At 42.2% G+C, this 283924-nt stretch overlaps 12 protein-coding genes across 17 annotated transcripts; 7 read left to right on the top strand and 5 right to left on the bottom strand.

The window, feature by feature from the left end:
- The first annotated feature begins 9677 nt into the window (after positions 1–9677).
- Positions 9678–11662, top strand: LOC118557043 (tripartite motif-containing protein 16-like protein). The gene is made up of 2 exons (XM_036125933.1): positions 9678–9970; positions 10205–11662. Exons 1-2 carry the CDS (start codon positions 9678–9680, stop codon positions 11343–11345), a joined length of 1434 nt encoding a protein of 477 aa, XP_035981826.1. The 3' UTR covers positions 11346–11662.
- A 10410-nt stretch (positions 11663–22072) lies between these two features.
- Positions 22073–83506, top strand: LOC118557197 (tripartite motif-containing protein 16-like). 2 transcript variants are annotated; one of them, XR_004927693.1, is made up of 3 exons: positions 22073–23762; positions 77672–77894; positions 83458–83506. XR_004927693.1 is itself a non-coding variant. In XM_036126746.1 (2 exons), exon 1 carries the CDS (start codon positions 22088–22090, stop codon positions 23744–23746), a length of 1659 nt encoding a protein of 552 aa, XP_035982639.1. In that variant the 5' UTR covers positions 22073–22087; the 3' UTR covers positions 23747–23762; positions 77672–77946. The 2 variants fall into 2 exon arrangements, 1 of the variants encoding a protein (XP_035982639.1); XM_036126746.1 differs by lacking the exon at positions 83458–83506 and having other exon boundaries at positions 77672–77946.
- LOC118557194 (tripartite motif-containing protein 16-like) lies at positions 60067–62193 on the top strand. The gene has a single exon (XM_036126740.1). It carries the CDS (start codon positions 60072–60074, stop codon positions 61731–61733), a length of 1662 nt encoding a protein of 553 aa, XP_035982633.1. The 5' UTR covers positions 60067–60071; the 3' UTR covers positions 61734–62193.
- Positions 83507–88728: 5222 nt separating the features above from the next.
- Positions 88729–90769, top strand: LOC110366694 (E3 ubiquitin/ISG15 ligase TRIM25-like). Its single transcript, XM_021309346.2, has one exon. The coding sequence runs from the start codon at positions 88737–88739 to the stop codon at positions 90390–90392; it is 1656 nt and encodes a 551-aa protein (XP_021165021.2). The 5' UTR covers positions 88729–88736; the 3' UTR covers positions 90393–90769.
- Positions 90770–100794: 10025 nt separating this feature from the next.
- On the bottom strand, positions 100795–122639 carry LOC105915927 (minichromosome maintenance complex binding protein). 2 transcript variants are annotated; one of them, XM_036126737.1, is made up of 16 exons: positions 122438–122639; positions 120128–120219; positions 119893–120033; positions 119730–119771; positions 119563–119652; positions 116045–116180; positions 104895–105040; positions 104715–104812; positions 104474–104637; positions 103705–103828; positions 103509–103626; positions 102104–102269; positions 101859–101992; positions 101240–101407; positions 101066–101154; positions 100795–100986 (listed from the first exon to the last, which is right to left on the bottom strand). In XM_036126737.1, the coding sequence occupies exons 1-16, from the start codon at positions 122493–122495 to the stop codon at positions 100860–100862; spliced, it is 1893 nt and encodes a 630-aa protein (XP_035982630.1). In that variant the 5' UTR covers positions 122496–122639; the 3' UTR covers positions 100795–100859. The 2 variants fall into 2 exon arrangements, with proteins under 2 accessions (XP_035982630.1, XP_035982631.1); XM_036126738.1 differs by lacking the exon at positions 122438–122639 and adding an exon at positions 120300–120437.
- Positions 111133–115766, top strand: LOC118557196 (E3 ubiquitin/ISG15 ligase TRIM25-like). 2 transcript variants are annotated; one of them, XM_036126745.1, is made up of 3 exons: positions 111133–111670; positions 111744–112091; positions 113152–115766. In XM_036126745.1, the coding sequence occupies exon 3, from the start codon at positions 113191–113193 to the stop codon at positions 114847–114849; it is 1659 nt and encodes a 552-aa protein (XP_035982638.1). In that variant the 5' UTR covers positions 111133–111670; positions 111744–112091; positions 113152–113190; the 3' UTR covers positions 114850–115766. The 2 variants fall into 2 exon arrangements, with proteins under 2 accessions (XP_035982638.1, XP_035982637.1); XM_036126744.1 differs by having other exon boundaries at positions 111133–112091.
- A 1238-nt stretch (positions 122640–123877) lies between the features above and the next one.
- LOC105915925 (SEC23 interacting protein) lies at positions 123878–137840 on the top strand. Of its 2 annotated transcripts, XM_036125898.1 has the most exons (19): positions 123878–124112; positions 126310–126830; positions 127456–127663; positions 127753–127946; positions 129226–129315; positions 129398–129518; positions 129686–129775; positions 129873–130014; positions 131543–131751; positions 131838–131935; positions 132033–132206; positions 132304–132399; positions 132481–132648; positions 132739–132894; positions 133013–133115; positions 135373–135552; positions 135647–135809; positions 137150–137247; positions 137559–137840. In XM_036125898.1, the coding sequence occupies exons 1-18, from the start codon at positions 123977–123979 to the stop codon at positions 137229–137231; spliced, it is 2931 nt and encodes a 976-aa protein (XP_035981791.1). In that variant the 5' UTR covers positions 123878–123976; the 3' UTR covers positions 137232–137247; positions 137559–137840. The 2 variants fall into 2 exon arrangements, with proteins under 2 accessions (XP_035981791.1, XP_035981790.1); XM_036125897.1 differs by lacking the exon at positions 137559–137840 and having other exon boundaries at positions 123879–124112; positions 137150–137539.
- csgalnact2 (chondroitin sulfate N-acetylgalactosaminyltransferase 2) lies at positions 137402–149597 on the bottom strand. Its single transcript, XM_012850203.3, has 8 exons — positions 149458–149597; positions 146132–146887; positions 144878–145094; positions 144694–144795; positions 142816–142994; positions 142634–142728; positions 142463–142544; positions 137402–140388 (listed from the first exon to the last, which is right to left on the bottom strand). Exons 2-8 carry the CDS (start codon positions 146781–146783, stop codon positions 140096–140098), a joined length of 1620 nt encoding a protein of 539 aa, XP_012705657.2. The 5' UTR covers positions 146784–146887; positions 149458–149597; the 3' UTR covers positions 137402–140095.
- Positions 149598–152207: 2610 nt separating this feature from the next.
- ret (ret proto-oncogene receptor tyrosine kinase) lies at positions 152208–193126 on the bottom strand. Of its 2 annotated transcripts, XM_036126296.1 has the most exons (20): positions 192791–193126; positions 173895–174134; positions 173334–173627; positions 171551–171789; positions 171257–171452; positions 170971–171170; positions 169731–170013; positions 168830–168958; positions 167766–167876; positions 167545–167679; positions 165588–165841; positions 165354–165501; positions 165136–165243; positions 164838–165052; positions 163059–163181; positions 162903–162973; positions 157727–157864; positions 157471–157570; positions 155750–155897; positions 152208–153090 (listed from the first exon to the last, which is right to left on the bottom strand). In XM_036126296.1, exons 1-20 carry the CDS (start codon positions 192858–192860, stop codon positions 152933–152935), a joined length of 3360 nt encoding a protein of 1119 aa, XP_035982189.1. In that variant the 5' UTR covers positions 192861–193126; the 3' UTR covers positions 152208–152932. The 2 variants fall into 2 exon arrangements, with proteins under 2 accessions (XP_035982189.1, XP_035982190.1); XM_036126297.1 differs by lacking the exon at positions 152208–153090 and having other exon boundaries at positions 155054–155897.
- Positions 193127–200165: 7039 nt separating this feature from the next.
- On the bottom strand, positions 200166–244975 carry si:dkey-192p21.6 (uncharacterized protein LOC565246 homolog). The gene is made up of 18 exons (XM_012850188.3): positions 244693–244975; positions 243799–243893; positions 241891–242012; positions 239393–239511; positions 235457–235526; positions 235312–235378; positions 231102–231184; positions 225082–225158; positions 222837–222867; positions 222588–222748; positions 219220–219332; positions 218231–218352; positions 217098–217221; positions 216914–217000; positions 214209–214286; positions 204517–204587; positions 203506–203618; positions 200166–200384 (listed from the first exon to the last, which is right to left on the bottom strand). Exons 1-18 carry the CDS (start codon positions 244838–244840, stop codon positions 200203–200205), a joined length of 1863 nt encoding a protein of 620 aa, XP_012705642.2. The 5' UTR covers positions 244841–244975; the 3' UTR covers positions 200166–200202.
- Positions 244976–248298: 3323 nt separating this feature from the next.
- On the top strand, positions 248299–253250 carry pcbd1 (pterin-4 alpha-carbinolamine dehydratase/dimerization cofactor of hepatocyte nuclear factor 1 alpha). Its single transcript, XM_012850200.3, has 4 exons — positions 248299–248417; positions 249028–249159; positions 249250–249330; positions 252862–253250. Exons 1-4 carry the CDS (start codon positions 248415–248417, stop codon positions 252952–252954), a joined length of 309 nt encoding a protein of 102 aa, XP_012705654.2. The 5' UTR covers positions 248299–248414; the 3' UTR covers positions 252955–253250.
- A 2385-nt stretch (positions 253251–255635) lies between these two features.
- Positions 255636–273924, bottom strand: sgpl1 (sphingosine-1-phosphate lyase 1). Its single transcript, XM_012850198.3, has 14 exons — positions 273913–273924; positions 270016–270181; positions 268068–268135; positions 267645–267792; positions 267420–267499; positions 263237–263365; positions 263058–263146; positions 262868–262976; positions 262677–262775; positions 262446–262592; positions 261330–261568; positions 261096–261242; positions 258392–258512; positions 255636–258256 (listed from the first exon to the last, which is right to left on the bottom strand). The coding sequence occupies exons 1-14, from the start codon at positions 273922–273924 to the stop codon at positions 258113–258115; spliced, it is 1698 nt and encodes a 565-aa protein (XP_012705652.2). The 3' UTR covers positions 255636–258112.
- Between the last annotated feature and the right edge of the window lie 10000 nt (positions 273925–283924).

Below are 283924 nucleotides of genomic sequence, written 5' to 3'. Positions count from 1 at the left end.
GCAGCGTCTGGGGAGGTCAGAGAGTAAAATTAGAGGACAACGTCTAAAATGTCAGAAAATGTAGCAGCAGCGGAGGCCTCTATGCAAATATCTGCAGGATAGCAAACAAGGAAGCACACACTTTGGCCTTTGTGGACAGATCGACAGTCTCTTAGACTCCCATGTAGAACTCCGGATCAAACATGTCTTGGATTAAACATTGAAACTTCACCAGGCTGTTGGGCTTCAGGTAGTGAAGAGGGGACGTCGTTCAGGGTGGGGACCTGCGTCCAGAAAAAGAGGTGGCCATGTGTTAAAACAGGTGAGGATATGTGTGCTTTCAGGTGCTTAAAGAATCAGAATTACCCAAGTCTGAGCTTCTTTCTGCTTCAGCTGCTGTCTGAAAATTCCACCGCCTTTGCCTCCCATACTGAGCTTTGATCAGTCTGGGAAGCAGCTGAGATATCAGACAGCAGGTCTGGTTGAGCTATAGGCATTGAGCTGACTTAATTTTTGTAACTATCTTACCATAGTGTCCATTTGGTATTTCTGCAATAAACATGCATCTAAAAGTTAATTTACTTCAGAATTTCCAGCAGGACTTTAAACCTGCTCAAAAGTACCAATACCTGCTTTAATGACCATGATGCCACTGGGTTTGATTGGCCAGCAAACTGGTGTAGAGAAACTATGGAGGATGATGAGAGACACCACAACCAATGACATAGATGACCTGAAGGCTGCTGTCAAAGCAACCCGAGTTTCCAGAACCATAGGTTGTTCTAGATGGGGGCCAAAAGGGACCAGCACCCTCTCAGACTGGTCCTGGACTGTGTACTGAAGACATAATACTAAATTGGTTTCTGATGATGATATTGTCATGATATTTTTCTAGGATGAACCCGGACACAGCACGCACACACAGAGCTAGTTCTTAGGAGTGAGTTTATTGAGAAGTGTGGAAGATGGATGATGACGGAACCCAGAGTCTTTCAACAGATGGAGGTGTAGGGTGCAGAAGCTGGCCGGCAGGAGGCGTGTAGAGAGACTGACCGGGAGGAACACTGGAGCCGAAGACTTGAGACCAGGACGGAGCATCTGAGCCGAAGACTTGAGACCAGGACGGAGCATCTGAGCCGAGGACTTGAGACCAGGACGGAGCATCTGAGCCGAGGACTTGAGACCAGGACGGAGCATCTGAGCCGAGGACTTGAGACCAGGACGGAGCATCAGAAGCCGAGGATTTGAGACCAGAACATCAGAGCCGAGGACTTGAGACCAGAACATCAGAGCCGAGGACTTGAGACCAGAACAGCTCTCCAGGAGTTGAGAACATGAGTGGGAACAGAGCTGAGCTGGATCTAGGCAGTGACTGGAACAAAAAACAAGCTGAAGGAAAGTCTATTGGCTGACTGGAACAAAAAACAAAGTTGAAGGAAGTCTTCTGGCTGACTGGAACAAAAAACTGAGCTGACAAAGGCTTCTGGCAGAGACTGAGCGGAAGTGAACACTATGGACCGGCGACGAGAACTTCTTCTTCTTCTTCTGATTTTTACTGGCGGGTGACATCTAACGTTTAGATGTATTATCGCCATCTACTATGAGTGTGGACCAGAGTGTCTCCCTTTACTAAATCCTTACATACAACCCTGTTTCCTTTAAAAAATTTATAACTGCTTTTATTTTATGTTTAATTAATATTTTATTAAGATCTATTCTCCCTATATCATATTTCATTATTTCTTGTTTTAGCTTCTCTCTACTGATCTTATACTTCTCACAATGAATTATTACATGTTCCACTGTTTCCATCCCCCTTCCACATTCACAACTACCTGTTGGGTGTTTACCAATCATATTTAAAGTTTTATTTAACCCAGTATGTCCTAATCGTAGTCTTGTCATTACTACTTGTTCTTTTCGATTCTCTCCAATTACCTCCATTTTCCCTACTTTCTTTTGTATATGAAATAAATGACGACCTTTAGTTCCATCTTCCCATAATTGTTGCCATTCAGAATTGATTTTATTTTTAATAATTGATTTAATTTCTGATTTACAATACTCTATTTCCATAATTCTAATTTGTTTTAAAGACATCTTAGCTAATTGATCTGCCATTTCATTTCCTTCTATACCCTTATGAGACGGTATCCACATAAATCTAATCTCTATTTGCATTTGTCTCATTCTGAATACAGCTTCATAAATTTCGTATACCAAGTCCATGCGACTTTCAGATGAGATATTTAATATAGACATTAGTACTGATAATGAGTCTGAACATATAAGAACTTTTTTAGTTTTATTTTCCTCTACCCACTGCAAGGCCATTTTTATCGCTATCATTTCCACCGTGTAAACCGCTAAATAATCAGGTGTTCTTTGTTTCATACATATATCTAATTCAGGAATAACATAAGCAAATCCTGTTTTGTTTGTAACTAGATCTTTTGAACCATCTGTATATACAATTGTATAGTTATTATATACTTTATTAATTATATCACTTACGAAATTTACCCAGTTATTATCCTTATTAACCTGCATTTTTTTACTAACCTCTAGGTCAACATTTATATTTGGAAACAGCCAAAAGGGAGTAATTGAGTAAGGCACCGCAGCACAGTACGTCATTCCTTGTATTCCCATTTCCATAGCGGATTTATTTGCTGCCCATGCAAAACAGTCTCTTTTTGCTTTTCCACTTTCCCAACATGTTCTCAGTATTCCTACTGCTGGATTTTCCCCCTCCTCCTGTCCCTGCAAACTCACCCAATAATTAAGCATTATTTGTTTTTGTCTTAAATATAAAGGCCTTTCTCCCATTTCAACCTGTACTGCCAAGGAAGAAGACGTTTTCAAAGCTCCACAGCATAATCTTAGAGCCTGATTTGGAATTACTTCTAATTTATTAATTATAGTTTTTGCAGCTTGCTTATAAACTACACATCCATAATCTAACACTGATCTTATCAAGGCTATATATATCTTTTTTTAATTATTTCTATCTGCTCCCCAATCTATACCTACTAAACATCTCATTATATTTATAACCTTTTTACATTTCCATTCAATATACTTTACATGATCTCCCCATAAAAGTTTGGAATCAAACATAATTCCTAAAAACCAAAATTTACTTACCTTTTCTATTTTTTCTCCATACATTTTTAATTCAATTTCCTCTATTTTCTTCCTACTAAATACAACTGTCTTTGTTTTATCTACTGAGAATTTAACTCCCCAGTTATACGCCCTATTTTCAACAGAATCAATAGCCTTCTGTATTTTCTTATATACTATTTTTACATTTTTCCCTTTCCTCCACAAAGCTCCATCATCAGCAAACAATGATTTCATGACATCCTGATCTACTTCTTTAAAGACATCATTAATCATAATGGAAAATAATAATGGACTAATAATACTTCCTTGTGGAGTTCCATTATCAATTTTATATTTATTAGATAATGCTATTCCCATCTGTACCTGTATATCTCTATTTGACAAAAAATCTTTAATCCAATTATAAGCCCTTCCCGTAATCCCCATTTTATATAATTTTATAAGCAATCCGTCTTTCCATACCATGTCATATGCTTTCTCTATATCAAAAAATACTGCTACCACTACTTCTTTATTAATTTGAGCTTTTCTAATATCTGTTTCCAGGCACACCACTGGATCCATTGTGCTCCTTCCTTTTCTAAATCCACTTTGACATGAATACAATAAACCTTTACTTTCTACATAGTATGTAATTCTTTCCGTTATCATTCTTTCCATTACCATTCCTAAACATGAAGTAAGTGCTATTGGTCTGTAACTTGAGGGGTTTGTTGGATCTTTTCCTGGTTTAATGATTGGTACTATGACTGCTTCCTTCCAATTAGACAGTACTCTTCCTTCTTCCCATACTTTATTATATAAGCCTAAAAGTTTTTCTTCAGCTTGATCCCCTAAATTTTTTAACATAATGTAGTTTATCTGATCCTTTCCTGGAGCTGTTAATCCTGTTCTAGATATTGCCCTCTTCAGTTCTTGTTTAGAAAAATAAACATCCATGATATTTTCTGATGTTATTCCATTTCCTAGAATAAAATCATTTGCCATCCTTGTTTTTTCTCTTCTCATTTTCCCCTGTTCATTTAAATTATCCGAACTATAAATCTTCACAAATGTTCTTGCCATTATTTCTACTTTCTCTTCATTTTTTATTATTATTCTTTCTTCATGTTTTAGTATTGGATACTTCTCTCACTTTGTCTTCTTTGCTTTCTTAATAATTTTCTTTGCTTGTGCTTGATTTTTTTTATATTCAATTAAATTTTTGTAATTATGTGTTTTCTTCAACACTCTAAAAGCTCGATTTCTTTTCCTTATTGCTTCACTACACTCAGGCGTCCACCAAGGTACCCCTTTCTTTATGTTTTTACCTTTGCTCACCGGAATTGCTGTTTTTGCTACTTTTATAATAACTTCCCTTATCTTATTATCTATACTTTCTATATCTAACTAAATTTACTTCTGCCATGGATTTCTCACACATATATTTAAATATGTTCCATTTTGCTTTATCAAAAACCCATCTTTCCTTTCTTCCTCCCTCTCTCTTCTTTTTAGGAATAAGGACTTTACAATAAATTGGGAAATGATCACTCCCTACTGTTGTTTCTTGTTCTATTTCCCATTCACATAATCCAGCTAAATCACTGGACACCAAAGTTAAACCTATTGCTGAACATTTTCCAGTATGCACATCTACTCTTGTCCCTCTTCCATCATTCATACACACTAATTGATTATCTTCCAACAATTGTTCTATAATTTCTCCATTCGCATCAGTTCCTTGTACTCCCCATAAATTTCTATGGGCATTAAAATCCGCACACCAAATAATTCTATTCCTATTTTGTCCCTGAATTTCTTTTAATTTATCTAACTCTAATTTTTCCCCCGGATTGTAACAATTTACTACAATATATGGTTCTGCATTTATCCAAATTTCCACCATAACGTACTCTTCTTCTCTCCCTTTCTTAATCACTCTAAATAGTATTCCCTTTCTAATGAAAATAATACATCCCCCACCATTACCTTTAACCCTATCCAATCTAACCGCTTCATAACTTAATATTCTAAATTCTAATTGCGGTTTTAACCAAGATTCTTGAATACAAATAACTTCTGGAGCTACTTCTAATTTATTAATAAAATGTTTTAATTCCTGTCCATTTGCTATGAGACTTCTTGCATTCCATTGTAAAATCAAGACCATATTATACCTATCCTATCGATACTGCTTCCTGACTGGCCTGAGCACTAAGCTCATCTCTCACGTCCTCCCATGTTATTTCATTAATGCTAAGGTGATTTGCTGCTGCTTTCACAATAATTTGAATTCTTTCAGTTTTTGATTTAATTTCCATAGTTGCATTTATAACCCCTGCAATGAATGTCACTAGCTTCTTTAAGTCCACATATACTTTATTTTCTTTTGTTTGGTTCAATTCTGTATCCACTCTATTTTCCACCTCAACTTCTGTTCTTTCCTTTACTACTTTAACAGCTTCTGCATAGGATAACTTGTTTCTTACTCTAACTTGTTGAACCTGCACTGCTCTCTTCATTACTTCACATCCCCCATATGCCACACTGTGATCACCACCACAATTACAACATTTTGGCTGCCTGCTCTTATTGCATTGTTCATATTCATGATCTTCTCCACATCGTGCACATCTTCTCTTTCCTTTACAAGCCTGTGCTGTATGTCCAAATCTTTGGCATTTAAAACATCTGATCGGTTTTGGAATATATTCTCTTACATTATAGGTCAAATATCCTAATTTGACCTATATCCTAATCCTAAACCATTCATTCGATTAGAATCAGTAATTTTTGTTGGCCATAACGCGGAATCATTGAAATTCAATTCAATTCAATTCAATTTTATTTATATAGCGCCAAATCATGAAACATGTCATCTCAAGGCACTTTACAAAGTCAAGTTCAATCATATTATACAGATTGGGTCAGATTATACAGATTGGTCAAAAATGTCCTATATAAGGAAACCAGTTGATTGCATCAAAGTCCCGACAAGCAGCATTCACTCCTGGGGAACCGTAGAGCCACAGGAAGAGTCATCTGCATTGTACATGGCTTTGCTGCAATCCCTCATACTGAGCAAGCATGAAGCGACAGTGGGAAGAAAAAACACCCATTAACGGGAAAAAAAACCTCCGGCAGAACCGGGCTCAGTATGAGCGGTCATCTGCCTCGACCGACTGGGGTTACAGAAGACAGAACAGAGACACAACAAGAGAAACAAAAAAGCACAGAAGCACACATTGATCTAGTAATCTGTTCTACATTAGATGGTAGTGGCGGGTGAGCCGTCTTCTCTGGATGATGTCACAGTTAACAGAAGGCCAGACCAGGTGTACCTACTATGAAGAAAAAGAGAGAGAACAGAAAGTTAAAGCAGAAATGACAACACATAATGCATAATTGAAGAACAGTAGAACTCAATATAGTGAGAAAATTAGATCCTGATATACTCCAGTAACCTAAGCCTATAGCAGTAAAACTATAAAGGTAGCTGAGAGTAACATGAGTCACTAGTTATAATTTTTGTCAAAAAGAAAAGTTTTAAGCCTAGTCTTAAAAGTAGACAGGGTGTCTACTTTTAAGTAGACACCCTGTCTACTTAAAAGTAGACACCCTGTCTACTTTTAAGTAGACAGGGTGTCTACAGTGGACACTGTAGACACCCTGTCTACTTTTAAGTAGACAGGGTGTCTACAGTGGACACTGTAGACACCCTGTCTACTTTTAAGTAGACAGGGTGTCTACAGTGGTGTCTACTATGCTCAGAGTCTGAGCATAGTAGACACCACTATGCTCAGACTCTCTGATCGGGCAGCAAGCCCCTCCGCCTGCACTGTCTCTGTAATCGGTAGGAATAGCTCTCTCTGTCTCTTCCTCAAACACATGTTGCGTCCCCCTCCCCAGCTCCCCGCCTCAGCAGGTGTTTTCCCCCTTACACTAGCTAGCGAATACTATACTTTAAAATCACACTGATAAACACATTGCTTCTTACCAGGCTCTGGATGGGCATCATTCCTCTGCAATTCCGTTCCTAGACTTGTTCTTGACTCATGTTTTTAAAAAATATTTACTCATAAAATCCCTCAAGCCTTTGGTGTCATCTTCTCTTTTTCTCTTCTGTTCTCTATTCTGTGTGCCAGACTTCTGAAAACCTGCGATTCTTAGGTTGCAGCGGAACGAACTTTCAAAGTTGCAGCCAGCCGTTGTCCTAATGGTCAAACCATTTTATGTTGGGGTGGGGGGAGTTCTAATGGCCCCTTATTTAAAGAAAACATATTACATATACCTAATGCAAAAAGAATTATTATATATATATATATATATATATATATATATATATATATATATATATATATATATATATATATACACATAGTTGCTCTAATATTAAATATTTTTCACACAAATATTTTTGGAAAAATTACTTCTGCCTGTATTATAATAGTCATATTAATAGTCATTTTTGGGCCCCCCTCTGTCCTGGGCCTGGGACAATTGACCCGTTTGTCCCCCCTGTCAGCGGGCGTGCCTGCAGGTATCATTTAGTTAAGAAAATTAGGACTCCCGGCTCTGCTATTAGATGCTTTACCCAAACCACAAGGTTAACTTAATTTGCTTTACTACTGAACCAGCTTCTTATCCTGTTGGTGCTTTAAATACTTTAAATACTTAAGCCCCATTTACACTACCCTTTTTTAACCGTGCCAAGAACGGAACGCAACTGAACAGTACCGTGCCAGACACAACTGAACTGTGCTAAAGTATTTCCGGCGGCGCAAGCGAAGGCGGCGGGGCCGGCGGCGGAAGCGCGGAGGATTAACAGCTAAGCTAAAAGCTAACCCCTACTGAACGGCGCTTCCATCCATCCTGCTCTCCAACGTCCGCTCACTAAATAACAAAATAGACCATCTACAGCTCGAACTCTCTGCAAACAGGGAGTTTAGAGACTGCTGCGCTCTCATCCTGACGAAGACATGGCTTACCTCATCAATCCCGGACAATGGTGTTAGCCTGGAGGGGCTCGCTACTTTCCGCGCCGACAGAAACAAAGAACTCAGCGGTAAGACCCGAGAGGGTGGGCTATGTTTATATCAACAACAACAACAACAACTGGTGTTAAAATACTTGAATAGTCACAAGATTTTGCTCTCCGGACATAGAGCTTCTGACTGTTAGCTGCAGACCCTTTTACCTGCCCAGAGTTTACTGTTAACATCACAGCGGTTTACGTGCCTCCCAGCGCTAATACAAAAGGGGCTATGAGTGTTCTGTATCAGACTATCTCTCTAGTCTAAGTCTAATTCTAGTACTTGGCATGAATTGGTTAAAAAAGTGTGGTGTAAATGGGGTATAGTAGGACATCCCTTTATCTTCTCCTTTCACATTTCTTAGGGCAGGAGCATACAGAGAGACATCAGGTTTTCTGGAGGATTCAGATCCCGGGACCAAGTAAGGAGGATGATTTTGTGTCTGGTGAACCAAATCTGTGTTAACTTTCATCTGGTCTGGGCTCATTTTTAGTTTTTTGACAGAGGACTGTTACATTTTTTTAATTTAAAATGTCCTTGTAGGTTAAAGAGTTCATGATGCCTTGCATTCTAGAGAAGTCTCCAAGGGTTTTTGGCAGACAAACAAGCCCACAGCACCATAGATCCTCCACTGTACTTAGCAGGGCTTTTCACCAATTTCACCTTTTTCATCTGACAAGTGGACTTTAGCTCTTTTTCCATGTTTACTTTTGTGATGGTAAGATTAAAAAAACATTTTCCTGCTTCTCAAACACTTGCTGGTATTTAATCTTTGCTATGGAAATTTGGCGACCTCCCTTATCTTCTCGTTGTGTGTAACAGCAGGATAAATATTGAACTATGGAGGGCCAAATGTGGCATATAGACCCAAATTAATATGTAATATTATAGATGTTCATATACACGATAATTTTACTAAAACTAGAAATACGTTAATGATTCTACAGATGATTGTTTCAGTGACATATATAAAACTTTTTTAAAAATGATCAGATAATCAGGAAATGCATCTTAAAATGACGCTTTGTGATGCTACAAGGGTAATAAAATCTAAGTTTAAAGCTTTTAAACCTGCTGACAGGTCGTTGTTCAATGTCTGAAATTTTGAGGGGTATCTCGTGTGATGCTGAAGCAGATAAGATATTTTCTTTTCTCCTTCGGTTTTCAGGAACATGCTCTCTTTACACAAACTTACATTTTATTATTTTAAAGTCTGAAAATATCTTTTGTAAAACCTCAACAAAACCAAAACATTTCTGAAAAATCTTCAAAATATGGAGCTGTGAACTTTTTTAAATCAGTAAATAGGAGGAGGAGGTCAAAGGTTAGATTTACATCTTTGCTCTTTATTCTGCAGGATGTGAAAACTTGATAACTCTCCCTTTTCTTCCCTTTCTCCAACAAACCTTGAAGCTGGGTGGAGCCAACATCTGCTGATGCTGAAAGCTAATTGGTTGCAGCCTCTCTGCTCTGACATGTCATCAGATCAGAGCCCAAACCTGTTTCTGTTCTCAGGAAGTGAAACGCACACAGTCACTGTGACTGAGAGGAGAAATGGAGCAGAACCAGCTGGACCGGGAAACCTTCTCCTGCTCGATCTGTCTGGATCTACTGAAGGGTCCGGTGACTATTCCCTGTGGACACAGCTACTGTATGAAGTGTATTAAAGGACACTGGGATGGAGAGGATCAGAGAGGAATCCACAGCTGCCCTCAGTGCAGGGAGACCTTCATACCGAGGCCTGTTCTGAAGAAAAACACCATGTTAGCAGCTTTGGTGGAGCAGCTGAAGAAGACTGGACTCCAAGCTGCTCCTGCTGATCACTTCTATGCTGGACCTGAAGATGTGGCCTGTGATGTCTGCACTGGAAGAAAATTGAAAGCCATCAAGTCCTGTTCAGTCTGTCTGGCCTCTTTCTGTGCGAAACACATTCAGCCTCATTATTATTCAGCTCCTTTAAAGAAACACAAGCTGGTGGAGCCCTCCAAGAACCTCCAGGAGAACATCTGCTCTCGTCATGATGAGGTGATGAAGATGTTCTGTCGTACTGATCAGAGGTGTATCTGTAATCTCTGTGTAACGGATGACCATAACGGCCACGACACAGTCCCAGCTGCAGCAGAAAGGACTGAGAGGCAGATAGAGCTGGAGGTGAGACGAGAAAACATCCAGCAGAGAATCCAGGACAGAGAGAAAGATGTGAAGCTGCTTCAACAGGAGCTGGAGGCCATCAACTACTCTGCTGATAAAACAGTAGAGGACAATGAGAAGATCTTCAGGGAGCTGATCCGTCTCATCCAGAAAAGAAGCTCTGATGTGAAGCAGCAGATCAGATCCCAGCAGGAAACTGAAGGGAGTCGAGTCAAAGAGCTTCAGGAGAAGCTGGAGCAGGAGATAATAGAGCTGAAGAGAAAAGACGCTGAGCTGAAGCAGCTCTCACACACAGAGGATCACAACCAGTTTCTCCACAACTACCCCTCACTGTTAGCACTCAGTGAGTCTACACACTCATCCAGCATCAAGATCCGTCCTCTGAGCTACGCCGAGGATGTGACAGCAGCTGTGTCAGAGCGCAGAGATCAACTACAGGACATCCTGAGAGACGCATGGACAAACATCTCACTGAGACTCACTGAGGTGGATATTTCACTGTCAGAACCAGAACCGAAGAGCAGAGCTGGATTCTTGAAATATTCATGTGAAATCACACTGGATCCAAACACAACACACCGTTATCTGGCACTTTCAGAGGGGAACAAGAAGGTGACATGGATGAATCAACCTCAGTCTTATTCAAGTCACCCAGACAGATTCATTGATTGGTTTCAGGTTCTGAGTAGAGAGAGTCTGACTGGATGTTTTTACTGGGAGGTGGAGCGGAGAGGGTTAGTTCATGTAGCAGTCGCATACAAGAATATCAGCAGAGCAGGAAGAGGGGAGGAACATGGATTTGGATTTAATGATAAATCTTGGGTATTAATTTGTGGCAAAAACGATTTTCAATTTGGTCACAACAGCATCCGGACCTCCATCTCTGGTCCAGTTTCCTCCAGAGTAGGAGTGTACCTGGATCACAGAGCAGGTATTCTGTCCTTCTACAGCGTCTCTAAAACCATGACTCTCCTCCACAGAGTCCAGACCACGTTCACTCAGCCGCTACATGCTGGACTTGGGGTTGGTTTTCAAAGTTCTGCTAAGTTCTATAAACCCAAACAGAAATAATCCACTGAAGTTTCAGTGAGTTTGTTTCTAATTTTTAATTTTACAGGAGATTTATTTTCTTAATCATTGTTGTTTTATGTTTAAACTGCACCAAAATTATTTGTCAGAGATTGTCAGAACTTGTTTTTCTTCATATTTCATCTTCTGTTTCTGTTGAATTTGCTCATTTCTCAACATTTTGGTCTTAAACAGCTTATCAGCCCTAGAACATTTGCTTTTTCCCTTCTTGTTACTTCCAGCAGCAAAGACCGTGAACTCAGTAATACATTTTTTTAATGATTTAAAAAAGAGGCACACATTCTTTGATCGTTTTTTTTTTTCAGATGCAGTTATTAATGAAACTATTGATTATATTTTCATTTATTTCTGAATGTGGGATTTTGTCAACACTGATTAAATATTTTGTATTTAAAGTCTGGATCTGTCTGTTTTTCAGTTTAATGTGATTTTTCTGCAATAAAGAGTGAATTTATTTTAAGGCATTTTTATATGTTTTCTGTCAGTTCTTATTGTAACAGCAGGTGTGGAGCTCTGAAGGCACCTACCTGCATGAGTCTCCTTCTGCTTCTGTGGCTGAACTTCCATTTCCTCGTCCTCCTCGTAGCTCCGCTTCTGTCTACTCGGCACAGACAAATGCAGGGGTCCGCCCATCCCTGGTTACCTGTTGTCTGTGCATACCCGTACGGTAGGATGAAGGAAAGGTCCAGGGGCCTCACGTATGAAAACGTGCTTAACTATTATACTAAAGATTGGTGGCAGGGAGAAATCCTGAAAACTGTAGCATACAAAAGCCTTTCATAAACAAGTCGCTCCATGCATTGCCTTGATAAATCCTTGTTTGCGTGGAACTGGACGCTCTCGCAGGCTACCTAGAGTTACCCTGTCCTCGTCCCTAATTATCTATGCTAATCAGTATAAATACCCAGAAGTCAGCAGCCATCTGTTCAAATCACCATGGCAATGGCACTGTCAGACAGTCAGAGAGACCTCGAGGGATATTTGTAGAGAATGACAGCAGACCAGCAGCTTCTTGAGTGAAATCAGCAACTCATTAAAGAAACTGGCTGAAAATATTAGGTTTGTCTGATCGTACCCGTTTTGTTCTACAATATTAGATTCTAGCAGAGATTTAGCTGCTGCATTGAGCTGATTAGAGCATAATGCTGATTGTTGTGATGCAATTAATATTCTCTGTCATACTTTGATGAGGAAGTCAGTCCCCACGAACACATAAATAAATACGAAGTCAGCCATCAAACAGGGAGACTGTTCGTTTTTCGTTCCAGACACCTATAATGAGAATAATCATAATTATTAAGATAGTATAACAGATTTCTGAGTTTAGCAAGATTATAGCAACATGAGTGGAGTCAAACATCTGAATACATTTGGCTCCTCGCTGCAAATGAGAACCACAGTTTAGGTTTATGCATCTGATCAACAGATACGACTCAGCGATGTTAACTACCGGACCTATCAGTCAAGTCCCTCTGAAAAGATCCGGTTGCAAAGACCACAGAGGAGTTACAACTTTAAACCGCACTGTGGAGGCACGGTTCCTCCTGATTTCCCCCTGCAATGCTGGGGCCATTTAAAAATAGTTGCCCTTGGCAAAATTAATGGGTTAATAAATCACTGATCATCATGTGCTAGCAGGTCAGCAGGATCTTTGAACACAAGCTCCTCCTGCATTCTTCCACCAATGATGTCCTGCAGAAAAACCAACGGTGCCGTCGCTCCACAATTATGTGCAACTTTATGCAGCTATTTACAATCTCCAAACCACTCTGCCGGTCTCAGCATTCTCCTCAGTTTTATTAAGTTTGGGGCGTTTCCCTAGTTACAGTACAGAGGCTGTACTGAAGGGTGGGGGAACAGATAGTTACAGCCTCAGTTGCCAACACACAGTCCAGTCAGCACATAATCTTGTAGCTGAGTCTTCTTGTTTCAGGATGGGAAGAAACAGAGTGTCTTCTGTTTCTTCACAGGGACATGATTAAGCTATCATGTGAGTAATATGATTATATCAGAAGCTTACATTACTACATCATAACAAGATAAATCGGTTAATGAAGTATAAACATTAATTCCAACAGACACAAAGACAATTAGTTTGGTTTCATTCTCAAGGAGAGTAGGAAGAGACCGTTGCAGTTACAATCTCCAACCCACTCTCAGCGTTCTCCTCGATTTTATTAAGTTTGGGGCGTTTCCCTAGTTACATGACTGAGGCTGTACTGAAGGGTGGGGGAACAGATAGTTACAGCCTCAGTTGCCAACACACAGTCCAGTCAGCACATAATCTTGTAGCTGAGTCTTCTTGTTTCAGGATGGGAAGAAACAGAGTGTCTTCTGTTTCTTCACAGGGACATGATTAAGCTATCATGTGAGTAATATGATTATATCAGAAGCTTACATTACTACATCATAACAAGATAAATCGGTTAATGAAGTATAAACATTAATTCCAACAGACACAAAGACAATTAGTTTGGTTTCATTCTCAAGGAGAGTAGGAAGAGACCGTTGCAGTTACAATCTCCAACCCACTCTCAGCGTTCTCCTCGATTTTATTAAGTTTGGGGCGTTTCCCTAGTTACATGACTGAGGCTGTACTGAAGGGTGGGGGAACAGATAGTTTACAGCCTCAGTTGTCAATAAAGATACACAGCTGAGCAATCACGTCCAGTCAGCACATAATCTTGTAGCTGAGTCTTCTTGTTTCAGGAAGGGAAGAAACAGAGTGTCTTCTGATTCTTTGCACAGACATGATTAAGCTATCATGTGAGTTATATGATTATATCAAAAGCTTACATTACTACATCATAACAAGATACATCGGTTAATGAAGCATAAACATTAATCCCAACAGTCAGAAAGTTTCCTTTCAAGCAAGAAGCGACAGTGGAAGGGAAAGTCTCCCTTTAGCGGGAAGGGAAAACCTCCAGCAGAACCAGGCTCAGTGTGAACGGTCATCTGCCTCGACCCACTGGGTGTTAGAGAAGACAGAGGAGAGACACAAAAAGCACAGAAGAACACATTGATCCAGGAATCCTTTCTATGTTATATGGTTATAGCGGATGGTCTGCCTCCCCTGGATGATGACACAGTTAACAGAACCCCAGACAAGGTGTTCCTTCTGTAAAGAGAAAAATGACAGAGAACATAAAGTAAAAAGATGAAATAACAACAAGCAATGCGAACTGGAGAACAGTAGGAGAACTCAACAGAGTGAAAAAAAATAGACCCTGATGTCTTCCAGCAGCTTAAGCCTATAGCGCAGGGGGTAAAGTTCTCCGTCGCTGCGACGGATTTCCGTCATTTGGAAAATTAGCGCAAATTGTTCTGTCTAGCATTATTTTTTCAAGGTTTTAAACTGAAGCTGCTCTCAACCAATGAAACCTGGCAGAGCCGGGACATTAGCCAATCAGAAAGAGAGTAGGGCGGGTCTTTGCAAAGCGGACAGCTGCCAGTCTCAGGTTTATCAGTGTTCAATCATTTTAACTTATGGAAGAGCGTCTCAAACTGACCACAGATGGTATGACAGTATATATCATTGTATATATATATATATATATATATATGTGTGTGTGTGTGTGTGTATGTATGTATATATATATATTTATATGTGTGTGTGTGTGTGTGTATATGTATATATACGTATATGTGTGTGTGTGCATATATATATATATATATATATATATATATATATATATATATATATATATATATATATATATATATATATATATATATATATATATATATATATATATATATATGTGTGTGTGTGTGTGTGTGTGTGTGTGTGTGTGTGTGTGTATCCAAAAAACTTAAAACCACGGCTCCCCAAATCACAGCAGAATTAAATGTGCACCTTAACTCTCCTGTTTCCACCAAAACTGTCCGTCAGGAGTTCCACAGGGTCAATATCCACGGCCGCGCTGCTATAGCCAAACCTTTAGTCACTCGTGTCAATGCCAAACGTCGGTTTCAATGGTGCAAGGAGCGCAGATCTTGGGCTGTGGACAATTTGAAACATGTATTGTTCTCTGATGAGTCCACCTTTACTGTTTTCCCCACATCCGGAAGAATTACGATGTGGAGAAGCACAAAAGAAGCGTACCACCCAGACTGTTGTATGCCCAGACTGAAGCATGGGGGTGGATCAGTGATGGTTTGGGCTGCCATATCATGGCATTCCCTTGGCCCCATGTTTGTGCTAGATGGGCGCGTCACTGCCAACGACTACCGAACCATTCTGGAGGACCATGTGCATCCAATGGTTCAAACATTGTATCCTGAAGGAGGTGCCGTGTATCAGGATGACAATGCACCAATACACACAGCAAGACTGGTGAAAGATTGGTTTGATGAACATGAAAGTGAAGTTGAACATCTCCCATGGCCTGCACAGTCAGCAGATCTAAATATTATTAAGCCACTTTTGGGTGTTTTGGAGGAGCGAGTCAGGAAACATTTTCCTTCACCAGCATCACGTTGTGACCTGGCCACTATCCTGCAAGAAGAATGGCTTAAAATCCCTCTGACCACTGTGCAGGACTTGTATATGTCATTCCCAAGATGAATTGATGCTGTATTGGCCGCAAAAGGAGGCCCTACACCATACTAATAAATTATTGTGGTCTAAAACCAGGTGTTTCAGTTTCATTTTTCCAACCCCTGTGTATATATATATATATATATATATATATATATATATATATATATATATATATATATATATATATATATATATATATGTATATATATATATATATATATACAGAGGCGGATACATCCAGCTTCAGAAAGTAAAAACCCTGCCAGGTTTTCCTTCATCCTGGTCCTTCAATCAGGAGATTTTAGTCTCTGGAGATGCTGTGGAGCTGGAAATGCAAATGGTTAGAACTGATCTCTGGACCTGCTTTTTACTTTCTGAACCTGGATTCCCCACCTCTGTATATATATATATATATATATATATATATATATATATATATATATATATATATATATATATATATATATATATATATATATATATATATGTATTATTTATAATACTTCAAAATCTATATATGCACATCCATGTCTAAATACAATAGTCTGTACTGTATGCAAGCTAAAAACCTTGAAAAAGGATGGTCTTGCACAACTTTTTTCTACTGTTGCCACTCTGCAGCTTTAGTGTGTCCAGTTTTGCAACATGGTGCAGCCTTAGTTCATAGAAGGCAGATACAAGTAGTGAAATCAGCCCGAATACATTTCCATGCAGCATAGGAATAAGGCATCTTCTTTGATCTATGTTCACTACAACAGAACTTAACTTTTTCTGCCACATACAATATGACGTTGACGTTCGAACCTGTGCCCAACGACACATCCACATATATCATGTCTATGGTTATTTCCACCTGTAGCCACGACACCTGTCAGCGTTTATTCCCTCGCTTCCAGTAACTTGGCTGATAAACGCGGCGACCAACCAGGGATCTCCTCATTATTCACTGTTATGTTTTATTTAAAACTCAAAGAATAACGCGCTAGCTCGGGCTAATTTAGCATGACGTGCTTTTTTTTCCGGAAGGGTCAGAATGTGCAACAATCTTCCGCATTTGACTGGGTCCGATTTTGGAAAAATAAAATAAATTCCACCTGCGCTTTTCTGGACCAAGGAAGGCAGAGCTGCAGTCAGAGTGGCTGTCAGTCAATAAATAAGCAGCAGAGAGTGATTATTGTAATGTGAGATCTATGTTAAATTAAAATGTATGACGTGATCATAGTGTTGTTTATGTCTCCTGCTTGTCCTGGTTGTGGTCGGCCTTGTATGATCATAGGATTAATTTACACTGAATGTGACAGGGAGCCAGTGGAGTTAATGTTTAGGTGTGAAGTAGATGATGTAATGATGCAAGCTGCTGTCTTTGAACTAGTTGTAGTTTATGGAGGATTTTCTGGAGGACAGGGAGGGAAGAGAGCTGGAACTGTAAAGTGGACTGTGGACCAGTTTGGCAAAAGTGTGAATGAAGAACCTTATGCTGCAAATATGAAAGTTAACCAGGTGATGTTCTGGATGTGGAAAGTTAAAGAGAGGATGGGAGGCTGTCCAGGATGACGCCAAGGCTCTGAAGCTGAAACGTGGGAGAGATACAGGAATGGTCATTGCATATTGTAAAACTACCAGATTTGGTTAAAGTTGACTTTGCACAATAAGCAAGTGATGTAACTAATGTGGCATTATGTCCACAGTCCTGGGAATATATGGACTGACTAGAAAAATGTTTCAGTCAAACTGATTATTTTTGCTTTAACCCATGTTATAGCAGAATAACTATAGACGTAGCTCAGGGTTTCCGAAGCCACTCTATCTATAAGCTTTGTCAAAAAGGAAAGTTTTAAGTCTAGTCTTAAAAGTGTCTGCCTCACGGACCAAAACTGGGAGTTGGTTCCACAGGAGAGGAGCCTGATAGCTAAAGGATCTGCCTCCCATTCTACTTTTAGAGACTCTAGGAACCACCAGCAGACCTGCAGTCTTAGAGCGAAGTGCTCTGTTAGGAACATACGGGGTAATCAGAGCTCTGATATATGATGGAGCTTGATTATTAAGGGCTTTATAAGTGGGGAGGAGAATTTGAAGGGAAGCTAAAATAGGAGAAATATGATCCCTCTTGTTGGTTGTCTTCAGAACTCTTGGTGCAGCATTTTGGATCACCTGAAGGCATCAAACTGTATTTTGTGGACTTCTTGATAGTAAAGAATGAGAATAGCCCAGCCTTGAAGTAACAAATGCATGGACTAGTTGTTCAGCATCACTCCTTGACGGAATATTTCTAATTTTGAGAATATTCCGCAGGTGAAAAAATGAAACCCTGGAAACCTGTTTAATATGGGATGTAAATTACATGTCTTGGTCAAAAATAACACCAAAATTTGTTACATTATGACCAGAGCCCAATTTAATGCCATCCAGATTAAATGATTGATTAAGAAGTTTATTTTTTGAGGACTCTGGTCCAAAGATTAGAATTTATGTCTTTTCAGAATTTAAAAGCAGGAAAAAAGTCATCCAGGTTTTGACGTCATCAAACATGTCTGTAGTAGAAGTAATTGAACAACAGTGGATAGGAAAACTACCTTTTAACAGGAAGGAAACCTCCAGCAGAACCAGGCTCAGTGTGAACGGTCCATCCATGGCTTTGCAGCAATCCCTCATACTGAGCAAGCATGAAGCGACAGTGAAAAGAAAAACCAACCATTAGCGGGAAGAAAAAAATCTCCAGCAGAACGGGTCTCAGTATAAACGGTCATCTGCCTCGACCGACTTGGTGTTAGTGAAGACAGAGCAGAGACACAAAGAACACAGAAACACACATTGACCCGAGGATCCTTTCTATGTTGTATGGTAATACCGGATGATCTGTCTCCCCTGGATGATGTTACAGCTAACATAATGGCAGACCAGGTGGACCTACAATTAAGAGAAAAAATAACAAGAACAAAAAGTTCAAAGTTGAAATAACTACTTTTAACTTTATGTTCTCAGCTAATTTTTCCTTGAGGTGATGTGTCAGTACAGAGACTGCCCTTGTCAAGGTGTTTAATGACATCCATATAAATGCAAACTGTTGAATAACCACAGTGCTGGTATTATTGGACCTTAGTGCAGCATTCAATACAGTTGATCCCTCCATTCTGTTAGAATACCTGGAAAACTGGGCCGGCCTTTCTGGTAAAGCACTCAACTGGTTTAAATCTTATTTAAAGGACAGGGACTTTTTTGGGTCAATAGGTAACTTTACATTAGAGACCACAAAAATCCCATGCGGGGTTCCCTAAGGGTCCACCCTGGGTCTCCTCCTATTTAACATCTACATACTCCCTCTAGTTCAGATTATATTAAAATAACATCAGTTACCATAACTGCGCAGACGAAACACAGCTCAACATCACCATGTCATCGAGTGATGATGAACCAATTTAAGCGCTGACTAAATGCTTAAAAGAAATTAATGGATGTACCAAAGGTTTCTACAATTGAATAAAACTAAAATTAAAGTAATTATTTTTGGACCAATAGAGGAACGATCAAAGGTTGGCACATACCTGCAGTTTCTTTGGCTAGTAATCACTGATCAGGCCTAAAATATGGGTGTAGCGATGGACTCTGACCTGAACCTTTAAAGGCACCTAAAGACAATTACAAGATCGGCTTTCTATCATCCGAAAAACATTTCCAGGATTAAAAGACTGATGTCTCAGCAGGATCCGGAAAAACTATTCCATTCGTTCTTTAGTTGAATTGATTACTGCAACGGTATTCACAGGTCTGCCTAAAAAGTTGATGAGACAACTGCAGCTGATCCAGAACGCTGCTGCTCGTGTCCTCACTAAGACTAAGAAAGTAGAGCACATCACCCCAGTTCTAAAGTCATTACACTGGCTCCCTGTATCTCAGAGAATAGACTTTAAAATACTTCTGTTAGTCTATAAATCACTGAATGGCTTAGTACCTAAATACATCACAGACTTGTTATCAGTGTATCAACCCTCCAGACCACTTAGGTCGTCTAGCTCCAGCCCGCTCTGCAGAATCAGAACCAGAATAAAACATGGAGAAGCAGCATTTAGTTCCTATGCTCCACTTATCTGGAACAAACTCCCAGAAAAAAGTGCTGAAAGCCTGAGTTCCTTTAAATCAATATTAAAAACCTATTTGTTTAGGATTGCCTTTCATTGTTCTAGTTAAACTGTTTTACTGAAACATCATTAGTTCAAGTTTGTAGTCCTACTGTTTTTAATATTTGCTCTTAGTTTCCTTTTCCCAATGTTTAATTTTCTTTCATTTTTTCTACATTTTATTCCAACTTGCTTTTATTCTGTTTTTATTTTCCTATATTTTAGTCATGTAAAGCACTTTGCATTGTCTTTGTACTGAAATGGGTTATACAAATAAATTTGCCTTGCCATTTGCCTCGCCCTACACACCTGTCAGCACCTGCTCTTCTACTGGAAACTCTGCAAGCTCCGGCTGAGGCTAATGAACAGAATCCACCTTGACTAAGCAGGAGGGGCCTTTCTCTTCCAACAGGGGGAAGTTGAGGTCGAGGTGGGAGGCGGATGCTGCCAGGCCGGAGGGAGCTTCTGTATCCTGGCGCTTACAGTCGCCTTTTGCCGTGCTGGTCTGTTGTGGTCTGAGAAGCTGCAGCAGAAATGCTCAGGATCACAAAGGCTGGAAACAGCAACCAGAGTAACTATAGGCCATTTTCCATTAGAAATCTAAAGCCCTTCTAGCGTTTCCACTTGGGTGATTTCACTTTACTTTTATTAGAAAAATGCCCTGCTCTTGATGTAGGACTTTAAAAAGCGTTGGGCTTTGCTCAATGGGCAGGGTTGTGTGCTGCAAGGCTAAACAGTCCGCCACAATGAGGAGTGAGGAACAGTAAGGAGATGACCAGTTTACAAACATATCGATTTTATACCCTTAATTTATAAAAAAAAAAAAAGGAGTTGAAAGACGTTTTTAGGCAAGAAAGTACACCTCCAAAGTTCATCTGTGCACTCAGTTCATAAGGGTTATGAACCAATTTTAATTTTGCTCAGAGTTGTTGGGGATGGCGGAGACCCACTGACAGGCTGGTCTCTCAGGGGAGACTGCAGTGTTAACTCCCGTTGCTGCAGTATTTAGTTGGCCAGACAATTTGTGATTTCCCGCAGACTGGATCTTTTCATTGCGGCAGAAAAGTTAAAATAAAGCGTTTAATGCGTGTGCGGGAAATATCTGCATATGCCAGATATCAAATGTGAAAATCTTGGCTGGATGTTTTCTGTGTTTTAGGGTAATTATAAACTGTGCTGACAGATATTTTAGTACTAATGATCAAACTGAGCCCTTTCAATATCCTTATACACACAAAAAAATAATTTCTTAAAGAGTAACTTTTCATGTAAACCTAAGTTGGTGGACTGTGAACTATTTTACCATTTACAAACCACGATTCACGCCTGAGGAAAAAAAAAAGAAAACATAAAAGACACTTTAGTTTTCTAGATGCAGATGGGCTTGCTGTATTTAATTCAGATCCCCGGATTTAGTGAGACTTTCTCATTTTACTCACACTGAAAGTTTTGTCTCAGTGCACGGACTGACCAAATCGAGCCAGGCCAGCCAGAATAAATTACACAGAGTGTAAATCAGTCTGGTAAGTGACTCCACTTAAATGGAAAGACAACAAAACCTAAAAGACCCAGACTTTTGTTTAGACTTGTTTAGGCTTCAAATCATGTGGCTTGTAATGGAAAAGTGGCTATTAATACAGACAGGGACACATTTGCTGCCATCTCAGCTAGATATGTGTAAAAAGCATTGAAACAAACTTTATTATCACATTTTATTAAGGAGATTTATACTCAATGATTCTACAGATTATTATTTCAGTAATATATAAAACCTTTCAAAAAAATTCAGATAATAAGCAAATACATCATTAAATGACCCTTTGAGATGCTACACTAGGTAGAAAATCTAAGTTTAAAGGTTTTAAACGTGATGACAGTTTCTATAGGAGAAACCTCCCTCTTCTTCCCTTTCTCCAACACACCTTGAAGCTGGGTGGAGCCAACATCTGCTGAAGCTAAAAGCTGATTGGCTGCAGCCTCTCTGCTCTGACATGTCATCAGATCAGAGCTCTTTCTGTTCTCAGGAAGTGAAACGCACACAGTCACTGTGATTGAGAGGAAAAATGGAGCAGAACCAGCTGAACCGAGAAACCTTCTCCTGTTCGATCTGTCTGGATCTACTGAAGGATCCGGTGACTATTCCCTGTGGACACAGCTACTGTATGAAGTGTATTAAAAAACATTGGGATGGAGAGGATCAGAAAGGAATCCACAGCTGCCCTGAGTGCAGGGAGACCTTGATACCGAGGCCTGCTCTGAAGAAAAACACCATGTTAGCAGCTTTAGTGGAGCAGCTGAAGAAAACTGGACTCCAAGCTGCTTCTGCTCATCACTGCTATGCTGGACCTGAAGATGTGGCCTGTGATGTCTGCACTGGAAGAAAACTGAAAGCCATCAAGTCCTGTTCAGTCTGTCTGGCCTCTTACTGTGAGAAACACCTTCAGCCTCATTATGTTTCAGCTCCATTTAAGAAACACAAGCTGGTGGAACCCTCCGAGAACCTCCAGGAGAACATCTGCTCTCTTCATGATGAGGTGATGAAGATGTTCTGTTGTACTGATCAGAAGTGTATCTGTTATCTCTGCTCTGTGGATGAACATAAAGGCCATGACACAGTCTCAGCTGCAGCAGAAAGGACGGAGAGGCAGAGAGAGCTCCAGGTGAGAAGAGAAAACATCCAGCAGAGAATCCAGGACAGAGAGAAAGATGTGAAGCTGCTTCAACAGGAGCTGGAGGCCATCAACCGCTCTGCTGATAAAACAGTGGAGAACAGTGAGAAGATCTTCAATGAGCTGATCCGTCTCATCCAGAAAAGAAGATCCGATGTGAAGCAGCAGATCAGATCCCAGCAGGAAACTGAAGGGAGTCGAGTCAAAGAGCTTCAGGAGAAGCTGGAGCAGGAGATCATTGAGCTGAAGAGGAAAGACGCTGAGCTGAAGCAGCTCTCAGAGACAGAAGATCACAACCAGTTTCTCCACAACTACCCCTCACTGTCAGCACTCAGTGAGTCTACACACTCATCCAGCATCGAGATCCGTCCTCTGAGCTACTTTGAGGATGTGACAGCAGCTGTGTCAGAGCTCAGAGATCAACTACAGGACATCCTGAGAGACGCATGGACAAACACCTCCCTGAGACTCACTGAGGTAAATGTTTCACTGTCAGAACCAGAACCAAAGAGCAGAGCTGGGTTTTTGAAATATTCACCTGAAATCACATTGGATCCAAACACACCACACTGTCAGCTGTTACTATCAGAGGGGAACCGGAAGGTGACATGGATGAATCAACCTGAGTCTTATTCTAGACACCCAGACAGATTCACTGACTGGTTTCAGGTTCTGAGTAGAGAGAGTCTGACTGGACGTTGTTACTGGGAGGTGGAGTGGAGAGAGGATGTTTATGTAGCAGTTGCATACAAGAATATCAGCAGAGCAGGAGGGGATGAATGTGGATTTGGATGGAATGACAAATCTTGGGCAATAATTTGTTACCAAAACGGTCATGAATTTGTTCATAACAATATCTGGACCTCCGTCTCTGGTCCAGTTTCCTCCAGAGTAGGAGTGTACCTGGATCACAGAGCAGGTATTCTGTCCTTCTACAGCGTCTCTGAAACCATGACTCTCCTCCACAGAGTCCAGACCACGTTCACTCAGCCGCTATATGCTGGAGTTCGGGTTGGTCTTAGAGGTTCTGCTGAGTTCTATAAACCCAAATAGACAGAATCCACTGAATGTGAGTTTGATTCTCATTTTTAATTCTCGAGCAGATTTATTTTCTTAATCATTGTTGTTTTATGTACAAACTGCACAGAAAGAAATAGTCAGAGATTGTCAGAACTTGTTTTGTTGATATCTGATGTTCTGGTTCTTTTGAATTTGTTAATTTCTCAAAATTCTTTGTCTAAAACAGCTAATCAGCACCAGAATATTTGCTTTTTTTCCCTCCTAGTTGCTTCCAGCAGCAAATTCCAAAAAAAAGTAAAAAACAAAGCAACTGGACTTGTTTTCCGTAGTTGACTTCTTCAACTACGGAAAACAAACTACGGAAAACAAGTCCAGTTGCTTTGTTTTTTACTTTTTTTGGAATGACCACGACTTGGATGACTGAGAATCTTCACCAGCTTCTAGGAGCAAAGACTATGAACTCAGCAATAAAATGTCAAACAATAATGTGGAACCAGTTCTTTTATCGGGTTCTGGTTCAGATGCAGGTGTCAATAAATCTATCGATTATATTTTCATTTATTTGTTAATGTTGGATTTTGTCATCACTGATTGAATGTTTTCAATTTAAAGTCTGGATCCGTCTGTTTTTCAGTTTAATGTGAATTTACTGCAATAAAGAGTACATTGATTTTAAGGGATTTACATATATGTTCTGTCAGTTCTTATTGTAACAGCAGGTGTGGAGCTCTGAAGGCTCCTGGTTACCTGTCGTCTGTGCATACCCGTGCAGTAGGATTAAGGAAAGTTCCAGGGGCCTCACATATGAAAACGTGCTTAACTATTATACTAAAGGGAGAAATCCTAATAATTGTGGCATAGAAAAGCCGTTCGTAAACAAGTCATCGCATGCATTGCCTTGATAAATCTTTGTTTGTTTTCGAACTGGACAATCCTGCAGGGGCCTGTTTCAGAAAGGAGGTTAAGTGAAAACTCTGAGTATGTTAACCCTGAAATGAGGGAAACTCTGGGTTTTCTGTTTCAGAAAGGGAGGTAAGTTAAACCTGAGAAAGCAGAGTAAGTCAAGCCCGTTTCTGAAAGAGAGGTAACTTATACTCAGAGTCAGTTACCATGGCAATTTACTCTGTGAACCTAACCTGGTCGGGAGCAGGTTTTCTTCAGAAAACCCAGAGTTTATTTTGGTCTCCTCTCCTTTTTTAAAGAGGAAGTGGTGTTTAAACACCTCATTGATTTTTTGGGGACATATTAATTGCGCACATTTCAGTCACGCAGAGCGCATCAAAGGGAATGAAATGACATGACCTTTTATGGATGATCCTGTTGACGAAGAGGTTGTATTACTTCGTAGGGAGTTACATTTACGTCGGGAAAGGATTTTAAGGCCCAGTGTGGATTTTTTGTAATATCTCTATCCTATCACAGCAATTTATATGGTGTTCTTCATTTGCTAAAAAAAAAAAAAAAAAAAAAAAAAAAAAAAAAATTTTAAAATACTTTTAATACTTCCTAGAATTCACCTGTGACCATACACTCACCTCTAGCTTTAGTTTCAGAATGTCGATTTCCAGATCTGCCTTTTGGATCTGGCGGTCCAAGTATACAAGTTCTTTGCTGTTTTTTTCTATCTTTTTAATAAGAAGAAGTCTATATAACTCCTTAACTGGCAACTGAAAATACATTAGATTATAGTTACATCATGAATGCAGTCTAAAATTCAGAATGAAACTGTGGCATTTACTGTAAATCACTGAACTGTGTCCATCTGTGCACCAGAAGGTTATGGACCTTCCTCCTGCTGTTCTTCCACACTCTGGGGGGTAGAGATAAGAATCACCATTTATAGATATAAACTTGGATTCTATAGGCTACTCCACATATAAATGTGAATGTGTAGATTGTTTGATGTGTAGACATATAATATTAAAATTACCTCTGTAGGCCTGTCTGTGGCAGCAGAAACAGTTTCTTTATCCCCATCATCCTGAGCATTTCATAGAGTACACTTTATAATACTATTTGTCATAATTGATGGTGTATGGAGTAGGCTACTGACAACTGTATGGGGTACTGTTGGGACAGGAGGCTCCAAGAGGCAGATATTACCATCCGAATCTGTTGGGACCAACAAAAAACCCAACTCAAAGTAATATAAATGGAAATATCACATTTAGTCTATATAAAGAAAATCACACTGTAGGTAGACCTCTTACATTTTATGAAGGCACCTAAATCTTCTGGACTGACTGGCTCTGATGAAGTCCCTCCAGGAATTCCCTCAGCCATTGGCCTTCCAGCATTTAGGCTCAGGGCCATCTCTTCTGCCTTTGTCAGGAGTGGTGGTGCAGGTCCTCCCCCTGTTTTACGAGCCTCTGCCTTCTTTCTGTTGGCTGAGTAGAAGTCAAATGAGAATGAACATTTAGACATATGTCAAAAATGCTACACTGAATGTTATTTAGTCATTTAATATGTCAAATGTTTGTACAGCCAGGTAGCTACTCTACTCCTATGATGTGCTCAAGGCTTACCTGTTTGAAATATGTTTTTATATTTCATTTTCAGCCGCTGCCATGTTCTTTTGATGCCTGCAGGATTGCACATATCCATGAAAATTAAATAAGGTTTAATAAAATACTGTTCCTCTAGTTTCACCTCTGATATTATAACAGTTGGGTAAGTTACTCTAAAATAGTTCTTAATTACTAACTACAAATTTTATCTTCAACAAGTCTAATTAGATTAATGTAATAATTACTGTCTCTAGAAAGTATTGGTCTACTTACCAATTTGTTTTACTTACTTATTAATTACTTTCTAAATCCCAAATTAACCTCAACCACTTGAACAATACAAGGAAAGACAAGAAACTGCACTTCTAATGCTTTCAAATAAACAATATTCAATTGCATGAATTAATCTTAAATTGACCAAAGTGTGTAACTAGAGGGAGTAAGTTAAATTAAAAATATACCTTTTAAAATTTGATATTAAATCCACTATTGTTTTATAGTCTTTAATTTAATTGCAGTATTTAGATGACTTAGTAATTTAATTCATTACACCCAACACTGTATAAAAGTAATTAACCAGTTCTGCTGGTGAGAAATATGCACACCTTTTTTTTGTCTGACGCTGTTGCCATGGTGACTCGTAATATCTGTGCTCCATTGATAATGGCTTTTTATAGTAGTGGTGCACGCGCTTAACTCAGAGTCAGGCAACTCAGAGTTGATTGAACTAACTAATTTCAGCTGTTCTGAAACCCAAAACTCAGAGTTTCCCATCTCAGGCTAAGTCAACTTAGAGTTCAAGTTTTAACTCAGAGTTGGTTGAACCTCCTTATTGAAACAGGCCCCAGGTGTACCTAGAGTTACCCTGTTCCTCGTCCCTAATTGTCTATGCTAACCAGTATAAATACCCAGAAGTCAGCACCCATGTGTCCAAGTCACCATGGCAATGGCACTGTCAGACAGTCAGAGAGACCTCGAGGGATATTTGTAGTGAATGACAGCAAACCAATAGCTTCTTGAGTGACATCAGTGACTCATTAAAGAAAACTATAAAAGTATAAAGTTTGTCTGATCGTACCTGTTTTGTTCTACACTATTAGATTCAAGCAGAGATTTAGCTGCTTCATGAGTTGATTAGAGCTTAATGCTGATTGTTTTGATGTAATTAATATGACTTTGATGAGGAAGTCCGTCCCCACGAGCACAAAAATAATTACCAAGTCAACCATTGCACATGGAGACTGTTCGTTTTTCATTCCAGACAGCTCTAATGAGAATAATCCTAATTATTAAGATAGTATAACAGATTTATAATTGAACTTTATTGATCTCACAATGGAGAAATTCACTTCTGCATCTTAACCCAACCCCTTGGGGAGCAGTGGGCTGCCACTGTGCGGTGCCTGGGGAGCAATTGGGGGTTAAGGGCCTTGCTCAGGGACCCAGAATGGCAGCTTGTGGGAGTTGAACTCAGAACCTCTGGGACCGAAGCTTTGTGCTCTAACCACTAGGCCACCACTCCCCAATTTCTGAGTTTAGCAAGATTATAGCAACATGAGTGGAGTCAAAGATCTGAATACATTTTGATCCTTGCCACAAATGAGAACCATGGTTTAGCGCAGGTTTATCCATCTGATCAACAGATACGACTCAGCGAAGGTAACTAGCCGACCAGTCAGTCAACTCCCTCTGAAAAGATCCAGTTGGAAAAAACACAGAGGAGTTAGAACTTCAAACTGCACCGGCGAGACACGATTCCTCTCCTGGTTTCCCTCTGCAACCACTGATCTATATTATACACTGGAGTGCTAATAGCCCGCTGTTAGAACGAGTCGCTTTGAAGCTACCAGCCACCATATTAATACTCCCTATTTTCCTTCAGTAACTAGGGAATATGTGCGCTACAGCATCGAATAAAGATGATTTTCTCATGTTCAGTGGGGGCTTAAAACTTTTAAAATGTCAAATGCCATATACTTTTATGCTGTGTTCTAAAAATATCAAGTACTGAGAAAGTCATGTGCTGGAATATTTTGCATGTTATTTATTTACATATATATATATATATATATATATATATATATATATATAAAAATATGTGTATATATATATATATATATATATATATATATACATATATATATATACATACATATATAAATATTTATATTTTAATATATATATATATATATATTTATAGATAGATATAGATATATATAGATATTTTATATGAATAACATGTAAAATATTTCAGCACATAATTTCCTAGTAGATGATAGTGTTAGTACATCTACTGACTGTAGAATTACCTGTGAAACGTTTTCACACAGCCAGAAAACTGCTTGTTGTTGCAACCAAATCCTACGGGATTCTGTGACAGTTTTTCAGCAAAATCAGCAATCCAGTGTATAATAGAGATCAGTGTCTGCAACGCTGGGGCCATTTAAAAATAATTGGCCCGGGCATTCTGAACCGGCTAATAAGCCACTGATGTGCCAGGAGGTCAGCAAGATCTCTGAACCCAAGCTCCCTCTGCATTTTTCCACCAGTGATGTCCTCCAGCAGCGCCAATAGTGCCGTTGTTCTACAATTACGTTCAGATTTACACAGCTATTTATGGACATGTGCAATTGTCTCCATCTTAGGAATCAAAACATCTGACTTGTTAGAAATTAATCTGGTGATCCGACCCCGTTTTCATACTTAAAATATAAAAGGTAAAAAGTCATTGGAAAAAAACGTAGGTTTTCTCCTTGAGTTAAATAAAACTGAATGGAGTTACATTTCAGTACATTTGAGTAAGTTTTAGTAATTTGTGATTTTTTTACTATCATTGAAGAACTTTGCGTTGGTGGCGCTCATTTGCATGGAAGGTCAGAACTTTTCATGGATCACCAACCCTACCCCACATTTTCACACAACATTCATGTTTGTATAGGCCAAGTTGGGTGTTAAACATTGCGCCGCAGGTTTTTATTTGCATAAACACGCTTTGTACATGAGACCCCAGAGCAAGATTTCAGACACACTTCCTGCAAAGTTTAAAAACACCTAATCTAAAAGGAAAAGTCAGATTTCTCTGATCTATGCATGAGGATATGTCCTTGGCCCACTGGTTTTCTCCAGGGATGGGCACACAGTAGAAAGTCTGTCTCTCTGCAGTTACTGTGCTTCCCCAGTTTAAGTCTACCTGGAGATTAAAACAGCTGATCAGGCTGTGTTGTGGCATTCATGAACCCTTCAAAGTCTCAAGAGAGGAAGCCTTAACCCAGACTGTGTCATGTCTTTGTATTTGCCACACTGCAGCATCTGGGGAGAGTCAGGCAGTAAAATTAGAGGACAACGTCTAAAACATCAGAAAATGCAGCAGCAGAGGAGGACTGTATGCAAATATCTACAGGAGAGGAAACAAGGAAGCACACACTTTGGCCTTTGTGGACAGATCGACAGTCTTGTAGACTCCCATGTAGAACTCCAGATCAAATATGTCTTGGATTAAACAATGAAACGTCACCAGGCTTTTGGGCTTCAGGTAGTGCAGAGGGACATCGTTCAGAGACGGGACATGCATCCAGAAAAAAACAGGCGAACATGTGTTAAAACAGGTGAGGACATGTGTGCTTACAGGTGTTTAACGAAGCAGAATTACCCGAGTCTGAGTTTCTTTCACCTTCAGCTGCTCTCTGAAAAACACCACTACTGTTGTGTCTGTTAGCCTTGTATGCATTGTGTTTCTAACTGCATTGATTACTGGAGGCGCTGGGGGGCGCTGTTGACAAGTATGTAAGGAATGCAGGAAAGAAGAAGAAAAAAAAGCGAAGCTGCGGCCCTCCGCTCCTGACTGCGTGTGTGTTAATGTCTTCTTCCGAGTCTGAAGATGAGCTAAAACCACAACAAATTGGCGACGAGAGTAGTAGTGGAGACGTGATGGCTCTTCTCTCCTTGCAACCGCCTGCCGTGTTCCTGGATTGCCCAGGTGAACCTAAACTTCCATTTGCTACGTGGAAGAAGTTGTTCGACAACTACTTGCTTGCCATTGGGGGCGACGTTTTTTCTGCTGCGAGGAAGAGGGCCCTGCTTATTCACTGCCTGGGAACGGAGGGTAATCGAATCTACAGCACCTTACCACTCGAAAGTGATGATTACGATGGATCAGTACAGGCTTTGGAAAAATACTTCAGCACCAAATTGAACGTTGTCGCCGAAAGATACCGTTTTAGGCAACGAGCACAAGCTGTGGGTGAGTCAACTGATTTGTATGTCGCAGCATTACGAGAGCTCATGAAACAATGTAAATTTGGAGGGATGGAGGATGAAATGTTACGGGATCAGATTGTAGAGAAAACAACTAACCCCCGCATACGTGAAAGACTGTTAATGGAGGAAGATTTAATGTTGGACAAAGCATTGCAAATAGCTAGGCGCACTGAAGCTGCCATAGCCGATGCAAAGGCCATAGCGGTCAGTGAAACTAAGCCTGTGGCTGCCGTTCACGTACAAAAGAAGGCGTGCAAGCCAAATGCCAAAACCGCTCAGAAGAATGACGGAGCTATCACGTGCTATCGATGTGGTTCTGCAGACCACAAAGCCAACGATAAATCATGCCCTGCCAAAGACTGTAAATGTAACACCTGTGAAAAAATTGGACATTTTTCAAGAGTGTGCAAATCTGCCCAAAAGCCTGTTAATGATGTGACTGTGCCTGAAATATCTGTTCTAACTGTTGAAGGTTTCACTACTGATGCAAAACTGATGTGCCCTGTTACTATTACTGTACCAAATACTGCACACAAATGTAATGTTAAACTGCTAATAGACACAGGGTCTGGTGTTTCTTGTAACGTTCTGTTGTGGTTTAGGTTATTTTCAGTTAGTCAACTTTTCTGTTTTAGGATTTATTTCTGTGTTGTGTTGTTTTTGATGTATTCATTAGTCTTGGTCTTACTTTCTTTATTAGTCTGTATGTTCCCTCTATTGCTTTCACCTGTTTTGGTTAATTGGTCCCGCCCTTCTCACCTGTTCCATTTTCCTATTTAAGCCGGCCTTAGTTGTTTGTTTGTTGCTGGGACGTCTTGTGTGTATCCCTCATGCCAGTCTGCGGTAAGCCCTCTCCAGCCTCTGATTATTTTTGTATCCATCCTGCCTGTCTGTCAGTCCGTGCCTGTCCTGTTTTTTGAGTCTGCCTTTTGTCACCTGGATTTTGTTATTAAAACCCTTTTTTAAGTTCCAGCTCAGTGTCCGGCTTACTTCTGGGTTCTCTCATCAAATCATTACATTACGTCCCAGCCCAGAATGAACCCAAAGCCGACACGTTATTTCCGCTCAGGAAGAGCTATGCTTATTCAGGCTAGCACTCCACTCACCCTTCAGCGTCCAGATGTCCCCTCACCGGACGTCCGCTGTCAGCCCTCCCCTGCTCCTTTCGTTCCAGAAACAGAGTTTTTTATGGAGGCGGATGAGGGATCGATGCCAGAATCTTCTTTTGAGGGAACCCGGCTAGCGATCTGTCCCCCCGGTGTCGGTCCCAGGCGTCACCTCCTCGTCAGCGGCACTTTCCCGCAGCGATGCCGGCCAGACCCTCCCTTTTTTCTGGAAGTCGAAGCAGAGGTGGTGCGGGATCTCCGCCCGGACCTTTTTCCGGAGCCGACTCTGCCGGAAGCACCAGTTCCGCAGCAAGTTTCTCAGCCGTGTCGTCGGAGGAGGAAACGATGGGCTGCGGCTTCTTCCTGCTCGGCGGGCCGGCGTCCTCCACCTTCCGGTGCTGTTGCTCCCACAGCTCCTCCTAGTGGTACCACTGATGATGATCACAGTTTATTGGAAGACAAAATAAGGTCCTTTGCCCCGGTGATTAAGCGTCTTAGGGAGGCTTTATTTGCCCAATATTCTGAAGAGCTGGAGAGGAAATTAAAGGAGGTGGAGGAACATTACAGGTCAGCCCTCCGGTCATTTTACAGCCGACCAAAGTCTGTCCCCGAGGGTCTGGAAGACGCCTCGGCCCCTGAGTCTGTCCCTGAGGGTCTGGAAGACGCCTCGGCCCCTGAGTCTGTCCCCGAGGGTCTGGAAGACGCCTCGGCCCCTGAGTCTGTCCCCGAGGGCCCGGAAGACGCCTCGGCCCCTGAGTCTGTCCCCGAGGGCCCGGAAGACGCCTCGGCCCCTGAGTCAGTCCCCGAGGGTCCGGAGGACGCCTCGGCCCCTGAGTCAGTCCCCGAGGGTCCGGAGGACGCCTCGGCCCCTGAGTCAGTCCCCGAGGGTCCGGAGGACGCCTCGGCCCCTGAGTCAGTCCCCGAGGGTCCGGAAGACGCCTCGGCCCCTGATCCTGTCCCCGAAGGCCCGGCCGACGCCTCGGCGCCTGAACCAGCTCCTCAGAGTCAAGACGGAGCCCTGGAAGGTCCGTCTCCGTCTAAGCATTACAAGGGGGTCCAGGAGATCCCACCTCTGTCCAGCCCCTCTGAGGGGGTTCTGAAGGGTCTGCCTCCGCCCAGTTCCCTAGTGGGCGTCCGGCAGGACCCGCCTCCGCTCAAGACCCAGGAGGGTCAGTCGCCGTCCTGCGACGCAGCGATCCAGGAGGATCAGTCGCCGTCCGGCGACGTGGAGACCCAGGAGGGTCCGCTGCCGGACCATGTTGTATCGACCCAGGAGGGTCAGTCACTTCCCCACATTGGTTGGGTCCAGGGGGGTCGGGGCAATCACGTTCCCCGCCGAAGCAGAAGAGGACGCGTACGCCGCCCAACTCCTCGAAGGGTTGGCCGACCCCTAGGGTCTCGGAGGAGGGCCAAGAAGTCAAGTTGCCCTCAAGACCTTAGAGTCTCTGGATCTCCACATAAGCATCCACCTTCAGCCTCTCCACTCACCCTATGTGACAGTCAGCTGTCTGAGTTTTTGTACTGGCTGTCACTCCCGGAGCCCCTCCAGAGACTGATTGGGCGATTATTCTTTTTTAAAGGACTGGCTGACGCCTGTAGCCCGGGGCCTCCTGAAGCCTGTAGCCCGGGGCCTCCTGAAGCCTGTAGCCCGGGGCCTCCTGAAGCCTGTAGCCCGGGGCCTCCTGAAGCCTGTAGCCCGGGGCCTCCTGAAGCCTGTAGCCCAAGGCCTCCTGAAGCCTGGAGCCAGGCTCCCACCTTAGCAGCCTGTAGCCAGGCTCCCACCTTAGCAGCCTGTAGCCAGGCTCCCCCTTTAGCAGCCTGTAGCCAGGCTCCCCCTTTAGCAGCCTGTAGCCAGGCTCCCCCTTCAGACGCCTGTAGCCAGGCTCCCCCTTTAGCAGCCTGTAGCCAGGCTCCCCCTTTAGCAGCCTGTAGCCAGGCTCCCCCTTTAGCAGCCTGTAGCCAGGCTCCCCCTTCAGACGCCTGTAGCCAGGCTTCCCCTTTAGCAGCCTGTAGCCAGGCTCCCCCTTCAGACGCCTGTAGCCAGGCTCCCCCTTCAGACGCCTGTAGCCAGGCTCCCTCTTTAGCAGCCTGTAGCCAGGCTTCCCCTTCAGACGCCTGTAGCCAGGCTCCCTCTTTAGCAGCCTGTAGCCAGGCTTCCCCTTTAGCAGCCTGCAGCCAGGCTCCCCCTTCAGTCGCCTGTAGTCAGGCTCCTTCGGTAGTCGCCTTTAGCCAGGCCCCTTCGTCGGTCGCCTGTAACCAGGCTCTTTCCTCCGTCGCCTGTACTCAGGCTCCTTCATTAGTCGCCTGTAGCCAGGCATTCCCCTCAGTCGCCTATAGCCAGGCATCCCCCCCAGTCGCCTGTAGTCAGGCTCCTTCGGTAGTCGCCTGTAGCCAGGCTCCTTCGTCGGTCGCCTGTAACCAGGCTCTTTCCTCCGTCGCCTGTAGTCAGGCTCCTTCATCAGTCGCCTGTAGCCAGGCTCCTTCGTCAGTCGCCTGTAGCCAGGCTCCTTCGTCAGTCGCCTGTAGCCAGGCTCCTTCGTCAGTCGCCTGTAGCCAGGCTCCTTCGTCAGTCGCCTGTAGCCAGGCTCCTTCGTCAGTCGCCTGTAGCCAGGCTCCCTCTTCCGTAGCCGTTAACAAGGCGCCGCCGCCTGTAGCTGTTAACCAGGCGCCGCCGCCTGTAGCTGTTAACCAGGCGCCGCCGCCTGTAGCTGTTAACCAGGCGCCGCCGCCTGTAGCTGTTAACCCGGTGCCGCCGCCTGTAGCTGTTAACCAGGTGCCGCCGCCTGTAGCTGTTAACCAGGCGCCGCCGCCTGTAGCTGTTAACCAGGCGCCGCCACCGGTAGCCTGTAGTCCGGCGCCCTCCTCAGCCTGTAGTCCGGCGCCCTCCTCAGCCTGTAGTCCGGCGCCTGCCTTAGCCCGTAGTCCGGCGCCTGCCTTAGCCCGTAGTCCGGCGCCTGCCTTAGCCCGTAGCCCGGCGCCTGCCTTAGCCCGTAGTCCGGCGCCTGCCGTAGTCTGTAGTCCGACGCCTCCCCTAGCCTGTAGTCCGGAACCCGGTTCTGTCTTCTCTCCCTTCAGGAGTCGGGGTCCGAGGTTCTCGCTCCGCCGACGGTCTATGAGGTTCCTGCTCCGCCGACGGCCTTCTGTTGCCCTGCTCCGCCGGCGGCCTCCTGAGGTCCTGACTCGCCTGGCCGTCCGCCAGAGAACCTGTCCTGCCGGGGCCGCCCGCCGGAGAACCTGTCTCGCCGGGGCCGTCCGCCGGAGAACCTGTCTCGCCGGGGCCGTCTGCCGGAGAACCTGTCTCGCCGGGGCCGTCCGCCGGAGAACCTGTCTCGCCGGGGCCGTCCGCCGGAGAACCTGTCTCGCCGGGGCCGTCCGCCGGAGAACCTGTCTCGCCGGGGCCGTCTGCCGGAGAATCTGTCACGTCTGGGCCGTCCGCCGGGACGACCGCCAGAGAATCTGTCACGTCTGGGCCGTCCGCCGGGACGACCGCCAGAGAGTCTGTCACGTCTGGGCCGTCCGCCGGGACGACCGCCAGAGAGTCTGTCACGTCTGGGCCGTCCGCCGGGACGACCGCCGGAGAGTCTGTCACGTCTGAGCCGTCCGCCGGGACGACCGCCGGAGACTCTGTCACGTCTAGCTGGTCTTCCGGGACGACCACCGGAGATCTTGTCTCGCCGGGACCGTCCTCTGGGACGGTCACATAGACTGTTTTATTTTACTCTTTATTTTTTGAGGCTCGCCCTTTGTGGGTTGTTTTTTTTTTATTGATTATGTGTTCTTTTTCGGACTCTGGCCCTCCGACCTGTAGCCCCCTCCACCCGCCCGGTCTGATTTTATTTTTCTCTAGACTTCGGAGGGCGTCTGGAATCCGCCCTTGAGGGGGGGGCTCTGTAACGTTCTGTTGTGGTTTAGGTTATTTTCAGTTAGTCAACTTTTCTGTTTTAGGATTTATTTCTGTGTTGTGTTGTTTTTGATGTATTCATTAGTCTTGGTCTTACTTTCTTTATTAGTCTGTATGTTCCCTCTATTGCTTTCACCTGTTTTGGTTAATTGGTCCCGCCCTTCTCACCTGTTCCATTTTCCTATTTAAGCCGGCCTTAGTTGTTTGTTTGTTGCTGGGACGTCTTGTGTGTATCCCTCATGCCAGTCTGCGGTAAGCCCTCTCCAGCCTCTGATTATTTTTGTATCCATCCTGCCTGTCTGTCAGTCCGTGCCTGTCCTGTTTTTTGAGTCTGCCTTTTGTCACCTGGATTTTGTTATTAAAACCCTTTTTTAAGTTCCAGCTCAGTGTCCGGCTTACTTCTGGGTTCTCTCATCAAATCATTACAGTTTCTATTCTACCAGAGAGTGTTTACAAAGGCAATTTCAGTCCAGTTAATTTGAAAAATTCTGGGGTGCAGCTTGTGACCTATTCTAGGGAAAGGTTGACTGTATTAGGGTGCCTGAGAGCTGATGTGACTTACCATGGCAAGAGTGCCTCTACAGACTTCTACATAATGAACACAGGGACGCCTATACTGGGCAAGGACCTGGTGACTGCCCTCCAGCTGCACATTAAAGGTGGACAGTTAATACCAGAGGCTCCGAAGGTCTGTGCTACACTCGACCAAGCCAAAGTTTCAACCACTCAATGTGAACAGGAATGTGAATCTCCAGTTGCATTTGGATGTGCTAAGAACTTTGTGCACAAAGTGAAGCTCCGACCTGAAGTGAAGCCTGTACAGCAGAGACTTCAACGCTTACCCCTCTCAGTTTGTGAAGCTGTTTCCAAGGAACTTAAGAACCTGGAAGAGCATGGTATAATTGAGAAAATTGATGCGTCCGAATGGGTCTCTCCGATTGTAGTCACTAAAAAGAAGACTGGTGGCATACGCATGTGTATCGATTTGAGGGAACCTAATAAGGCTGTGATTGTGGATAGCCATCCTTTGCCACTGATTGAGGACATACTGTCAGAATTGCGAGCCGCTGTCATGTTCTCAACTCTAGATCTGAAATCCGCTTACCATCAACTGAAACTGCATGAGGAGAGTAGAGGGCTTACGGCTTGTACCAGTATTGCAGAGTCCCCTACGGGCTGAGTTCAGCACCTTCAGCTTTTCAAAAGATGATGACTGAAATCCTCAAGGGCCTTAAAGGGGTACAATGCTACCTTGATGATGTCATCACTTATGGGTCTTCAGAAGCTGAACATGAGGCTAATCTGCGTGCAGTGTTACATAGGATTAACGATGCAGGACTGAAGCTCAATGTTGATAAATGTCAACTCCGTCAAACCACTCTGAACTTTCTTGGTCAAAAGATTGGACCAGAGGGTCTGCTACCAGATGACTCACATGTTGCTACCATCCTACAAGCTCCACCCCCTGCTGATCCTGTAACCCTGTGCTCATTCCTTGGCCTGAGTGCTTGGTATAGCAAGTTTGTTCCCAACTATGCCACTGTTGTTGAACCAATGAGAGCTCTCCTGCGAAAAGACTGCTCATTTCACTGGAACAAGGCAGCTCAAGCAGCATTTGATCAAGTCAAGCAGTTGATTGAGCAGAGCCCTGCACTCATGCTTTTTGACCCCAGCAAGCATACCATTGTCTCAACGAATGCTTCAGTCTACGCTGTAGGTGCTGTCTTGACTCAGCTGGACAGTAAGGGTGCGGAGCAGACTATTGCTTTCGCTTCTTGCAGTCTGTCTGATGCAGAGAGGAAATACTCAATTGTTGAGAAGGAAGCTTTAGCATGCGTCTGGGCCGCTGAGAAATGGCGGACTTGGCTGTGGGGAAGAAAATTCCTCCTACGTACTGATCACCAAGCTCTGACAACGCTGCTGACTACCAAGGGAAATAATCGCGCTGGTCTCCGCATAGCGAGATGGTCTGCTCGCCTACTGGAGTTTGACTATGATGTTGAATACAGAACTGGATCTCTGAACCATGTTGCTGATTGTTTGTCTAGGCTTCCACTTCCTGAAACAGACAATGCATGTGCAGAAGATGTTGAGTCTGTAGCTGCTATCCTCACTGACCTGAGTGCTGTGTCTGAGGAGGTCTTTCGCTCAGAGTGCAATGCCTGTCCAGTACTCACCAAGCTGCGTGTGCAGATACAGAAAGGCTGGCCCTCATGAAAGACCACATTGGAGCCTGACTTACAACCATACTTCCCAATTCGCCATGAGCTTTCGGTCATGAATGAATGCATCGTTAGGGGTACTCATCGTTTGCTGGTTCCACTGTCACTGCAGAAAAGACTCATTGACATAAGCCATGAAACCCACCAAGGTATTGTACGCACCAAACAACACCTTAGAGAATTGTACTGGTGGCCTAAAATGGACTGTCAGGTACAGATTTGCATTAAAAACTGTACTACATGCAGACAAAATGATAAATCCACTGTCACCCATGATGCTCCACTTCAGCCTGTTCCCCTACCAGCTGCTGCTTGGGAAAAGGTGTCTGTGGACATCATAGGCCCAATGGAAACAGCAACTCCTGACTGTAGGTTTGCTATATCAATGGTTGACTACTTTAGCAAATGGCCTGAAGTAGCGTTTGCTCCACGGGCTGATACAGCCACTATCATCTTGTTTCTGACTTCAATTTTCTCTTGAGAAGGGAATCCAAAGACATTTATCAGTGATAATGGCCCTCAATTTCTCTCTTCTGAATTTGCAGACTTTCTAAAAAAGAGGACAATCCAACACCTGAGATCTTCAGTGTATTTTCCGAGAGCCAATGGAGAAGTTGAGAGGTTTAATAGGAGTGTTAAAGACTGCTTACAAACTGCATCAATTCAAAGTGAACCCTGGAAGTCATTCCTGAGAGCTTACTTAATGGATTACAGAGCAACACCATATTCCACGACTGGAGTATCCCCTTCAGAACTGCTCCATGGTCGGCGAATGAAAACCAAGCTACAGGTAATCGACATGCCTGTCCCATCAACAGATAAAACGTCTGTGCAAGAAAGAGTGGAGAATAAACAACTAAAAATGAAAGAATACACTGATTTGCGCAGACATGCTAAAAGCTCCAACTTCCAACCCGGTGACCAAGTGCGGGTTAAGAAGCCATGGAAAGTAAGGAAAGGAGAACTGAAGTTTTCTGAACCAAAAACTGTTCTGATGAAAAAAGGACTAGACACTTACCTGCTGGATGATGGAAGGACCTGGAATGCTTCACACCTTTCAGCACTTCCAGAATTGAGCACAGATACTGATTCTGATAGAGCAATGGACTGTGTTAATACAGGGACTGAACAAACGTCTGACTCTGACTGTGATATCCAGCCCCGACCTGTCAGGATTAGGAATGCACCTAGCTAGACAAAAGACTTTGTCATGGGAAAGTAAAATGTGTTATTTACTATGGTGAAATGTGTTGAGATGTGTTACGGAAATACATACACTGTTAAGAGTGATAATGCCGGGTTGATCTAGCCTAGTTTGGTTGCTGGAGGCATTCTTTGTTCAAAGGGGAAGATGTTGTGTCTGTTAGCCTTGTATGCATTGTGTTTCTAACTGCATTGATTACTGGAGGCGCTGGGGGGCACTGTTGACAAGTATGTAAGAAATGCAGGAAAGAAGAAGAAAAAAAAGCGAAGCTGCGGCCCTCCGTTCCTGACTGCATGTGTGTTAATGTCTTCTTCCGAGTCTGAAGACGAGCTAAAACCACAACAACTACCTTTGCCCCCCATCCTGAGCTCTGATCAGTCTGGGAAGCAGCTGTGATATCAGACAGACAGCAGGTCTGGTTGAGCTATAGGCATTGAGCTGACTTTTTTTTCTGTAACCATCTTACCATAGTGTCCAAATTGTATTTCTGCAATAAACATGCTGTTGGGGAAAATGTGAATGTAATCATTTTATTTCTATCAAGTTACAGGTATTTGGTTTGTTTTAAGAGTTTGCTTTCAGGAAGGTTCTGTTGTATTTAACCTTTTGACAGGGAGAACAAATAGTTCTCCCAGATCAGGCCGCAACAAAGCTTGCTCCCATGTTTGTTTTCCACCCCCATGTTGTAAATTCCTGAAGCTTCCTGACCCTTTTTCAACCCTCATGTTGTAACCTCCTGACCCAACCCCCCTGACCCTTTTCTCCTGATGTGTGAAAATAAAAGCAAGAGGACAGAGATGACCCAGCGCAGACGTTCCTAAACCTTAAGGGAGTGTAGTTCTCCGTTTGGGTTCCTCTGTCCTTTTCTATAGAAATGTCTAAAACTTGTGTTGTGTGGTTTTCATTCTAGGATAAAAGGGGTTATGTTTAATAACCCTATCAGCCTGGTGCCGTGACCCGGATCCCAACATATCAGCTCGCTGACGAGAGGAGCGGACACGCTGAAACCCACCGGTGGTCTGAGTCAAGGACCTGTCTAAAGTCCCGGGAGGTAACTTCCTCGCTGGGCCAGCGTCGTAGGTTAACTCCTTTCGCCAACGAGGGATTGACGGGATCCGACCGGGAGAAAAACACACCACAGCAAGTAAGTTTTAAAGCGATCGGTTAAAGTCCGTCGTTCAGGGTTTCGGGTGATTAAAAGTTCCCCGAACAGGTGTACAAGCGGTTTTAGTCCCTTGTAACGGGTGATTAAAAAAAATCCCCGAAAAGTTAAATCGAGAGGTTTGAGTCCCTCGAAGCAATATGACCGGTTTTTAATCCGTCGTAGAATTAAAGGTAGCTAAAAAACTCAGGTTAAAGTCCTGAACAGTACCTTAAAAGAAAGAAGAAAAAAAAAGAATTAAGGTCCTGGAAGGTAGATAAACACAACGCAGAAGTAATTAGGATGGGTTCAGCACAAAGTAGAAAGGGAAATCCCAGAGGGGATGAAAAGTTTGTGTATCCAAGTAAATTTAAAATGTTATTGCAATAAATATTATCATATATATTTCTTAATATTAAAAAATACTTGGAGAAGTGGAAAAAAAGTGTAAAATAGATGGTGTGTGTTGAAGGTGAATCAATGGAAAAACGTTGTGTGCCGGCTAAAAATAAGCGCTAAGAAAAAAAAAAATAAGGGGAAATAAAAAATGTGCGTGTGTATGTCTATGTGTGTATGTATGTATATAGATATATTTATAGCTATATAAGAGCTTGACGTTGCGCGTTGTAAGTTAATTCAAGCACAAAATAGGCAGGATGAGAGAAAGCCTCGTGCAGCAGGAGGGGTTGGGTTGGCTGATGGAACGACGGTGACTGCAGCACCGCCGCGTCCGGCTGACAACCTTCCCCCAACACCTGTTGATCTCCTACAAAATTAGGCTCTAAACAAAAAAGAACTCGCCAGAACAATACTAAAGTAACGCAAACTATGGTAGCAACTGAAGAAGACAGACCACCACCGTATAATCTCTTAACCCCCCCAAGGATATTTCAGATCTGTATGCAGACCTGGATGGACTGAGTAAATCAGATCATTCGTTATCTACAGACCGGTCCAAAGGATTGTATCCTATGGTGCAGCTCGCAAATGTCAATGTAGGAACACAGCAGCCTTAAACAATCCTAGTTTTCTGTTCGTGGTCGTTAGAAGAAGCTAGAAAGACTGTAGAAGGTGTAATTTATCCGCAGGAAGATCCAGAATTATGGATCCAAGACATGGAGGGAATTTATAACTCATATGGTTTAAATGGACATGAGTTTGGACAAGCCTTACGGTTGTCAGTGGAAAAAAAAAAAACATTGGGAAAAAATAAGGGCGAATTATACAGGCAGAACCCCACAAGGCGGAATATTTGAACATCAAGCGTAAGTGAACGAACAGAGACAGAAGTGGACAACTGTAGGGAGCAGTTTTCGCAGGAGGGCGGATAATTGGAAATTTGGGATCCATAAAACAATAAAAATACTTATATTTGTTAATGGAAGGTTTCCAGCCGCATATATCTGCGTGGGTTAAAAAACACAAAACACTTGGTTACACTGATAACGTCTAACGTAACCAGTTATGGAATAGGCCTATGTGCATCACGCCGAGAAACACGCTAAAAAGGGAGGTGGTGCGTCTGGAGGGGGGGGACACATTTTCTGGGCAGATCCTTCATGTGACCCAGAAGAAATATTTGCTTTCCAAGCCACCGGATCGCCTTGACAGCGTCGAGGAGGTTTCCGAGGAGGCAGGGGCGGTCCTAGCGACCGAGGGGGCATTCAGCCCAAATCAGTAAAATCAGATGGGGGGTGCTGGAATTGTGGGTCACCCAACCATTTGGTCCAGGGAATGTCCCAATCAGATACAAGCACCTCATCTGCGGGGACAAGGAAGAGACCGCAGGGGCGGTTCTTCATATAAAATGTGACTAGGGGCCTAGAGCAAATGGGGACCCAGAGCATTAAAAACAGTAGATGTGTAAGGAGCATGGGAGCTATTATGCATTAAAAGAAAAACCATACATGCTTACAATTAATGGACAGCCAGTTACTCTTTTATGCAATTCATGAGCCTATAAAACATGTATAAAAGATAATTTAGGACTAAAAACTTCTAAAATGTCCATTTTTGTAAAATCAGCAAATGGTCAAACATCCCAAGAATGGATGTCAAAAGCATTAGAAATAAAAGACCCTCAAACAGGAAGAAAGGTTGTATGCTCTTGTAGTAATGTCACCAACTTGCCCCATTAATCTGTTAGGACAGGATTTAATGGAAAAATTAGGCATTGCAGTTTTTCCTACGCAGGATGGAATGAAAGCTGTCCGTGTAGAACATGTAATGTCGCTGCAACAAAATCCTCCTGTGTTTTATGCACTATGCTTACCGTCTCTGCTCCAAATAAAAGAAAAAAAAGTAAACTTATGCAAAATGCTAGAAGCACATTATCAAAACCAGAGGATGAAACTCGGTTAGCTGATCTACAAACCACTATGAATGTGTGCTTAACCCCAGATGAAAAGTTTGCAAAACAGTTTCTGAAACAGGAAACTACAATTGTGGCTATACAAAATATGTACACAGATGGGAGTTAATTTGCAGAAATTACTGTTATGCTTTCTACACAGATGAAAAAATTGTATGGCTTACCATGGGAACATTTTTTGTCATTGTTTAAGACCAGTAAAGAGCAGTGGAGAGATACAGGCCCGCGTTTAAAAGCTGCAGAAAGAGCATCTGATTTTCAGCAGTGTCCACACAAAACAGGCTGGCTTTATAGCCCTAGTACAGAACTATGGAAGCAGCCTTACAAAGTTCGGTTCGATGCAGAACCTCGTGTTCAAGATTTGGCATGAGACAAAATAGTCCAACATTCTTTGCTATCAGAATCCAATGAAAATGATTTAAAAGGTGTTCCAAGTGCTTTGTGGTCTACACGGCCAACTGATGTAGGATTATTGACAACTGTAGAACCAGTTAAAATAGTTCCTAAATTAAAGTACAGGCTCCAGATAAAACAGTATGGGCTAAAATATGAAGAACAGGGGGGTATAATGGCAATTATAAACATTTCATTGGATGCAGGAATAATTAGACCATGTCCAGATTCTCAGTTTTTACTTTCAAGGAAGAGAAAAAAATATATGTAGAGACGCCTGCCACAGGGATTTGTAGACCGTTCTACAATTTTTATCCAGGCTATTTTAACATGCTTAAAGAGCTTTAATCTAAAACATGGAAATAAAGTATTAATGTACATAGATGACCTTCTAATTACATTTAAAAAAGCTGCTACATCATTTTGGCTAAAATGGGAAACAAAGTTATCAAAGATAAAATGCAGTGGGTGCAGAAACAAGTCCGTTACTTAGGCCATGTTATCTCAGAAGAAGGTAAAAAGATACAGGAAGTGAAGAATTGCTATAGTAAGTGAGCCTAAAAAAACAAATGATGTCTTTTTTAGGATTGTGTAATTATTGAAGAGTTTGGATTTGACATTATGTAGAGAAAACTTAGCTTTCTTAAATTTTATTCATGACATGCTGATGGCCATGTCAGACACAATCCAGTGGACCTCAGAAGTAGAGCAGCAATTCACAGAGCTAAATGAAAACTTATCTCAGCAACTGTCTTAGCTCTAGTTTTACGACTTCTGTGTTGTTTACAGCCCCGTGGTGATAAGCTCAAACCTTAAGCAGCAGCGTTACCCCCATGTCTGCTAGCAGTTTGAGCAACTACAATGGCTGTAGAAAGTTCAGCTGAAGTGCTCTGGTTTCATTCAACCACTAGACCCCCATGTAGTAGATGTATTACAATTTGGTCTTTCTGATATTTGCCTAGAGCAAAATACAGAGCAAATCATTGTTCTAGAAGTGTTGTTAATTAGACAAACAGCACCAACTGTAGAAACACAAATGTGGGTAAAAAATGTAGCAACAATGAATCAGAAGGATTCTATAGTTTGTAACAAAGCAGTTCTCCCTAAAAGCTTATTCCAAGCAGCAGCTATTTTGAGCCATGGGCAATTGCCATGTCTCAAAAAGGGAGGGATAACTATAATACAGCAACATATGGATTTATTTCATAGGATTTAATTCATACAAAAAAAAAAAAAAAATTTTTTTTTTGTAAAGCATGTACGAGTAAGATTTGTGTTAAAAATTACCCTCAGGTTAATTTTATATCAGAACAGTGAAGGTTTCCAGAACTAAAGGAACCTTTTGAAGTGATGCATATGGATTTTAATGAACTGACAAAGTGGCCCTTACAAATACTGTTTGGTAATGATTGATGCATTTTCAAAATGGGTTGAAATAATCCCAGCAAAGCACACAGATGCACTGACAGTAGCTAAAGCTATATGCAAAGTTGTTGTTCCAAATTTTGGCATCCCACAGAAAATCTACAGCGACAATGGTCCTCATTTTGTGAACCAGGTGATTCAGCAAATGGCAAGCAGGTTACAAATAACCTTAAAGAATCACTGTGCTTATCACCCACAAAGTGCTGGGCTTGTAGAAAGGACAAATGGGACAGTTAAATCCAGGCTTAAAAAGTGCATGGAAGAAACAAAGAGGCCATGGCCAGAATGTCTGGACCTAGTAAAACTGTACATGAAAATAACTCCAACGAGCAGTGGTTTGACTCCATTTAAAAAAAATATATAGCAGACCATATAAATTACTGCTGTTCACAATACAGACACCACCTAAGGAGGAAGGAAAAAACTCTAGCAGACTATATGAGAGAAATGTTGCAGTCTAAAAAAGTGTCCAGTGCAAATTCACTGCCAGAAGAACCTTTGTCTCCACAGGATCCACAAACAGTGAGACCAGGAGACTGGGTGTTCATCAAAGTCATCAAGAGGAAAAACTGGGCGAGCCCAAGGTGGGAAGGACCATACCAAGTGCTCCTGACCACGCCAACAGCTGTGAAGATTGCTGAAAGACCATCCTGGATTCACCTCAGCCACTGTAAATTACAGAGAGTGTTAACCCTTATGTGGTGTTCGGGTCTGTGGGACCCGTTTTCATTTTTTATTGAACGAAAAATGATACAATCAATTAATTTTTCAAACTCAGATTCACTGGCCTTGGCTCATTTTGTGTGAAGAACATATATCAGAAAACGATTTTATTGACTACACGCCGTACACCCCCCCTACACATTTGTATTACATATAAGGTGTCCGGGTCCACTGGACCCGGGGCTAATTGAGATGTGGAAACTGACGTTCTGTGTACACAACACTCTTTCCTCCTCCTGTCTGGGCACATTTGACTCTCTGTTTTGTGGTAATCTTGAGTTTACCACACTCTTTCGGCTACAAATGGAGTAGATAGAGTATAAATATAGCTTTGCCAGTGTGGTTTCTTATAACAAGCGATCAAGGTGGCCAAAAGATACTATGCGCAGAGGGCCCTGTAATTGATTTTGGAAGAGAGAGAAGTTTTTCATGATAATGTTGAGGGATAGTATTCAAAAAAAGAGGTTTCAGAATTTGAGGATCCCATTTCTGAAAATTTAGAGTCTGACAGTGACTCTGAAGCAGGACGAGATTGAGCATCAGCCAGTTCCAAAACAAAGACAAGTCTCCAGGCCGTCAGCAGCCAGCCACAGGGCCAAGAACAAGAAAGAACAAAAACAAGACAGTCAGCATGGAGCAAGTGAGGAAATATGGAAGTCAAAAATGTTGAAATTGAATGGTCTCGCCCAAGAAAAGAGTCACCCCGCAGGCTACCAATGTGATAAGGATGCAACCAGGACCAACGCAAGTGGCAATTACTTACACACAGGACATGAAGTCTTCTTTTCAGCTTTTCATCCTAGATTCCATCCACAAAAGTATTCTTGTTTTTGGAGAGAGGTGGAAGGAAATGGGCCAAACCCATTTACATGCCTACTTCAGGGTTCTTTTCCTTGCTGGAGTTTCTGGGTCTAAAGTCAAGCCTTACAAGTTTGCATACATGGGTGACACAACCCTGGTATCCTATGTGCCAAATGAGGAGGATTCCAGAGGAGAATGCTGCCCTATCCACCCAATCTGCAGAACCAGAATCTGCAGAGCCTGAAGTAAGTGTGTGATGCTGTTCCAGTACATGTTTGGCAACAAGAAGAATCAGTGCAAAGTGTGGAAGATGGACAGAAAAAAACAACATAGATGCATCAAGTGCAAAAAGTATATCTGCAACACACAGTAAAATTCTGCCCCTCATGTGTTGTGCAGGCCATTGGCTAAAGGTCATGGGGCTGATGTGTGTTCTTGACTGATAGATTTACTCTGTGTTCATATAGCTTGTGTTGTGCACCTGAATGGGTTAAATTTCTGAGTTCAAAAAACTAAAAGTCACTAGTTTTGGAAAAACCTTGCTTCACGTGTGAATTTGTTTCCATCCATATCATGATTTTATTATAATTAATTTGCTTTATTATGCTTTAAATAACCAAATATTTTGTTTATACAACTTGAAATTGGGTTGAAGTAGCATTTGTTAAGTATTTTTACACAAAAGTGTTTGATTGTGAGGCATTAAAAAGCACAAAATGCAACGGGTCCACCAGACCCACAAACACTGGCTGTGTAACAATAATATGAACACCACACAAGGGTTAAGTGCCTAAAGGTTGGAACAGTGGGGAAGTCCGATTTACAAAGGGGTTTGGTTTTTTAGGGCCACTCGTCTCAACGTCGGTGAAGAAACCAACTGATCCCTGTTCTTTAGAGTCCTGGGTAAAATTAACATCTCTGTTAACCTAGCAAAAAATGGCTGCCATGAAGAATTGGCTGGGAAATCTCCCAGACCATCACCCAGAGAACTTGTGGCAGATGTATGTGACGATGTTGGCTGAAGAAAAGAACATGAGTATATGCTACGTATGCTCAGTGATGCCCAAATTCACCAGACAACCCACCCTGTATGCTAAGAGCATGCCGGCAGGAGACGGAACGTGTTTCCTGAGGACAGCCCTTGTACCTGTGTTTGTTTCTGACCACACTATTATCATCTCTGCTCAAGCTGTGAAGGAAAATCATCCTTCTAATAGGAGGAGAAGAGAACTCAGCTCCAGCTCAGTGTTCCAACCCCATGATCCCATGTGGGGTTCCAACGTTCCCTCTGAACATAAGCACTGGCGTACAGGGAGTAAAATAGGACATTCACTTTCCCGTGGTTTGGAGTTGGTAAATCTATGCTGATGATTGAGACACTGGACTATAGAATGAAGACTCTGGTGAACATGACGATGGACATCAACAAAGAACAAAACAAACAATTAAGTGAAATGCGTTTAATGGTACTGCAAAACAGAATGGTTTTGGACATGTTAACTGCTAGCCAAGGTGGCGTATGTGTAATGATCGGAACATCCTGCTGTACATATATTTCTGATGCAAATGAAACTCATATTACTGAAGCTATGTCTGCCTTAAAGAATCTGCAACGAGCAATGTCCCAGGATGTTGTTCCTTTAAGTATGGACTTTCTCTCCTGGTTCTTTTCAGGACCATGGTGGCACCTTTTGCTGAAAATAATGACACCCATTATTATTGTTCTTATTATTCTTTGTGTTTTTACTGCTTGTGTAATCCCATGCCTAAAGTCTATGATTGCTAAAACTATGGGAAATGTAATGTTTCAATATCAAATGCTTTCACAAATCCCTTTTGAAGAAATACAACCTGTAGTTTAACTTTTCCCTTGTTAAATGCTTAACAAAATGACAGTCTCATTGAAAATGCAGAATGCAAGAAAAGAATACTTGAAGTAGGTTAAGTTAAGCTTTAAAGAAAATGATTAAAAGGGGGAAATGTTGGGGAAAATGTGAATGTAATCATTTTATTTCTATCAAGTTACAGGTATTTGGTTTGTTTTAAGAGTTTGCTTTCAGGAAGGTTCTGTTGTATTTAACCTTTTGACAGGGAGAACAAATAGTTCTCCCAGATCAGGCCGCAACAAAGCTTGCTCCCATGTTTGTTTTCCACCCCCATGTTGTAAATTCCTGAAGCCTCCTGACCCTTTTTCAACCCTCATGTTGTAACCTCCTGACCCAACCCCCCTGAACCTTTTCTCCTGATGTGTGAAAATAAAAGCAAGAGGACAGAGATGACCCAGCGCAGACGTTCCTAAACCTTAAGGGAGTGTAGTTCTCCGTTTGGGTTTCTCTGTCCTTTTCTATAAAATTTTCTAAATCTTTTTTTTTTTTTTTTTTTTTTTTTTTTTTTTTTTTCTTCCCCAGTGTCCTGTCTAGCACTATGGCAATAGGAATTGATATCTCAATGCCAGATGGAGCTCGACAGATTTTGCTTTTACAAGTGGAGCAAACAGCTTTCGCCATAGTGCTCCACTTGATTTATGCTTGTAAATAGCTTTATTATGATTCCTGCAAGGAGAATTTCAAATTATATGGACATGACAATGGGAGAGTAAAGGAAGAACAAAAAGTGAAAGAAAAGAAAAAAAAAGAGTAGAGGTGAAAGAGAGAGGAGATAAAAGGAAGAGAATGATAAAATGTCCTCTGTCTGCTCCATCACCTGGAAAGAGACACAAAAAGAACAGCACAACCAACAGACATAAAGCAACAGATACACTCTAATAACACCTAGATGCCATTGCTAAATCATATATATTATTATGTAAGCTGACATGTGTAATGTGATATTTGAAAAAAGAAAGTGACACAACATAAATAAATAAATAAATAAATTATAAGATTACTGTATATAAGTGAACACTTAATACCTGGGACCCAGCACCAGTGGGAGATGTGAAAGTGCACTAGTTTAGGTGAAGATTATCCAGAAATAGCTTGATAGTGATTGTGGAGAACCAAAGACCCACCTTCCCCGAGCACAGAGGCAGGCGTCAGGGGACCCGTAACCCCGGACTCCCAAAGGGGTCCCTAAAGCAGGTCGCCCAGGAGGGGCCGACACAGGATATCTGCAACCCCCCCCCCCAAGGGAGGAGCAGAGACGACCCCGAGGAAATCCCCCAGCCACCGCAATGCCGACGCCCTCAAGAGCCGCGGAGACGAGCCCGTGGGCTCCGCCGGCAGCCAGCCCCGCTGAAGTGGTCCCGGCCATGGGCCCTGAGGGCCAGAGGCCCCAGGGGCGCCCCGCCCCCGCGACGAGGGCCCCGGCCGCCCCCCGGGGGGCCAGGCCCCGCGAAGAGGCCGCCAGGAGCGGGCCGGCGCACGCCCGGGAACCCGCCCCAAACCCGAAGCCAACTAATGCGCCAGGGGGCCAAGGCGCCCGCCAACGAAGTGGAGGAGGATAGGACGTGGGGGGATGGGCTCCGCACCTAGCGGAGACTTGAGATGTTCTTGGGAGAGGGAGCGGACCACACCCATACCTGGAAAAAAATAAAATAAAAAAATAAATAAATAAATAAATAAAAAAAAAAAAAAAAAAAAAACTCATTCACCCCATCCCTCCCTTGTGCCCCACTCGCCACACACAGAAAAAAAAAAAAAAAAAAAAAAAAAAAAAAAAAAAAAAAAAAAAAAAACGCTGTACACACATTCCCACATAACACTCACATCCAACACTGACCAAAGGGGGGGGGGGACACCCCAAATCGACTATACGACTGCTTGTGCCCGACCCCCGGCCCCGGCCCCCGACCAGACGCCCCCCGGACCAGGCCCCCCCAAGAGGGCGGGCCAACACGACCCGCACGAGCCACCCGGCCAGAGCCCCCCCCTCCCCCTAAGTACCTAATAAACCCACTCCCTCCCCCCACCTTACCCTTGCCATCCCTGCCCCCCGCCCCCTGGGGGGAGCGGAGGCATCAGCCCCAGACCTGGTAGGCCGCTGACTGCACACCGCAGCCCCCCGCCAAGACCCCGGACACAGTGGCCCGCACCTCCTCCAGGCCCCAGAATCCTTGCCTCCATCGGAGAACGGGGGTGTGCAGAAGACCCCGACCCTCCCTACGCCTGCTCAAATGTTGTGTTGTTGCATGTTGTTCTCAAGTGCGTTTAAAAACTGGGAGCGCCGAAGGGGATGCACGGCACAGCCCACCCCCCTTTCGGAAGGTAGCTGTTGCCAGCGCACCCCTTCCGTGTGACTGCCCAGAACCCTCAATGTCTAAGTGGGAGAGGAGGTGAAGGGAGCCGTCCGAGGTGAGGCCCACACAACATAAGCCCCCCTCCCAGACGTCTTCCCCCCACCCCCCCCCCCCCCTACCATGGCCTATATGAGTGTGTGATGTGAAAAATGTTTGAAGTGAAAGTGTCTAAGATGCAAAATAAAATTGGGGAGAGGGGCGTCACCAGAAAGTGGCAACCTCCAGTAACGCCCCCTCCCTCATGACCTGCATGTGTGGCGGCGTGATGGAGCAGGCAGAGGGAGGAGTCCGGGGATGGGGAGCAAATGACTGGGAAGCCAACCCAGGGAGCCAGCTCCCCTACTGACTCCAATAGGTACCCCCGCTCCCCGAAAGCCCCACCTAGAGAAGGGGGCCTCGCCAGCGGCACCACCGTAGCCCGGGGGCCAGGGAGAGGCCGCAGGGCCCGCCAGCCAACCACCCACCAGGACCAACACCTAAGCCCCCCCCCAGCCCACCCACCAAGCCTACTTAAACTAAATAAATAAATTAATAAATAAATAAATAAATAATAATAATAATAATAATAATAATAATAATAATAATAAGAGGGGGGGACCCTGGCCAGCCGGCCTGCACGAGCCACCCCAACCCCACCCCCCAGGTGAAACCCGCACCGGAAGACGACACAGACCAGGACCGGGACAGGGGGCCGGACACAAGCCCACCAGAACGTCAACCCCCCCCAACCCCCCCCCACCCGTGGATTTAATCCCTCCCCAACACTAACGTTCAAACAACTCACCATACATTCGACAGTAGACATCCAGGCTGGGTAGATCCCTACTCCCCCTCCTTTCCCCCTCCCCCCACTGGCAGAGTGCCTTTCCAATAAAGGAGAAGAGCATCTGCCCAGAGGTGTTAATGACCATGCCCCCCTACCAGCTCAACGGGCCCCGAGACCCCCCAGCGCACCAGAGGCCCCGTGCAGGGGCGGACACCCGGGCGCGCGCCGGCCCACACCAAAAGCGGCACACCCCCCGGAACCGGAACCCCCGAGGCCCCGCCGGGGCCCGCGCCCGAGGGCGGCGCGCCCCAGGGACCCCAGACCCCCAGACCCACCCCGGCCCCACCCAGCGGCAGCACAGCTACCAGGTCAGTAACCCACGTCCGTCAACACGCAGCTCCCAAAGAGCGCCGCAAGCGGCTGCTGTAGGCCACCCGTAGGCCTCCCAAACTCCTCCCAGATGGGGGCAACAGACCCCGGAGCCGGATCCACCAGGCGCCCTACTCCAAGTGCCCCCAGGGCCCCAGGAACCCCTCCATCCAGCCACTGCGCCCTGCAGGAAGCAACCCACCGCCCCCTATTCCACTAAGTGATGGTGTTGATCAGAGGAGCCCAAAAAGACCAATCAGATGTGGAAGCAGATGCTGTCTCTAGATTAATATGATCCAACAAAAGATCTCTATACTGATTGATACTGAGATTTTGTTTACTTTTCCAATTCATGAGGATAGTTTTCTTTGCGATGCATAAAGCAGTAAAAACCATGTAAACTATTTCTTTTTTCAGAGGACTTTCCTCAAAATTACCGAGCAGGCAAACTGATGGGGATGGTGTAATCTTACAGCTCAAGCACCTTGATAAGTCCTTACATATCTGTGTCCAGAACCTCTGGACTGGTGTGCATAACCATAACGCATGAAAATAATTATCAGGATGATTGCCTATGCAGTGTGGGCAGATATTAGATTGTGCCAGACCCATCTTGAATAATCTTTGTCCTGTGTAATGTACTCTGTGAAGGATTTTGTATTGTATTAGTTGTAAGTTGGTGTTTCTAGTCAATTTGAAAGTTCTTAGACATGTCTGAGCCCAGAAATTTTGTTCAAAGGTGCCTGATAAATCTTTTTCCCACTTCATTATAGGAAGAGATATCGAATCATCTATTTTAGTCAGTGTCCTGTATGATTTAGACAGTAGTTTGGGGGGGGTTAAATCTAAGAACTCCATTATATTAGTTGGGACTTGTAAACCACCATTAATATGCTTATATTTATTTTTAATTATAGATTTAAGTTGTTCATATTCCAAGAATTTATTTTTACTAATGCCATATTGCATATTTAGTTTAGCAAAATTGATGAACTCGGTTCCGTCAAGTAGATGTTCCAGATATTTAATACCTTTATTCTTCCAGTATGTAAAGTTTATCATTTTATTATTTTGTAGGATATCAGGGTTATTCCAGATAGGTGTACGATTGCATGGGATAAGGGATGACTTTGTCATTTTGAGGAACTCCCACCATGCTGTCAGAGTAGAACTAATGTTGATATATTTGAAGCATGTATGCCGTTTTATATTTGAGCTTATAAACGGCAGATCTGAAATCATGATATTATTGCACATTTCCTGTTCTATATCTAACCAAGGCTCATCTAAAAGACTATTTTTTATCCATTTAGAGATGTATTGTAGCCTATTTGCTAAGTAATAGTTATGGAAGTTAGGCAGATCTAATCCTCCCCTGTCTTTAGTCTTCTGTATTGTCTTTAAGCTAATACGTGGGGGTTTATCTTTCCAAAGAAATCTAGAAATGGCAGAGTCTAGAGATTTAAACCAGTCAGATGATGGTTTATTGGGGACCATTGAAAATAAATAATTAATTCTAGGTAGGACCATCATTTTTATTGAAGCTACCCTACCCATAAGTGTGATTGGAAGCGATTTCCATCTTTCAAGGTCCTCTTCTATCCTGTTTAAAAGTGGGGCATGGTTAAGTTTAAGTAAATCTGTTAATTTATTCGACACAGTAATACCTAAATATTTAATATTTCCTGATTGCATTTGTAAATTTAGGGAGTTTTCGAGAGAGCAATTAATTGACAGTACCGTAGATTTAGACCAGTTTAACGAGTAATCTGATACTTTGGAGAAAGATTCTAGTATTCTAATTACTTGTAAAAGAGAATTATTTGAATGCTGGAGATAAAGTAATACATCATCCGCGTAAAGACTAATCTTGTGCTCTATTTTCATGCATTTTATACCTTTTACAGCTTTTGTTTGTCTGATAGTTGCTGCTAGAGGTTCTATAAAGATGGCAAAAAGTGATGGAGAAAGAGGGCATCCTTGCCTGGTGCCCCTCTGTAGACAAAAACTGGAAGATATTTGATTATTTGTCCTGACACAGGCTGTTGGAGAATTGTATAGAATTTTTAACCAGTTTATGAATAAATCGCCAAAACCGAATTTATGAAGAGTAGCGAATAAAAATTTCCAATTTACTCTATCAAATGCTTTTTCTGCGTCTAAAGACAATATATTGGTTTTAATGTTTTTACTGTAGGAATAATCAATTAAATTAAGTAATCGGCGTGTATTTGTGGATGACTGCCTTCCTCTGATGAAACCAGTTTGATCTGGATGTATTATGAGAGGAGTTACTTTGTCTAATCTTTTTGCTAAAGCTTTACAGATTATCTTAATATCCACATTAATTAAGGATATGGGACGATAACTAGTGGGCAACACAGGATCTTTGTCTGGCTTGAGCAGAAGGCTGATGGTGGCAGAGTTCATATTAGCTGGAAATCTACCTTTTTCCTGTATTTCCTGCAACATTCTGTGGAACGTTGGGGCTAGAATATTCCGGAACTCTTTATAAAACTCAGTGGGGAATCCATCTGGACCTGGAGCCTTTTTATTAGGCATGCTTTTAAGAGCTTCCTGGGTTTCAGCTGTTGTCAGCGGGGAATCCAGTGTCATTCTTTGGTTATCTGATAATTTAGGAAGTGTAATTTTATCCAGAAATTGCTTAATATCCTTCTCTGATGGATTTATCTGTGGTGTGTATAAAGATTTGTAGAAATCGCGGAAGGTATTATTTATACACTCTGGTTCACTTACTGTATTACCAGTTGAATCTGTAACTGCAAATATAGTAGTTTTCTCCTTATTTATTTTAAGCTGATTAGCTAGAAAGCTTCCTGACTTATTGCCATGTTCAAAATTTTCTATTCGGAGCCTTTGTATTAGAAATCTATTTTGCTTTTCAATAGTGGTTTAATTCTAATTTTACTTCACGGATTTTACCTAACTTCCCTTCTTCTTGAGATAAATCTAGTAACTTAAGTTTTTCTTCTAATTCCTGAATCTTTTTGTTTTCTTTTTTCTTTTTATGAGATGAGAAAGAAATTATTTTACCTCTCATCACTGCTTTTCCAGCTTCCCACAATATCGATGCCGATTTGTACCTGGTTGATCATTGTATTCTAAGTATGAAGCCCACTGTTCTTTAATGAATTTTATAAATTCTTCATCTTTAAGCAGTGATGTATTAAATCTCCAGCTTTTGTTTTGTGTGGTTATTTTTTTATTAATTAAGGTGAGAGTAACAGGAGCGTGATCACTGATAGCAATAGGATGAATTACCGTCTCTGAAACGACCGACAGCAGTGAGCTACTTATAAGAAAGTAGTCCAGACGAGAGTACGAATGGTGAACATTTGAGAAAAAAGTGTATTCTTTACTAATAGGATGAAGAGAACGCCATGCATCGCAAAGACCAAAATCACTCATGTATTGTTTGACTACATTTACTGACTGCCAACTACGCTGAGTCCCTGTTTTATTCAACCTGTCTATATCGTTATTTAAACCAAAGTTGAAGTCACCTCCTATAATTAGTGAACAATCCCCGTGTTTTGAAAGTGCAAGGAAGAATTGGTGGAAAAAAGAGGGGTCATCAACATTTGGACCATATATACTGACAATACATAGCTTCTGGTTATGGATAGCTATTTTAATTATTATGTATCTACCTTCAGGATCTATAGTTTTATCTAATATTTTAAAACTAACGCTTTTGTGGATTAAGATTGCTACACCTCTCTGTCTAGAGTTATAGCAGGCCGCAAACACATTAGGGAACTCAGGTGAATTAAGCTCACTTGCATTTGTAGCTGATTTGTGGGTTTCTTGCAATAATACAACATCTGCCTTTAATCTAGTAAGCTGGTTAATGATCTTCATTTTTTTCTCTCTGGTGCCAGCCCCATGCACATTCCATGTCACAAACTTTACATTCGCCATAGATGTGAGTGAGAAGTTAGAAGGTGCATGCCCTTGAGAAAATAGTCATACATAGACCCAGGTAGCATCATATGATGTGCTTGTGATTGACTGATGTTCAGGAAAGAAGCAGACAGATAAGATAGAAATACACAAAAAAATAAAAAAGTGCAAAGAGTAAGAGAGTGTGTAAAGGGATAAACCATAGCCCGTGCCTTCTGTACCCAACCGTGAACACCAACCATACCAACATACTCTTTAGCTGTGCGTGTATTTAATTTATCACCGTGTACCGATCTGTGCGTCTTATTTATTTATTTATTTTATTTATTTATTTTAAATCATTGAAACATGCTTTAAGTCCACCTGTGGTGTAACTAATAAAGCCAAGGGGTGATCTTCTGATCCCTGAACAACTGTCCATTAATATAAAGTCTGTCAACCGATATGGTGGCTTTAACGCCGTCCATCATGTATTTCTTCCTGATTGGGAACAGCACTCGCCTGCGATCTAGGATTTCCTTAGGAAACTGATCATTAACACTAAAGTCTGTCCCTCTCAGTTCCCTGCCGCAACTTCTAACGAATTCTTTTTGTTTATAATGCTCAAATTTAGCTATGATCGGGCGAGGACGGGTTTTGTCGGGTTTCTTACCTCCGAGCCGGTGGACTCGATGAAAAGTGATGTTTTTTACCTGATCCGCCGGGATTTTTAGCTTCTGCTGGAGAAAGTTCCGGACCGTTTCTTCTGCTATCTCTCCCTGCTGCTCCTGAATGCCTGCAAAGACGAGATTATCTCTCATACTTCGCGACTGTATGTCCAGAATGGATTCCTTCATTTTCTTATTTTCGCCGGAAAGCTGGATAATCCCTTCGGTCAGCTCCGTAACCTTCTCCCTCAGCGCGTCGTTCTCGGCGGCCATAGCTGTTAGCTGGGCTTGGCTAAACTCCACCGATTCTCTCAGAGACTGAAACTCCTTGTGTAGAACCTCTACCAAGGCGAGACGCGCATCAAGGCTGGTAAGCTTCTTGTCGATGGATTCCAAGATGTCGCTGAAGTTCCTGTCTGGGGATAAAGTGGAAGAAGAAGCACTGGTGGAATTAGAACGAGTGCGCTTAAGTGACGGTGTGCTAGCAGCTGTAGGCTTCTGGGCCTTCCCCATCACGATGCTATCAAAACACTCGTCCAGGTAGCACTCCAGGCTCGTCACGGTCTCTTCGTCCAGTTTGTTCCCTCGTAGAAAAAAAAAAAAAAAAAAAAAAAAAAAAAAAAAAAAGAAATTTCTAAAACTTGTGTTGTGTGGTTTTCATTCTAGGATAAAAGGGGTTATGTTTAATAACCCTATCACATGCATCTACATCATTTAGAATATTATCAAAAAGTTAATTTACTTCAGAAATTCCAGCAGGACTTCAAATCTGCTCAAAAGTACCAATACCTGCTTTAATGACCATGATACCACTGGGTTTGATTGGCCAGCAAACTGGTGTAGAGAAACTATGGAGGATGATGAGAGACACCAGAACCAATGATTTAGATGACCTGAAGGCTGCTGCCAAAGTGACCTGAGGTTTCTGAGCCATCGGCGGTTCTAGATGCGAGCCAAAAGAGGCCAGCACCTTTTTCAGACTGCTCCTGGACCATGTACTGAAGACATAAAACTAAATTGGTTTCTGATGATGATGTGAACTGGCAGAGAAACCGTCACTGATTGGTCCCTTGGACCAGCTTCATGTTTTCCTTTCACAGTTTTACTTTAACAATGATTTAAAAACTAAAGTGTTGCACTTTTAGCTTTAGACGCATTTAGATAAGATCACGGTTTTCATCTGCAGGATCAACGGTCTGCAAACTTCCTCACGTAAGCCCCTTTGCTCACCTGCTGTTCCAGCCTTCACCTCACATTCCTTGCAGTTTCCCTAGCCTCAAGCCTGCTGCACTCACCTTCCTTTGTACCCGCCTGCTGTCCTCCAGCAACAAAAACTTTCACTGTGCTGCTGGCCTTCCTGGAAACCTCTGCGCTCCCCCTTCAGCCCAGAAGACAACCTGGCTCCCTGCGCTCGCGTGACTCTGCTGTGCAGCACCACCGTCCTCAAGGTCCTTCCGCTCCCGCCACCAACATCCACCTGCTCCAGACCGGTTCAGCTTTCTGGTTCTTCTCATCCACTATTCATCACTTTTCAATAAACTGCTGAAGACGAAACTCTGTGTGTGGCTGAATTCGGGTTCATCAGAACAGTTTTATGACAATATATAGACATGTATTTTTATTAAACAATTATTTAATCAGGTACAAGATCCATTAAGATTGAGACCACTTTTACAAGGGTGACTTGAATCACACAAGCAACCTTTCAGCAAGACACACACTTTACTTAAAGAAAATAGTCACAGCTCTACAGGTTGCTGTATCTTGGTGAGGCCGGTTCTTCCTGAAGTTGACGATGATCTCCTTCGTCTTCTCCACATTCGGCATCAGGCTGTTTTCTTTGCACCAGCCCACCAGTTGCTCCACCTCCTCTCTGTAGTCCCGGTCGTTGTCGTCTCTGATGAGGCCCACCACCATTGTGTCGTCAGCAAACTTCACAATGTGATTGGTGGTGATCCTGGGTATGCAGTTGTGTGTTATCAGCGTGAACAGCAGGGGGCTCAGGACGCAGTCCCGAGGGGAGCCCGTGCTGAGGGTGATGACATCAGAGGTGTTCTGTCTGACCCAGACTGACTGAGGTCTGTTGGTAAGGAAGTTCAGCAGCCAGTTGCGAAGAGGTGTGCTGAAGCCCAGATGTTCTAGTTTTCCTACCAGGTGCTGTGGGATGATGGTGTTAAACGCTGAACTGAAGTCCAGGAAAAGCATCCGCACGTGGGTGTTCTTCTAGGAAGGTCTCACCAACTTCTGCTTCACAGAGTTTGTACTTCCTTTAGTAGTTTGTAATGCCTTTAACATTTTTATTCACATATTTAATTTTTTCATGCTACATTGAAGTATTTAATCATGTTTTAATAACACCAATTTTCCATGCTGCTTGGATGCAGACCTTCTCCTGTCGGGTGGTTTTGACGAAGACAAATCCTTTTCACACTCAGAAGATTTGATTTAAAATCCCCAAGTGATAAAAGCCTACGACCAAGGAACTCGGAAGCTTTGCCTTTGACGGTTATGTGCACCACCAGGCGGGTGCCTTCTTCAACTTCTTCAGAAGTTGAACGATTCTAGTTTAAAATGTCCTTGTAGGTTAAATAGTTCATGATTCCATGCATTCTGGAGAAGGCTCCCAGGGTGTTTGGCAGACAAACAGGCCCACAGCACCAGAGATCATCCACCGTACTTAGCAGCGCAGAACAGGGTCTTTTCATCAATTTCATCTGTTTCATCTGACAGGTAGTCTATAGCTTTTTTCATGTTAACTTTTGTGATGGTAAGTGTGACAGCTGTTCCAACTGTCACACAGAGACAGGAATGGTAAAGGGTTTCTGTTATTCCTTTTAATATTACTTTACATATTGATTAGTGAATAGTTTAGGTTCATATCTTTAAATTTGTTTTCATTAGTCTGACACTTTAGTTAACTATTTGCAGTGCACACATTTAGTTAACTTTGTTTGTCAGTTCTCTTGTATTTTGTTAAATGCAACAAATTAATTTTCTTCTTTTGAGTTACCAGTTTCCTCTGGACCTGTAGCTGGGATCATACAGATGAGCTCCAGCTGATGGCTGTCAAACTTCATCAGCGGGTCGTTCCATTTGTTTGCCAGGGGAAGGGGAAATTTTGCCTTTAGTTTATTTAATTTTACCATTTATTTAATGTATCTTCTTTTTGGTAACTTAGTTCAATAGTAATATTTATCCAATTTAAAGATTTAGTTATGTGCTGACCAGTATTTGTTTAAGTTCTTGTGTGTTTAACTTCCCCCTGTGTGTGAATTAGCAGTGGTCTGATCAGCCACTATTTAAGTTCCCCCTCATGTCTCGTTTGTTAGGTCAGTTTTGTGCTTGAGTTCTTTGTGTTACTACCTGAGTTGTAGTTTGTTATGTTGACCTCAGTTTTTGGGCCCCAAATTTATCATTTTTGAATAATTTTTGGATTTTTGTAATAAATTAAGAATATATTTTTGAAATTTCATCAACGTCTCTTTGGCTGGTCTATGTAAAACCTTCACAGTAAGATTAAATTTATTTTTCACCTGCCTGTTAAACACTCGGTTGATATTTAATGGTTGCTATTAAAACTTGGTGACCTCCCTTATCTCCTCACTGTGTGTGACAGCAGGATAAATATTGCGCTATGGAAGACCAAAGGTGGCATATAGACCCAAATGAATATATAATATAATAGATGTTCATATACACGATAACTGAAGTCTCTCCAGTTAACTAAAACTGGAAATACGTTAATTTAATGATTCTACAGATGATTATTTTAGTAACACATTAAACTTTTTTTTTTTAAATGGTCATATAATCAGGAAATACACATTAAAATTACCCTTTGTGATGCTACAAGGGTAATAAAATCTAAGTTTAAAGGTTTTCAACCTTCTGACAGGTTGTTGTTCAAAGTCTGAAATTATGATGAGTGTGTTGCTGAAGCAGATAAGAGCTTTTCTTTTCTCCTTCGGTTTTCAAGAACATGCTCTCTTTACACCAACTTACATTTTATTATTTTAATGTCTGAAAATATCTTTTGGAAAACCTCAAACAAAGCAAAACATTTCATAAAAATCCTCAATATATGGAGCAGAAAACTTTTTAGAATCAGTAAATAGGTGGAGGAGGTTAAAGGTTAGATTTACAGCTCTGCTCTTTATACTACAGGCTGTAAAAACTTGTTAACTCTCATTGTTCTTCATGCTCTCTAACACACCTTGAAACTGGGTGGAGCCAACATCTGCTCAAGCTGAAATCTGATTGGCTGCAGCCTCTCTGCTCTGACATGTCATCAGTAGATCAGAGCTCAGAGCAGTTTCTGTTCTCAGGAAGTGAAACGCACACAGTCACTGTCACTGAGAGGAGAAATGGAGCAGAACAAGCTGGACCGAGAAACCTTCTCCTGCTCAATCTGTCTGGGTCTACTGAAGGATCCGGTGACTATTCCCTGTGGACACAGCTACTGTATGAAGTGTATTAAAGCACACTGGGATGGAGAGGATCAAAGAAGAATCTACAGCTGCCCTCAGTGCAGGGAGACCTTCATACCGAGGCCTGCTCTGACAAAAAACACCACGTTAGCAGCTTTAGTAGAGCAGCTGAAGAAGACTGGACTCCAAGCTGCTCCTGCTCATCACTGCTATGCTGGACCTGAAGATGTGGCCTGTGATGTCTGCACTGGAAGAAAACTGAAAGCCATCAAGTCCTGTTCAGTCTGTCTGGCCTCTTACTGTGAGAAACACCTTCAGCCTCATTATGATTCAGCTCCTTTAAAGAAACACAAGCTGGTGGAGCCCTCCAGGAACCTCCAGGAGAACATGTGCTCTCGTCATGATGAGGTGATGAAGATCTTCTGCCGTACTGATCAGAAGTGTATTTGTTATCTCTGTTTAATGGATGACCATAAAGGACATGACACAGTCCCAGCTGCAGCAGAAAGGACGGAGAGGCAGAGAGAGCTCCAGGTGAGAAGAGAAAACATCCAGCAGAGAATCCAGGACAGAGAGAAAGATGTGAAGCTGCTTCAACAAGAGCTGGAGGCCATCAACCGCTCTGCTGATAAAACTGGGGAGGATAGTGAGAAGATCTTCAGGAAGCTGATCCGTCTCATCCAGAAAAGAAGCTCTGATGTGAAGCAGCAGATCAGATCCCAGCAGAAAACTGAAGGGAGTCGAGTCAAAGAGCTTCAGGAGAAGCTGGAGCAGGAGATCACTGAGCTGAAGAGGAAAGACGCTGAGCTGAAGCAGCTCTCAGACACAGAGGATCACAACCAGTTTCTCCACAACTACCCCTCACTGTCAGCACTCAGTGAGTCTACACACTCATCCAGCATCAAGATCCGTCCTCTGAGCTACTTTGAGGATGTGACAGCAGCTGTGTCAGAGCTCAGAGATAAACTACAGGACATCCTGAGAGATGCATGGACAAACATCTCACTGAGACTCACTGAGGTAAACGTTTCACTGTCAGAACCAGAACCAAAGAGCAGAGCTGGATTCCTGAAATATTCATGTGAAATCACACTGGATCCAAACACAGCACACAATGAGCTGGTACTATCAGAGGGGAACAAGAAAGTGACAAGGATGAATCAACCTCAGTCTTATTCTAATCACCCAGACAGATTCACTGATTGGTTTCAGGTTCTGAGTAGAGAGAGTCTGACTGGACGTTGTTACTGGGAGGTGGAGCGGAGAGGGTTAGTTCGTGTAGCAGTCGCACACAAGAATATCCGCAGAGCAGCAGGAGGGGAGGAATGTGGATTTGGATGTAATGACAAATCTTGGGCATTAGATTGGGACCAAAATAGTTTTCAATTTGGTCACAACAGCATCTGGACCCCCGTCTCAGGTCCAGTTTCCTCCAGAGTAGGAGTGTACCTGGATCACAGAGCAGGTATTCTGTCCTTCTACAGCGTCTCTGAAACCATGACTCTCCTCCATATAGTCCAGACCACATTCACTCAGCCGCTACATGCTGGAGTTTGGGTTGATCTTAAAAGTTCTGCTGAGTTCTATAAACCCAAATAGACAGAATCAACTGAAGGTTCAGTGAGTTTACTTCTAATTTTTATTCTCCAGCAGATTATTTCTAAATTGTTGTTATTTTATGTTTAAACTGCACAGAATTCAATAGTCAGAGATTGTTAGAACTTGTTTTTCTTCATATTTCATGTTCTGACTCTTTTGAATTTGTTAACTTCGCAACATTTTTGTCTAAAACAGCTAATCAGCACCAGAATATTTGCTTTTTTTCCACTCCTCGTTGCTTCTAGCAGCAAAGACTGTGAACTCAGTAATAAAATGTCAAATGTCAATGGTTAAAAAAGTGGAACAAGTTCTTTGATTGGGTTTTGGTTTGGATAAAGGTATCAATGAATCTATCGATTATATTTTCATTTAATCCTTAATGTGGCATTTTGTCAACATTGATTAAATGTTTTCAGTTTAAAGTCTGGATCTGTTTGTGTTTTTCAGTTTAATGTGATTTTACTGCAATAAAGAGTGAATTTAATTTAAAGGATTTTCACATATTTTCCGTCAGATCTTATTGTAACAGCAGGTGTGGAGCTCTGAAGGCACCTACCTGCATGCTTCTCCTTCTGCTTCTGTGGCTGAACTTCCATTTCCTCGTCTTCTTTGTAGCTCCGCTTCTGTCTGCTCGGCACGTACGACGTGGAGGGGACCGTCCTCCCCTGGTTACCCGTCGTCTCAGCATACTTGTGCGGTAGGATTAAGGAAAGGTCCAGGGGACTCATGTATGAAAAAGTGCTTAACTATCATACTAAAGGTTGACGGCAAGGAGAAATCCTGAAAATTGTGGCATAGAAAAGCCGTTAGTAGACCGAGAGTTACCCTTTCCTCGCCCCAAATTGTCTATGCTAATCAGTATAAATACCCAGAAGTCAGCAGCCATATGTCCAAATCACCATGGCAATGGCACTGTCAGACAGTCATAGAGACCTCGAGGGATATTTGTAGAGAATGACAGTAAACCAGCAGCTTCTTGAGTGACATCAGCAACTGATTAAAGAAACTGGCTGAAAATATAAAGTTTGTCTGATCGAACTGTTTTGTTCTACAATATTAGATTCAAGTGAGGATTTAGCTGCTTCATGAGTTGATTAGAGCTTAATGCTGATCGATGAGGAAATCTGCCCCCACAAACGCATAAATATTTACCAAGTCAGCCATCGCACACGGAGTCAATTTGTATTCCGTTCCAGACACCTATAATGAGAATAATCATAATAATAATTATGACAGCTTAGTAGATTTCTGAGTTTTGCAAGATTATAGCAACATGAGTTTAGTCAAAGCTCTAAGGATATTTGGCTCCTCGCTGCAAATGAGAGTTAGAGGCACGGTTACTTTTGGTTTCCTTCTGCAGTGCTGGAGCCATTTAAAAATAATATTCCTGGGATATCTGAACCAGCTAATAAGCCACTGATCATCATGTGCCAGCAGGTCAGCAAGATGTCTGATCACAAACTCCCTCTGCATTCTTCCACCAGCATTGTCCTCCAGCAAAACCAACAATGCCATCGTTCCACATTTACACACAATGTTACGCAGCGATTTATGGACATTTGTGACTGCCTCCATGTTGGGAGTCTAATCTTCTGACTTGTTTGAAAGGAATCTGTTGATCCGACCCCGTTTTCCTGTATAAAACATAAAAGCTCAAAAGTCGTTGAAAAAACTTGAGTTTTCTCCTTAAGTTAAATAAAACTGAATGGAGTTAAACTTCAGTAGATTTAAGTGAGTTTTAGTACTTTGTGATTTTTTTTTATTATCAGTTGAAGACATTTGCAACGATGCACGTATTTTCATGGCAGGTGTGGATATTAATACGGGCCTGCTCCCGCTTATTTCTGAAGGCCCGTCTTATCCCGGTTTAAGATTTGGCAGTTAAGGACAAACAATGATCAGAGGTGTCAAAATATCTCTAAAATCGGTGGTGTGGTGAGCTCAACCATATTCTCTATCATTCACATATTAAGAGATGATTTGGACATTAAATGTATTATGTAAAAAAGATAACATAAAGAGCTCTTTATTTGTGTGTTTAAATTGATCGTTTTCTCTTAATTGAATTGCAAGTTTTGACTGATTGTTTTTATTTCTTAAAAAGATCAAGCATTCATGTATTAAATGAGTGAAAGGATAATTATTTTAGTGCAGTCCAAGTGTCATACAGGCTAAAGAGAAAATAGGTTTGAGGAAAGAGGAAGTAGCGCTTGGAAGGAGAGCAGCTGCTAGCTACAGGAAATCTGCCGAGAAGAAAAGAGGAAGTGGAACCGGACGGTTTGGTTCAATGACCTGCTACCTGGGGTCGGAGAAAGAGGAGCGAAAACTTTTGACTCGGCAGAGAGCTGCATAGGGTGAAAAGGTTATGAGGTGATAAGGGACTGGGTGCAAGTGTTCGGTGGAGGGCGGGGGGGGGGGGGGTTGGGGTTTGCAACCTCCCAACGGCTCTCTCAGCACATAAAAGAAGAGTGATTTGGGTACTCGTTGCTCAGTTTCTCATCTCAGAAGACACGCAGCGCAGAGCAGAAGAAAAGAAGACCCAAGACGGAAGGACGATCGTTGAGCTGAAGGAAGAACACGGCACCCCTGTCTCTGAGAACCGCAGAGACTGAGTCAGATTATCTATTTTTCATGTTTTTCCACAAATTGGGGCCAACAATCTGCAAATCCTGTCAAGAAGAACTGCTGTGGTTTTGACCTGGTTGATGAGAAGATCCTAGATGTCCAGAAGATGTGAGTTGCAAAGATGTGAGGTTCGCAAAGACATCCTTTTATCACACTAACAAACCCCTCCCGATTAGGCTGAGGGTCTGCGGGGGCAGACACCGTGGCTCCAAACTGTGATCAGCTCTTAAGGTTCCCATGCAGTACGGTTAATTTATTACTCAAAGGGGTCTAGCCAAATGGCCTTAAAAAGCTAAAAACTAGCTCTCAAAACATCCTGCAAGCTGCGTGCCCCTCCTTGTCCCGAAAGAGGAGACCCAGCCCAGAGGTCAGGAGCGCCTTATTACTTTTCCATACAAATGCCTGATTGATATAACAACTAAGATATTTTCCTTAACAATTCCCTCTGTTTGATCTTTTACAAAAGATCAATTCAATAACTGAGCTAGAACTAATTTAATTTATTTAACCTCTCAAACAAAGTGTAAATGATGAGATGGAATTTTCTAATCCACTCTCCCCTCTGTTGATGATTAAGAAAACCATAACAGAACAGAAACCTACGACCCAAATGAATTACTATTAGGGCTGGGCAACGATTAAAATATTTAATCGCGATTAATCGCCCTGATTAATCGCCCTGATTAATCGCGATTAATCGCATTGTATTTACAAACTCCAAGAATGAATTCAAAAGTAGTGTAAAGAGCACTTTTATTTTAATGTTCTGCTGCCATATGAACAAAAGTGTTGTAACATTTGTAGCACTTATTTTATACTGGATATTTTCAACCCATCTATTGAATTTAGTGCACTAGTTGATCTTTTCTTCATAAGAGAACAGCAAGCACTGCAGCCAAAATATGGCCTTTTTTGACCTGCTGTATATTAGCCAGTCCCTAAGCTTGATGTATCATGAAACTGTTGACCTTTTGGGTTTTGTGGTTTTTATTTTATTATTACAATTAAATAATAATAATAATAATAATAATAATAATAATAATAATAATAATAATAATAATAATAATAATGTTATGTTCAGTGTTTTTTTCGCTAATCCACCTCATTTATTTCAATCCTTATGTAATTTTGTCTGTGTTGTGTGCACCTGCCTGTTGCTTTAATCCTATAAATTTCCCCGTTGTGGGATAAAAAAAAGGATTAGCTAATGTTATCTTATCTTAAATAAGACTTTTTAATATATGTACTGGGTTCTTTCAAGGTCTTAATTACATGTTATGTGTGGGCTCCAGTAACATCCATCCATCCATCCATCCATCCATCCACTGATCTACCTGGATGTTCCCTGGAGGACTGAAACGCCTCAGTCAGAGACGTCTGTGGGTCTGTCGGGGCAATGAGAGAAGTTTCGTCTCCTCTCTCCGTTTCTGGGGCTCGACGTTTTCATGTTTTTTCACGTGCTTAGATAAATTTGTTGTGTTTCCACTGAAATGAACCGGCTTTTTACAAAACATACAGCTTGATTTCATTTACGGTATTAAAATAAAGCCAAACGGTGCTACTTCCCCTGTTCATGTTTTTTCGCTGCTGCGGTCTCTCTCAGCTGTTTGTTTGTTAAATTTGTGTGAGAGCTGAGTGGGCGGGCCAGACTGAGCCTGCGTGCTGATTGGCTGGCGCCGCTGAGCCATGTACGAGAGGGGAGGGGGAGCGGGAGAGTGCTGCCGTGACAGCGCGCTGCAGTCAGCACGCCTGCTGACTGACACTGACTGAAAGCATGTGAGCAACATGCGTTAATGCGCGATAAAATAAATATCGCCGTTAATAGTCTAATGAATTAACGTGAAATTAACGCGTTAACTTGCCCAGCCCTAATTACTATATATACTTTTTACACCAAATTAAGTTTGAATTTTTCCCTTAAGTGTAAGACATCCCAACCTATAAACTGAAAAGCTACTTAGCTATTTGAATCCTAAAATATGCTAGATCTAATAAAAGAAAGCACCTTCATCAGTGATGTGTTATCCCATTATATATGTGCAACTACCAAGAAACTGTTAATCTCATATCTGAAGAGGGGTTCTTATTACCCAAACTGAAAGATTTCCTTCTGAATGTATGATCCACCATATACTTATGAATTCAGCTAACATGTCATATGACTACAGGAGTCTTAAACCAGATTAACAGGGATGTCCTTTTAGTGGGTGGTTGGCTCGCAGGCCCTACTGCCTATCCCTGGCCCCCGGGCTACCAGCTGGCGGGGCCCCCTTCTCCAGGTGGGCTCTCGGGGAGTGGGGCTTCCTATTGGAATCAGTAGGGGAGCTGGCTCCCTGGGAGTGCAGTAGGCTCTCTGCCTGCTCCATCACGCTGGAGGTTGCTACTGTCTGATGACGTCCCTCACCCCAATTGTATTATGCATTTTAGACACTTTCAATCAAAACATTTTCACAACGCACATACATGTAGGCAATTGTATGGGGGGGGGTGGGGTAAAGACATCTGGGGGGGGGGGGGCTTATGTTGTGTGAGCCTAGCCTCAGATGTCTCCCTCCACCCCCTCTCGCATTTAGACATTGAAGATTCTGGGCAGTTGCTTGGAGGGGGTGCGCTGGCTCCTGCTACCTTTCGGAGGAGGGGTGGTCTGTTCCGGGCACCCCCTCCGGTACTCCCGATTTTAAACACACTTGAGAACAACATGCAACAACTCAACATCTGAGCGGGCGTAGGAAGGATCGGGGTCTTTCCCACACCCCCGTTCTCCGATTGCCGCTCAGAGTCTGGGGCCTGGAGGAGGAGTGGGCCACCGGGTCCGGTGTCTTGGTGGGGGGTTGTTGTAATGCCCGGGTGGCTTGCTGGGACTGAGACTGGCACCTCTGCTTTCCCCAAAAAGGGGTGGGGGGAGGTGTGGCTAGGGTAAGGAGGGGGAGGGAGTGGGCTTAGGTATTTAGAGGGGGCAGGGGAGTTCTGGTTAGGTGGCCAATACGGGTCATGTCGTATTGGGGGTCGTCTCGTCCGGGTTCGGGGTGGGGGTCCGGACCGAGCAGGTAAGGCGGATTGTGGTGCCCCCCCCCCCACTTGCTATTATTAGATGTGAGTGTTATGTGCAAATGCGTGTACGGCATGTTTTTTTATAGTCTGTGCGTTGTGAGTGGGGCACTAGGGTGGGAAGGTGTGAATGAGATTGTGTTGTTTTTTTTATCTTGCCAGGTTCAGGTCCGAACCGCTCCCTCTCCCAAGAACATCTCAAGTCTCCGCTAGGTGCGGAGCCCATCCCCCCCATCCTGCCCCCCTACGCTGGCTGGCGCCTTGGTCCGCTGGTGCGGACCAAGGTGCAGTCCGGGTGCAGTCCGGGAGTCTGCCCACCCGGGGCAGACTCCCGGGTGGGTTAGGGTGAGGCTCATTCCTGGCGGCTGCTTCGCGGGGCCTGGCCCTCCGGTCGGGGCTCCCGCCGGGGGGCGGGTCGCCTCTGGGGCTTTGGGGCCCTGGGGCCCATGGCCGGTTCCACTTCAGCGCAGCCCATGGGGCGAGCCCATGGGCTCCCCCCGTGGCTCCTGGGGGCTTCAGCATTGTGGCAGCTGGGGGATTTCCCCAGGGTTGTCTCTCCTCTTCCCTTGGTGGGGGGCAGATTTCCTGTGTTGGTCCCTCTTGGCCACCCAGCTTTGGGGGCCCCTTTAATGGTCTGGGGTTATGGGTCCCCTGGCGCCTGCCTCGGTGCTTGGGGGAGGCGGATCTTTGGATCTTCACAACCACTATTGAGCATTTTTCTTTTGGATGAATTTTACATTCACTGGTGCACTCTAACAGACACCTACAGGTGCTGGGTTCCAGGTACTCAGTGTTCACTTCTATACAGAATGCACATAATTAATTTCTTTATTTCTTTATTTCATTTTATTTTTCTCTCAGCTATCACATTATACATGTCAGATTAAATAATACATATAATTCATCAATGGTATCAAGGTGTAACTTTATTGTACCTGTTATACTATATCTGTTGGTTGTGCTGTTGTTTTTGCATCTGTCTTTGCAGGTGATGAAGCAGACTGAAAACATTTTATCATTCTCTGTCTTTTATCTCCTCTTTCTTTCACCTCTTCTCTTTCTTTTTTTCTCTTCTTTTTCTTCCTTCACTCTCCTACTTTCCCATTGTAGTGTCCATATAATTTGAAATAACCCCCGCATGAATCACAATAAAACTATTTACATGCATGAATCAAGCAGAGCACTATGGCAAAAAAATAATGGTTTATAGAGTTATTTGTTGCAACCGCGATCTCCATACAGCTGCATGTTCATCATTTTATTTTAAAATAAAACAAAACGAAAAACTAAATAAAACTGCTGCCTCTCCAGAGTGGCGTCCGCGCTTCACGCTGCCCTGTTACCGGCTTGATACAGGTGGGCGGTAGTTGAAAGTCCCTCTAGGCAGGGATTCTGACCCGAAAGCTGCTCTGGTGATGTTCTCTTTAACCCTCTCTGTGGCTGGCACACACGGCTCTGCATCTGGTCGGGCTTCCTGATCCTTGGCCCCAACCTCATTCTTTTGATGACTTTAGGACACACTCAGTCGATGTCTGGGGCTGGTGCACCTCCCTCACATTCCTTGGGATCTTCCAATATCCTGGTTTGTGGATATCGACCACCAGGTCGATGTCGCGCCTCAAAAAACTCCTTCCAGTCATAGAGACTGTATCCTGTAGTGGAATTAACTGAACACTCCGATTTAACATCCCAGCAATAAACAAAACATTAAAGCATAACCCCATGTTAATTTAATCTGTGCACAGATTTTAGCCAATTATTTTTCCAGGTTCTAATTAATCCTTTCTACATTCCCCTGTGACTGAAAATGAAGCATCATACCAAACCTATATTCAAGTCCTAAACTGTACTCCACAGTTCCTGATTCTTAAAGTGGGTTCCATTGTCCATCCTCATCCTGTCAGGAAACCTATGCCTAGAAATGTAACAGTTAATGAGACATTATATCACAGTTTCTCTGTCATCTCCATTCACATGCCTCTGGTCGTCCTGTAAAAGCATCCACACACACAAACAAATACATAAACATTTCTGAAGGGGATCGCCTTGTCTGTGGAATCAAGAATTATTTAATTCGGGTTTGCAATCAAACTACATTTTTTCTGTAACAATGTCAGAATCTTCTTTGGATTAAAGTAACCATGCATCGCACCACTTTACACAAAACATTTCACCATGTCGGATCTAACTGTATGTCACCACTCCATTAAATTCTGTACCCTCTACTTAACCCTAGATGTCCTACTCGTGTGCTTCAGAAAAAGGTTCCTGTTTTAATCCTGGAGGTAACACAGTCTTCCATCTGGTCATTTCCAGCACCCTTCCTACTCTAACACTCCTCTGAAGCTGCTCTGCTCCACCTTTACTCTTCCTGTAATCAATTCCTCTCTCAGTTCCCCTTCAACAGATACAATCCTCGTGTCAAAAATCCTGCACTCACCCTTTAACATCATTTGACATCCACTGTTTTTTCAACACATACTGAATCCATATACACATTCACTTATCTTTCTATCAAATTGTTACAAATCCTGATCCAGTTAGTTCCAACACGATGTATGCGTCTTTTAATCCTTAACTGTCCTGTCTGAAATAACAACCATCTTTCTAAACTACTACCTCACCTAGGGGCCTTCAATAGAACTAGTTTTCAATTCTGGTCTCACTTTTTCCATCCTAGACACCACCTTCTCACACTAATAGAATCAGACTTATATGCACTTTGTTGCCCACTGTTTTTCTATTTTATCTGAAATTTACTGATATGTACATTAACACCCTCTCTCCCCCTTTTTTCCTGAAACAAAACTTCACTTACTGCTACTTTTGTTACAGAAACATCAACAGAAAACAGTAAAAAGTTGTAAGGGAGAGTCGATTCAACTGCAAATGCTAATCTTTGTTGAAGTAGGAAAAACACTTCTGTATCCTGAATCCAAATCAAAACCTTATTAAATTTTACCATACCTAATATCTTCACGAGGTCCCTCAAAGGTTGCGAGAGATCAATATAATCAGAATGTGGTGATGACTGCAGCTCGTTAGACTCTGTCATACGCAGCAGTCCGGCTTTGCGAGGATGCTCTACTTGTGACCAGAGTAAATACTGGGTGTTCCTGTGGAAATAACACAGCCCAGGAAAGACACGTTTTCTGGTAACCACAATTTATTTATACTGACCTTAAAATCATGTTGATCAAGATGTCTCAAAACTAACTCCGCAGCCTAAAGGCAGATTTCAGCAATAAGAGAAGCCAACAGCAGATCATTAACATACTGAATCAGGGTGGTGCTTCTGGGCAGAGGACATGTCTGTAAAACATCTTTTATAATCTGATTAAAAATTATTGATAATATAGCAAATCCTGGTGGCCATCTGGTATATCATAGCTGGCAACTTTTATATAAAAAATATCTAAACATTCTTCAGCTAAGAGGAGAAGGCATAACAGATTTCTCAAATCAATACATGTGTACCACTGATGTGACGGCTCCAAACTGGAAATGGCTACTTCTGGATTAAACATAGAAATTGTAGATATTTTGTTTAAAATTCTGTCTTTTTTCGAGGTCGGCCATGTTTTTTCTCTCCTCTCCAGCTTTCACCCGCCCCCTATCCCTCTCCTGCTTCTGCTGCTATGTCTTGTCTTTCTGAGCACTTTCTTCATATAACCCGAACTCTTAAAAACATGGATCTGGTAAGCTGGTCTCTCAATACTATTTTTTCAATGGGTAGGCAACGAAAGGGGGACCCATCCGGACATGATTTGACTCATTTTGTGGGATATACCCTATATTCTTGGATGGAAAACGGTGTGTCTTTCGACTTTGTCATTCCTGGACGTTTGAACGTTTGCATGTTTGGATTCAGGATACTTGTTGGATCTGGTGGATTTTTGATGTATCAGCAAATACAGCGGATGTCGGTAGCCATTTGGCCTTGATCAGTCTACCGGCTGCATATGACGCGCTCACTAAGGCAGTGAATGGACAGTTCTGGAAGGTGGGGGAGCAGAGCCGAAAAGCTGGATGTGCTGGTACGCAGACTGGCTTCGGTAGTTGAACTCAAGGGGAGATGGGATAAAATCTGGAAGTGAAACGCGGAAAAGCCTAACTATTTGGAATATTGGATTTCGCCATTTGGAGCCAGCAAAAGACTTAAATCTGACAGGAAAGTCAGTGCAGCTTGTCTCACAACAAATAACATATTTGGACTCTGCCTTCCCTATCTCTATTCCTGGTTTGTTATGGCATAGAGTGCTCAGAACTCTCCCCTGCTCCCTCCTCCCCCGCTGACATCTGCGGATGCTTTCTGAACTGTTGTCCAGCTGATAACATCAAGGACAATGGCCTCTGGAGAGTGTTCACGGAATTATAAACACTTTCACCAAAACAGACACATATAACTGATGCTCATATAAACTGATGAACTTACACGCGACTAGTCTCAAATGTTTATGTGTCTCGTCTTATTTGTGCTTCTTGTGCAAGCGGTTTTCGATATCTCAAAGTGTATCTTGTAATAGGATAAAGTATGAGTTATGTTTTTTCCCTCCCACCTTCCTTTTGTTGTGGCCTCTATTTTTCCACAGAGTAATGGCAACGCCTTGTGGGCACCGTGTAAGGCGGTTCCTTGGCAGCAAGGCCTCAGTAAATCATCTCCCCCTGAAATGTTTGTGATGTTTTGTGATGGCGGTTGTACTGAAACAGCAATTTCCCTCTGGGATTATTAAAGTATTTCTGATTCTGATTAAAAGACATTTTTTTTATCTCTAAGCTCATGTGTGCATTCCAAGCTGGGACACAGAGTCGTAAAACTGCCACTGCAAGGAAACCGCGCTGATATTAACCCCCCTGCTCTAGATTTATGGCTGCACTAGTTAACCCAGAGAGACTATTCAACAGTGACCTTAAATGTAACTGGAGCACATGAAAGTAATCCCACCCCAGTGGATTTTCTGCTCATAGTTGTGATAGCAAAGTACACCTTCTGCTGCTTAATGAGGATCAGTACGTTCCTGGCCATAACACAAATCAAAACTCATGTTTAAAAAGAAACTTATCAGTTACATCACAGACAATTTAATGGATGTTAGTGTCTTTTCAAAACAGCAAAACTGTACTCTGGTAGGTGCACAACCAGTTGCCTGAAGGAAACGTTTAACCATCCCCCTGATTAATTTGCCTGGTGCTCAAAACATGGAGAGAAAGAAATACATCAGAAAACATTTCATCCACATCACATACCATTATAGTTGTTCAGCAGTAGCAACCTCTACACACTCAGGTGCCACATACATATTCCTAGTAGTGACTGTCTATGTTTTACTTTAAAGATTCTTGTTACCAGTCTGTGTGGTTCCTGTCATAGATTAGATTGACCTGTGGCAAATCATGTGAAGGGAGGAAGGAACTTTAGACTTTGCATTCAAGGCTTCCATGGCTGGAACACTGAGAGAACACCAGGTGCAGGGGACTCTGTTCACAGTCCCCAACAGATGTCAGCAACCCTTCCCCCATGTGTTGCAAAGGCAGACGCTGTTATTTCTCTGAGAAGCACCTCAGTGACAAAGTCTTAGTCTACAACTCAGAAACTGATGGAATATGTGGCTTCGGTATGTGCTGAAAGTTCATGCAGTAATTTCTCCTGACAGCACGGGATCTGCAATGATGATGATGTTCAGTCATCCTCTTCCGGGGTGTATCAATATTGTTCATAGAGTGCTATCCCCGTGCCGGGGGTACTGACCTTGTGGAGGTGAGGTCACGTTAGGATTTGGTGGCACCATGCCAGGCTGACCTGCCGGTGGGATAAAATTAACTACACAGTCCCGTGCCCAATGTCCAGGGTAACCACAGTTGTAGCAGATGTCGGTGGGTGTTCTCAAAGTTCTGCCACATCTGCCTCGTCCTTTCATATATTCAATCTTTTGCTTTCTCTTACTCACTTTCCATTTTGCTTCCAGTAACTGTAATTTTAGTAATTGAACTTGTAATTCCTCTACCTCTCGCTTTTTCTTCCTCTCCGCCTTTTGAGCCACATGCAAATAGTGTACCAAATGTTTTTCCCAGTGAGCATATTCACAACCATTCATATCAGGATTTAAGTTCATCAGCTGAGATACTTAAGAGGGTACACCTTTTAACACTACTTCTCCAAATAATTCACCCAGATCGGACTGATTTGTTTTAGGATCCACACCTGTGTGTTTGATCCATTCTTCTGCGGCCTGATTTATGTATTTCTTCAGTTGCTGTTGTGGGTCCCAGTCAAACTTAGGAACCTCTTCTGAAGTAGACAAGGGACACTGCTCTGTAACTGCATCATCCAAGGAAGAAATTACTAAAGACAAAAAAGTTTCATCAGGCATGTGCAACATTTGAGCATCATTTTCAATAACAGCTGCAGCAGAAGTGGACACACAACATCCTAAAATGGCTCTAAAATCACCCAGGGTCAGTTTTGTGCATTTGGTCAAATGATCTAATTCAGCCAGCCACAACCTACCACCAGCAGCAATGCTGGAAAGTTTAATCACCAGGAGTTGCACATCACCAAATAAATATGGAACAAATTCCTTTGCTCCTAAATTATTTTGTAACAAGGGCATCTGCATTTTGGTGGGACTTTGAGAATGTGCTTGCATACAATGAAAAATACAATGAAAATTTTGGGATCAGTCCTTTAATTTTCCCCTAATACTTTTTGTTCCTACTAATGTCTGCCACTCTGCAATATTAGTGTCATTAACATTTGTCATAGATTCCTCAACATCAGCTGCTTCATTTGAGGATAACTCCAAAACTGACTCATAACTAGATGCAGTGTTAACAAAATCAAATCAGCAGCATTGTCTTTTTGCCAAACACGATTAAGCTCCATTTTACCTTTTAACTGTTAACTTTAAGTTCTGCTGACTGGTGATTCCTTGACCTACAATCAGCAGAAGCTGTTAGTGGGCTATTCTTGCTTTCTTCTGATCAGCCAGATTAAAATCCAGTGTATTATATCTAAACTAGGAATGTCAAACAATGAAAATTTTTAAACACAATTCAATTGCAAATTATATTTTATTTCTGAAAGTGTAGAAGTTTAGTTAGGCATTTTAACATGCAATTTTGCAATAAATGACACTAGTTAAAATTATGCTTGTACAAAAGGTATCTTCCTTTTTTCTTTTTCAGTTGTCTCAAACAAATGTTTAATTCTCTCCCAAATTTCCAACAACTTTTCCCAACTTCTAACCTCTTTCTGACTTTTAGCCTACAGGTTATAATAAAAATTTGCCAAAAAAACTCACTTGCGAGGGCAGACACCGCGGCTCCAAACTATGTTTAACTCTCAAGGTTCTCATGCAGTACGGCTAATTTATTACTCAAAGGGGTCAAGCAAAATGGCCTCAAAAAGCCATAAACTAGCTCTCAAAACATCCTGCAAGCTGCGTGCCCCTCCTTGTCCCGAAAGGGTAGACCCAGCCCAGAGGTCAGGAGCACCTTAATACTTTTTCACACAAATGCCTGATTAATATAACAACTAAGATATTTTCCCCAACACAGGTCAGAACTTTTCGTGGATAACCAACCCTACCCCACATTTTCATACAACATTCATGTTTGTACATGCCAAGTTGGGTGTTAAACATTGCCCCGCAGGTTTTTTATGCATAAACACGCTTCTTACATGAGACCCCAAAGCAGGATTTCAGACACGCTTCCTGCAAAGTTTAAAAACACCTAATCTAAAAGGGAAAGTCATGAGGATATGTCTTTGGCCCACTGTTTTTTTTCCAGGGATGGGGACATAGTAGAAAGTCTGTCTCTCTGCATTTACTGTGCTTCTCCAGTTCAAGATCACCTGGAAATTAAAACAGCTGATCAGACTGTGTTGTGGCATTCATGAACCCTTCAAAGTCTAAAGAGAGGAAGCCTTACCCCAGACTCTGTCCAGTCTTTGTATTTGCCACATTGCAGCGTCTGGGGAGAGTCAGACAGTGAAATTAGAGGAAAACATCTAAAATGTCAGAAAATAGATGCTCAAATATCTAACCTTAGATCCTCTGCATATTTGTGTAATAAGACATTTTAAGAGCTTACTTTTTGTTTTGTAGAACAGATTTGTTTCCAGATTTAACTCCAAGTTAATGGAGTAATGAATTTGGAAGAGAACCCGATATTCAGCCAGACACAGGGAAAATGTTAAGCAGGTTTATTTGATGGGAGAACAACTGGAGGGTGAGGATGGACAAACATAAACAGTCTTAGGGAGAGTCCAGAGGGGAGACAGTAGTGATGTTACGTGATGTGCCGAGGCTTCGAGGCGTGTGTTGAGTAATGGAGGGGGCGTTTCCGTAATGCGCATATCGAAGCTTGCTTCATTTAGGGGAGGAGCCGAAAACAATGATGTCCGAAGCATCGCTGCCCGGCTGTACCACGTGAGTGCTTCGGGAAGTGGCTCAGATTTTGGCGCGGGGTTTGACAGCTTTAGAAACCCAACAGCAGTGTTTCCCGCAGCACTATGTTGGCGAGGCAGCCGCCTCGCCAAACTCAATCTACCGCCTCGCCAACATTCCAAAAAAAAAACAAAAAAAAAAACTCGATATGCTTGTATGTTTATTTGACGTTAACGCGCGTTTTTTTGTTGTAGCTTTCTCGCGTGCATATAGTGAACGGCAGAGAACAAAGGAGAGCAGAGTGAGCTAATTGGCCAGAACAGGTGGAGGTCATCAGGGGAAGGGAAGTGGCTGAAGGAGGAAACAAGCTGACAGAAAATAAATGGAAGTGGACAGAAACTAAACTAATCCAGAACATAAATAACCACAAAGACCAGACCTAAGCTAGAAACCCAAACTAAGACTAAAACTAAGACAAAGAACTCAAAATATTACAAAGTTAATCTGAGGTGCCACCCTATTTGAGTGGAAAGGGGGATGCTCATAAAGCTAAAATTGCTAATTTCCATTTAAAGAAAAGTGAGGAACATAAGCTTAAAAAGCTAGTAATTCCTTAAAAGAAAGAAAATCCTTGCGCAAAATGCTACTAATTCCTAAAGAAAGGTCAAGCAGGTGCTTCAGAGCTAGTAATTCCTTAGGGTTTAGCATCGTAACACTGAAAGAATAATGTTGTCATAAGCTGCATGTTGAACTGTCAACTTGCGCACCTGTTTCTACAGGCACAAATATTTGCAAAACGTGTATTTAAACATAAATGCATAGTTAGGCATGCATGGACTGGATCCTGTGTTGTTTAGAAAGTTTTCTCATAACTTGTGTTTGTTGTTTTGTGTTTGTTGTTTCAGTAGCGAAGCAGGATTAGGCCAGTACAACATAATTAACAATATGGTTAGCCGTGACCCGGATTTGACATTAAGTGGAGGAACTTTTTAAATTTGGGCATGAAGGAGTAGTCACTTACAGCAAAACAGGGTCAAACCGAAAAAAGTAAGGAGATTTTGATTCTCCTATTGGCTAAAGATTAGATGTAGGCTAAATCAAGTGTTGCTGTAAGTGAGAAGCTTTCTTCTCAAAATATCAGAGGTTAAACAGAGCAATTAATATGAGAGGATTGAATGGAATTTATGTTGAAACAGAGAAAAGATTGAATGGGATTTATGTGTATGTCTACGTCAAAAAACGTAAAATAAAATAGAAACATACAGTCGAGAAACTTAAATGGTGAGACTGTAAGAAAATATAAATTAAAGACAATAATAAATACAAAATGCAAAGAATAAAAAGAGTTCCGGAATTTGGTCATTCCAACTCCAGATTGACAAACTGGTGATTTTGGGACTTCCAAAAGAATGCGTAGGGATAGGTATGGGCAAGATACGTAACATCTTTAAAAGTTGAGGCTAAGAACAGCAAGACCCTAAAATGGTGAACTGTTATAAAAGAATAGAGATGAAAAAAGGGGCCACAGATAAACAATTTGGGTTGTTTCTTAGCTTCCAAAAACCAGGTTTTTCGGAAGCACGACAGTTAGACGGGTAGATATTAAAAGAAAACGTTCCGTCGAATTGATTTATTTAAATCCTGATCTGCTCGCTGGGACAATATTTGATACACCATTTGCCTATGGCTCAAAAGGAGAGGAGAAAGACAACGATTGTGTTTGTTAATTACTAAAAGATACTACACTTAGAGTTATTGGAAACTAAGCAGAGAGGGAGTAACAGTAAGCAGCAGATTGCACCAAGCAATGTCTCTAATTTAATTCAAGGAGGGGGAGCTGCCTCCTCAGCTTTTCTATTCTTCATTTTATTCCAGATTTGTTGTTCCTGCACATGGACCCGGATGGCATTGTGACAATTAGCACAGACATGGGGGAAGGAGCAGAGGACCGAAAGGACGAGGTGGACATGTCATAACTTTTCGAACACCTACAGACATCTGTTACAGCTGCTTACGCAGGGCCCTGGTCATGAGACTGTTTCACATCACCAGCAAGTCGGCCTGGCATGAAGTCCCAATATGACCTCACCTCCAGAAGGTCAGTACCCCAGCAAGGGGATAACGCTCCCATGAACAATATTACGCACCCTGGAAAAGTGGCCACTGCCCATGAACAGTGCTGATCCCAAGCTGTCAGGGGTAATGACTGCATGAACTTTCTGCACATATTGGAGCCACTTGATTCATCAGATTCTGAGTTGTGAAAAGGGGACTTTGTCACTGAGGTGCGTCGCAGAGACATTACAGCAGTCTGCCACTGCAACACTGGGGGAAGACATGTAAAGTTCCACACATGGAAGCCTTGAATGTGAAGTCTGAATTCTGATCTCCTTTTTGCCTGATCTGTTGAATGTCAATCTGAGTTCATGTCGGGACCCATACAGACTGGTAACAAACATCTTTAAGGTAAAACACAGATAGTTATTTCTAGCCATATACTACTGAACAAATTTAATAGAATGTGTTCTGGATGGCCTGTGTTCAATTCAATTCAATTAAATTTTATTTATATAGCGCCAAATCATGAAACATGTCATCTCAAGGCACTTTACAAAATCAAGTTCAATCATGTTATACAGATTGGGTCAGATTATACAGATTGGTCAAAAATGTCCTATATAAGGAAACCAGTTGATTGCATCAAAGTTCCGACAAGCAGCAGTCACTCCTGGGGAACCGTAGAGCCACAGGAAGAGTCATCTGCATTGTACATGGCTTTGCTGCAATCCCTCATACTGAGCAAGCATGAAGCGACAGTGGGAAGAAAAACTCCCCATTAACGGGAAGGAAAACCTCCGGCAGAACCGGGCTCAGTATGAACGGTCATCCACCTCGACCGACTGGGGTTACAGAAGACAGAGCAGAGACACAACAAGAGAGACAAAAAAGCACAGAAGCACACATTGATCTAGTAATCTGTTCTACATTAGATGGTAGTAGCGGGTGAGCCGTCTTCTCTGGATAATGTCACAGTTAACAGAACACCAGACCAGGTGTACCTACTATGAAGAAAAAGAGAGAGAGCAAAAAGTTAAAAGCTGAAATGACGACAGTCATTTCAATGTAATACAATGCAAAACTGAAGAACAGTAGAAATCAGTAGAGTGAGAAAATTAGACCCTGATGTCCTCCAGCAGCCTAGGCCTATCACAGCACAACTATAGAGATAGCTCAGGGTATGAGCCACTCTAACTTCTCCTATTTTTTTTCTTTCTCCATGTGACGAAGCCGTCTCGTCACTGAAAGCCACCTTGCGGACTTTGCGTGCACACACACACATGCCCGTAGAGCTATTCTTGTGAGGACTGTTGCACTCGCGGTAAAGCCCTAGTTAAGTTTCCTCAATAAGACACACATAAGCGCTGCCTGGTTACCTGCTGGGGTATTGAGGGTGCACACTTAATATTTCAGTGGTGTATACTGTGGGTGTTTGTGTGTGTATGTGTGTATGTGTGCGTGTGTGTGTGCGTGTGTGTGTGTCTGTGTGTGTACTTGCGTGTGTGCGCACGCTGTGGTGCCTTACCATTTTCCCAGTGTTGGCGTCATTGCTGTGTTCAAACCCGAGGCAACGCCCAGTCATCAGTTAAAACGCCAGGTCTGTCAATGGGTGGAAGTGACGTCACCAACATGTGACTTGCGAAATGTTTGCCAGATGTTTTTTTTATTTTATGTTTAAAAGTTGGTTGTATATGAATGATTCTATTAATCTATGAAAAGGATTGAAAGTGTAAAATGTATGTGGTTTATCTGTATTAATTTGTATGATGTAGAAATAATATTGGAGTAAAACTGATTTATATGGGGAAATTAGGGTTAATTAAGCCTGAGAGGAGGAGCCTAAGCTATTTAATGAGGGCTGTGGGAAGAACGGCGGCCATTTTGTATTTCTTTTTCCTTGTTACATGGCTGGTAACTGGAGGGAGGCTGAGTTCCAGAGGACTTTGTACATATGTATATAGTTTTTTGGCACCCTGTTTTTTTTGAGGAGCACAATAAAGCACCCTCACCGCTAACACGACTGAGCCTGGATTCTTGAGGAACAAAGAACCCCGTCACAGGTGGTGTCAGGAGAGGGATGGCCAGTCGTGGAAAGAAAGTTGTTCGGGGCCCAGGGCGGCCTGGATTGCGGTCTCAAGCAAAGACTTTCCCAGTGCAGGTGGCAGCAGCAACAGGACCGGAGGAAACTGAATGGGATACGGAGATGTCATCTGAAGAGGAAGAGGTGAAGGTGCAGATGGAGTCTGCCCCTGGGCCATCAGGGGTGTCGGCTGACCTGGTCACAATGATGAAGGCCTTTCTAGATGGCCAGCAGAGGAGAGAACAGGGCTTACTGCAGGAGCTACAGAACCTGAGAGTGTCACTGCAACCTGCAGCTCCTCGGCAGCATCCATCTCAAGTTTCACCTCCTGCACCTGGGGCTTCAACTCCACACACAGGTACAGCTAGTAGCCCAAGACTGGTGCTGCCAACTCCTGCACCCCGTCAACATAGGGTGGGTACTGACTCTGGCCTAAATCAACCAATACCTGAGCCTATGTACCACACTCAGCCAAAAATCCCTCCATACCAGATGGGAGAGGACATTGAGAACTATTTGTTACGCTTTGAGAGAATAGCTAAGACCTGGAAGTGGCCAGAGGCAGAGTGGGCTTGTAGGCTGGTTCCACTTCTTTCAGGGAAGGCCCTCGATGCCTACACGGCCATGGATGAAGACAAAGCCCATTCTTATAGAGACTTGAAAGTGGCTTTATTAGCTAAATTTGATATCTCACCTGAGACTTATCGACAAAAGTTTCGCTATGCATCTGTGCCACCTGGGGAAACACCCACTGAAACTTACCACCGTCTCAAAGGGCTCTATCGTCGTTGGATCCAGCCAGAGCAGAGGACCAAGGAGCAGATCGGGGAGGCTATCATCCTGGAACAACTTCTTCGTGTCCTGTCGCCAGACGTGAGAACATGGGTGAAGGAGCATGAGCCAGCAGATGGACTGAGAGCAGCAAAACTGGCCCTTCAGTACCTCAATGCTCGGAGAGGAGGACCTTCTTCACGACCTAACATGTCTACACGACCCTCTACAGTGGTTCGCCCCAACGCAGACGTACGCCCTCCAACATTTCCATCCTCGCAGGTTTGGACAGAAAGAGGTGCCACTGTGCGGAACATTCCAGGTCCTAGCATCACTGTGACTGAGCAACCGGCAGCCGGTAAGACACTGATTTGTTATTATTGTCAGCAGCCAGGACACAAGGCTTCAGTGTGTCCACTGAAAAAAACAAAGGTCACAGGAGCTTGTTATGTACCAAGGAATGAGGCAGAGCCAAGTGAAAATGAAGAGATGAGGAAGAAAGCCTTCAAGACTGTGACTGTGAATGGTCAGTTGTTAACTGCTCTGATAGACAGTGGTAGCTTCACTTCACTGATTAGCAGGAACTTGGTCTCTGTGGGATCAATGGATTATCGGGATACAACAGACATTGTGTGTGTGCATGGGGATCAGCACACTTACCCAAAGACTGAAATAACAGTGTACATTGATGAACAGCCCTACCTTTTAACTGTTGGGGTGGTGGACAATCTGCCTGTAGACCTTCTTTTGGGGAGGGACTTACCTGTGCTGATTTATCTGCTTCAGGGGGGCGGATCTGTGGGTGATGGGGGGACTGTTGATAATGCTAATACTGTTAACAAGGATGTTGTTGATGTGGGGGATAATATCAAGGATGACAACTGTGTCTCAGGCCCTGTAATCACCAGAGCCCAGGCAAAAGCTGGTGTGCTGTCTCTCCCTGACTTTGATGATAGTGTGTTTGACGGCAGCACCAAGGGTCCAAATAAATCTAGGCAGCAACGTCGCTTTGAAAAACAACTAGGTATAAGTAAAAACAGTGTACAAGGTTTAAACGCAGACAGAATGTGGGAGATACCAGATAACATTGCTGAGTTACAAAAACAAGATGACACGTTGAAGCCTTTGTATGACAAAGTGATTCAGGTTGGGGATACTGATTATGTGGGAAAGGATTATTTTTTTATTGAAAATGGTATACTTTATACAAAAAATGATAGCCACAAACGCCTTGTGATACCAGTTAGCTGCAGGTCTCCAGTAATGCACCTAGCACATACTGTCCCATGGGCTGGACACCTGGGTCAGCATAAGACATACATGCGGGTCAGTTCACGTTTCTTTTGGCCAGGGATGTACACAGATATTCAATCGTATTGTAGGAGATGCCCCACCTGTCAGAAAACATGTCCTCCTCGCAGGTCAGATCGTGCTCTCCTCCAGCCACTACCAGTTATTTCCACACCTTTCCGGAGAGTTGCAATGGACATTGTGGGACCTTTGATAAAGAGCAGCCAGGGACATCAATATATTTTGGTTGTCTGTGATTATGCCACCCGATATCCAGAAGCTTTTCCACTGCGTGCCATCACCACTTCTACAATTGTCCATGCTTTGGTTGAACTGTTTTCCAGAGTGGGAATACCAGATGAAATCCTAACGGACCAAGGTACCAATTTCACCTCTCGTCTAATGCAGCAGTTCCACACTCAGCTTGGCATCACCGCTCTGAAAACAACACCCTACCATCCGCAGACCGATGGACTAGTAGAGAGATTCAATCAGACTCTGAAGCGGATGCTGCAAAAGTTTGTGTCTGATACAGGTAAAGATTGGCATCGCTGGTTACCGTTTCTTCTGTTTGCATATCGTGAAGTTCCACAAGCATCTACTGGATTCTCGCCATTTGAACTGCTCTATGGCTGGGATGTTCAGGGACCCTTGGATCTACTCCGCAAACGCTGGGAGACCCCTAACAGTCCCACAGAAGAGAGGGGTGTGGTGCAGTTCATCCTGGAAATGAGAGTTGTTACATGGCTGGTAACTGGAGGGAGGCTGAGTTCCAGAGGACTTTGTACATATGTATATAGTTTTTTTGGCACCCTGTTTTTTTTGAGGAGCACAATAAAGCACCCTCACCGCTAACACGACTGAGCCTGGATTCTTGAGGAACAAAGAACCCCGTCACACTCCATCTGTTGAGCTCCCAGGCAAATGGATCAGGAGATGGTTAAACATTTCTTAAGGCAGCCGATTGAGCGTATCCCAGCGCACAGGTTTGCGGTTTTGAAAATATACTCATGTCTATTCACTTTTCTGTTTTGTACATAATTAAACAGCAGAATGTGTACTTTACCATTGCAATGATAAGCAGAATATCCACTGGGGTGGGTATGTGATTCATTCACATTTAGGTTTCTGTGAGTTGTCTCTCTGGTTAACAACTGCATGTCATTAATTTACAAAATGGGGGTTGCTATCAGTTTCAACTTCTTGGGATGACAGGTTTATTACACACGAGGCCTCTCTCTGGTATGCACAGATGTGCCCTGAGTTAGACATTCTGTTTTTAAACAACATAGGTTTGACAAATTTGTTAGGTTATTTCTTATTAGCTGAGAAGTATTGAGATTTTTTTTATTTTACATATAACAGTTGCCAGCTATGATATACCAGATATTCACCAGGATTTGTTATATTACCAGGTATTTTAATCAGGTTATCAACCATGTTTTATATGTCTTTTGCCCAGCAACACCATCCTGCTTCAGTTTGATTTGAATTCAGGATATAAGGCAGTGTTTTTCCTACTTCAAGAAAGATAAGTATTTACAGTTAAGATTTTGTAACAAAATTTTTTTTGTTCCAAGGAGGGAAAGTAGGATAAAATAAAAAAAATAGACAAAATAGAAAAACTGGATAATATAGTATAGAAAAACAGAGGGTAACTCAATGCATATTTAAGCTACTTCTATTAAAGGGCTTGCTTAAGTAGTAGTTTAAAATCGTCGGTGTGTCAGGCAGGATAGCTAAGGATCGAAAGCTGCATATATTATATGTTGGAGTTAACTGGATCAGGATTTGTAACAACTTGATAGAAAGATAGGTGAACAAAATAGGGGTTCCCTATGTGTTGGAAAACAGTGCATTTTTTTCTTCTGTTTTAACCCTTTCTTATTGTTTTGGGACATAAGAAAACAACATGTTTACGATGATGTATAGAAATTTTGGCTTTTAATTTGTGTGTATGTTTATATATATTAATTAGGGTCAGTCGTCTGCCAGGCCTGTCTCAATCCTGCCAGAGAATAATTAATTCTTTAGAGTTAAGGTCTGTTCTCTGCCAAACAGACCCTAACTTTCATGGGAGGGATCAGAGATCCCTCCCATGAAAGTTATCAGATTTGAGGAAAGAAATCAGACTGGGTTGTAAGCAAAGAAAAATTTTGACTTTTAGAGGCACCAAGGAATTGCCCTCCCCCCCCCCCCCCCCCCCCCCCCCCCCCCCCCCCCCAGCAGGGTAAAGTTGCCATGAAGCCAGGCTATACCAGACTTATCTTCCTCTTTGTCTGTGGACTCTAGAGGAGAGAGTCCACGCTGGGGAGACAAGCTTTCATGCAGGCCACATAGGGCTCAAAGACTCACAAGCATCAGCAGGGTCGGCCAGGCTGAGTAAAGTCTGTTTTCTGTGAAAATACCATCATAATCAAATCAGTGGTAGTCTCTCTAATCTGTGCAGGAGAAAACTGAGACACTATCAGGCAGGAGTGCAAAGATCCTATGCTGAGACCCCCCCTTCACAGGCCAGAGACCCGCATGAAGGACCCGGAGCTGCCTCCTAACAGCCACGTTTTGGCCAACCGCATAGCTGCCTATGCTGGTCAAACAAACACCCCTCACCCTGCTTGCTTCAACTGCTTTCAACTAGATGCCCAAAGTGAACCGAACTGATACAGAGGCACAGACAGGTTTGGCAGAGTGGAACAGGGAAAGTTAAATGGTTTACTTAATGGATTTTCACAATGTTTTTAAAGCTGGACTGAGCTAACAGGCATAGCTCCCACTAGCATAATGCTATTAGAATCAGAATCAGAAATACATTAACAATCCCAGACGGAAATCACTGTTTCAGTACAACCGCCATCACATACATCACAAACATTTCATGGGGGGGGGGAGATTTACTGAGGCCATGCTGCCAAGGACACTACTGTGCCCACAGGGCACTGCCATTGAATCTGTGAAAAGATAGAATGCCAAATAGGGGAGAAGAGGGGAAAAAAGCCAAAATAAAGCACACCCTATCCTCTCACGGTACAGTGTGAGATATATGACAAAAAAAAACTCATGTACAAGAAACACAAATAAGACGAGACACATATAGCAGAAGGTAAACATTTGAGACTAGTCGTGTGTAAGTTCATGTGTTTTTGTGAGCATCAGTTATGTGTGTCTGTTTGGGTGAAGTGTTTGTATTTCCGTGAACACTCTCCAGAGGCCATTGTCCTTGATGTTATCAGCCGGCCAACAGTTCAGAAAGCATCCACAGATGTCAGCGGGGGAGGAGGGAGCAGGGGAGAGTTCTGAGCTCGTTCCTCATAACAAAACCAGGAGTGATTAGATAGAGAAGGCATAGTCCAAATACATTATTTGTTATGAGAAGAGCTGCACTGACTTTCCCGTCAGCTTTAAGTCTTTGCTGGATCCCAATGGTGAATCCAATATTCCAAATTGTTGGGCTTTTCTGCGTTTCACTTTCAGATTTTATCCCATCTCCCCTTGAGTTCAACCACCGAAGCCAGTCTGTGTACCAGCACATCCAGCTTTTCCTCCACCTTCCAGATCTGTCCGTTCACCGCCTTAGTGATCGCATCATGCAGCCGGTAGACTGATCAAGATCAAATGGCTACCGACATCTGCTGTATTTGCTGATACATCAAAAATCCACCAAGTAGAAATCCAAGTATCGTAAATCCAAACATGTAACGTTTCAAAGTCCAGGAATGACAAAGTCGAAAGATACACCGTTTTCCATCAAGGAATGTAGGGTGTATCCCACGAAATGAGTCAATCGGGACACATGACGGGTCCCCCTTTACGCTGCCTACCTGTCGAAAACATTCGATCAATAGCATTGAGAGACCAGCTTACCAGATCCATATTTTTCAGAGTTCGGTTGATATGAAGAAAGTGCTCAGAAAGACAAGACTTAGCAGCAGAAGCAGGAGAGGGGGAGGGGGGTGGCTGAAATTTGGAGAGTAGAAAAACACGACTGTCCTCGAAGATAGACAGAACGGAAGCTTATGGATACGCAACCACGGTTCGTTTTAAAACAGAGGATTCGTTTTTGCGTCGCTTCACCATCATTCGATAGTGCTATGTGCATTATTACCGCATTAATATGGAACATTAATGTTGATTTAATGGTGTTTTGTATAACTTTAGGATTAACCTATTTAGTGACCGATCACTACAGGAACTCCTAGCTTCCTAGAGGAATAATTGCATTAATAAAATCAAGTGTCCTAAAGTTACAGATTTTACTGAGTAATTAATTCTTTAAAATGTTATTTTTATCAAATAATGTTTTGTTTAACTCAGGTTTGCATTGTGAATGGGTTGAAACAAATACTAAATGTTCTAAATTAATTAAGCTAAATTAACCTCATTCCACTTTCTTTAACATCTACCTTGGTTCGTTGACTTAGATCTGCAATGAACCAGGATTCACTGAATCATTGTGATGATGATTAACCCTTTTATTTGTCTTTTGTGTGTACATAGTTTTGATCTTAGTAGTTTTATTTAGGTTTCACTAGCCTAGTAGAGAGGATTTGTTGATTGGAATTATGGTGTTAATTTAGATAAATAGCATTCTATAGTGATGTTCTCTGGATGTTCATTTTATTTCTGTTCATAAATTCTTGAACTTGAAGAGAAGTTGTCACTCATTTATTCTATATGTGTGTAATGTTCTGTTGTGGTTCTGGTTATTTTTTCAGTTTAGGATTATTTCTGTACCTTGTTTTGGATTTATGCTTAGCCTGTTTTTGTTATCTGGCCTTTGTTGTTAGTTTTTATTTCAGCCCGTGTCCGTGTAGTCTTATTCCGTACCTTAGGTTTTTGTTTATCTATCTTATGCTCCCTTTATCACATCCACCTGTTTTTGTTAATTAGCCCCGCCCTGCTCTCCTGTTCCGTTGTCTATTTAAGCCCGCCTTCGTTTTCGCTTAGTTGCCGGAATATCTCCTCTTGTCCCTGTCCGCTACCTCCTGGTAAGAGCCTCGCAGCCTCTGTTTAAATTCTCTGTCTGTTGCCCTGCATGATCTGTCCTGTTTTTGAGTTTGTCCCAGCCTTTGCCTTTTTGTCAACCTGGAGGATCCATCATCTCTGTCAATAAAGACCTTTTTTAGCATCAGCTCCGTGTTTGGCTAAACTTTGGATTCACCATAAGCAATTCATTACAATGTGTGCAGAGTTTGATGTTAAGAGAACGCCAGTACTCGAATAATCCCTTTCAACTATTGTCCTAGTATCATCTGTTTGGGCTGATATTCACCAGACAACACCTAACAGTGTGTAATAGCACAACATTTTGTTCAGTAGAGTTATGCTCTGAGGGAACAATAACTGGGTCCCCTGCTTTAAATACTTAGCAGAACCAAATCTGTGTTGATTTGGCCAAATGTTCTGGATCTTCATCCAGTCTGAACTCAGTTTTCTGACAGAGGACTGTTACATTGTTTTAATTTAAAATGTCCTTGTAGGTTAAAGAGTTCACGGTGCCATGCATTCTAGAGAAGTCCCCCAGGGTTTTTGGCAGACAAACAGGCCCATGGCACCATAGATCCTCCACCGTACTTAGCAGTGCCGATGAGGGGCTTTTCACCAATTTCACCTGTTTCATCTGACAAGTAGACTATTGCTCTTTTTCGTGTTGACTTTTGTGATGGTAAGATTAAAATTCTTTTTCATCTGCCTGTCGCTTCATGCTTGCTCAGTATGAGGGATTGCTGCAAAGCCACGGACAATGCAGATGATTCTCCCTGTAGCTCTACGCTTCTCCAGGAGTGAATGCTGCTTGTCAAGACTTTGATGCAATCAACTGGTTCCCTTATATAGGAAATTGTTTTGACCAATCTGTATAATCTAACCCAATCTGTATAATCTGATTGATTTTGATTTTGTAAAGTGCCTTGAGATGACATGTTTCATGAATTGGCACTATATAAATAAAATTGAATTGAATTGAATTGCCTCTCAAATACTCGGCTGATATTTAATGGTTGCTATGGAAACTCGGTGACATCCCATATCTCCTCACTGAGTGTGACAGCAGAATAAATATTGCTCTATGGAGGGCCAAAAGTTGCATATAGACCCAAATGAATATGTAATATAATAAATGTTCATATACACAATAATTTAACTAAAACTGGAAATTACTGGATGGTAATGTAATGATTCTACAGATTAATGTTTTAGTGATATATTAAACTTTTAAAACAAATGGTCAGATAATCAGGAAATACATCTTAAAATGACTCTTTGTGATGCTACAAGGGTAATAAAATGTAAGTTAAAAGGTTTTCAACCTGCTGACAGGTCGTTGTTCAAAGTCTGAAATTATAAGGAGTGTCTCGTGTGATGCTGAAGCAGATAAGATCTTTTCCTTTCTCCTTCGGTTTTCAAAAACACGCTCTCTTTACACAAAAGTCTGAAAATATATTTTGAAAAACCTCAAATAAAGCAAAACATTTCATAAAAATTCTCAAAATATAATATAGTAGGAGGTCAAAGGTTAGATTTACAGCTCTGCTCCTTATTCTGCAGGCTGTAAAAACTTTATAACTCATTCTTCTTCCTGCTCTCCAACACACCTTGAAGCTGGGTGGAACTAACATCTGCTGAAGATGAAAGCTGATTGGCTGCAGCCTCTCTGCTCTGACACGTCATCAGTAGATCAGAGCTCAAACCTCTTTCTGTTTATAGGAAGTGAAAATCACACAGTAACTGCGACTGAGAGGAAAAATGGAGCAGAACCGGCTGGACCGAGAAACCATCTCCTGTTCAATCTGTCTGGATCTACTGAAGGATCCGGTGACTATTCCCTGTGGACACAGCTACTGTATGAAGTGTATTAAAGCACACTGGGATGGAGAGGATCAGAGAAGAATCCACAGCTGCCCTGATTGCAGGGAGACCTTCATACCGAGGCCTGCTCTGAAGAAAAACACCATGTTAGCAGTTTTGGTGGAGCAGCTGAAGAAGACTGGACTCCAAGCTGCTCCTAATGATCGCTGCTATGCTGGACCTGAAGATGTGGCCTGTGATGTCTGCACTGGAAGAAAACTGAAAGCCATCAAGTCCTGTTTAGTCTGTTTGGCCTCTTACTGTGAGAAACACCTTCAGCCACATTATGATTCAGCTGCATTTCAGAAACACAAGCTGGTGGAGCCCTCCAAGAACCTCCAGGAGAACATCTGCTTTTGTCATGATGAGGTGATGAAGATGTTCTGCCGTACTGACCAGAAGTGCATCTGTTATCTCTGTTTAATGGTTGACCATAAAGGTCATGACACAGTCCCAGCTGCAGCAGAAAGGACGGCGAGGCAGAGAGAGCTCCAGGTGAGACGAGAAAACATCCAGCAGAGAATCCAGGACAGAGAGAAAGATGTGAAGCTGCTTAAGAAGGACATGGAGGCCATCAACCGCTCTGCTGATAAAACAGTGGAGGACAGTGAGAAGGTCTTCACTGAGCTGATCTGTCTCATCCAGAAAAGAAGATCTGAGGTGAAGCAGCAGATCAGATCCCAGCAGGAAACTGAAGGGAGTCGAGTCAAAGAGCTTCAGGAGAAGCTGGAGCAGGAGATCACTGAGCTGAAGAGGAAAGACGCTGAGCTGAAGCAGCTCTCAGACACAGAGGATCACAACCAGTTTCTCCACAACTACCCCTCACTGTCAGCACTCAGTGAGTCTACACACTCATCCAGCATCAAGATCCGTCCTCTGAGCTACTTTGAGGATGTGACAGCAGCTGTGTCAGAGCTCAGAGATCAACTACAGGACATCCTGAGAGACACATGGACAAACATCTCAGTGAGACTCACTGAGGTAAATGTTTCACTGTCAGAACCAGAACCAAAGAGCAGAGCTGGATTCCTGAAATATTCATGTGAAATCACACTGGATCCAAACACAGCACACAGTTATCTGTTACTATCAGGGGCAAACAGGAAGGTGACATTGATGAATCAACCTCAGTCTTATTCTTTTCACCCAGACAGATTCACTGATTGGTACCAGATTCTGAGTAGAGAGAGTCTGACTGGACGTTGTTACTGGGAGGTGGAGTGGAGAGAGTTTGTTCGTGTAGCAGTCGCATACAAGAATATTAGCAGAGCAGGAGGAGGGGCACAATGTGGATTTGGATATAATGACAAATCTTGGGCATTAGATTGTTACCAAAAAGGTTATAATTTTTGGCACAACGACATGTGGACATCTGTCTCAGGTCCAGTTTCCTCCAGAGTAGCAGTGTACCTGGATCACAGAGCAGGTATTCTGTCCTTCTACAGCGTCTCTGAAACCATGACTCTCCTCCACAGAGTCCAGACTACCTTCACTCAGCCGTTACATGCTGGAGTTGAGGTTCTAGGTTCTGCTGAGTTCTGTAAACCCAAATAGAATACATTGAAGTTCTGTAAGTTCACGTCTGATTTTTAATCTCCAGCAGATTATTTCTAAATTGTTGTTGTTTTACATCTAAACTGCACAGAAATCAATAGTCAGAGATTGTCAGAACTTGTTTTTTCTTCATATCTGATGTTCTGGTTCTGTTGAATTTGTTCATTTCTCAACATATTTGTCTAAAACAGCTAATCAGCATCAGAATATTTGCTTTTTTCCCCTCCTTGTTGCTTCTATCAGCAAAGACTGGGAACTCAGTAATAAAATAGTAAATGTTAATAGTTAAAAAAGTGAAACCAGTTCTCGATTGTGGTTCGGATACAGGTATCAGATTATATATAGATTTTTTTTTAATTTATTTCTTAATGTGGAATTTCGTCAACACTGATTGAATGTTTTTAATTTAAAGTCTGTATCTGTCTGTGTTTTTCAGTTAAAAGTGATTTTACTGCAATAAAGAGTGAATTTATTTTAAGGGATTTTCATATATTTTCTGTCAGTTCTTATTGTAACACCAGGTGTGGAGCTCTGAAGGCATCTACCTGCATGCGTCTCCTTCTGCTTCTGTTGCTGAACTTCCATTTCCTCGTCCTCCTCGTAGCTCCGCTTCTGTCTGTTCGCCACGTTTGACATGGAAGGTACCGCTCTCCCCTGGTTACCCGTCGTCTGCATACCCGTACTGTAGGATTAAGGAAAGGTCCAGGGGCCTTACGTACAAAAAAGTGCTTAACTATCATACTAAAAGTTGGTGACAGGGAGAAATTCTGAAAACTGTGGCATAGAAAAGCCGTTAGTAGACCGAGAGTTACCCTTTCCTCGCCCCAAATTTTCTATGCTGATCAGTATAAATACCCAGAAGTCAGCAGCCATGTGTCCCAAGCACCATGGCAATGACACTGTCAGACAGTCAGAGAGTCCTCGAGGGATATTTGTAGTGAATGTCAGCAAATCAGCAGCTTCTTGAATGACATCAGCAACTCATTAAAGAAACTGGCTGAAAATATAAAGTTTGTCTGATCGTACCCGTTTTTTTCTACAATATTAGATTCAAGCAAGGATTTAACTGCTTCATGAGTTTATTACAGCTTAATACTGATCAAGTCAAAGCTCTGATAACATCTGGCTCCTCGCTACAAATGAGAGCTATGGTTTAGGGGAATTATGCCTCTGATCAACAGATACGACTCAGGGATCTTAACTACCCAACCTGTCAGTCGACTCCCTATGAAAGTTAGAGGCACGGTTCCTTTTGGTTTCCTTCTGCAGTGCTGGGGCCATTTAAAAATAATATCCCTGGGATATCTGAACCAGCTAATAAGCCACTGATTATCATGTGCCAGCAGGTCAGCAAGATGTCTGATCACAAGCTCCCTCTGCATTCTTCCACCAACGATGTCCTCCAGCAAAACCAACGATGCCGTCGTTCCACAATTACGCACAACTTTGCGCAGCTATTTAAGGACATTTATGATTGTCTCCAAGTTAGGAGTCAAAATTTCTGACTTGTTAGAAATGAAAAATTACTTTTTGTGAATCACCAACCCTACCCCACATTTTCACACACCAATAATGTTTGCACATGCCAAGTTGGGTGTTAAACATTGCCCCGCAGGTTTTTTATGCAAAAACACTTTTCTTATATAAGACGCCACAGCAGGATTTCAGACACGCTTCCTGCAAAGTTTAAAAACACCTAATCTAAAAGGAAAAGTCAGATTTCTCTGATCTATGCATGAGGATATGCCTTTGGCCCACTGGTTTTCTCCAGGGATGGGGACATAGTAGAGAGTCTGTCTCTGTGCAGATAGTGTGCTTCCCCAGTTTAAGTCCACCTGATAATTAAAACAGCTGATCAGGCTGTGTTGTGGCATTCATGAACCCTTCAAAGTCTAAGGAGAGGAAGCCTTACCCCAGACTCTGTCACGTCTTTATATTTGCCACATTGCAGCGTCGGGGGGAGAGTCAGACAGTGAAATTAGAGGAAAACATCTAAAATTTCAGAAAATGCTCAATTTCTGCAGGAGAGGAAACAAGGAAGAACACACTTTGGCCTTTGTGGACGGATCAACAGTCCCGTAGACTCCCTTGTAATTTTTATCACAGCTGATTTTAAAGATAATTTATCTTCTCAATTCAAACGTATCCAAATATTTTATGTACTAAAAGTATTACAATCACAAATTTGTGATTGTGAGCTCCACATCTCCATCTTTAGAGCCTTCTGACAGAAAAAGGGCCTTTAGCAGGTCTAACCTGAGCGTTTCTCTCCTAAAACTATGAGACCACGTTATTTTGAAAGAGAAACGTGGACTTAAGGCTGTTCTGTTTGTGTGTGTCTAACCCAGGTGGCATGCTCTCACCTAAATTAATTTACTTCTCTTGTAGGATAGTGTATGCAGCTTGTAAGAGGATGTTTCCAGCTGGTCTCTGTATGTTGAGCTGGTCAGCTTCAGGTGACTTGGATGTTCCTACTGCAAAGTTTTCACCTGCACCTTCTCGCCAAAGGCAGAGACTAATTTAGGACCTATTATTGCTGAGACTACTTTGATGAAAACCTTACAACAGTAAACAGGTAAAAACAAATTAAAAACCAAGACACAGAGCTATTTTGTGTTTAATACACAAATGTATGTATGTTAATCATTCTGTCCAGCTCTGCTCACCCGCTCCAACTTCAGATGCTCCGAGGGGACCTCTTCTAAGCCACTCCTTACATTCTTCACTGAGGAGATCTAAAGAGCAACAAGGTGGATTGATTCACTGAAGTGTTGGATCTGTTTTAATGTGGTGAATTATTTTCTTTAAATACAATCAGCTTACTTGGACAGTTTGACCTTCAACGGTCAGTAGGCTGAAGCCATGTTTAACCTCTGGGGTTGGGTGGGTGGAGAAGTTCTGCAGCTTCCTTGAAGGCTTATACTGTTTATACTGTCTATGGTCCCGCTGCTCCCGATGGTCAGTCCGAAGCACAAACAATTCAACTCAGTAATACCACCAAGGAACAAATAAAAAGGAGCTCCTGATCTAAAAGTCACAGGTTTGCAAAAGTCACACCTCTAAACAAATATGTTTTTAACCTTGATGTAAGGATTGATTTAAATACTTTTACAGTTTTCTGGAAGTCTGAGCAAAGGAACTAAATGCTGCTTCTCCATGTTTGGTTCTGGTTCTGGGTGTGCAGAGTAGGCTGGAGGCAAAAGACCTTAGTGTTATGGAGAGTTGATAAAATAATAACAAGTCTGTGATTTCTTCAGATAATAAGCCATTCAAGGATTTTTAGACTAGTATTTTAAAGCATATTCTCTGAGATACAGGGTGCCAGTGTAAGGACTTTAGAAGTGGGTGATGTTCTCTACTTTCTTAGTCTTAGTGAGGACATGGGCAGCAGCGTTCTAGATCAGCTGCAGCGTTCTGATCATCTTTTTGGCAGACCTCTAAAAACACAGGTAGTGTGACACATATTGTGTCACTTCCTGTTGTTACGGTGTGAATTGTGGTCTGTTGCTCCGGACTCTCTCGCTTTTATCTTTTATCTCTTTGCTGTAACATCTATCTGTTTCTAACATATAAGCACTTTTAAAACATTCTCTGAGGCTGCACTTCACGTTTGAGAACTCGTCGTGTTTTCACACGGTTTGCTAGAGATCACTAGCCTAGCTTTAGCCTAGCCTAGTTTTGTCTCACAGTGGCTTTCTCGGCTATCCACCCATCGGCTTCTCCGTCTATGTCTAAGTCTCCCCCTATCTCCTGCTCTCTATGTCAGATGTTTAGTTATTCCTCTGCCTCCTTTAGTGATAATGGTACATGTAATAAATGTAGTGTTTTTGTAGCTTTGGAGGCAAGGGTGTCAAAATTGGAGACCCGGCTCCGTGCAGTAGAAAAAACAGCTGGTAGCTGCCCCTTAGCTAGCGCGGAGCCACATAGATTAACTTCATGTAGCGGTCCTCCAGCAGCAGCATCCGAGCAGCCGGGTAAGCAGGCCGGCTGGGTGACGGTTCGTAGGAAGCATAGCTCTAGATTTCAGCCCCCAGGTCACCACCAACCCGTCTGCGTTTCTAATAAATTTTCCCCACTCAGCGACACACGCGCTGAGAAGCGACCCTAATTATTGGCAGCTCTGTAGTCAGAAACATGGCACTAGAGACACCAGGGACCATAGTCAAATACGTACCAGGGGCCAGAACGGGCAACATCAAATCATACCTGAAACTGCTGGCTAAGGATAAGCGTAAATACAGTAAGATTGTTATCCACGCTGGCGGTAATGACACCCGGTCACGCCGATCGGAGGTCACTAAAGTTGGTGTTGCTTCGGTGTGTAAGTTTGCTAAAACTATGTCGGACTCTGTAATTTTCTCTGGTCCCCTGCCTGATCTGACCAGTGATGACATGTTTAGCCGCATATCATCATTCAACCGCTGGTTGTCTAGGTGGCTTCCTGAAAACGACGTGGGTTACATCGATAACTGGCGAACTTTCTGGGCAAAACCTGGTCTGACCCGGAGAGACAGCATACATCCCACTTTGGATGGTGCAGCTCTTCTTTCTAGGAATTTGGCCGGATTTATTAGTTCTCCTAAATGCTGACAACCCAGGGTCCAGACCAGGAAGCATAGCCGTAGTTTAACACACCTCTCTGCAGCTTCTGTACTGTTACCCACCCATTACCCTATTGAGACAGTGTCTTTCCCACGGCCAAAACTAAATAGATATATAATGGATCTAAAAGGAGCAAATCACAAAAATCAAATAAAAATCAATACGACTCACCTTGAACCAAAAAATAAAACAATTAAATGTAGTCTATTAAATATAAGGTCTCTCCCTCCAAAGACTTTGTTAGTTAAAGAATAGATTTCTGATAATCAGATTGATTTATTTTGTCTCACAGAAACCTGGCTACAAGATTTCCACATTCCCAGATCTACAGGAAAAGGAAGAGGAGTAGCAACCATCTTTCAGTCTTATTTATTAATTAGTCCCAGGCCAATTAATAACTACAATTCTTTTGAACATTTAACCCTCAGTTTCCCTTATCCAAACTTCAAAGCAATAAAACCTCTTCTCTTTGTTGTTTTGTATCGTCCACCAGGCCCTTACCCTCAGTTTTTGGATCAGTTGTCAGACTTCTTATCTGATTTTGTGTTAAACACTAACAAGGTTATTATAGTGGGGGATTTTAACATTCATGTTGACGCAGAATGCGATAACCTTAGTGTAGCCTTTAAAACTATCCTAGATTCAATTGGTTTTGCTCAGAATGTGCATAAACCGACGCACTCCTGACTTCATACTTTAGACCATGTGCTGACATATGACATTAATTGTGAAGAATTAACAGTATTTCCTCACAACCCTGTCCTATCTGAGCATTTTTTAATAACCTTTGAGTTTAATTTAACTGCGTTCTCCAACCCCAAAAGAGGGTTCCATTATAGTGGATCTTTATTAGATAATGCCGTATCAAACTTTAAAGAGTCTGTCCCCCCTTTTAATATCCACAGTATTGCAGAAATGCCCTGCAGATGGCAGCAATGTGGTTTCTTCCCATTCACAAATAGACGCCTTTGTTAACGGTGTGAATTCCTCATTGCGTTCTGCATTAGACAATGTAGCTCCCTTGAAAAAGAAGGTAATTATTCACAGGAAGCTGGCTCCCTGGTTTAATTTAGAGCTGCATTCCTTGAAGCACAATGTCAGGAAATTGGAGAAAAAATGACGCTCTACACACCAAGAGGAATCCTACCTACTCTGGAAAAACAGTCTACTGTTGTATAAAAAGACCCTTCGCAGAGTTAGAGCAGCATGTTTTTAATCATTAATTGAGGAGAATAAAAATAATCCTAGATTTCTCTTCAGTACAGTTGCCAAACTTACCCAGAGTCCTGGCTCTGTTGATCCATCCATTCCCTTAGCTCTTGGCAGTAATGACTTTATGGGATTCTTCATAAATAAAATTTATTCCATCAAAAATAAAATAATTGGCTTCCTCCCAAACATGATTTCCTCATCCTCAGTAAGTGAGGCAGCGTTGGAGGAATCTTTAGAACCTGTGCGGTGTTTGAACTGTTTAGAAGCAGTAGAGCTTTCTGAGCCATCTAAAATTTTAGCTTCATCTGAACCTTCTACCTGTATGTTTGACCCAATCCCAACCAAGTTGTTTAAGGAGAAATTCCCTTTGATCAGTGGCACTATTGTAGACATGATTAATCTATCCTTAGTAATGGATATGTACTACAGTACATATCCATTTTTAGTAGCTGTTATTAAACCTTTTCTTAAGAAACCTTCTCTTGATCAAGATGAGTTAATAAATTACAGACCCATATCTAATCTTCTTTTCCTATATAAAATTCATGAGAAAGTTGTTGCTAATCAACTATGTGAACATTTACAAAGTAATGACCTATTTGAAGAGTTTCAATCAGGCTTCAGAGCTCATCATAGCACTGAAACAGCTCTCGTGAAGGTCACTAATGATATTCTCGTGGCCTCAGATAATGGACTTGTCCTGTTAGATCTCAGTGCTGCATTTGATACAGTTGATCACAATATTCTCCTACAAAGACTTGAGTTTACTGTAGGGATTAAGGGGAAAGCATTAGGCTGGTTTAAATCTTATCTATTGGACAAATTCCAGTTTGTTTATGTTAACAATAAATCTTCTTCAAACTCTAGAGTCACTTGTGGAGTACCACAGGGTTCAGTCTTTGGACCAGTTCTCTTTACTATATATATGCTTCTGATTGGCTAAATTATCAGACAGCATGGGATTAATTTCCACTGTTATGCTGATGACACTCAGCTATATTTATCCATAAATCCTGATGAATCCAATCAACTACTATGACTACAGTCATGTCTTGATGACATCAAAAGCTGGATGACTTTAAATTTCCTGCATTTAAATTCTGACAAGACAGACGTTGTAATCTTTGGACCAGAGTCCTCAAAAAATAAACTTCTTAATCAATCACTTAATCTGGATGGCATTAACTTGGCCTCTGGTAATAAAGTAAAAACTCCTGGTGTTATTTTTGACCAAGACATGTAATTTAAATCCCATATTAAACAGGTTTTCAGTTTCCTTTTTTCTCCTCCGGAATATCGCCAAAATTAGAAATTTTCTGTCCAGGGGCAATGCTGAAAAACTAGTCCATGCATTTGTTACTTCAAGGTTGAACTATTGTAATTCTTTACTATCAGGAAGTCCACAAAATGCAGTTCAAAGTCTTCATCTGATCCAAAATGCTGCAGCAAGAGTTCTGATGAAAATCAACAAGAGGGATCACATTTCTCCAATTTTAGCTTCCCTTCATTGGCTTCCTGTTAAATCAAGAATAGAATTTAAAATTCTTCTTCTAACGTATAAAGCCCTTAATAATCAAGCTCCATCATATATCAGAGCTCTGATTACCCCGTATGTTCCTAACAGAGCACTTCACTCTCAGACTGCAGGTCTGCTGGTGGTTCCTAGAGTCTCTAAAAGTAGAATGGGAGGCAGATCCTTTAGCTATCAGGCTCCTCTCCTGTGGAACCAACTCCCAGTTTTGGTCTGTGAGGCAGACACCCTGTCTACTTTTAAGACTAAGCTTAAAACTTTCCTTTTTGACAAAGCTTATAGTTTGAGTAGCTTATGTTACCCTGAGCAACCTCTATAGTTATGCTGCTATAGGCTTAGGCTACTGGAGGACGTCAGGGTCTATTTTTGTCACTCTACTGAGTTCTACTGTTCTGCAATTTTGCATTGCTTGTCATCATTTCAGCTTTTAACTTTTTGTTCTCTCTCTTTTTTACTTCATAGTAGGTACACCTGGTCTGGCGTTCTGTTAGCTGTGACATCATCCAGGGAAGACAGATCACCCGCTATTACCATCTAATGTAGAACAGATTATTGGATCAATCTGTGCTTTTGTGCTTGTCTCTCTTGTGTCTCTGCTCTGTCTTCTCTAACCCCCAGTCGGTCGAGGCAGATGACTGTTCATACTGAGCCTGGTTCTGCTGGAGGTTTTTCCTTCTCGTTAATGGGGAATTTTTCTTTCCACTGTCGCTTCATGCTTGCTCAGCATGACGGATTGCTGCAAAGCCATGGACAATGCAAACTGCTCTCCCTGTGGCTCTACACTTCTTCAGGAGAAGTGAATGCTGCTTGTCAAGACTTTGATGTAATCAACTGGGTTCCCTTATATAGGAACATTTTTGACCAATCTGCATAATCTGAGCCATTCCGTATAATCTGATTTGACTTTGGAAACTGCCTCGAGAGGACATGTTTCATGAATTGGCGCTATATAAATAAAATTGAATTGATTTTTTTGAGTCCTTTTATCCTGGAAATGTTTTTCAGGTAATAGAAGGCCGTCCTTGTAATTTAGATGCATTTTAGATGCATTTGGAGTTTCAGATCTGAGTCCCTTACTACACCCAGATTCCAGGCTTGATCAGTAATTCCTAGCTGAAACAGCTGAAGCTGTGTGCTAACTTTTGATCTCTTCTTTATTGAATCATTTATCAAAGAATTATTAAATTTTGTTTTTATTCAGCTGTAGAAACCCTTCGACATATATTGATGTAGAGCTGTGTGTCACCTGCATAGTTATGGTAACTGATGTTTTTTCTTTTTTTTTTATCTGCTGAGCGAGAAGGTGCAGATATTAAATATGAAGGGACCCAGGATGGACCCTTGGGCAACCCCACATGTGATTTTTATCATCTCTGATGTAAAGTTACCTACTGACACAAAGAAAAAAATCCCTGTCCTTTAATTAGGATTTAAACCGTTCAAGTGCTGTTGTAGAAAGGCCGACCCAGCTTTCCAGGCACGCTAACTGAATAGTGATCAACTGTACCAAATGCTGCACTGAGGTCCAGTAATACCAGCACTGTGGTTCTTCCACACTGCATTTATATGGATGCCATTAAACACTTAGACAAGGGTGGTCTCTGTACTGTGGTGAGCACAGAAACCTGACTGGAATCAGGCTTATCTTAGTTGGTTAACTAGTCAGGCTATCTGCTCAGGTAGGGGCTGCAGCAGGAAGCCTAGAAACGTGTCGCAGATAGCTTCATAACTGTAGTTTTAAAACATTACCATAATCAGAGTGAGCTCTCCGTTAGTTTCATCACTAGTGACCAGAAATATTTCCAAACAGCTGAATAGGAAATGTGTAGCAGCGTTGTGTTTCATCCAGCTGACCAGCAGTGTGCAGAAGCAGGTGTGAATAAAAGTCAGGCACTTTAGGTCTCAGCTACCTGACTCTGGAGTTTTTTTTAATGCAAAATAAATCTAGTCACCTATTAGAGCTTTATTTTACAAGCATGTGTGAATATTTAATTGTTGGATTGTGGCCCTGTTAGCCATCCGTAGCTCTGCTGATTGACGTGCTGCTGCCAAAGCTTCAGGGTGATTTGCTGCTGTGCAAAGCTTTCATTCTGAGAGCTAAAGGTGCGTTTGAACTTTGTTATAAACACTGAAGATTTTCTGCAAACTGAGCATGCCTCTGCTGTGTTAAGCTGATAAGGAACAGGAAAAAGCTCAACATTCCTGGTTGACATGAATGTCGTTAATATGCTGTTAAAGTATCCTGTTTATTGTTCTCTGTGGGTGTGTTGCTTACTATAAAAATAGTTGAATGAGATTTATTAGATTAATTGCAGCTCCCAGGTGGATCTTAACGAATTAGATCAATTAAAAGCTGATTTATTTCAGCAATTCAATTCAAAACTTCTTCCTACTAAACAGCTATATATTTCCAGAGTTTATTTAATTTATGGGGTAGAGCCAAATCAAAAACCACCTTCTCATAAAAATTTCAATAATGTAAACTAAAGATACATATTACATAAACGTCTCCAAATCACCAGGATAAGGATAAAGAAGCTGGGTGTTTACGCAAATCCAGAAAGTTTATTGGAACGCAAAGGTTTAAAAGCAGCTTGAGCTTGAAGAGCTGCCACCTCACAGATCAGAAGAGATGGGATTAATCGAAAGCTCTTTTTAGTAGAAGCCTTTAATTGGTCCAATGTAAATAAACTGAATTTGGTGTCTCCATTAGCTGGAAGCAAAAACAAGATGAAACAAAGGCTTAAAATATAAACCACTAAGTGCAATGACTATATTAGTTTGAATTTAAATAACAAAAACAGAAATGTTACGGTATTTTCAATTAGTAATTTACCGAGATGCACGTTTACATGTTGACAACTTAAAGTTTGAAAACAACGCAGCATTTTAGGGACGTGGAATATAACGTTTTAACTTTGGTCTGCAGCAAAACCATCAAAAATCCAGAGGAAAGAAATTCCTAAATATTCTCAATTCAGAGCAAAATGACAGTCACTGATGAGAATACTTATATATACATTTTATCCGCAGCTTGTTATACAAAAACATCTTAACTGAAGGGGACATGAAAAAAGTCTTTATTACAAACGGATATCAAAAATAAACAAAAATGGCGGTGATCACGGCTCGTTGCCGTTGACGCTCTTGTGCTGCTCCATCCGGCTCCTTCGCAGCGTCTCAATGTGTCTGGCCCTGAGCCAGCTGTCTCTGGACAGAGACGTCTGTCCTAGGCTCAGCGACAGCAGCCTGCAGAGACAAAGTCACATTTCAGCTCCGTCAGGGTTAAAAGCTGAAAATCTGACTGGTAGCGGTTCTGACGGCCCACCTCGCCACAACCAGCATCCTGTGGAGGGCGTCAGCAGACATGCTCTGGGGGTCGTCCTTCCTCATGTCAACAAAGTCGTCTTCAACTGCCTAAAGAGTCCAAAAAACATGGCTGAGCCATTCAAACACACTCTGACCCAAACTACCAAAGAGCTGACGTGATGCAGCAGCTAACCTTTGTCACTTCCTCTGAGATGCTGTAGTCGAGCAGCCGAGCCACGCCCAGGAAGACTCTGAACTTGTTCAGCTGTGATGAGGCCTGCGAATGGATATGGAGGCTGCCCAGATACTCCTCCATGTGAGACGGAGCCACCTGAGGCTGCAGGTGAATGTGACAGTCGGACTGTGTAGACAAAGAGGGAGAAACGCTGAAGCCAAGCTGTGGAATGAGTTTCCACATTAAACTAGATACAAAAATTTACTCAAGACGTTCAGTGTGCATCTGTGTAAAAGCAACACTAAATGGAGGCGTGGCTTCAGGTTTCATCTTTCTAACACCTACTCTGCAGTCACAACTTATTTCCAATAAAACATATTCTGATCCTGAGGATTAAACTGATACATATAGAGTCAAATATCCAATGCATTCCCCACTGATAATTGGTCTACTGTCCCTTAACGAGTCACATCTTGACCACAGACTTTTTTTTTAGCCAATTATCAAGCTTCTGCTATAATCCTGGCTAAATGTGTGTCCACTCTTCTGTAAAGTTCATGTAATGTCCTCCTCCAGGCATGAGGGGGATAACCCTGCAGGAGCCTGTCTTATTGTCTTATTGGCCCTTTGTCCTCACCGGCAGCAGCGAGCGGCCCTCTGACGCAATGAGCACATTAACATTGCTGGGGAACTCCATCTGGTGGAAGTTAAAGTCATAATCCACCTTCTGCCAAGAGATCAGGTTCCCCAGGGCCGTAACGTTACGCACACCTACAGCACAGAGAGAGAGGGGGGGGGGGGCACAGTCAGGAGTGTTCAGGCAGGACACACAGAGCAGTTATCCTCTCAGCGTCGCCCTCTAGTGGTTCCTACAGGCCTCACCAGTGGTGTCCAGCTGCCCCTGCTCCAGCTGGGTTTCATCCAGGAAGAGGGACGTGTTCTTAGCCAGCTGCAGCGCTCCGCTCACCAGCCGGTTTGCCACATAGTCCTTCTTAGGCACCAGCCGCATCTGGTTCATGTTCTGGAGGCTCATCGCCAGGTAGTAGGACTGCAATAAAACCCAGAGCACACATACAGCAGCTCAGAAAACATGAAGCAGGACGCAGCAGTGAGGGGAGTTACAGACGCATCTCAGTCATTTCAACCAAAACAACGCATTTCATCTTTATTCCTCTTCCATTTACATTATAACTGCTTACAGCTGATAAAAAAAATCTGCAGTTCAGCTTCCCCAGAAATTAGAACATCACATAAGAGCAAAAACTGATTTTTAATTCTCAAATTTGATCGCATGTTGTATCTATAATCATGGTGAAGACTTTACAGTTGTTCATTGACACCCTTCCCAGGACACCAAAGGTCATTGCTTAAGAAGCTGGGTGGTGTATCCAATGGAAAGTTTAGTGGAAGAAAAAACTAGGACAGTGAAAAAAAGTCCTCAAGCAGCAAGGATAACCGCAGAGTTGAGAGGATTGTGAAGCAACACCTTGGAGACACCGGACCCAAGAGAAACACTGGAGTTAAAAGGAAGGAGAGCTTCAGTCAGCCACTACTGGACATGAGTGTTCATTCATGGGACTGCAGCAGTTCAGCCATGATGTTGTTTGTTCCCACTTGAACATTTCCCATTAGAAACTGACCAACAAAAGGAGGTAACTATTGACAATTTTCACCAAGTTCAGGGAAATCAGTGCATGTGTGAATTAGCACACATTAGCGCTGAATATTACACTAATGAGAATAAATAACTTATCCAGATGTTTATCCTTATCTGCAACAGATACTTTGTGTTTAAATGCATGTTTCTAGTTGTTATTCATGCATAATCATATGGTAATAGTTATCGTATAATAAATTGCTTTTAAGTCGTTTTCAGTTTTTTATGGCTAATTAACAAAGGGGCCGGCTAACTGAAACTGTCCTTAATTAGTCATAGAGAACCGTGATGCTCCTGTACACAAGAGTCTGCAGAAACTCTACATTTTTGCCATTTGAAGATTAGAACAATGCATTTTAACAATAAATTGTGGAATATAATTTTTAGTTCCTGCAATAGCACTGTCATCAAGAAGATCTGAAGTTTAGATGCTCAGTTTAGAGCAAACTGACACCAGCGCTGTTGTGCAGGCAGCCTTTTATATCCATGCATGCTTGAAGTATACCCCTCTATGAGCAATGAACCCAAATAACAACAAAGTTTCAACTTTTTCAACTGACTTATTGAAACAAACAAACCTTTTCAATGAGACTCTGGTTTAGTCAGACTCTCCTGCATCCATGAACTCACCGAAGGCACGAGCTGCTGGATGATCTGGTAGAGGCGCTCTGTGTATGAGGAGACGGCGGGACAACCACTCAGGTTCAAGGCCAGCTTGCCCAGCGGCAGAACGTCTCGCCTGGCGTACCTGCGAGAGCACGAAGATTGCTTAGGTTTCTTGACAAGGCTCCTTAAAGCCTTTCAGGTGCAGCTGAGCTGGACCTACACGGTAGAAATAAGATGAAGGAGGAGGTACTCAGCAGCCAGGGCGTCTCCCAGGAGGACGTGGGTGAAGTATGAGAGCAGCTCCGCCCTGACGGCGGCCATCTCCCCCAGAGTCGACGACAAAACTGCAGAGAGGATAAAAAGCGCTGCACTAATTTCCCCTTTTCTACTTTGTTTTATCACATTTTAGTATATTGAGATTATTGCTGAGCAGGTGAAACAGAAAACAGTTTCTAGTAAAATTATTTTTAATTGTATAATAAAAAAATTATGTCCGTATGGCAACAAATATCAACCTTAAACTAAAACTTTCATAGTCAAAGGAACCAATGTTGTCATCAGACAAACAATCTTCAACTTTCACTGCAGCAGCCTCTGATTTATCTCCATGTGTGTATTAATCAGTATGCTTTAAGCATTCTACCAGCTGGCAGAACCACATTGATAACAGGTTGGACTTCAGAGTTCTTATGACTAGGTATGCACTGATGTGGAAATATGGGCCGGTACAGATACCTGCTGTTTTTATTGCAGTTATGGCTTATAACCGATATTTTCCCATATTATAGAACCCTCCACAGAAACACAAACAAAAACAAATGGTACACCACCATCAATTTTTAATATCGGTCCAGTTTTACCTATGGAACCGATACAGATATGTTAAGAAATGACTTACAAGGCTGATACCGATGCTAATGCCAATATATCATGCGTCACTACTCATGACTGTAAATCCAGTGATTTATTATTATTGTGTGACTACTTACAGGCGCTGCTTTCCTCCAGGCCACCGTACGGCAGCAGCGGGTTGTTGTGGGCCAGCCGCTTGGCGTACAGCATGTGAAGACGGGGGACGAGTGAGGCTGGTGGGCTGTGGACTCTCTGCTCCTCTGCAGTCTCCATGTTTTCTGTGGGGTCCAGGAAGGCATCCCTGTTGTAGAAAGTCTCACGGTGAGGAACAGACAGGATGCACACAGCAGGCAGAGTTCACGTAAAAATATGTCTTACTTTTCATCGGCCAGAGCACTGAGAGCAGGACTGACTGACAGGATCCCGTAGACCTCCAGCGTATCATTCAGTTTGAAGCTGTCCCAGTCCTCATACACCTGCACAGTACACACCTGTCAGTACCTGCTCTGCTACAGGAACCTCTGCATGAGGCAGCTGAGGCTAATAAACAGAACCCACCTTGACTAAGCAGGAGGGGCCTTTCTCACCCGGCAGGGGGAAGTTGAGGTCGAGGTGGGAGGCAGATGCTGCCTGGATGGAGGGAGCTTCCGTCTCCTGGCGCTTACAGTCGCCATTGCCATGCTGGTCTGTTGTGCTCTGAGAAGCTGCAGCAGAAAGGTTTAGGATCACAAAAGCTGGAAACAGCAACCAGAGTAACTGTAGGCCCTTTTCCATTAGACATCTAAAGCCCCGTAACGTTTCCACTTCGGTGATTTCACTTTACTTTTATGGAAAAAAGACCCTGCTCTTGGTGTAGGACTTTTTAAAAAGGCCGGGGCTTTGCTCAACGGGCAGTGTTGTGTGCTTCAACAGTCCGCCACAATGAGGAGTAAGGAACAGTAAGAAAATTACTAGTTTACAAACCTATCAATTATTTAAGGGTAATTTAGCAGAAAAAGTAGTTTTAAGACGTTTTTAAGTGAGAAAGTACACCTCCAAACCTAATTTGTAATAGCACAACAATTGGCGTCCTTGGGTGGGCGTTCGTAAACACAGCTTTCGCTGCACACATAAGAATATCACCCATTTTAGTTAGTTAACTCCAAAATGTACTCAGCTATTGATGACCAACTGTACTACAAAAAGCATGAAATAAAATGTTTGAATCAAGTTATTTGGTGTAACCAACAGTCCGATGGTTGATTTAACTGTAAAGTTAATCTTACTGTCTGAACAAAGTTTTGTTGCACATCCGAGTCCAGATGCTGTGACTTGTCCTCATGTTTGTATAAACTACAATTCTTAAATGAAAATTACAGTTATGCATTTTCAAAATTAACTTCTAGTCCAGAGGAGTTAGATGCTAAAAATATCTACATCCTCTGCATATTTGTCTAAAAAGACATTTTAAGAGCAAATTTTTTTGTTGTGTAGAACAGATTTGTTTCCAGATTTAACTCCAAGTTAATCTGAGGTGCCACCCCATTTGTGCAGAAAAGGAGGGGGGGGGGGGGCATTTAAACTTTAAATGCTACAAATTCCTTAAAAGGTTAAGCCTGGCACAAAATGCTAGTAATTCCTAAAGAAAGGTCAAGCAGGCGCTACAGAGCTAGTAATTCCTAAAGGTTTAGCATCTTAACACTGAGTCGCATGCTGAACATTCAACTTGTGCACCTGTTTCTACACGCAAAAATTTGTATTTAAACTTAAATGCATAGCTAGGCATGCGCTCACTGGATCTTATGTTATTTTCAAAGTTTTGTCATAACTTGTGTTTGTTGTTTTGTGTTACCAAGATGGAGCCAGAACTTCTCACATCTGAAGCTACACCTGTGGTGGACCAAGCAGACAAAGACAGGCAGAAGGTTTTCATTGCCGACCTCATCACCTTATCGGCAGATGAGTGGAGTAACTTAAATGTTTTTAAACCTTGCTGCATGTCATGAAAAGATTAAGGAACTAATTAATTTAATTGGGAATCCCACTTAAAGGACTCAGATTCAAGAGGTTTTGGGACAGCTTACATTGTTATATCAGCGTAAGTCACAACAAGATTAAAAATAATTCTCAGTTGCAGCCAAACTATTAGAGAACCCTGCAGAGAGTGAGCGCTGCCAAAAATGAACTTTCAAAGGCCATGGTGAGGATGGATGAAGCTGAAGCTGAGACATAAGATCTTAAAACTCCTGATGTCAGAAGTCACCCACCCGTCCGTCCGTCCGTCTTCTTCTTCCGCTTATCCGGGGTTGGGTCGCGGGGGTAGCAGCTTCAGTAGGGAGGCCCAGACGTCCCTCTCCCCGGCCACTTGGGCCAGCTCCTCAGGAGGAATCCCAAGGCGTTCCCAGGCCAGCCAGGAGACATAGTCCCTCCAGCGTGTCCTGGGTCTTTCCCTGCGCCTCCTCCCGGTGGGACGTGCCCGGAACACCTCACCAGGGAGGCGTCCAGGAGGGCATCCTGACCAGATGCCCGAGCCACCTTAACTGGCTCCTCTCGACGTGGAGGAGCAGCGGCTCTACTCTGAGTCCTCCCCGGATGACTGAGCTCCTCAACCTATCTCTAAGGGAGAGCCCAGACACACTACGGAGAAAACTCATTTCAGCCGCTTGTATCCGGGATCTCGTTCTTTCGGTCACGACCCAAAGCTTGTGACCATAGATGAGGGTAGGAACGTAGATCGACCGGTAAATCGAGAGCTTCGCCTTTTGGCTCAGCTCTCTCTTCACCACAACGGACCGGTACAGCGCCTGCTTCACAGCAGACGCTGCACCAATCCGCCTGTCGATCTCCCGCTCCATCCTCCCCTCATTCGTGAACAAGACCCCAAGATACTTGAACTCCTCCACTAGGGGCAGCACATCCTCCCCAACCCGGAGAAGGCACTCTACCCTTTTCCGGTTCAAGACCATGGTCTCAGGTTTGGAGGCACTGATTTTCATCCCGGCCGCTTCGCACTCGGCTGCGAACCGCTCCAGTGAGAGCTGTAGATCACGCCCTGATGAAGCCAATAGGACCACGTCATCCGTGAATAGCAGAGACGCAATCCTAAGGCCACCAAAACGGATCCCCTCAACACCTTGGCTGCGCCTAGAAATTCTGTCCATAAAAGTTATGAACAGAATCGGTGACAAAGGGCAACCTTGGCGGAGTCCAACTCTCACCGGAAACGAGTCCGACTTACTGCCGGCAATGCGGACCAGACTCTGACACCGATCGTACAGAGACCTGACAGCCCTTATTAAAGGGCCCGGTACTCCATACTCCCGGAGTACCCCCCACAGGATTCCTCGGGGGACACGGTCGAATGCTTTCTCCAGATCCACAAAGCACATGTAGACTGGTTGGGCAAACTCCCATGCCCCCTCCAGAATCCTACTGAGGGTATAGAGCTGGTCCAGTGTTCCACGGCCAGGACGAAAACCACACTGCTCTTCCTGAATCTGAGATTCGACTATCCGACGGACCCTCCTTTCCAGAACCCCTGAATAGACCTTACCAGGGAGGCTTAAGAGTGTGATTCCCCTGTAGTTGGAACACACTCTCCGGCCCCCCTTTTTAAATAGGGAGACCACCACCCCAGTCTGCCAATCCAGGGGAGCTGCCCTCGATGTCCACGCAATGTTGCAGAGCCGCGTTAACCAACACAGCCCCACAACATCAAGAGCCTTAAGGTACTCCGGGCGAATCTCATCCACCCCCGGGGCCTTGCCACCGAGGAGCTTTTTAACAACCTCGGCAACCTCAGCACCAGAGATGGGAGAACCCGACCCAGAGTCCTCAGGCTCTGCTTCCGCAACAGAAGACGTGTTGGTGGGATTAAGGAGGTCTTTGAAGTATTCCGACCACCGAAACACAACGTCCCGAGTCGAGGTCAGCAGCACACCACCCCCACTGTAAACAGTGTTGGTACTGCACTGCTTCCCCCTCCTGAGACGCCGGATAGTGGACCAGAATCGCTTCGAAGCCGTACGGAAGTCTTTCTCCATGGCCTCTCCGAACTCTTCCCACGCCCGAGTTTTTACCTCGGCGACCAACCGAGCCGCCTGCCGCTTCGACTGCCGGTACGCATCAGCTGCTTCCGGAGTCCCACAGGCCAAAAAAGCCCGATAGGACTCCTTCTTCAGCTTGACGGCTTCCCTCACCACTGGTGTCCACCAGCGGGTTCGAGGGTTGCCGCCGCTACATGCACCGACAACCTTGCGGCCACAGCTCCGACCAGCCGCCTCAACAATAGAGGCGCGGAACATGGTCCATTCAGACTCAATGTCCCCTGCCTCCCTCGGGACGTGTTTAAAGTTCTCCTGGAGGTGGGAGTTAAAGCTCCGCCTCACAGGGGACTCTGCCAGACGTTCCCAGCAAACCCTCACAGTACGTTTGGGCCTGCCCGGTCAGACCAGCTTCCTCCCCCGCCATCGGAGCCAACTCACCACCAGGTAGTGGTCGGTGGAGAGCTCCGCCCCTCTCTTCACACGAGTGTCCAAGACATACGGCCGCAGATCAGATGAAACGACAACAAAGTCGATCATTGAACTGCGACCTAGGGTGTCCTGGTGCCAAGAGCACATATGGACACCCTTATGCTTGAACATGGTGTTTGTGATGGACAATCCATGACGAGCACAGAAGTCCAACAACAAAACACCACTCGAGTTCAGATCAGGTGGGCCATTCCTCCCAACCACGCCCCTCCAGGTCCCACTGTCATTGCCCACGTGAGCGTTGAAGTCCCCCAGCAAAACAAGGGAGTCCCCAGGGGGGGCACTCTCCAGTACCCCTTCCAAGGACTCCAAAAAGGGTGGGTAATCTGAACTGCTGTTTGGCGCATAAGCGCAAACAACAGTCAGAACCCGTCCCCCCACACGAATGCGGAGGGAGGCCACCCTCTCGTTCACCGGGGAAAACCCCAACGTGCAGGCACCGAGATGGGGGGCAACAAGTATGCCAACCCCAGCTCGGCGCCTCTCACCATGGGCAACTCCAGAGTGGAAGAATGTCCAGCCCCTCTCAAGGAGACTGGTTCCGGAGCCAGAGCAGTGCGTCGAGGTGAGTCCGACTATCTCTAGTCGGAACCTCTCAACCTCGCGCACAAGCTCAGGCTCCTTCCCCACCAGTCCCCCACCCTTCAGACAAAATCCTCACAAGATCAACTCCAGCACGTTGACTCATTGCATGAGCTAGAATCACACAACAGATCTACAGTTTCTAAAGCAGCACCCAGAACAGAGCCCGTCTTTCCAAAATTTAGAATAGAGGTGCTCAATTTTGAGTTTACAGAAAGTACTTCCACAGACTCCATGGGGGGTGCTGGGAGTCAGACTGTCCACACTGGAGCGTTGCACCACCCCACAGCAGTGGACAGCCCCAAAGGGTACCAGGTAAATAACTCTGCAGACACAGGTGGTTCAGATTGGAGGGAGGAGCAGCCATCACACCTGACTAATACCACCTCATGTACTGACTCTGTGCTGCCCCCAAAGGGCCAGAAGAGTCACTCAGGTGGTCCACACCAACCTAACCCACCACCACATGTCAGAGTTCAAACCTAAACTCCCACTTAGATCAGGAACATTCTTCCTTTCATCATCAAAGGTTAGTTCAAATGCCTCTATTAGTTCATGAACATAACCAACTTGATTTCCCAGGTGGTCCAGGTCCACCTCATAATTACGGTATCTGTATTCACCAACTTTACTTCATTTTTTGAGACATTGGACGTTTTGACCCAGATAATCATGATTCTAACATTCACAATTATCTGAAGGAAGTCGAACGTTGTCTTTTTGACCTGCCATTTCCCTCATCTAGTGAGAAACTAAAGCTTATTTGGAAAACAACAACCAAAAATGTTAATGTTTTCATCAAAGCTCTTCCTCCAGAGATTTGAGACACTTATTCAGCTCTTTGCAAAGCTTTAAAAGAAGAATATTCAGTGTACAGGCTCAGGCTTCCATAACTCTTAACCCATTTGCCGTTCTTCAAGAAACAAATTAAACACCCAGACAATATTACTATCACTTAAGAAACATTTATTCTGCGTGATGTAATTCTCCAGGTCGTGAAGAGGACCCACATTTTAAGCCTTTGTTCCTTCATAATCTACATGGAAGTGTACGATATGATGTGACCATGCATTGCAGGGTAAATAACTTTTCAATGCAAGAGGTGTGCAGACATGCTGAGTTTCTTTGGAACACTCATTTGTATTTCGACAGAAAAAAAAACAGGCTTAGAGTCTTAAAACCTTCAAACAGGAAACAGGCTTAAGAAAACGCACAAATTCAGCTCTCCAGTGATCCAGCATCCCGAAAGGGGTCGAAACAGGCTCAACATTATCACAATGCAAAACCAAAAGGTAACATTGGAAAAAGGTGGAGCCATTCCCAAGAAATTATTACAAAGGAAAACTTTGAAAGTATCTGCAGAGATGTTCTCACTGAGTTTGTCGCATGTTTAACAAAATTAAACAGCGTGCTAATCGAATACAAAGTAATCCCAAAACCTATCATGCCCCAGCGTATGATAAAAATTGCAAATAATTTATAACATGGTTTATTCTGCTTTATCCCTTTCTTGTTGTTTTGGAACTTATGAAATGAATAAGGTTAAACAACAGGTTCGCTATGGTGTTTGGAAATTTGGGATTTTAATTTGTGTGTATGTCTATATTGTCACCTGGGCATGCCGCACACCTGTGGCTTGTTCAGTACCGAGGTCTGGGAGTATTTAGGTGGTGAGCTGACAGCTGGAGGACGCCAGAGTGCTAACCTTGTGTGGTACACCTCGTTTGGTCATTGTCTCCTGACAGCTCTCGTGTTCCCAGCATTAATCTCTTGTCTCTTGTGTCTCAGGTTGCCTCTTGCTTGGATCCCAGTCCAAGCACTTCCTCATTCTCTAAGAAAGACTCAAGTCAAACATCCTGGCTCTCATTGACCTGGATCATGTCCCAGACGCTCCCTCGTGCTCAGGTTCAGTCACCGTTCACTCTCAGCTTGGATCCCGTTCTGATGCTCCCCTAGTGTTACCAGGTCGGGCTGAAGACTCCACCAGACCACCTCCTGCAAACCACAAACCCCGAAGTTCCCTTGGTGTTACCAAGCCAGGCTAGGACCTCACTGGATCTCCCCTGCTTCCTCCAGCTATCCACTGAGCTTTGCTCCCACCATCAGTGCTGCTTGGACCCCGCCTCATTCCTACAGCTCGCCCACCAGCCACTCAGTCACCTGCCACCACCACGGAAGGTTACCCACTAAGTCCACCTCTCTGCTCCACTCCCCCCGGAGAGGTTTCCGAACTCGGCGGTAAGCTTTCCTTCACCCGCAAACTTCCCGTTGCATTTGGCTGTGCCTAACGCTTCATTCTCTCTGCCCGCAGAATGAACCAGCCCCGTCTCGTGTCACCGTCTGGCGATCTCCATCGTGGTTCCTCCTCAGATACTCCTTCGCACTTCCGTATTTTTAATAAACGCCTTAAACTGCTCTCTGCCTCCCGACTGTGTTCTGCATGTGGGCCAAACACCTAAAAACCATGACAAGAGCATTGTGTAATAGCACAACGTTTTGTTGAGTAGATTTATGCTCTGAGGGAACAATAACAGGGCCCCTTCCTTTAAATACTTAGCATGACATCTCTTTATCTTCTCTAATTACATTTCTTAGGGCTGGAGCACAGAGAGAGAGGGAGATCATCGGGTTCTCTGGAGGATTTAGATCCTGGCACTAAGTAAGGAAGATGATTTTGTGTCTGAACCAAATCTGTGTTGATTTGGCCAAATGTTCTGGATCTTTATCCGGTCTGGGCTCATTTTCGTTTTTCTGACAGAGGACTGTTATATTATTTTAATCTAAAATGTCCATGTAGGTTAATAAGTTCATGGTGCCATGCATTCTAGAGAAAGCTCCCAAGGCCTTTGGCAGACAAACATGCCCATGGCACCATAGATCCTCAACCGTACTTAGCAGCGCAGGTGAGGGGGCTTTTCATCAATTTCAGCCGTTTCATCTGATAAGTAGACTTTAGCTCTTTTTCATGTTAACTTTTGTGATGGTAAGATTTTTTTTCCTGCCTCTCCAACACTTGGTTGGGATTTAATCGTTGCTATGGAAACTTTGTGACCTTCCTTATCTCCTCGCTGTGCATGACAGCAGGATAAATATTGAACTATGGAGGGCCAACTAAACATGTAACGTAATAAATGTTCATATACACAATAATTTAACTCAAACTGGAAATACATTAATTTAATGTTTCTACAGATGATCAGGAAATAGATCTTAAAATGACCCTTTGTGATGCTACACTGGGTATAAAATCTAAGTTTAAAGGTTTTCAACCTGCTGACAATTTATGCAGGAGATTCAAAGCCTGAAATTATGAGAAGTGTCTCATGTGATGCTGAAGCAGATAATATATTTTCTTTTCTCCTTCAGTTTTCAAGAACACGCTCACCTCACAAAAAACTTATATTTTATTATTTTAACGTCTAAAAATATTTTCTTGGAAAACCTCATCCAAACCAAAACATTTCTGAAAAATCCTCAATAAATGGAGTAGATAACTTTTTAGAATCAGTAAATAGGAGGAGGTGGTCAAAAGTTAGATTTACAGCTCTGCTCCTTATTCTGCAGGCTGTAAAAACTTGTTAACTCTCCCTCTTCCTGCTCCAACACCTTGAAGCAGGGTGGAGCCAACATCTGCTGAAAGTGAAAGCTGATTGGCTGCAGCTTCTCTGCACTGACACGTGATTTCGTATATCAGAACTCAAACCTGTTTCTGTTCTCAGGAAGTGAAACTCACATAATCTCTGTGACTGAGAGAAGAAATGGAGCAGAATCAGCTGGACCGAGAAACCTTATCCTGTTCGATCTGTCTGGACCTACTGAAGGATCCGGTGACTATTCCCTGTGGACACAGCTACTGCATGAAGTGTATTAATACACACTGGGATGGAGAGGATCAGAAAGGAATCCACAGCTGCCCTCAGTGCAGGGAGACCTTCAAACCGAGACCTGCTCTGAAGAAAAACACCATGTTAGCAGCTTTAGTGGAGCAGCTGAAGAAGACTGGACTCCAAGCTGCTCCTGCTGATCACTGCTATGCTGGACCTGAAGATGTGGCCTGTGATGTCTGCACTGGAAGAAAACTGAAAGCCATCAAGTCCTGTTTAGTCTGTCTGGCGTCTTACTGTGAGAAACACCTTCAGCCTCATTATGATTCAGCTCCATTAAAGAAACACAAGCTGGTGGAGCCCTCCAGGAACCTCCAGGAGAACATCTGCTCTCGTCATGATGAGGTGATGAAGATCTTCTGTCGTACTGATCAGAAGTGTATTTGTTATCTCTGTTTAATGGATGACCATAAAGGCCATGACACAATCCCAGCTGCAGCAGAAAGGACAGAGAGGCAGAGAGAGCTCCAGGTGAGACGAGAAAACATCCAGCAGAGAATCCAGGACAGAGAGAAAGATGTGAAGCTGCTTCAACAGGAGCTGGAGGCCATCAACCACTCTGCTGATAAAACAGTGGAGGACAGTGAGAAGATCTTCACTGAGCTGATCCGTCTCATCCAGAAAAGAAGCACTGATGTGAAGCAGCAGATCAGATCCCAGCAGGAAACTGTAGGGAGTCGAGTCAAAGAGCTTCAGGAGGAGCTGGAGCAGGAGATCACTGAGCTGAAGAGGAAAGACGCTGAGCTGAAGCAGCTCTCAGACATAGAGGATCACAGCCAGTTTCTCAACAACTACCCCTCACTGTCAGCACTCAGTGAGTCTACACACTCATCCAGCATCAAGATCCGTCCTCTGAGCTACTTTGAGGATGTGACAGCAGCTGTGTCAGAGCTCAGATATCAACTACAGGACATCCTGAGAGATGCATGGATAAACGTCTCACTGAGACTCACTGAGGTGGATGTTTTACTGTCAGAACCAGAACCAAAGAGCAGAGCTGGATTCTTGAAATATTCACGTGAAATCACACTGGATCCAAACACAGCTAACAATGAGCTGTTACTATCAGAGGGGAACAGGAAGGTGACAAGGATGAATCAACCTCAGTCTTATTCTAGACATCCAGACAGATTCACTGATTATTCTCAGGTTCTGAGTAGAGAGAGTCTGACTGGACAATGTTACTGGGAGGTGGAGTGGAGAGAGGATGTTTATGTAGTAGTTGCATACAAGAATATCAGCAGAGCAGGAAGGGGTGAATGTGGATTTGGATTTAATGACAAATCTTGGGCATTAATTTGTTCCCAAAACAGTCATGAATTTGTTCACAACAGAATCGGGACCTCCATTTCAGGTCCAGTTTCCTCCAGAGTAGCAGTGTACCTGGATCACAGAGCAGGTATACTGTCCTTCTACAGCATCTCTAAAACCATGACTCTCCTCCACAGAGTCCAGACCACCTTTACTCAGCCGCTACATGCTGGAATTTGGGTTGGCCTTAGAGGTTCTGCTGAGTTCTGTAAACCCAAATAGACAGAATCCATTGAATGTTCAGTGAATTTTGATTCTGATTTTTAATTCTCCAGCAGATTTATTTTCTTGATCATTGTTTTATGTCTAAACTGCACAGAAACCAATAGTCAGAGATTATCAGAACTTGTTTTTCTTCATATCTGATGTTCTGGTTTTGTTGAATTTCTTCATTTCTCAACAATTTGGTCTAAAACAGCTAGTCAGCACCAGAACATTTGCTTTTCTTTCTTCCATGTTGCTTCCAGCAGCAAAAACTGTGAATTCAGTAATAAATTGTCAAATGTCAATGATTAAAAAAGTGGAACAAGTTCTTTGATTGGGTTCTGGTTCAGATGCAGGTATCAATGAATCTATCGATTATATTTTTATATAAATCAATAGATTTGTGGTTTTTTGTCAACGCTGATTGAATGTTTTCAATTTAAAATCTGGATCTGTCTGTGATATATTAAATAATTATTTTTGTTCTTTGACAATGTATTTTGGGAAAAACTGGTTAGTTTTAAACTAAGAGCAACATATATGCTCGTGCCTGTTATGTTGCTAACAACATGTTATTTAACTTGTGGTGGGAACCTCTGACAATGTGTTGTGGGAAAGACTGATTCTGTATTCTGAGTTTGCAATATTATTTTGCTTCACACTGCTGAGATGCTGGGAACGGTTTTTGTTTTGGAAACATGTTTTGGAAACGGGACGAACAGCTCACATGGGAGAGAGAACTGGCCACTCTCGCTCCCATCTGATACTTTGTTTATGGGTATAAAAAGGAGTGAACCGCCCTCATTCGTTGAAGTCTGCCATGGGTTGTGTGGACGCCCGGCCGCGTGGATTGTGCTCTAACCGGACTGACCGACTTCCCAGTCCTATACCATGGTAAGAGATGGAACATCACGCCTGTTTGAAAGCTTGTCGGCTTTGATACTTGCTACTTTGCGTGTGAAGAGCTTGCTGTTTGTGTTGCTGTATTCTGTGGGGAATAATAAATATGGGCGCTATTATCCTAATAGAAACAGTGTTTGTGTTTTTATTTGTGTCTTGCCGATCCCTTCCGGACCTGAATAAAAATTTCATAAAACAGTCTGTGTTTTTCAGCTTAATGTGATTTTACTGCAATAATTTTATTTTAAGGGATATTCATATACTTTGTCAGTTCTTATTGTAACAGCAGGTGTGGAGCTCTGAAGGCACCTACCTCCATGAGACTCCTTCTGCTTCTGTGGCTGAACTTCCATTTCCTCGTCCTCCTCGTAGCTCCGCTTCTGTCTGCTCGGCACGTACGACGTGGAGGGGACCGCCCTCCCCTGGTTACCCGTCGTCTCTGCATACCCGTGTGGTAGGATTAAGGAAAGGTCCAGGAACCTCATGTACGAAAACGTGCTTAACTATCATACCAAAAGTTTGGTGGCAAGGAGAAATCCTCAAAATTGTGGCATACAAAAGCCATTCATAGATGGGTCACTGCATGTGTTGCTTTGATAAATCTGTTTGTGTGGAACCGGACACCTCGGTTGCAAAGACCACAGAGGAGTTAGAACTTGAAATCACACCAGGGAGGCACGGTCCCTGCTGGTTTCTTTCTGTAACGCTGGGGCCATTTAAATAATTGCCCTGGGCAATCTGAACTGGCTAATACGCCACTGATTTGCCAGCAGGTCAGCAATATCTCTGAACACAAGCTTCATCTGCATTTTTCCACCAGCAATGTCCTCCAGCAGGGCCAACAGTGCAGTCGTTCCACAATTACGTGCACCTTTACGCCGCTATATATGGACATGTGCAATTGTCCCCATCTTAGGAATCAAAACATCTGACTTGTTAAAAATTAATCTACCTACCCCAACCCCCTATTCAGTTTACAACTGTACTTTACAAAGTCAAGTTCAATCAAATCCTCCAGATTGGTCAGAAAGTTTCCTCTCTAAGGAAACCCAGCAGATTGCATCAAGTCTCTCCAAGCAGCATTCACTCCTCCTGAAAGAGCGTAGAGCCACAGTGGACAGTCGTCTGCATTGTTGATGGCTTTGCAGCAATCCCTCATACTGAGCATGCATGAAGCGACAGTGGAGAGGAAAACTCCCCTTTAACGGGGAAGAGAACCTCCAGCAGAACCAGAACCAGGCTCAGTGTGAACGCTCATCTGCCTCGACCCACTGGGGCTTAGAGAAGACAGAACAGAGACACAGAAAGCACAGAAGCTCACATTGATCCAGGAGTACTTTCTATGTTAGATGGTAATAGAGGATGATCTGCCTCCCCTGGATGATGTCACAGCTAACAGAACACCAGACCAGGTGTACCTTCTATGAAGAGAAAAATGCCAAAGAACAAAAAGTTAAAAGACAAAAAAACAACAAAAAATGCAAATTGGAGAACAGTAGAAGAACTCAGTAGAGTGACAGAAATAGACCCTGATGTCCTCCAGTAGCCTAAGCCTATAGCAACATAACTATATAGCAGAGGTCACGGATTAGCGGACCAGGGTCCGGACCCACCTGCTGGCTAATCAGGACCCAACCTGATTTAAAACATTAATAAATCACTGCACATTGTCCGATGACTATGTCTAATTTCACTTGCGCCGCTTCTCCTGTTAATATGGTAAAGCCCTCCGGAGCGTCTGGCAACAGGCTGCACGTGATGCAAATTAGCCAATGAGCTGTGTCAGTCAGGGTTGCTGCTGCTAGCATTTTTTACACACAGACAGCAGGCAAACCTGTGGCAAGCCGGGCGGTGGGAAATAAGAAGACAAAGAGAAAAAAAGAGCAGAGAAAGAGTGGACTGCTGGAAAAAGGGCAGTGAAATGGTGAAAGAAAAGTGAAATGCCATGCTCAAAAATTAGCAAAGTAGACATAGAAAACAGGTCTTTTGAGGAAGAATGGACTGACGTGTACCTGTTCTTCTTGCCAGGTGGGGGCAAAAACTTGTCTGTCTCATTTGTTCTGAGACAGCCGCTCTCATCAAAAGCAGCAACATTCAGCGGCAGTACGAAGTGAAACACAGCTCATTTTACCAAACATATCCGCTTGCTTCAGCCATACGCACAGAGAAAATAGCCGATTTAAAGGTACAGTATGATCGGTGCTGCAGAATTATGGTTCATACATTCACTCCTCAACAATGTGCTAATGAGTCCTCTCCTTTTCGCCATTCAAGCCCAGGTTTAAAATCCTTTGCATTCAAAGCCCACTTCTTTCATTAAGCCATAAAAAAAGAAAGGAAAAAGAAACTGTCACTTCAGGTGTTTTATAAAAGATGTGAAAGTCAGGAAATTGTCTAGATACCAAACTGGAAAGTTGTTTTTCTCTATTTCAAAAAGCACTTTAGCACTCTATTTTTGTTATTTTTTTAATTAAAAGAAGTTAACGTAGAAGGTGGATGCATAAACACCTGCATTTTACTTCAGTGTTAAATGCTGTTTAAAGTAACGGATTATACTTATAAATGTCTCCGGAACTTTACTGGTTGTTGATTTTCTTTATTCGGACCCCGCTGATTTTTAATTAGTGACCCCTGCTATAGAGGTAGCTCAGGGTAACATGAGCAACTCTAACTATAAGCTTTAACAAAAACAAAAGTTTTAAAATTAGTCTTAAAAGTAGACGGGGTGTCTGCCTCACGGACCAAAACTGGGAGTTGGTTCCACAGGAGAGGAGCCTGATAGCTAAAGGATCTGCCTCCCATTCTACTTTTAGAGACTCTAGGAACCACCAGCAGACCTGCAGTCTGAGAGAGAAGTGCTCTGTTAGGAACATACGGGGTAATCAGAGCTCTGATATATGATGGAGCTTGATTATTAAGGGCTTTATACGTTAGAAGAAGAATTTTAAATTCTATTCTTGATTTAACAGGAAGCCAATGAAGGGAGGCTAAAATTGGAGAAATATGATCCCCCTTGTTGATTTTCAGCAGAACTCTTGCTGCAGCATTTTGGATCAGCTGAAGACTTTGAACTGCATTTTATGGACTTCCTGATAGTAAAGAATTACTATAGTCCAGCCTTGAAGTAACAAATGCATGGACTAGTTTTTCAGCATCACCCCTGGACAGAATGTTTCTAATTTTGCCAATATTCTGGAAGTGAAAAGGTAAACTCTGGAAACCTGTTTAATATGGGATTTAAATGACATGTGTTGGTCAAAAATAACACCAAGATTTTTTACTTTATAACCAGAGGCCAAGTTAATGCCATCCAGAAGTGATTGATTAAGAAGTTTATTTTTTGTCCTCAGACTCTGGTTCTGTATAGTCAGAATTTAAAATCAGGAAATTTAAAGTCATCCAGGTTTTGATGTCATCAAGACATGCCTGTAGTGGAAGTAATTGATTAATCAGGATTTATGGATAAATATAGAGTGTCATCAGCATAACAGTGGAAATTAATCTCATGCTGTCTGATAATTTTGCATTTAGTAAAGAGAATTGGTCCAAGGAGTGAACCCTGTGGTACTCCACAAGTGACCCTAGAGTTTGAAGAACAATTATTAACATGAACAAACTGGAATCTGTCAGACATTAGATTTAAACACGACATTCATGTTTCTAAATGCCAAGTCGGGTGTTAAACATTGAGCTCCAGGGTTGTTGTTTTTTTGCATAAACACACTTCATACATGAGACCCCACAGCAGGATTTCAGGTAAACTTTCTGCAGTGTAAAAACACCTAATCTAAAAGGAAAAGTCAGATTTCTCTGATCTATGCATGAGGATATGTCCTTGGCCCACTGGTTTTCTCCAGGGATGGGAACACAGTAGAAAGTCTGTCTCTCTGCAGTTACTGTGCTTCTCCAATTTAAGTCCACCTGGAGATCAAAACAGCTGATCAGGCTGTGTTGTGCCATTCATGAATCCTTCAAAGTCTCAAGAGAGGAAGCCTTACCCCAGACTCTGTCACGTCTTTATATTTGCCACATCGCAGCGTCTGGGGAGAGTCAGAGAGTAAAATTAGAGGACAACGTCTAAAACGTCAGAAAATGCAGCAGCGGTAGCAGAGGAGGCCTGTATGCAAATATCTGCAGGAGAGGAAACAAGGAAGCACACACTTTGGCCTTTGTGGACGGATCGACAGTCTCATAGGCTCCCATGTAGAACTCCGGATCAAACATGTCTTGGATTAAACAGCGAAACTTCACCAGGCTGTTGGGCTTCAGGTAGTGCAGAGGGACGTCGTTCAGAGACGGGACCTGCATCCAGGAAAAAAAACAGGTGAACGTGTGCCAAAACAGGTGAGGACATGTGTGCTTTCAGAATTACAGGTGCTTAACGAAGCAGAATTACCCGAGTCTGAGCTTCTTTCTCCTTCAGCTGCTCTCTGAAAAACTCCACCGCCTTCGCCTCCCATCCTGAGCTCTGATCAGTCTGGGAAGCAGCTGTGATGTCAGACAGAGAGAGGGTCACTTTTTGAAGGAACTCGGCTGGTAGGTTGATCCAAACTTCCTGGAGAACTAACCACAGATCTTTTCTGGATGTAGGCTTTCTCACACTCTTCCGTCTTTGCAGAGTTTCACTTTCCTCGGTCAGATTTAAGCCTTCCTCACAGCTGTTTCAGTTCCTGATTGTGTTTCAGCCTACCTGTGATCATTAGCACCTGTTTTGTATAAACTGGTTGATCATACACCATACTATTATCCTACAAAAAAAAGACTTTGTGCACGAGTACCAAGACGAATTAATGCTGGTTTGAAGCCAAAAGGTAGTAACACCAAATATGGATGTGATTTAGATTTTTTTCTTCTTCGCTCAGTTTGCATTTGATAGAAACAAACAAACATTTTATATTTCTGAAAGCATTCTTTGTGTACAGCATTTCTTCCCCTACACCTGCCTAAAACATTTGCACAGTACTATATATGCAATAAGCTAACTTTATTCCTACAACCATCCTACTATTATCTCTTAATAAAGTAGAACATCAAGAAGTTCACGTCAGCAATTAACTTAAAAAAATGAAACTGATTTCACACTCTAAACATATTTTAAACATTTATTTTTTCTTTATTTTGACGATTGAGGCTTACAGTTCAATGACTGCAAAAAGGTAAATAAAATCAGATTTATAGCAGAAATCTTGTGGGCATGTAGCGATGAAGATCGCTGACAGTAATCTCAGACTGAAGACCACAAAATGTAAATGTGGAAGAAGCTGGCTGTTCCCAGAGCATGCAAGGATGTTAATGGAAAGTTTAGTGGAAGGAAAAAAGGCTGGAGTGACAGGGATCCCTGCAGCATAGAGAGGAGTGTGAAGTTAAGCCCATTTGAAGTTTTAGGGATTTAAAAGGTGTGGACCGAAGCCGGAGTCAGAGCATCAAGAACCGTGACATTCAGACGGATCCAGCAGGACATGGGCTACACCTGTCCTGTCACAGTCCTCGTGTGAAAGCACTTCTAAACCAGAGACAATTTCACAAGCCTCTGACCTGGGTGAGGGAGAAAAAGTACTGGATTGTTGCTCACTGATCCAAAGTCTAAGGAACCTGGGCTTCCTGAACACCTCATCAGAACCTCAGGCTGATCTCCTCCATGCCACGCTGCATTGACACAGTAATTCATGCAAAAGGAGCCCAGACCAAACAGTGATTGCATGCACCTTGCAGTACACAGATATATATACCTAGGGCTGGACGATAATTCAATGACAATATATCGTGATCAATAGACGTATATTTATAATAGAAAACAACAGTTAAAAAAGGTTCAGTAGTAACAGATTTCCTTTTTTTGTATTCTAGCCAATCATGTAGGTTAATACTACAGTCATTATTTCCTCCCAACCAATCACAACGCAGACCCAGGAACTATAAGCTCCGCCCCGTTTAAAGAGTCCAAAAAGCACGTTCTTTTATTAAAAACCTTAGTTGAATAAAGGCTTGAGTTTAAATTCAATGTTTGTGTCTGTATCTAAAAATAGGTCACTAAGCAACAGCATCAAATGACCAGGGCTACACTTAAAATGTTTTGAATTTGTTGAATCGATACAGATCAATAAGATTTGTATTTAATCGATATTCTTTTTTTCCCCTATATCGTCCAGCCCTAGATATACCTTCAAATAGTTAGACATTTCTCTATTAAATGTGTTTTTTCATTGCTCTAAACGTGATATTCCAATCTACTGAGAAGAGGATTATGGGTTTTTATTAACTATAAACAACATCAAAGTTTAAAATATTTTCCTAAGTTGAATTACAGGGGGGGAAAGTCTACTTGAGCAGCATCAAAATCAACTTTTTGATGCCAACTTTATAAGAAGAACCTGCATTTCTGAACCAGACTGTCCAGTTGCTAAGCAGGAAACTTCACTTCTTATCTGCAAACCTGACAACTAAAAGCGCATCAGGGTGTGCTGATGCTCTGATACTCAGAAGTTAGCCCAGCTTGGCTGAAACCAGCATTTCGTCTACTCCGGTGGTTTTAGAACAAGCTCGCAGTGAGTCTACATTGAGGTTAAAGAGACTTTCACGGAGAGTTAAAAGCCCGGCAGCGTGTGAGGTGCTCTGTTGGCATGCTGGGTGCTAGCCGCGGCTAACTAGCTGCTTCCACGCGTTGACGCCCGCTGTCACACAGAGAAGTTCCGCCGGAGAGGCTTACCGAACATCCCCTCCACGACACCCAGAGGCTCGTTGATCCAGTCATGAGTGGAAGGCATGGCTCAGCTGTCACGGGAGGCACGAGTGATGATAGTACACGCGAGGAAAATCTGCGAGGAATCCTCTTACTTTGTTGACTTTCCCGTCACACGGTAATCTGGCAGAGACCAGGGCGGGAAATTTGCGTCACTCCGTGGTTTGGTTGATTTGCGTACCGGGACTGGCCGGAGTGCGGGGCTTGTCTTCTTCCGCTGTTTCGTAGAAACCGTAGATTTGAGCACGTGTTCATTCTTACGCGTAGAATACGTAGAAGCGAGCCGTCATCGCGTACGCCATATTGAGAGTGGCAAATTGGATGGAGTGACGTGTTACTCTTTAATGTAGTTGTTGTTAATAATAAAAATAATCAAAACTAATTAGAAATGATTAGCAAAAATGTCACCATTATAAAAATAAATGCAAATGGATTTTTTTTAAAAGTTTTTTTTATACAATAAGTATATATAGTTTTAAAGCAATAAATATGTGTGGAGCTATTGATCTCATGTAGGTGTGTCTGTGGTCCTCTTGGCCTTCGAATGTCAGTCACGCCATATTGAGAGTGGCAAGTACAGTCCATACTACAGGCATAAAGACAAAGTGATGTAATAATAATAATAATAATAATAATAATAATAATAATAATAATAATAATAATAATAATAATAATAATAATAATAATACATATCTATTCAATTACATTTTTATTTATATAGCACCACTGTATGATATATGTCATCTCAAAGCACTTACTTTACAGAGTCAAATTCAATCAAATTATACATACTGATCAAAAAGTTGCGTGTGTGTGTGTGTGTGTGTGTATATAAAACCGGGAAGATATATACACAAGACATCATCTGCCTACTCCGATTTCTTTTTTATTCTTATTTTTTCTCCTCATTTTCTTTTTGATCCACTGTATATAGGAAGATACACTGTATATAACTGATGCACCCTTTCCTACTTTTGGCACCTTCTCCTGACTATTGACTGACTATTGAGTTGATGTGAATTTCTCCAATGTGAGATCAATAAAGACTATCTTATCTTATCTTAAGGAAACTCAATAGATTTCACCAAGTCTTGAAAAGCAGCATTCACTCATCGTGAAAGAGCATAGAGCCACATGGAGATGAATGTAATAATAATACATTAGAAATGATTAGCAACAATCGTCGTCAGCATAAAAGTAAAAGCAAAAGTAAAAGTAAAGATCTGTAAACTATTAAAGTTCTTGACCTCATGTAAGTGTCCTCCTGGCCTGCAGGTGTCAGTAACGAAAGGAAATGTGTTTCGCTGAACTTTAACTTTACTAGCGGTTGCTAAGATACCTTCGACATTATAGTAGATCTGTAAGTCATCTGTTCCCTCGCGGTGTATGGTAATCTGTTCACAGTGCCGTTTACAGATCCATAAGCTTCACCGGGACAGCTGACCCCTCTTCGCCGGCCTCCTCCTCCTCCTCCGGCTTCTGGCTACGTGTAATTCTGGGGGGAAAATGGCAGATAGAAAAAATAATAATGTTCCCAGCAGCAACAGTGCGAATTTACTGTTCAGCGCCGCCCCGGAGTTCAACTTCAGCCTGCCGTTCCTGCCGGTGAGCCAGGCCAGCGGGCCCGCGGTGCTGTCAGGAGGTGAGAGGAAGCAGAGGCTGTTGGAGGAGACGTTTAAAGAGTGGCCGGGTCGTTAGCATGCTAAGCTAGCCAGGCTAACACAGTGCTCTCAGCTGTTATGGAGAGTAGAAACAGACAAAAACAGTAAAATAAAAGGAAGGCAGGTTAGCTACAGAGACTCTAGCGTCAACGTGCTGCAGATTATGTTATTTTTGACTTAAACTTTAAGTTAAAGGAACAAACTCCTGGAGATTAATAGATTTGATAAATGGAGAAGTGCACTGTTGTCATGTTATTGTGTCAAATTGGATGGGGATTTTTCCCCCCATAATGTAAAAATTTACGTATCCAATTTAGACGTGAACTCCAGTTGTTTTTAGTCTTATAGTTTTTAGTCTTATGGTTTTTGCTCATTTTAGCATTCGTGCCATCAGTGGTACAATAAATAAGATCCAAGCCATTAAGTTAGAGCTAGACCTGACTTTGATTTTTGTTCTGTGGCCAAAATGATGCAATGTAATGTTTCAGATCATCAAACAAATTGAAATAACCTTAAAAAAAATAACTTTTTGCCCCCCTTTTAAATCAGTGTGTAACTGTGATTGACCAAATATTTTAAAATTTCACTAGGTGCACCCAGGCATGGTTATTGTCTTTAGAAACGACAAATCACACCAACAGAGCCTGTGTGACATAAAGTGGGCTTAAAGAACTCTACTACACATGCCATACAAGAAACAAAGTCATTGATTGATTACTTAGACATTTCTAAGGCTTTGGGACTCCAACGGACCACAATAAGAGCTTTTATCCACCAAGAGTGCTTACACTTCCCAGGAGTTGCTGGCCAACCAGAATTACTCCAAAAGTGCTTCAATGGCACAAAAGTACTGCAGACATCTGTTTAAAAATCTGTTTAAAAAGACATCTGGTCTTTGTATTTTAATCATGTTTGCTCTGTAAAGCAATTCACCATTTATATCAGAGAATACTCATGGACTTTCACAATGTGTTGTGGCACAACGGTGATAACGATAAAAGTGATGATAAAACACGATTAGCAGCTTTGTCTTTTTAGGTAACCTTACCTAAAAATTAAAACATTGTTCTTAAAAACACACACACAATTAATTATGTGACATGTATTAAAACAAAATTCAAAATATGTTTCATCAGGACACAAGTTACATAAAGAAGTGTGATTTTTTTTTATCCCTAAACTGCACACAGTAATGACATTTAGTCACATTTTTGGATTTATTTACATTTATTGATGATCTGAACGTCTCAGAAAAATATCACGCTGAATGCCGAACACAGAGGAGGTAGTGCGAGGATGCAAGGCTGGATTCCTGCTTGTGATGGAAACATGAGTTCCTTCTGACTTTGTAGTCAGAAAAATTACTTTGTAGTTAATTTCAGAAGACTGTAGGCCCAGATTTGTCTCGCATCGTCCATGAGTGTTTCCGTCACATAACAACGTCAGAGTTAAAGGCTGTCTGAAATCTGCACGGCAGTCAAAAGCTCCTTTCCTCCCTACGATACAGTTCTTACTGTTGACCCTGTGAAAGGTCAAGAAGCAGGAGCCAGAGGCTATTATTAAGTATATTCAGATGGAGCCAGAGCCGTGGGTAGTGCTGAAGAGACAGCGTCCTCTGTAGAGCGATTCTCCCTGTAGGCGAACTGCAGGCTGTCCAGACCAGCAGGGATGTATTTTGCTCTTAAAGCTCTTCATGATGACGGGGGTCAGAGCAACAGGACGGTAGTCACTGAGTCACTGAGACAGCTAACGATGAACAAACACAGAGCATAATGCCAGACTGAGCCAAGTCTGCTATTTGGAAACATTTCTAACTTGATACGCCAACAAGTCCGACTGCAGCCTGCAGCATCTGCTATGCATAAGTTGTGAGGGGAGAATTCAACACCACAAGCTTAAATAAGCTCCTCTAAGAGCACCATGCAAACGAACATGCAGAGTTTTTTTACAATGTTTATTTCAAGCCTGATAACTTCACTCGCATGGTAATGTACACAGTTTATTCATTCAGCTGTAGTATCGGATCGGTATCGGCCGATACGCTTAGCCCAGGTACCGGATTGAATTGTATTGAATTGAATTGCGTCTCTATTCCTGACTCGAGATAATTGGACTAGCTCCAGAAGTCAAGTTGTCATCATTAAATCTGCTTGTGTCCCTTTTTTAATCATCCATTAGAAGATTCCACTGATGTTGGAGAAGAAGACAGCTTTCTTGGCCAGACCTCTGCCAATGCACCAGCCTCCTCCTCAACATTCAGCTACTTCTCCAGTCCCGCCACCACCTCTGACCCATTCGCCTCCATCGGCCAGTCGCCATGTCCCCCGTCAGCCCTGTCTGCAGCGCACACGGCAAGCGGACCGGTTTCTGCCCCCAACAGCATCAGCATGGCTCCAACTCCGCCGCCGCCGGCGTTTACAGGCTCCCAGATAAACCCCCCTCCCCAGGTGTTCGGCGGTGCCGTTTACCAAAGCCCAGTGGGGCGTCACACTCCTCCCCCGACCACCATGACGCCGCCGCCTCCCCAGATGCAGCCGCAGAGTCACAACCCGTACCGTCACACCCCCACCAGCAGCCGGGCCAGCCCCTACATTCCAGCTCCGGAGATCCTGCCGCCAGCGCACACGCCCCAGCAGAACCCCTACGCCCTCAGCTCGCCGCCTCAGATGTTCCCCCCGCCAGGACCGACATTCTCCACAGTAGGTGCCGCTGCACTCACAACTTGAGCAGGAATTCATTAAAAAAAACGTGAATTATGAAACTAGTTTCAAGTATTTGAAACACTGCAAAAAGGGAAGTAAAAGTAAGAAAGATTTTCTTGAACTGAGTGAATTTGTCCTTGATTTTAGTTGGTAAATACGATTATTGGCCAACGGAATGAGTGTTTTGACCCCTAAAATAAGATAATTAGATAAACTGCACTTGAAATAAGGTGATGGAGATGAGTTGTTTCTGTTTTAAGTGCAAAAATCTGCAGATCATTCAAACTTGCTGCTCAAATCAAAGACAAATACACTAATTTAAAGTAAATTTTACATACTTTTTTATTATTATTTTATTATTCAATTTTTATTATTATTATTTATTATTTTATTATTTAAATTTTACTTTTACTTTTTTATTATAATTTTATTATTGAAATTTTTTTATTATTATTTATTATTTTATTATTTAAATTTTACTTTTACTTGCTTTTTATTATATATTATTATAATATTATTATTACAATTATATTTTTAGCAATTAACAATTATATATTTAGCAATTAACTAATTATATGCAAGATTTTGAATGCATCACTATTTTTTTTTTTAATCTCTTCAGCCTCCTCCGTTACCCCCTCAAGGGCCCCCGGCTGCCGTCTCCAATGCCGGAGCCGTTGTTCCTGCAGGTCCGATGATGCCGTACAACTACAACGTCTACGAACCAGTTCAGCCTCACTGGTTCTACTGCAAGCAAGTGGAGTCCAAGAGCGTCTGGTTTCCTTTGAGCCTCATTGACTCGCTTCAGCTGGAGGAGACGTACAACTCTGGTACAGAAATGTAAAACCTGAGAGTCATTTTTGCACAAACACCAGAACCTCCCAGCCTTAAAAAAAAACAACAACTTCTGCTCTTCCAGTTCAGCCAGACCCGGAGAACGTGGTCGTACGCACAGACGGAGGGCGCTACGACGTGCAGCTTTATGACCGCATCCGCACGGCGGTGTACTGGGAGGAGGAGCCCACCGAGGTCCGGCGCTGCACCTGGTTCTACAAAGGCGATAAGGACAGCCGCTTCGTTCCGTACTCAGAGGAGTTCAGCGAGAAACTGGAGGTGCGTAGAGAGAAAGCACAACTTTTTAATTCAATTGTTGATCTTCTCTAATCCACACAGTCAGAATTATACAAGGAGCCTCAAAGGTTAAATGTCTTTCGGCAAAGTTGCTTTTTGAAACCATCGACCAGATTCTGGATGGAAGAATTCACAGAGTTAGCAGGGTTCATGTAAGATAGTTGATTGGCCCAGACTCGGCTTGAAGCAGAGTCCAGTGACATTAGAAGGGTTGATGGTGGCCGTTTGGGAGGTCTTCAAGAAACTGCTTTATCCTCTCCATGACGAGCTTGGGTCTTTATTTGGATTCATTGTCTCATAGAAACATCCAGCTGTGTCCAGGTTTTACCCAGGAAGTTGTTGGTTTGAGGTAGTCCTGGTTCTGTCTACCACACAGCATGATGCTGCCACCACCGTGCTTGACAGTTATTAAAGTTTTCTCAGGTTTGAAAGCCTCACCTTGACTCCCCCGAACATAAAATGAGAAAAAGTTTCCTCCAGAAGGTATTTGGCTTGTCCATGTGAGCAGCTTCAGTTTACCCTCGCTGGCTTCACCGTAGACAGTGATGCCGGTGCTACACCTTCTTTCACTTTGAGCCTGAATGAATGAATGAATGAATGAATTTATTTCAGACAATTCCACCAACAAGAACTGATCGGTAAAGAATAATTACAAAGAAAATCACAATCAAAACATCCATACTCATCAGTATAGTCACATACAGCACCTTACATATCCGTATATGAATTTGAACATAAATAAAAGCTACTAATTTAAAAACTACCCAAACGTATACCCTCATATGTGACTTTGATTAGTGGAAAGTAGTGTCTGAGAAGGGGTATGAAGAAGTCATATATATATATATATATATATATATATATATATATATATATATATATATATATATATATATATATGCGCTTTTAGGGTTGTTCCTGATGACGCTGATACATTTTCTCTCCTCTAAGGCGGTTTTAACACACCTGAATACATTTTACTGTATTATAGTCTTCTGAACTGATTATCTTTGTTGTGGACTTTAACAAATCCGTATTTTCTATGTTGCCAAAGAGCAGTGGTTAGAATCCAGAGGTCACCCTGTGGGACTCTGTAGTTAAAATCCTCAGTAAATTCAAATCTAGGTATCCAAAATGAGCAGTCCCAGTAAATAATTGAGCAACTAAGGCTAACATGAAGGTCCTGCTCTTTACAGATGTCAGGAAACTTCAGGCTGGGACTTTATGACTTAATTCTGGTTTGTTTTTGTTGAACCTTCAGGCAGAATATAAAAAAGCCATATCTACCAACCAGTGGCATCGGAGGCTGGAGTTTCCATCCGGAGAAACGATTGTCATGCACAATCCAAAGGTAAACTCGTCCCTCGTTACAAAACCAGCCTGGTTTGAGTTCTGTGTCGGATGTGAAGGCTGGATGTGTTTTGTTTCTGCAGGTCATAGTTCAGTTTCAGCCGTCCTCCGTGCCGGACGAGTGGGGAACCACTCAGGACGGACAGACCAGGCCGAGGGTGGTGAAGAGAGGCATCGATGACGACCACGACGAGGTGCCTGATGGTACGCTGCCTCCTTCTCTTAAAATCACATGAACATAATCAGCTTGGTGGAATGAACAGAAGACGCATAAACACAGAGTCGCTGAGAAAATAGGAAGTCAGCTTCTCGTTTTTAGGAAAATGCATTTCAGTCACGACTCTGCTCTGTGGATGTTTCCTGTGTTTCAGGTGAGCTTCCCACCGTGGATCATCTGGTGTTCATGGTTCACGGCATCGGCCCCGTTTGCGACCTGAGGTTCAGAAGCATGATAGAGTGCGGTGAGCGGCTTATAATCCCCCAGCCTCCGGTGTCCTCCCCGCCGATGATGTAGTCTGTGGAAACGTTCGTATAACTGCGGCGTCCTCTTGCTTTCAGTGGACGACTTCCGCAGCGCGTCTCTGAAGCTGCTGCACAGCCACTTCAAGAAGCCTCTGGACGAACACGCCATCAGCCGAGTGGAGTTCCTGCCCGTCCAGTGGCACACGGCCCTGCATGGCGACGCCACGGGGGTGGACAGGTGAGCCGCTCATCGGTGCTGCTCGGCTGTACCGCCGCTCTCTGGCTGATTTTAATGTCTATCTGTAGGTCCTGATCACGTTTAGAGGTGCAGGAATCCAGCTGATGTGTTTTAGATGTGGAATAAGTTTGATCAGTGGCTTTTCTTTGTTGATTTACTTTAAAGAAGAAAGAAAATGGATTTGGTTGTTACTTTTAGAGGTGGACCTGTCTGTGTGTTTTTGGATCATTGTTCTTCAGTTCGCGAGCTTCTCCTTCAGGATTTTCATGGTTCCATCTTGTACAGCATATAGTGTCTATTTATTGTCTGTAAAGCTGATCATATGGTATTAAGCTGCAGCAGAGGATGGAGGAGATACGTCCTCAGAAGTTAATTTCTTAAAGAGATCATGCTCCCCTTCAACCAGGCAGTGATGGAGAGATTATTACGGTTCAGCATGCAGGCATGGAAACCTGCAACAATAAAAAATGATTTCTCCCATGTAATTGAAGCTGCCACTAAAGTCATCGATGAAGAAGATCGTTGGTCTGTTCAGCCTCTGTTTGAAAAATCAGTGCTGCACTGCAAAACGGAACTAACAGCAAGTAAAACTTTCTTGAAATTTTTTTTTCCCTTGATTTGAGCAGGTAAATAAGATCATTTGCCAATGGAATATGTTTTTTACACTTTAAAATAAGAACAATTCATATCCATCATCTTATTTCAAGTGCAGGACATTCAAAGAAGTTTAAAAATAAAACAATTGGAGTTCTAATCTGAAGCTGCAGAATACAAGTCCAGTTGTTTTATTTTTTTAACCTTCTTTGTGTTGATCATGACATGGGCCACTGAGAATCTTCCCAACAAAGTGCAGGATATGTAATTTTCTCATTTTAGGGGTAAAAATACTAATTCCATTGGCAAATAGTCTTATTTAGCTGATCAAAACTAGGGAAAAAAATCAAGAAAATTTTACTTACTTTTAGTTCCCTTTTTGCAGTGCTGAAATAACAAATCCCGTCTGACCCGACCCGTGTTCCCTATTACGGTTATGAGCTGCTTCCTTTAAGAGATGCCGGCTGGCAAAATGTAAATGAAACCGTTTTAATTTGTCTCCTTGTCATTAAACATGCTAAACAAGACTATGATTAATTTTAAGCAACAGTATAACTTCCTCCAGACCGTCACACCACCACCACGTCTGAATTTTGGAATTAGAATATTACGTTGTTCCCTGTTTTTTCTTTGTTTGCGGATCATTTTTCCCACTGTGGTCCTAAAACCTTTGGAGTGGCTTTGTTTCCAGACTGAGCGATGCCAATGACTCTTCTGACCTCAAACGTCTGTAGATCGGGGGATTGCCTTGTAGGATTTTCAGATCTGTTAACCTACTTCATGTCGACAGTCAGGTGCTGTTGTTGTCATTTCTTCATTGTAAATTCCTGCCAGGAATCAGGCCAGAGTGTGGCTGGTGAATCTCGCTTGATTAAGCATAGTTAATGTAAGATTAAGTTTAAAAAAAAAATGCATTTTGTATTGTTTTGTTTAGGAGGATAAAGAAGATCACCCTACCCAGCACCGGACGTTTGCGTCACTTTACAAACGAGACTCTGCTAGACGTGCTTTTCTACAACAGTCCAACTTACTGCCAGACCATCATGGACACAGTGGCTCAAGAGATTAACCGGCTTTATGCGCTCTTTATGAAGAGGAACCCCGACTACCGAGGAGCAATATCAGTGGCCGGACACAGCTTGGGTAAAATAGAATCAGCTTCTTCCCCTTTTTAAACACTCTTTTACTCCATTTCTAATCATTGTTTTTTTTTTTTTATGTCTCTGCAGGATCCCTGATTCTCTTCGACCTGCTTTCCAATCAGAAAACCGTCTCTGCGGCACCGATAATGCCAACCATGCCTGCTACTAACGGAGACGCCAAACAGGTCAGGCACAAACCGGACAGACGACGCTGAAGTATCTTGTGGCAGCCACTGGATCTGACCACAGTTATGAATTGGGAAGTCTTGCTCTTCATTTCAGAGGACGGCTCCTGCGTCTCAGGCAGAAAATGCTGCTTCTCCTCCTCCTGCTGTGGAGGAGCCGGCCAAAGAGGACGAGGAGGAGTTTGAGGATCTCGCTGCTGTGCTGCAGCATCTGGGCCTCTCTGAGTACAAAAGCACCTTCGATGAAGAGAAGATCGACATCGAGTCGTTCGTAAGATGAAAAATCAGAATATGCTGGGGGAAAAAAAAAAAAAAAGAAGCTTAAATCAGGAAGACCTTACCAAAGGTTTGTCGATGGTTTGTTCCAGCTCATGTGCACCATTGAGGACCTGAAAGAGATGGGCATCCCGCTGGGTCCACGGAAGAAGATAGCCAAGTTTGTGAAAGAACGAGTGAGCAGACAGGTAGGCCTGGTCCTTGCATCTCTGCAGCCGTTGAAGCAGCAGCTGCTGGTGACCGACCCGGTGCTTGTTTCTGGTGTCCAGGCTGCACGACTAGCGGCTCAGCAGAAGAAAGCCGAGCTGAAGGAGGACGGAGGTCAGGCTGCAGCACCCGGAGATCCCGCCGGTACCGTCGGGACGAAGCCGCCGGTGGGCAGCGCCATGTCTTCTGTCCACGTCGACTACAACTACTTTGAAGTTGGAACTGGTCAAGTAAATATATTCACTGCTCAGAAAGTAAACCAGAGGTTTTATTGGTGAATAAGGCTGGGTGTAATTTTAACGCCGAGTCTGGTTCTGCAGGTTTCTGTCATCTACCGCAGTCTGGACTTTGAGCCGGTGAACTTCTTCGCCCTGGGTTCTCCCATCGGTATGTTCCTGACGGTCAGAGGGCTGGAGAAGATCGACGAGACGTACCAGCTGCCCACCTGCAAGGGCTTCTTCAACATCTACCATCCGGTGGGAAGCTCCTTAACGGGTTTTCCTTAACTCCCCGGCTGCAGAGACCGTGTCGCTGCTTAGAGATAAGCAGAGATGTAGGCCGGCTGTAATTTCTGTTCTCACCCTCCTGTTTCAGTTGGACCCTGTGGCGTACAGAATCGAGCCCATGATCGTCCCGGACCTGGACCTGAAGCCCGTTTTAATCCCACATTACAAAGGAAGGAAGAGGCTTCATCTCGGTATGAAACATTTGCGGCTACGACGTCGTTCTGATGACTATTTACTAGGGCTGAACAATTAATCGCATTTTCAATATAATCGTGATTTAAAAAAACGCAATTTCCAAATCGCAGAGGTCTGCAATTTGTAACAATTAGGGAATTAGACACGTCCATTAGGTGTTGGTAAAATGTTTAAAGTTGGTTTGCCTCCACATGGAAGGGAAGACAGTTGCAGCAGTGAGATAATCTAATTGTATTACTTGTTTTAGAGTTTATATAATCATACATAGCATTAAGTTCTGGTCAATCAGTTTAATACATAGACTTGTTTGTTGGTTGCACTTTGTGTTTAACAAGGATTGATGTCCAAATCAACTGAAAGCTGTTCTCTTGAACAATATTCTGATTAATAGAAACATTAAAAGTTCTTGTTTAAAATAGTCCTTGTTTACAAACATCTTTATTTAGAGGCCATTTTTGTTGCTTGTAGTTAATGCGGAGAAAAGTCAAAATTGCAATTTTGGTTGAAATATATCGTAGGCAGAATGCGATCATTTCTGCTCTGAGTTTAGACGCTGTGGTTCTTTTAGCAACTAATCTGCACAGCGAGGAAACAAATTGATTTGTTGTTTGTATATGTTTAAAAAGACATGATAAATTAAACTGGGGGGAAAAAATCACATTAAATTGCAATATTAAGAAAAAAAATCGCAATTAGATTATTTTCCAAAATCGTTCAGCCCTACTATTTACCCTCCAGGGCCCGTATTCACAAAGAATCATAAGACTAAAAAGTGGCTCTTAGTGACGTCATCTTAGGAAGAATCTCAGAATTTCTCAAATTCCAAAAATTTTCTTAGAATTTTACTTCAGTAAGATAAAAGTTATTCACTAAAGGCTTGTTCACATGGCAGGATTTTAAAAGTCGGCCAATTTTGAGACAGCACACGTCCCGGGTTTCGGCATGGGATAAAGGATCTCTTTCCTCGTTAACCGTGATCTGATTGCCTTAGTGGTGGCCTAGTGGTTAGAGCAGCGCGCTTGCACTCTGACAAGGTTGCAAGTACCTGGTTTGATTCCCGCAGGCTGCCACTGTTGGTCCCTGAGCAAGATCCTTACTACAAAAACGGATCTAAAAATAAGTAAAATGTTCTTAAAGTTAGTGTATTTATCCTTGACTTGAGCAGGTAAAGCAGATTATCTGCCAATGGAATGAGTATTTTTACCCCTAAAATAAGATAATTAGACATCCTGCACTTGAAATAAGATGATGGAGATGAGTTGTTCCTATTTTAAGTGGAAAGATATTATTCCATTGGCAAATCCTCTTATTTACCTGCTCAAATCAAGGACAAATGGACTCATTTTAAGAATATTTTACGTATTTCTACTTCCGTTTTAGCGGCCCACTGCTCCCGAAGGGATGGGTTAAATGCAAAAAAAAAATTTTTATTGGAATGTACAATTGCAATGAAAATTAAAGATTTTGTCTTCTTTCTTCTTTTCTTAACGCTAAAACACATCCTGGATAAAACTGGTTTGCTCGTACAGTGCATGGTGTCCGCCACACATGAACATATTTTGCTTAAGATCATTCAGACGTCAGACGGGAAATCTTGCGAATCTTCTCCAGATCAAACGTGAGTTCAGAATAAATATGAACATGAACGACCAGGAAGAATAATGGCGATAGTTTGAGGACTGATTTTAACAGAGAAAAAACTAAACAAAAAGAAAAGAAAAGGGGCTGTTAGGTGAGGGACTCTGGGGAATCCCTCACCTCATTTTCTGATTGGCTCACGCCACATTCAACAGGCTGCGTGCTCGTTTGTCTTTGGGGGGACACCAATCACAGTAGGATATCGGGGCAAGACAATCCAACATGTTGAATATCTCCGATTTGAGGTCAGAGCGGTCCCGACGTTCCATTGAGCGGATCCAATCATTCCTAACACACAGCAGGAATGTCTCTAAAGATTATCTTAAGAGACACGCCGATTATCGGTGCCTCTCGGAAGGGGGAGATCAGGGCGAAAATTGGGCTAAAAATGCTGCCGTGTGAACCAGCCTTAAGCATCTTAGACCTTAAGAGAGCTCCTAAAGTGACAAAACGACTTTTAGCAAGGCTAAGTATGCCTTAAGGAGAGAAGATGGTGGAAACAGAGAGAGCTGTTATAACGAAGGTGTTTCTGCCTCTGAATGGACTGACAACATTTTTTATGAGCCGGTTTTAGACGGTTTTGAAAAGATAAAAGGTTTTAATTGTGGCTTTCAGAGCTGAAGGAGAGTCTCTCCAGGATGGGCTCCGACCTGAAGCAGGGTTTCATCAGCTCCCTGAGGAGCGCCTGGCAGACGCTCAACGACTTCGCCCGGGCTCACACCTCCTCCGCCCTGCAGGCCGAGCTGGCCATGGTGGCCAATCAGATCGCTGAAGAGGAGCAGCACGCGCACGACGGTACGTCTGCGGCTTTTTTTTTTTTTTTCACAGTGACCTTACCTCGTGTTTAGCCTGAGAGCCACAACGTTGTCGCCGTCGTCGTTTGTCACAGAGCATAAAATCCCTGAGAGTCCTGAGCCCCAAAGAGAAGAGGAGCCGCAGGTGAAAATCGGGATGTTGAATGGAGGCAGTCGGATCGACTACGTCCTGCAGGAGAAGCCCATCGAGAGCTTCAACGAGTATCTGTTCGCCCTGCAGAGTCATCTCTGCTACTGGTACGTAAACCCTCCCTCCTTATTGGCTGAAATGGAGCCAGAACAGTTTGGATCTTCAAGGGTGTGAAACAGAAAAGCTAATGAAGCAGATTTGAAGAGTTTGAGATTTCAATGGCCAAATGTTACTTATAAGAAGACAAAAAAAGGGGGATTATTACTAAATCTGTGTATAATTTTCGTGGTCAGATAAAAAGGGGGAGGTTTTTCAGAGCTTAATTAAATGTAAAGGAAGAAATCTGGGAAATAAAATCACTTTTACAAGGGAGTTAAAACCACAAGGTGCCAATAAGTAGCATTCTCCAAATCTGGATACGTTTTATTTCCCTGGACATTAAAAAGTTCTTATAAATATAACTTGTGGTTATCACAGTCATTTTATGTGGTAAGAATATGGAAGTTGAGTTTGGCTTTCACTTTCTGAGAATCTTTAGTTTATTTCCTCTGGATCAGTGGTTCCCAACCCCGGTCCCTGAGGACATGTTGGGTAGAGAGCAGTTCTGTCCTTTTAATAACCTACATTCACTTTATTCCCACAGTAAACAGAATCACATCTGCCCAGTTACTTTTATTCAACAACAGTCTTTTAGTTTACCCAAACCTGCTTTTTCATTCATTGAACTTGGCTAAATACAACAAATAGGACTTAAATAGAGGGACACAAATCTGGTTGCTGTTGCGGAGAATTGATTAAACTTGGGAGACCAGATTTGTAAAGTAGATGCGGCTTTTAGAATCTGGTGTTTCCTCTAACATAAAAAAAAATAAGACTACTTTATTTCTCTATGAAATTAAAATATGACATGCTTAGTTAATTGTTGGGGTGGTTAAAGAAAATTCACAATATTATGGTCACTTTAGATTTTATTTAAAATAATTTAAACCTTTGACTCAACTTTTCCCACGTATTAAAAGGTTTTTATGCCTCTGGCCTTTATTGTCATCTCTACAAATGAGCTTAAGATGCAGTTATATCAGGACACAAATGATCAAACTGTATTCACAACCAGGAGATAAAGATCATGTTATTTTTAATAAATATTAAGTGCAAACTCATCTTGAGGTAATGAACTAATTGGATGTTTTATCAAACTGAGAAGAGCTCAGGTAAAAATGTATAGATAATCTCAAAATCCTGCGAAACACTCAAGATCATTTAATCTTGACTTAATTTAAGGTTTGTTGAAGCTAAAGATGTTATCTTAAGATTTTTATGTAAAATCAGCAACTTCTCTGTATGAATAAAGACGTGATTAGGGGTCTGCTGTGGCGGCTTAGTGCAGCGTCTCAGCTCCACGTGGCTCCTGCCGTTCTCACTGAAGGCCCTTTGTGTCGTTGTGCAGGCAGTCTGAAGACACGGCGCTCCTGCTTCTCAAGGAGATCTACAAAACCCTGGGGATCCACCCTGAGCAGCCGGCTCATTAACGGCCTCTCCCCTCAGGTTCACGTCGCCATTTCACGCAGATTCTGTTTTTTTTTTCTTCTATTTTTTATCGAAGTAGTTTATTGTACTCAGATGAATGATACGTTTGTATTATGCCATTTGTCTTAAATTAAGAAGCATGAATGAAGTTAGTGGATTCAGAGACACTTGACAAGTTTGAAATTACGTTTTTATTGCAAATATACAACTGGTCGAGTTGACTGAGAATATGCATCAGACGTATTAGGAACCGTGAACGCCTGCAACTTATTTCCTGGACGAATCTTCCCAATAAATCATTTTCCTGCTCGTCTCTTTTTATTATTCAGCTGTGATCGCTGCGCCGCTGAGAGGAAGACGATTCATTTCTCCTGCCAAGCAAAGGAGACCTCGAGACAATCTAGAAAAGCTGCAGAATAAGCAAGAAAACTGTTGGTTGTAAATAATTACAGTACAGAACGCAAAGGCAGGAACTACCTGATACACGCGTAGGACCATCAAAGCACCTTCTGTCTGCTCTGTGTGAGCTTCTGACGGCTGAACGCAACGTGTTCTTTTAGAACCGCTGGGTTCTGTGTAAAGTATGAAATAAAAGGAACATTTGAAATGTATTTACATCTGAGAGCGGCTGGAACGTTGGCTTTCAGTCGCGGATGAAGAGCAGCGCTGCTTCCCCTTGGTCCAACTCTCTCGTCGATACCTTTTACGCTACACTCACAGTCCTACAATAAAACAAATGACAAAACGTGAAATTCTCCCTTTTCAGTCTGAATCAATAATCAGGAGGTCCTATAACTGAGGCCCGTAGTACGAAGCAGGTTCAGCCCAGGGATCCGTATTAACCAGACCTGAAGCAGCAGCGTCCTCCTCCTTGGCTTTAAGGATCCATTTTTCACATAACAGCCCCGATGTGGCCTGGTTCTGTTCTTAATTGACCAAGATGTCAATGGATACCTGAAGGTAGTTGGAAACCCAAAAGATCGACCCGGGTTTCCTGACTCTGGATCTGTATGTCCACGCACAGTTCCAGTCAGAAGGGCCAAACTCATTAAGTTTGGCCTTTAAATGATGCTTTTGAACTGTGAGGTTTTTTTGGTTTATGGTGGAATGAACAGTAGATATTTTATACTAGACTTGGGTACAAATGTTTGCATTATTTGTGGATTTTAAATGCAAACATCCCGTCACTAACACAGCTTTTAATCTTCATCTGCTCCAAAACGAGTTTTGACAACTGCCATTGGTCATTCACTTGTGGAAACGTCTGTGTCTAAGGTCCAACCCTCTAACCAAATCTGTCCCCCTTTTTAAATGAAAGGATGTTGAGAAACCGCAGAGGTTCCAACCTGCAATAAACTGGAAGGTAATGAAGTGTTGCTGTAAAGATAAAACCTTTAGCCTAAACATGGACGGAAGAAAATAAGCCGACTGAAATCACCTGTACCAGAACAATATGTGGAAGAGTCAAGATGAGGCTTAGTACTGCACAAACTAAAGCACGGCAGTGGCTGCATCATGCTGCGGATCTCTTGGTGGCTGGAAAAATGAAGGGCTAACCCCAAATTGTTGAAACTAAACCCTAAACCTTCTGTGTCAGGAAGACGACCAATCTAAACTGGCTCAACCAGTTCTACAAGAAGACGTGACAGAAATCCAGCCAGCATTAAATCACTAGCTTGTTGGCTATAAAACGTGTGGTCAATGAACCTCTCTGCTGTTCATCCACATTTTAGTGCAGTTCACTATAAACTCTAAATTGTTTTAACATGTTTGTGTTGTATTATCATGGGTCTTCCCCCATAAAATGGGAAAAATGGATCCTTAAAAGCCCAAAATTAATGAGTTCAGGGAACCGCTGAACAAAACAAACGGCCAATACAAAAAGCAGGAGCTTTCATCAAATCATTTAACTAGTAAAGGCCATTCACTGTATATTTACTTAAGTTTATGAGCTGCAGGTTTCACTTTTATCACGGGTCACATCCTTCCAGGGTTCCAAACACTATCAAAATAAATAAAATCTACTAAGGATTCAGTCCATTTGCTCACGTCTGAGCCTCTTTTTAGCATCTAGACATTTTCTTTTGGGTTATACCGTGACTTTAAACAGATTTCATGAGTTCAGGTGTGATACTCTCCTGCGCTGTAATAAAAAAAAAAAAACAGTGACTGATTATGAACTCTGCTGTCATTTGTCTTAAAAAAAGGTAATTGTTAGTTTCTAACAGCTCCTGAAGGGATCAAACTGTACCAATGTAACGTAAACAAAAGAAGTTTACCCCAGAAAGCTGCTGATCTTCCTTCGTACTACAGGCCTGTTTGAATCTCCACTGAGAGAAAGTGCAACTTCTCGTTGTTCTCATGCTCAATAAATTAGAAGAAATGTGACCCTTTTCCTAACGGATTTCAGCTGATTTTGTCCAAAACGCCGCTGGCTATGCTAGCTGCTCAGCTGCTGCTATTCTAGCTGCTGCTATGCTAGCTTCGCCGTGTTTGAAGCAGCTGAACTGCAAGCGAAGCAGCAAAAAAAATGGCGGAGAAACGGGCTGCAGGGCTGAGTCCTGACTGCGTGCTGATTTTCAGAGCGTAAACGCTAACCTCGTACCCAGAAACTTAACACTGTCTTCTGTACATGTACGTTTGAAGAGTTAAATACTGCTGATTGGACCACGCGGCGGTACCGCTTCGCTAAGGCTTCTGTTCTGTGCCTCGTTTCACATTGCTCCCATTTTTTTTTCCTCTACATTCATCCGTCTACAGCTGTGCAGTAAAAAGCAGAGGGATCCATGTAAACGCGCCCTCCCTCGCTGCAGCGCCCCCTTCAGTCTCGTTTAGGAACGCCGCCTGGGAAGGTGGAGGCTGCTGCTCACTCCTCCGTCCCGCCCTGGGTCTTGAAGGCCTGCTTCCGGAGGTGGGCCTCGATCTCCTCCCGGAACACCAGCATGCCCAGGTGGGAGTGGGAGGCCTCGTTCATGGCTTTGGACTGGATGCACATGCGGTACTGCTCCGGCGTCAGCTCGTCCGCGCACTGCTTCTCGTGCCACAGGTGGAACAGGCTGGACACGGGAGTCCGGATCACGATCAGGTCGCTCCGCAGGTACTTCCTGTACAAGTGGACGTCCTCCACGCCCCAGCCTTTGACTTCGAGATCAAATCCGCCTGCGGAAATAACATCGACTCGTGAGGAGGCTCTGGATATTTATTAAAATTACTTATTTAATTATCAAATTTCAAATTGAAGACTTTTTTAACATTTTTTAGTTATGAACCACAGCCTGGTACCTAACTTAAGTAAATTACATAACTTGGGTTGAGTTTCCAGGTCAACCATGTGACCCATCCTACATTTGATGGTAGACCTTACAGCTGTTATTCAGATCCCCGTTGTTCGGCTAAGACTCCTTTAATCTACACTTCTCTACGATGAAGGAGATGGTTGTGGATTAAACTATTAAAAAAATTGACTATTTGATATTAGTCCCCTAAACAGACAATTGTAAGCCAAATTCTTTGTGCTGAATATCATGGTTCATTCTATCGCCTTGCATCATTGAGGATTCAGATTTGAACTTATTAAAAATATCTGTCTCAATTGAAAGGGGCATTACGCCTAAAAGGGAACAAAAGGAGATTTGGTCGAGTCGAAACCACAACGCCACATCAGAGCAGAACCAGAGAGCGACTTGGTTCTGGGTCAGACTGGCTGGTGGGTTCCATCACTTTGGAGGGGAGAACTAGCCTCGTGAGACCATCCTGATCTCGCGAGCTTTCAAGGTTTCACTTGCAGATCAGTCTGGCTACTCTCCGTTAAAGAAAATTTGGAGCCGTTCACCAAACGAACATCCAATCAGCGTTGGCTTTGAGGCGGGTTGAGGTGTGACGCAACGAGAGACGCGACAGTTCAGTCTAAAGAACATGGCGGCTTCAGCCGATGAAACTAGCGTTAGCGTGGCTATCGAGCAAGTTTTATCGGAATTACAGAGTATTTCTTTGCTGAGCTAACGAGCCTTTACCTGCAGCAGCAAGAGTAGCTTGGCTTGTGGTTGTGTTTTCGTCGTCGCTCTGTTACGAGCGACGACGAATCTGATTGGTTCATTTGGCCCGTCTATCACCAACATAGGCCAATCAGCTAACCAGTATTTTCGCCCCTTCCCAAAGTTACTTCAACGGAAGGTTTCCAGATGGATATGCGGAGCAAATCTATCTGGCGGAGTCAGGTTAGGGGAGAACACCAGCAGGGCGGCTCAATAGAAGTGGAGAGCTTTGATTTCTGATTTGTTGCTGTTCTTGGGTGGTTCCTCACTCCTTGGATGCGAAGGAGAAGAATAAATCTTGTAGATGAAAGTCAATGAGTGACACTGAGCTCATCGGAGGCGAGGTGGAAACTAAACCTTTTGCTGCTATAGGCGTGTTTCAAGTACAGGAACCTTTCCCAGGAAACAGGGTCCTTTTCTGGGGCCGTTATTATAGTTTATTCACTGCTTTTACTAGGATGACAAAATATTACCAGGGTAGAAAGTCACCTCAGTAAAAGGCTCTGATGGGTCGGACATTTTTCTTTTACCACGAACTTTAAGATGGACTTTTGTGGAGAGTAATTAGGTTATATTAACAAAAAAATAATAATAATAATCTAAAGCCTTTCTGGTAACTATTTTGAACAGAGGATTTGATTCCCTCTTATAAACGGCACCCAGAGTTTGGCGTCTTTTCACTGATATTTTAATATTTAACCTTATATTTGATGATAGGCTCTGAGTCTTAGCGGTAGGACAGCCTCCTTGCAATCACCCTAATCTTCCCTCCACAGACTGCAGCTAAGCCACTTCAAACTGTTGATAAACATTTTTATCCTCCCTATTTTAATGCTAAGTCTATGTTTGAGTCATTTTTGGCCTTTTTAGAGGGATTATAATACGGTTTCACAACGTAAACGCTAAGATATGACCTCAAGATAAGGGAACACATAAACACAAATTTAAAAAGCAGTTTTTCTGAGTTTCTAAATCATCAATATGATGAAATATGATTTAACAGATTCAAAAAATATTACAGCTTTATAAAGACAGTTATATGTAGGCAATTCGTTGACAATATAAGACGTTTCACTAACATATGTGAGGATTTCTAAGTACTTGGAGAAAAGTGTTAAGTGTGTGCAAGGTCAGATCTGATTGGTCGATACAGTATGATGAATAAATCTAATTGTGGGAACTGATGTTCATTTGCTTACCGATGTTTAGGAAATCTGAGCGATACTGACACGTCATTCCAAATCCGAAATCCCTCCAAAACCCCGCGTCTTTTTTGTGAATCTTTAAAAAAAGCGGAATAAAAAGTCAGAGCAAACCTTTTACACCAAATCCCCTCTCACTACGATCAGCCTGGGTTTCAGGCGTCTTACCAGCTGGAGTTCAATAGGTGGCGCCAGCTCCACGCTTCCGTAAACAATGGCCGGATTATACAGACTGAACACCACCGGGTAGAAAACCTTCTTGTCTACAAAAGCAGAAGAAGTGCATTAAAGTCTGCAGGGGCACAAAGCGGGAACACAAAGACCGGAGCAAACAGCAGGAGAAAACCCACTGGGAGCGGCGTGGAGACGACACGTGCTCAAGAAGTCCAGAGAGAAGCGGATGTCCACGTCACAGAAGAACATCAGGACGTCGCCTCGCTTCCAGGCGTGGGCTCCGATGTCCAAACCCCGGCCGCGGGAAAACTCCTCGTCCACGGGGAGCAGGGTGTAATTAGAGAAGCTCTCCTCTCTGGGGAGGAAAACACAACGCTTTCAGTCAACAAATGCTGCCCAACAACTTTGTAACGTGGGAGGAAAATGTCACTTTTACAAATAAAATCCCACTCTTGTCTCCCTGAGTAAATACTACATAGATCCGCCTTCTGCTACAGCTACATTTTTACATCTAGAGATGGATCGTTTTCCTTATTAAACAGCTTTAAATCGGTAAAACATGAAGAGAAAGCCCCTGAATTGAGGTCTGGACTTTGACTAGGCCGTTATAACAAATGTTTTGATTTAAAGCATTTCGTGTCTCTGGTTGTGTGTTTTGGGTCGATATCCTGCTGGAAGGTGATCCTCCACCCAACATCTTTACGAGTTTTCTTCCAGGATCGTCCTTTATTCTGCTCCATCCATCTTTCCAGTCGATATTAAAAGAAAACATCCCCCACAGCGTGATTCTGCCACCGTTGTGTTTCATTGTGGGGACGGTGTGCTTTATACTAGTCTCATTGGACCAGAGCTGCTTCCTCCATGTTTACTGTCTTCTACACGGCTTTTAACGGACAGGATTACAGCTTTCTTCTTACCACTGCTCTATAGAAGCCAGATTTATGGCGTAAACACTTTTAATGGCGGTCCGGTCAACGGATTCTCCCACCAGAGCGGTGGATCTCTGCAGCTCCTCCAGAGATGTGCCTCCTGGCTGCTTCTCTGATTAATGCCCAGCCTGTCTGTCCAGGTTGACCTCCATGTCCTGGTGGGTCTGCAGGTGGTGCATCGTGTCTCCGTGTCCGGATGATGGATTGATCTGAAGCTCTGACAGATGTTCAAAGCTTGGGATCTTGTTTCAGAACCCGACCCTGCTTTAATCTGAACCAGAACGTCCTCGCTGACATGTCTAGAACCCGTCTAGAGGTTCTTTAGAGAACAACCAAGGCCAGAAACAGAACAGCAGGATTTATACAAGCAGAGTGTCGGAGTAAAGGGGGTTTAATTCCAATGCATGTCACACTTTTCAGGTTTTTATTTGCAGGAAATACAGAAAACTAGGTTTTCTTTTTTTGTCCATTTCACAGCCATTTGTGATGTTTGTCCATTTTTATAAAACATAATAAAACTTCCTGAGGTTTGTGGTTTTAATGTGATAAACAGGGGGCTATAAGCGTGACTGTGGCTTGATGGGTTGAGTAGTCGTCTGGCAATCAGAAGGTTGTGGGTTTGATTCCAGCTTCCCCTTGCCACATGTCGATGTGCCCCTGGGCAAGGCACTTAACCCCAAATTGCCTACCGAGGTGCGTCTCGGTGTATGGGGAGTGTTGGCCTAGTGGTTAGAGCAGCACGCTTGCACTAAGAGAAGGATGCAAGTACCCGGTTCGATCCCCACTGCCTGCACTCTAAGTCCCTGAGCAAGACCCTTAACCCCAGGTTGCTCCCCGGGCGCCACACATGGCAGCCCACTGCTCCCCAAGGGTGATGGGTTAAAAGCAGAGAACAAATTTTATTGTAATGTATGTTTCAATGTATTTTTCAATGACAATAAAGATGATATTACTATTACTATAAAACAGTGAATGCAATAAACAACTTTAGGTCCTTAGAACATGTTAACTTTGCACAACATGAAATTAAAAAAAAAAAATTATGGACAAAATAGCATTTGTAAAAAATAAAGCTGATTTCCCTCCTGGAGAAGCTTCACTGACAAGAGGCAGAAGACGACAAACCTCGACATGGTTTCCAAGGACGACTGCACCTCCTGCAGGCCTTCCTGTCCGAAATAAACCACGGTGAGATGGACCCGGCGGTCCCGCTGTACGCACACCTCCCTGGAAACATTTTGGGTTTAAACAACAAAACCAGCCGGGCCACCTTCCACGGACATCGCGGGTTCTCCAGACGCCGCCCTACCTGAAGTTTTGCAGGAACTGGGAGAACGTGTCGACTCTGCCCGCCAGCGGCACGATGATGTTGACGGTCATTGGCAGCGTTTCTACGGACGTGCTCCTGACCTTCATTATGGGCCCAAACGGCCGGAACAGCGTGACGTGACGGAAGCTGCTGGAGTCGTCTTTGGAGAAGAAGAGCTCGTAAAGTGTCCCTTTGTCTCTCTCCGTCCTGTACAGCCCTGCAGCACGGAGAGGAGAGGCAACGTTAAAGCGTATGGAGCTAAAACAGCGCCGGCTTGTAGAGACATTTAAGAAGAGATTGGCCATTGAAAAGTCAAACATTGTTAGAAAGTAAAAACTTATATTTTCATTTTATGCTGCAGTTTTGTTCTTCAATGAGTTTTTTTCCCCCAGTGTCACTGGATAGCAGTATCTTCAATTAGCCCCGCCCCCGACGGCAAAACAGTGATAATTTCTCAATAACGACCTCAGCACTGTTCCTATTGCCAAGAACACCAGACTGAGAACGAACCAAATCCCCGGATGTTGTTCTCGCCCCGCCCTCTTTACCCAGCATGCATCAGAGCAGACTTGTGCATTCTTCGGACTGACCGCTTTCCCAGAATGCACCGCGGCGTAATTTGTTAGGTACTTTTTTAGGCTTTTTTATATATTAATAATACTGTTGTTTTAAAAATGTTTTCAATAAAATACGGTGTAGTGTATAAATAGTTTGTATGTTAAAAAAAGGCTAAAGAACTTACATTATAATTTAACACAAAATATTACCTCTCATTTAACAATGAATAATAATAATAGTAATATTACTATTATAATATTACTATCATTATTGATGATGTCCAATAATGAATACATTATTCATATAATTATTTCATTTTATGATCAATATAAGTAATCATTTATCATCATGTAAAGACTACTAATAACAAATTGCAGGTCCAGACGAGCTGTGCGTGTGACGTCACAAATACAAGAGTACGCTTCTGTTAGAGATACGTTCTGCTCCTGTTCTCCCCAAGTCTGTACTTCCTGTGTTCTTGCCAAGAACGGAGAATGAGTCCACTGAGTAAAACTGCAGCATAAAATGAGAATATCATCGTAAGTTTTTACTTTCTAACAATGTTTGACCTTTTTAATGTCTAATTTTTACAGTACCAAATCTCTTTTTGGATGTCATTGCAAGCTGTCACTGTTTTAGCTCCATAAAAACGGAGACGCCAGTGAAGCTCGGCCGCTCTGCCTCTGCCGCTCTTACCTTCCACAAAGTGGCCGTCTGTGTAGGTCGGCCTCTGCATGGGCATGTCGTCCTCCACCCCGTCCTCCTCGTCGGGGTTGTTGATGATGTCCAGCGCCGCCTCGATGACCTCCACCAGCTCGTCCCTGCGGTCTTTGCGGACCGGCTTCTCCTCGGGGTGCCGCGTCAGCCCCATCTCCAGCTGGTACACCTTGGACGAGGTGAAGCTCTCGAACGGCACCAGGGCGTACTCGCTGGGCAGCCGCGCGCCCGTGTTCACCTCCGCCTTGTCGATCTGAGAGTGCAGGAACTCCAGCAGGTCCCCGGGCTCCTGGTCCCTGTTCTCCCCCAGGCCCTGCACCCCGGGGGGCTCCTTCTTGTCCTGCATCAGCTTCAGCTTCTCGCTCATCTCCTGCAGCTCCTGCTTGAGCTGGGCGATCTGCCGCTTGAGGCTGGAGGCTCGGCTCAGGTGGCGCTCCTCGTGCTCCTGCAGCAGCGCCTGGTAGTACTCCTTGCCGTAGGTCTCCCCCGCCAGGCCGGGCAGCACCTGGCTGACGTCGGCCGGCGGGGTGCACTCCAGCAGGTAGGCGAACAGCAGCAGCACCAGCAGCAGGAAGAGGCCCAGGAAGAGCCAGCGGACCCGCCCTTGGAAGGGGAACCCCCGCCTGGGCATCACGTCCTCAGAAGACCCACAGCTGGGAGGCCTTCCTGCTCACATCACTCGCTGCTCTTCTACAAACACAAAGTTTTCCTGCTGCTTCATGTTCCAACAATCACCTGTGGAGGGGGGAAAACAAAACAAAGATTTTAAATAGGATTAAAAAGACGTTGCTCTGAAACACAAAGGATGAGCAGATAATCAGCAGGCAGTCAGACAGCAGCACAGTAAGCCTGGCTTGTGTGTCCTTCCCTCGGCTCCACGGTCCCAGTTACACTCGTCTGCACTGTAAGCCACATTTAGAGGCTCGGCTCCTGGAAACACCGGGGGAGCTAGCTCCCAACAACAGCACTGAGGGAAATCTGGTGGGTGAGCTGCAGTTGAACAATCAGAGCAGACTTCCGGCTCTGGGCCTTCCTTTCAGAATAAAACAAAAGAGATGTTGGGGGGATTTAAAAGGCTGTTTTTTTTGTTTTTTTTCCCAGTGTCCTGTCTAGCAATATGGCAATAGGAATTGATATCTCAATGCCAGATAGAGCTCGACAGATTTTGCTTTCACAAGTGGAGCAAACAGCTTTCGCCATAATGCTCCGCTTGATTTATGCTTGTAAATAGCTTTATTGTGATTCCTGCAGGGAGAATTTCAAATTATATGGACACTACAATGGGAAAGTAGGAGAGTAAAGGAAGAACAAGAAGTGAGGAGGAAAGGAAAAAAAAAAAAGAGAAGAGGTGAAAGAAAGAAGAGATAAAAGGGAGAGAATGATAAAACCTTCTCCGTCTGCTCCATCACCTGGAAAGAGAGATGCAAAAAGAACAGCACAACCAACAGACATAAAGCAACAGATACAATTGAATAACACCTAGATGCCATTGCTAAATCATATGTATTATTATTTAAGCTGACATGTGTAAAGTGAAACCTGAAAAAAAAAAAAAAAAAAAAAGCCTGTTTTTCTCCCGCGCGTCACACAAAGCATCAAAGTGCCACGGTCCTACAAATTATATGTCTTTAAAGATTTATATATTACATTGTAGAGTTTTAGTCCATGATATCACGCAGCTGCAGCTCTGAGCTAACAAAACAAAGATTTTTTTTTTTTTTTAACATGAAAATATTTATGTCTGACAAGTAAAAACCAGAACAGCAAAAATAAGCACCAGCAGAGCTCCCTTTGGACTTTTTCCCCCCATTAATCTTTCTAAACTCAATTCCTTTTAATTTGCAAAGCAGCACAAAGTAATTTTAATACTCAGCCATGTACTGAACAGTAGATGCATTCAATACTCGGTTGGGGCTCCTTCTGCTCAGCTGTTCAGGAATCCTGCGCACGTCCATCTGTGGTGGACATGATGTCCACACAAAGGTCAGCAGTAACTAGTTACATTTACTTGAGTAATGTTTTGCGCCCAAATGTCCTTTTAGGAATAGTTTTACTACACTGTACTTTGTACTCTTACTTGAGTAAAATGTCTGGCTACCTCTACCTGCTGCAAGTAACTTCATGAATAAAGAACAAACTTGTTTTAACCAAAAAAAATTCAGAGAGACAAAAACCTGGAGTTTATGTTAAAGCGAGACTTCTTATTTGTACACCAGCTTTGTTATTTTAATGTTATTTTCTAACTGCTGAGCTCATTGAGCCATTTGGAGGTTAAATGAACGTACAGTAAACAGTAGATATTATCACTGAAAGTACCTTACATTGTTGTAACATTCTGTATATACATTAACTGCTGTAAGTATCGCTTTAAAGTATAATGTAGAAAAAAATTATTCAGAAAAGTCTTTCTTTTGCTTTTAGTGTCTTTAGTGTATCTTTTGTCTTTAAAATACCAGAATTCGCACATAACTTTACATCCGTCTGTCCGATTAGTTTTTAAAATATTAAATCATCAGCTGTTATGATTAGTTACTCAGTACTTGAGTAGCCTTCATACTGAATACTTTTTTACTCAAATAATTTCTTGGCTGACAACTTTTTACTTCTACTTGAGTAAAAATGTGTTGAAGTAGTGCTACTCTTACTTGAGTACAATTATTGACTACTCTATCCACCTCCGTCCACACCAAGTGACTCTCTCCCGTTTAGTTTACAATCACCTCCAGGCTGCATTCATCCCTGTGCCTTGTGCATCTTGTTCTACCAGATGTTTTCCTTCCACTCAACTTTCCATTAATAAGCTCGGCTACAGAGCTCCAAAGAGCTTCTTTAGCCATGACAGCTGTCGTCTCCATGAAGGTGTAGATTACGTTAATAAACGTCCATATTTTATTGGTCAAATAAAACAATAAACAGTCATTTGGCTTTTATAGCTGTGAGCCAAAATAATCTAAATTAATAGAAACAAACGCCTGAATTATAAAACTATAGCACTGCGTCTAATAAATCTGTATGATTTTATTTACAGTACAAATAAATAAACGTTTCAATAATACTCCAGTTTACCGAGATGACCGTTTATTAAGACTTTTAATGCGAATTTATTTTGCTGCTACAGAACCAGCCGAGCCGTTAGTGTCCATACAGCAGAAAGTGCTCTTATTTTGAAAAGTCTGAACCGGATGCAGGGACGGTTCCGCGACCTTAAGAGACGTTCAAGTCTCCGCGACGCCTTCTGCTTCTCTGGCTCCGCAAAATTAAGCGCGTTAGTCGGTGAATGCTGTTAAAAGAGAAATGCTCCTCACCTACTCATGCGTTTCCCCATGCCTGCCCGCGCTTAAAGCCAGAGGCTTCCTCCGAAACCAGCCGCCGAGGGCCGCTTCTGCTCCAGAACGCCACGGAGCACAGAGAGAAGAGTGGGTAGCGCGCTACTTCCGGTCACCGAAGAACCAATAGGAGCGTTGTTGGCGGGTGACGTCATGGATCACGCCGCAGCTCCCTCGTCTCATAATATTTATGTCCACCAAAAACACGACTTTGCGGTCGTTTTAACAAAAGAATGATGTCGTCTAACATGACTATTATTGCTACAACATTCATATTAATATAAGTAAGTAATAAGTATATTACATTTATATCGATGGATTGCAAAACGTTTATTTTTAGAAGAAATAAGCAATTTTAACAGTTTCCCCCCCCCACAAAATGAATTAATTTAATTCCCATGTCATCACGTTTAGAATGCAACAGTATACGTGTTAAATAGATCGTTATTAAAATCAAAGTAGGATAATATAAATCAGGGGTGTCCAAAGTGTGGCGCGGGAGCCATTCGTGGCCCCTCTGCTTATTTTGTGTGGCCCTCCAACTGAATTTGGGCTATTTTATTAAATCAATTCCAATCAGTTTTTGATGCACCAGAGTCTGCATTTGAGTGACAGTTGCCCTATTTCCTATAAAATTAAAGCGAACGTAACAAGTGTACTTATTAAAAGACAAATGTTTTGTGTTGTAATGAACATTCAATTAAACATTGAACTGTAAGACTTTAACTTGTCTATAATAGATTTGCTCTAATTAAAAACAAAAAGTTTCCACCCACAAAAATCCAGCTAAATCCAGTTTAATATTTTTTTTCTTAGAATTATAATTTTTCGTTGGGCATGACCATATTTTTGGTTATGGTATTTATTCTTTATTATTTTTTGGTCCTCGAGCACTTTCGATTTAACAATTTTGGCCCAAGAGCCGAAACGGTTGGACACCGCTGATATAAATAATATAGTCACTCTCCATTTTGTCACATGACAGCTATAAAGAAGACTACATTTTATTGGGATATTATGTAATAGACCAACACAAGGTAGTGCATGATTGTGAAGTGAAAATAATGTTTCAATGTTTTTCGTTTTTCTTTTCAAATTATTCCTCAAATATACTACAAATATAAACATAGTAAAGTCACACAACCCCTGTGGGCTACAGCAAAATCTGTAGTGAACCAGCTTTTGATGTGTTCAAGCACCTTAAAGGTTTCAGGATGATTATTGTTTTTCCTTGCGTGTTTTGTCTGCAGCAGCTAACGACCCAACGCTGTTATCTGTGCTGATATGACAGCCTCTAAACGAATTAACCCTGAAATGGGCTCAGATACGTGATGGATCTCTTCGATGTTTATCTTTTTTTTATCACCATGTTTCCCAAAGTAGACCAGGAAATGTTTTCACGAGGTCTTATTTTTAGCCAGTGGTTCACTAATTTCCTTCGTTAAGTCCTATTAAAAGTGGCAGGATTCTGAAACGGAGGCAAGCAGACGTGTGGCAGCCCATTATCCACGGCTTAATCTGTAATTTAGAAGGATTTGCTTTTCTATCTGCCCTGAAATACACATCAAGTTGTTTTGTTTTGGGCTTTTAAAGACTCAGGAATGGTTGTGTGCAAACGTTTGAAGGTATTATGGATTTTCTTCTAATCCCCACAGAGTCAGAATCATACACAGACTCCTCAGCCTCGTGTCTTTTGAAACTGCTGAAACTCCACGTTCACTGCTCCCGGTGACACTAGATTTAGATCAACATGGAGGGCCCAGGCAAAGATAGAAACCCTGCTGCAAAATCAGCACCTAAAGCGCCACTGAAATTTGCAGCTGCTCACACAGAGAAGCCTAATGTCTTCTGGGAAAACAACCTTTATGGTGAAGCAAGACAAAGACTGAACAGTTTGGCCACAATGACATCGGAGGCTTACAAAGACTGAACTGACTGTCAGGCACGGAGGTGGTAGCATTATGCTGAGGGTCTGAGGATGACAGCAATAAGCAGATGGAAAAATGAAGATGGAGGATTACCTCCAAATTCGTCACCTGAAATCAAGATGCTTGAAACATGGACAAAGTTGGGTGATGCAACGGTTCCCCGACAATTACAACAACAAATCCAAACCGGTTTTTGGAGTGGATAAAAAAGGCTAAAATCAAGGTATAGACTGACCCTTACCCCATAAATATTCAAAATTGGTGGTTTAAAATCAGGAAACCCACCAATTTAAATTATTTCTACCATTTCTGATGAAAACAGCGGTCAAATATCCAGCAAGAATGCTGCCAGACAGATTTTGGATTTGGTCAAAAAGGATGTGGTCAAGTTATAACGTTCCTAAATATTAACCACATGTTAGTCAGGATTTATGTAGATATTCCAGACTGTGTGTTAGGGAAATATTCACAATAAGTTCAGACCTGTTCACCTAGTTCTTGCTTTAAAGGGTCTTTGAAGCTGTTTGTTGTAAAATTAATCAAAACGCACCAAACAAAGAGTCCAGATTTAATTTTAAAATATACATTTCTGCCAGGAATGACTATATTTAAACTCCTGGCTGGAAGTATTACTCGCAAACAGAAGAGGTTTTTTTTATTTTTCACAGAGCATGAATAGTTGAAGTGACGAGAAAATGGGGAATTTGTGATGATGCAAGAGTTTTCAGATTTATTCACATCGTTTATAACACAGTGTAGTTCTATGTATCCACTGGAGACAAGAAGCCGGTCGAGCAGACAGCAGATTTGTATTCATTATTTTTTATTAACTGGAACAAAATCAAATAATGCCATAACAGCAATAACACACATTGCTTTACATAATTATGAGGGACAGTGGAAATGTGAACTGTAGCCAGACACAGGATGTGATCAGAACCAACATTAAGCCTCGGGTCCTCTGACTGGACCAGCCCTCCCTCTAATGACGGTTTTAGTCCAAACTGAAGAGCAACGTTAGGAAAAGAGTTCAGGCATTTGATTTCACGGTTTTTTTTCTTTGGCAGCTTTGAAACACAAAGCAGGTGTTTTGAGAGTTTCAGGACACCAGTCCTGTAAAGTTAAGGTAACAGCTTTGTCCTCTCTGTCCCCTAGCTGAGGTTGTCCCCCCTTTATCTCCTGGGCTGAAACAGGAATCTCATCACGGGCCCGCTGTCAGTCGGAGGCTATCGTAGAAAGCAGCACAGGCACTTAAAGACACCGACACGGACAAACAGTCTGGTACAACAGTCATGCAGTGATACAGCTTGGTCGGCATGACCTGTGAGGTAATAATGAACACGGCGGGGAGCTGAATGAGGCCTGGGCTGGTCTGGACCAGGTGGTTTTAAAGGTTGGAAAACCCGTGCAACAGAAACAAAAAAAGGGGGGGGAAACCATCTTTAGCATCAGATTTTATGTACAAACTCACAGAAATATATGTACATCTAGCAGTTACCCATCTTTTCTACAGTGTAGGGTTGTCTTTAGCTATCGAGCTTGTCCACAGCTTTTGCGGGTGAAGGCAAAGCCATCCAGTTTGCATAAACACTATCATTGGCATATCTTGTAAAGACCGGATTAGTGGCATCGTGTCTGTTGAGCGGTACCGGGCTCGTCTCGGGCCAGTTGGGGTATGACATGCCTAAAAATGAGAACATATCATTTTTCTGCACTCAGTGAAAGGTAAACAGCGTGCAGGCAGTAAGGCTCTGGAATCAGACTCAGTGGTGGATGTAAGTCCGCATTTTATTTATTGGGTCTTGGTACGATGCATAAAGGCTGTTAGGCATGGGTCGGTTATCACTATCAAGGTTTACCAAGATTTTATACAGTTAAAGTTTCAAAACGGCAGATAAATTTATGTCATGTTCTCCCTTGGGTTTAAAAGTTTTGCTATTTTAGATCAAAACTATGTACACAAATGGGGAAAAATATAAATTATTCAGGGAAACTTACTATTCTTGAATATATTAGCTCCAATTTGGCTGTTTTTTTTTAACATCTAGGTCACTAACGTTTGCTGACACCTAATAGATTTTAAAAAGTTTTAAAACTGCACCAATTTTACCTCCTACTGTTCCTGGGGTATAAAGTCCTCTAGATGAGACGACAAAGAAAGCGCTGCAGCAAAAGCCATTTTTCTCCAGATGTATGCAGCGTGGAGGCCTACAGTGATTTGGAGTCAATTGTAAGAGAAGTTGTCTTGTAAGCTAAAAGTTGTGGGTTCAATTCTGGCTTCTTCCTGCCATATATTCATGGCAAGGCACTAAACCCTAGTCACACAATGTTGTGAATGTGGCTCTAATACAAAGCGCAGTTGATGACTAGAAAAACGCTATATTAATTTACTCCATTTGGTGCTACCCCTCCCCCACTTGTTGCTTACCCTTGCCAGTCAGTTGGCTGAACTCACTCTGATGAGTACTTAAAGGAAAACACAAATTCAGGGAATTAGAATATTGCAAAATACCAGCAGAAGAGGACATTTTCTGTGGCACTGTAAAAATTAAAAATGGATTTTGTACCTGTCCACTCTACCTCTACCTCTAGAGTCTAGAGCCTGGGATCTTAATTTATAAATGAAAGACAATATTGACCATAGATCACTGAGAAACAGTCTAGTCGGTTTTCCCTTTAGCCTATTTTCTTTGTCTTTCACATAAGAAATTGTGTCCCACCACCTAAATACTTGTGTTAATGAGGGCACTGACCTCGTTTATGAATCTCCCAAAACTCTTTAATGGGTTCTTCTTCCTAAATCTCTTAAGGCTGCAGTTATCCCTGTTGCTTGTACTCCCTTTTCCAACCACACTTTTTCCTTCCGCTAAATTTTCCATGAACATGCTTGGATGCCCTTGTCCATAAACAGCCTGCTTCTTTGGTCGCCATCTTTGTGAGGTCGTAATATTTTACCTATGATTGTGTACGCCAAAACACACAACCTCTACGTTAAAATCCTTTTTTACTTTTTTATTTATTTATTTATTTTAATTTTCTCTTTTTTTATGTTTTTTTTATTTTTTTATTATTTTTTTTCCCTCTGAAAATAAAATAAATAAATAAAAAAATCCTTTTTTACTGGTTTTATGCAATAGTCCAATTTTTCATTAGCTGTAAGCCCTAATCATCAAAATTACCAGAAATAAATGTTTATTATATATATATATATATATATATATATATATATATATATATATATATATATATATATATATATATATATATATATATATATATATAATTTGTATTTGTATTCCTAGTGGAGAAGAGAAAACAACTTTAAATGGTCAGACAGGAAACTCGTTTCTGTTCCTGAAAAACTCAGGTATGAGACAACTAAAAGCAACAAAAGTATGTATTGGAGCAGGGGTGAGATGAGCAGCTCCTAGCCGAGCACATAGCCGGACTTATTAACCATAAGAGCAGGTGTTTATTCAGCATTCCTGCTTAAACTAATGTCTCAAAATCATTGTCCTCATCCTTATAAGCCATTATCATTTTAGCAGCAGAGAGAATAATTTGTTTTGAATAAGACTTAGATCATATCCTACGAGTTTGCTTAAACCTTTTGAATAGAATCAGAATCAGACATACTCTAATAATCCCAGGGGGAAATAATAAATAGTGAAACTGACATTTTTCTTGAGGCGATCATGTCGTGATAATGTCGTACCGGCCCATGCCACAAGGTTTTAAGGTTATTTGTGCCTTTATGATTTCAGACTTTCTGCAGAGTGATCTTCAGTTTTAGTCACCTGGGAGTTGCATTCAAAAGCCTTACTGTTTACTCTGTTCAGCTCTTTAAAACACACATAAAGTCAGAACAATTAAGACGACCTGAACTTCCAAACCACACTGAATCATTGAGGACCTGTTTCAAATGTTACACTCTGTTCCCTCCAGTGTTTGACACAATGAAAACTAAAATGCGCTGGAATGGGAAAATGAGCTGTCTGCAAATTAAATGATGCATCGTCATGACGGATAGCAGATAAATTAGACTGAAGGTTTATAGTAGATATTTACAAATGTGGTATTTTGTTTTGGTCAGCACACATTAGAAGCAGGTCCAAATAAAAGCAAAAAAGACACAGGATCTTTTTTTTTTTTCACTGAGCCTCTCATTTACGATGAAATGGGAGATATGTCAGCATCAAACAGCAAAAAAGCATGCCTAGGTCACAGTCACACACACTTGACTACGGGAAAAAAAAAACAGCCAATCACAGCTTGCCAAAAAAGAGAGATCTTGTGTCGTGTGTCCTGTTTCTAAAAGCGAGTAAATGCGTGGGAGATTCTACCATAGAGCTTGTTTTCAATCCATGTGGAGGGGAGGGTTCGAGGGAGAGGGGCGTTATTACAGTCCACTAGTGGGGTGTCCTCTTCAGAGAGGGCGTCGTCGTACAGCAGGGCGTCGGCTGGCGTGGACGCCGCCAGGTCCAAGTAATCCTGTGAGGACCGGAGTAGGAAACGATCAGGCTGAGCCAAGAACTTAATTAAAACCTGTTACTCTCACTTTAAATCTTTGTGAAAGCTTAGTGGGATGTCTGCATTCCTGCCTTCTGCACCAGGTGAATAACTCTGAAGCTAAAGGGATCGCAGTGGGCATGGACACATTTATGCCTCAATCTGCACTCTTTCTGCACAACCTTGGAGTCTCTGATAAGTCAAAAACCTAAAAATAAAACCATTTATTTTAGATTGTAGCTTTGCCTCCCTGTTTCAGTGTTCCTCCACATTTGTTTTTACAGAGACAACTTTTCCTGACTCACATTTTCAAAAATCTCAGGCTGCAAAGATGGATGGATGGATGGATAGGTGGATGGATGGATGGATGGATGGATGGATGGATGGATGGATGGATGGATGGATGGATGGATAGGTGGATGGATAGGTGGATGGACGGATGGATGGATGGATGGATGGATGGATGGATGGAAATTTAACGATGGGTGGATGGACAGATGGATGGGCAGTTGGTTGGATGGGTAGGTAGAAGAACGGATGGACAGATGGATGGATGGAAATTGAACGATGGGTGGGTAGATAGATGGATGGATGGTTGACTGGATGGGTAGGTAGAAGAACAGATGATGGATGGATGGATGGATGGATGGATGGATGGATGGATGGATGGAAATTGAACGATGGGTGGGTAGATAGATGGATGAACAGTTAGTTGGATGGGTAGGTAGAAGAACAGATGGATGGATGGATAGATAGGTGGATGAATGGATATTGAACAAAGGATGAATGGATGGATGGATGGATGGATGGATGTCAGATGAATCGATGGATGGATGGTTGACTGGATGGGTAGGTAGAAGAACGGATGGATGGATGGATGGATGGATGGATGGATGGATGGATGGATGGATGGATGGATGGATGGAAATTGAACGATGGGTGGGTGGATAGATGGATGAATGGATGGACGGTTGGTTGGATGGATGGATGGATGGATGGATGGATGGATGGATGGATGGATGGGTAGGTAAAAGAACAGATGGATGGATGGATGGATGGATATTGAACGATGGATGGATGGACAGATGGATTGATAGGCAAGTGGATAGATGGATGGATGGATGGTTGACTGGATGGGTAGGTAAAAGAATGGATGGATGGATAGATGGATGGATGGATGGTTGACTGAATGGGTAGGTAAAAGAATGGATAGACAGGTGGATGGATGGATGTTAGATGGATGGATAGATATTGAAGGATGGGTGGATGGATGGATGGATGGATGGATGGATGGATGGATATTGAACAAAGGATGGATGGATGGGTGGATGGTTGGTTGGACGGATAGGTTGAAGAATGGATGGACAGATGGATTGATAGACAAGTGGATGGATGGAGGTATCCAGTTGTGTCTCAGCTGTTTCAATGAAGCATAGAAACATATTGACCCCCCCCCCTCCTCCACCACCTCCACTGTCACATCAGACTCTCCATCACTCTTCTCTCCCGTCCAACAGAATAAAGACAGCTTTCACATACGAGGAGAAAACCATACCCGACTTTTCACCATCATCTTTTCCAGTTCTTTGCTGATATCTGAGAACGTCTGCCTCTTGTCCGGCTCTTGTTTCCAGCATCGCAGCATGAGGTTATACCTGCAGAGGGAACAATGTTCCACAGATGGTGAAACACACACTTTTTCCTTCCCAACAGAGCCATTTCCCTCCGTCGTGGATTGGCAGGCGAAAGTTGTAGCGCTCAGCAGAAATTATGCCAGAGGGGACACTGTGAGGTAAAAGAAGGGAGCTCACATTTCTTCAGAGCAGTTCTCTGGTCTCTCCATCCTGTAGCCAGTCTTGAGGAGGTTGAACAGGCGCTCAGGAGCGATACCTGGGTATGGATTTCCTCCCAGGGTCACTATCTCCCACAGCAGCACACCAAAGGACCAGCTGGGAGTGAACAAAAACAGAGGGATAGCCTTTTGGATCCGCTGATCCATTTCCTTCATGCAACAACCATTAAGACTTCAGCTCAGTTTAGCATAATAATGGCTGGAAAACAAGGCAAGTAATATGGAAATATGAGGTAAAGTATTATTTACTTTGGAATGGATGCATTGACACAATTGTTCTTTTAGAGGCTATCACAATACAAACAAGTAAAATATCACTGAATTATGATGGCAAAAGAGAAATAAAGTATCCCAAAATAGTGTTGTGTCCAAGTTTTAGCCAGTTAGCTGTTATCATTTGAGTTGATGTCAAAGAAATCGAGAGTGGCGCTCTTTCCATGCACTTCGGTATGACTGACAGTGAAATGGCCCCACAGTATGATGCTGCCAACACCGTGCCTGACACATCGGTTCATATTTTCTATGGCAGGGGCTTCACTGTGGACACTTGTCCCAGTGGTTTCAAGTTGATGGTAGACCTGAGTCTTAGTGGTTCCTGGGTTGTTCCTGAACAGTTTAACAACTTTTGCTTCATCTGAGAGGAACAGCTTGGGTCTTCTTCTAAATCCCATCCAGACCCCATTGTCTGAACTCATGATCTAAGAATATGCAGCCATTTAGAAATGGCTTTAAAAGTCTTCCACGGCTTGTGTATATGTGTCAATCTTTACCTATAGTTCCCAGGACTTTCCCATTGTTTGAGTTATTACTAGTGTTGCGCCGATGCCATTTTTTGATCCCGATACCGATACCTGGCTGTGCAGTATTGGCCAATACCGATACTATACAGATACCATCTGTTTGAAATTGATGTGTGTGTGTATTTATGAAGAACTGCATACTACTTTGTGTAGTAGAACTTTTTATTGCCTACCTGGAATGGGTGACAATAGTTGAATAAACTTTTGCCTCTCAAAGGCCAAAATGGTGCAACATTTTTGAAATTATAACATGTATAATAGTAGTGCAAAAGTAAGACAGTAAAATTACATTAATAATTGAATAATCTCTTTTAAACCCTGAGTTTTGGCTCTTAAATGCCAAAATAGTGCAACTTTCATGAACTTATATAACATGTATAATACTAGTCGGGAGAGAGAAGGCTGCGTTCAAGTGACATACAAACATCAAAATGGTATCGGTGCCTATTTGTTGGTACTCGCCGATACCGATACCACCATTTTAGTGCTGAATCGGGGCCCCGTCCGCTACTGGTATCGGTATTGGTGCAACACTAGTTATTAGTCAAGCCACACAGTGCCATCAAAAATATTTTGTTATGCTGCAATATTATGTTAATATGTCAAGTTAGAATACATGCTAAAATCTTACTCACCACCTTCAAAAATATGCTGATGGCTTAGACTGCTGGAGGACATACTGACCACTTTTCCTCACTCTACTTCATTAGGCGCCTGCCTTGCATGTGCAATGAGGAGGCAGTGCTGTGCGAAGCACAGCACTGCCTCCCAATGCAAATGCATGGGCAGGGCCTATTACTATGCACCTCTAAACGGACTATATCTTATTCTTTATTATTCTTCCTTCACGATTAATGGGACCCGAACCTTAGCGTGCACCCCCACAATATAGGCATCAAAACCTGTGGCTCGATCTCGAGATGTGTGCTACTACTTTTATTGGGATTTCGAGTTACCATGGCAACAAAATTAGCGAAAAACCAACCCCCAAAAAACCCATCATAATCAATGGAGTCGGGTAGAAAGAAAGCCTCAAAAAAGCCTCCAAATGACCATTTTCAACGCTGTACTGTGTCGCCATGCTTTCACCTATGAACACCGTTTAACTTCCAGTTTGTAGATATTTCTGTGAACTACTCAGAAGTGAAAACGGGATGTGGATATCTGTTATCGTCTCTTCACAGTTACTCCTCAAAGCTCATGTCCAAAAATCAGCGAAATCATCGTTTATAATGAAAGTCAATGACGGAATTCTCCAACCGCTAGAGTGGCCCACTCTAGCTTTTTTTAAAATTTCAAAACTCCGAACAACTTGACCTTACTCGCTCAATTTTCACTCTTTGTAGACAAATTATACATCAAAACGTAGGTATGTTTGTCAGGATTCGGGAAATGTAACCCTCATTGGTGTGGCTATTATAGATTTTTTGCAAATCACCTCAGACCAACACAAACCCGAAACCTCCCCCATTCATTTCCTATGGAGCGGTTTTGAAAAATGACGTCTAAAAATCCAAAACATCACATGTTTTCGCATCGTCGCTACTCCTAAACCGTTTTATGTACAGACATGAGACTTTCACACATGAATGTCCCAACCCTTCTGGCACTTAAGAAAAAGGAATTTTGTGGATAACTGTTACGGTTTTTCCACAGGAACAATTTGTTCGGGAGTAGCGAATGTGCAAAATCCTGAAATCGCTTTGGAGCTGCATTTTCCCACATCATCTACTTTTTTACATCGTCGCTGTGCCTACACCGATTTTTGTAAAAATATGAAAATGAGCTACATGGTCATCAAAAGCCTGCTGATACACACAGTGAAAGAATTATTTTGATATCTCTTATACTTTTTTAGCCAGAGCGATTTGTTCGGGATCATTTTCAGAGGATTTCTGAAATTTCATAAAAATGTCCTTTAGATCATAATTTTTTACGCCTTTATTAAACTTTTTCCAGCAAAAACCGATAGCAAGTCTTCTTCCCCTATCCTTTACGAAATAAACACAGAAAAAATTACGTCTCTACCATTTACGGTTCCGGAGAAATCGTGCGTTGTTCGAGGCAAAGTTCTCCATTATAATCCAATGGGACTTATTGTGACCAAAGTGTCTGCACTTCGGCCGCTGCAGGTGTGTGAGTGAGTTTCCATGACGACGGAACTCTGAGGGCCAGAGCTAGACGCTCCATTGAGATACAATGGCAACTTTCATCGCTCACTGCAGTGGCTGTGATTAATGTAGAAATCTGAAATTCGCACAGTCACTTCCTCTTAACATTTTAAAATTTCCATGTGACTTTCAGCCATGTGTCAGTTTTCGGTGCCATTTTGGATCAAACCACTTATGTTTCCAATAATGCATGCCCATATATGGCGCTACAGTGTAGCACAGATGGAAAGTGCAGGCTTTGCATGCAAGAGGTCGTGGGATCGATTCCCGGTATGGAAAACTTGGAGTTTTGTATTATAATCCTCACAGTGTGAATATAAAAACATGTGTGCTGATCCCATGAAGTATTTTTTGTACCACCCGCCATTTTGAGTTACCATGGCAACGTTATAAATGACGTTTTTTCTCCCTATTTGAGGCACATCCCAGTACAGGATTTGGACCAAACTGACAGAGTACACTCACCCAGTGATACCATACACAACCATCTTAGCGGCTAACGGTTAGCATGTTGCTAACCGGAATTAGCTCTAGGAAGCCTGTACAAACTTCTGCTTGACAGATTTGGTGAATTTTAGGATTTTCTCCCTTTTTAGGCACTTCTCAGTACAGGATTTCAACCAAACTAACAGAGTAACATCACCCGGTGATACTGAACACAGCCATGCTAGCGGCTAACCGTTAGCATGTTGCTAACCGGAAATAGCTTTAGGAAGGTCCTACCAACAGCTGCTTAGCCAGAGTTCTTCAACCTTTACAGACAGAGAGGGCTGTAGCTGTCAGTGAGTCTCCATGACAACGCTGCTAGCAAGAGGCTCCTAGGAGGTCCATTGACTTAACATGGCACCTTTCAACAGCCGCTGCGAGGGCTGTGAAGACCGTAGGAACCTGAAATTCGCAGTGTTACTTCCTGTTGCTATTTCTGACGGTACGGTACGCACCAAGTGGCAGGCGCCTTGCTAAATTTCTTCAGAAATTTTTCTAGTTCTCCTACTACTCTCCAATTTTGCATTATTTTCTGTTATTTCAGCTTTTTACTTTATGTTCTCTCTCAGTTTTTTCCTCAACATTGCAGCTACACCTGACCTTACTGCTATTGCCCTTTTACTTCTATCTAACATAGAAAGTACTCCTGGATCAGTGCTTCTGTGTTCTTTTTATGTGTGCCTCCTCTGTCTTCTCAAACCTCCGGTTGGGCGTGGCAAACGGCCATCCACTCTGAGCATGGTTCTGGTTCTGAATGAGGTTTCTTCCTGTTAAAAGGGGAGTATTCCTCTTCACTGTCACCACATGCATGCTTGACATGAGGGATTGTTGAAAAGCCAACAACCCAGTGCAGGCGTCTGTCCACTGTGGCTACACGCTCATCCAGCAGGAGTGAATGGTGTAAGTTAAAGACTCAATGCAACCTGCTGGGTATCCTCGGATATAAAAACTTTTAACTAATTTGAATAATAAACTGAAAATGAATGCACTGTTGATTGTATTTGATATTCATGTCACAATAGACAGAAGTAAACATCTGATCAGAAAGGATGGGTTTGAGTTTTTTGTTTCCATTGATCGTCAAAGTGTGAACGAAACCACCTACTTAGCGCAAGAAGAACAAAACATGTTTGCTGCTGTGTAAAGGACTCAGGAAGTGAAAACCTCACCCTGGCAAGGAGAAGTGAAACTAGGAAATGCAAATCAGCGGCTTAGCGTGCAGTGCTATAAAAAAGTATTTTCCCCTCTTAAAGATTTATCCTGTTTTTGCTTTTTTTGCCCTTACTTAAACATCATCAAACTAATTTTAATGTCAAGGATAATTTCAGTTAATATAAAATGCAGTTAATTTTTTAATTGATCATTTCATCTATTAAGGGAAAAGCTCTCAAAACCAATATGACCCTATGTGACATTTGCCTACATTCTCCGTCAGGATCTTCAGCTCAGTCACAGTCGTGTTTTTGGACTGTGAGAGGAAAACCCAAGGAGAACCTGGAAACTCCACGCAGAAGGCCCCCAGGCCGAGATCCAAACCCAGGACCTTCTGCTAGGCAATGCCACCAGCTGCTCCACCGTGCAGCCCATAATCCCAGTTTCCTGTTCTTAATTGGTTTATTTAATTTATGGTTGTGAAAGTTGCATTAAACGTCGCCTCAAATGAGCCACTCATACTCACACGTCGCTTTGAGTTGTGTAAATGTGATCGAATAGAGACTCTATTGCCATCCACTTCACAGGTATACGGCCCTGTTGAACAAGAAAGGACTTTGTTGGGTTCTGATTGTCACATAATGCTTTAAAGTCGATCTAAATTAGTACTTGTTGTTCCTACCTTGCTCCTCTTAACGTATGAATCCTCCTCGTAAACATCTCTTGACAGACCAAAGTCAGAGATCTTCATCTTTCGTCCCTCAGCGACGAGGACATTTCGTGCAGCAAGGTCCCTGTGAACAAGCTGAAGGACCAAAAGAAAAAAAGCTTGTCATGAGTTAATTACATGACAGATTAATGTACCGGATTTAATTAAAACTGCTTTCATGTACACCTGCAACAAAAGTTTGAAATGCACTGTATGAAAAGACTTATATTCCTCCTGTATGACGTTAAATGAGGAAAATTTTCCTGTTTTAAGCTAGATAGGGTAACTAACATTACTTCTGGCTAAATCCCAAAACAGTGAGCGGAAGCTTTTTAAATGGTATGATTTGGTTCAAACCTTTTCAGTTTCCTTACACAAGCTTCTCATAATGCTTTGCTGGATTGTTGGCCCGTTCCTCCTGACAGAACTGCTGTAAATGGGTCAGGTTTGTAGGCCACCTTGGTCTCAAACACCTTTTCATCTCTGCCCACAAATCTTCTAGGAGGCTGAGATCAGGGCTTCATGGTGGCCCCTCCAAAGCGTTGACCCTGTTGCTCAGCCACTTTGTAAAATGATTTGGTGCCAAAATTAGAGTGTACATTCGGAAGACCCATTTGTGCCCAAAACTTCAATTGGGGTTTTTCAACAGTATCACATTGTAAAGTTTTTTCCTTGTGCTTCCATCTGTTTTCTAAAGCATACCGGTCCTTCCTCCAGTAAATAAACCCCTCAGCATTATGCTGCCAACCCGTGCTTCACAGTTTTGGATGGTGTACTCGGGCCTGCAAGCTTCCCCCCTTTTTTCCCCAAATGTATCAAAAGGCCTCATGGCCAAACACTTGGATCTCAGTTCAATCAGATCGCAGGACATGTCTCCAAAAGTGAAGGTCTTATCCCTGTGTGCATACCATCTTTTTATGCTCCTTTCGGAGAAATGGCTTCTTCCTCTCTGAGTGGCCTTTCAGCCCATGGTGGTAGTGGACCTGTTTCACTGTGGGTAATAACCAGCTTCAACCAGCATCTTCACAAGGTCTTTTGCCTTTTGTTATGGGGTTGATGCACTCAACAAAATATGTCCAAATGCTCTGGGACACAGAAACCGCCTCCTTCCTGATCGATGGCTGGATAATGGCAAGACATTATGATGATGCTATTTATACTTGCTTGGTTGAACAGATGGACATGGCATCTATAAAGTGAACCCATAGATGAATCAGAATTGTGGAGGTCTGTAATTATCTTTCTGATATCTTAGCTGATTTACATTTTTTTTAAGTTGCCATGATGTCACACAAGGAAGCAGCGTTGCCTTAAAACATCATCAAAGGTGTCCCTCTGTTTAACTTGTATGACAAGTAAGAAAGTTGGAAAGGCATGGTAATCTTAGTTTAAGTAAACTTCTGAATTTGAAGAATGTAACATAAACATTATCTCTGTATTCTAATTTTAGTAACCCTAACCCTGAAACAGGAAGGTTTTAGTCTGATTTGATCCCAGACTGTTGGGAAAATGGTTCTCTGTATTTTTACACAGTGTATGTAAATATCTGGCTTCAACTGCTTTTGTCTAGAAGAGACACTTTAGCGTCTTATAATGCCTGAACTTGAGCTTATTTGTCAAACGTGGCAACAATTTGTGTTACTATAGGTAGGTATCATTATATGTTAGTCTTGATTTCAGCATTTGAAAAGTCGAATTGTTAGCCAGTGACTTTAATCACAACATTTTCATCTAAAGATGTTTGCTGGCTACCTTCATTTCGGCCAGGTACTGCATGCCTCTGGAGATCTGCCAGGCGAAGGAGATGAGGTCTCCCATGGTGAGCGCCCTGTCATCCGGGTTCTCCAGGTAGCTGGAGTTTCGGTTTGCATCCCTGCCCATGTAGCTCGGGCCAACTTTCCTGCTCTCACGCAGGAAATTACGCAGCGACCCAAACTTGGCGTACTCAACGATGAGGTACAATGGACCTATTGAGAGGAAAGGCAGCACTTAAGACGGAGCTCAACACACAGCGGCGAACAGAGCAGCAGCGGAAGGAGCGAGGCCTCACCGTCCTGGCTGCATGCTCCATACATCTTTATGACATGTGGGTGGTTGACTTGTTTCAGGAGGGTGAACTCTGACAGAAGGTCGCGCAGCTCGGTGTGCGAAGCGTTTTCTGCGGGGAAGGAAAGCAGCAGAGCGTTTAGCGACGAAGCGCCTCGTCTTTTTCAGACGCTCACTCCTCATGTGTCATCATTACGTCCAGGCTTGCTTGGCTGGCTCTACCTTTAAGCATTTTCACAGCCACAGTGGTGTAGCCGGCCTTCCCTTTCAGTCTGAATGCCGTCGCCTTGACAACTTTTCCAAACTCTCCTTCGCCTAAAGTCTTCCCAAGTACCAGGTTTTTACGAGGAAACTCCCACTTTGGATCCTCCTGTGAGCACAACAACGTGACATTTACTTACTTGAAAGGAGCCAACACATTAAGGGAAGCGGCAAAGGTCTGATAAAAGGTCTCACGGGTATTTTAAAGTTGTCTGGCTCTATGGATTCCTGGGAGCCCCGTCGCACGTTGTTGGCGGGGAAGCTGATGGGGTAAGACTGGGCCGGCCGGCGGAAGGTCATCTCAGCGAAGGCGATGGGAGCCTTTGGGGAGTTCTTGTGGTACCGGTGGATGAAGTACGAGGACAGGAGGACGGAGATGATGAAGCAGCAGAGGAGAGCGGTGGCCACGATGGTCTTGCACATGTCGTCACATATCACGTCTGGGAACCCTGGTGAAAAACACCATCTGATGTGTATCAAAAATTTTTCAGGTTATCATCATCAAATGTGCTGACTGAATGCTTTAATTAAGACTTTATGACAAGAACTACAATGTTGACCCTACCAAATTTAAATGGTAAATGGACTGAACCAGTGGCGGTTCTAGACCAAATTTACCAGGGGGGCCAAGGTGAGGCCAGTGTTTTTTCACAGGGGCACAGAACAAAAAAAATGAAACAATAAAATGGCAATATTTAACTGTGTAATAATATTAAGTGAGGAACTTGTGGCTCTGGAACTGCAGATTTCAGACCCCTGATCTAGCAGTTGAAAACTTTGGTCCCAGCTCAATACAGCTAAAGCTAAACGTGAAACATCTTAATTTTTATATCCTTCTTAGAGTAAAACTGTATAGGTAAAAAATAAAATTGGTAAAAGTGACCAACCAGTTATGGTTTCTTTGACATTGCAAGTAATTATTAGAAGTGTATTTAATGTTATGTCTTTAGTACAGGGGCCATAACAGGGGCCTGGACCAGTTCTACAGGGGCATGGGCCCCTGTTGGCCCCTGTCTAGAACCGCCCCTGGACTGAACTGACCACCCAAAGTCCTGTACACTGGAGCCACATTCACCCAGTCGCTCTCACTAACGCACACACATTTATAAACAGCTCGGTAGGCAACTTGGGGTTAAGTGCCCTGCCCAGGGGCACATTGACATGTGGCAAGGGGAAGCTGGAATCAAACCCACAACCTTCTGGTTGCTAGACAACTACTCAATCCATCAAGCCACAGTCACCCAGACAATTTAAATGACTGATGTAAACCAAATTAAAATATCAGTTTTTACACTTTGCACTACTGTTTTACTGTGTTTGCACTTATTTTGTTAAAATAAAAATGTATAGGTCCGATACAACCAATTAAAAAAGTTTCTAAAATATGCAAATGATCAGTCTATGATTCATTATTTAATGATATTAAAATAAGCTAAACGTTTTTGTGAAGTAACCCATAAGCTCTGAACGGAGACCATTTAAGTTCCAGAAAAAAAAAGTTCTGAAAGGAACCTGCATGTTCAGTATTATTTAAAAAAAAAAAGAATTAGTAAAACCAGGCCGATAGTAATAACCGATGCTTATTTCCACCTTGTTGGCGTTTGTGTATGTATTTCTGGGGGTGGAGGACGAGGTTGGTCATGTGACAGTAACTCTGTGATGCTGTGCAGGAGTGGCGGTTTCTGATCTTAGCGACATGGGCACCAGATTCCCACCAGACTGACAAGTGGCGGTTCTACACCAAATCTAGCTGGGGGCCCAGGGCTCCAAACAGGCTAGGACTGCCCCTGTTGCCCCAGGAATGAGGGCGTTTAACCAAAGCAGAGAAGCAACATCAGCAGACTGTTTGTTCCTTCAGTGTCAAAACAAAGGGGAAATATATATATATATATAGTATGACTTCAGTATTAAAACTGATATCAAACATACGTATCAGCCTAATTTTCATATTTTTGCATCCCTATAACACACATGCATGCAACTAAGTTCAGTAAAAATACACAAAATAGTTGCTTTAATCCCAAACACAGGAAAGCAGCTGCTCATACCATAAACAGTAAATGTGTGTATGGTTACGGGACGGGTGAGGAAATACGTCAGCTTCTTCTCCAGGTAACTAATAACCCAGACAGGCTCCTCCAGCCCCACTTACTGTTTTTCAGCACAACAGTCTCAGCGTCGGCGTTCTCACAGAAGCATTTCTCAGAGAAGCAGTAGCAGGTTCCGTAGCCGGCTTTGATGCCGCTCCCGCTCAGGCCTCGTTCGTGGCCGCCGGTCACGCTCTCCGCTGCACGCACAGATATAATCCACGTCATCTTCACATGAAGGTGTTCACACATTGCATCAGGCAGCCTTTGGCGTGTTGTTTCTTACTTGTACAGTCTTGCGGGCAAATGGACGTGTCCTTGCTCTCCACCGCATCACAGACGCTATCAGGACACGTTCGCAGGTCAGGGGAGCACGTTGAATAATTTTCAGATATTCCTGGAACAGACACAAAAGCTGCTAACCAAATAATTTTTAGCCATGACTGCATTATTATTATTATTATTATTATTATTATTATTATTATTATTATTATTATTATTATTATTATTTTTATCAGATATGCTTTGTTTTGACAACGTTTAAACTTTAGTTGTTGGTGAGGATGCACGCACAGGTGAATCTCAAAGAACTGGACTATCACTGAAAAGCTACTTTATCGCTTTCAGTTCAGACACTAAATTTTGCATTAGTGTCTAGTTCTGTTAATTTTGATGATTATGGCTCAAGGCCAACGAAAACACAAAATTCGGTTTCCCCAAAATGACATAAGAGCAATCAGAAAAGATTGTTTAATACAGAATTTTGGGCGTACTGACTCTACTGAGAAGTACGTCCGTGTACTGAACTGTGAATGCAGTCATGACTTGGTTGGGGCTCCTTTTGCATGAATTACTGCATCGGTGCCGTGTGGCATGGAGGAGATCTGCCTGTGGTTCTTCTCAGGTGTTCAGGAAGCTCAGGTCGCTTTAATAGCAGCCGTCAGCTCATCTGGATTCTTGGATGTGATGCTTCTCACCCTTTTTTCTTCCACTTAACTTTCCATCAACGTGCTGTGAACAGCCAGCTTCATTATTAATTTGTCCTTTTGTAGCTTAAAACTTACTTTTCTTTCCGGGTCTATTGTAATATTTTGAGTATCTATGAATCTGAATTCAGGGTTTCCATCAGCTGTAAGCCACGATAATCAGAACTGGTATAAATAAACACTCTATGTTTAATAAATCCATATAATATGTGACTTTCTGCTTTTTTATACTGAATGATTGAAACACTTGTCAATGATATTCTGATTTTCTGACATGTACCTGCATGGTAGACAGGTTTGGTGCATTTATTTTGATTTAACAATGGTAAAATGTTGTAGTAGGTTTTTGTTAAATGAGGCGCACCTTTCTCAGAGCCTTGCCTCCACTGGCACGTCCCAGCTGTGGCTCCCAGGCCTGGAGAGGACTCACACTCGTCTTGTTGCCTGTTCTCTGCACAGGACAGCAGCTGCTGGATCTCCTGGCTGACGTTTGCTAAAAGCAACAGAGCTTTGGTTACATTACAACACAATGTAACCAAAGCTACATGTGTGGTTTAGGTCAGGGGTGTCCAAACCTTTCGGTACATGGGCCTAAATTGTCAAGTCAATGGAACTCGAAGGCCAAAAATTTTTTTAATTTTTTAAACCAAAAAAATAAATAAAAAGAAAATAAGAATAACAAAAAAGAAAACATAAAAAATGATATATTGTACACATTTTTTACCTGCACCGTAAAATTTCAGATTAAAAGCTGAAGAAAAGGGTTTTGCTCATTGGTCATAATAAAGATGGTCATCCACATGGCAACTTATTTTAAACAATTTAATTTGGCTCTTTAACGATAATAAACTGAACTCTTTTCTTGTCTAGCAATATAAGAACAGTATTTGGGTCAGTTTCAAAACACTTGCTGCAATTAGCCAAGTTTAATAATTAAAAAGCAGACTTTAATGCACCAAAGTCTGCATTTGAGGAATCAAATGGCATTGTATAGATGTTACTATGAAATTAAAGAGAATGTCAAAAGTGTGTTTGTTAAAAGATGAATATTTTGTGTTGTACTTAACATTTTCACTTTAATTTTTCTGTAAAATTCTGCCATAATTAAAAACTAAAAGCTTCCATCTGCATCAGACGCCTTTGGTGGACCAAATATTTCTTGGAAATCAGTTCAGGGGCCACAAATGGCCTCCACACTTTGGACACCCCTGGTTTAGATGCTGAATGAAGCCAGCACTTAGTAGCATAGACCGGTTCTGTTTTACCTTCACCGTGTAGTAAAATGCGGATCTGAGTGCTGGTCACAAGCTGCGTCTGTTCCTCCTGAGCCACAACTGTGTACTCCAGTTCCTGACACCCGGGCTTGCTCAGCGCCTGCGAGTTATTAACGTATAGCAGTCCCAGCATCCTGTCTGGGGCCTGGGTGATGCTCAAAGCAGAATAGCATGACAGCACCTCCGCCGACATGTTCTTATCCGGCACCTCGAGCTGGTAGGACACGCTAAAGCCGTCGAACTCCAGGCAGTTTTCCACGCAGATTCGGCCGACCTGTCAGGAAGAAGAACGAGACGTTACGGTTGTTGTTTGATGTAAAAAAATGTCCACACCCCTGGTAAAACACCTGGTTATGTGATAAATTTTGCCATGAAGAGCCATTTCAAACCCTTCTCCACTTATACCCTGTTGAATACATCTAAAAACCAAACTAGATTGTTGGGATGAAAATATAAACAGTGCAACAGCTTCTCAGCAACCAGTCTTCTTTGATGTCTTTCAGCAAACCACACCCAACTTTGTAATATTTGAAGACATTTCTGGTCTACAACCATATTCTAGTTATATATATATATATAGCACTATATATATATATATATATATATATATATATATATATATATATATATATATATATATATATATATATATATATATATATATATACACACACATATATATATATATATACATATATATATAGGTGTGTGTGATACACTGATGAAATGAAAAAGGACCTGGACAATTCTTCAAAAATTACACTTCACAAATTTTACTTTGACAGCTGAATTCTATCTAACTTTTATTAGTTTCTCTTTATTTAATGGCCCCTCTAACAGATATTTGTTTTTCAGTGGAATTGTACTGGATAAATGTGACATTAAATGAGACAAAACGCAATTTTTATGATACAGAAACCTATTAATTTAACAAACGTTTGCCACACTATCCACAGAATCAAGTCAAATTTGTTATTGCTTACTTTTTTAGAACAGTTTAGTTATAAATTGCTTGCTTTTCTCATGTAACCAACCTGAGGGACTTTCCTTATTGGTATGATATAGTAATAGAAAAGAAAGACTCTGGAGTTTGGAATGGCAAAAAACTAACTCTGACTGTATTTCTGATCAATTATGTCTAAGTTTTCTTCACATTTTGATCAGTTTTACTGTAAATACATAGGGAAAGGTCCACTTCCAAAACAGATCTATTTTTTTTTTTTTTGCATACCTGTGCATATACCGAAGCTTTGCGTGACAGCGTGAAGACGTGTGTGATGTTGGTGAATTGGACCTGAACCGGTAAGATGGTGACGTTGAAATGCAGCAGCACCGTTCCCTCCAGACCAGGATAGGTGGTGTCATTGACCAGGTAGTCCAGATACACACTCCGGTTCTCTGTTATGTCCAGGTTCCTCCTCAGGATTAGCTCTAAAACAACAGAGGAAATCCATTTTAAATCGAGATTGTTTCTATATTAGGAGGAAATCTGCTTCAGCGGCCCCTGGATTACTTACGATAGTCATAGACGGACTCTCTAATGCCACCAGGAGCTGCTCTCCTTTCACTGAAGGTGCCCTTTATGTCAAACGTGTCCTTTATCCAGGGGTCACTGTTGAGCAAAGTCCCCACGTACCTGTTGTGACTCAGGTCTTTAGGAAACAGGGTGGTTAAGTCCCTGTCGAACACAAACAAGGTGCCAAACGCTGCATCCTGAAGAGGCAAGAGAAAAAAGGGGCAATCTGAGTCTTATCGTAACCAAAATAAACATCTTACACCACGGTTTAAAAGGTGGCAGATTTGTCTCTGACCTTTGTCCGATTGAAACTGATGACGACGTCCGCTGTGTCCGTCCCGTTGACGTACGGCGCGTTGTCGTCCTCGTCGTCCACGAAGACGTCCAGCGGAGTTTCCACCTTGGTGACGACGGCCTCTGTTTGGACGGTGCAGACCAGCAGCAGTCTGTAGTTTTCGCTTTCCTCTCGGTCCAGAGGGGCGGTCACCACCAGCTCGGAGGTGTTCCCGTTCACGGCGAACGGCGCGGGGGTCTCTGCGAGCGGCAATGCAAGAACAGCTGTTCAGGGGCGTTGCAACGTTTTGTCACGATCACAACCTCATAAACCCTGACTTCTCCTCATAAACCACAGAACGTGCAAATCTGAAAAGTGCGGCAAGTGTTTCTGTACAACCCCAAATTTACTCTGATACCCCAACAGAAAGTCCAGCACCACTTAAAGTTACAGCCAGGTTGGAAGATCATCGATCAGAGAAACAGCCAAGAGGCTCATAGCTGCTCTGGAGGAGCTGTAGAGAGTCACCGCTCAGGTGGGAGAATCTATTTACCATGCATTCAAGACTTCTGGCACTTATGGAAGAGCAAGAAGAGAAAAAAGGGTGTGGGAGACACAGCAGACATAAGGAAGAAGGTGTTCTGTTAAGGTTAGACCAAAATCTTCCTGATCCCTAGCCTCGTGAGACCATCCTGATCTCGCGAGCTTTCAAGGTTTCACTCGCAGATCAGTCTGGCTACTCTCCGTTAAAGAAAATTTGGAGCCAACGCTGATTGGAACGTCCAATCAGCGTTGGCTTTGAGGCGGGTTGAGGTGTGACGCAACGAGAAGCGCGACAGTTCAGTCTAAAGAACATGGCGGCTTCAGCCGATGAAACTAGCGTTAGCGTGGCTACAGAGCAAGTTTTATCGGAATTACAGAGTATTTCTTCACTGAAAGAAGAGCAAAACATTGCTCTGGAGGCTTTTCTCAGAGGAAAAGATGTTTTCGCTCTTCTCCCGACTGGTTTCGGCAAGAGCTTGTGGTTGTGTTTTCGTCGTCGCTGTTAGTACCTCATATGCTTCGTTGATCTGATTGGTTTATTTGGCCCGTCTATCACCAACATAGGCCAATCAGCTAACCAGTATTTTCGCCCCTTCCCAAAATTACTTCAACAGAAGGTTTCCAGATGGATATGCGGAGCAAATCCATCTGGCGGAGTCAGGTTAACTTTCTGGCCCATGTTAAAAACAATAAATGTGTTGGTAAATTAACCCCTCGCATCACCTGAAACTTTTCCATGAAACACGGTAGTGAGAGCCTCATGGCGTGGGGAGGATCTTCTTCAGTAGGGACTCAGGGCTAAAAAATGCTTGCTAGTCTAGTAGCTCCAGCAGGACCCCAAACACTCAGCCAAAGCTACAAAGCCTCGGGTCGAAGCAGACTGATGTGTTAGAATGACCTAGTCAAAGTCCAGACTTAAATCCAATTAGGAATTAAAGGCAGGGCTTTAAAACAGACGTTCACAGACACTCTCAACCTAATCTGGGTGGCCTTAAGGTATTTTTACAAAAGAAGAATTAATATAAATTTCAGTCTTTTAAAGAGGAAAAAATAATTACAAAGTTCTGACTCCGAGGGAATAAATGTAAGCGCACAGCTTCACAATCATGAACTACATTCTGTTGGTATCACATGAAATCAGAAGTAGAATGGAAATTTACCAAGCTACTGTTTGATTCATCATTCGTCAAAGAATGCTTTAAAGCTTTAACAATGAGGGGAAGAAGTTATTTCTTCTTCCAGAACATCTCTGAGGACTCACCTGACTCCACTCCGTAGGAGATGGTGTAGTTCGGGCACACGGCGAGTTTGGTGAGCCGCCGGAGCTGCCGGAGGACCCCGGGGAACCTGTTTTCTATGATGTGCGGGTTGGAGGTGTCTCTGTGCGGGAAGCAAAGCTCCTTCATGTCGGTCTGGGCACACTGTGGCATCGAGGCATTGACAAAGTCCAGAGTGATGAAAGCTGAGATTTTGGGGATGCAGGTGGCCCGCTTGCTGACGTTGTTCAGAGCCATGACTAGAAGAGAAAGCCTTTTAGCCGGCCAGGAATTTTGACCTGATGAGAACGACAAGCAAAACAAACAAGAGACGCAGTTTAATCTCAGGCTGCACTCTTCTTTCTTTTTTTTTTGATGACTTAGCATTTCTTACAGGGTATGCAATTATGTTATTATAGGAGACCTGGACAAAGAGCCAAGGCGTTATTAGCATGCAGAGAGCATCAACATCAGGAAGTGCATTTATTCTCACAGGGAGAGGCGTCTGGCAGGCAAAGCGGAATATGCATCAGCGTCAGAAAAACCGAGGCTCGCGTCCAACTCACTCAGCGAGGCGAAGTCTCTCTCCTCCAGCGTTTTGCTCAGGGAGAGCTCTCCGCTCTGGACGTCCATCTGGAACCAGAGCGTGTAGGCCGGGCGCCTGCCCCCCCCACACAGGTAGAAATGCGGCCGCTCAGATCGGCTGTCCAGCATGGCGTGGACCTGCAGGATGGGCGTCCCCGCCGGCTGGCCAACGTACACCGTCTCAGTGTACTCCTTGTGAGGGAAGTACAACCCTGCCACTCCTGCAGAGAGAAAAAAAAACATCAAAATAAGCGATCTCAATGGAAACCAAACCAGATCTTTGTCTCTGCAGAGCTGCAGGTCTACATGCGTGGAAGACGATGTCCCGTGGGGCACCAGGGAGGCCTGTAAGGGTTTCTCTGATCTGTGAGTGACCAAAGTAAGGCAAGGCAAGGCAAGTTTATTTATACAGCACATTTCAGTACAGAGACAATACAAACTGCTTTACAGGATTAAAACATAGCAAAATGAAAGAGAATAAAAGCAAGTTGGAATAAAATGTAGAAACAAAATAAAACATGGGAGAATAGAAATGAAAAGCAAACATTAAAAGCAGCTGGACTACAAAGTTGAACTAATTAGACTCAGACTTAGAGTTAGACGAACTTTATTGTCATTTTGTATGCACAGAGTGCGTACAGAATGAAATTTCATTTGCATACAGCTTGATAATTTCAGTGAATTGCAGTGGATTTCAGAATAAAGTAACTTTGCAGGATAGTTACAGGATAAAGTGCAGCAGTACGGGAACTGAAATGTAAACAATGCAGGACAAATGTGACACAGAGTCCAGTTTTGATGACGTTAATGATGTTTCAGTCATGTCATGCTTGTAGGTTTGCTTTAGGGATTGAATATAATTCATTATTTCTATAGGCTTTTATTTATTAAAACAGCTTAACTAGAACAGTCGAAGGCAATCCTAAACAAATGTGTTTTTTTTTATCTTGATTTAAAGGAACTCAGGCTTTCAGCACTTTTACAGTTTTCTGGAAGTTTGTTCCAGATAAGTGGAGCATAGGAACTAAATGCTGCTTCTCTGTGTTTAGTTCTGGTTCTGCAGAGCAGGCTGGAGCCAAAAGACCTGGATTGTGTATCTAGGTTGAGAACATCTTTGTCCCATCTATGCTTAGGGCAAATAATTAGGTTCTGTTGGAGCCCACAGGCCACAGCACCGGGGCGGTTCATGGCTGAATGTGAAGCGACAGAAATGAGGTTGTGGTTGGTGAACGATCCCTCTGGGTCCGTCCTTGTCTCAAGCGAAGGAGTCCAAGTGTCTCGGTCTCTTTAGGATGGAGCAAGAGACGGAGAGACAGGCTGGAGCCTCATCGGCAGCGATGCAGGCGCTGCTCCAATCCGTTGCAGTCAGGAAAGAGCAGAGCCAAAAATCACAGCTCTCGATCTATGGATTTATTCCCTCACCTGTGGCCATGAGATCAGAAGAAAACAGGAGCAGCCCAAATGAGCCAGAGGGAAAGCGAGGCGCTCCTTCACCCCTGCGTTCCTCCACATTGAAACCATTCAGCAGAGGTGGTCCCAGCATCTGATCAGGGGCCTTCCTCCTGAGGTTTTCTGGGCTCGTCTCACTGGGAAGAGATGCTGGAACAGTCGCTGGAAGGGCTTTCATCCCTGCTATCCAGGAAACGCCTTGGGATCCACCAGGGAGAGAGGCGCCGGGGTGATTCAAGCTTTCATCACAGACTTTTGTAGATTGATAACAGCTGGTATCAGAAATCTCCTCCCCACAGCAACGGTGCATCATCACCGCCTGACCGCTGAAAGAACACGAATCCATACATGCAAAATGACAGGTCTCCTCTTTGTTTGCCGCCCTCATGGATCTTTCATATTCACCGCTAGCGGATATCGAAAAAGAAGGTTCAAATGACACTTAATGCATCCCCTTTTAATGAATCTCTCACGCGGTCAATACCCTGTGGTTTCTCGTTCTCCTTGCCTTTCACCTTGAGAAGTTTAATTGCAAAGGACAACGCGGTCGGGCTGAGAAATGAATCTTTCCCCGCCGACATGTCTGCGTATGTGTGTGTGCGTGCCGGGATAATCCATAAAACACGGCCGCAGCGATGCCGAGTGTTTTACAGGAAAAGGGAGATGTGTTCCTCCTGTAATTATATCCTTGTTATGTTCCTCTTTGACGACGGCAGGCGACCATTTAGGGAACGCACTAATGTCATTAGCAGGGAGCAAAACTAGATTTTCTATTTCTGCCGGTGCAGTTTGAGGCCTCGGCTCCTGTTTCAGGCATTGATCTAATTTGGCCGGGGTTGGATGACAGGAGGCCGGGCTGATGGGTGAAATGTGGCCGCTCCTTCCTGAAACACGGAGATACGCTCAATGAGGCCGCCGACCTTTTTATTAAAAGGGTTCCCGAGGCAAAAACAAACAGCCGGCCACTTTGTTTGTTAGGGCCGGTGGCGCTGCTGCCATCGCTTAAGGGATGGTTTAACGTTGCATCTGTTCGTGCAGAAGCATCTTCTCAGATGTGGTTTGATTACTGAACGCATTAAAAATGCAGGAAACGAGTTGCAACAGATGTGGACAGTGAGCGTCATCTGCATAGATGATAACGGGGTCAATGAGTTCCTGCAACACTTGCAAAAATATGGAGTTTAGCTCCAGAGCTGGATAATCAGCATCCACACTGCAAAAAGGGAACTAAAAGTAAGTGCAATTTTCTTGAAATTTGTATATTTTTCTTTGATTTGAGCATGTAAATAAGACTATTTGCCAATGGAATAAGATTTTTGCACTTAAAATAAAAACAATTCATCTCCATCATCTTATTTCCTAAGTGCAGGATGTCTAATTATCTTATTTTAGGGGTAAACATACTCATTCCATTGGCAAATAGTCTTATTTAGCTGTTCAAATCAAGGAAAAATGTACTAATTTCAAGAAAATTGCACTTACTTTTAGTTCCCTTTTTGCAGTGCATCCATCCATCCACACCATATACATCAGGATCCTAACACCTTGGATCCATCCATGTCACAGCTCTGTTTTTTTTTTTTGGTTTTTTTTTGCTGATTCTGTGTTTAAAGTCTGCATTAAATCAATAATACACTTTTGAATTTGTTGTTGCAATAAGGGTAAAAGGATACGCAGAAAGGTTGAAATAAGAGTCTACAAAAGTGTGCAGAGGAACCCAGATCTAAAAAAGGGGAATCTTGTGCTCAAACTGGCCATTGGGGGGCGCTATTACCATGTGGACCCCAGCATGCTGGTCATTACATCTACCCTGACCATGTTACATCTTCAGTACTTATGATCTCTGTATTAGTTTTATAATATGTTTGGAGCTTACTGGTACGCCTCTAAAAGAAACTATTAGAAACAAAAATATAAACTAGATTAAATCAACAGAAAACATCAGAGTAAATCAAAAGCAGCAGATGACAGCGGCCCCCACAAATAAAACCAGAGGGTCCAACTTTTAATCAGTGGGAGCCAAACGCATTCGTGAAGAGGAGGACTTGGCTGCAGGCCACCATGGCTAGACCCCCCCTCCCTCCCCATCCGGCGACACAATTTGTTTATATCATTCAAAATTCAATTTCTTTCCAGGACAAAAGCCAACAGAAAAGCAAGCAGTTTATATCAAAACTAATTAATTGGATGGATGGAGCAGGCCTTTCCTGAGCAAATGGCATCTGTGCTGTGAAGCCATGAGGGTGATTTACCAAAGCTCTGCTTGTCGATGCAAGACAATGACAAGAACACACGGAAACTAAAAGGTGTAGCAAATCAGATTACAGCGCCCACAGAAAGTTAATTTATTTCAGTAATTCAGCTGAAAACAAGAAAAACCCATGCTGTATAGATTCATTACACATAAAATCATAGATTTCAAGCGTGTCTTTCTGTTCATTTTCATTATTACTGCTTACGGTAAATAAAAACGGAACAGTCACTTTCTTAGAAAATTTCAATATCACGTGAAATAAAAGATGTTTGAGCCACAGAAGTTAATTGCTGTTCACAGGTTGTCGTATTAAAAAGGAAAAGCAAGTTTATTTGTACAGTGTGTTTGAACAACAAGACAATTCAAAGTGTTTCACTTTGTGAAAACATTAAAAAGTACAACGCTGTGGCATAATAAAGGAAAGTAAAGTTAGGCTACAGACTGAAATTAACAATGCTTCAGTTCATAGTTTAAACAGAGCAGTGAAAGGCAGCTCTAAACTAATCCTCGACTTAAAGGCAGTCAGGGTTTCAGCACGTTTGCAGTTTTCTGGGAGTTTGTTCACTGCATAAACGGAACTAAAAATAAGTAAAATATTCTTAAAATTATTGTACTTTTCCTTGATTTGCGCAGGTAAATAAGATGATTTGCCAATGGAATAAGATTTTTGCACTTAAAATAGGAACAACTCATCTCCATTATCGTATTTCTACGGAGCCCCTAAAGGGACATGGAGGAAAAAAAAACTATTGCGAGATCTTGCAAAGTTATTGCGAGATCTCGCAATAGTTTTGCGAGATCTCGCAATAATTATTGCGAGATCTCGCAATAACTTTTGCGAGATCTCGCAAAAGGTTTTCCTACGTCAGCGAACCGGAAGTAAAACAAATGACCTGATCCACACTTATTACTGGTTAGTCACCACATAGTTGTTTGCCAACCGCCATTAAATTGAAAAAGAAGTTGTAAACAGACACACAACAGCGGAGGTGCAAAGTAAAAAGGATAAAACCATAGACATAATATAAGAGTAGACCCCGCACTGACTGTTGCGGCGTAGGAATTACAGCCGCCATCTTGGGGCAGTCAACCTGCTACCCTAACCTGCTGATTCAAGCTGAACATACTAATGATACCTCAGCACTGGGCGGCGTATTTTTGTTTAAATCGACGGACTATTGACATCAGGGCTCGAGGGCTAACTTTTCACAAGTAAGATTAAAACATATCGTTTATATTATGTTATTTTTCTAAGACAGAGAGATACAGGTCTACACGTCCAAGTTTTTGTGACTTAGTCTCTCCAAACTTGCATCTACTCCGTGAAGGCATCAGACCTTATTATTATATATATATATATATATATATATATATATATATATATATATATATATATATATATATATATATATATATATATATATATATATATATATATATATATATATGACGTAGGAAAACCTTTTGCGAGATCTCGCAATAACTATTGCGAGATCTTGCAATAATTATTGCGAGATCTCGCAATAGTTTTGCGAGATCTCGCAATAGTTTTTTTTTCCTCCATGTCCCTTTAGGGGCTCCGTATATTTCAAGTGGAGTATGTCTTATTATCTTATTCTAGGGGTCAAAATCTTATTTTAGGGATCAAAATAAGATTCCATTGGCAGATAATCTTATTTACCTGCTCAAATCAAGGACAAATACATTAACTTTAAGAACATTTTACTTATTTTTAAATCCGTTTTTTGCAGTGTTTTAGTTTAGCGGAGCAGAAATACTGAATGCTGCTTCTCCGTGTTCGGTTCTGGTTCTGGAGATGCAGAGCAGACCAGTTAGCTGTAGGCTGCTATAAAAGTGATTTGGACTGATGCCTCCATGCCACGCTGCACTGATGCAGTAAATCATACATAAAGATCTCCCACCAGGCTGCACGGTGGCGCAGTCGTTAGCAGTGTCATGTTGCAGCAAGAAGGTCCCGGGTTTCAATCCATCCCAGAGTCATTCTGCATGGAGATTATATGTTTTCCCCATGCAGGCATGGATTCTGGGCTCTCCTGTTTCCTCTCACAGTCCAGAATCCTGTGAGTTAGGTTAATTAAGAGTGCACCCTGCTTTTCCACCACTGACCCCTGGGAACCAGACCAGCTGCGGCCCACTGTGGGTAGGTATGGATGAAATATTGAGTGGAGATGCTGTCCAGTACAGGGGATTGCTGTTAAGTAGGCAAACATCTTGAAGATCTTTGTTTATTGGTCTTATGTAACATTAAAAATGTCGGAAAACCTCATTTTAGGTTTTTCATTAGCTGGAAACCATGATCTTCAAAATTCAAAGAAATAAATGCCTCAGATAAAGTAAATAATCTAACATTAATTAGCTTTGTGATGGTGTTTTATTGTGCTTTTATGTAAAGTGCATATGGATAGTCCTAAATATCAAAGCTGCAGATTTTGAGAGCATCCTCTGCTTCAAAGCTGGTTTTTAAAGCCCGTTTGTCTGACTTGCATCAAAGAGTTTAAACATTAACATCATAAATAGACATTTTACAGCCTTCCATCGCCCATAAAACTGATGCTCTGGCTACACATGTGGTTTCATTTCATGAAAAGCCAGATTAAGTGATTTTGCAAACAAAGCCAATGTTTGAACAGGAGGACTCTTGTAGCAATCTGTGTTTACAAGAGATATGGCGTACTGCTGAGTGGCTGGTGAGACTGGACTATTACAAGACTGCAAAACAAGATGAGCGGGATGACGTGTGTGTTTTCATTTTTAAGATGCCATCCGGTTGAGTATTTCTTTCACAATAAAATGTGCACTGTGGATAAAAAAACAAAAAAACACGGCGTTTTAAGGAAGAATGGTTTTCCACAGCAGGGTTTCACAAAGCGTAAAGCTTCAGAAAGGGCATCAAAGAAAGAAACTACTCGGTCTGCTTTGTGTCTGTTTGGGTTGATGACATCACAAGAGGCAAAAAAAGTCCAATTGATCTGCGAAATTATGGTGGATGAAGATGTTTGGGGGTCGATTCTGAAGCACCCCCCCCCCCCCCCCCCCCAGTTGCAATAAACTGGGAAATGGTTCAGCCTTAGTGTGAGGACCCCAAACTATAAGTAACTGTCTACTGTTTGGTGTTTTGGACTTCTGACTGGTTTCTGTGCACATTCAGTCCTCATAAAATTTGGAAATTCTGCTTATATCATCATAAAAAGCTATAACGATTTGCCAGGAAAGTGGTCCTGAATGAATTCTGCACTCTGAATAATAATAACTACCAAGGGATGGGGTCAATTCCTTATTTGCTCCGCCCAGGTATTGCCAGGAGCAGGCTAGGCGGAGCTCACTGGGCTCACTATGAGTCTGACTGGTGATACGTTTCAGCAGGAGTAGTGGGTGAGGCTGCAGGAAACATCACTAGTAGATCATCTTAATGGAGTAAATCAACCAGATACATTTATTTTTTGGAACATTTTTGCCTCAAAATGACCATTGAAGGTCTCTTCACAATCTTGCCTCCATCTAGAATATTTAGAAGTGGGTAGAGCAGCAAGAAATCTTTCTATATAACACTATTTTTATTCAAGTTAAAGTAAAAAGTACCCAACCAAGAAATTATTCAAGTAATGAGTGAATAAAAAGCGTTTGGTAAGAAGGCGACTCAAGTGCTGAGTAAATATCTATAACAACTGATTTAATTAAAAAAAAAATGTCATTGGTCAGGCAATAATATTAAATTATGAACAAATTCTGGTGTTTCAACAACTAATACAAAACATTTACGGACCATGACAATTACAAATTAACATGCAGAAGAAATACTTTTCTAAACCATATTTTTCAACATGAAACCAAGCAGCTAATGTATGAACAGTAAGTAAGAACAGTGCAAAGTGCTTCCAATAACAATATCTACTGTTAACCGTATGGTTACTTGACCTGTAAATGGCTCCATGAGCTCAGCAGATAGAAAATACCATTAAAACAACAAAACCTGTGCACAAACAAGAAGTCTCACCTCAATATAAATTATTTATGTGTCTCTCTGGTGCATTTATTGGTTGAAACAAGTTTGTTCTTTATTCATGTAGTTACTCACAGTGGGAAGAGTAACCAGACATTTTACTCAAGTAAGAGTAACGATACTTCTCCATACAAGTAAATCAAGTAAATGTAACTGAGTAAATGTAAATAGTTTCTGCCCAACTCTGATATTATTGTTGCCAAATCTGTGAGGTGTATCTGTCTCAAATGTTTTGCTCAAGCCATCCAGAATACAACTAAACTAATGGGAGGCAGGTCTTTTGTTAAAAAAAACATGTAAATATAGAGGAAAAACTGACAAAAATAAATGATAGATGGATGAACTCATAAGAAATCTGATCAGCTGCCTGAAAGCCTGTTTCCAGGTGGGCAGATTTTATTTGGATAAAATAATGATTTTCAGCAAAACAAGCAGAAAGGTTGACCTTCCCATGTTGTTCTTTAGGTGAAAAACTAAATCTAAAGCGATTTAAACAGATCGGACATAAACGTCTGTCCAGCAGCTCTAAAGGAGTGAGAACAAAAAGGACAAAAGCTCATCACATGAACATCTGAACGTCTGGGACTGGACGGAGCTGATAGGGAGGGACGTCCTCTCCATCGTCCCAGACAAAGACAGGAACTCAATTACCGCAAGGCGTGCTTTGGCGGACAGATTTACCAGCCATGAGCTCATGGCTCACCGCCCCACCTCTGGGTAAGTCTCGGCTGGAAAAACTGAGCACGGATCGAGCGTCCTCAGAGAAAATCCTCCCAAACCTGACAGCTCAGGCCCGTCTTTCTCTGTGTAATCACGCATTCAAACCGCGGCTCAACCTCGAGCAACCTTCTCTCACAAGGTGAACTCATGCTCCATCGCTTCCTGCTAACGACCCTTTGAAAAGGCAGAAAATCAGGCTTCAGGAAAAATCAATAGCGGCACTAATCATCAGAGATGCTGATTGTTTTCTACTGATGAGACATGGAGGGGGGGTGCAGGGGTCGAAGCTGGAGGCTATTTGTGTCCAATCACCTCTGTTGCACACGTATTTCCTGTATGTGTGCACTCGCACTCTTCTGGCCGGGTTTCACAAGCAGCTCCACAATTTAGTTAATCAGTATCCATGTTTCCAAATCATCCATCATCTATTCCAGAATTAGCCCGGGCAAACGACATTAAGGAGCATTTATAGGATGATGATAAAAACAAAACAAATATTATAATCACTCTGCCTTCAAAGCTGGAGCAGTAAAGGGAACGGCTCTCTGCACATGCTAAATTAACTAAAGAGCTGCGCATTCAACTGTAATTTCGCTTCTGAAAGCTGTTATTGATCTGAATGTTTTCAAATCTCTGCCTTTCACTTTGCAGCGCCGTCACACGCACGATATTTCTATCATTTACATCTGATGCCGGATTTAATACAGCCACTGTTGTGGTGTGCTTCAATCTGAAAACAACGAGGCGTAATAAGGAGAGAAGCCATTTCCTGTCATGATCACACACTCACCAAACTTTTCATCAGAGTAATAAGATATTTGATACGGCTTCGGAGGAGGCAGTCGGGCTCCAGGTAGCAGATTACTCAGTTTACCATGATGCATACCATAACACAATAATCAATTACCCCGTAATGTAATCCAATTTAGCCCCCCGAGGATACAAGAGCTGAGATCCAAGGATTCGTGTTCATCAGTCATCAGGAAATCTAATAGAACGTCTCCCGGAGGGTTGGCTGCAGTAAGTACAAATTCGGTTTAGGGATTCCTCTGGGGACGAGTGTGGCTTTAAAAATTGAACACGTGGTGCGTCATGGAGATCCAGACTGAACAGTCATTAGCTTTGCTTTGATAAAGACATCTATCCTCCTCACCGGGATGCTAAAACTGCCATCAGATTCGGAGGAGAGGAGACTGAAGCTGTAACCTCTGGTGGCAAATTAATGCATTTCAGCAAGCACCTCTCTGATGGAAAATGATGTCACCCACTGCGGTAGCAGGATTTTAGGACAATATTTAATATTTGTAGCATTATTTTTATGTAACTTAACTTTTTATTGTGTTTTTTTTAACTATGTCCAATGCAACCTTGTTAGTGTTTATTAATGTATGTATTTATTATCTTTGTAAGGCAAGGCGAGTTTATATATGTAGCACTTTTCAGTAACCCGACGATTCAAAGTGCTGTACATGCACAAAAAACATTACAGAGGGAAATATCACATTACAAAAAAAAACATTACAGTAACAAAGAAACAAACTAAACAAATCTTTGACTAGACTTCTTTCATACATTAACAAACGTACAGAAAGTGTAAAATCACAGCACTTAGTTGTTTCTTTTCATAATAAGAAATAAACTAGTTAAATCCTTGGAGGTTTCTGATCTAAACTGATTTTGTCCAACTTTTCTAAAGCTACAACTAGAATAACTTAATTTGTTTCATTGTTTCACTGGAACAAGCTTTATCACAAACATTTCAAAGCTTAATTATTTCTATTAAAATATTACCATGTAATGTGTCCATGAGCAGTTTTATCCCAAGGGAGACAAACAAAGATACTTTGACTTTCTATTGCTGAAAAAAGTGATATCAGTTGCTGCTAACCCTTATTTTTGGGACAATTTTTCACCATTACATTTATGATCCTTGGGTGTTAGTGTTATGCATGGGTTTCCATTTTTGTTTCAATAATTTCTTTGTTGTCTAATTATGTTTGAAAGGTCTTGCCACATTTAATTAATTTCTCTGAACTCATTATTGTTACAAAAGTTTCATTACAGCAATGTCGTGGATAACTGGAAATTTGCACAGGCAAGTCATACAGATTAATTTCTTTATGTTTAGTTTTTTACTTATTTGTTGTGTTCTGGTTTCTGTATTTTGGTTTATTTTCTCAGACCAGTGTCAGTCTTTTGTAGTTCCCCCTGCGTTAATGAAGCACCTTCCCTCAGTTTCCCTGTTTTTCTCTCCACAGCAGCTATTCCAAATCCCCCTCACCTAAATCCAATGTCATTCTCCACACTTCCCTCAGCATACAAGCTCCCTGGTTTTCATTGCTCATTGCTGCTTTCTCCTGTTACCATGTTCAGGTTTCCTCATTCAAGTTCAGAAGATTTTCAGTTTTCTTTATTAAAACCTTCACTATGAACCTCCAAGTTAGTGTCTGCATTTTGGTCCTACTCTCAACCTACAAACAATGACAGTTACATAACAACACAACCTCTCTTTGTGCTGTTATATGTTGTAGAAATGCACAACACAATTGTATAATACTTAATATATTAAACCCAAATATTGCATCAAATCAGTCCTTTGTGGTTGAGCTATTGTGCACAGTGATGTTACAATTGTGCTTTGAAATATTGTGCAGCTCTGTTACAAACACTATAAACTGAATTAAGATTCATAATAAAAACATCAAGTGAAGACATCAAGTGAAGGTTCATATGACAGAATGTTTTTAATGCATCCAATCAGCAAAACAAAACTATTCCACAGCTTTGGAGCCACATACTGACAGCCCCTGTCACTTTTAGTATTCAGCCTTGTAGAAGGAAAAGCCAGCAGACTATGAGCCTAGAAACAAAGAGCAGCAAAGTGTTTGGTTCAAACCTGGCATTCAGTAAATATAAAATGGTTACTAAAATAAAATGTTATAGCAGTGTATAAGAACAAGAGCAGGATAAATTATTTTAGAATATTTTCCACCTTTAATGTGATTCCGGTCAGTAAAATTCAAATAAGAAGAAAGAAATCAGTTATAGGGAAAATTTCAAAAAATACAACAAATGCAACCCCCTGGTTGCAAACTGATAACTTGTTGAACCAGCTTTTAATTTGTATTCATTCTAAGCAGGCCCAAACCTATCATCAACCACAAGCAATTTGATCAATGCTAAATTAAGTTCTGTTTTATTTGTAGGATTTTCTTGACACAAAGGCACAGACTGAGGAGGTGTTACAAAGGATCAAAATGATTGTACAAAGCTATCAGTCAGGTCAAGACTACAGAAACATTCACCATGTTGTAGAAATACCACAGCACAGGGAAGAAAGTCAGCAATAATTGGGTAAAATATGGTGACATCAAGAAAACTGGGTGTTTCTCCATGATGATGAAATGAGAAGACGGAAGCTGGTCAGGGATAAAGGTGAAAGCAACGCTGCAGGAGCTGCAGAAATTTATGATAGGAACTGGCCATGTTTTACTCATGACAACAAGCTAGTTTTCTTCTAAAGAAAACATCCAGGCCTGGATAAACTCTCTCCTTGAGGAAGTGGGGATGTACTATGGTCTGAACTATTGCAACGTAAGCAATGAGTCAGCAAATATTGCCCGGTAAAGGTGTAGGATAATGGTAGACTCTTACCAAACCCTGAAGATTTGTCTAGAATTGTCTAGAACTGTAAACAGCACATTACAGTAATCTCAATACCAGGACTCGAATGCAAAAACTTCCTGCATATCGGTCAAAACAAAATTGTTTCTTAAATGAAAGAAATGGGATGAGAAAATTACTCATTCTACAAAATGCCTAAAGAAGAACCAATTATGTGTTTTTGATTTAGTACAGTGGATTTAGCTGCTAAACAATGCAATTCACTGGAGGCTACAATCAGGGTCTCTCTTTTAACAGTTAAAACAAGAAAGCTGAAGGAAAGTTGGTCATTGATTTGGATTAAACAGTGGACGCTTTCATTCCCCTCTGTCCCTCAGGTTCTGGGGGTATCGCCTCATCTATTGGTTGTACCACATGCCAGTCATTCTGACGCGCTCACATAACACCAGTGTCTGTGCTCTTTCCTTCATAGTTTCCGCTTGCTGGCTGTGCATGTGCACTTCTAGTGTTTATGTATCCAGCTTAGCGGTAGCTTAGCAGTTAGCTTATTGGTTAGCCGTTCGTTGTAGCTCCGCTGCTCTCACCGTAGACTTTGAACACGGCTGAGAGTCACGCGTACCGCTTTAATGTTTATGAGAAGAGGAGGAAGGCCTCAGTAGAAAGAAATAAGACCAGAGTGGATTTGGGAGATTTTTAAGACGCAAAATACTTTGTTGTAATTTTTCCTTTTTATTCTGGAAATAACAAGAGAAGATGTGATTCAATAAGGAAAAGCAAAAATTTAAAAGCTGGAACCTAAATTTATATTCATCAAGGTGTCAATAAATGAGGAGGATGTCCATGATATTATAGAGTAACAGATTCATTTTCTAAGACTTTGGGACTGCAGGTATTCACAGGGAGAACGGTTATCCCCACTGGAGAAATCATGGATGTGTGGTGAGCATTTCCAGGATTTGCCAGCCAGATAAAGTTACTCAGAGAGTTTACCGCCTCATCCAGGAGGTCACAAAGGAACCCAGGACAACAGGTAAAGCACTGCAGACCTCCCTTGCTTCAGATAAACTCATTGTTCATAATTTCAAATTAAAAACTCCCCAAGGGAGCACTCTATGGTCAAAACTCCAGCTAACCAAAAAACCTCAACATATTAATGATCCCCAAGACATTTTGGGTAAATATTCTGTGGACTGACAAGACAAAGAAGAAACATTTTACACTGGGTCTGTCTCATTACATCTGCTGTAAATCTAACACGGCAGGTTGATCATACCGGCAGGCAAACATGGTGGTGGTAGTGTGATTGTCTGGGGCTGCTTTAAAAACTTGTAATTAATGGAACCACAAATTTTGCTTTCAACCATTAGTTCAACACCTTAAACTCAGGAGCATTTGGGTTCTTTAGCAGGACCAGGATCCAAACCACAAGAGCAACTTCACCTCTGAATGGCTGCAAACAACAACAAAAAGAGTCCTGACCTAAATCTAATACAAATGCTTTGGAATGATCCTAAAAAAGGTGATTTATGCTAGAAAACCACCCAGAGTCTCTGAAATAATCCAATGTTTCAAAAGCGAGTGAGTTAAATGATCTGCACAGTGATGCAAAAGACCTAAAGATTGCAGCTGTTGCCAAGGGTGGCACCGCCAGTGTTTAGGTTTAGGGGGCAAATACTTTTTTACACAGCCATAGGTCACAGGTTCCATTGATAAAATCATAATTTGCTGCATTTTGCAGCAAAAAGCTGCATTTTGTATCATTTTGAATCATTTAGGCATAATATTAATATTAAATCTGTAATTGGTCAACTATTTTATCAGGAGGCCCCCGTTGTGAACCTTAGTCCACTCAGCAGCACCCAGGCAGCTTGAGATAAATCAATATGGGGTCAACATAAACATGTTGGTTGGATGGTATAACTGGTCAGTGTTGGATAATGACATCAGGATTCATTATACAATTAAATTAGAAATAAGAAAAAAAGGTGTTTTCAAATCTCATATTTCAATAAAATGACAACTGAACCCAAAGGGAGAGATGTAAGAAGAAAAATACATATACAGGATGCAAAATAATGAGTTAAAATGTTTTAAGAAAGCTTTTTGTAATATTTGACCAATCAAACAAGTTGGATTGTGTCCAAATGGACAAAATCTTCCCTTCAGCAGCAGACATTGTGAGCTGGGCTCGTCCTTTGCTTCCTTCATTGTAAACATTGTGTCAGACTCAGCGCACACAGCCAGGCGACTGGAAAATAACTTGTCAAAACCCATAAAACCTGGAGGGGGGGTTGACTAAATGCCCACGGGGCGGCATTTCGATCAATGTCTCCTTGTCCTTTCACCAACGCAAATTAGATTCTAGCCATGCATGAGAGGGGAAGTGTGACCCTGAACTGACTAGAGGATCAGACGCAGCGCTTTGACAGGTGGGAGCAGCATCCATGCAGCGGGAGCAGCAGCAGCGGCGACAGCACAGGAGTCGACTCTCAGCTGAACACGGTGCCCTGAAGTGGGTGAGGCTCCACAGCTAATCATTAATCCAAAGATTTATTTCACACACAGGTGGAAAGAGCGACATCGGAGCTAAATGGTGGAAATATGGGCTCCTGCTCCTCCTTTACCTCCTTTTAAAAATACTAAATCACTGAAGGAAGCTCAGGTGAGACGGCTATAGATTTAATTACTAAAAGCACTTTTTAAATCGGTAAAAAGATGCACAACCTTACAGAAATTGACATTTTTTTCTACAGTTTGATATTAAAGTCTAAATTCTTTTATTTATATGATCTAATTACACTAAAAAGGCAGAGTGACAGCGGGGCTGGGAAACTGGAAAGATTGATTCTCCATCCGCAGGCACCACAAGACGGCAGCTTTACTGAATTACATAATATAATAAGGAGCTAAATCAAATAGCAGCAAGTATCAAATGAGATTTATTGTTCTGGTCCTTCTCAGAAGCTAAAGATGCTGATGAAAATGACTTTTTTCCAAATTGGGGAGGATGAGTAGCAGCTGGGGAGGCTCTGGGGGTGGGGGGGGGGGGGGCAGCGGGGAGGGTTACGGCTCGGTTAAGGCTTCACGGGTCAGAGAGCGACGCCGGGTCAAAGGTACGGCAACAAGGTCACAGGGGAAGAGAAATGGATCGATGCTTTAAGAGATGTTAACAGATTTGCTTAATTTGGTTACAGACCCCAGTGAAGGTTTGGGTGCAGAAAGCGCTGCTGGGAACACAGAAAGCAGACATGCTGTTTTTTTTCTTAAAACGAGACGTTTTTTTTTTTTTTTTCAAGTTTTCCAGTCAATTCGTCCGTTGTTGCAGAAGCATCATGTCACACAGAAATGTTTTAAACTTTTCTTTGAGTGTTGGGTAAAAAACACATCGCCGTGGACAAAATCACAGGCAGAAGATGCTGGTGAAGATTCTCAGTCATCCAGGTCATGGTCATTCCAGAAAAAGTAAAAAAGCAAAGCAACTGGACTTGTTTTCCGTAGTTGAAGACGTTTTGCTTCCTCTCCCGGAAGCTTTCTCAATTCAACAAGTCTGGAGTAATGTGGAGTAACAAGCTTTATACCATTGCCAAACAAAAGCCTTGCAATGGCTTAGATAACATGCAAATTCAACCGAAAAAGTTGTTTTTTTACTTTTTTTTTGGCACAGACAGAAGAAGTATCCGCAGCTCTGCTTCTCCTCCATAACATTTCACAAGGAGCACAAACAGACGGATCTTCGATCCTTTTGCACAAACTCTGAGGAGCGTCCATCCTCTCTTCAGCTCACAGGTTTTCTTTAGGATGTGAGTCTAAGCACGGAGACGGCTGAACCATTTCTGGGTCCAAAGATTGAGTTTGCCCAGTCATTACCTATTTTTAATGTTCTGATATAGGTTACCAGGTTTCCCTCAGGCCTTTTGGAAGAGAAACTGACTCGCAGCATCACACGTCCGCACATTTCTCCACCCAGCTGGAGTATTTCAGCTCAACCAGGCTCGTCTGAAAGCTCTCGGCTCCTGTTCAAATCCAATTTGAAGTAAGAAACGTCTGTGATGGTAGGACAGAAAAAAGGCCTCTTTTAGTCTAACAGTGGTACTCCATGATGGCTCGTTTGGCTGAAGTGACCTTCCTTCCCATCATCCTCCTTGTTTTGATGGTACGTTAACTGGCCTTGTTTGTCAAAGATCTAGTTGTTGACTGTAGGTATGGGCGAGTTCTCGTAGCCATTTCCTGACAAACAGCTATGGTCTCTTCTCTTTCCCATTTTGAAGAGTGGCAAAAAGAAACAACCTTATTGCATCAAGCTATATTTATAGTTCATAAAAACAACAAGCCATTGGTTGTATTAAACTAGACAGCAAAAACTACAATCAGCTTAAAAAGATTTAATTATTAACTAAGAAAATGCTTTTGTTACCAGAGTTGTTGTAACATCTGACTTTTTAATACTCAAATTAAGTGTTTATTCTTTTAAACCTAACTGTAATAACGCTGCTGCGATTAAATTTTAATTTATTTGAAGTATTTTTAGTCGTCTTTACTTGGAGTGGAGATAAACTGGCGCATCACTGATTTACAGTTTCCTTTGTTTGAAGACCTCAGCAAGAAGCAACAAACTAATCACCAATCTGAAGCCCTGATTATGTAAATTCTACAAACAATAAATTAAACCAAAGGCCAAAGAAAGAAAAAAGACACGCCGCTGGCAAAGTTTGACAGGATCATCGATGCTCCGGGTCAGGACATCTTCTCCATCAGTGAGATAAAACCAGTCAAGAACGGTGAAATCAGTCCCACGTGTCATTTGGAGGCTGTTTTACGTCCAGGAAACTCGTATAACAGGCAATATTTTTCTTCTGTCTTTTAAAAGAGGACAAACAGCCGGTGTTTACCCAGAGATAGGAGCAGCTGCTGCACACCTGCCCGCAGCTCGCCTCCTCTCCTCTCCCAGCGACGCCCCGGCCCTTTGTTGCAACACGCGGGGAGGTGATGAGCGCCGCTCTTTGGCCGGGGTGTAGATGTCAGCGGCCGCTTAATTACCGTCGACGGCCTTGACGAGCGAAACCCAACCAGACTGACGGTGTCTGCAGCATGGTTGCCAATTTATTGAGAACTATGCCACATAAAAGTGCCGATTGTTTCAACAACAGGAAACTGCTCCCCTGGTGGATTACGTACCCTCTGTGGTTTGAAACAGACTTGTTGACATGACCATTTATGCCCTTCTACACTATTTACGACCACTTAAGCAATCTTGGTTTGATCCTGCTTATTCGTGACAAAAGCACTGGTAGAAACCTCTACAGGAGTAGCTTTAAGGTGAATTATGAATCCAAAGAGTTGCACCCATGCCCCCGTGTTTATCCGAGCTTCACGTTCTGCATGCTTGCTGAGATCTGCAGGGCCCTGGGTTTAAATTTAGCCTGCATGAGGGGGACAGTGTTGGTACAGTTGGGCCTCAGGATTGTGAATGGGATTATGATATTATGATATACGGCTGTATTTATTTTGACTCGTCGGCCATGCCACGCATAACAACCAGCGCCCGCTGCGGAGTGAAAGCCGTACATGCATGGCCCATGCTGGTGACACTTCAGGTTGCTCTGTGAGGAAATAAAGGGCCCCGGAAAAATCCTGCAGCCCTCCAAAGTGCTTTTAGCAAAACAATTTAGCTTTCACACCAGAGGGGTCCGGCTGCAGTCTAGACTGTAGCTCCTTCCTCTCTGTGGGCCTTTTTGAATCGTGGAAAGTTCAGCCAGGCAATCGGTTGCAATTCCTCCTGCACCATCATTGATTTTAGATTAACAGGTAAAAAAACTGAAAAATCTGATTTTTTTGTTGCAGTTTTTCAATTAACTGCAAATTAAAATTAAGAATTGCCACCATTTTGGGTCTAAAGGCATCAACAAACACATCAGCCAACTGCATCAACTTTAATGCATTTTTGTGAGTTGGATAAAAACGAGGTGAAGGTTAGAGAAATATGCTTTGGTACTCAAACCGAGATAATCTACTAGTTATTTACTTTCCTGTCTGATTTGACCCCTTTCAAACGGCCGGCAGATCAGATCAATATGTTTTACTTAAGTGCATTATCAAGTTTATGCTAATCTTTGTTTGTTTGTTTTACTTAAAATGCTCTGGATAATGACTGAAGACAAACAATATCTCATTTAGTCGTACACTATTTGCTTTACATTTAAATGGCAATACGTTTAAATTGATTTTGCGAGCAAAAACTATGTACATTTCAAATTTTTAAATATATTAATTTAATATTTCTTTACAGAAGGACCAAGAAGGTGTAAATTGTAACTAAAAAAAGGAAAAGAAACCACAGCCAAGATTTTTCATAGTCCTCAGGGGTAAAAAAAAAGAAAAAAGAAAAAAACTAAATAGGTAAAAATCTAATTCAGACCTCAGAGATAATCGGATATTTGGTATTGGCCTGAAGAAACCTGATCGGTGCATCTGGAGGACACATTTAATCTCAGGTCAGAAACTATTAGTTATGCTTTAAACATAATGGATCCGAACAAAATAGGCTTTTTGATAGAAAAGGAGCAAACAGACGAAGATGCTTTAAACAAAAAGTCAATGATAATAATAATAATTATAATAATAATAAACAACAATACCACTGCCCGTTTCTTTGCGCCCACAATACTTAATGTTGTTTGTTAATGTTTTAATTTCATTTGAAGCTACATTTTATCAACGCGATATTGCAAATAAATATTCCCCATCTTCTTTTTTTTTTTTTTATTTCCAGCACCACCTGCGGCTTAAACTGAGGTTAAACTCCTTCTTACCTCCAAACAGCAGCAGCAGCTGCAGCAGCGCAGCCGCGTTTCCCGGAGAGAAACCACAACTTGGCTCCATATTCACGAACCATAAGTGAAAGTTTCCCGATGAAGATACGATTCCACCCCAAAATATAATAAAATAAAAATAAAAAATGAAAAATAAAATACAAAAATAAAGTGTCTTTGAGTCTGGGAGAAGAAAAGGAAAAGCGTTGATCGTAGCGATAAAATGACCGGCGGTGCGTCCTCCGCTCCGGGGCGCAGCAGGATAAAGTCCTCGGTGTCCCGCAGACGCGCTGCTGTGTGCGGCTCCGCTGGCTGCTGCTGACTGGAGGAGGAGGAGGAGGAGGAGGAAGAGGAGGAGGAGGGGATGGAGGAGATGGAAGAGGAGGAGGAGGAGGCTCTCTGCTCCACTGCCCCGCTGCTTCCGCGGCAGGTAGCGCAGCATCCACAGGAAATGTAAGAGCATAATTAACCGGCAGGTCAGGCATCTCATTAACGCCCCACAGGGAGCAGATTATTAACAATTATCTTTAGTACAGCTCTGAGCAGAGCTTTCGACTATAAAACACGCCAGCGTTAGCAGCTACAAGTGCAAAAAAAACACGAGGTTTATTCGTTAATACATTCAAAGTTCTGTAGATTTATCCTTTGTAGGGAGGATAGCCCTTATCCAGAGGCGTAGCTGGACATAAAGTGATCCAGGGGCACAAACTCTGAAAGTAAAACCAGCATTTCCTATTTATTCGTTTATTTGTACGCATCTTTTAAACACGTGTTAACATTTAGTTACGAGTTTGGAAATTATGGACTCCATTTTTTATTTTTTTACTGAACCAATTTGAAGCATTTTTTATTTATTTTTGCTGCCTAGAGCTGCAGGGTGGAGCACTGTTGTTGCCTTGCAGCAGGGAGGGAGGTCCTGGGTTCAAATCCCAGCCTGTTTTTTTTTTCTCTCTACACGCCGTTAGCATGTCCTCCTTGTGCGTGTGTGAGTTCTTTCACAACCTCTGTCCAAAAACATGACTGTTAACCGGGTTTAACGTTACAACAGGGCTCACTTATAGATGGCTAATAAAAAGTTCATAGAAATGTTATTAATTAACCTTTATAACTCATTCATGAGTGTTTACTGTGCATTAATTAAGGGCTAGCCAGAGACAAAATGGACCAGTTTATGCTTACAAGGTAGTAAATTGGCCTGAAATGTTTAATATAAGCAACTCTAGATGAAATACATGGTGGAGCAGATTAGGCTCACTATTTGGCAAAATATACAGAGAGGTTTGTCTCTGACTCGCCCTTAATTATCGTATAATAAACACTTGTGAGTGAGTTAAAAAGTGTGTACAGATTAACTAATAACATATCTATAAGCTATTTATTATCTATACAGGGAAGTCTTGTTGTAAAGTGGAGCCGTTAATTAATTACTCTAAATTGCCCCTACACTGCAAAAACGGATCTAAAAATAAGTAAAATGTTCTTAAAGTTGGTGTATTTGTCCATGATTTGAGCAGGTAAATAATATTACCTGCCAATGGAATGAGTATTTTGACCTCTGAAATAAGATAATTAGACATCCTGCACTTGAAGTAAGATGATGGAGATGAATTATTCCTATTTTAAGTGCAAAATTCTTATTTCCATTGGCAAATCATCTTATTTACCTGCTCAAATAAAGGACAAATACACTAATTTAAAGAACATTTTACTTATTCTTAGTTCTGTTTTTGCAGTGTAGGTATGAATGCTTCTATGCGATGGACTGGTGACCCGTCCAGGGCGTATCCCACTCCTCCCCTGATGAATGCTGGCAGCTGGCTGCAGACACCGGATGGTTCTGGGTGTGGCCACGGACTATTCTGCCTTGTGTGGGCATGTTCTCCCTGTGCATGTGTGCGTTCTCTCCAGGTACTCTGCATTAGCGGCTCATTTCAGTGATGGACTGCGTTGGTTCTGGTGACGCCGACGGCCGACGTCCAACCAGCCCACGGTTCTGCCCCGGCCTGTGTGACCCCGTGGCAGCGCTGTGGGACCTCCCTTTGCCCCCTCCCAGATGTGACCGTGCCTGTTTCCAAGGCTCCAGGCGGTGTTTAAAGTGCGGTGGGAGCCCTGTTGTTGTGGCGCTGGATATCGTGGAGCGCTCCGTTGGTGATGCCGCTGCCTGGGGCCATGACACCGCTCCCTTACAGGCCAGTGGGCTTCCACTCATGTGTCTGTTCATGGAGGAACAACAAGGAGGCTGATTGGGGGGGGGGGGGGGGGCTGCAAGGGAGACAGCGGGGCTTCTCGAGGAGAAAAAGGAAAACAATCAACATTTTATCTGTTTTTAAGGACTTAAAGCAAAAATGCTCTTAAATTCCTCATTACAACCATTGTTAAAGGTGGAAAAAACACACTTTGTCGCATTTCTCACAGATCCTAGATTTTAACATCCCGACTAAAATGGTGCCAGAAAAGATTCTGATGTTTCTTCCCTTGATTAGTTCACATATATCTGTTTGGATTTGGGCTGGAGGACCTGATAGTGGGAGCCCCTTACTGATTTCTTTAATTTTTGTCAAATTTCAACCTTTGTTTGTTGGACCAGCTCAGAGTTGTGTATACGTTTGCAGTGGAAGCTTAAGGGAGGATGGTTTTCTGCAATCTGAACAGTATTTGTGTTCAGCCTCCCTGAGTAAATACCTTGTTCAACCTTTTTACTGCAGGTACGGCTTCACATGCTTCCGGACGTGTTTTTACCATCTTTGCACATCTAGGAAGTCAAACTATAGCCGGGGAAATAGCCCAAACTCAGTCAGATTGGATGACTGAACGAACATTGCCAAAAACATTTACTCAGATTTTACGTCTGGACTTTGACTGGGCCCTTCTAACACAAATAATACGCTTTGATCTGAGCCATTCCTTCGTTAAGTCTGGTATGTTTTTGGGTCGTGGTTCTGCCAGAAGATGGATTCCAGCCCTGGTCTCGCTTCTTCTGCAGCTTCTAACACCTTTTCTCCCAGGGTTGTCTCAGTTGTTGCTCCCTGCATCTTGGAATCAACGCCGACCAGCTTCCCCTGTCCCTGCTGGATGAAACCGTCCCCACAGCATGATGCTGCCACCACTGTGCTCTCACTTCTCCCACATGTTCACTGTGTGTCCTGCATGGTTTGGAGGATTTTCTTTCTATATTTCTTCTTCTACTTCCATAAAGGCCAGATTTGCTTGGGTCTGTTTTGTTGCATTTTATTTAGGGACATCAGATTAAAGGGGGCTCAACACATCTCGCACAGAAAAGGGTAAACGTTCTTTCGTTTTTATTTTACTTCACTGACTGTGGCTGAAGCGGCTGGTTTGTCCTGAACTGGTACAAATACGCTTGAACTGGCTCTAAATCTGATGCCATCTCACAGAAACCAGCTGGAGGCTTTTTCGCTGTACCAAGGGAGAGTTTGGGCGTCTTAAAGTGACGTAGTAGCGTCCAAGCAGCCTGCAGGAGCATAGACATAATATAAGAGTAGACGCGTCATTGGGCGGGTTCTGCCTATGCTACGGTGCGTCAGAGCGTCCGCCATCTTAAATGTGGCAAATCTGCAGTTACTCAGTCACTTAAACAGTATCAGAGGGACTTTAATCTCTGAATATACTTTGTATTCGTAGTATTTTTGTTTTTGTAATATTACAAGTTTATTTTCGTATCCCTTTAGCTTCATTTGCCTGAATTTATTCTCCTAAAGAATAAAAATATTTAAAATAATCTAACCTGGCCCTATTACTCCAGGAGTGAAATAATTCTGCAAACTGTGACTATTCTTGAAATGTTCCCTCTTAATTTTCATAATATGACATTTTTCTCATAACATTACTACTTTTGTGTTTTGTTTTTTTTTACTTTATTGACCTAGGACTTTTTTTTTCATATTATTAATTTTACCTCTTTAATACTCCCCCAAAAATTCTGTTCCTAAAGGTTCACATGTGACACGGTTTTATGAAATAATGAAGACCACAATGTTTAGATTTAACAAATTGATCCTTATATTCATAACACATATACACACACACATACATATATATACATACATATATACATACATATATATATCCATCCATTTTCCGAACCGCTTTATCCCTCATGGGGTCGCGGGGTTGCTGGTGCCTATCTCCAGCGTTCAATGGGCGAGAGGCGGGGTACACCCTGGACAGGTTGCCAGTCTGTCGCAGGGCAACACAGAGAGACAAACAGGACAAACAACCATTCACACACACACTCACACCTAAGGACAATTTGGAGAAACCAATTAACCTAACAGTCATGTTTTTGGTCTGTGGGAGGAAGCCAGAGTACCCGGAGAGAACCCACACATGCACAGGGAGAACATGCAAACTCCATGCAGAAAGACCCAGGGGTGTACTCGAACCCAGGACCTTCTTGCTGCAAGGCAACAGCGCTACCCACTGCGCCACTGTGCAACCATACATATATATATATATATATATATATATATATATATATATATATATATATATATATATATATACATATATATATATATATATATATATATATATACATATATATATATATATATATATATATACATATATATATATGTATATACACATATATATACATATATATATATATATATACATATACATATATACATATATATATATATATATATATATATATATATATATATATATATATATATATATATATATATATATATATATATATATATATATATATATAGCCTGTGTTGCCACTCTGCAGCTTTAGTGTGTCCAGTTTTGCAACATGGTGCAGCCTTAGTTTATAGAAGGCAGATACAAGTAGTGAAATCAGCCAGAATACATTTACATGCAGCACAGGAATGAGGCATCTTCTCTGATTCACGTTCACAATAAAATAACTCAACTTTTTTCTGCCACATACAATATGGCGGTGACGTTGACGTGCGAACCTGCGCCCTATGACGCGTCTACGTATATATGTCTGTGAGCAGGAGCACACTGACCATGACATGAAGTTTCCACGTCTGATAGACTACAGCCATGTGGATCAATACGGACGCACTGGTGCAAACGTGGCGTGAGCAACCACACCGCCTGCTTCATCACTGACCGGTTCCCCTGACGATGCCAGAATCAGAAATCTCTTCCTGACGCTGATAATGCCGCAGATCTTCTAAATAACCTTAAATATACATATCGGTATTTACAAGGAAAACTTTGTTCTCAAACGTGCCAATAAACTGTGGCGAGTCTATTGATCTCCTTTCCTTCAGCATCAGCGTTCTTGCCTCCATTACTGGCACGGCGGTTCGGAAAAGCCATTATGGACTTGGGCCTCGTTCAAGAGGAGCAGGATGCACCTAGCGGGACCCGAGCAGCAGCTGCAGCTCAGAGGACAGAGCATGTCGCCGCTGCAGCTTCTGGAGGGCCGTCCGTCTGGACGTTTCATTAACGAGATGGTCACTTCACGACGAGGCGCTGACAATGAGACGCGCCGGCCTCACGTCTGCAGGCCCTAAATCACTTTAACAGCCATTCATCCTGAAACCTGACGCACAACACGGAGGAGTGATTTAATTAGCAGCTTTTAGGTGATATGATGCATTTAATTGTTCAACATCTGAAGGTTCAGGCTGCGGCGGGGCTCGTCTGATGAAACCAATGAGCGTAATCGCCTAGATTCGCCAACAGAACGAGGTGTCAGCCCCATTAGCAGCACCCCTCTGCGAGCGGTGCATCTTGACCCCCATTAAGGCGCTGTCGCCCGCACGGCAGATGGCTCACACACGAACACGTCCGCACACAATGACAGGAGGAGCGGCGGCCATGGAAACCGGCTCATAATGGTGGGGCCTGGTGTGTGTGGTGGAATCACTTGGCCTAATTTGTTAAGTACCACATCAGCGCATCTGATCTAATCAGTCTTTTTTTTTTTTTCTATGGAGCAGAGCAGACATCTTGTTTAGAGACCAACCCGTGGTTTAATGATGTTAATAGATGGACTCTTCACAACCTTTCTCTGCGCTGCTGCTGCTGATTGGCTTGGATGCAAGGTTGCAGGATTTCCTTTATGTTCCTGGATTTCACAGATAAAAGTGTGGAGTATCATTTACACTGCAAAAAGGGAACTAAAAGCAAGTAAATCTTTCTTGAAATTAGTGTATTTTCCTTGATTTGAACAGCTGAATAACACTATTTGTCAATGGAATGAGTATTTTTATCATAACATAATTAGCTATTCTGCACTTGAAATAAGACGATGAATTGTTCTTATTTCCAGTGCAAAAATCTTGTTCCATTGGCAAATAGTCTTATTTACCTGCTCAAATCAAGGAAAAACACAAAAATTTCAAGAAGGTTTTGCTTATTTTGAGTTCCCTTTTTGCAGTGACTTCTAACTAGCTTGCAGACGAGTTATTTGAAACGAGGGCATTAGAGGAAACAGAGAAAGGTTGGACTACCTCCGCACCTCCTCATGGACTTCTACCAGTGCACGGTGGAGAGCATCCTGACTGACGGTACCCAGGATGCAACGAAGAGCAGCACACAGAACGTCTGTATGGCCCGATATACATACAGCATCCCCTCATACATGCACATGTACGGTCAATATACACGATGAGGATGTAATTAATTTCTGTCTGCTGTTCGTTACTTTTATCCAGCATTTTATCCTTAATGCTGAAGTCTATGCCACATTTATTCCTTTAGTCATGCCCAGATGCCTGGTCACACTCACTTGCCGCTCTTCATAGCTTTCGCTGCAGTTCTGCAGTTCACTTTCTCATCCACTACTTGTCTTTTAAGACGCTTTATTTTTATTCTGCCTTCTGTTTAATCTATTACCTATTTTTACTTTATTATTTTGTCTTTATTTGTTCTTTTTCTCGGTCTGGCAACCAACACAGAGCGGCACAGTTGGTGTCACTGTTGCTTTGAGGGTCCTGGGTTTGAACCACTGACTCTATTTATTTACTGGATTGCAGATTTGCCCGAAAAACTGAAGTCACTGGCCACAGCAACCTAAAATCAGAGAGATCCACCCTTTAATTTGTCAGGAAATAATCGTTTTTTCTAAACTCATCTGCTCCCGACAGGACAACTCGCGCTCCTTGGATAAATTTTCACAAAGTGGTGAACCATTTCTGCTTTCATTATGCTTTAATGAATTAATTATTTACTTAGAAAGCTCTTTCCACAGATATCTGAACCACAGGACATAGACGCATAGAATGACGTCATAAAAGCTATAAAAACATAAATTATTACTTATTTTCCTCTTGCCAAATAGATGAACTTAAATTAAAAGAGGAATTTTATAAAAAGCTAAAACATTTTCCGTATAAAATAAAACCACTAGAATAAAAAATAATTATTTCTAAGGCCTGCAGGTAGGAGTTGGGTCCTGCTTATATTCTGAGGAAAAACTTGTTCCTGTAGAGAAGGTAGGCGATGAGCACCCACAGCGCGGTTCCCCACAGGTTCTGCAGCAGGATCTCCCAGTGGCTCCCCTGGAAGTGCATCTCCCAGCTGAAGGGGAAGTAGAAGCCGAGCAGCGAGTGGCCAACGTACACAAAGATGGAGTTCATCCCTGGATGAGGAAGGGAGAACGTGGTTCAGGCGTTTTCAGAACAGAACGAGACACTTTTGCTCAAGATAATGGAAAAAAAAGTCTCAGAACGGTACTCTTTGTTAGGCATGCTGTTTGAACCTATCCTGTATCAGGGAGAAATGGAGTGGAGAAAAAAAAATAGACAGACAGGAAATTCAGGTTTATTTAATGTCTTGGATCGCTCCACCTGAATTATTAGCAGAGAGATGAAAACAGACGACATAAAGCAACATTAAACCGAGCAAAAGAAAACCAAGCGTGGAGTATAGCTTGCTGAGAGTGGGACACAGTTTATGGAAAAGCAACAGCAGAAGACTTGGGCAGTGAATCGACAGCCTGACCATCAGGCTGACCAGGAGAGCTGGTTTAGTATCTGAAGTTTATCAGCTGTTCCCCTGACTGGTTTATTTCTTTGAAACTTTGTACAGTCCAATGAAATGTGTCCTCTGCTTTTAAACCATCCCTCAGGGAACAGACTGGGGCTAAAGGTCTTGCTCAGGAACCAGGAGTGGCACTCTGTGGGATTTGAGCCACAGACCTTGCAGCCTTCCCAGGACACAGGTGCCTTGTTCTAATCCCTCAGCCACCATCGCCCCCCCCCCCCCCATCTGTTGATGGTTTTATTAAATAAATCAATAACTGCTCTCATCAAAATGTTCTGTTTAAACCACAATAATCCGCTCTAAAAGAGTTTTTTTTTCCAGTGACTAAATTGAATGTTTGACTTTTTGAAACTTCACTCCCACTAACCACAGCTTTTTAAGGCCAGACAGGAAGTCATAAGGGAACTAACTGTAGACATAAATAATAAAATCAATAATTCTTAGGGTCTGAGTCCAATACGTCTGATATTAGTCCCTTACTGCGTCAGTGCAGCATGGCATGGAGGAGGTCAGTCGGTGGTTCTGCTCAGGTGTTCAGGAAGTCCAGCTGGCTCTGATGGATGACTTCTGGTCTGCATTGTTGGTTCTGGAGTCGCTTATCTTTCTCTGGACAATACTTTGTAGATTCTCTATGGGATTCAGATCAGGTTCTGGCCAATCAGCGCAGTGATTCTATGATCATTGAAGTATCCCCAGAAAGCTTCTCAGCAGAGAGAACCATGATGTGGTTTAAAAGGTTCTGGTAGCTGGTTGACTTTGGACAAAGTGGACCAACACCAGGAGATCATCGCTGACTCTGGAAACTTCCCACTGGACCTAAACTTTAGGTCCTAAAGCAACATGGAGTCCTCGCCAGTCCTCCAGACTCTGGGGCCTTGATCTCCAAATGAGAAGGAAATTATACTTTCATCTGAAAATGGGACTTTGGACCACTGAGCAACTGTCTTGGTTTCTCCTTGGCCCAGGTAAGACACTTCTGACACTTCCTCCGGTTCAGGAAAGGCTTATGAAGGGTAATAGGACAGTTGTGGCTCATGTCCTGGGGGCTCTGGAGGCGCCGACCCCAGCCTCGGTCCACTCTTTGCGGATCTCCATTAATTCTTGAAGGGACCTTAAGCCCGGCATACACTGTACGAGTTTTTATCCTTTTCGGGCCGATTCTTCAGTCGTGTTTCAGCTGCATGGTGCGTCCTGCGTCATGTAGCATCCAGGGGGTAACGAGGGGCGATTAGCCTCTCACGACCACCTCCTGATCAGGAATCGTACAGTTGGACGAAAATCAAACCTGTTTGAAAATTAGTCTTGCCTCGTGAGGTGAGGGTGAGCGCCTCCTGCTGTTGAAGCAGAGCTTTGAGCCGATTTCCCCCAACCTTGCGCACTGAGCATGTGCAAACAAGGGAATTCTTCTTGTTCTCTGATGAAAACGTAGGAGTGGAGAGAAGCATGACGGCGGTAGGTGTGACATGGAGTCAAACTACAGAGGAGCTACTCGTAGAATTACCAAGGCAGCGCGTTCCGTTCTTGTGAGCCTCATTTTTAACAGTGAGCATCAACACTTCTGTCTTTTTCTTCTTCTACTGTTTACATTTGGCTTCCGGATGGATGAGTCCGAGTAGTGCCATCTTTCTACGGGGCTGAGTCCGACGTGGTTTTTAGGCGTACAGCATGAGCAGTCAGATCACATCAGAGCGTGGGGCTTTACAGTAAGAACAGATTTTGTGAACTGTGAACTTTTAAACCCTGAGGCTTTCGTTCTACAGTTTGAGCTGGATCTGTCAAGATCTTGGTACTAGTGCTGGTCTGATTCTTCACCTGACACACCTGTGCAGCTCCGCCCCGTTTCTCATTAGATGTCACGTGATCCACCTGCACCACTGACTATATAACCAGCTCTCAGACCAGTCACTAGTACCAGATTGTTACGAGCCACCGGTGAGTCTAATCCAGCATCCTGAATCCTGTCTGCCTGTTTCCTGACCAGTTTCTGCCTCCTGATTCTCAGAGCCTTCCTTTCCCTGTCTGACCTGATTATCTGTGCTACCTGGATCCCTGACCCCTTTCTGTGCCCCGACTCTGCCTACGGATTCTGATTTTGGTCTGTCTCTGGATTTCTGATCACCCGGCTTTGACTCACGACCGGCCCTCGGACTGCTGACTCTGGTTATTCCACCTGATCATCCTGCCTGACTCTGCCATCATGATTCTGACCAATTGCCTGTCTCCCGACCAATAAACTGTCTTAAAACACTACCTGTTTGTCTGGCTGAATTCTGGGTCCTCTGGTTCTATTCGTTAAAGTATCTAAGTACCACGACTGAAAACATCGTACAGTGTTTGCCCGGCTTTATTAAACAATCCGCTCAAGGCTACAGCCATCCCTGTTGCTTGTGCACCTTCCCCTGCCACATTTCTTCCTTCAACTCAACTTTTCATGAACTTTCCTGGATAAAGCACTCTGTGAACAGCTGGCTTCTGTAACAATGAGCGTCTTACCTCTGCTGTGGTCGGAGCCACTGACTGTCTTCTGGAGCTGCTGGACAACTGTCAAGTCAGCAGTTTTCCCCCCCAAAACCTTTTTACTCATATATACATTAAAATTACACATATAGATTTTGGATCTGGAGTATATTTCACATTATTTAGTTTATTAAACATTTAGAAACTGAAGCCAATACATCTTATTAAGTGACTTTGTCATGTGTTCATGGATGCAGTACCTGGGTATATGAAGGGCTGTCCGTGCCACCAGCCCTTCACGTCAATGACAAAGAACATGCCTCCAAGCAGCAGGAACGAGAAGCAGCCCAAACACGCCACGTAGGACAACGACCTGCAGAAACACACCATCAGCAACTTCCACAGCAGCTAAGCCAGCGCCGGCATTGCTACAACAAGCTGTTTGGTGTCAACAAGAGTGTAAACAGATCCAGTCCATCAATCCTCTGAAGCCGTGGGTCCGGTTGGGGCCCGAAGCATCAGCTGTGGATCCCTGGCATGCGCCCCGAGGATCCGTGCCAGCCTGCCATGTTTCTGTCCGTCTCTAAGTGCAACAATGTTTGATGAAATACCACCTGCTGTAAAATGGCTGCCGAGCTGAACCTCTCTGCGGCGAGCCTTCTTATTTATTTATCTCGTCTCCCGGCTGAAGTTGGGCCAAAAAGGACTCTTAGCCAGGAGTTAATTACCTCTAGACATCCAGGCAGGGACTCGTACTCAACAGCTCAATAACCCGCCCGTGATGAACGGCCTATAAAAGCCGGGCAGGTGCAGTAATAGCGAGGGATGAGCAGGGGGGCCCCCAGGGGAAAATCACCAGAAATTTGCTTACACATCACAGACGTAATGGCGTTCCTCCTGCTGCAGCATTAAAATGATTCACGTCGTTTCGGGGGTGGGAGCGGCGCACGTGGAGGCGCCATCTTTACTGATGATCGGTCATCAGGCAACATTCGGTTCAGAAATTCATATTCCCACGCTCAAATCCCCTTTCCATCGCAAAGAGATGGAAAAAATATTCAGAAAGTCCTTGTGAGGACTCCAGATTACTGGAAAAGTGATTACACCCCCCACCCCTACCCCCACCTCACACTCCAGGGTGATTATTTACAGCTGTAGCTGCCGCTGGAGGTAAGTAAACTCGTGTTTTAGCAGCCGTGATTTGTGCCCATCCTTCCCTTTTTCTTTGTGAGGGGAAAGTGGCTGGATTTAGAGGCTCAGGAAGCACTTACCAAAGGTTTTTATTGACAGGTATAAATCCTCCGTCTCGCGTGCACTTAGAAAGGATGGCCGCGGAGATTCCCTGAGGGTGGAAACGAAACAGATTTCAAATCAATGCGGGGCGATGAAGCAACGCTGCTTAAAAAAAAAAAAAAAAACACGGAGCCCCGGCGATTTAACCGATTATCTGGGAGTCAAACGAGCCCGGCAGCACCGCGTCAGGGCCCAGAGGCGAAGGGCCAGTCGGGTCCCTCGCCTGAAAGCTGGGAATCAACGTGGTGTTTGGGTTCCACATCACTACGTCAGATAAAAGGTGAGATAACTGGAGTTGGACCAACCTTCCTGCCAGGTGGGCCAACCTCGCTCAGGTGAAAATCCTCACAGGCCCACTTTGCTTTCTTCAAAATGAACAAGATCTATTTACGATTTATTAATGTTTTCCCTGCTCTGCAATGTTTAATGAGAGGAAATAGGCTGAATTTTGCCTTATTAAAGGAAAAGCACACAGTTTTTGTTCTGTTTTTATCTGCAAGCAAAGGTTCATTCCCTCACAAAGTTTACACTGCAAAAATAGACCTAAAAATAAGATTCTTTTTCTTGAAATTAAAGGATTTTTCCTTGATTTGAGCAGATAAATAGGACTATTTGCCAATGGAATAAGATTTTTGCACTTAAAATAGGAACAATTCATCTCCATCACCTTATTGGAGATGAATTGCAGGATTTCTAATTATCTTATTTTAGGGGTAAAAATACTCATTCCATTGGCAAATAATCTTATTTACCTGCTCAAATCAAGGGCAAATACATTCATTTCAAGAAAATGTTACTTATTTTTACTTCTCTTTTTGCAGTGTACCAAACTGAAGCAAAAACACACTGCTTGTTTTTATGGTCCTACTGGAGAAAACAAGTGCAATAGGCTTTATGGATAAGTATATATAAATAAAGAGGCGCGTTTTACCAAAAGGCACATAGGCAACTGCTCTGAGTTAAGGGGAAGATGGATGGTGCTAAATACAGGGATTAATCTGGAGCAGAACCAGTGTCCGTCTGCCTGGGATCTGAACAACATAAGTAAAATGTAATTGTTTTTGTGGCATTAGTGGACTTTATTTTAAAGCAGACTGACAGGAAACAGGGTTGAGAGAGAGAAGACATGCAGTAAAAGTCCACACACTGCAAAACCTGATCTAAAAATAAGTAAAATGTTCTTAAAGTTAGTGTATTTGTCCTTGATTTGAGCAGGTAAATAATATTATCTGCCAATGGAATGAGTATTTTGACCCCTAAAATAAGATAATTAGACATCCTGCACTTGAAATAAGTTGATGGAGATGAGTTGTTCCTATTTTAAGTGCAAAAATCTTATTCTATTGGCAAATCATCTTATTTACCTGCTCAAATCAAGGACAAATACACAAATTTTAAGAACATTTTACTTATTTTAAGTTCCGTTTTTGCAGTGCAGGCCGGGACTAGAACCTGGAACCGCTGCTTTGAGGACCAGGGCCTCCGTGTGTTGCTGCTCCTCCACCACCACCGCATCCCTAAATAACATTTTAATAAGTATAGTTACATTTATTTTAGATCAAGCAGATTTCTAAAACAAGTACTGCACAAGTCCGACTCTGCCTGTGAGTCCAGCGTTCCTGCAGACCTTGACGAGCCGCTGCAGATGATTGACTCGACCACTTAACCTCATAAACTGAGCTGTCCGCTCAAACTTTGCCCTCCATCAGGAAGGTGCATCTAGATGTTAGTTGTGGGTCGGCTGAGTCTGAACATTTCAAGCAAGTCTGAGCAGACGTGGACAGAAGGAGCCAAACTAGAACCATTATCAGCAGCTAAATAAAGTAAAACATGGTTCCTGTGAGCTGGAGAGGCAGTAATGGATCAAATCTCTTTAGTCCACATTGGCCAAGAACCACCTCCCTTCCCATTTCCTGTCCCACTGGTCCACTGAACCCCAGAAGCTGCGGTTTCTGGCCCAAATATGTTGGACGTATCAATTCTAGGGATTTTATTACATAAATTATCTGGTTTACTCAACTTTCCAAAGTTCTCAGTATGTTTACGGTCATTGCTGGAGTTTACATGCAAAAAGAAAGGAAGAATGGTTGATTGGGTGTGTACATTTTATATAAAAGGATAGGAAATAGTCTATTTTTTTAACAAAATCCTATTTTCTTTTTGCATATTTATCCAGAACTTGAAAACACTTTAATCCAACTCTTTTCCAGACCGTTTGGGGAAACTGTAAGTCTGGAAGTCATTTAAATTTAACTTCAAGAGTACAAAAACACAAAAACACCAGATTCCCCTACATCATCATTTATTAAAAAGGATGAATTCTAACATTAAAAAAGAAAAGTTTATGGAAAATAAACCTCACTATCCCTCCTCTAAACGTGTCCAAACCACCCCAGTCTGGCTTTATCTCCAGAACATCCATCTGGTGGACTCCTTCCTGATTCTCTCCATCCTCGTCCCTCCCAAAGGGAACCTCAACATCTTCATCACTTCCTTTGTCTCTAAACCTGACAGCATCGCTGGTCTCACCTCCATCTTCTACACCTTTCATTCTCGCTGAGACTTTCAAACACACACATGACGCTTTTCTCTGACCGTTCTAACCTCCTTGGACACGCTTCCTCACCTCTTTTCCACGCTTGCCGTTGCTCTGGACTACTAAAACTCCTCCACCCCCTTCATCCCTGCTCCCTGTAACCTCACCGCTCCACTTGGGCTCCTAACACACAATATTCTCCATCAGCTACGCTCCTTAAAGTGGCTGCTGTCAAAAAAGCCACGAGTTGCAACTGAACTGGGAAAAACTGTATTTTCTTATTCAGCACCTCCGGGGTGTAATACTTTACCGAAAGAGCTGAAGTTAGAAACCACCGTAACGAATGTCGTGATGGAGATATGTTCTTGTTTCTCTTGGGAGTCTCATTGTGTTTTTAACATTTTGTATTTCTTTTGTCATGAAAATGGAACTTGGTGTTTATTATGTATGCATTTGCTGTGATTTGGCTCCTACCTTGGCCAGATCGCTCTTGGAAAAAGAGATTCTTAATCTCAGTGGGGACTTCCTGGTTAAATAAAAGTTAAATAATAATAACAAATCTCTGCAGATTTTCCTCCTCCTGATCCCTGCTCTCACTGCAGATCATAATGTAGTGGTTCCATATTTATCTAGAGCTTGTACTGCAAAAACGTCACCATTTTTTATCTACACTGCAAAAAGGGAACTAAATGAAGGTAAAATCCTCTTGAAATTAGTGTTTTTTTCATTGATTTGAGCAGGTAAATAAGACTATTTGCCAATGGAATAATATTTTTACGCTTAAAATAAGAACAATTTATCTCCATTTTATTTCAACTGCAGGATGTCTAATTATCTTATTTTAGGGAAAGAAATTCTCATTCCATTGGCAAAAAGCCTTATTTAGCTGCTCATATCAAGGAAAAATAAACAAATTTTAAGAAAATTTTACTCACTTTGAGTTCCCTTTTTGCAGTGTAAAGAGATACATAACACACTGCAAAAAGGGAACTCAAAGTAAGTAAAATATTCTTGAAATGCTTGCATTTTCCCTTATTTGAGCAGGTAAATAAGATTATCTGCCAATGGAATAAGATTTTTGCACTTAAAACAAGAACAATTCATCTCCATTGTCTTATTTCAAGTGCAGGATGTGTAATTATCTTATTTTAGGGGTAAGAATACTCATCACATTTGCAAATAGTCTTATGTAGCAGTTCAAATCAAGGAAAAATATACTAATTTCAAGAAAATTTTACTTATTTTGAGTTCCCTTTTTGCAGTGCAACACTTTAAAATGCAGAGGAAATAATAATAAATCGTCATATCTTAAGGTCCTATCTATTCACCTTTATCTGGGACTCAGATACACGGAGAAACGTTTTGTGCACCAGACAGAAAACCCAAAGCGGTGCATCAGAATCCAGAGATGCTCGTTAGATGGATATCCATCATGAGTGTAGATGACAGAATCGATGGGGTGGAAATAGCTTAGCTGGAGCTGGATTGAGTCTCCAGGCTATCCAGGCTGCAGGATGTGGGATGGGGCTGGTATGTGGGGCAATCGCTCAATTTCAATCTAGCCCTTCGGAGGCCTGATCGTTGAACTTTAATTAACTGGGGCTGTTGTTTATTATGAGGAAGATGCATGGCTGCGCCGATATCTTTCTGCCACAGGATTCAGAAACAGACCAGAGACAGGGGAGCCGTGGATTAAAACCCAGCTGGTTGTTTAATGCATCAACACTGCGCTCAGGAAAGACTCTGTGGCTGAGCTCACGCAGCGTGGAGCAGGTCTGTTAATGTGGAGAACACATGTCTGAAGAATAAAAGCAGCCCCGCTCTGCTTCGGGCCTCCGGTGTGAACCAGAATCGGGTTTAGAAACGTCAATATGAAGAGCGGGCCAATCACTAAAACTAATTGCTTTTGTTCGGAACAGGAGTAAAAATAGATCCAGCCGCGGGAATAGGGAACCAGAAAGTGTTCGCATTCCAACGTTACACATATAATCTCAAACTTTGCTGAGTTTTATTGAGGTTTTACATAACAGACCAAGACAAAGCAGTGAAGTGGAAGGAAAATGATGGATGGTTTTCAGCACCTTTTGCAAATAACAACCCAAGCAAGTGTGGCGAGTTTGTGTTCTGCAGCCCCAAATCTAAACTTTTCTGATTATCCTTTTATTCAGGTCCAGCTGCAGGTCTTTCCTTTGACATTCGTTTTTGCACAACTACAAACTGGTTTTGTCCTTCCTTCTTAGGAAAATAGCTCAAGTTCAGTCAGCTTGGATGTGGAGAACAACTGTGAGCAGAAATCTTTATTGCTTACCACAGATTCCCATTTAGATTTAGGTCTGGACTTTGACTAGACCAATCTGACACAACATTATTTGATTCTCTGACCAGCTTCCCCCGGCATGATTCTGCCACCTCCGTGTGTTTCCACAACAAGTGTGTGTTCAGGGTGTAGTAACATTTTAAACCTAAAATGAAGGTTACTGATTCCTTTAGAAGCTCTCACTATTTTTTTTACTTGGGTTGAAGACCTGTCACATAAAATTATTAATAAAGAGAAAAAAAAGCATTCATCTCCATGTTGGTTTTAGCATTTATTGTAAATAATGATGAGCTGAGTCAGCCCAGTCACCAGAGTAAAATGCTGCTATCTTAGGAAATTGGAAACTTCTCCAATCTTGGTCTTAATGTTTTTATGCAAAGACTTTTGCAACCTGCACAAACAAGAGCTCAATCATTCATAATGATCTATAATATAATTAATTAAATTCCCATTATTACATTGTGACAGATGATCTTTGCAGTGTGACTGCAGTCTGAGAATACTCAGTTGTCCTCTATACCAAACATATGGGAGCCCTGTTTGAACGGATATTTTTAACTGCTTGATAAAGTTTTGGCACCAAAATAATTTGGTTAAAACAAGAAAAGCATCATGATCCAGCAAAAAGCACATCTTTTAAACTAATTTAATGTATAATTTACCGGTAATATTACATGCAAAACTAGAATTTAAGAAAAAGATTTTCTCATTGAACCTTTAGTTTAGTTTCACCACATAGAATCAAAGAGAATGAAAAGTTTCCACAGTGGGGAAAACTAAGTGTGACCTTACTGTTTCCAATGGATTTTAGGAGACTTGGCAGTCAGGTGCCGTTAAATAACGATCAGCGTGAGCACCGCTATAAGAGCAGGAGTTTTTAAACACAGTGCCAGGAAGGAAAGACGACAGCAATCACCTCAGACAAGCAATGGCTGCTGCTCGTTGATCTGGGAGGGATCAAAACCACTGGAGGGCCATCGTTGTAACGTTATAAAAAAATGGTTCCCAGGTGGAAAACATGTGGGAAACCGCTGCTAAACTTTCCAGCATCTCCCTGCCAAGGTCAGAGCCTGAATTGCTCAGAGAGAAAAAAACCAAGAGCTCCATGTCAGACTCCTCGGTTAGCAGGTTATTCTCTCTAGAAATTCTCTCTAAACGTACATTTGAAGATCAAGTTTTCTAAAGCTCAATGCTTTTGGTAAAGATGAGGCCAAGGTTAAGCATGGTGGGGGGAGGGGGGAGTGGGGGGTGATGATTTGGGCTCTACAGGACTTGGCCATCTTGCAGTGTTTGAGTTTACCATGAACTCCTCTGTGTGCCTAATTATTCTGGCGTCCAATGTAAGGTTGTCCGTCTGACAGCTGAGGCTTGGACTGAACATCGTTGTCAGGACAATGGTCCAAACACCAGCACCAAAAAGGCTGACGCAAGGAAATAGATCAAGATGCTGCTGTAGATCAGTGGAGAGCCACACGTTGTCTTCACTGCAAAAAGGGAACTAAAAGTAAGAACAATTTTCTTAAAATTTGTATGTTTTTCCTTGATTTGAGCAGGTAAATAAGACTATTTGCCAATGGAATGAGAATTTCTACCCCTAAAATAAGATACTTAGACATTCTGCACTTGAAATAAGATGGAGATGAATTGTTTTTATTTTAAGTGCAAAAAAAAAATCTTATTCCATTGGCAGTCTGATTTACCAGCTCAAATCGATGAAAAATACATTAATTTGAAGAGGATTTTGGTTCATTTTAGTTCCCTTTTTGCAGTGTTCTCTCATCGAATGTACTTAGTTTTTGACAGACAGAAATATTTTCCCATGACTGTAAGTCGGCTGAGCTGAGGTTATCCCTGTTTTCCTCCAGCTCAGCTAGGTTTCAAAGGCGGGACGATGGCGACGACGCTCCCAGCCCCTTCTTCTCCATCATCGCTGCAGGTCACAGGGCCGGCAGCAGCTCAGGAAGTCTGCCCCCGCACGCTGACGCTCCTCCTGACCCCGTTTTTACAAACCAGCCTCGCCTCTGCAGCGAGTGGACATGCATATTCACGCCAAGGCCAGCTCTGCACCGCCTGGCCGTCTGACGTGGCTGGCTCCGGCGCTCGTTAGGGCAGAATATCAGCCTCCTGTCGCAGGTTTTAGAAATGCAACACAGGCCGTCTCATGTAACGCTCGCCTTCTCCCTGAGGGACGCCCGTTCTGAAGGGAATAGATGGCAGCTCGGTCCTCTTTCTTCTGAGACCACCCAGAAACACGTTGAAGCTGAAAGCTTTAAAGTATCGATTATTTTATTTTGAATTTAGCTGAGAAACAGTTTATTCTAGCGGGTCGAGGCGTCTGTTCCTGATGCTTTGCATGCGGGTACCCAGCCACGTCATGCCGAAGCCTTTTAATGCAAAACCACATGTGAGACCCGAGCAGGCGGGCGGGCAGAGGCGATGTGTGTATCCCCCCCCCCCCGAGGCGGCGGATACTCATGTCTTCCTGGAAACACAGCCACACATGGATGCTGCTGAATTTGTGATGAGATCACACACATGTCCTCGGCTAAGTCCTGCTAATGAATGACTATGACCAGCAATGACTAACAGCTGGGCGACTGGCAAACACACTGCAGTTTACCTGTGGGGCGTAGTAAAACATCCAGGCTCTGGGTGAGGCATGCAGGGATACCGGCATGTCTTTTTTAGGCCTAGCCAAAGCCCCCCCCATTCTAAAAAAAAAAAAAAACAATATATATATATATATATATATATATATATATATATATATATATATATATATATATATATATATATATATATATATATATGGATATATTAAAAGCAGACATATCGCCTTCCTCTCAATGACAATAAATCTGACTAAACCGTTCCTATTTTAGTTCATTTAGGATCGCTGTATTTAAATCTGGGAACGCCGACATGATGCCATGGCTTCGTACTCCTCTGACCTTTGAGCTGAATGCAGGGAGGCCTGTGGCTCCCTGTATCTCAGAGAATAGACTTTAAAATACTTCTGTTAGTCTATAAATCCCTAAATGGCTTAGCACCTAAATACATCACAGACTTGTTATCAGGTTATCAACCATCCAGACCACTAAGGTCTTCTGGCTCCAGCCTGCTCTGCAGAACCAGAACCAGAACCAAACATGGAAAAGCAGCATTTAGTTCCTATGCTCCACTGATCTGGAACAAACTTCTAGAAAATTGTAAAGGTGCGGAAAGCCTGAGTTCCTTTAAATCAAGATTAAAAACACATTTGTTTAGGATTGCCTTCATCCGTTCTAGTTAACTGAATCACCACTTTTTTGTTCTTTTTTTCTATCTACATTTTATTCCTACTTGCTTTTATTCTGTTTTATTTTGCTATATTTTAATCATGTAAAGCACTTTGCATTGTCTTTGTACTGAATTGTGCTATATAAATAAATTTGCCTTGCCTTGCCTTGCCTTGTGGTGTTAGGGTGTATTTTAAGGCAACGCCTAAATCACGCTGCTTCCCTCTGTGACATCACAGATCACCCCCCCAAAAAAAAATCATCCAGGACATCAGAGAGAAAACCGTGGCGCTCCACGAGCATGAGAGCGTCCAGCCATGATGCCTGTGACCCATAGGTGATCGTGTTCTGGTGTGAAAGGTGCGAAGATGCTGGCTGAAGATGCTGAGAGCCTAACATGATCCACAGTGAATGAAGTCCTGCAGCAGCAGGGATGGACATGCCATTCAGGAAGGAGAAGGTCCTCTAAAATCATTATTGCTGTTTCCAAATGCACTCCGGATGCTGGAAGATGTTTGAAGACATGTCCTGTGGCCTGATGAAACCAACACAAAAATGTTGGGACATAAAACGAGTGTTTTTTTAATTTTGGGCAAAAAAAAAAAAAACACAACCCTGTGAGCCCGAGGAAAGAGGGAAGCAACCTTTTCTGATGTAGGTCAGTGCAGCAACTGCTACTTAGTTCTGATAGAAGCAATAAGCACGTACTTTATTTTATTTTTAGCGTTCTGTTAGCTGTGACATCATCCAAGGGAGGCAGATCATCAGCTATTACCATCTAACATAGAAAGTACTCCTGGATCAATGTGAGCTTCTGTGCTTTCTGTGTCTCTGCTCTGTCTTCTCTAAGCCCCAGTGGGTCGAGGCAGATGAGCGTTCACACTGGTTCTGGTTCTGCTGGAGGTTTTCCTCCCTGTTAAAGGGGAGTTTTCCTCTCCACTGTCGCTTCATGCATGCTCAGTATGAGGGATTGCTGCAAAGCCATCAACAATGCAGACGACTGTCCACTGTGGCTCTACGCTCTTTCAGGAGGAGTGAATGCTGCTTGGAGAGACTTGATGCAACCTGCTGGGTTTCCTTAGAGAGGAAACTTTCTGACCAATCTGGAGGATCTGATGGAATTTGACTTTGGAAAGAGCCTTGAGATGATGTAGTGTGAATTGGGGCTGTATAAATAAAATTTTATTGAATTAAAGCTTAATTTACTTATGTCCGCAGAGTAACTGCTTTTTTTTCACAGTGTTGAAGGTGTAGGGAAATATAAATTGATTTTATATCACATTAATAAATATCGGTTATCGGCCATAACAGCAGTATCAATATCGGGTATTGGTCCAAACTTGGTAGTGCATTGGTACATTCCTTTTTTCAATCATTACTCTATTTATTTTGTATCTTTGCTCATAAGCCTCAGGTGTTTAGAAACATTCTAAAACCAATGATAAATACATTTATTTTGGTAAGAGAACCCAAATGCGGTCAGAATCTTCTGATTCTGGCGACGTCCCTGTGGACATTAATTCAGCAGGTGGAACGTACCAGGATGACGGCCCAGACCAGGTATCGACAGAGAACGTGGAGGGTCTTCCTTCTGTAGAAAACAATAATCTTTCCTGCCTGTGGGGCGGGAGAAGAAGCAGGAATCAGCGCAGAACTGGTACAGTTAATGAAAAAAAAAAAAAACAACAACACATGAGCTCCACCGTTCAGCGTGTCCGTTTGGCCCTGAGTAACCGAATAGTCCTGGGACGTGGCCGCGGTGGCAGCGTCCCCTCGGAGCCAGATGTGGCGTGTAAGTCAGCCCCTGATTAATTTGGTGGTGATGAACGCGCTTCAGCTGGGAACATTAGCGCGGGCGAACGCGGAGGAGGGCGGCGGACACCTGGCGTGCCGTCCAGGCCTCGCTGACTGAGGGGCTCAAAGCTCAGCCGCCCGCTGGGGATTCAGCAATGTTGCTGCCCCAGCGTGGCAGCTTCCCACAGACCAAACGGTTAGAAGTGACGCTGCAAGCATCAGAGAGCAAAAAGCTTTCTCTTCTCCTGGCCTTCTCATGGATCTGTGTCAGTGAAGGAGAACAGCTGTCCTCTCACGGCCAGGCTGTTGAAGGTGCAGCGTCTCCCTGTCCTGTTTTTCTGTAGCGTTTTAATTAAAGGTGCTTTTTGCAGAGCAAAGCAGGCACTGGACGTATAACTGATGCTTTTAGTCTGTTTCACTCCATAAAAGAGGCTTCATTGCAAAAACATAACTGAAAATAACTAAAATTTTCTTGAAATGAGTGTATTTATCCTTGATTTGAGCAGGTAAATAAGATGATTTGCCAATGGAATAAGATTTTTGCAATTAAAATAGGAACAACTCATCTACATCATCTTATTTCAAGTGCAGGATGTCTAATTATCTTATTTTAGGGGTAAAGATACTCGTTCCATTGGCAGATAATCTTATTTACCTGCTCACATCAAGGATAAATACACTAACTTTAAGATCATTTTACTTATTTTTAGATCCGTTTTTGCAGTGTTGTTAACAATGGATTGAATAGATGGAGACAGCATCCTCCACACGTTACGTTCAAGACGTGCAAAAAAGTCCAGAACCAAATTGGCTGAGAATGAAAAAAATGAGAAATCCTAAATTTAATTAGATTAAATTTATTAATTTGGAGAAAACAAAATGTCCTCGACACTTTGTAAAACCCTCTTTTTCCAGAAGGTTGGCCCTTTGACTTTTTTTAGGATGTTGAGATTATGCACAGTCCGGGTTCCTTTACTTCTGCTCCCTTCTTCTCAGCTCAGCACACGGATTTTCACACCGGCCTGAGGACGGTACTGATCCGTCTCTGTGTCGATGAGGACATATGCTTTGGATCGATATCCTGTGAAAAGATCAAATGACTTCTCTTTTTCCCTTTTCTGGCAAACAACTTCTAATTTTCCAGGGACAGCCCACAGCATCACAGATCCTCCACCGTACCTAACCGTGAGCATGACGAAATTCATCCTTTGTTTTACACCAGAACCACCTGGAGTTTTTGCTGCTGCACTGCAAAAAGGGAACTGAAAGTAAGTAAAAATTTCTTAAAATTTGTAAATTTTCCCTTGATTTGAGCAGCAAAATAAGACAAGATAGGATAATTAGATACCCTGCACTTGAAATAAGATGATGGAGATGAGTTGTTCTTATTTTAAGTGCAAAAATCGTATTCCATTGGCAAATAGTCTGATTTACCAGCTCAAATCAATGAAAAATACACTAACTTCCTACCTACTTTTAGTCCCTTTTTGCAGTGTGAAAAGTTCATTCTTTAGTCTCATCTGACCAAAGTTGAAAGGGTTTAAGTAAAGCCCGGTAGAGATTAGAAAGTTACGGTTATATCCAACCTTTCAGAGTTTCTCAAACGACCCGGATAATTTTAAATCAAACAGTGTTGATTCTGTAGACAAATTCAAATGTGCTGCATTTAATTTGAAAAACTAAAAAGATAAACAAAAAACATAGTTTGGCTTTGGACAACAGACAGTTTCTCATGTGGCCATTTGTTATTTTTTCTCCATTGAAAGGCAAGAGAACGAGCCTTTCAACGAAGGAGGATGTTGATCTTGAAAAGTCAGGAAACAGTTACAGGAAACATTGCTGGTCTAAACATGCCCTTATCTAAACTCAGAGCATTAATAATAATTAAAATAAAAGCTTAAAACAAGTGAAACTGTGACAAACAAGACTGGATGAGGATTCACATTTATCTTATCGTTGCGTACATTAAGGGAAGAACAAACATGTCCACAGATTCCTGTTTGATAATTGTTGAATCAAAAGGATTCAGGAAAATGATGCATGAGATGCTGGAAATGCGTGTGGATGTGATTAAGAGCATTCTGCAGAAATGATATTTTGGTTTTAACATGAATGAACTGGATATAATAAATTCTGATTTCCATACTTCCTGCAGCAGGGCGGTTATAATGATGCTGGCGAGCAGCATCTTCCAGTCGCTCCTTTCAGTGATTGTGCTGTTAGTGGCTGCAGCGGAAAACTTTCTTTCTTCTTATTTGGAAACATTTGTTTTTAGATCGGCTGTCTGTATGCAAAACCAACTGTTCAAACCTTCTAATGCAGAGATGACAGCTACAGTAAATGAGATGAAGTCCATGTTGAGGCAGAGTGTTTTATGTGGCCTAAGGTCATTTATTTATTTGCCTAGAGGTTAGGTTTGCCCCTGAGGAGAAAGCGACGCTCCGGCTCACCTGCATCCCCAGAAATCCCATCACAATGGAGTTGATTGTTCCCAGAATCCCCTCTGGGTCAAAGGGCTGCACAGTGAGATACATTTCCTGCAAAATACAAGCAAAGTCAACAACAGCAAGCACATTTACTTTTGTTACTTCAAACTAATTTGTTATACACAATAATAAGACAAAAGATTCCTACTTTGCAGGTGGGGTATCTGAACATGTTATCACCAAACAGCCACCTGTCGATGTATCCTGCTGCGCCCCCAGTGCAGTTTGGGTAAAGACCGTCATCCCCGATCCCACCAGCTCCTAAATACCCTCTGGAGACAAACAATAAAACTGCTATTATAAGAGTTACAATTCAAACAAACAGCAGCATTAGACTAACTAAAAGTATCAATATTAAACGAATAGTGATCTCACTTATCAATCTGCCAATAAACAAGGTTGGTAAATGTTCCCTTGATTGGCTCAGACTAATCAATCAGCAAGTGAAATGCAGATAATTAAGATTTATTTTGACTCTACACTAAATGCATCAAATGAAAACTTCAATTTTTTTCTATTCATAGATGGACACTTTTAAGTTTTAGTTTAGTGAATAGAATAAAGGTTAGTGACATGCTGTGTGCTTTAAGGCAGTTATGAGAAAACAATTTGAACTTTTTTCTGCTAGATTAAAAACTCTAAACTTCATAAATTTCATGATCAAATCAAATATTGTCAGTTTATCGAAATCAAAGTTTGATTAAAGGAGTCTGTTTGTGCTCATGCTCTGCAAAAACTGTCAACAATCATTGTTTCAGACAGGAAATCAGAAAAGGGTACTAGCCAGAAAAATGCATCTCTGAAAACAAATTTAAGAGCCAAAATACAAAGATTTAGGCAAAGTAATCAATGTATGCTGCTTATGCACTCATATTAATTCAACAGAGCTTCCCATTTCTGTTCCAGAAACATTCACCACATGTTAAAAAAGGGTGAAAGTGTGATCTCCAATCATTTCTAGACTTTTTTACCATGCAAGGTCACAAAGATGAAAAAAAAAAACACCAAGAAGCAGAAGACCCAGAGCGAGGAAGATGGATCTTCTGCCTCCTCTTCTCCCATTGCACACGACAGACTGAGATTGGCTAATTATACCCTCTGCAGCATCCCATAAATCACTATGGGTCAAAACACCTGCAACACTAGGTGCGCACTAACACCTTCTGCGAAGCAGATCCACATGCAGATAAACTCAACGTGGGAGATGAGAAAATAGTTTCCTTCAGCATGCATGTGTGCTCAGGACTAACGAGCAAACGGGGAAACCTCGTCTGGACTTACGTGGGGCAGTTGGGTACAGGCATGAGGAAAGTGATGCACAGCCATAAAGTCTCCAACAGGATTATTATCACCCACTGAGGCCAGTAAAGAAAAATATCCTGGGCAGCGTTCCACCACTGATGCTGCAGGAGGAAATGTTGAGAGAGTTTTATTCATCTGACATTTTAAAAATATAACTCATATCACCAGATTCAGTGTTTTATGGAACCTAGGATGGATGGATGGATGGATGGATGGATGGATGGATGGATTCATAGAGTGATTGATGGATGGATGGATGGATGGATGGATGGATGGACAGACGTAAGAATGGATTGATGGATTTATGGATGGATGGATGGATTAATGGACAGACGAATGGATTTATGGATGGATGGATGGATGGATGGATGGATGGATGGATGGACGGATGGATGTATTCATGGATGGATGGATGGATGGATTCATGGCTGGATAGATGGATGGATGGATGGATAGATGGATGGATGGATGGATGGATGGATGGATGGATTCATGGATGGATAGATAGATAGACGAATGGATGGACGTAAGGATGGATGGATGGATGGATGGATAGATGGATGGATGGATGGATGGACGGCCAGTTGTCCTCCACTGATGATTCTTTTTTGTGCTGCTAGCATGTTTTGAAATGTTAACCCAAAACATGCTAGCATCCATCCAGCATCCATCCAGCATCCAATTGGGTGATTCCTGTCACATGCAGCACATGTATCTCTATTTAATGGTCTTTTATTGAAAGTCAAATCTTGAAAATTGAAGTTTAATATAGCTACACAGCACGCTAACATACTAGTAGCCCAAGACAGTGAAAATGAAACAGAACTTTACATTGAGACGTTTTCCTCCAGCCACTAGCGTGGCTTTATATTATTTAGCTGTGTTTATAAAAAAAACCCGCCTCAGACTGAACCCTTTTAGTGTCTTTTCTGTTGTGTGCATTGAGCAGCTCGACACGAATTGCTCACCGCTCTCTCTGGGATTTGCGTCTGGCCCCAGAAAGTCTGCAGGAGAGACAGAACAAAGTAGGTGAAGCCCAGACGCTGCAGCACTCCGGGGATCCTGAGCCAGGACCAGGACACTGGGACACAACAGGCAACACACAGAGTAAACACTCACAAAGGGCGCCCACATGCACTAATTGTAATGGACATTATCAATCATATGAGCCTCAAAGTCAGAAATTACGCACTAATGTTTGAACATGGACAACATTAGGTCCAGAAAGATACGGGAATGTCAAGAATGAAAGGAGCTGAACCAAGATTCCCACTTATCTCTTGGTCTGGACCTGTTGGACGGGTCGTGATTGGCTGCTGGGTTGACAGATTGATTGTAATCTACACATTAGTTAATTGAGGCCCTCTTTGTCACACAGAGTGCTGTAAAACAATATGATCCCAATCATTGATCCAAACAAATCAAATAAGAGGCGGAAGTCTCTCTTTTCGCAGGAACAGAGGAAGCTCTTAACTGACGACGCTCGAGTTGAATCTGTAGGTTACACTCCCACAAAGATAATTTACGGCTCCCTGCAAAGCCGACACTTAACTGCAGCCGTGAAACGGAGGAAAGCTGCAAACGGTTACGCTTTTTTTTGGGTCAATTTATGCTTTCTGGGAGTTTAAACTGCCCCTCTTCTGATGTTCAATAACTATTAAGAGAGAACTGTCTGCTCTCAGTGTCTGAGTACCTTCAGTTATAGAATAAAGACAATAATATCATATACAGGAAGCCAGGGGTACTGGGAAAACTGTTTATTTTCAAGTTCTTTGCTTTTTGTTAAGTTCTAAGGGAAGAAAACAATGTTTAAGCTTCACTGCAGTCGCTTTCCTTTTAAAATGATCCATTTATTCAAATATTACACCTCCGTGGACAAAATTACAGGCACATCTCTATGAGCTAGAATATTACCAAAGAGTTAGTTACATAGAACCATTACACATGTGGAAAAAATATGTCAAACATTTATTTTTGTTAGGTTTGATGATGAGAGATTACAGCTAAAAGCATCTAGAGCTCAGATGGTCAGTTATATTCAACTGCAGAGGATTTTAAACCAGGAACGTTTGTTTACTGCAGTCTGTGGCGAAAGAGGGAATTAATCCTTCTTTCAAAGTAATATTTTAGGAGTTAAATGTTCCTGAAGTTCCTTAAGTTTGTCTGAACTGTTTTTAGATTTAATATACAGCACATTTGGGTTGTTAATTAAATTGACCTCCTTAATTGACAAAAGATTCTCCGTGGATCCGTGATGGGATTTAGGTCCGGCCAGGCTGTAGACCAACGCACCGTAGTGATACCACGGTTAGAGCAGTGGCAGGTGCCAAGTCCTGCTGGAAGATACACTGCCTGGTCAAAAACAAAAAGGCCACTGTGGCCTTTCAATAAGCTTCTGCAATGTCACAAGGTTTATTTCCACTCAGTGTTGCATTAACGTTTCCACTAAGATCTTGCACCAGCAGCACATTGCACCAGCTGGGCTTAAATAACTTGCTACCAGCTGAAAAATAATCGCCCGTGCAGTAATTATCAAATGGGTTGCTCTTACCTCTTTGTTTAGTTAAATCCAGGTGACAACTTATTTTTTTTCTTTTTTGGCCAAGCAGTGTAAAATCTCCATAGAGCTTGTCATGAAGGGCAGATGGCCAGGATCACTGGGGACTTCAAGAAACACGGTGGATCAAGGATCAAGATCAGTAGATCAAATGGATCCTCAAAGCCTCAAGACCCGGATGGGAAGCTCTGGTGGGCCGGGTGTGGCCCGCGGGCCGCCAGTTGACATTCACTGATCTAAAGTCTCTCCACTCTTCCTTCAGACTCTAGGACACACCTGTTAAAATCAAGGCCCATCAAGGCAATTTATCCGGCCCTCAAGAGCCAAAAAAAAAAGGCACATCATCATAAAATATAGGTATATGTCATTTTAAAGTGTATAAAGTGGCTAAAACTGTGTCTCCTGTAGAGAATGTTTTTTTAACTGTGTAGTAACATCATCCTGCCTCTAGATGTCAGTTTTTCCACCACACATTAAAACAATCCAGAAATTTCCAAAAAGAGAAGAAGTGATGCAGAAATTATGAAAGTTTAAAGTGTAACTCATCTCAATATCAACTTTTTGCAGATAAACTGTTCAAATGGGCCTAATGGTGCTACTTTTATGTTACAGTGAAAGTTTTTACATTTTTGTGTGAACTGGAATGAAATTATGAAATCAAAAGTATCACCTATACAGGTGCAACCCGCCCCTTTAATGACAATTCTTGAGGCCAAAGTAGCCCAATATAGAAATTACTTTGACAGCCATGCTCTACGACTTTAGTTTCAAACTGAAATGCAAACCGAAAACTCTTGATCGGACTTTGGTCCTCTCTTTTTTTCCTTCCACTTAACTTTCCTGTAATACTATTGGAAACAGAAGCGAGAACAGCCAGCTTCTTTAGCATTTATGGCTTAAACCTTTTTGTGGAGGCTTGTTTGTGACTGTCAACTGAATCAAGTCAGCAGAACGCAGTCCTCCCCAGAGCGTAACATTACTGTATATTTTTATATCTGTTCTATATGTTATTCAGATTTTTAGAATTAATGAATTAATTGTATAATTGCTTTAAATTATATATATATATATATATATATATATACACACACTAAGAAAAGAAGCTTTAGTAAAAAGAGAAGGAACCGACCGTTCTTGATTTGACCATTATTCCAACATTTTACCACAGCGTAATTTATTTTAAGTGAGTCATTGCTTCTGACAAAGGTTAACACCTCCTTCTCTCTGGGCTGACATTGAAAGGGCTCCGCATATCGAGCTGACGTGACGCCATTCCCTTATTAGATCAAACCGTGGGACTGAAAAGCCCAGAGCCGTCCTTGGAGACGGAGGGCAAAGCCGCTCTTTACGCTGAAAGTCTCTGAGCTGCTGTGATCGGCGGAGTCCAGCAGCTGCAGGAGGGCTGTAACTCTATCTGTTTGTAATCGTCCATTACCAAAGAGCGCTTGTTTTCGCTCAGTTTAAAACGTCCCACGTTGCAGGACCTTGAGACTGCACACTCGACAACAATATTTTCCTTAACCCAGTTATTCTGACATCCGTGCAGGAAAGTCCATTAGCACCAGGGATGGCTAATGTGTGGAGGGCGCCCCTACGGACGCTGAAATGAAGATTTCCAGCACCGGGTCTCAGCTCGGGAGCTTTAGCTGTAACCACAGATGTGGAGGAGAACCCATTTGGCATTTTTGCAAACGACTTAGCTGTGATAAAAGTCTTCAGACACATGAACGAACACTAAAGCGCGGTTTTAAAGAAGAGTCTGTGAGATTGGACACCTACACGGGCCGTCTCTGGGAGAGTAGTTGAGGAAGCAGAAGCCGAGCATCATCAGCACAACTGTTCTCCAGGTGATCTTTCTCAGCAGCTGCAGGCGGCCGACTCCTCTCCTCTGCATGGAGCTGAAGGCCAGAACCACCGAAGTCCCGATTATAAACACAAACCTGCAAGACGCAACACAGCAGGAGGTCGTCTGAGCAGGGGACGTTCACACAGGGGGACACAGGAGCCGAACTATCAGGCCGTACCTACCACGGCATGACCAGGTCCGCCACGGTTAAACCTGCAGCACAGATGTAACAATCAGTGAGGTTAGAAATCAATACAAACACGTTCACTGAGGCCCTTAGAAGGTCACATCTCTACTCATTCAGGGGCTCCTGCATATTTTCATGTCCAAATTCCCTTTTCCTTTTTTTTTTAAGTCAGATTCAGATTCAATAATCTTTGTTAATCCAAGCGGGCCGTTAACGTGCAGTTAGGCGGTCTTATCACAAAGACAAAATACTATGTTATGGTTAAACATGCATTCATACAGTCCAGTATGAACATGCAACGTGGCAGTGACAGATCAGGTCAGTTCACTGAACAATAACAGGAAGTAGAAACATGACCAGCTGGGATCATTTTGTAAAAGGGCATAAAGGCCCAAATTGAGAAGACTATCTAAAATAAATAAATAATCTAAAACAATTCTGTTCAACAGGCTGCAACAGCATTCACACTGCAAAAAGGGAACTAAAAGTAAGTAAAAATCTCTTGAAATTAGTGCATTTTTCCTTGATTTGAGGAGCTAAATAAGATTATTTGCCAAAGGAATGAGTATTTTTACCCCTAAAATAAGATAATTACATATCCAGAATTCACTGAATTCCAGAAACTTTCACTTACTTTTGGTTCCGTTTTTGCAGTGCAGCAACTTGTTGAAGGAATGAAAGAATTCACCCATTCATAGTGTGCACTGCAAAAACAAAACTAAAAAAAGTAAACATTTCTTGAAATTAGTATGTTTGTCCTTGATTTGAGCAGGTACATGTCTACGTATCTGCCAATAGAATGAGTATTTAGACCCCTAAAATAAGATAATTAGACATCATGCACTTGAAATAAGATGATGGAGATGAATTGATCCTATTTTAAGTGTAAAATTCTTATTGCATTGGCAGATTATCTTCTTTACCTGCTCAAATTAAGGATAAATGCACTCGTTTCAAGAAAAGTTTTGTTATTTTTAGTTCTGTTTTTGCAGTGTACGGTCCCTTATCTGTGCAGGGCTGCGGGGGAGTCCCTATCAGTTCACTGTTTGATGCAACTTTTTTTGATTTTTATTGCAGCTTCTGCACAAATTGCTTTTCAAAAATGGAAATATCTGAAAAAAGGATTTTAAATTAAATTTTAAATTTTAAATTTAAATTTTAAATACAGAAATTACAGGTAATTCCACACAAAAAAACAGGAAGAAAATGTGCATTGGGAATCCAGTGTCTTGCAAAATTGTGTGACATTGCAACCACAAACCACAAGCTATTGTGCTGAGATTTCATATTATGCATAGTTGTGCAGCTTTTTATTTTTTATTTTGACAAAATAAAAATAAAATATAAAAATCAGCTCTCTTTGCTGCGATAACCATGTTCCCTAATCAGAATATCAGAGCCTCCTAAAGGCCTCTAAGGTTTTTTAGAGAACATTAGAGCATCATGAAGACCAATAAACCAACAAACACACCAAGGCTTATGGACCAGGCAAGTAGAGCATTAAAGATGCAGCCAAGAGGCTCACAGCAACTAAGAAAACCTGTTAGAGACTGGAGGAGACTAGAGACTGGTTTTCTCCTCCAGCAGGTTCGTCTTCCAGCAGGATGACGACCTGAAACATCCACCCAGTGCTATGAAGGAACAGTTCAGACCAAAAACACATTCATGTGATACATCTAACCATGAATATATCCCAACATGCATGGTCATCTCTGCACGTTTCAAACGGGAACGCACAAAGGCACCCATGTTGTTGGCATAAAGGTTCATAAAATGTTATAAGTGCTGTGATATTCACAGGAGGAGTTGTTTTAACGAGACAGCTTCATCTGATTATTTCTCTCGTAACGAATCTCATCAATAAAAGATTTCAGCTGAATGTTGAAAAAAAAAAAACTGAACCCTTAGGAAAAAATCCTTGTTTATCTTTACAAGTGAATGTAACATAACCAGATTTTTTCAAGTCTAATTCCCCCCCCCCAGTTTCCTTGTGGTTGTAAACGTCTAGGGATCTTGGCTCTGATTGGTCCAGCTTGAAGAATGCCGTTCTGTGTTTTTCTGAATGCCTCCGTGTGTGTCCACTGGGACGGCATTTCTCATAATTGGCGGCGACGGTTTAGACAATGATGAGGAATGTGTTGTTTGTGGTTAGCAGCTTCAGGTTTCTAGCAAGTAGAGCACGATCTGTTCTTATTTTTTATTATTTTTTTAAATAAATGCATGCATGTTGTGCACCTCACCATTCCAGGGTGCATGTTGGAAGAACCAGTAGCCTCCTCCACCGTAGTTCACAAACACCATCACCGTCAGAGCAAACCTGCAAAGATATTAAAGAGGCGAGTGTTCGCTTTGGGAAACTCCGACGCAGAAGAAGAAATAAGTTTAACCAAGGTCTAAGTAAATGACATTTAATGCTAAAAGTATCAGTAATATGCTAACTTATTTATCTGAGGTTTAGTCCAAACCAAATTACTTCATGGTTGCACACAGAGTGCTATCAAAAGTATTGGCACCCCTTTATTTTAGATGTGTTGTTTTTCTCAGGATTTCTATGTTGTTCATGCAAAAAAAAAAGAAAAAAAAAAAAAAAAAAGACTCAGCATTCAAGAGTACCTAGTGCTTTTTGTTTGCTCCATAAAACACCAAAGCTAGAGATAAATGCAAGGAGATGTAAGATCCAATGATTTATGAGAGGAATCACATAAGTGTGCAAGGACTGGACACAAGAAAGGGGAGAGGACAGAAGGAGACAAGAGTGACACACTGCAAAAACGGAACTAAAAATAAGTAAAATTTTCTTAAAATTTGTGTATCTGTCTTTGATTTGAGCAGGTAAATAAGATGATCTGCCAACAGAATAAGATTTTTACACTTAAAATTGGAACAATTCATCTCCATCATCTTATTTCAAGTGCTAAATGTCTAATTATCTTAGTTTAGGGGTCAAAATGCTCATTCTATTGGCAGATGATTTTATTTACCTGCTCAAATCAAGGACAAAAACACTATGTTTAAGAACATTTTGCTTATTTTTAGATCCATTTTTGCAGTGCACAAGGAAGGAAGCAAGGAAGGACACAAACTCTAACCCTAACATGCTTGAAAACTTTCAAATGTGGCTAAATTAAAACATTTTTGAGTGAGTTTATCCTCCAAAGGAACGTCAAAGACTCATTTGACCGCTGATGGTGGTGCAACCATCTACCAGGCTTTAGCGGTAATTGATTGTCCACATAGGGTCTTGTTGGCTTGAACACCCATTTTATCTCCTTAATAAATGAAAACGTGATTTGAAAACTGCTTTTTGTATTTACTGATATACTATTAGTCAGTCAAAATCCAACGATCAGAAATATATGTGACGCAAAAGACGTAGCAGTGAGTCTCAATAGAAAACAAGCACTGCAACATTACAAACAGAACAGAACAATAAAACAAAGGGAATAAAAGTGAGATCATAATATTAAATTAACCCGTGAGTCGATGCAGGAGAAGTCAGACAATAAGCCCTTTTTATTGTGTCACAACTCCAAATGCTGGCTAATGCAGTCTAAGCATTATGAATCACTCAGGAAATGAGCGCTTGTCCTCTGGATCTCCTCAGGCAGCTTTGCTGACTAAACACTTTGCGCCTAATATATGATACACTTTGTGCTTTAGCGCCGGCCAAGGCTGCTGAAACGCCGCGCTCGTGTGATGGAGAGCCTCTCTGAGTCACGCACAGCAGGAGAAAAAAGCGCCGTTTGGAGACAGGTGGAGAGGCCATTACACAGCACAGACCTGCCGGGGGGGCATACAGGTGGAGAAGCAGCATGATCGTGATACAGATCAGTTCATAGTTTCATCAAATTCAGTTTTCTTTCCCCAACTCTTTGATTTGGTATTTAATCAGAGCAACAAGAAATTATTAGGAGTGACTTTGGGAGCCGTAAAGAGATTAGCACAGCCTCTGATAAGGTGCGCTGTATCTACCTCTCTGCCTCCTCTTGTTTTCCTGCCCGGATTCAATTAAGAGGTGCACCAAAGCCATTACTGCTCCTTTAGCCCCAACCTGCTGATACAAGATTCTAATCGGCCGCTATCATCTCCAAAGGGCTATTAAAGCCCAGTATAAACCCCGCTGCACGCGTTTCCGTCTCACACAGGTACGCACACATGCACACGCTCGCGCTACCATTCAGATTTTGACGAACGTGTCCATTAGCTGCCATGGTAACGTAGAAAAAGGTTAACCCCCCCTCCGCCCCTGCCGGCCAGATGAGGCCCCCGTAAAAGTCGCTGCAATCTCACCACTTATTGGCCATCTTTTTAATTAAAACACCCAGCTGTCTTTAGTCCAAACGAGGGCTTTATTACGCCGCAACTGCCCGGTGCATGTGAGGAAACTAATTATGGACGGAGGGAAATAATTAAAGGCTAATATGATGTTGAGATGAGAAGCCTTTGCTTTGTGTTGCATCTGAACCCTGCAGGGTTTTTATTTATTTTTTTATTTATTTTATTTGTTCCTCAGCTCGTAATCTGGTTTAGGCAGTTGAGATCTCTGCGGTTTGTTTCTTCACCATGAGGCTTAATTAAAGGCCCAGGAATGAGTGGAAATGATTGAGATGCTTTTTGTTAGCTGTGAACCTGGTTATGATGCACCGAGAGGCATCAACAAACGCACATTATGGGGATAATTGGATTAGTAATTTGGGATTTTTAATTATTTAGTTAAAACGGATCCGTTTTACTGGCATAATTATCGTTTTCAGGGTAAAACTATAATACTAAAACTATAATACAAGGGCTGCACAGTGGGTAGCACTGTTGCCATACAGCAAGAAGGTCCTGGGTTCAAGTCCTACCCCTGCCCTAGGTCTTTCTGCATGGAGTCTGCATGTTCTCCCTGTGCATGCATGGGTTCTCTCTGGGTACTCCAGCTTCCTCCCACAGTCCAAAAACATGACTGTTAGGTTAATAGGCCTCTCTAAATTCTCCTTAGGTGCATGAATGGTTGTCTGTCCTCTGTGTTGCCCTGCAATAGACTGCCAACCTGTCCAGGGTGAACTCCCCCCTTCTTGCCTATTGAATGCTGGAGTTAGGCACCACACTGCAAAAACGGAAACTAAAAATAAGTAAAATCGTCTTGAAATTAGTGCATTTGTCCTTGATTTGAGCACATAAATAAGATTATCTGCCAATGGAATGAGTATTTTGACCTTTAAAATAAGATAATTAGATATATTGCACTCTAAATGAGATGATGGAGATGAATTGTTCCTATTTTAAGTGTAAAAAACTCTTTCCATTGGCAAATCACCTTATTTACCTGCTCAAATTAAGGACAAATACACTAATTTTAAGACGATTTGACTTATTTTTAGTTTTGTTTTTACAGTGCAGCACCCCTCATGACCCATGCAGGGTTAGAAAATGGAGGGATCAAACTTTAATACAGGCTTAAATCTGAGGCATAAGTCTGGTTGCCTCTGATTTAAACCTGTTTTCTGTATTCATCCAGGGTAAAAAAAAAACATATATTTATCTATATAGTGGAGCTATCCATTGTTATATGCATTTAAAACATTTTTTTTTTAAATGTTCAAGCATCTAGACGTTGTAGTGTATAGAGGATTTTTTTCTGGTCTAAAACCACCTTGCTTGAATTTTGGCTTTCTCCAGTTGAGCACAATCAGGTCAGATGGATGAAATCTGGGACACATTCAGATCTTCCAACTATTATGAACCCAAGCAGATATTAAAACTGCTTCTGGAAGCTCAGCAGTCCCAAACGGTCTCTCCAAAGCTCTGATCTCAGCCCTGTTGAAACTCTGTGCCAGGAAAACCGAAAAGATTAAATGAGTCAGTACGGCCAAGAACACCCAGAAGAAAAATGGTCAAATGTTGTTTCGGAATGGATAAAGCGACATTAATCTCCTGGAATTAAAAGCCCAAAGCTCAATGTGACTGGAAATTTGTGGACTATAATAAATAATAATAAGAAAACCTTAATCAGTTCATTCTTCATTCAGTTGTGGTCATAAAATCAGTCTTTCCTGCTAAAAGAACATTCCAGATAATTAAAAGTCCCCAAAGAAATGTGACGTTTATCACAGTGATGATGACTTTTTGTAAATCTCTGTCTGGAGCTGTGTGATCTTCTGTTTCAATCCCTTCTTAAGCATTCCCAAATTAGGGATCCGCATAGATTGGGCTGCACCGCTGCCTTGGAGCTGGACAGTTGTTGGTTCAAATCTCTCTCTAAATCAGGGGTGTCAAACTCATTTTGGTTTAGGGGCCGCATTCAGCTTAATCTGATCTCAAGAGGGCCACACGAGTAAACTCATTGCAAGATTAAATAGAACTAATAAATGTGGACTTATTGTTGATTTTATATTAAATTAATTTTACTTTTACACAATATATCATGAATAACCTCAGCGTTTTTAAGAAAAGTATGTGCAATTTCAACAATACCTTTACTCAGTTAAACATTTACTTGTGCATTATGCATAAGAACTGATCACAGTGATTATACAATGTTGAAAAACATTTATTGACATTTTTTGGAACTTAAAAACACTGTCCTACATGACAAAATACATCAAACAGATAAAAATTAAGAAATGATTAAAATTTTTCCACACCTGAAGCTTAATCTGCTAATTAAAACACAGCACCCCTCGTGGACAATATAGGAACTGCATATTTTCAAGTAAACAAAGTACATGTTTTTTTTCAATAATTGTTTTATCATTCTCTTCCTTTTATCTCCTCTTTCTTTCACCTTTTTTTTTCTTCTTGTTCTTCCTTTCCTCTCCTACTTTCCCATTGTAGTGTCCATATCATTTGAGATATTCCCCGCATGAATCATAATAAAACTATTCACATTCCAGGCCGTATGTTTGACACCCCTGCTCTATAGAGTTCTCATCTTCTCCTCATGCACAGGCGGATTCTCCACGGGCACCTTCCGTCAGTCAAAACACACGGATGCCAGGTTAATTGGTTTTCATACTACTTTTCATTATAAAACTACAACAGGGGTTGAAATGAAGCCAAGGTTCTGTCTGTCTGCTCCTATGCGAGGCTGGATCATGAAACCAGGCAGAGCAAGGCAGCGAATGAGTCAGCCACCTGGTGTTTGACGCAGCCCTCAGGCTCTGGTTTCGTTGTAATAGTTGTTCACTCTGTTGTCATGTCGCCTCCAACGACTGACGGAGAGGTTTCCAGAGCAGTGAGCAAAACCTGACGAGGGGCTTTTAGCAACGTGGCAGAAGATTAAAAACCTCCAAATCCTTTTAGAAAAATTAGCGCGCAAACCATAACCCAGATCTCTCTGTATATCATGTCAGCAGGAGCCGGAGCAATGAGCAGGAAAGGCTTTTCGGCCTGAGAAAGAACGCCTTTTCGCCGTCAGAAACGGCTCGGCGTTTCACAGGCGGGTGACGGATGTGTCTGCTCTCGGCAGAAAGTTGTAACTTATCTGGCTTATGGATCGTAAGTCAGTGAGACACCTGTGGCGTTAATCTCGGGCGCTGAGTCACGGTTTGATTAGCTGTCATTTCCCGCATCATCGGTCAGGACATCAATGTGGAAGAATCCTCTGTAATTGTTTTTCTCTGATTGAAAAAGCAGATTTTAGAAGCTGAAATATGTCCCCCACCCCTCTAGATTCAGCTCCATACATGCATAAAGTCATTGCATATTAAATTTGGGATATTGGTGCAGCAGTTTTCAAATCTGTTTCCCTGCAAAAGGGGGAAAACCACAGATGGAAATGATGCCGGCGGTCTGCTGGATGTGATCCGTGCGCTGCTGAATTTCCTCCTGCTCTCCGGTTTGGCAGGAGATCTATGGCTGTGTGGATGTGTGCTGATATGTTGATGGTATTATTACATCAATTATTTGGCGAGGGGGAGGTCAAAGCCACACCAGCATCCTGTTTCCACAGAGGCGTGCTTTGTGTCTACCCCCAGGCCTCAATTAAGGCGAGCAGGGAGCCCAGATTCAATCACATGCATCACTCCTGTCCAACAGAAACACTCTGTTCCCAAACCGGCAGAACACTCATATCAGAAATCACGCCCACAGCTACGCCGCCTCGTAACAATAGCTGCAGGGAGCATGTGGCCAGACGGTGACCCGTGTAATTATTTATTATATAGGGCCTGTAGATCTTCATCATGTCTTTGACTGGCCTAAAAAAAGGATTAGCATGTGAACCGCATGTGGTGATAGACCGATGGTAAACGATGGTTGTCGATGGCGTACGTACCCTCGGAAGGCGTCCAGGGAGAGCAGACGCGACGGTTTGGCTTCACCGGTGTCGCGCGCAGTCTCACCAACACGTGCACCGTCCTGTAAAAAAAAAAAAAAAAAAATTAGCCAGGAGATAGAATCAGTTCTGCACTTGAATTATACGGCAATGTGGGTCTTTTAAAGGGAAAATGAATGCCAGTTGTGGTTCTTATAAAGTGGAACTGCAATGTTTTGGTCTGAATTCCTCGTTAATCTACCCCGAAGTTCCCCTTTTAAACCCCTGTTTTGTGGTTCGTCTGAAAGCAACTGTTTCTGGTGCCGTCGCTTTAAATCTGATGGAGGCACTTCATAAACCCCTCCCCCTTCCAGGTCGCAGAGTGTTCCACCCCGTTCGGCCATTTTTGTAGTATGCTAGGGGACGATGAATTCACGAATGAACATTTTCGCTTATCCACTTGTGGCTTCAGCTTGGACTACAAAATCGCAGGGAAAAAATAAAAATGGCGGGTTCACAGCCGGAAGTGACCATGACCTTGTTTTGCAGTTCCCCAGCAAATACTGTGTCGTTGAATCGTTCAAAAGATTTCTGCAGACAACAGAGAAAACTGAACGGCTTTTGAAAATATGACCTGAACTGAATATAAAGATCTACGCAGCACCTGGACAGACTAAATCAAATTTTCTGCATTCCAAGAGACTCCAAGTACACAACAACGTGTATTTGAGGGCTAAAAATGTGGATTTTGTACAATAGGTCCCCTTTAAAGGGAGATGCAATCTTATTCCAATTTATGTTAATTGTTTTGGCTAAATTATACTTTTAAGCTCACAAAACACAAAAGATCAAGTCAGGTATTTACTTAAGGGCATTTGGTTAAAATCAATCTTAGCATGATTGATCGTATTGCTTATCTCTGCAGAGCGGTCAAGTCTCACGCAATCAGCATGAGACACGCGTATTTTCCTGACTTTAAACGAATTCACGCCACACATGGCATTCTTCACACAGGGAAAAATGACAAAGCCCAGATGAGCAGCGGGTGAGCCATTCAATGCGCTGTACACTGCAAAAACAGAACTAAAAATAAGTAAAATTTTCTTAAAATTTGTGTATCCGTCCTTGATTTGAGCAGGTAAATAAGATGATCTGCCAACAGAATAAGATTTTTGCACTTAGAATAGGAACAATTCATCTCCATCGTCTTATTTCAAGTGCTAAATGTCTAATTATCTTAATTTAGGGGTCAAAATACTCATTCCATTGGCAGATGATCTTATTTACCTGCTCAACTCAAGGACAAAAACACTAGGTTTAGGAACATTTTGCTTATTTTTAGATCCGTTTTTGCAGTGTAAGCTGTAATGCTCAGTAAACATGAGCAATGTTGGGTCTGCTGTTCAGTGCCAGGAGGACTGTGACCAGTTCAGTTCAGTTTTATTTATATAGCGGCAATTTACAACGCACGTCATCTCAAGGCGCTTTACAAAGTCAAATTCAATCAAATCATCCAGACACCACTTATAAATAAACTGATTTCAAAAACCTAACTTTTAAAATGTTTTTTTTTTTTTTTATACATCAGAGAAACTAAACAGCCAATGGCCTAAAGGACGGCCCAGGATAGAAGAGCGGCATCATCCGGCCGAGATTCTGCCGATTACACTCGTCTGCAGGCCAGCGGTCACTCTTTTAGAGATCAACATATTCTCATCCTGGACAGAGAGCAACGTTGGTTTCATCGAGGCGTAGAGGAAGCCCTTTCTGTGAAGAGACACTGCTCGGTCATTGAACAGGAGTCCAATCGTCCCCGTCTTCACTGCTGTAACGGTGAGCCTGACTCAGGCGACCAGCAGAGCCGACCGGGTTGGTAGCCTGATGGTCCTCTTTTGCACGTGAGCAAACAGTTTTGATTGTCACCGTTAGACTTGTTGATCCGCTGAGCTAAGGTCATGTTTATAAGAGTTTATCTGGAACTCCCCAGACTGAAGAAGTCTCTCTGAGAAGAGACGAGACATTTGAACAAAGATCAACCCGTCCAGAGGACCGACTCAGCTTAATTTTTTTATTTTACCAAGCTTGACCAATGTAACATTTGACACACATGGTGGTCTGGCAACTAAATGCACTGCAAAAAGGGAACTAAAAGTAAGTAAAAATTTCTTGAAATTAGTATATTTTCCCTTGATTTGAGCAGCTAAATAAGACTATTTGCCAATGGGATTAGTATTTTTACCCCTAAGATAAGATAATTAGATATCCGGCACTTCAAATAAGATGATGGAGATGAAATGTTATTATTTTAAGTGCAGAACTCTTATTTAATTGGCAAATAGTCGTATTTAGCTGCTCAAATCAAGGAAAAATACATTAATTTCAAGAACATTTTACCTAATTTTTTGTTAAATTTTTACAGTGTGGTTCTTTCTGGGTTGTTACCGATGTTCCAGCTGCAGCCAGTTCTGGTCTGGCCCGATCTTTGGTGGTTTCTTGGATTTTTTTTTATTTTTTTTTCTGACATCTTAACCACTTTTTTTTTTGTGTGTGTTTTGAGTGGCGGGAGCAGTTTGGGCCTTAATTGAGACGTTGTAACAGTGGTGCTGGATCAGAATAAGTTGTGAATTTTTGCAGAGCTGTTGTGAAATTGCTCCAAAAGACTTTCATGACTACAATTCTCCTCAGGTTTCCACTGAGCTCCTTGGATTGTTTAATCCTGTAGCTGCAGTAAAAAAAAAAACTTATTATGCTGCAAAGAGATCCCAACAACTGCAGTAAATCTTTACGTTAATAGGCGTTGTCAATTTAATGGACATTTGAGCCCCTTCAGCAGTACTTCAAACGATTTGCACTGCAAAAACGGAACTAAAACTAAGTAATATTTTCTTAATGTGAGTGTATATGTTCTTGAGTTGAGCAGGTAAATAAGATGATCTGCCAGTGGAATAAGAGTTTTGCACTTAAAATAGGAACAACTCATCTCCATCATCGTATTTCAAGTGCAGGATGTCTAATTATCTTATTTTAGGGGTCAAAATACTCATTCCATTGGCAGATAATATTATGTACCTGCTCAAATCTAGGACACAAACACAAAATTTAAGAACATTTTACTTATTTTTAGATCGGTTTTTGCAGTGTGGGTCACGGTTCTCCACCTCCAGTCCTGCAACTTTCAGGTATGCCTCTGCTTCGCCCCTGCAGAACCAAATAATTTGGGTTCTGTAGAACATGCTTAGGGTGCAGTTCAGTGATTTAAGTCAGCTGTGTAGGACCAGGGGCCTGTCCAAACAGTTTGGGACCCATGATTTAGGGGAAGGTATGAATTAGTGAAAAAGTGTAAATCTGAATGTATAATTTTGACCCTGGTTGGACTTGAGATGATCCATAATAATCAAAACTGAGCATTCAGCTCTACTTAAAGGTTTAGTTTAAGTGGAATTGTATATGAAGCTGTCATACCTTCAATAAAATGTTCAAATGAAAGCCTGCCGGGGTCAAGACTTTTCAAAATCCTTTCTTTCCTGACCCCCTCCTCCTCCCCTCTCTCTCTCTCTCTCTCTTTGAAGGCAGCAACTCCGTCCCTGGCCTGCTGCCCTCCCGGTTGGATTAGCCCGACTTGCTGGCCTCCATGCACCAGTTTAAAGCGCCAGAGCAGGAAGACAGCGGCGCTAATAAGTCATGATGGATCTGCGTGCCAGGCAGACGGCATATGGAAGACAGAGACATCTCGCTTATTCCGATGAGAGGAGCTATTCATGCTCACATGGCTGCTCCCGCCACGGAGGGAGACCACCGGACGGACGTGGGGCTCCACCGATTCCACAAAGGCTCTGCTCTGCTAACGTTTGTATCAATCATTCGATTAGTGTCTCCCAAACGGCTTGATGATTGGAGACTCGGAGCTAATTTTGGTGTGCATCTCGGCTCTGGACGGCAGGCCAATAAAAACAATGCAAGGGAATTATTGGATCAAGGCAATAGGAAAAAAAAGTACACTGTTGTTGCTTTTCTATAGTGCAGGTTAAGACTAGCATAGATGTTCTGGACGACGGAACAAAGCAAGATAAGAAAATATCTCTTTAGCAATTTAAATGTTTTTTATGCATTTAGAACTTTTCTAAATCAAAACGATAAAAATTTTACAGCTTTTTTTCTTCTTTTTTTTTTAGAAAAAGTCAAACTCCATTTATCAAGATATTAACCTAACGAATTAAATTATGTCACTTACGTTATCCATGGAGTACAGGGGATCCTGGCAGCAGAGGATCTGGATGCACTTAGACGTGCGACGCCTCCTGCAAGAAGAGGAGGCTGAGCTGCGTTCTGATGGAGGAGTCACCAGAGACGACGTGACGAATGAAACCTGTGTGTACCTGTAGATGTAGGTCGCCACGACAAACAACAGAGCAATGACGGCCAGCAGGAGAGCCGCCACCAGAAGGGCTGGAAAAATCAGCAAAAGAACACATTTGCAAACAGGGATGGTTTATTTTTATCTAGGGCCGGGCGATATGGAAACAAAGCGTATCGATAAAGTAGAAATCATATTGATCCATATCGATAAATATCAACATATTCAGAACATATATTTTAAGTGCAACCCTGGCCATTTTATTTTTTAATACAGAAAACACAAATACTGAATTCAAACTCAACTCTTTATTCAACCAACTTTTTACCAAAACTGCAAGTTTTTAAAAAAAAGAATAAAAGAACGTTTGCTCTGTGAACTCTATGAAGGGGGCGCAGCTTGCACTGCAAAAAGGGAACTAAAAGTAAGTAAAATGTCGATGAGGACATTTGCTTTGGAACAATACCCTGCGAAAAGACCAAATGACTTCTCTTTTTCCCTTTTCTGGCAAACAAATCCTAATTTTCCAGGGACGGCCCACAGCATCACAGATCCTCCACCGTATCTAACCATGAGCAGGATGATATTTATCCTTTGTTTTCCACCAGAACCACCTGGAGATTTTGGTGCTGCACTGCAAAAAGAGAACTGACAGTAAGTAACAATTTCTTAAAATTTGTATATTTTTCCTTGATTTGAGCAGCTAAAAAAAATTGACCAATGGAATGAGAATTTCTACCCCTAAAATAAGATAATTAGATATCCTGCTCTTGAAAAAAGACGATGGAGATGAATTGTTCTTATGTGCAAAAGTCTTATTCTATTGGCAAATAGTCTGATGTAACTGCTCAAATCAAGGGAAAATACATTAATTTCAAGAGGATTTTACCTACTTTTAGTTCCCTTTTTGCAGTGTGGTTCCTGGGTCTGCGTTGTGTTTGGTTGGGAGGATTAACGACTGTAATATTAACCTACATGGCTAGAATGCACAAGGAAGGAAAACTGTTATTGTATTGAACTTTTTATTGACCCTTTTTTCTATGGATCGATATACGTCTATTGATCGATATATATTGTTATTGAATTATCTTTCAGCTCTATTTCTATCGCATCATAAGTTGGACGCGTCAGGAGCTCTAGTGTACATCTCTCTCAGAACCGGGCCTTCCTGTTGGTCAGATTGTGTCAGATGGAAAGCTGTTGGTGAGGAACATGAACCGAAAACCTTCAGCCCGATCCCTCAAAGAACCGAACCTAAGAGAGTTTGATCCAACACTGCAAACTAGCTCTTGACAAACAGGGATATACGGTAAGATCGAGAACAGGAAGACAGAGGCGCTAAAAAGAGGAGAAACCAAGAAGCAACGTAAAGAGGAACAGGCAGCGCCTTGCAAATGGAGCTTTTGTCTGGTTCCAACTAGAAACTTTAACGACTGTCGCTGGGATTTTACAGATGCGTTTACCTTGATGCCCCTAAATAAAATCCAGCGCTAACATATTGCCATTACTGGGATCCACGCTTGAGTAATTTCATTTCAGTATAAATCCAGCTGTTCTGTTCCTGGCCTCAGAGGTTTATTAGAGAGCACTGGGTAACAAACAGCATCATGGAGACCAAGGAGCAGAGCAGACTTGTCAGGAAGAAAGTTGCAGAGACGTTTAAAGCAGGGTCTGGTTCTAAAACCCCGACCAAGGCTCTGTTCAGTCCATCATCTGAACATGGGAAGAGGACATGGAGGTCCACCTCGACTGACAGGCCAGGCGAGGAGAGCATTAAGCAGGAATTAAGCAGCCATAAGGTGACTCTGGAGGAGCTGCAGAGATCCAGAGCTCAGGTGTAAGACTCTAAAACTATTGGTTGTGCACTTTACAAGTCTGGCACGTATTGAAGAGTGGCGGGAAGAAAACTGTTGAATTAAAGCCACAGGGAAGGTCAGGAACACAGCAAAGAGACAGAATAAGGTTCTCTCATTGGATGAGATCAAAACTGAACTCTTTGGTCGGCCTGCAGAGCTCAACGGGTGTCCATCACCCTGAACCCAGGAAACATAAGGGTGCGGCGTCGTAGTAGCTCAGAGCTAAATACATGACAGTCATGATGAAGAACATGTTAGAAGCTGCAGAAGACTTGAGACGAAGCAGCGTCTGGACAACAAGCCTAAGCCTGCAGCCGGAGCTACAGTGGGAGGATTCAGATCAGAGTAAATTAATTAATTTACAGTCCAGTCAAACTCCAGAGCTAAAGCCAATTAAGACCCTGAAAGAGAAGCAAAGCTGCACTGCAAAAACGGAACTAAAAATAAGCAACATTTTCTTAAAATTAGTGTATCTGTACTTGATTTGAGCAGATAAATAAGATGATCTGCCAATAGAATAAGATTTGTGCACTTAAAGTAGGAACAACTCATCTCCATCATATTATTTCAAGTGCAGGATGTCTAATTATCTTAATTTAGGGGTCAAAATACTCCTTCCATTGTCAAATTATCATATTTACCTGCTCAGATCAAGGACAAAAGCACTATGTTTAAGAACATTTTTCATATTTTTAGATTTTCTTTTTTTTGCAGTGTGGTGGAGACATTCTGGTAAATAACACCAGCTGTAGCTGCAGCCAAACATGTTTCTGCAAAGTATTGAGCAGGGAAGGATGAATAAAAATGCAGGCCACACTTTTCAGATTTTTGCTTGTAAAAACAAATGTATTCTGTTGGTTGGTTTGATAAATGAACCCTAATGCATTAAAGTTTTTGCTTGTAATATGTGACAAAATGTAAATTGTTCACAGGGTTTGAATAGTTGTTGTTTTTTTCTGGTTACTATAAGAGTTTCCATGTGACAAAACATAAAGAAGAGACAAAAGCATTAAAGCGCCGGACTCCCAGAAGACATTTTACAGACGGATTGTGCGGCACGCATTCATTTGAGTTTGCAGAGCGCTCTCCATGCGTCAGGACTGCGGGTAAAACAAAGGGACGGTACGCACAGCGTCTGCCTCAGGTGGAAAAACAAACAGACAGAAGTCCTTTCTGATGTGAGGGGAAAGCACGCTGAACACAGAGTGGCCATTTAATTGCCTGGGAAAAGTCCCAGCCTCCCCGACACTCGTTCATGAATCACCATAAAGAGCCTCCTTTTATTTGTTTCTGTTGGGATAAACTCAATTTAAAAAAAAACGTGCATTTATAGACGCACTGGCATATTTAAGGGAACGTCGAACAAACACTTAATAACAGCCAATGCCGTGGCTTTAATTAAGGGGCCTGCAGGTGACTTGTGGTCTATGGTTCAGCGCGGGATGCAATGCTAACACAATCAAAGGCTGCAGCTGCACAAAGCACACGGCAAATATTAAAAACACAAGCCCAATGAGTGTGGGACAGCCTCACTTCCAGCCTCTGACCAGAACATTACTTAAAATGAGCCGCTCCTATGGGGGTGGGGTGGGGGGGGTTGGTATAATCACCGGTCTGTGGAGCTAATGGAAGCTCATCATACTGGGAAAGGTGCAGTCACACTGGCCGTCGTAGATAATGGCTACTTGGCCTTAAAAGTCTGATCTACAACATAATCTGCAATATTGTTAAGTAGAGTGTACATTATGCAGAGAGAGACGCTTTCAGAATCCCATTACGCCCTAATCCTTCCCCCGCTCCCTAATGTATCGCCCACATCCCTCTGTGTGTGCAGAGCCAGGACCACGAAACAAGCAGAAAAGCTTTTCTTTTATCCCCTTTTTTGAAGAAGGCCAGTCTTATCTGATCGATGCACATCGTGTCCCATGAGGCGGAGGAGAGTTACTGCTCGGTGGATGTGGATGGGAGGAGTGATTCTGCTGGGCGCTGACTCAATTAAGCACAGGTCGGATCAAAGGCCCAAAGGTCGGTTCTGTCGCTCTGCTTCAGCAGGGAGGGATAAACTGGGCCCTCTGCGTCCTCCCTGAGTGTTTCATACTCACGCAGGTAGGCATTGTTTGGCCGTTTATCCACAGAAGAAATGCAGATTGGATTAGTGAAGGCCGAGGGCATCTGGATCCGAACAGAGTAATGACCTCCTTCCTCATATATTTGACTCCATCTGCAGCCACAACAGGGAGACGATGAGGCAAATTTCCCTGAAAAGCTTTTATCTGATGCAGTTCTTTTTTTCTTTTTTTTTTTTTTTCTCTGTGAAAGCAGCCTGCTGTTTTTCTCATAACCTGACAGTGCAAAGAAAAGACAGGAAAACAAGAGCTGTCAGTGGCCTCAGCTCCGCCTGTGAAGCTCGGCAGCTCCACCTGCTGTCTGCACGGTCACAGCACCCTTTATGCCTCTACTCTGCAAAAACGGAACTAAAAATAACTAAAATTTTCTTGAAATGAGTGCATTCATGCTTGATTTGAGCAGGTAAATAAGATGATTTGCCAATGGAATAAGATTTTTGCACCTAAAATAGGAACAGCTCATCTCCATCATCTTATTCCAAGTGCAATATGTCTAATTATCTTATTTTAGGGGTCAAAATACTCATTCTATTGGCAGATAATCTTATTTACCTGCTCAAATCAAGGACAAATGCACTAATTTCAAGAAATTTGTACTTGTTTTTAGTTCTGTTTTTGCAGTGTAAATGTTGCACTGCAAAAACAGAACTAGAAATAAGTACAATTTTCTTAAAATGAGTGAATTTGCCCTTGATTTGAGCAGGTAAATACGATGATTTGCCAATGGAATAAGATTTTTGCACTTAAAATAGGAACAACTCATCTCCATCATCTTATTTCAAGTGCAGGATGTCTAATTATCTTAATTTAGGGGTCAAAATACTGATAATCTGCTCAAATCAAAGATAAATACACTAACCTTAAGAACATTTGTACTTGTTTTTAGTTCCGTTTTTGCAGTAAATGTTGCAACCACAAACTCCAGTGCACTTTGGTAGGATTTTATGTCACCGATCAACATTTCTTACCAGCTCTGCTCAGCTAGGGAGGGAAACTGTTCCTCATTATATTTCTGCAAGTTTTAAACTAGATGTAGGTCAAGGCTTTGACTAGGCCAGTCAAACATATGAATATGCTTTGCTGTAAATGTTATCATTGTAGTTCTGGCTGTACGTTTGGGGTCGTTGTGCTGCTGGGGGGTGCAACTCTGCTGCGTTTCATGTCTGCAGCTTCCATCAGGCTTTTATTTCAGGATTATCCTGTCAGGTAGACGTTATTTACCAAATGAAGTGGATTTAATTTAGTGTTACTGGAGCACAGCACACTTTTTCCATCTGTATCATAATCGTTTCTGACTTTATTTAACCAGGAAAGACCAACTGAGATTTAAAACCTAATTTGCAAGGGTGTCCTTGACAAGACGACGGCTGCTTCGCATCATTTATAGATTTTCATGTAAAGATTTGAAAACCGTGCTCCGCTTTCCTCCCACTTCACCTAACCTAACAGCACTACCTCATGCACTGCAAAAACGGATCTAAAAATAATTAAAATGTTCTTAAAGTTAGAGTATTTATCCTTGATTTGATCAGGTAAAAAAGATGATTTGCCAAAGGAATAAGAATTTTGCACTCAGAATAGGAACAATTCATCTCAATCATCTTATTTCAAGTGCAGGATGTCTAATTATCTTATTTTAGGGGTCAAAATACTCATTCCATTGGCAGATAATCTTATTTACCTGCTCAAATCAAGGATAAATACACTAACTTTAAGAACATTTTACTTATTTTTAGATCAGTTTTTGCATTGTGATGATTCAATACGTCAAATCCTGCCAAAGTGTAACAAAGCTTGTGGTTGCAACATGAAAACATGTAAAAAATAAAATAAAATAAAAAAAGGTTCAAGGAGGGAAGGAAAACTTTAGCAGGGTGCTGTAAATGGCACGCAGCTGATCCCTCATTGCCTTCAGTCTCAGGCCCCAAAACATGCATTACATGTGGGTATCGATCCAGAGCTGGGGTGACACACTGGCTATCACTCTGAGGGGTTTCTTTTTTCTCAGCGGGGAAAAGGAAATCAATAGCAGCACAGTCTGCTTAGAGACCTCAGCATTGATCTCAGACGACCAGACCTCTGAGCGGGGGGGGGGGGCTGCAGAAAAAGAAGCGTGATAATTAAAATAAACCCTCGCCATTATGTTTACATGTGACCCCCAAAACGGACAGCTCTGTTTATTCAGATGGAAAACGTCCCCTTCAGTTAACGCCCGGATTGCTCCGCGGCTCTGGGATCTTAACGAGCTCTCTTCATCCACATTAGAATGTCAGCTCTTATTAACCCCCAAAAGGCTTCCTGATCAATACCCAGAGAGGAGCTTTAAGAGAGGACATCACTCAGCTCCCAAAAGCAGGTCACAGCACCTCCCTCAGCCCTGTAAATAATCTCTGACTGCTGATTTCCCCCCTCAGTCTATAAATGAGGCCTTAAAACAACAGGACCAGTTGGGCGTACAGAGACGGGGTCGTTACCTGCAAAGGGTTGAATTCCTGCGCCGGGACTCAACCTGCAGAGTCAGGGTGAATTTGGTGCTGACGACTGCAGAAGCGTTGTTGTTGTTGGGCTTCACGGTGACCAGGTGCTGCTTCACACACTGAAACGTGGACGAATCAGACAAAAATGTCCATTTAAGGCGTCCCTAAAGAGATAAAAGGGTCTCCGAAGGACAGAAAGTTAAACGTGAATCATGTTTGTGTGAATATAGACCAGTTAGGCAACTCATTTTTGAAAGAAGCTCAGGTTTGTCTCAAATCATGTCCTCCACCCAGCAGCGAGATAAAAAAGAAGAGCGGATTCATGCAAAACGAAGTAAAAAAAACTAAAGATTTTGATGCATTTAGATGATTTTAGATTCTAGATTTTTGTAGAAGTGAAAGCAGCCAAAGTGAGGTAGAGAATGTAAAGTAAGTTTTCTCAGAAAACAAAGAACCTTACTGGTCGGATTGCTAAAAAGTCAAAGTGTGAAATCATGTGTGGTTTTAAACGTGCCTCTCTTGTTTAGCCATTTATCGTCCGTCATCGTGGGAGAAAAACTCAAAGTTTTTGTAGCCCTGGACACCAAATTCAATGATGTTGGCACTCTGAAATACTGCAGATGTGTAAACTAGTCAAAATAACTTTTTAAAGCAGCCAAATCTCAATTAGAAAATGTAGAAAACCCCCAAATTTAATCTGAGCTCACTAATTAAACACCAAGATTTACTAGCAAAATAAAAAATCCCACACTTAAAGTCAAAGATGCCACAATTTTGTCCCCAAAATAATTCCTATAAAATAAAAGTCGTTAACAATTTTTTTCAGATTCATACTGGTTTATACAGTCTAGAAATGTATAATTAGGTAATCTATATTTTCTTTTTTCTCCACAGGGTTAGGGTTAAAAGTAAATATAAATTTAAGTGCACATAGACTGATAGATGTTTTTTTTTTTTTTGTGGCCCTTCAACTGCATAATAATCCGGATTATGTGGTGAAATCATTGCAGAAATAAATTTAGCCTTCTTCCATCATCATCTCAGTCTCCAGGCCTAAAGCCCAGGCAAACAGGTGGAATGAGATGAAGAGAGTCTCTCTGTACGCTCCCACCTCCTGAAATGGTTTTGGAGAAGAAGAGTTGGATTAAAGTGTTGGGGCGGTACGGATGCCAATGGTTGTGCTTCTTGACATTTGCTTTTTCTCATACTTTCGCAGTTTTGTTTTCTTTTTTTGAAAGAAAGATGAGAAAAATGTTACCAAAAGAAACCTATTTCTGCCTACAGAGCAACCAGGCAGGCATTGACGATGATTTGGATGTGTTGCTTCTATGGAGTCAGTATAAAAGGAGTCAGTTCAGGATGCAAAGAATATAGTTTTCATGCCAGGAAAAAACATAATTGTGTTATTTTAGGGTTCACCTGTGATAATCACTTCCACATTGATTCAGTTAAAAAGCTGAAAAACTAAAAAAAAATAGCTTAGATCTTGGACATGACTGGAGCAGATAGCCGACACACTGCAAAAACAGAACTAAAAATATGTAAACATTTCTTGAAATTAGTACGTTTGTCCTTGATTTGAGCAGGTAAATAAGATTATCTGCCAATAGAATGAGCATTTTGAACCCTAAAACAAGATAATTAGACATCCTGGACTTAAAATAAGATGATGGAGATGAGTTGTTCCTATTTTAAGTACAAAATTCTTGTTCCATTGGCAGATAATCTTATTTACCTGCTCAAATTAAGGATAAATGCACCCGTTTCAAGAAAATTTTAGTTATTTTTAGTCCTGTTTTTGCAGTGCATGTTTGCTCGTTAGTAAGATAAGCAACAAGATCCCCCGGAGAACATCAGCTGTGATTTGTTTCAGGGGGAGTCTGAAGTCCTTTTTCATCACGTTACCTTGTAGCAGTAATCTGAGGTGTAGAAAACCTGCACTTGTTCTGTCAGGTAGTTGTGAAAAGCGAGCCGAGCCTGGTCCAGTTTCAGAGCCGGCCCTGCAGAGATTCAACACTGTTCATCCTGGGCATCAAACGTTTCTGATCCCTATCACACTGCAAAAACAGAACTAAAAATAAGAAATTATTTCTTGAAATTAGATAATTTTTCCTTGATTTGTGTAGGTTAATAAGATTATTTGCCAATGGAATAGGATTTTTGCACTTAAAATAGACACAATTCATCTCCATCATCTTGTTTCAAGTGAAGTATATCTAATTATCTTATTTTAGGGGTAAAAATACTAATTAAATTGGCAAATAATCTTATTTACCTGCTCAAATCAAGGACAAATACATTAATTTCAAGAAAATTTTACTAATTTTTAGTTCTCTTTTTGCAGTGCATCATGGAGATCATAACACGTCTGCTCCTTTGACTACACTGCAAAAACGGAACTAAAAATAACATAAATGTTCTTAAAATGAGTATATTTGTCCTTGATTTGAGCAGGTAAATACGATGATTTGCCAATGGAATAAGATTTTTGCACTTAAAATAGGAACAATTCATCTCCATCATCTTATTTCAAGTGCAGGGTGTCTAATTATCTTATTTTAGGGGTCAAAATACTTATTCCACTGGCATATAATCTTATTTACCTGCTCAAATCAAGGATAAATAGACTAACTTTAAAAACCTTTGACTTATTTTTAGATCTGTTTTTGCAGTGTACAGAGAAGACCAGACGAGGAAAATCCCATTTTTTCTGACGCCCTACAGGTGAGTTTCAGAGGAGCTGGAGGAAAAAAAACGGCAGTGTCACACCTAGATCCGCCTAAACCCAGCGATACTCACCGTCCTGAGCGAACGGCGAGTAAAACCCCTGGTTCGTGATGTTCCCTCCACCGCTGCGGGCAACGAGGACGGAGAGAAGCGCAGCTGCAAACAGCAGCCCGCTGGAATGCATGTTGCTTTCTCGGAACCCGTCCGTCCTGCTGCTCATCTTTATAACTCTCCCAGCTGTATAAACGGCGGTCAAAGGTCATGGTGCAACTGTGCGCCCGGTGGTTCCTTTAGTGATTCATATTTGGGGCTAATAGAAATACAGATCACAGAAAGGGTGAATAAGACGAGACGAAGGGGGAAGCTGTGAAGATAAAGAGGATTTTTGAAGCCGTTTATGCAGAAATCTGGTTGATTCCCCGGGGGAATCCCTGAAATGCAGCCGAGCGGTAAACGCCGGGCTCTCTGTCACATCCTCATCTCATTAACCAGTTCATTTCCTCAAGCGCTCTCTGTGACGGATGAGTTCAGCCGATCCCAACCGTGGAGCTCGTTAACCTTTGACCTCCTTCAGAACGCCTGTTCTCTCTGTATTGTTTTTATCCTACCTGTTTCCCTGGGTCACATTTGAACGATTTGCTGAACTTTGTGTCATCTCTAACAAGAGAAATAATCTTGATATCAGGCTTTATGATCAGTTTCTTTTAAACACCAGGTAGATTACTCTATAAGATTACTTATATACAGGAACCTCCATGATCACTGGCCCCCATTATAAAAATCTAATTAAACTAAAGTGTTGTTATGGAGCTGTGTGGCCAATTCCCATTCCCATTTAGGGTACCAACATCCCTTCTTCTTCTTATCTTCTATAAAGAGTCGTACCTTTGTGCTTCAGCGCAGTATTTAGCCAAGGGGAGTTTATTTATATCACTCCATTCACACAATAGGTAATCCACAGGGCTTTGTGGAACAGGAAACAACCGACCCTTAAAGCATTGTGTCAACTACAGATATTAAAGGCATAAAAGAAACAAAGGCTTTAAATGTTTCCTTGCCCAGATTCTTTGATTAAAAGCTGCTGTTTTCAGTCCTGTCGTGAAGGAACCAACAGTTTCTGCAGGTTTTTCAGGCCGTTTGCTCCAGAGATGAGGAGCACAGAAACCAAGTGCTGCTTCGTTACGTTTACTTTTAGTCCTGGGAACGCTGAGTGAGCAGTTATCTGAGGATCAGAGGAGTCTTCATGGACCATAGTCACAGGAAATCAGAAATGTATTTCAGCCCGAGGCCGTTTAGTGCTTTAGTGTAAGGAAGTTCTCCCCTAACTGCTTCATGGTGGACCTTAAATGATGCTAAACACTCCATCGTGCACTAATGTTTGTTTGTTTTCTCTCGTCCAAAGAACACCATGTGAGTGTCGGCCATCGTCTAGTCCAGACAAAGACCTACCAAGTGCCTCAGATCCAGCTCTTCAATTCAATTTATATTTATTTATACAACCCCAATTCACACTACATCATCTCAAGACTCTTTCCAAAGTCAGACTCCATCAGATCCTCCAGGTTGGTCAGAAAGTTTCCTTCAACCCAGCAGGTTGCATCAAGTCTCTCCAAGCAGCATTCACTCCTCCTGAAAGAGCGTAGAGCCACAGTGGACAGTCGTCTGCATTGTTGATGGCTTTGCAGCAATCCCTCATACTGAGCATGCATGAAGCGACAGTGGAGAGGAAAACTCCCCTTTAACAGGGAGGAGAACCTCCAGCAGAACCAGAACCAGGCTCAGTGTGAACGCTCATCTACCTCGACCCACTGGGGCTTAGAGAAGACAGAGTAGAGACACAGAAAGCACAGAAGCTCACATTGACCCAGGAGTACTTTCTATGTTATATGGTAATAGTGGATGATCTGGCTCCCCTGGATAATGTCACAGCTAACAGAACGCCAGACCAGGTGTACCTTCTATGAAGAAAAAAATGACAGAGAACAAAAAGTTAAAAGATGAGATAACAAACAATGCAAATTGGAGAACAGTAGGAGAACTCTTCCATTGGATGTGAGCTGGCAGGAGGAAGAGTTTGATTGGTCGACCACAAAATTGCTTTTAAATGTGTGTGTGTGTTCATATGGCATGTTTGCTTTATATTTCAAGACTGATAAATATTTGACAGTGTTGTAATTATTTATGAGAAATATTTTCCCTCTCTAAGTAGAGCCTGTATATCTCAGTCGGTAGAATATCAGACTCTTAGTCTGAGGGTTCAAGTCCTGGTTCAGGTGGTAGTATTTTACGGGGAGTGGTGCCCTGAGGGTTCCTGGTTCGAATCCCTGAGCAAGACCTGTAGTCCCAGAATGCTCCCATGTCCCCTCACTGCAAAAAAGGAACTAAAAGCAGGTAAAATCCTCTTGAAATTAGTGTATTTTTCTTTGATTTGAGCAGCTAAATAAGATTATTTGCCAATGGAATGAGAATTTCTAACCGTAAAATAAGATAATTAGCTAAACTGCACTTGAAATATGATGATAGAGATGAATAGTTTTTATTTTAAGTACAAAAATCTTTTTCCATTGGCAAAAAATCTGATTTAGACTTAGACTTAGACTTTCTTTATTGTCGTTTTGTATACACAGAGTGCATACAGAACGAAATTTCGTTTTCACACAGCTCAGAAATATTGCAGTAACTCTACAGGATACCTTGCAGTGAATTACAGTACAGGATAAAGTGCAGTGATCAATCGCAGTCACTTACAGGAAAAATTTCAATTTACTTCCGGATAAAGTGCAGCAGTGAACAGTAGGCAGTTGAAATGTAAACAATGTAAACCAAATGTAGACAATTTACCATCTCAAATCAAAGAAAAATACACTAATTTCAAGAGGATTTTACCTGCTTTTAGTTCCCTTTTTGCAGTGCTGGGAGGGAGACAGCTGCATGATTAAATGCAGAGGACAATAAACCTTTCCTGGCTTCTCCTCTATTTAGTTTCATCCTATTTTTATGTTTTTTTACTAAAAATCTCTATGTGTTTTTGTTGTTTTGCATTGATTTTGTTGAACACTCTGGTGCCGATTATAGTGGATGTGGAAAGGACTTTACAAATAAATGATTGACTGAAAGAAGCAGGCTTAGCCCCGCCCACGTTGGCTCTGCTGAGTAAGGCCAGGACCGGCCCAATGTATAAGCAATCTTGGGCCGGTCCTGGTTGAGGCTGACGTTTAAAGTTAGGCATCACTGGAACTAGGAACATTTCTTTTTAAATAATGGCATTATTATGCATGCTTTATGTAGATAAAATCCATATTTTTATCATTTGAATTTATTTCATCCCATATTTAACATATCATGGGTGCACTTATTCCCTGCTTTCTCTATTAATGTTGGTAGCTTTTTAAGTACTTGACCTCGGGACGCTGCTGTGTGTGATTTCATGGTGTTTTCTGCAGCCTGACATTGATTTTTTTTTTTTTAAGTCAGCCCAGTACCTTCCCCTCCTGTCACCACAGGGCAAACACCGATGCCCCCCCGCTGTCTGTGCTTCACCTCACCAACAATAGCTGTCCTCACGCATGCCTGGTGCAACAGATGGCTGTTTATGATTAAACCCCTGCAGACGTGGGGCCGAGCAACCACTCAGCTGGGAGGAATTCTGCTCAGGCTTCAGCAGGGGCGGCTAAGCAGGACCCCCAGCTGGGTGTTGCAGATGGATTTAGTCCAGTTGCACTCAGTGGCTCCCTCAGCAGATCTGCCTCTGTGCCTCTGGGAGCAGGAGCCGAGCCTCCCTCTGTGCTTCGAACATGGTGAGTACGCACAGGGCACGCCTCTGTTTGCATTCACTGACTTTTATTTTAGGAGCTTTTGTATCAAAAATGACTGTTTCCAGGAGGATAAAAGTGGAGTTTGTCCCTTGGTGCTTTTTCCAGAGCTGAAAGGGTTTTCCTGTCCCTCTGACGGCTGCTGCTGCTGCTGCTGGGTCACGTTTGAGCCGGAGGGGATTGTTTGTGCTCTGCTCATAATGTCACTGATCGAGCAGATTACGCTGTTGCTATGATACCTGTTGATGTCAGCGCTCTGTTTCGGGCCGAGGTGGAGACATCCGTTTGTTGGGCTGAAGGAAAAAGAAAAAAGCTGCTGACAGCTCAAGGCAGATGTGAAAACAACTGGCTTAAACAACCTGAATTCAGGGCATTTTGCATCAAATGTTGAGATTTGAAAGCACCCCCCCCTCCACTTCCACCCCCCAACCTCATGATCACCAACAGGAAATATCCTTGAACCAGCGTTTTTTTTTTTTTCCTTTAAAGCAGGAATGTTGCGCCTCATTGTTTCCAGATGGTTTGCAGCCAATCAGTGTTTGTGCTGGTGAAGCTGCCCCTCTTAGACCAGCTCTGTTTGCCTCTGTCCCCACAGGCTGGTAAGATCCAGACGCTGAGCGAAGAGGAGAGGGCCCACCTACTCCCCCTGCTGCGTAACGCCCAGTGGGTGGAGGTTGTGGGCCGGGACGCCATCTACAAAGAGTTCATTTTCAAAGACTTCAATCAGGTTCTTGCATCAAAGCTGCTGTATGTTCATCTACAAATGCCCGTCTTCTGAACAGGACCTCATGCTGCTCCCTCCTCTTTTTTTCTCCAGGCTTTCGGTTTCATGTCCAGAGTGGCTTTACAAGCTGAGAAGATGGACCATCATCCCGAGTGGTTTAATGTCTATAACAAGGTATCAGACACTCAGGTTTACAGCTGGACTTTGTGTTTTTGTTGTCCCTGTTTGAACTCCTGCTACACATGTGCTTAGATCAACTAGACATCCTTTATAGCAGTGGTTTAATCTCACACTACACATTTTTCTGAAACCTTTAATTAAAGAAAATATTCAGTTCATTCATATATTTATATAGCGCCAATTCACAACACATGTCATCTCAGGGCTCTTTCCAAAGTCAAATTCAATCAGATCCTCCAGGTTGGTCAGAAAGTTTCCTCTCTAAGGAAACCCAGCAGGTTGCATCAAGTCTCTCCAAGCAGCATTCACTCCTCCTGAAAGAGCGTAGAGCCACAGTGGACAGTCGTCTGCATTGTTGATGGCTTTGCAGCAATCCCTCATACTGAGCATGCATGAAGCGACAGTGGAGAGGAAAACTCCCCTTTAACAGGGAGGAGAACCTCCATCAGAACCAGAACCAGGCTCAGTGTGAACGCTCATCTGCCTCGACCCACTGGGGCTTAGAGAAGACAGAGCAGAGACACAGAAAGCACAGAAGCTCACATTGACCCAGGAGTACTTTCTATGTTAGATGGTAATGGCGGATAATATGCCTCCCATGGATGATGTCACAGCTTACAGAACGCCAGACCAGGTGTACCTTCTATGAAGAGAAAAAAAAACAGAGAACAAAAAGTTAAAAGCTGAAATAACAAGCAATGCAAATTGGAGAGCAGTAGGAGAATTCAGCAGAGTGAGAAATATAGACCTTGATGTCCTCCAGCAGCCTAAGCCTATAGCAGCATAACTACAGAGATAGCTCAGGGTAACATGAGCCAGTCTAACTATAAGCTTTGTCAAAAAGGAAAGTTTTAAGATTACTCTTAAAAGTAGACGGGGTGTCTGCCTCACGGACCAAAACTGGGAGTTGTTTCCACAGGAGAGGAGCCTGATAGCTAAAGGATCTGCCTCCCATTCTACTTTTAGAGACTCTAGGAACCACCAGCAGACCTGCAGTCTGAGAGCGAAGTGCTCTGTTAGGAACATACGGGGTAATCAGAGCTCTGATATATGATGGAGCTTGATTGTTAAGGGCTTTATACGTTAGAAGAAGAATTTTAAATTCTATTCTTGATTTAACAGGAAGCCAATGAAGGGAAGCTAAAATAGGAGACATATGATCCCTCTTGTTGATTTTCATCAGAACTCTTGCTGCAGCATTTTGGATCAGCTGAAGACTTTGAACTGCATTTTGTGGACTTCCTGTTAGTAAAGAATTACAATAGTCCAGCCTTGAAGTAACAAATGCATGGACTAGTTTTTCAGCATCACTCCTGGACAGAATGTTTCTAATTTTGGTGATATTCTGGAGGTGAAAAAAGGAAACTCTGGGATTTAAATGACAAAAATAACACTGAGGTTTTTTACTTTATAATCAGAGGCCAATTTAATAGCATCAAGTTTAAGTGATTGATTAAGAAGTTTATTTTTTGAGGACTCTGGTCCAAATATTACAACTTCTGTCTTGTCAGAATTTAAAAGCAGGAAATTTAAAGTCATCCAGCTTTTGATGTCATCAAGACATGACTGCAGTCGAAGTAACTGATTGGATTCATCAGGATTTATGGATAAATATAGCTGAGTGTCATCAGCATAACAGTGGAAATTAATCCCATGCTGTCTGATAATTTTGCCAATCGGAAGCATATATATAGTAAAGAGAATTGGTCCAAGGACTGAACCCTGTGGTACTCCACAAGTGACCCTAGAGTTTGAGGAAGATTTATTATTAACATGAACAAACTGGAATCTGTCCGACAGATAAGATTTAAACCAGCCTAATGCTTTTCCCTTAATCCCTACAGTATGTTCAAGTCTTTGTAGGAGAATATTGTGATCAACTGTAACAAATGCAGCACTGAGATCTAACAGGACAATTACAAACAGTATCTCACCTTAAGAAATTATTTGTGTTTTTAGGAGAATCTCGATCATCAACGACCCTAATAACACATTTTAGAATAAATGGAGCTGGGTTCAAATCCCGGGTCTTTGTGTGTGGGGTTTGCATGTCAGTCCAAACCAACTTACTCATTCATTTAGTCTCCCTAAACGATCCTGTGGAGTGAGTTTGTACATGCTGTGTCTCTGTATCTCCCTGAGATGGACGACTCCGCCTCTCGTCCAGTGACTGCTGGCGATAGGTACCAGCCCCCCCACAGCCTTTCACGGAGAAGTGGATTTAGGGTCGAAGCATGGAAAACTATTGTACAGCAGCACAGATCCCTTTTGATTTAATTTTCATATTGCATTTACGTCTAATTTATAATTCAGGAGGAGCCATGCTTTCAAACCGTATATTTGAACAGTTGGATGGACTTTCACTGTCCTTTATGTCCACACCCACTGTAAAAACAGCCCCCTTACAGGCTTCTTCTGCTTTTATTGTCCCATATCTCTATCCCAGTTATCTCAAACACTTGATGGCAGTCGTTGCTGCAGAGGATGATGTAAGCGGTAATTAGATTAAGGGGGGGGGGGTCATCACTTTTCTCCACCAGGCCAGATTGGTTTGGGTTATTTTTCCCTTGAAAAATGAAATCCTTCTTTGCATTTTGTGCATTTTTTTACCTATATTAAGCTGATTTTGATTTGATGAGTAAAAAAAAACACAAAAACAGAAGAAATCTATAAGGGGTCACATAGTTTTGCCATAAATCTTGGTGACCAGGATTGTGAAGGTGGGGTTGTTGTGATGATAGAAAAATAATATTAGGGAAATTACAAATGAATCTCGAATCCACGGCTGACGTGTTTGCCTTTGGTCTAAATATGTTGCGATTTCTCGTTGAGAGTCAGGTTGGTAACAAACACTCCAGGCAGGTTTGAAATGTGGAACAGCCGATCCGATTAAACATGGAACAGCACCTCATGCTAATTGTCGAGTAGGGTAGAAGATCTGTGATGCTGCGGGCTTGTTTCTCTTCTGAGGGCCATGATAGCGTCGCTCATAAAAAAAAAAAAAAACAGAAATCTGAAAGACGATCTTGTTGGACAACGATCTGAACACAGAAACAGTTCATCAGACATAAAAAATCAACCTTCTCCCATGTATCTCAGTCCTGGACCCTGCAGAAAACCCCGTGGGCTGAACTGGAGAGAGCAGAGGAGAGGAGCGCGGACTCTGAACGATCTACAGAGATTGTGAAAGAGCGGTGGTCAAAGATCTCCCTCTCGCTCTGTGTGCTCCTAGCTTGTGAAATCTTGGTGGAGAAGAGCAGGCGCTGTCATGCTGGCAAACGGGTTGAACAAAGTAATAGTTTGAGAGGTTTTCAGTACATGTTACCAGGTGTGTAACAAAATGTAGACTGTCTGATTTATATTGTACGAACCTTAGATGTTTATTCAGAATTTTTTTTCTTTTATTTGATCTATTCAGTGACGATGCAAACGAACAGCTGGTCTTCACGTTTAATAATATGTGAAAAGTTCAAATATGCTTCATTATGCGGATGTTCAGCCCAGTTATCCTGTCTTTACCTTCAGGTCCAGATTACTCTCAGCACCCACGACTGTGGGGGATTGTCTCAGCGCGACATCACCTTGGCCACCTTCATTGACCAGGCCTCCCTGATGTAGAACGCCCCCCGTCGGCTTCCTGGGCAGCGAAGGCCCAGAGGTCACAGCTCTATGTGCTTTAAATGAGAAACCTCGAGATCTGACTCCCCCGCGTCCAGAGAAAAGGAGCCAGATTACTTCTAGCTCCCAGTGAAAAATGTTGCTCTTTGTTTTAAGTGTGGCGGAAGAAACGGAGAAGTTAGGATTAGAATAATAGCAATCAGGACACATTCCAGCTGGTGTTGGAGAAAATGTTGTGATTTTTGTGCACCTCCTGTTTTTTTGTATTGTGTAATAAAATGTTGGACTGAAAGTGATGCAAGTCTGAGGCCAGCAAAGCTTTGCCTGGACCACGGGGGGGCCCAAAGTCCAGTCCGAGAGATCTGCTATCCTGCAACGTTTGGACTCAGCAGTTCCCTCTGCAGCCTTCACTCACTCAGCTCTGCAGAGGCCTGGTCAGGAGGAACACATCCGAATGTTACAGGATGGGAGTTCTCCAGAACTGGACCAGGGCGCGTGTAAAACAAGATGTTTCTGGGTTTTCTACTAAACCAGAAATCACTGCATGTAACAAAAGAAAAAAAAAAACACAATCCTCCCTCCCAGGGACCAGTAAAATCAATCCTGAAACTGCCTGAGTCTACTGAGAAAAATGCACAGGGATGTGTGTAGAGGGTTCTGGTGAAAGGTTAGATCCTCTCATCATCGGCAGGTAGGTCAATAATCCTGGGCTTTTATGTCTACCATTCTTTTAGCAGGCAGGAATGATTATAGAACAAATCGCATTCAAAAAAGCACAAGGTTTCCTACTAATTAATGAGGTCACGATTATGCATATAGTATAAAGTATACAACTTCACTATGATTTGGTTTAATGTCCTTTAGCAGCATGCATCAAAAAGCTTCTGGCATGACTCTTTACCTATTAGAATAGGTAAAGTTTACTTAAACTGGTTGGTTTCTTGACACGATATTTCAGCTAGATCAGGACCTTTCCAGAAGCATAATGCTTTCTCTCTTTTTCTCTTTCTCTCTCTATCTATTGGGGGAAAAAAATCAGTTTTAATGTACTTCCAGGGTTAATGTACTGTTGCAACACCAATTTATGTCCGGGTTTCAAACGTGCGGAAGAAAGAGAACAGGTTAGGATGTCAGGAATGACCCAGGAACCACCAAGGTTTTCAGAACCAGCAATAAGATGGAAGAAAGCACCGGAGTGATGGAGATATTAAGCAGCTTTACATTACAGGGACTGACCAAGAAGCCCCTCCTCCAAAATCTGCACATTCAAGCAGAACTGAAATCTGCTGCTGTTCACATGATAAAGCTGAATAACTTCTAAGGAATAACGTTTTATGGCCCGACAGGACAAAGATTGCTGTTCCTGTGATTTCCAGTCCAAGGCAGGCATCATTCTTCATGGTTTCTCTACATCCTTGCAAATTTCTTTAGATCTGAGGGTAATGGTTAAAATCAGGTGGTTTCGGACACATTTTGTTCTTCACATAGGAAAAAACTCAACAAACAACAAAACCAGCTCTGAACCCCTTATCATTAAGCTTCTGAAACGTCTTTTCCAGAGCTGCAACCTCGACACCGTTACTGTTAAAAACATTAACCTGTGGTTAAAAAAGGGGTCTATGCCAAGAAACAAACCCATTTAAATAACTACCTAATTCTGCCAGGAAAAGCGGGCAAATATGCAGCCAGAATTACTACCAAAAGCTCGTTGTTGAGTTGCAACTTGCTAAGAAACATTAGACAGTAGATGATGTATTAGAAGGGGTATGTGTTTATATTTTATATTCTCGTCTAGGGATGCACGATATATCGGCATCGGTACCGGTCGATGTTAGTGATTTTTAAACCACATCGTAAAACCGGTCCGATAGTAACAGCCAACCTTTATTTCCATCTTGTTGCCGTTTGTGTTCATGGAGGAGGCTGTCCATTTGTTTGGTCATGTGACACTGATGGTGACGCAGTGCAGGATTGTGGGATGTTTAAACGAAGAAGAGAAGCAACGTCAGCGGTGTGGTCATCTTTTTACAGAGTTGAAAAGGTAGGGAAATGTACATATAGATTATATATCAGATCAGTAAATATCGGTTATCAGCCATAACAGCGATTCCAAAAGAAGTAAAAAACAAAGCAACTGGACTTGTTTTCCGTAGTTGAAGACGTTTCGCTTCCTCTCCAGGAAGCTTTCTCAATTCAAAAAGTCTGGAGTAATGTGCAGTACCAAGCTTTATACTACTGCCAAACAAAGGCCTTGTAATGCCTTAGATAACATGCAAATTCAACCAATTTCATCATTACTCCAGACTTTTTGAATTGAGAAAGCTTCCTGGAGAGGAAGCGAAACGTCTTCAACTACGGAAAACAAGTCCAGTTGCTTTGTTTTTTTACTTTTTTTGGAATGACCATGACCTGGATGACTGAGAATCTTCACCAGCATAACAGCGATACTAATATCGGATATCGATATCAGCCCAATTTTAAATATCGGTGCATCGTTATTTAGGTTTGTATGCATAACTTAGACATTGTCTAGGTTGGAGAAAATCCACGTTTAAGTTCAAACCAAACTTAGTAATTTAACAGGAATAGAGGGCAGATGGTATATTTCCTTTGGAGAAATAAAGAAAATGCTTTTAAAATAAAAGGTTCAGCAAAAGGCCTTTATTGAAAGAGTCTTCAGAGTCATTTATCTGGTTTTAATGGTAATTCTTCAGAGCAAAACACAATGATTCATTGTTGGAAGCCACTGGACTCAGTATGTGAGGTTTAACAGACAGAAATGATGTCAGAGTTACTGGGCTGCAGGATAATCTGATAAATCAGGCACTGAGTTAAAGATGGAGAGGGGGGGGGGGGTATATATTCAGGTACATTCTGAGTAAACATACTACGACAACAAATGCTCACAAAAAAATAAGTGATAATTGATTAAAAAGTGGTCACACAGATGTTTAAATTATCATTAAAACGCTGACTAACGATAACAGAACCCCCCCTTCCCCCCTTCTTACAAGGAAAACACATATTGCACAAACATGAAAACTATCTGAACCGTATAAGGGGAGCGCACGAGTCAGAGGACAAGGTCTTTTCGGTGTTACAGTATTCATCGTTAGCAATCTTTAGGGGACCGTCAACACGTCAGAGTATTTCTCCCAACATTTAACACCTCAGTTCGAGTGGATGAGATCCCTTTCAGCGGCAAGCCTGCGTTACCGTTTTTACTCTCCCGGTGGTGGCGTCACCCTGCTGGACTGTTTCAGTGGAGCTGAAACTGAGGTAGCTTGAATTAGGAGACAGATCAGCGCAAAAACGTTGAACACGGGCGATTGCACGGAGTAAAGCTGAACTTCTGGTTTATGCTGCTTGATGATAAAACGAGAGCAGAAACTTCAGTCTGTTGGGAAGATGCCAGCTGACTGCTGCCTGAAAATCGTATCAAAGCTGAATTTTAATCCCCCCCTTGTTCTCCCTCACCACATCAGACATTCAAACTTTCCATTTCCCAAATCTTTCTCACAAACAGACCCTCTGAGGACGCCTAAAACAAAAACCTACTCATGCTTTCATGCTTACAGCAGACAAGCGTCTTAGTTTGACCCGGTGTCTCCTCCCCAGGGCGGCGCAGAGCTCTTTGCATCAAAAAAACGCTGCATGATGAGTTTGTTTTTTTTGTGCAGCCGGTGCGCTGCAGTGCATCAGCTTCGATGCTGGAGGGCAGCGCAGCGATCCTAACAAGGTTTTAGTGGTTTGAGTTGGTGCCGAGTCATCTGAAATGTTCTGACAATAATAATAACAACAATAATAATAATAATAATAACAGTACAAAGCTGAACAGTTTCTCTGTGATGTAAGTACAGGTGCATCCCAATTAGAACAGCAAAACGTTCAGTAATTTGCATAATTTAATACAAAAAAAGTGAAAGATAGATTGGTAACTCACACTGGCACATTTTAATTGTGGATTTCTGCTCGTTTTCGGGATTATGGCGCACACCTGATGAAAACCAAAAATCTGTTCATTAGGAAATAAAACATAAGCTCAATAATCTAAAAATATATATTTACGTCATGCAGGGCCACTTAAAAGCAGAAGAGAGTTACTGAGACGTTCCTCGAGCCACTAACGGCTAAAGCAGCTGGCTGTCCACAGAGTGCTTGCATACAAGCGTAGGTAATGGAAAGTTAAGTGGAAGGACTAACAAGGATGCCGCAACAATGCCGTAACTTTACTAAAGAGTTGTATTTAGTTTCTTAAAGGGAATATTCTAATTTTAAATGAAGACAGATTTTAGGTTTTCATTAGATTCAAGCCATGGTAATTAGCAGAAATCAATGCTTAAAGGAGCGATAAGCTAAATTTCCTTATTTTAGATAGAAAGAACAAAAAATAAAATAAAAAGATAAATAGTGATGTGAAGAACTAAAGGTGATATTTTAGATGGACTATGGTCTGACGTCACACCGCAGCTCTCTGTGTTGTTCTCCAGTATCTCGTTTACATAGCCGGGCCGGCCGCGCGTGCATGTACGTGCACGTGAACAGCTGCCAATCAGGGCTCAGCTCCTCCGCGCCCGAAACTGGGACCGTTTTTGAGCAACATGGTGGATCAAAACGTTACTTTCTTCTTCACTTGAAAGGTTTGTCCGAAAGCTGGAGCGGAGGTAAAGAGAGGTGTGTCACACATCTGGCTTTGATCTACAGACGGTGCTCAAGCACCACCTAGTAGTGAAATATCGCTTATTGCTCCTTTAAATGATGTGAATGAATCTAAGGCTTAGTTTCACTTTTCAAGCGAGTTAACTTTTTTATTGTATTTATTGAGATGCACCTGTAGGGGAGCCCGGGAGGCCTATGTAATGAAAGCTATCACTGAAATAAACTTGTGAAATAAAATAAGACAGAGACACAAACACACACAGTCCCAAAGCATTGTTAAAATCAAGTCGAAGGTTTAGGTGGACCCAGAAAATTCCTCCCCGGCACACTGGAGGGAGCAGTTTCCCTCCGGACTGATCTAAACGCAGATGGCTTGTTCTTCTAAAAGCTCTGCAGATGTTTTCAGTGCAGTTTGAATATGCAAGATAAGGCAACCGTTGAGCAGTTTGACTCAGAGCATTTCCGCTTCGTTCAGGTTTTTTTTTTTTTTTTTTTTACTTTAGTGGGCTTTTCCGTTGCCGTTCATGTGGCAGACGTTGGGTTTGGCCACCTCGGTGCTGTAGAGACAGTCCAGGAAACCTCGGGAGATCTCCGTCACCATGGATCTGTCCGGGATGGACTGGGCCATGCCGTAGATCGCTCCCTGAAAACAAATGAGCGAGCCAACAGGTTCAGACAAACCCAAACGTCATCTTTTATTCCAGAATACTCTGGAAACAATCATAATGATGGTCAAATCCCTGCCACCTGGTGTGTACGTGTAACAAAGCCAACTCACCATTCCTGTGGTTTTCTCTTTGGGGTTCTTCATGATGACGGCCACCTGCTCTTTGACTTCACGGATAAATCGGTCAGCCACCCCAGGCTGGGTGTGCAGCACCGTGCAACAAATGTGGATGCTGTGAAGGGGGAAGTTGTAAATATTGAGACAACCAACAGATTTTGAAGATATAAAAGCTCAGACTGATCATATTTGGACAAGGAAACCTTAGAAACAACCTGCTTAGGTAGTCGCTGACACTGGAGGGTGTTAACTCGGCCTCCAGGTCTAATGTAAATACAGCAAAAGGGGAACTAAACATTAGTAAAAGTTTCTTAAATGACTGTATTTGTCCTTGATTTGAGCAGCAAGTTTACATCTGCCAATGGAACAAGATTTCTGCACTTAAAACAGGAACAACTCATCTCCATCATCTTATTTCAAATGCAATTAACCTAATCCTCTTATTTTAGGGGTCAAAATACTCATTCCATTGGTAGATAATCTTATTTAACTGCTCACATCAAGGACAGATGCGCTCAATTTAGGAAAATTGGTACTTATTTTAGTTCCCTTTTTGCAGAGAAGTAGTTTGGGATGATGCTTGACTCAGACGTTCCTTAAGCTCCTACTAAACAGGTGTAATATTGTCACGATGAGGAACGTCGTATCCTCGAGTGGCTCAGAAGATCCCGTTCTTTCATTGTTACTTCAAGGCTGGACTTTTATGAATAAAGTGCACAAAGTGCTACAGGTCTCAGCACCAAAATGTTACGGGGATAGTTCTGATGAGAGTTAAACAGGAAAGTCTTATCTTTCCAGTTTAAAGCTATAGCTGGTAATCCTGTTCAGAAACAACGTTTTGTTATCTGGGTGAAGTCGTCGCTACATCCAAAAAGTAATACATTATGTACTCAGAAAAAGGAGGTTAAAAATAAAATTGTTCTCTGTGGGAGCTGCATGCCTGTAAAAACTGTAACCAATCTCTGCCGTTTGGTCCAAATGGCAGAGATTTGTCAGAGTTTTGGTCCTGTTCTCACCCATAGACGTTATATAATCACCCCCTCTGACCCTCAAGTTCTGGAGGAACCACATTTTCTACTGGTTGTCCTACATGTCAATCATTCTGACGCTCTCAGGTAATGCCAGTGTGTGCGTGCTCGTTCCTTGTTTATTTCCACCTGCTGGCTGTACATGCGCACTTCTAGTGTTTATGTAGCCGGTTAGCTTAGCGGCTAGGTTAGCGGTTAGCTTAGAAATTAGCCGTTCATTGTAATAGTAATATCGTCTTTATTGTCACTTAAACATACATTACAGCTTCATTGTAGCTCTGCTGCTCTCACCGTAGACTTTGAACATGGCTGAGAGTCACAAGAAGCAAACCATGTTCATGTTTATGAGAAGAAGAGGAAGGCCTCAGTGGAAAGAAATAAGACCAGAGTGGATTTGGGAGATTTGTTTTCACATGATCCCCCTGAAGAGCGGAAGAACGAGGTAAGCTGGTCCTGCGTATTCAGTTATTCAAATAGGAACTTGGGGAAACTCCAAGAAACAAAAAAAAACGTCAACTCTGATGGGATTAAGCCTGTTGGCTGTCTGGTAAATCCAGAGGATCATTTATCTACACTGGTGGCTCCTAGATATAAGGCTCCTCTCCAGTGCTACAGCTTTCTATCTGTCAGGCAGACGCCCTTTCTACTTTCAAGGCTAGGATCAAAACGCTCCTATCTGCTTATAGTTAGAGTTGTTTTGGTTACTGGGAGCTATCTCTGTAGTTCTAATGGAGGCCTAGGCTGCTGGAGGACACACTGGTAATTCTTTGTAGTTACTGCTGCCGTCAACTTTGTCTTCTGTCCTTGTTTTTCCTTTTCCATAGAAAGTTCTACCGGCTTGGTCAATTCATCTTTATTGTGCCCATTTCTTCAATATAGCCGTTGACAGAGTTGCTGTTGCTAATGATCACCTCCATCGTATTGTTTTTTTTACAGAAAGTATTAACTCACTCATTCAATCTCTAGCTGCACCTTTCATGAACAAAATCACTGACAGAAATAGTGCAGTCATTGAATTGTTCTCTCTTTTATATATATATATATATATATATATATATATATATATATATATATATATATATATATATATATATATATATATATATATATATACACACACACAATTTCTGGGCAGAGCAGCTGATAGAGATGTTGTTGCCACTGACTATCTATGCTCTATATTTTTCTTCTACCATAGAAAGTACTCCTGGCTCAGTGCACCTGTGTTTAGCTGTGCTGAGTTCCTGGATGAAGCCATTGTTATTAACCTTTTATTCTTTCAAATAGAAAGTATTCCTGACTCAGTGCACCTGTGTTTTCAGCTGTGAGCTCAACTCCAACTCAGATGGCCGCTCATACTAAGCCAGCTTCTGCTGAAGGTCTCTTCCTTCCGTCATTAGGGAGTCATTCCTCTCCACTGTCGCCACATGCTTGCTCAGGAGGGTGGATTGCAGCAAAGTCAAACAACACAAACTTCTTATAAATCGGATCTAGTGACTTTTTTCATTGAACTAGACATGATTGAGTTGCTTGAAGTAACTTGGAGCAAACTGGAAACGAGCTGGAGCCGTTTGTCCTGCCTGGTGTCTTTGTGAACGGCCTCATATAAACACGTTGGATTACATATCTGTTTCACCAAAAAAAACCATCATATTATGTTGCCCTTCTACCTGGACGGGTACTGCAGCGTGTTCAGGTTCCAGCCCTTTGCCGTCAGCGCATTTGAAAGGCGGAAAATGTCGAAGACCTCGGAGCCTATTGCCACGACGGACACCTCTGGGTTCCCGAACACAAACACTCCGTGAATCTTCTTGATCCTGTCCAAAGGGAAACACAAACAGCGTTTTGGTCAGAAGGTCGGCTCTGGGATGACTTCGGGCACCGACCCCATGCGGGCGCCTTACTCGTTTCTGATCTTGCGCGCCGTGCTGATGATCTTCCGCGTGGCGTCCACGTATCCGCTCTCTCCCATGTACATCATGGTCGCCCAGCAGGCGGCGATGATCCCTCCCGGCCTGGAGCCCGCCACGGAGGGCGAGGCGTAGATTCCCCCCTGCCAGTCTGGAGCCACGAAGTACTGGTACTGGCGGTACTTTATGTCGCTGTAGAGGATGACAGAGGAGCCCTTGGGGGCGTAGCCGTACTGGGGAGACAAGCGTTACAGACATTAGGCAGTGTTAGGAGATGCTCTGATAGTAAACTACGGCGCAATATCTGGATTAGTCCCACTTTGCTGAAGATCGGCAGTGAAAGTTAATGACGAGACAAAATCACAAAAGCCTCGAAGGAGATTTTAAATGCTTTTCGAGTGAAACGGATCTAAAAAATAAGTAAAATGTTCTTAAAGTTAGTGTAATTATCCTTGATTTGAGCAGGTAAATAACATTATTTGCCATTGGAATTAGTATTTTGACCCCTGAAATAAGACAATTAGATATCATGTACTTGAAATAAGATGATGGAGATGAATTGTTCCCATTTTAAGTGCAAAAATCTTATTCCACTGGCAAATCATCTTATTTAGCTGCTCAAATCAAGGGCAAATACATTCAATTCAAGAAAATTCTACTTATTTTTAGTTCCTTTTTTGCAGTGTACGTGTTATTTAATCGCTTTGATTTAAAACTGGAAAGCGACGTCTTATTTCTTGAACTTGATTCGTCTTCACACGGCTGATTTTTACGACATAACTCACTGCAAAAACGGACCTAAAAATAAGTAAAATGTTCTTAAAACTAGCATTTTTGTCCTAGATTTGAGCAGGTAAATAATATGATCTGCCAATGGAATGAGCATTTTGACCCCTAAAATAAGATAATTAGACATCCTGCACTTGAAATAAGATGATGGAGATGAGTTGTTCCTATTTTAAGTGCAAAAATCTTATTCCATTGGCAGATAATCTTATTTACCTGCTCAGATCAAGGAAAGATGCACTCATTTTAAGAAAATATTACTTAGTTTTAGTTTCGTTTTTTGCAGTGAGGCAGATGGGATCAAACATTAGCACCGCCCCTTACCTTGTGGGTGTCCGCAGAGATGCTGGTGACACCCTTCACCCTGAAGTCGAACGGGGCGAGAGAGAAGCCGGCCTTTTCCATGAAAACAATGAGAAACCCGCCCAGACAGGCGTCCACATGCAGCGGGATGTTGTAGCGGACGGCCAGCTGCAACACAGCGAGGGAAACGTTACAAGAATGGACTTCCCCCCCCCCGTTTCATTTTCAGGTTTTAAGTGCTACGCCTCTGACCTTGGCTACTTCTTCCACCGGATCCATGATTCCATGGGGGAACTGGGGCGCCGAGCAGACAAGCATGGCCGTGTTTTTGCTGATGGCCCTCCTCATCGCCTGGGCAACGGGGCAAACAGAGGGACAAACGTTGACGCCCTGAAAGCAGGAAGCGCTCTCACACACAAGCTGAGCGCGTGTTGCCGTCTCACCTTGACGTCCACTTTCATGGTCGTCTGGTCGAGGGGAATGTGGACGAGCTTCATCCCAAAGTAATGCGCCGCTTTGTCGAAGGCCGCGTGGACGCTCACCGGCGCGAGACTGCGGGCGGAAACGGAAAGGAAGTCGTCACTTTCACTTGGAACTCAAACCCAGCGATGAGCTCAACAAGGTTGGGCTTACATTTCAGGGTACTTCACACCGCGCTCGTGCGCCATGTCCCTGTAGGCTTTGCAGGCCATCAGTATGCTCTCGGTTCCTCCTGAGGTGACCTGGGAACAGCGGGAGAGGAGACTGCATCAGATCGAGTGAACCTTTCATGGAAGGGCTCACGTGTGTTTCCTTAAGGCCGGGTTCCTCACGGTTCCACAGGAGCTGGGTCCACCGTGGAAAAGGGTGCAGGACATTCGAACGACCTCGGCCTCCATCTTCCTGACGCCCGGAAAGATGTCGGGGTGGAGGGGGTTGCTCCACGCGAAGTCTCCGTACACCTTCAGAAGAAAAACAAGATGTTCTGGAACCAGCAGCAGCAAAAAAAACAAAAAAAAAAAACGCTTTCAAGCTTAAATTCTCATGGGTAAAAAGAAAGTACACCCTCCTGAGGTTTTATGTATCAGAACAAAACAAAAATGATTGTTTTAACATGAGCTGAAGTGTAGAAAACACGCCCAACAGATCCCACGTTGTCAATATTTAAACAAATAATGGAAAAGTTGTGTGTGAAAACTAAGTAAACCCTTCTTGGTTCTATATATGAGGCAAAGCAGCAGCCGGCTGCTAATCATATCTTGACCGTTTATGTAAAAGAAGGATTCCTAACAGGCAGCAGGTCTGGTTCAATTCAATTCAGCTCAATTCAATTTTATTTATATAGCACAAACTCATGACACATGCAGGGCAGTCAAACTTTTTTAAAGTAGCAGGCCACACACTATCAGGTAGGAGGGTGCACTTATGCCGGTGCCTGAGCCCCGGAGGGGAGAATTTTGAAAAATAGAGTCTCCCTGATATATTTTGGAAGCTTTCAAGACAGGTGATTATTTAAACAATAGAGTCAGAGTGCATGTTTTAAATTCAATAAAAGGCAAAAAATGTGAATGATCAATTCTTCAAAAACATTTCTTTTTTTATCATTATTCTTAAAACATTTTTTTTTCACATGATGTTATCATCATGTTTTAACAAGGTAAGGTAATCTCCATTTACATAAAATTAGTTTAATTTGAATTACTAGCACCACATAAAACAAATCAGATTAGTTGAGGTCTATTCATCTTAATATTATTATTCACAGTTCTGTTCTAAAAACGAAATAACATTTCTTCACGAACCAAGTCAAATTTTCATGATAAAAATACAGGGTTGGAATTTGAAATTGAATTAATATGTTGAATTTATTTCAGTCATATTGCTCTTTCGAAATCTTTTATCTCAGTTTAATTTCACTTGCACTCATCACACACACGATATAATATCATCGGCGAGGATTCTAGAGACGAACACAAAATGCATCCCCTGAAAAACTTTGATAATTTGCTGCTGTAATATTATATTTTATTATATGTAATATTATAGATTTTTTCGAATAAAAAGCTAACACATGTGCATAATCAAAAAATAATATATAATAATTATAGAGCATTCAGTATTGTAAGAAAGCCCACACTGTTTCTGGATAAATACATTATTGTATGAGTCAAGTTCTATTCCGTTTTATGCCTCTTTCCTTGTAAGTTTGAAATGTCCCATGCTCCTGAATGCACCATAGCTTTCTGACGCTCGTGAATGCATCACACTGGTCTATGAACGCGGTGCTGTGCACGTTTGATCTTCCGCTTAAAAAGCTTTGCAGTTTCAAAACTCACGTCGGCTCTCACGGTTTTATTGCACTTTTCGGAATAACACCGGTCTGTGTTATGATCGGAAAAGTAGCATCTCGGTTGGAACAAGGAACCCAATCACTCGTTAATGTTGCTCTCAGTGGAGACAGATGCTAAGCTGATTTTTGGGATGTATAATCAGGGAAAAGTAGGCGGCGGCAAGAGCTGCTATAGACGGTGATTTGCCGCCGTTGACCGGCTACTTTTGACTGCCCTGACACAAGTCACCTCAAGGCTCTTTCCAAAGTCAAATTCAATCAGATTATACAGATTGGTGCGTTAACCCAATGCCAGGATGGAAAGACAGCAGCAATCGTTACAGCCCATCAATCTGAGAAGGATCAGGAAGTTATTTCCAATTATCCCAAGTTCGTCATCCTACACAGAGGAAGATTACTTCCAACAAAAATATAAAAGACAGCAGTCAGTCTTCCCTCAAGAAGTCGTTAAACGCAAAGAATTGGCTTAAAAAAAACCTAAAGGAAGCTTATTAAAGGTGAAGTATAAGACTCATTAGAAAAAAGGTCAACGAGTGGAGCTTGTCTGGGAGGACTGCTAGGAGAAAATACATCTTATGTAAAAAACAAACAGAAGCATCATGTCAGCAAAGCTCCATCTGATGGAACCAGCAGACCTTTGAACAGGCGGGATGAACGCAGAGATGTTTGGCCTTGATAAAACGTGACATAAACCTGTTACGTAACGTAACTGTGAAGCACAGCAGCGGCAGGGTGATGGTCTGGGCTTGTTCAGCAGCCCCAGGAGACGGGGGACAGTGAAGCCATCTTCTGCATGACCAAAGATCCTGGAGGTAAACGTGAAGCCATCCGTCTGACAGCCTTGAACTGAACTCCTACGGGCCTGAAATTCACCGCAGGGACTGCGCTGATTGCACAATATGTGATGAATCAAAACAAAAATAGTTCCTATAATGAAGGAAATTGCCAAATAGAATTATACCTATGTGTAATAAGGTGGACGTTTGCATTAGAGCCATAAACTAAAACGAAGAACGCTCTGCCCTCCTCTCTTTGAGGTACGAGCGCCGTCTGCTCCACCAGTTTCATCAGATTTAACACTTTTAACGGTACGGTAATCCAAACACGGGCTGCTGGTTAAAACTGCACGATATAATCGGCCTTAACATCGGTATCAGTCAATGTTAGTCATTATTTAACATATCCGCATCGGTCTGAGCAGTAAAACTGGACTAATGCTAACAACCGATGTCTGTTTCTGTCTAGTTGCCCTTTGTGACAGTGTTTCAGGAGGGGGGGGGGGGGGGGGGGGGGGGGGTCCTTGCGTTTTTCTGACCATGTGACAGTAATGCATCACAGCCAGGATTGTTTTTTTTTTCTTTTTTTAAATGAAGTAGACATGCAATGTCAGCAATGTGGTCGATTTTCATAATGTCGAAAGTAGAATTACGATAAGCAGCGTGTAAGTCTAGACTATAACACATAATCTAAAATTGTGCAAAATGACAGACAGACAGACAGACAGACAGACAGACAGACAGACAGACAGACAGACAGACAGACAGACAGACAGACAGACAGACAGACAGACAGACAGACAGACAGACAGATAGATAGATAGATAGATAGATAGATAGATAGATAGATAGATAGATAGACAGATAGACAGATCATTTTTGAAGCAAAGACAGTTTATGTGAGCAGTTTGATTTAAAAAGTGATTATTTTAATAATCATTCTGGAATTAGGCAGAACTCCAAACAAGAGGAGACGATGGAGACAAGAGAGCAGAGACAGACAGCTGTGATGACAACTAGTAATGAATGCATGGATCCCAGGTAAGAACTCTGCAACGTTGAGATACAAAGTTAACTTTACGAATAGTTTTCATTCTTAAAGATATTTTCCCCCTTTGTTATGAAGGAGACCTGTAGTCCGGTTTCTGAGTAATTGTCCTCCCAAAGAGTAGAAGACCTGCCACCAAAACGCGGGTAAGAAGGGAGTTCCCTCCATTAAAAAAAAAAAGTGAATTTCACGCTCTACACATCAGCAACACTGCAAAAACAGAACTAGAAATAAGTACAATGTTCTTAAAGTTAGTGTATTTGTCCTTGATTTGAGCAGTTAAATAAGATGATTTGTCAATGGAATAAGAATTTTGCACTTAAAATAAGAACGATTCATCTCAATCATCTTATTTCAAGTGCAGGATGTCTAATTATCTTATTTTAAGGGGTCAAAATACTCATTCCATTGGCAGATAATCTTATTTACCTGCTCAAATCAAGGATAAATACACTAACTTTAAGAACATTTTACTTATTTTTAGATCAGTTTTTGCAGTGAACAGAATGGCCTAGTCAAAGTCCGGATCTCAGCCTGGTTGAAAAGCTACGTTTGGGTGTGAAGGGAGCTGTGCAGAAACAAACGTCTGTAAGGAGCAACTGATCAGGTTTATTCCCCCCAAACACGACTGAGATTGTGGGTTCTGCTCAATAAACCCTGACAGGGAGGATGATGTGTGTTTCTGTACATCTGAGGTAAGTTTGAGAAGCCCAGATCAGTTTCATATCCTGAACCATAATAACTGAGACAGGGGTGGGAGGTGGGGGGGGGTGTACTTTCTTTTCCCCATGACTGTAACAACAGCTGTTAGAAAAAAAAAAAAAATCAACAAAGGTGCGAACCTTCACCAGCAGCTTGGTCAGATCTTCGTCGCCCCAGTACACCGCACCAGAGACGCAGCCGTTCTCCCACTTCACCTCGTCTGAGAAAAACAAACACAAGAGTCCTGAGAAGCAAGGAGGTGACACGACAACATAGACCTGACTCCCCGCCTGGCAGAGAGCCGGGAGGCTGAAGAGGAGGAGGAGGAGGAGGAAGAGGAGGAGGAGGAGGGGGTAATGACTCACTCAGGGTTTCATACTCTTTGATTTTTTCCATGACTTGGCTCTGAGAGAGACCCTTTGAAGGCAGCTGTTTGGTGTAGCTCATCCCCTCCTTCAGAGTGCACAGACTCTGAGACATGTCATCCAGAGCCTTGTTCAGCTGCCTCTGGATCTGTCAGGGAGAGAAACGACGAGAGAACAGGGCCTTAGGTCTGTAACGTCAGCAGCTCCGCAGGAAAGAAGAAGTAACAGTGAGGCTGGTTTGAACTATAGTAACCACCTTAACATGAGCGCATGGTGCAAAGTGTGCCAAAGGTCTGACCCCGCCCCGCCCCCCCCCCCCCCCCCCCATACACACACACACACACACACACACACACACACCATGCAGTCATCCAGCACTGACTCACAGGAGTCCCAGACAACATTCACCGCAGCAACACTTACATTGTCGCCAACAAAGGGGATTTTCCTGACGAGCCGAAAGCACTGCTTCTTGATCCGGGACGTCAGACCTGAACCACAGACACAAGGCAGCAGCTGTGGTCAAAAAAACAACTACAAAAAAAAAACACTCTGCACAGACAGCTGACTGTGACTGATGAGCTCGTCTCACGCAGGACGTTCAGTCTGTGGAAATCATCGTTTTATATCGGTCATTGATGCGCTGAGTGATTGTGACTTTGAAGTCAGAAGCCCAGAGAGATGCGACTAAGACATTTTTTCGGGAGAGAAACGTCGCAAAACCTTTCACTAGTTTTCAACTGGTTGCTTTTTTTTTTTTTTTACTAATTTTTATAATTAATGATACATTTCTCTGTTATGAGTGTAGCACAATGCAACATTGCCCCTGTTGCTGCACGCTGCCAGTCAGCTGGCTGAAAGGAGGCTGCAGCCTCTTTTCCTTGTATTGGAAAAATCAATCCATGTGATCCAGTTTTGAACAGCAGACAATGTCCCATCCTCTATTACCATCTAACATAGAAAGTACTCCTGGGTCAATGTGAGCTTCTGTGCTTTCTGTGTCTCTGCTCTGTCTTCTCTAAGCCCCAGTGGGTGGAGGCAGATGAGCGTTCACACTGAGCCTGGTTCTGGTTCTGCTGGAGGTTCTCCTCCCTGTTAAAGGGGAGTTTTCCTCTCCACTGTCGCTTCATGCATGCTCAGTATGAGGGATTGCTGCAAAGCCATCAACAATGCAGACAACTGTCCACTGTGGCTCTATGCTCTTTCAGGAGGAGTGAATGCTGCTTGGAGCAGGACGACGGGTCAAGGGGCTTCCATTTTAAAGGGACAGGGCCCGCCACAATAAGAGCGCAACAGGAAGTGGGGCTCTGTATGACATGGGTTACACATACGAGACAAAGTTCAGCTGTTTGGAAAGGTTTACGGTTGCATGATAACAGGCAGTCCTGTCACGGAGAACAATGGAGCCCCGCCCACCATTCACATGAAGGTTTTATAATAGCAGCTGTCAGGTTGCAGGTTGCGTGCTTGTTAAACAGCTGACTGCTGACTATGAGCCGTTAAGCAGCGGACTGCAGCAAACACCAGGGGTGTCACAATACATCCATCCACATCGACATACCGATTAAATTCCTAACAATCCAATTAAATATTGGAAATCGGACCTGAGCCTATAGTGACCAGGTGATTTATTAATATTTTAAAATTACAACAACGCAGTTTTTTATTTAAATACCTGAGCTTTAAAATAAAATCATATGTGTTTTTGTGAGTTGATATCAACTAATCAATGTAAATAATAGAGTGAGACGGGCAGATAATATTGCATCACATCGATCAGAAATCATTCATATCGGTAAATATCGTCACCCAAACAAATCAATTTAACATCATATGGAGACAAAGCTGGTGTTTACACCCCTAGCTAATACTCATTGCTCTTATGTCACCTTTATGGAGTGCGAAACGCTGACAACGCATAGAATTATGAGCTATTCTACATCTTTACATGTTTCACTGCAAAAACAGAACTAAAAATAAGCAAAATTTTCTTGAAATGAATGTATTTACCCTTGATTTGAGCAGGTAAATAACATTATTTGCCAATAAAATGAGTATTCTTACCCCTAAAATAAGATAATTAGATATACTGCACTTGAAATAAGATAATGGAGATGAACTGTTCCTATTTTAAGTGCTAAAATCTTATTCCATTGGCAAATAGCCTTATTTACCTGCTCAAATCAAGGGGCAAATACATTCATTTCAAGAAAATGTTACTTGATTTTAGTTCTATTTTTGCAGTGAATTCAAAACAACCATGAAACAAATGTTAGAATCTTGTGAGAATTCCCTTTACACGTTTTCCATCCTACATAAACCTGCGGGGCTGCTCTGCGTTGGTGTGCAGCGGGTTTGAGGGAGCGATTACTTTCTTGCTGGAAGAGGAAGCCTCTGAGCCGGAGCGCCGCCCAGGTGGCGAGGACCGACGCCGCGATGATCTGCCACGGCTCCAGGTGGGCGCAGCGCGAGTTGACCTGCCGCCGGCCTTCCTCCAGGTACAGCAGCAGCATCTCCTTATACACCTCCAAGGCACTCTGCGCACAGGAGAAAACAATGAGTGGTTCAGCACTGACACAGTGATCCAGATTTAAAGCACCAGAGCAGATACGTACGTCGGCAGACATCGTCCGACCTTACGGAGAACCTGCTCAGAGAGCGGTCAGCCGTAGGAAGGGATAAACTCTCAGCAGGTGGAAACGAGGGGAAAGCTTACAGCTACCGTCAAACTACTCCCACCCCACCCAGCCAGCGACACAAGCAGCAGTGCCAGAGTGAAGCAAGAGGAAGTTCGCCCAGCTAGAAATGTCACTGGATCTCCTCTGCCGAGGTGCGAAATGAATCAAAATGCACAACTGTTGCACATTTATCTATCTCTGCGTTATCTGAGCCCAGAGGTGCTTTTACGAGCCAGCAGCGGGCCGTCTGATAGGATGGAGCCTCCACATCAGCTGCAATCAGAGGGACAAAGCTTAAGGTTCACGATAAAGTATCTAAGGAACGCGCTATCTGCGCGACCTCGAGTACGCGCCGCACTTAGAAGAGTAAAAAGTTAGAAAATAATCTGTAAGCGGGTGCTGCGTTGGACATAGCTTTCACTAAGCCCCCATGTCTTTATCAAAAAAGGCTTTTATTGGTTTAATATTAAATGACATTTTAATTTGCTGTAAGTGGAAAATGATAATTAACAGGAATAAAGGCTTGAAAACATCCGTCTGTGTGTGATTAATCCATATAATGCGTCTGACTTATTGAACTGAATTAATAAAATAAATTAACTTATCACTAATATTCTAACTTATTGAACAAGAGTGTAAAAACTGATAAAAAAATCAGCTGAAAGTGGAGCGAACTTGTGTCCAGCTCCCTTTACTCTGACAAAAATAAACTGCTTTTAGATGATTTTCTGTTATTAAACAGCAGGCCTGGGCAATACGAGACAAAAATAATATCTGGATGTTTTTAGGCTGGATGCCGATATACGATATTTATCTCGATATGTTTTTCTTTTCATAAATTATAAAAAAAAGCATCTCTGAATCAAAGCTTTAACCCAAACGTCTCACAGGCGCATTTTTAAACAAACAGCTGTAGATAAATATGTGGATATAGCTGAAGAATACCTACTGGAATAAATAAAAGTATAATTATAACACAACATAGACCATCTTGATATAAACAATCTAGTCTCATCTTATAGCTCTTTTTAAAAGAAAAATCTGTATTTTTAAAATCTTGATATATTGTCCAGCCCCATTAAGCAGTGCTGGTGTGTAATTTAATCTGGGCATTAGGCTTTGTGGCAGCAGCGTCAGGCTGAGGGGAGGCTTTTCTTTACAGGGCCAGAGGAGCCGGTCAGAGGAAGACGGCTGAAGCTAAACACCAGGAAACCCTGGAATAAAACCTGCTGGAGGCTTCAAAAGACGACCGACCCTAAAACACGCTGCCAAAACGACAATCAAAGCCTTTTGCTGCGTTACAATGGCCTAGTCAAAGTCCAGAGTAATCCAATCTGACTGAGCTTGAATTAGGCCTGGACGATTATTCAATAACGCTATATATCGATCGATAGATATGTGATGCGATAGAAAAAAAAGTGTAAATAAAAAGTTCAACAGAATAACAGTTTTCCTTCCTTTTGCATTGTAGCCAATCATGTAGGTTAATATTACAGTCACTACATCCTCCCAACCAATCACTACGCAGACCCAGGAACGCTCTGTCACTAAGCTCCACCCCCTTCAAAGAGTTCAGATAGCACGTGTTCTTTTTACTTTTTTTAAATCTTGCAGTTTTGGTAAAAAGTTGGTTGAATAAAGGGTTGAGTTTGAATTTAGTGTTTATGTCTTTATCTAAAAATAGATAATTAAGCAACAGCATAAAATAACCAAGGCTGCACTTAAAATATATGTTTTCAATTAGTTGATGATTATCGATATCGATCAATGCGATTTCTATTTTATCTATTTTTTTTATTCTATTTTTTCTATCTTGGCCTTTTCTGCAAAGACTCTGACTGTACGGAGCTGACAGAGACAAACTGTACACTGCAAAAAGGGGACTAAAAGTACATAAAATCTTGAAATTAGTGCATTTTTCCTTGATTTGAGCAAATAAATGAGATTACTTGCCAATGGAGTGAGTATTTTTACCCCTAAAATAAGATAATTAGATATCCTGCACTTGAAATAAAATGATGGAGATGAATTGTTCCTATTTTAAGTGCAAAAAACTTATTCCATTGGCAGGTAGTGTTATTTATCTGCTCAAATCTAGGAAAAATACATTAGTTTCAAGAAAATTTTACTTACTTTTAGTTCTCTTTTTGCAGTGTGAAGGACTGCAGTCGTTTCTGCGGGGGAGGAAAAAAAAGGGCAATTCTACAAAGTATTCATCGCTTTCATTCCATTTCACAATTATACAAAGCCTTCACTGTATCCAAAACAAAGCAGGTTTGCAGTTCCTAAGACAAAATGTGATAGGTCCAAAATATGGGACATCTTTCTAAAAAGGCACGCAACGTCTAGGCGTGAAACAGAAATACAGCCTGGGGGTGTCAGTGGGTTTTTTTTGCGGAGACACCATTTAACTTCCTCCCACCCCGCAGACGGCTCGGGTGGAGAGCAGTCGGTGAGCCACGGGGCTGGCAGCCGTCACACCTGCCTGTTCAGACGCCGTCTCCTCATTCAGGTTTGGTGAGATCCTGTGCAACGGCAGGAAAAAGGCAGAGAAACAGCTCATACCTGTGCTGGTTGCTCAGGGGCCCCACACAGGTGTGCATGCGTGCCGCGTCAGACACAGACTCAGGCACATCGTACAAGCAGAGATCAGATTTTTTTCCCCCGTTTCTCCACAGATCGTTGCTTTTTGTTTCACTTCCACATCCAGCGATGATTCCCCCCGGCCTCCGCTCTCACAGCCGTGGAAAACTTAAACCGGGCTCACACAAAGGATCCCACACCTGGCATTGTCTAACTCATTGTTGACTATTCGGAAATCAGACCCTTTGTTGGTCTCCCAGGAGCTTTGGCTCTCATTTGGAAACATGAGGCGGGACAACAAGGCATCTCACAACAAGTCTGCAAACTTTTAGCCAAAAACATCTGCAAACAATTACAAACGGCAAAAGAGCAGGGGAGCTCAGATTGACGGCATTGGGGGGTTTGCTTAATGATAAGGTTCTCTTTAGGTGAAACCAGATCAGATAAATTGATCTTGGGGGGGTGGAGGGGGTCCAGACAGCAGGATCTGCACTGACAGCAGTCACAGGGGTGGACACTTTGGTGCGTTTACTGCTACTTATTCACCTTTCTTCCAGCTTTTTGGGCTCATACAGGAGCGACCATGCTCCAATCTGACCAGATCACCACAATAACACATTGTTGTCACTTCCGGCCGGCCGGCAGCTTCAGGATCTCCAGCTTTCCCAGCATGCATTGGCAACAATAAACAACAGCACTGCCCTTTAACCCCCCTCATCCAGCAGCCGTGCATCTGAGGAGAAAACAGGTTGGTTCCTCAGGCAGAAGCTAAACGTGAGCAATGAGTGAAGCTTTATTTAAAAAAATAATAATAATAATGTAGGTAGTTGGGTCATATAAGTCGTCCTTATATCAGCGGGGAAACTATAGGGGTGGTTAAGTTGTTACTCAACACTTGTCCTTCTTTTGTACATCCACAAGAAAGACAACAACAAAACAGTTAGCTAACTTCACCACATAAACAAAAAGTCGCTCCCGAAAAGGAGAGAAAGTGACGAGGAACATACCCAGTAGTCCATGTCTCCGAGTTAAACCGCGGTTCTTCTTCTTCTCTTTGTTCGCTTGTCAGATGAACCAGCGCAGAGAGCCCGACTCTCAGTCCTCTCCTCTCATCTACATGCTACTGGGAGCCGCAGCAGGCAGCAGCGGGCAGGAAGCTAGCCCTGATTCAGGAAGCAGCTTCAGATCCCAGGGAGCTGCGCGTGATTTGCGCATGTGCAGATCTGACAACAATGCTGATTGGTCTGATGCCTCTTAGTCCCTGCGTGCGCGTGTTTGTTCCCTATGAGTTGTAGATCTGAGCTGCGCACGACGGATCACTGAAACCGATCTTATACAAACTGTTTTGCTGATTAAAATACATTTCAGTTTATAGAAATCATTCAACTCTAAGCAGAAAGACTACAGTGAAATAAATAAATATTTTTTGCATGTATTTTATTTTAATTAATTAATTAATTCATTATTTTTTTAATGGATGTGTTTTAGCTTGTGGCAATGTACAGCACTTTTGTTTCAGCTGTTGGCTGTTTTTAATATTAATAAATCGTTATTTATTCATATATTAATAAATATATTAATATTAATAAAAAATGTTAAAACTCGAGATACCATAGATAAATACCATACCACCTTTATTTATAAAGCACTTAATAATATTAATATTTTTATTAATATATTAATAAATAACGATTCATTAATATTATGTTTGGCTTTCCCCGGATGCTTGGGGTATATTTTAGGGCACTGCTTGTCTTACGTGTTTAGATCTGAGCTCAAAACGCCAGGGACCGAACCTTCCTTTAGTAGTTGAGTTTCTGCAGCAGTACCTTCATTTCATTCAGTTCTCGGTCACCACTGCAAGGACAAATAAGCTGGTGACGATTCTCAGTCATTCAGGCCATAGTCATTCTAAATAAGTTCAAAAACAAAACAACTGGACTTTTTTCTGAAGTTTGAAGACGTTTCACTTCCCATCCAGAAAGCTTTCTCAATTTAAAATGTTTTCTGGATAGGAAGCGAAACGTCTTCAAACTTCAGAAAAAAAGTCCAGTTGTTTTGTTTTTGAACTTTTTTGGAAGGACAATTCAGAAAAATAAATAAGAGTTTAATGTAACTTAAATATTAGGAATACGTGAGGCTAATAGCCACAAATAACAAAGACACGACAGTCTCGTGATTAGTAACTATTTCATAAACGTTTTGATTCATGGTCATGTGCTTCAGCACATCATGAGTTTACTTCGTCTCAAAATCACTCAGTGGGGCTAACACTACAATAGAAAAGGTGATTGGTCTGCAACTGATCTGCTGTGCAGATCAATCAGATGTCAGCATTTAGTTAGTAAGACATGAGCAGTTCAATTTTTTGTTTTTGTTTTGTTAAATAAAGTACTCTAGCAGAGGAAGCACAAACATTATCTGAAAAGAACTATAATTCTCATGCATAGTTTTACAATAGATTTGATTTTAATTAGTCAACAATTTAATTACTCCAAGTTATAAATTCAGAACCCTAAAATATATTGTTTTGTGTAAATGTAAATGACTCTAAACCAATACCTCCTTTTGGAAGATCAGGTCACAATCTACTTTTTCTCTGCTCAGAATAAAAACCTCTTTTTCACAAAGGGAACCTGCAGTAAAGAGATGAGGGGATTAGTACTGCTCTGAGTCACTGAAAACTAAAAAAAATAACTACTCTGAAAATGAGTTGCTTTATGATTCCGGTTAATCATAATTATGATAACGGATAATTAAAACAAGGATATACATTTTAAAGATTTGTTCTATTTTTGCAGCTGTGTTTCCAACTGTGTAAATTGTGATACAACTATTAGAAAGCATTAGAAACACTATAAGACTTTAACATCGAATGGCTAACCTGAGACACTTTTCCTCGCTTAGAATAAGCCCGAAAGCATGAAAAAAAATATATTTAAAAGTCTCTATTTAGTTCTAAAAAGTTTCTTGTCAACTAAAAGCATATCACTTTTCTGACTAAACACTGGTATTTTGCCCTGAATTGCACTACAAACAACAAGCATAGTTCTATATTCAATACCACCAACTGTCAGGAACCAAGAGAGAGGACCCAGTGTTCCAACCAGACAGGCAGGGTAAGATTAAAGAAGATTTATTGAGGGTCAGATGTTTGACAGACATGCAGTCAGACTAGACGAGGTCAGACAGACTCGGTGGTCAGGTAATCATCCGGATCGGTACACAGGCAGGCAAGTTAAACGGACAGAGGTCAGACAAGCTCAGAATCCCAGGAACAGGCTAGGTCAGGCACACAAGTTGGCAGGCAGGAAACTCAGGTAACAGGGATCAGGCTGGCTCAGATATCCGGAAGCAAATCGGGTCAGTACCTACAGGTCAATCAGAAATAATGACACTGGATAAGACTCACCGAATGGCTCGTAATCATCTGGCAAAGTGGAGTGAACTGAAACGGGCTTAAGTAAGGAAGATGAACAGGTGAACAGAGCAGAGTGCTAATTACCAGTGACAGGTGGAAATAATCAGAGGTGGTGACTGAAATGAACTGATTGGTAGTGACTGATGACAGGGGTGTGGCAGGCAAACAGATTGCTTGCAGGTGAAGTGAGCTGATGACTGAGAAGTAAAGTGCAAAACAGAATTAACACAGAACCCAACCTGAGACAGAAACTAGAACTAACCGAACTAAAACTAAGATAGAACCCAAACCAAAACCGAACCTAAACTAAGACATAAACTCAAACTATGACACCAACTGAGTTACCCACGCTCATTTTCCTAATAGATGATGGATAGATCATAAAATGATCATGTTTCTATGTGGATACAAGAACGTAAAGAGTCTGTGGAGGTCAGCAACCAAATGCTTCAAATATACCATCACACCCATGGTGAGAGAAGCCACACTTCATTATTTCAAGTAACGAAAGTCAGGTGAACCAGTTTTTGTCTCCTGGAGAAATAATGTCCCCAAACAAAAGTGGGCTGTTTCTAACGAAGCTTAATATCTGAACAGGATTCAACCGTATACTATTACCTGCACCTATTGGACCTATTTACTTTAAAAAATAAGTTTTGTGGGACGGTTTTTACCTTTTTAAATATCCAGAAACAAAACTATAAATCCTGCAAGTCCTGTTCTGACATGAAGTGCTGAGTGACGTGTCCAAAAACTCATTTTATCTCATACTGAGCTAAACCTACAAGAAGATCATTCATTATATCAAAGAAATAATTATCAGAAACATCAAACTGCACCAAACATTTGAAGTGAAGACTTTTAAATCAAACCAATGATAACTAACCGTTTACTTTCTCTTAGAGATCTATGGTTGACCCCCCGGGTTGGAAGTCAGTGTTTGCTTCCAGCCAAGGAGGACAAGCATGTGTTGGTGTCTTTTTCACCAGTGATGGTAGGGCACTGGGAGATGGACAGACGGGTTGGGTCTTCATCTGCAGTAAGGCGGATGCTGCTTCGGTCTGTTGTGAGGAAGAAATAACTGGAGGATGGCACTGGGAAGAGAGATGTCTGGGGTTTCCTGTCTGGACCTGCTGCCCCCGCGACCCACTATCTGACAAACAGAAGACAATGGATGGATGGAGACCTTTAATGCATTTTATGTGACCCTAGTCTAGGAAGGATTCTCTTAGGATCATCCTCACTGTAGACAGATTGACAGTCACTTTTTTCTATTAATCAAATCCTATTAAAAGTAATAACTACTGAAAGACTTATTAAAACCAAGATTTGTGTTAATATCTAAATTATTTCCAGCTATCGGAGAGATTGTACCATATAAGTACAAAAATTTAAAAGGTTCTCTGACCTGGTTCTTCTTTGTTGAAACATTCCATCTCGTCTCTGAGATACTTTGTCAGTTTAGAGCAGAGATCTTCAAGTCCAGTTCTCGAGGTCTGGTGTCCTGCAGCTTTTAGATGTGTCCCTGGTCCAACACACCTGAATCAAATGGCTGAATTAGCCCCTCAGTCTGCAGTCAATGGCTCAATCTGAAACCCCAATAGAAGAAGAACTCTTTAGCTAAAGCAGAAGTTAGTCAGTGGTCGCCATGATAAGTGCTGTCCTTATACTGCAATCAGTAAGGCTGGAGGTAGGAAAAGCAGCCGGTATGCTCCCTCCCATGGCTTGTTTTGCATAGGAACCCCACGACGTCCCGTACTGGCGCTAAGAACCCTTTGGGTATCCCTCAATCCTTTGCGTGACGTGACAGAAATCAACGGAAATGTCCGAAGAGAAGAGAGCGAGCAGGTTCTAGCTAATTTTCGGAAGAAGATTTGACTCACATCATCCATGAGCGTTTCCATCACGTAATGACATCAGAGTTAAAGGCTGGTCGAATTCGGCACAGCAGTCTGAAGCTCCTTTCCTCCTCCCGATAGAGTTCTTACTCTTGACCCCGTGAAAGATCAAGGAACAGGAGCTAGAAGCTAGAAACAGGAGCTAGAGGCTATTATTGAGTGTATTCGGATGGAGCCACATTCTCCAGAGTCCTGCTAATGACCTGATTATTTGACAAAGGTGTGTTGGACCAGGGCACGTTTAAAAGTTGCAGGACACCGGACGTCGAGGACAGGAATTGAAGATCCCTGATCCTCCTGGCACCTGACAGCATCCCAACATTGCTCTGTTTGTTCCAGGGGACCAGATCTTTAGGACAAACCAGTCTTGATGTGTTTCGGGGTTTTAAAACCACCGGGGCATCTTGTTTAGAGAATAAACTTCTCAGTTTCTATGAAACTCTCACAACATACAGAATGACTACAGGTCTGGGTTCGATTTTGGGGTCTTCCTTTTTACACAATGGGTGGCCGGAGTCTCATTTGGGTTTCTTGTCTGCTTTGACAAAAGCCAAGCTGGAATAGCCACATTTCTCCATGGCCTATCTTGTGTGTGATTTCTCTTTTACCTGGCTTTGAAATTGTTGGGGTGTTGCCTGCTCTATGATACAGAGTTCCGATGACTCCTAACATGTGGCTGATGGAAGTCAAACCACAAGTACTGGTCTGTGTGGGTGGGTTAATTTAGAGATAAATCCTCAAGTGCACAGGAAGCCAGTGCAGGGAGCCAGAACAGTAGTTATGTGTGCCGTTCTATTAACTTTTATCAACAGCCTCGCTGCAGCATTCTGCACAGACTGAAGGTGAGCCAAGAAGGTTTTATTCAAACAAACAAAAAGACTATTACAATAGTCTAAATGGGAGGAAATAAAAGCACAAACAATCGTCTCAAGTTCAGTCTTAACTGAGAAATGTTCCTTAAAGTAGCACAGTGAACATTTTGGCCCAAATATTTGCTTAATATGAGATAAACTGAATGATTTTCAGGTCAATGTACAGCACTTGGTGCGTATGGAGGGTTAGGGTTACATCACCCATTCTACTCATTATTACAACAACAAAACAAAGCAGAAATTACACCTGATCAGACATTGTTGGTCTTCTGATGTAGGATTTAATCTAGAGGGGTGAATATAACCTTGTCTTTACAAGTAACTCCATGACTTCTCAATCTGCTGGTCCAAAAATGTCTGCTATCCTCTTTTAGGACTTTTGGCTCAAAGGACACACCCAACTTTGACAGGATTCTGGAGGTGTTAAAGGTTGGATTAGTGTTACAGGGTATGAATCCATGTTGAAAGTGCATCTCTCCTCGATGGAAAAGCATAACCAGGGCTCCCGGACAATAGTTAGAAAAATTCCCCCAAAGCGGACGGGGCCAGGAGAAACTGAGTGGGACGCCTAAGTATGGGGATAAGTGGTCAGGATGAGGGAACGTGACAGCTAGCTTAATTTGACATATTGCAACACGGAGAGTGACCAGGCTCTGGTGGTCGTTCTTCCATGGGTCGGTCTTTTTAGGTTGAGGATTTTTCACCCATCGGACCTGAGCATTATTAGTTCGAACCATTTGCATTTGCAGCTCCACAGCAGAGACAGGGACTAACATTTAAACCACTGGTCTCAAACTCCAGTCCCCGAGAGCCAGTCTCTGCTTCATCACACCTGACTCTGCAGAGCCTGACTCCATGTTATGTGGTAGTTTAGCGATGTGATTCAGGTGTGAAGGACACAGGACACATCTAGAAGTTGCAGGACACCAGCCATGCAGGATTTTTAGACCAGTGGTTTAAACTCACCTGGTTAAGTGAACATAATGGAGGAAAGCTAGGTGGGGTTTTACTTTCTGAAGCTGGATTTCCATCTCTGATGCTCTCAATGCTCACAAGGCAAGGCGGGTTTATTTAAACAGCAGGTTTCAGTAGCGAGACAAGTCAAAGTGCTGCACATGAGCAGAACATGAGACAACAGAATACTACAGAGGAAAGCACACTGCAGTGGAATTGTAGCACCAGGTTAAGACAAGTTGGACTACAAACTTGATCTAATGATGTTTCAGTGAACTACAACAGTTTAAATTGAACATTAACATTCAAATGCAATTCTAAACAAATATGTTTTTAATCTGAATTTAAAAGAACTCAGGCTTTCAGCACTTTTACAGTTTTCTGGAAGTTTGTTCTAGATAAGTGGAGGATAGGAACTAAATGCTGTTTCTCCGTGTTTAGTTCTGGTTCTGCAGAGTAGGCTGGAGCCAGAAGACCTGAGTGGTCTGGATGGTTTATACCCTGATAACAAGTCTGTGATGTATTTAGGTGCAAAGCCATTTAGGGATTTATAGACTAACAGAAGAATTTTAAAGTCTATTCTCTGAGATACAGGGAGCCAGTGTAAGGACTTTAGAACTGGGGGGATGTGCTCTACTTTCTTAGTCTTAGTGAGGACTCGGGCAGCAGCGTTCTGGATCAGCTGCAGCTGTCTGATTCACTTTTTAGGCAGACCTGTGAAAACACCGTTGCAGTAATCAATTCTACTAAAGATAAACGTATGTCTGGAGGCGTGTGGAGCTCGGCGGAACAACATCCATCTGCCAAGAGTCAGGTTAGGTGCAGGCCGAAGCCAAGCCGAGGGTGTGAACTTGATGGTATCACCGTTTCCTTTTGTTTAATATGCAACCCAGGAATCAGTTATCATTGTTTCTTCCAAAAAAAGGTAAAAAACAAAACAACTGGACTTTTTCTGAAGTAAAAAACAAGTACAGTTGTTTTGTTCTTTTTACCTTTTTTTGGCATGACCATGACCTGGATGACTGAGAATCTTCACCAACTTATCGTTGTTTCCCACAACAAACTGCAGTTGCCACTTTTCAACCCATAGAGGTCAGCACTAAGAGGTTTTAGGCCAACTATTCCAGAATTAAAGAGGTTTACATGAAAATGTCCAGATTTGCACAGAAACATAAAGACAGGCCCAATGTATAATGTATAAATTTGGGAATGTATAATGTATAGATCTGGGGTTTAGTTACTCTTTAGTTACTCTTTAAAGACTTTAACAACTCATTCTGAATGTGGATAAAATAAAGGAGATGGTTGTAGATTTCAGGAGAAACAGGAGCAGGACCAACACTATTACCATCCTGGGAGAAAGAATGGAGGCAGTGGAGGAGCATAAATACCTCGGTGCTCACCTGGACAACAAACTGGACAGGAGATGTAACTGTGAAGCCGTCCCCAAGAATGGACAGAGCAGACTGGACTTCCTGAAGAAGCTCAGGTCCTTCAGGAGCAAGATGCTGCAGATCTTCTATAAGTGGAGAGTCTGATCTCCTCTGCCACCATCTGTTGGGGCAGCAGCATCAGAACCATTGACTTAAAGAGGCTCAGTAAGTTGTTGAAGAAGGCCGGCTCTGTTCTGGTGACTTATTTAGAACCTCTGAAGATGACTTTGCAAAGACAGATTCTTCATAAAATGAAGAACATTATGGATTACCTTAAGCATCCTCTTCATCAGACTGCTGTACAACAACAGAGTCTTCAGTCAGAGACTTCTCCAGATCCGCTGTCAGACAGACCGCTACAGGAGACCCTTCCTGTCTGCAGCCATCAACATCTACAAAAACTTGTTGAAGAAACCCCCATAAGTTACACCAGCATTTAATTTCCCTTTGAAATTAATAAAGCATTATACAATTGAATTGAACTGCACAATTAAAAGACCTCCAGGAATCCTGGGATGGTTGCCAGAACACCAGTTCTTCCGTCCGCATCCTTATTAAGCGTCTGACGGTTCTGAGAAGTCTCTCACCATCTGTTAAATGAGGAGCCTGTCTGTAGTGCGGTTGAGCAGAGACTTGGACTCCTGGCAGGAATCCTAATCAAGCCGGCTTTCAGTAAAAATGGATCCTTGGGCCTCCGCATGAAATGTTGCTGAAGCTGCTTGGTGGCACATGACTTTCTCTGCGAATCTTCCCTTGGTTGTTTTTGAGACGCCATTAAATGTGTCCTGTGCCGTTTGCTGCACCGTCAAAGTGCTCCTGAAGCAGCAGGCAAAAAGAAGAACTGAACTTTTTCATGTAAACAAATGCCAATGCATGCAGCTTTAGGGTAGAGCCTGACGGTGGAGCTCAGAGCAACCTGATACGGTCTCTGAGAAGCTAACATTTAAACAGAAAGTGTCCGAGAGGTTCGCTGTAGCAGATCCCAGAGCTCTACCGACCTTTTTCAGGCTGCTCCCAAACATTAGCATCGTAGCGTTAGCGTAGCATGTGGTTCAGCATTTCCATTTTGATATAGAAAAGTATGGCTTTTGACTCAACTTATCTTTAAATAATTCTTCTTTTAGATCAGTTAAGCTCTCTTACCTCCGCTGTTCTTCTTCAAACACCTTTTACCGACTATCATGACTACAAAACAGAAAAAAGGCTGATACATACACTGCAAAAAGGGAACTAATGGTATGTAAAATTTTCCTGAAATTGGTGTATTTTTCCTTGATTCGAGCAGCTAAAAAAGACTATTTGCCAATTGAATAAGAGTTTTGCACTTAAAATAAGAATATTTCATCGTCATCATCTTATTTTAAGTGCATGATATATAATTATTTTATTTTAGGGGTAAAAATACTCATTCCACTGGCAAATAGTCTTATTTAGCTGCTCAAATGAAGGGAAATTATACTAATTTTAAGAAAATTTTGCTTACCTTTAGTTCCCTTTTTGCAGTGTAGTAATACGCAGATTACCTAAAGATTGCAAAACAGGTTTAACGAGTTCAGAAGCACAAGGACAGCTTTTAACAACCTGTTTGGCAGACTGCATTATCAGCATTTTCACTTTCTTTTCCTATGTGCGCTTTCATCCATCAGTATTGTTGATATTGATGCATTTGAGCTGACGGTTCAGAACAAGAACATCAAACTGAGAACTCAGGATAACCATCTGTAGTTTCATTCTATTGGAAAATCAGATTGAATTTGCTTTTATAACCATTGTGGCAGAAAACATTCAGCGCCAGATTGCCGTTTTCTGATGAGGTCACTGAATATTTCTTTATCCATTTCTGTCCCTTTTTGCATCCTCATAGACAACTTTTCCATCAGGTGGCAGGAAACCTAAATTTCTATCTTAAATCTAGAGTAGAACAATCAAATTCTATAACCAGACAGATTTTGTCTTTTGCTTTGTTACAGTTTTTAATTTGTATGTTATGTTTCTCTTCGGAGCACACCTTGTAAAACTGAAAAGAAACATTGTCTTTCCTCTTTTACTCTCCATGGGTTTGTAAAAAGAGGCGCTGAGAACTAAGTGAAGTTCAAACACACAAGCCTATTTATATTATTGCACTAAACATCATTTATCAATCAATCAATCAATCAATCAATCAATCAATCAATCAATCAAAATGTATTTATATAGAACTTTACAACAACCAGCAGGTGTCCAAAGTGCTTAACAAAATGAATAAAAAAACATACAATAAAAAGAGAGAACATAGAAAACAATAAAATCAATTTAAACCTAAAAGTACAAGACAAACCCTTTGGGGGTAAAAATAAACCGTGAAAATTTTAACCTTGAAATGTTTACTCTTTAGTTTAATGCTCTCCCTGCCCAGCCAGCCAGTTCATGTCCAGGAAAATTCATATTTATGTCAAACTTTC

This window comes from Fundulus heteroclitus, chromosome 22 (genome assembly GCF_011125445.2).
Source record: "Fundulus heteroclitus isolate FHET01 chromosome 22, MU-UCD_Fhet_4.1, whole genome shotgun sequence".
In the NCBI taxonomy this organism is placed as follows: domain Eukaryota; kingdom Metazoa; phylum Chordata; class Actinopteri; order Cyprinodontiformes; family Fundulidae; genus Fundulus; species Fundulus heteroclitus.
The sequence above is the reverse complement of the archived record's forward strand: the minus strand, read 5'-3'. Positions and strand labels throughout refer to the sequence as shown.

Bases quoted from the DNA above. Each gene is read 5' to 3' on its own strand.
- LOC118557043 (XM_036125933.1), top strand. From the start codon at position 9,678: ATGGAGCAGAACCAGCTGGACCGGGAAACCTTCTCCTGCTCGATCTGT. The intron at 9,971-10,204 runs GGCCTGTGATGT...TCTCTGTGTAAC, and splicing joins TATGCTGGACCTGAAGATGT to GGATGACCATAACGGCCACG.
- LOC118557197 (XM_036126746.1), top strand. From the start codon at position 22,088: ATGGAGCAGAACCAGCTGAACCGAGAAACCTTCTCCTGTTCGATCTGT.
- LOC118557194 (XM_036126740.1), top strand. From the start codon at position 60,072: ATGGAGCAGAACAAGCTGGACCGAGAAACCTTCTCCTGCTCAATCTGT.
- LOC110366694 (XM_021309346.2), top strand. From the start codon at position 88,737: ATGGAGCAGAACCGGCTGGACCGAGAAACCATCTCCTGTTCAATCTGT.
- LOC118557196 (XM_036126745.1), top strand. From the start codon at position 113,191: ATGGAGCAGAATCAGCTGGACCGAGAAACCTTATCCTGTTCGATCTGT.
- LOC105915927 (XM_036126737.1), bottom strand. From the start codon at position 122,495: ATGCCTTCCACTCATGACTGGATCAACGAGCCTCTGGGTGTCGTGGAG. The intron at 119,772-119,892 runs GTGTGTGCTTCC...GACTCTCCCCAG, and splicing joins ATCCGTCCACAAAGGCCAAA to ACGCTGCGATGTGGCAAATA. The intron at 101,155-101,239 runs GTTAGCTGCTGC...TGGACTCTTTAG, and splicing joins TCTCAGAGGAAGTGACAAAG to GCAGTTGAAGACGACTTTGT.
- LOC105915925 (XM_036125898.1), top strand. From the start codon at position 123,977: ATGGCAGATAGAAAAAATAATAATGTTCCCAGCAGCAACAGTGCGAAT. The intron at 130,015-131,542 runs GTGAGCCGCTCA...TGTTTTGTTTAG, and splicing joins GACGCCACGGGGGTGGACAG to GAGGATAAAGAAGATCACCC. The intron at 132,207-132,303 runs GTAAGATGAAAA...GGTTTGTTCCAG, and splicing joins AGATCGACATCGAGTCGTTC to CTCATGTGCACCATTGAGGA.
- csgalnact2 (XM_012850203.3), bottom strand. From the start codon at position 146,783: ATGCCCAGGCGGGGGTTCCCCTTCCAAGGGCGGGTCCGCTGGCTCTTC. The intron at 145,095-146,131 runs GTAAGAGCGGCA...TCCGTGCTGCAG, and splicing joins AGACGGCCACTTTGTGGAAG to GGCTGTACAGGACGGAGAGA. The intron at 140,389-142,462 runs GTAAGCAAATGA...TTATTTCCGCAG, and splicing joins CTCAGATTTCCTAAACATCG to GCGGATTTGATCTCGAAGTC.
- ret (XM_036126296.1), bottom strand. From the start codon at position 192,860: ATGGAGCCAAGTTGTGGTTTCTCTCCGGGAAACGCGGCTGCGCTGCTG. The intron at 173,628-173,894 runs GTGAGTTGGACG...CGTTCTCATCAG, and splicing joins GAGAGACTTCGCCTCGCTGA to GTCAAAATTCCTGGCCGGCT. The intron at 157,571-157,726 runs GTGAGCTCCCTT...TTCCCTCTGCAG, and splicing joins GAGAACTGCTCTGAAGAAAT to GTATAACCTCATGCTGCGAT.
- si:dkey-192p21.6 (XM_012850188.3), bottom strand. From the start codon at position 244,840: ATGAGCAGCAGGACGGACGGGTTCCGAGAAAGCAACATGCATTCCAGC. The intron at 222,749-222,836 runs GTAGGTACGGCC...TGCGTCTTGCAG, and splicing joins GCGGACCTGGTCATGCCGTG to GTTTGTGTTTATAATCGGGA. The intron at 200,385-203,505 runs GTACTGCATCCA...TTCCTCATCCAG, and splicing joins ACAGCCCTTCATATACCCAG to GGATGAACTCCATCTTTGTG.
- pcbd1 (XM_012850200.3), top strand. The intron at 249,160-249,249 runs GTTCTTGCATCA...TTTTTTCTCCAG, and splicing joins TTTTCAAAGACTTCAATCAG to GCTTTCGGTTTCATGTCCAG. The intron at 249,331-252,861 runs GTATCAGACACT...CTTTACCTTCAG, and splicing joins GGTTTAATGTCTATAACAAG to GTCCAGATTACTCTCAGCAC.
- sgpl1 (XM_012850198.3), bottom strand. The intron at 267,500-267,644 runs GTGAGTCATTAC...TGTTTTTCTCAG, and splicing joins CAAAGAGTATGAAACCCTGA to ACGAGGTGAAGTGGGAGAAC. The intron at 258,257-258,391 runs GTGAGTTGGCTT...ATTTGTTTTCAG, and splicing joins AAGAGAAAACCACAGGAATG to GGAGCGATCTACGGCATGGC.